Consider the following 278,417-nt stretch of genomic DNA (forward strand, 5'->3'; position numbering starts at 1 on the left):
AAATATACCTTCCTGAAGAAACCAGAGGCCTTTCTCCTGGGCATGGTCAGCCAATTGGTGCCAAAGAAGGATAGAACCTTTTTTATGTATGCAACAACAGCAGCAAGAATACTCATCGCGAAGTATTGGAAGACACAAGATTTACCCACCTGGGAAGAATGGCAGATGAAGTTGATGGACTATATGGAACTGGCGGAAATGACTGGCAGAATCCGAGACCAGGGAGAAGAGTCGGTGGAAGAAGACTGGAAAAAGTTTAAAGACTATTTACAGAAATACTGTAAAATTAATGAATGTTAGAAAAATGTTGGAATGAAGTTAGATGGCTTTAGTAGAAATGTTATAAGGAATTAAGTATAAATAGATTATTGGAGTATTAAAGGAAAAAATAAGGTTAGAATATGTTAAGATAATTATAGGATAGAAAACAGAGGAAGATGGAAAGGAATTGCTGAAACAATTAACAGAAGTGGAATACAAAAAGGGAGGTGCGAGGAGGTGGTTGAACTAAGTGAATGAAAGATAAGATATTGAAATTGGTAGATGTGTTTTAAACTGTTTTTGTTTTGTTTTGTTAGTTTAATGTGTTAGTGTTATGTAGTGTTTTTGTATTGTATTGTATTGTTCATTTTTTTTTGTAGTGTTTAATTTGTTGGAAAAGTAATAAATATTATTTTCAAAAAAAATAAAATATTTATCTACTTGCACTTTGACGTGCTTTCAAACTGCTAGGTTGGCAGGAGCAGGGACCAAGCAACGAGAGCTCACCCCGTCGTGGGGATTTGAACCGCCGACCTTCTGATCAGCAAGCCCTAGGCTTTGTGGTTTAACCCACAGCGCCACCTGCATCCCATAGTAGTAGTAGTAGTAGTAATAATAATAATAATAATAATAATAATAATTTATTATTTGTACCCCGCCCATCTGGCTGGGTTTCCCCAGCCACTCTGGGCGGCTTCCATAGAAAACCAAAAATACACTAAAATATCACAGATTAAAAACTTCCCTGAACAGGGCTGCCTTAAGATGTCTTCTGAATGTCAGGTAGTTATTTATCGCTTTGACATCCGATGGGAGGGCGTTCCACAGGGCAGGCGCCACTACCGAGAAGGCCCTCTGCCTGGTTCCCTGTAGCTTTGCTTCTCGCAATGAGGGAACCGCCAGAAGGCCCTCGGCGCTGGACCTCAGCATCCGGGCAGAACGATGGGGGTGGAGACGCTCCTTCAGGTATACTGGGCCGAGGCCGTTTAGGGCTTTAAAGGTCAACACCAGCACTTTGAATTGTGCTCGGAAACGTACTGGGAGCCAATGTAGGTCTTTCAAGACCGGTGTTATGTGGTCTCGGCGGCCGCCCCCAGTCACCAGTCTAGCTGCCGCATTCTGGATTAGTTGTAGTTTCCGAGTCACCTTCAAAGGTAGCCCCACGTAGAGCGCATTGCAGTAGTCCAAGCGGGAGATAACCAGAGCATGCACCACTCTGGCGAGACAGTCCGCGGGCAGGTAGGGTCTCAGCCTGCGTACCAGGTGGAGTTGGTAGACAGCTGCCCTGGACACAGAATTGACCTGCGCCTCCATGGACAGCTGTGAGTCCAAAATGACTCCCAGGCTGCGCACCTGGTCCTTCAGGGGCACAGTTACCCTATTCAGGACCAGGGAGTCCTCCACACCAGCCCGCCCCCTGTCCCCCAAAAACAGTACTTCTGTCTTGTCAGGATTCAACCTCAATCCATTAGCCGCCATCCATCCACCAACTGCCTCCAGGCACTCACACAGGACCTTCACCGCCTTCACTGGTTCTGATTTGAAAGAGAGGTAGAGCTGGGTATCATCTGCATATTGATGGACACCCAGTCCAAACCCCCTGATGATCTCTCCCAGTGGCTTCATATAGATGTTAAAAAGCATGGGGGAGAGGACAGAACCCTGAGGCACCCCACAAGTGAGGGCCCAGGGGTCTGAGCACTCATCCCCCACCACCACTTTCTGAACACGGCCGAGGAGGAAGGAGCGAAACCACTGCATAACAGTGCCCCCAGCTCCCAGCCCCTCTAGACGGTCCAGAAGGATGTTATGGTCGATTGTATCAAAGGCCGCTGAGAGATCCAGCAGAATTAGGAAACAACTCTCACCTTTGTCCCTAGCTCGCCGGAGATCATCAACCAGCGCGACCAAGGCAGTTTCAGTCCCATGATGAGGCCTGAATCCTGATTGGAAGGGATCCAAATGGTCCGCATCCTCCAGGCGTGCCTGGAGTTGTTCAGCAACCACGCGCTCAATCACCTTGCCCAAGAATGGAAGATTTGAGACTGGGCGATAGTTGGCCATACTGGCCGGGTCTAAAGATGGTTTTTTAAGAAGCGGTTTAATGACCGCCTCTTTCAGCGGATCTGGGAATGTTCCCTCACAGAGGGAAGCATTCACCACCCCGCAGAGCCCATCGCCCAGCCCTTCCCGGCTTGCTTTTATTAGCCAGGATGGGCAAGGATCAAGGAGACAGGTGGTTGGTTTCACGCGTCCAAGCAGCCTGTCCACATCCTCAGGGGTAACGGATTGAAATTGATTCCATGCAACTTGACCAGACAGAGCTCTAGCACTCTCCCGCCCCTGCTCCCTGCTCCCACGGTGGTGTCTAGCTCCCTCCAAATATGAGTGATTTTATCTGCAAAAAACTTTGCAAAATCGTTGCAGGAGATCTTGGGGTCTTTACAAGGCCCCGGTGGTAAAGGTGGTTCCGTTAAATTGCGAACCACCTGAAAGAGTCTCCTGCTACTATTTTCTGCAGATGCAATAGAGGCGGTGAAGAAAGTCTTCTTCGCCGTCGCTATCGCCACTTGGTAGGCTCGAAGTTGAGCTCTAACCTGTGTCCGGTCAGATTCGGAGTGAGTTTTCCGCCACCGACGCTCTAGCCGTCTCAGCGATTGTTTCATCGCCCTCAGCTCCGAAGAAAACCACGGGGCTGTCCGGGCTCCATGCAATCGTAATTTGCCTGGTGACCAAGCCACCAAAAGCATGTTTTATATTTTCACTCAGATCTTGATTAAATGACCCTCAAGTTCTCTTCCAATTCCACAATTTTTGGGTCCCTCTTCCCCACCAGGTGGAGACCATCGGGGACGCCTACATGGTCGTGAGCGGCTTGCCAGAGAGGAATGGCATGAAACATGCCGATGAGATCGCCAAGATGGCTCTGGACTTGGTGGCCGCCGTCCGGCAAGTCGTGATACCCCACATGCCCAGCGGCAAACTGCAGCTACGGGCCGGGATTCACACAGGTGAGACAGGTTGGCAGAGATGGAGAAGAGGCAGCCACATGGGGGCAGCGGTGTCCAACTCTTTGACTTGGTATTCACCTTTCTGTCAATTTTAATCATTTTTTAAAGGCATTTAACTGATTTTTAAAAACCCAATAGTTTCATTTTTATTCTTTTTGTAAACTGATTTGTGTCGGGTTGTTGTTGTCGTTCTACAATCAAGCAGTGCACGTTATTTAACTAAATCAGTGACTGCAATGATAAAGGAAATGGAGCGACTCCGCCTATAGGGAAAGTTTGCATCATTTGGGACTTTCCCGTTGAGAGAAAAAGCAAGTAAGAGGTGACGTGTAGAAGTTTAGCACGGCAGGGAACAATTTTTTTCTCCCTCTGGAATCCGAGGACATCCAATGAAGCTGAATGCTGGGAGATTCGCGACAGAAATCTCCTGAATTTCAGTCCTCGCAGCACAAAGTTAAACTATGGAACTCCCTGCCACAAGAGGCAGGCATGGCCATCAATGTGGGTGGCTTTAAGAGAGGATTAGACAAATTCGTGGAGGAGGAGAGTGCTATTGATGGCTACTTGCCACAATGGCTATGCTCTGCCTCCACAGAAGAGGAGGAGGAGGAGGAGTTTGGATTTGATATCCCTCTTTATCACTACCCAAAGGAGTCTCAAAGCAGCTAACATTCTCCTTTCCCTTCCTCCCCTACAACAAACACTCTGTGAGGTGAGTGGGGCTGAGAGACTTCAGAGAAGTGCGACTAGCCCAAGGTTACCCAGCAGCTGCATGTGGAGGAGCGGAGACGCAAACCCGGTTCCCCAGATTATGAGTCCACCACTCTTAACCACTACACTACACTGGCAAGGGGAGAGCTCTTGTGCTCTGGTTTCCCATATACAGTGGTACCTTGGTCCTCAAACGCCTTGGTACTCAAACAACTTGGAACCCAAACACTGCAAACCCGGAAGTAAGTGTTCCGGTTTGCGAACTTTTTTCAGAAGCCGAACGGGCTCCGTTTTGAGTGTTACGCTTCCAATTTGAGTGTTACACTGAGGTCTGTTTTTGCCATTTATTTTTCGTTTTTGTTTTTGCGTTTTTTTCACCTGTTTTTTGTGACTGTGTGGAACCCAGTTCCACTACTGTATTGGTTGATTCTGTGACTGCAGTACATTGTTCATTGCTTTCATTTTATGGAGCAATGGTCTCGTTAGATAGTAAATTTCATGGTACAGTGATACCTCGGGTTACAGACGCTTCAGGTTACAGACTCCACTAACCCAGAGTAAGTACCTCGGGTTAAGAACTTTACCTCAGGATGAGAACAGAAATCGTGCAGCAGCAGCGGGAGGCCCCATTAGCTAAAGTGGTACCTCAGGTTAAGAACAATTTCAGGTTAAGAACGGACCTCCAGAACGAATTAAGTTCTTAACCCGAGGTACCGCTGTAAATGCCTGTTTTAGGGGTTGTTTTTAAAAGTCTGGAATGGATGAATCCATTTTGTGTTGCTTTCTATGGGAAAGCGCGCCTTGGTTTTGGAATGGACTTCCGGAACGGATTAAGTTTGAGAACCAAGGTACCACTGTCATTGGCTACTATAAGAAAAGGATGCTGGAGTGGATCTGGCCTAATCCAGTGGGTTCTTCTTATGTTATTGAACGACAAATCATCTCTGTATGCCCTGACATTTACCCTTCTCTCCCTCTCCCTGTTTCTCCCACCTAGGTCCGTGTGTGGCTGGCGTCGTCGGACACAAAATGCCTCGATATTGCCTCTTTGGTGACACGGTGAACACGGCCTCTCGTATGGAGTCCACCAGTCTGCGTGAGTGGCTGTGCCCCGCCAAACCTCCCTCCACGTCCCTCTGCCCCACGAGATCCCAGAGAGCTTGCCATTGCAGCCAGTTTGCATTATTCTGTTCAGGGTTTTTGGTTTTTTTATTTCGTTTTTCAGATTAAAATCTTACAGTCACATATCAAACATACAACACAGAAACAAGATGCCAAAGAACTTCCTGTACTTCCCTCCCCCCCTTTGTGGGTCCTATTTTTAATCATTTCCTCCTGAATCTTTTATAATAATCCAAGTCTTTTACCTCTCCATTGTATCCAAATTCACCATTAAACTACAAGCGATATTTCAATCCTACTAACGATTTTAACTGTTTACAATGGTTTTTAAGATAAATTATCAATTTCCCCCGTTCCTTTTTGAGACTTTATCTTCTTTCCAACTGTGATTCCAAATTGTTTTACAGTGGTACCTCGGGTTAAGAACTTAATTTGTTCTGGAGGTCTGTTCTTAACCTGAAACTGTTCTTAATCTGAAGCACGACTTTAGCTAATGGGGCCGCTGTGCCGCTGCTGCATGATTTCTGCTCTCATCCTGAAGCAAAGTTCTTAACCCAAACAAAAAATTTTTTTTCCTTCCAGTAGCACCTTAAAGACCAACTAAGTTAGTTCTTAACCCAAGGTACTATTTCTGGATTAGTGGAGTCTGTAACCTGAAGCGTTTGTAACCCGAGGTACCACTGTACTTGGGTTGTAGCCCTTGCTACTCCTCCTACTCAGAGTAGACCCACTGATGTTAACATGCATGACTAACCAAGCCTTATTAATTTTACTGGGCCCATAGAGTAGAACGCTCAGACTGTTTACACACCATGCATTTAAAGCACACGACTTCTCTCATAGAAATTCTAGGAATTGTAGTTTGTTAAGGATGCTGGGAGGTTATAAATTTCCCCCATTCCTTATTAAAAATTTGGTCTTCCTGATTTCTGATTCATCCAGTCATTTTAGCAATTTCGGCATAATCCATCAACTTAATCTGCCATTCTTCTCTGGTCAGGACTTTATCTTCTTTCCATCTCTGGGCCAATAACATCCCCGCAGCCGTGGTCGCATACATAAATAGTCCAGCATATACAAAAACGTAATTAAACATTAAAAACTTCCCTATACAGGGCTGCCTTCAGATGTCTTTTAAAGGTTGTATAGTTATTTCTTGACATCATAAATATGTGGGTGTGGGTGTATAATTTTTTATTAAGTTTTCTTTTTTACAATTTTGAATTTCATGTTAAATGGCTGTTTTAAAGGTTGTTTTTAAAAGTCTGGAATGGATGAATCCATTTTGCATTACTTTCTATGGGAAAGCGCACCTTGGTTTTGGAGCGCTTTGGTTTTGGAACGGACTTCGGGAACGGATTAAGTTTGAGAACCAAGGTACCACTGTAGTAAATCAATCAATCAATCAATCAATAAACAAACAAACAAACAAACCAGGAGGATTATGGGTTGTGGGGGTTTGACCTACAGTTTCCTCTTTTGACCAGGAGGTGGCGCAAGGACAGCTCCTCATTTAACTATGTGTCTTCTGATAACTCATTTCCCAGCTCAGAAGATCCACATCAGTTCAGCCACATACCTTGCGCTGCTGAAGGACGATGCCTACGACATTGAGCTGAGAGGGGAGATTGAAGTGAAGGTGACTGCTACTATTATCTCCACTCATTTAGCACAGCCTGGGGCATTTGCAGGAGAAAGGAGAAAGGAAGGCGAGTTCTCTGCCCCAAGGAGCTTACAGTGGGGTTGTGCCCAACTCAGTTTTAATCAGAGGAGATCCCTTGAGATTAATGGGTCTGCTCTGAGCAGGACTAACTATAGGTTGTATCCAACTAAATTGTATTAATTTGAAATTAGTGGGACCTAAGTTAGTCTTGAGGACTAGTAACTTTATTTTGTATTTTTAAAAAATGAAGTGAGATTTCTAGGGCGCACCAGTTTGAGCCAGATATCACACTCTGGGTTGTTTCTGACTAAGTTCAACACAGAGCAAACCTGTTGAAATTAATAGAGTCACTCACATCCACTAACTTCAGTGGGTCTACAACCAGCACTGGCTGCAATCCATTCTGGATTTATATATGAAGAAAAAGAGGATGGAAATAACTTCCTGTTATTATTATTTTTAAAAATTTGATTACATTTACCAAATACACCAAATACCTAATAATTGACTTTATGTTTTGGAAAGTTGTTTTTCCATTCGCTGTGCGTTTGCACACCTCTTGAGATATCCTGGCCAAATGTTGCACAAAACCAAGAAGCATGCTTGCATCTATGTTTGGAAACAGTTGGGTGCCATTTTGAATCAAGATGGCAGACGGACCCTCTCAAAACTGCACAGGTTTTGACCAAATTTAGGTTTATGGTTCCTCAGATCAAGGAGCTGGTTTTTGCCTGTGTCTGGATGCAACCGGGTGCCATTTTGAATCAAGATGGCGGACCAAACCATTTGAAGCTGCACTGATATTGAACCCCTGATTTCACGGCTGTGCCAATTTCTTTGGCTTCTGAGAATTCCCAAATACCCCCACCCAGACACACACATGGTTACATCACCTTGGCTAGGCTGAGGGTTTAAAAATCTCCCCTTTTCTTTCTCATCCTGGGCAGGGAAAAGGGAAAATGAAGACTTACTGGCTGCTTGGGAATAAGAATTACAGCATCCAGAACGATAGCCTTGTGTGTCACTGGAATCCAGCGTTATCGCAGAAGAAGAAGATGGAACTCAGCCTCGCCTCCATCCAGAAAGTATGGCGTTGATCGCTCTGAAATAGTGGGCTGACATAATTTCATCCATTGATTGAGACCTGATTTAATCCCCATAAAGGATGCGGGTGGCGCTGTGGGTTAAACCACAGAGCCTAGGGCTTGCTGATCAGAAGGTCGGCGGTTCAAATCCCCGCGACGGGGTGAGCTCCCGTTGCTTGGTCCCTGCTCCTGCCAACCTAGCAGTTTGAAAGCACATCAAAGTACAAGTAGATAAATAGGTACCGCTCCAGCAGTAAGATAAACGGCATTTCCGTGCCCAGCTCTGGTTCGCCAGAAGCGGCTTAGTCATGCTGGCCACATGACCCGGAAGCTGTACGCCGGCTCCCTCAGCCAGTAAAGCGAGATGAGCGCTGCAACCCCAGAGTCGGCCACAACTGGACCTAATGGTCAGGGGTCCCTTTACCTTAATCACCATAATAATGGCTGTGGCAACAGTAGACATGCTTGCCAGCTTGCCACAGTGGACCGGCAGAAGCTCTCCAGGATTTTGAGGGAGCCTCTTCCAGGTCTACCTGGAGATGTCGGGAATCGAACCCAGAACCACCTGCATGCAAAGCAATTGCACCCCCACTGAGCTACAGCGTTTGGGATTTTGTTATAAGAGAAAAGGCATGCAAGAGGCGACATGATAGAAGTTTGCAAAATTAAGCATGGGGTGGAGAAAATAAGTAGAGGAAGGTTTTTCCCCACCTTCTCTCTCATAACGCTAGAACTCACAGACATCCAATGAAGTTGAGCGTTGGAAGATTCAAGGCCGATAAAAGAAAGCCCTTCAGTGTTAGCCTGCGGAACTCTCTCCCACAGGCAGCCACCAACTCGGATGGCTTTAAAAGAGGACTGGGCAAATTTATGGAGGAGCCACCTAGCCATGATGTCTGTGTTCTGCCAGTCGCAGGCAGAAACGCTTCTGAATCTCAGTTGCTGGAAGCCACAGGAGGGGAGGGTACTCTAGTGCACGGATCCTGCTTGTAGGATTCCCCCATCAGGGGAAGAAGATGTTGGCCTAGATGGGCCATTGCCCTGATCCATTTATACGGCATTGTAAAAATGAAGGGGGGCAGGGAAGGAACTGAATTCCTCTAGTACAGATTTTCCAATGTCACTGCTTACATGCAGAGAGGGAGAGAAGCTATTTGAAAATAATAATAATAATAATAATAATAATAATAATAATAATAATAATAATTTATTATTTATGTCCCACCAATCTGTCTGGGTTTCCTCAGCCACTCTGGGCGGCTTCCAGCAAAATATTAAAATACAATAATTCATCAAATATTAAAAGCTTCCCTAAACAGGGCTGCCTTCAGATGTCTTCTAAAAGTCAGATACAGTGGTACCTCGGGTTAAGAACTTAATTCGTTCCGGAGGTCCGTTCTTAACCTGAAACTGTTCTTAACCTGAGGTATCACTTTAGCTAATGGGGCCTCCCACTGCCGCTGCACCGCCGCTGCGCAATTTCTGTTCTCATCCTGAAGCAAAGTTCTTAACCCGAGGTACTATTTCTGGGTTGGCGGAGTCTGTAACCTGAAGCATATGTAACCTGAGGTACCAGTGTAGTTGTTTATTTCCTTGACATCTGGTGGGAGGGCGTTCCACAGGGCGGGTGCCACCACCGAGAAGACCCTCTGCCTGTTTCCCTGTAACCTCACTTCTTGCAGGGAGGGAACCGCTAGAAGGTCCTCGGAGCTGGACCTCAGTGTCTGGGCTGAGCGATGGGGGTGGAGACGCTCCTTCAGGGATACTGGACCGAGGCCGTTTAGGGTTTTAAAGGTCAGCACCAACACTTTGAATTGTGCTCAGAAACGTACTGGGAGCCAAAGTACAGTGGTACCTCGGGTTACAAACGCTTCAGGTTACAGACTCCGCTAACCCAGAAATGGTGCTTCAGGTTAAGAACTTTGCTTCAGGATGAGAACAGAAATCGTGCTCCAGCGGCGCAGCAGCAGGAGGAGGCCCCATTAGCTAAAGTGGTGCTTCAGGTTAAGTACAGTTCCAGCTTAAGTACGGACCTCAAGAACGAATTAAGTACTTAACCCGAGGTACCACTGTATGTCTTTCAGGACCTGTGTTATGTGGTCTTGGCAGCCGCTCCCTGTCACCATTCTAGCTGTTTTCCTCTCTCAACAGTCAAGCACATGTACAGCCGAGACCCTGGCAGACGAGAGAATCACGGCAGCACCCCATGATCAGAGGGGCTCCCTTGGCCCCCACGGGACGAAGCCGCTTGACGTGACCATCGGCAACGGAAGCCAAGGGCACACCTGTCCTGCTTTGCAAGGGAGCCCAGGGGCAAGTCGCCTCCACCTTTCTGGACCCCCGAATTCAAGAGAGGAGGAGAGAGGCCCAGACTTGCTGAACCATCCGCGGTACCGCCCAGACTGCGAGAGGATGCCGCTGCAAAAGACAGAGCTGCTGCCAGGGTTTGTGGGTGCTGTGTGAAGGGGTGAGTGCCCTGGGAAAATCAGCTTTCCCATTGCACCCAATATGGAGCTCTTGCCTGGGTTTTTTTATATATATAAATTTTTATTTATTTTGGGGGTTTGGGGATGGAGTTTGAGTGGAAGGGTGCACTGGGAAAATAGTCTATCCCATGGTGCCCGAGAATGCCCTCTTCCCAGGATTTTGTGAAAGGGAGGGTGCACTGTGAAATATACTCGGAGTCAAGAGTGGATTTTATGCTCTTTATTCAGCTCATAGTGGTGAGGAGGAATGGAGTTCCCCCAGAATGTCTGCTTTATATACATTATTTACACAATGGGCCCCACGTGATTGGCTAATTCCGGGATTCTCCTGTAGGCCAATCAGGTTGCGGATTCCCTTCCACCTGGAGCTAGATTGGGTGGCTCCTGTGGACCAATCAGACTGCTGCATTCTGGATCCTATTCTAGGACCAATCAGACTGCTACATTCTGGATCCTATTGTTCTAGGACCAATCAGACTGCTGCATTCTGAATCCTACTGTTCTAGGACCAATCAGACTGCTGCATTTTGGATCCTATTCAACTCAGTACATAACACACTGGGAAACCAGATTTTCCTGTGGCACCCAAAATCTGTTGGCGCTTTTCTCAAACTGCTATGTCCAGCATTCATTTTCGCTTGCGGTTAGCACTAGGCAGATTCCTAAGTCACTGTCAATGTGGATATTTATGGACAGTATATAAGAATGTTAGATCGGGTCCATTTAGTCCAGTGCCTTGTAATGCAGGAATCTTTCACCCGACATGGGACTCAAACCCAGAACCCCAAGATAAAGTCTTGTGCTCTACCGACCAAGCTACCCCAGGCTATGGTTAGACCCAAACAGTTAGGATCAAGCAGTGCCATGCATCTAATTAATCTGTGTCCCGATTCAGCCATTTCTGTCTAAAAAACAGTCTTCATTGTGCCACAAGACTCTGCGTTGTCTTTTTTTCCTGCAAGAGAGTTAAATCAGTTACAATGAGCAAAGGCTGAGCTTACATACAATGACCACTAGGTGGCAAGCAAGGCCTATCCACAAGGGATATTTTAGCAAATACAGTACAGATTTGATTTCCCCCAGAAGAGTGTCTTGCACCTTCGTTGTACGGCTTTCATCATGTTTTGAAGATATATTATGACATTAAAAGTGTGTTCCTTTACCCTGACCTTTGACACCTGATAGCCCATCCTAGCCTTCTGATTCCAAATTGAGGTGTGTGTGTTTATTTATTTGGTTTTTCAAATTACAGTTTTACACATATCCAACATATAACATAAAAACAAGATTCTAAGGAATCTCCTGGAATTCTCCCCTCCCTTTTGTGGGTCCTATTGTTAGTCATTTCCTCCTGAATCTTTTATAATAATTCAAGTCTTTGACATCTCTATTATATCCAAAATTCACCATTAAACTACAAGTGTTATTCTAATCCTATTAACAATTTTAACTGTTTACAATGGTTTTTAAGATAAATTTTAAAATTTCCCCCTTCCTTATTGACATTTTAGACTTCCTGATTTCTGATTCTTCCGGTCATTTTTGCCGTTTCCATCAACCTAATCTGCCATTCTTCTCTGGTCGAGACTTTTATCTTCTTTCCATCTCTGATTCAAAATCGTCTTCCTTGGGATGCAGCCCTTGCTACTCCTCCTACTCAGAGTAGACCCATTGATGTTAACAGGCATGACTAACCAAGCCTTGTTCATTTCAGGGGGTCCATAGAGTAGAACGTAGAACTCAACACTAACTACATACCATGCATTTAAAGCACAGGACTTCTCCCAAAGGAATTCTGGGAATTGTAGTTTGTTAAGCATGCTAAGGTAAAGGTAAAGGGACTCCTGACCATTAGGTCTAGTCGTGGCCGACTCTGGGGTTGCGGCGCTCATCTCGCTTTATTGGCCAAGGGAGCCGGCGTACACCTTCCGGGTCATGTGACTAGCATGACTAAGCCGCTTCTGGCGAACCAGAGCAGCACACGGAAACGCTGTTTACCTTCCCGCCAGAGCGGTACCTATTTATCTACTTGCACTGGCGTGCTTTCGAACTGCTAGGTTGGCAGGAGTAGGGACTGAGCAACTGGAGCTCACCCCATCGTGGGGATTTGAACCACCGTCCCTCTGATCGGCAAGTCCTAGGCTCTGTGGTTTAACCCACAGCACCACCTGCGTCCCTTTCATATACTGTAAAGGTAAAGGGTAAAGGGACCCCTGACCATTAGGTCCAGTCGTGGCTGACTCTGGGGTTGCAGCGCTCATCTTGCGTTATTGGCCGAGGGAGCCGGCGTACAGCTTCCAGGTCATGTGGCCAGCATGACTAAGCCTCTTCTGGCGAACCAGAGCAGCGCACAGAAACGCCGTTTACCTTCCCGCTGGAGCGGTACCTATTTATCTATTTGCACTTTGACGTGCTTTCAAACTGCTAGGTGGGCAGGAGCAGGGAGCGAGCAACGGGAACTCACCCCGTCGCGGGGATTCAAACCGCCAACCTTCTGATCGGCAAGCCCTAGGCTCTGTGGTTTAATCCACAGTGCCACCCGCGTCCCTTTCATCTACTGTAGTATTTTTTAAATTGCCAAAACCCATCCTAGGATAAGACGATAAGAAGAACCTTTTGGCCCTTTTAACCCAGCCTTCTGTTCTCACAGCAGCCACCCAGGTGCCCCAAAGGGGAAACCCGCAAGCAGGATTCAAACACAAGAGCCCTCTCCCCTTCTTTGGTTTCCAGAAACTGGCATTCAGAACATTGCTGCCTCCATCTGTGATGGGCACGGCATAGTCATCCTGGCTAGTAGCCATCAAGAGTTTTATCCTCTATGCATTTGCCTGATCCTCTTTCAAAGCCACCCAGATCGGTGGCCATTACCGTCTCCTGTGGCAGGGAGTTCCACAGTTTAACTTTGTGCCGCATGAAGGAGCAGTTTCATTTGTCCTGAATCTTCCAACGTTCAGCTTTATGGGACGCCCAGACTTTTCTCTCTCTGCCTTCTCCACGGCACGCTATAAACTACTATCATGTCAATCTTGCCTTTTTTCTAAACCGAAAATTCCCTCTAAACCGAAGAGCTGACTCCGTTCCTCACAGGGGAGTCGGGGGGGGGGGAGATGTGGAGTGTCATTTTGCCCCCTCAAATCTGAACCAAACTCGACCGGATGCCCAATTTCATTTCAGAAGTTTGCTTTCCAATGTGTATATCTTTATTGTTTTAAAATTGCTAGGAAAGCAAACAAACCAACAGACTGTTAACGGAAAAATCCGAGGGCTCCCTTGGACAAAAACAAAGACAGCAACCAGGATAACTTGGAGCAAAACAGCAGCCTGTAGGCTTGGCCTTTATTGAATACTGTCGCGACAGGACTCCCAACCGCAACAAGATGAAGCAAAATGGAAGCCCAGAACAAAAGAAGACCCCAACTCTTATTAGTTACTAATCCCCCAAACTACACCCCTGAGACTACATCACAACTACATCACAAAAAGGAGGGGTTGAGGGAGGAGTTGTGGCAGTAACCTGAATATCTTGTCACCTGGCTGGTTCCTCCTTTCCCCCTCCCCATGAGTCATTTCCAGGTGACAAAGGGGAGCTTGCAGTTTCCTGCCCCCAGAGGGAAGAGCTGATCATTGTCCTTTGTTCCAGTCCGTGCTGAATCCACTCCCATATGCAAGTCCTTTGTGACCTGGATGGTCTTGTCTGGGACCATCAAGGTTGTCATGCCAACTGGGCAGGGCTCCTGTGTGTGTGCTGGTAGTGTTAAGGGATTATGGCCGTCCTGTATCAAACTGTCTCCCTTTGATAGTCCTTCCTTCATGGAGTAAAGTAAAAGTGGACCAGTGTAAATCCGATGTATGGTTGATTTACTATGAATTTATAACAGAAACGTCGCGTATGTTGTGTGTGTGTGTGTGTGTGTGTGTGTGTGTGGTGTTTGTACAAACTGAATGATTGGGGGGGGGGTTTCCTGCAACAAGACATACATACAATCAAATAAACAAACAAACTGTAAATGTTCAAACAGAAAGTAGCAATATATGAAACACACAGTTCTTATAACTAACATCCTTTGTCCTCCCAATGATGCGAACGATTGTAAAACAAGAAATTAAAAATAACTTCCAATTGCTCTCACTGTACTTTATCTGTTGATTATCTTATACTGCACAATTACATATTTCTTATATAGTTTCTGTTAACTTCCCTACAAACTTATATTTATACAATGCAAGGTTCATCGGAAGTTTGCTTTCCATAGTTGTTTCCCTGCTTTGCCCGCAGCAGAGAGATTCTGGTCTGTGGTCTATGGCCTCCTTTCCCTCCTTCTCATTAGCTAAACTCCCAGGCATCCTTTTTTCTGCACAAACACCTCCCTTTATCAGGCCCAATAAAGGGCCGAAAGCAGCAAAGGCGGGCGGGGGGGGGAGTTGAGCACAGAGGGGGGACATGTCACCACTTCTTCATGTCAGATGATGCCAAGGGAAAACTTGCTCCACACCCATGTGGGTTTGGCAACGCCCGGCGTGCCATTCCCATCAGACAGAGCGGAGGAGCGGGAGGTTAAAAAGACAGTCGAGGAATGGAATGTGCCCTTAGAGGCTCCTGCCCGAATGGAGAACCACGCTAGTTGGACCTGTAAAAGAGTTTCAGGAAATAATCCATAATGAATTGAAAAAAATGTTTGAAAGTATTCTTCAAAAAAACCAACAACAGAAAACCAGAGTCCCTTTCGTCCGGGATAATTCAGACGGAAATTCCCAGGTGTCAAAAAAGGTTATTTATGTATTCCACTACTGTGGCCCATATTTCGTTAGCCTCAAAATGGAAAACAAGTGAGGTCCCAACTAAAGAAGAGTGGCAACTTAAGCTGACGGAATATGCACAGCTTGCAGATCTAACATATACAGTCATACCTCGGGTTAAATATGCTTCGAGTTGAGCGCGTTCGAGTTGTGCTCCTCGGCAACCCGGAAGTAACGGAGTGCGTTACTTCTGGGTTTCGCCGCTTGCGCATGCGCATGTGTAGACACTCAAAATGACATCATGTGCATGCGCAGAAGTGGTGAAAAGCGACGCGCGCATGCGCGCGCAGACGCACCATCACTAATTACGTTTACCTCTAGATGTGAACGGGGCTCCGGAATGGATCTCATTCGTATCTAGAGGTACCACTGTAATTAATAATAATAATAATAATAATAATAATAATAATAATAATAATAATTTATTTATACCCCGCCCATCTGGCTGAGTTTCCCAACCACTCTGGGGGGGGGTCCCAATCAAGTGTTAAAAACAGTACAGCATTAAATATTAAAAACTTCCCTTTAGATGTCTTTTAAAGATAGGATAGCTGCTTATTTCCTTCACATCTGAAGGGAGGGCATTCCACAGGGCGGGCACCACTACCGAGAAGGCCCTCTGTCTGGTTCCCTGTAACCTCACTTCTCGCAATGAGGAAACCGCCAGAAGGCCCTCAGCACTGGATCTCAGTGTCCAGGCTGGACGATGGGGGTGGAGAATAATATAGATTATAATAATAATAATACAGAATAAGAGAACAAGAAGAACATACATTTAGAGAAGACTGGAAAACGTTTATTGAATATATGGGGGGAGATTGTGTACCCTTGAAAACGTGGGCAGCATTAAGATAAATTCAACAATGTAAATAAGTTTTGACGGATGTAATAATGGAATACTGAATGGATTAGTTTGTGTGAAATATGCAGGGATTTATGTTATGCAAAATGAACCATGGAAAGAGAAGAAGGGAAGTATTGATATTTTAAGGGTGTTTAAATGAGTATTTTAAATTGTAAAACACAAAATTTAAACACACACGCACACACGCACATGCACACAAAGAGAACCACGCTAAAATCCTGCTCTCGCAGCGCCCCCTTGATGTTGCTAGACTCTATCTGCCTTCACCCCTGACCCTGCTGGCTGGCGACAATGCCAGTTGGAGTCCGGCAACACCAAGAGGACCAGAGGTTTTCCCTCTCTGAACGAGACCATCACTTGCCTTCACCGCCCTTAGTTATCTCAATCATGACTCTGTCTTCTTCTAAAGCAGGGCGGTCCAATTTTTCATACCAAGTGGGCTGCAAGAGTACTTCGACACAGAACACTGTGTTGGGAAGTGAGCCCAAATTTTGATTTACGCCCCACCCCCCGCCGCCCTTGCACTGTCTTCCCAAAGCTGCCCAATGGAGGCACTAGGCCAGGGGTAGGCAAATCAAGGCCCGGGGGCCGGATGCGGCCCAGTTGCCTTCTCAATCCGGCCGCGGATGGTCCAGGAATCAGCATGTTTTTACATGAGTAGTGAAATATACTCCGAGTCGAGAGCGGATTTCATGCTCTTTATTCAGCTCATAGCGGTGAGGGGGAATGGAAGTTCCCCCAGAATGTCTGCTTTATATACATTATTTACACAATGGGCCCCACGTGATTGGCTAATTCCGGGATTCTCCTGTAGGCCAATCAGGTTGCGGATTCACTTCCACCTGGAGCTGGATTGGGTGGCTCCTGTGGACCAATCAGGCTGCTGCATTCTGAGTCCTATTGTTCTAGGACCAATCAGGCTGCTGCATTCTGGATCCTATTGTTCTAGGACCAATCAGACTGCTGCATTCTGAATCCTATTGTTCTAGGACCAATCAGACTGCTGCATTTTGGATCCTATTCAACTCAGTACATAACAAGTAGAATCTATCCTTTTATTTAAATGCAGCTCTGGGTTATTTGTGGGGCCTGCCTGGTGTTTTTACATGAGTAGAATGTGTGCTTTTATTTAAAACGCATCTCTGGGTTATTTGTGGGGCATAGAAATTTGTTCTCCCCCCCAAAAAAATATAGTCTGGCCCCCCACAAGGTCTGAGGGACAGTGGACCGGCCCCCTGCTGAAAAAGTTTGCTGACCCCTGCACTCGGCTTTTAGGAAGGACCCTGTCCTCACACCTGCTCCCCAAAGCCCAGTGTCTCACTTATGGAGCTCTGCGAAGGCAGAGCAAGGGCTGTGGTGGAGCAGAGGGGTGGGGAGTGTCCAATGTTGCCCAGGGCCAAAAAAAGGCCTCAAGGGCCACATGAAGCCCTCAGGCCACACATTGAACCACGCTGTTCTAAAGCAAGGGTAAAAAACACATGGTCCTCCAAAGGTTGCTGAACTATAACTCCCATCACCATCACTGTTGACCATTGGCCCCGCAGGCTGCTGAGGCTTATGGGAGTTGGAGTCCAACTATGCCTAGAATGGGACGCGGGTGGCGCTGTGGGTTAAACCACAGAGCCTAGGACTTACCGATCAGAAGGTCGGCGGTTCGAATCCCCGCGACAGGGTGAGCTCCCGTTGCTCGGTCCCTGCTCCTGCCAACCTAGGAGTTCGAAAGCACACCAGTGCAAGTAGATAAATAGGTACCGCTCCAGCAGGAAGGTAAACGGCGTTTCCGTGCGCTGCTCTGGTTCGCCAGAAGCGGCTTAGTCATGCTGGCCACATGACCCGGAAGCTGTACGCTGGCTCCCTCGGCCAATAAAGCGAGATGAGCGCCGCAACCCCAGAGTCGGCCTAATGGTCAGGGGTCCCTTTACCTTATGCCTAGAATATCACAGGCAGGCTATGAAGGACTTGCTCGCAAATTTATTGACAGCTGCAAGAATTATGATAGCCAGGAATTGGAAGGGGCAAGCGGAATATAAAATGGAAGGGTGGTATAAAGAGGTGTGTGGAATATAGCTATGAATAATAAATTAACACGTGCCATTAAGGTAAGGCGGGGAACAGGCAGGAGAAATGATTTTGAGGAGATGTGGAAGGTGTTTGTTGAATTTGTGCTGTTAAAACGGAAAGGGGTCAAACCATCGCAAGAGGCATTGAAATTTTGGGAGGTTGGATAGTTACAGTGGAATGGTCTCGTGGGTGGGGCACACATTTTTATTCTTATTTATGTATGATTATTACTTTGTAATAATTTATGTACGGTTAATTTATGTATCTTATTTATGTATGATTATTAAGTGTTGGTGTTGACCTTTAAAGCCCTAAACAGCCTCGGCCCAGTATACCTGAAGGAGCGTCTCCACCCCCATCGTTCTGCCCGGACACTGAAGTCCAGCACCGAGGGCCTTCTGTCGGTTCCCTTATTGCGAGAAGCAAAGCTACAGGGAACCAGGCAGAGGGCCTTCAGGGAAGTTTTTAATGTGTGACATTTTAGTGTATTTTTGGTCTTTGTTGGAAGCTGCCCAGAGTGGCTGGGGAAACCCAGCCAGATGGGCAGGGTACAAATAAATAAATAAATAAATAAATAAATAAATAAATAGTCAAATAAAGAAGAATATCACGGGTTTCCCATTGCTGCCATCACTTGCCATTACTGTCCCAGCCTACCTTCAGTGTCAGAACAGGGACCACTGACTGTGCCATCTGGGGCTGCTAGAAATTGGAATCTAACTTCTTGAGGGCACCGATTTTCCCCTCCCCAAACCAGACCGTCACTTGCCTTTACTGACCCTTACTACCTCCTTCACAACTTTTCCAATGCAGACGTTTACTGGACCACAACTCTCAAGCACTGGCCATCTTGGCTGCTTTGAGTCTGGCGGTACCACGTCGGCCATCTCTGTTCCGCAGACGCCATTAAGCCCATCTTTGCAAAGGAGCCTCAAACAACATCTGACGTCTGTGGCCCAGCTGGGTCTTGGAGGTCCTATTTGCCTGCTTCTATTTGTGCTCCAAACTCCGGTGTGCTGGAGCAGCAGGCAGCCCATTAGTTGATTCAGCCGAACTCCAGAAACTAAAGGCTGGGCTAATTACCCCAGTATTTGGGGAAAGGGGCTCGAAGCTGGGGGAAGCGAAGGCAGCGGGGCGGTGGTGCTTTCTGGATCGAAAGGGTCTCCAGACAACACCGTGTCCCAAGGGGATATTTGTGCTGTGTTTTAATGAGGTGAGCAAAACGGAAGGGGGGGTCAAGCTTTTCAAAACCAAGTGCCCACAAAAGCTGACTAATTAAAAGCACCTTTTGAGAGTTTCAGCAGGATGTGGAGTGGGTGGAAAAGGAAGGAAGGAAGGAAGGAAGGAAGGAAGGAAGGAAGGAAGGAAGGAAGGAAGGAGGGGGCACAAATTCTAATCTTGGAGAAATTCAAGCCAGACCCACCGGGATCTTCTCCTGGGTTCTGTTAGCTGGGGTGGGTAAACAGGGGTCCCCTCCAGTTGCTGCCAGACTCCATCTCCCATCAACCCCAGCCAGCACAGCCCAATGGTCAGGGATGGTGGGAGCTGTAGTCTAGCAACATCCGGCAGGTCACAGGTTCCCCCCATTCCTACATCAAAAGTTGTGATGGAAGTTGCAAGGTGCAGTAAAGGCAAGCGATGGCCAGAATGGTGATGGAGGGAGCTGATGGCAGTAAAGGCAAGCGATGGCCAGAATGGTGATGGAGGGAGCTGGTGGCAGTAAAGGCAAGTAATGCCTAGAGTGGCAATGGAGATCACTAGGGGCAGTAAAGGCAAGTGATGGCCAGAGTGGTGATGGAGGGAGCTGGTGGCAGTAAAGGCAAGTGATGCCTAGAGTGGCAATGGAGATCACTAGGGGCAGTAAAGGCAAGTGATGGCCAGAGTGGTGATGGAGGGAGCTGGTGGCAGTAAAGGCAAGTAATGCCTAGAGTGGCAATGGAGATCACTAGGGGCAGTAAAGGCAAGTGATGGCCAGAGTGGTGATGGAGGGAGCTGGTGGCAGTAAAGGCAAGTGATGCCTAGAGTGGCAATGGAGATCACTAGGGGCAGTAAAGGCAAGCGATGGCCAGAGTGGCGATGGAGGGAGCTGGTGGCAGTAAGGGCAAGTGATAGCCAGAGTGGCGATGGAGATCACTAGGGGCAGTAAAGGCAAGCGATGGCCAGAGTGGCGATGGAGGGAGCTGGTGGCAGTAAAGGCAAGTGATGCCTAGAGTGGCAATGGAGATCACTAGGGGCAGTAAAGGCAAGCGATGGCCAGAGTGGCGATGGAGATCACTAGGGGCAGTAAAGGCAAGCGATGGCCAGAGTGGTGATGGAGGGAGCTGGTGGCAGTAAAGGCAAGTGATGGGCCAGTTCCGGGATGGGGAGACTGTTGGACTCCAATTCCCATCAACTGCAGCTTACATGGCCAGTGGTGAGTGGGATGATGGGAGCTGGAGTCCATCGATATCCAGAGGGTCCCCCATCTGAGCATTAAAAGAATTGTGATGGAGGTAGTGAGGGGCAGTAAAGGCAAGTGATGGTCCAGTTTAGAGTCACAGGCTGCAGCAGGTACAGGGAACCTCAAACCTGGGAGTTAGATGTGGCCCTCGGGCCTTTCTATCTGGCCCTTGGAATTCTCCCCAGTACACACCCCCCGGACTGCTTTCGCTGAGCTGGAATATAAATAAACCACGAGCGCACCAATAAGTCACCTCCGTTTTTAGCAACTTGCTCCCCGTGACCCCGGCAGCAGCAGCGAGGATGGGGAGCAGGTCCATCTCTGGCTCCTATTGGTTGGGGAGATATGGGCAGATCACATGCTATTTCGAGAGGGTGTCGGTTTGTTTTCTGCAGAAGGGAGTCTAAAATTAGAGGCTGGCTTTGGAGACAACCCCCCTACCCCAATGTTTTGGAAAGAGACCCTCGACTTGGGAATGTGTCCCTGGAAGGGCTTGCATGGCCAGCGCCGGTGATGTCACCTACCCTATCTAGCCAATGAGGGCTGTTTGATGAGAAGAGGAGAGGTCGTTGGGGGGGGGGGAGGTGGAAGCCAGGAGTGCTGGATTCTGATCAAGCCACTGTGTTGGTGCAGGCGGCGCACGAGGCGTTGGGTGTGAGGTTGATATGTCAGCAGCCTGACCTCTTAGTTCAGTCCGATAACGGAACAGCGCCGAGATAATGAAGGACGCCTTTCGACCAGGGCAGTTGGCCAGCAGGAAAGGGCTGTGGCTCAGCGGCAGAACACCTGCTTGGCGTGCAGAAGGCCTCCGGTTCAATCCCCACCAATACCTGCGGGCTGTGAAGTGGCACCCTCCTGTTCACTTTATTTAGACCATGAGGACTGCAAACTTGACTTCTTCTTAGGGAATGCGACATGAATCACTGGGACAAGATTTAGCTCAGTGCTGGAGCGTCTGTTTGGCATGCAGAAGGGTCCCTGGTTCGATCCCCAGGTAGGGCTGGGAGATAGCCTGCCTGAACCCAGGGAGCGATGCTGCCAGCAGTGTAGGCAGTATTGAGCGAGGTGGACCAATCAGTCCGACTCAGTAAAAGTCAGGTTTGAGCCCAACCAGACCCCATGGGGATTGCAAACTTGTTTTCTTTTAAGGGAATGACCACTGTATTTTAATACAGTGGTACCTCGGGTTAAGAACTTAATTCGTTCTGGAGGTCTGTTCTTAACCTGAAACTGTTCATAACCTGAGGCACCACTTTAGCTAATGGGGCCTCCTGCTGCCACTGTGCTGCCGCCACACGATTTCTGTTCTCATCCTGAAGCAAAGTTCTTAACCCGAGGTACTATTTCCGGGTTAGCGGAGTCTGTAACCTGAAGCGTCTGTAACCTGAAGCGTCTGTAACCTGAAGCGTCTGTAACCTGAGGTACCACTGTACTTTGTTGGAAGCCGCCCAGAGTAGCTGGGGAAACTCAGCCAGATGGGCGGGGTATAAATAAATTATTATTATTATTATTATTATTATTATTATTATTATTATTATTATTACGATTGGTTCATGGTAGAGCACTGGACTTCGATGCAGAAGGTCCTGGGTTCAATTTTAAAAGAAGTTTTCCGAAAGCAGAGGGAAGGAGTTCTGAAGCCCATTACAAAAGACCGGAGAGATGAGCTCTCTGTCCCCCATCCCAACCCTAGCAAAAAACCCCAAACAGCAACAGAACAGGACACAACAGTATCCCCAAGATAAACACCAGTTGTCAGATTGTTTTAGGGCCCAATTCAAGGTGTTTACATTTAGGGCGAGGACGCGGCTGGCGCTGTGGGTTAAACCACAGAGCCTAGGACTTGCCGATCAGGTCGGCGGTTCGAATCCCCGCGACGGGGTGAGCTCAAACGGGGTGAGTTCGGTCCCAGCTCCTGCCAACCTAGCAGCTCGAAAGCACGTCAAAGTGCAAGTAGATAAATAGGTACTGCTCCAGCGGGAAGGTAAACGGCGTTTCCGTGCGCTGCTCTGGTTCGCCAGAAGCGGCTCAGTCATGCTGGCCACATGACCCGGAAGCTGTACGATGGCTACCTCAGCCAATAAAGCGAGATGAGCGCCGCAACCCCAGAGTCAGTCACAACTGGACCTAATGGTCAGGCAGTGGCGTAGCGTGGGGGTGCAGGGGGGGCCGGCCGCACCGGGCGCAACATCTGGGGGTTAGGGTTAGGGGGTGCAAATCCACAGGTTAGGGGGCGCAAATCCACGGGTTAGGGGGCACAAATTACTTGCCTTGCCCCGGGTGCTGACAACCCACGCTACGCCACTGTGGTCAGGGGTCCCTTTACCTTTACATTTAGGGCTTTAAAAAGCATCAATGACTTAGAATTTTAGAGTTGGAAGGGGACATCGGGGGGGTCATCTAGTCCAGCCCCCTGCAATGCAGGCATCTTTCACCCAACGTGGGGCTCAAACCTACGACCCTGGGATTAAGAGTCTCATGCTCTACTAACTGAGCTACCTCCCACCCCCACTGCAAATTGTGGTCACTTTCCCTGGGAGTCTATGGCGAAAGGTCAGGCGAGAAACATTAGAAGTAAAATATTGCCACCCTTTCCGGAGGGAGGGAGGAGGTGGCCAAACCACACTCCTTATCCAAACTCAGCTCTGCTCTCGAGATGGCTGATAGCGCTTGTTTCAGAAGGGGTGGGGTGATGTCATGGGGCTTGCATTGCCCCACACACGTCAACACGCCAGCAGAAAAAAGCCGTTATCCCCTGGCAGATGCCATCGCAAAGAAAGCCCTCTTGCGCCATAGGACAGCTTCTATGCCAGGAATTCGTGAAGGGCGATCAGAGAATTTGGAGGATGCCTTACTCTTTGGGGCTGCACCGACTTCTGTTCCCTTTACGCAAAAGAGAAAAGGGTAAGCTTCTGTGAGCGTGTTCATTATCACAAGAAGAGCCTGCTGGATCAGGCCAATAGCCCATCCAGCCCAGCAATTTTGTAGCTAACCAGATGCCAGTAGGAAACCCACAAACAGGATTTGAACTCAGGGCCTCTTCCTCCCCTCCTGCGGTTTCCAGCAACAGCGAAGGCACAGCGAAGCTGCCCTGGCTTATAGCTGCCGATAGCCTTCTCCTCCTCCATGGAATTTGTCCAGTCCTCTTTTAAAGTCACCCAAATCGGTGGCCATCCCTGGCTCCTGCGGCAGTGAGTTCCATAGTTTAACTTTGCTCTGTGTAAACTTGCTTTTATCTTGTCCCAAATCTTCCAACTTTCAGGTTCACTAAGGTAAAGGTAAAGGGACCCCTGACCATTAGGTCCAGTCGTGGCCAACTCTGGGGTTGCGGTGCTCATCTTGCTTTATTGGTGGCGGGAGCCAGCATACAGCTTCTGGGTCATGAGGCCAGCATGACTAAGCCGCTTCTGGCGAACCAGAGCAGCGCACGGAAACGCCGTTTACCTTCCCGCCGGAGCGGTACCTATTTATCTACTTGGACTTTGACGTGCTTTCAAACTGCTAGGTTGGCAGGAGCTGGGATGGAGCAACGGGAGCTCACTCCGTCGCAGGGATTCGAACCGCCGACCTTCTGATTGCCAAATCCTAGACTCTGTGGTTTAACCCACAGTGCCACCCGTGTCCCTCAGCTTCACTAGATGCCTGCAAAATTCTGGTGTTTTCAGAGAGGGAGGGAAAACTTTTCTCTATCCACTGTGCCATGATTTTGCCCACGTTGGGCAAAAGATTCCTGCGTTTCAGGGGGTTGGACTAGATGACCCTCAGATCCCTTCCAACTCTACAATTCTATGGTTCTGCGATTAGGTACACCTCTGTCACGCTTTTCTCACTCAACTTTTTCTTACCTAAAAAGCTCCAAATGTTGCAACCTTTCCTCATAGGCAATTTGCTGAAGCCCTTGATCATTTTAGTTTAACTTGTCTCCTAGTTTTCCTCTAACTTTTTTTTTATTTTTTGGATGGGGGGGGGGAGCGGTGACCAGGACTGCCCACAGTATTCCAAGCATGGTTGCTCCATGTTGTTGTTTAGTCATTTAGTCATGTCCGATTCTTCGTGACCCCATGGACCAGAGCACGCCAGGCACTCCTGTCTTCCACGGCCTCCCGCAGCTTGGTCAGACTCATGTTTGTAGCTTCGAGAACACTGTCCAACCATCTCAGCGTCCTCTGTCATCCCCTTCTCCTTGTGCCCTCCATCTTTCCCAACATCAGGGTCTTTTCCAGGGAGTCTTCTCTTCTCATGAGGTGGCCAAAGTATTTGAGCCTCAGCTTCAGGATCTGTCATTCCAGTGAGCACTCAGGGCTGATTTCCTTAAGAATGGAGAGGTTTGATATTCTTGCAGTCCATGGGACTCTCAAGAGTCTCCTCCAGCACCAGAATTCAAAAGCATCAATTCTTCGGCAATCAGCCTTCTCTATGGTCCAGCTGGATGAAATTCCACATTAGAGATTCAGATCCCTTCCTAATAATCCCTAGCATGGAATTTGAATTGACTTTTGTAATCAGGCCGATTTCCTTCCTCCCTCTGACCGCCCCCCCCCCCACAGCTGCCATGAGGAAATATTGCAGTGTTTGGGACTTTTCAGTTTAGAATATAAATGCAAGTAAGAGGTGTCATGATTGAAGTTCATTTGCCACCTAACCCAGGGTGACCAGGCTCGATCCTATTGCTAAGAAACATCTTTTATTTAAAGTGTTCCAATTGTCCTTATTTTAAAAGATAAAACTGGCCAGAGAAGCTAAAACGTTGGGTCATGTCGACCTCTTGATATGAGAGTGTTATGTTTAAACTGGGTAGTTTGCCTTGCTGGCTCCAAACCATAGGACTGGCCAAAAGTTTCTGGAACATAGTATACGACGAGCTTAAAAAATGTTTAAGTATAACTTTATGAAAAATACAGAAGCTTTTCTATTAGGGATAACGGACACAGGTATAGCAAGAGAAGATCAGAAAATATTCGTCTATGGCACAGGAGCGGCAAGGATCCTAATTGCTAAAAACTGGAAAAAAGAAACTGTGCCAACAAAAAAGGAATGGCAAGACGAACTGTTACAGTATATTGAACTGGCTAGATTAACAGAGGCAATTAGAGATCACACTAGAAAAGAGTTTCAAAAAGCATGGGGAAAATGCAGAGGATACTTCACAAAACAGTGCCCTAAAATACATACCTGGACTTGTTTCGATTAATGTTTGCAGGAGACTTTGTGGATATTTAAGTTATAATTAGAAAAATCTTAATAATTATTCATAAAGGAAACAGCTTATAAGAAGTAAATAAGGAGGCCAGATACAGGATAAAGGAAGTCTTTTATTTGGTTGTTTGTACTGTTGTATGTTATGCTCATTGTATGTTATGTTCTCGTTTAATGAGGGTGGATTTCTGTACTGGGGGCGTTATGTTATGTTGTAAATAAAAATTCCAATAAAAATTTATTAAAAACAAACCATAGGATTGGCGTGGCTTCGAAATTCATAAGAACGAATGAGTTGCCGTCTCACTGATGATGGTGTTGTTGGTTGGGAATTGTGGTCTAAAATCATGGCCACTGGTCCCATCACCTCCTGGCAAACAGTAAGGGAATAAATGAAAGCAGTGACAGATTTTACTTTCTTGGGCTCCATGATCACGGCAGATGGTGAAATGAAATTAAAAGATGTCTGCTTCTTGGCAGAAAAGCGATGACAAACCTAGACAGCATCTCAAAAAGCAGAGAAATTACCTTGCCGACAAGGATCCGTATAGTTAAAGCTATGGTTTTCCCACTAGTGATGTATGGAAGTGAGAGCTGGACCATAAAGAAGGCTGATTGCCGAAGAATTGATGCTTTTGAATTGTGGTGCTGGGGGAGACTCTTGAGAGTCCCATGGACTGCAAGAAGATCAAACCTCTCCGTTCTGAAGGAAATCAGTCCTGGGTGCTCACTGGAAGGACAGATCGTGAAGCTGAGGCTCCAGTATAAGAGAGGACGAGATGGTTGGACAGTGTTCTCGAAGCTGCCAGCATGAGTTTGACCAAACTGCGGGAGGCAGTGGAAGACAGGAGTGCCTGGCGTGCTCTGGTCCATGGAGTCACAAAGAGTCGGACACGACTAAACAACTACCGGTAAACAACAACAACATCTTCACAGCTTCTTCTCCCCATTCTTGCCTTAGAGCAGCGGTTCTCAACCTGTGGGTCCCCAGATGTTGTTGGACTACAACTCCCATCATCCCTGAGCTCTGGCCTTGCTAGCTAGGGGTAATGGGAGTTGTAGTTCAACAACATCTAGGGACCCACAGGTTGAGAAAGGCTGCCTTAGAGGGACATACTGTGGACATGAACATCTGACTTAAGACTTACTTAATCCTAAATAGTCTGCAAGAGGAGCCCTACTGGTACCGCTCCAGCGGGAAGGTAAACAGCGTTTCCGTGCGCTGCTCTGGTTTACCTTTATGCCATTCAGTGCTCCATTATTACGTCCATCAAAACATTTACACCGTTGAATTTATCTTAATGCTGCCAGCATTTTCAGCTGTACACAGTTATTTCCCATATATTCAATAAGCGTTTTCCAATATTCTCTGAACGTATGTTCTTCTCGTTCTCTTAACCAATGCCCACTCTCTCAGTGCCATGTGCGATTTTATTTGCCTCTGCTTCGGCTCGCCTTTCCTCTAAATTAAAAAGCCCCACCGAGGCTGAAATCGCCCCATACGTTTTGCAGTCGACACCCATCTTCCCCCCTACAAATCAGTCAAGATGGTTGACTCTCTCGGCCAATGTTCAGGCGCTGAAGGCCTTTGGCACATAAAGATGCGGGGCCCAAGGTGTGAACACAGAGCTGACAGCTTGAGATATCTCCTGCCCTCGCCCAGACTCCAGACCCTCCAGCCTGCGGAGACCCTTATCAGGGCTTCCAAAGTGTGAGGTTTCGAAGCTTTGCCTCCTAATCGGCTGGTGTTGACAAGCAACAGTTAAAATATCCTGCCCACCCACTCTCCCAGGCCCCCTAGGAACGCAGTGTGGCACCCCACCCCAGTCTCCAAGCCGTGTGAGACCCCAGTGGCGGATTTACGTATAAGCTAAATAAGCTATAGCTTAGGGCCCCACTCTCTTGTTGTTGTTATTTAGTCGTGTCCGACTCTTCGTGACCCCATGGACCAGAGCACGCCAGGCACTCCTGTCTTCCACTGCCTCCCGCAGTTTGGTCAAACTCATGCTGGTACCTTTGAGAACACTGTCCAACCATCTCGTCCTCTGTCCTCCCCTTCTCCTTGTGCCCTCCATCTTTCCCAACATCAGGGTCTTTTCCAGGGAGTCTTCTCTTCTCATGAGGTGGCCAAAGTATTGGAGCCTCAGCTTCAGGATCTGTCCTTCCAGTGAGCACTCAGGGCTGATTTCCTTAAGAATGGATAGGTTTGATCTTGCAGTCCATGGGACTCTCAAGAGTCTCCTCCAGCACCATAATTCAAAAGCATCAATTCTTCGGTGATCAGCCAAAACTCTCTTGGGGGCCCCCAAAAAAATTAAAGGAAAAAAAACCTGGAAGTACATTTCCAAAAATAAGATAAAAAAATAAATAAAATAAAAGCTACATACAGCAACAGCGTTTTGTGATGTGTAGGCTCCTATGATGTAAGTAATGGGCCCCGCCGGCTAGCCTGCTCCCTAAAATATCACTGGTTTGCTCATTTCTATATATAGGGTGCCTACATTCTGCATCTCCTGCCAACCTAGCAGTTCGAAAGCATGTCAAAGTGCAAGTAGATAAATAGGTACTGCTCTGGTGGGAAGGTAAACGGCGTTTCCATGCGCTGCTCTGGTTTGCCAGAAGCAGCTTAGTCATGCTGGCCACATGACCCGGAAGCTGTATGCCGGCTCCCTCGGCCAGTAAACGAGATGAGCACTGCAACCCCAGAGTCAGTCATGACTGGACCTAATTGTTGGGGTAATGGGCGGTCCCGATCCCCCGACGACTCACCTCCCTGTCTCGCCCGAAGGCGATCACTCCTCCTGCGAGTATGCAGGTCTCTCCTTCTCTCAGACCTTAGTCTCTGCAGTTTGGGAGATGTCGGTGGGTTATTAGACCCAGGGGCCACCTCAGCCTCCTCTGACCCAACTGGTAGTGGAGCAGCTGTAAGTGATGGCCCAGCTGAAGGCAACGAGGTAATCCCCACATCTGGAGCCAGGGCAGGCTCAGGCCCCTGACTCGGCCCAGCTGGTGTTTGTTGCAGGGGAACCTGTGCAGACTGGGACTCTTCAGGAACAAGCCCCAGACTTGGTTCAGATGATGCCTGAGGCAAAGGATCCGGTGCAGACTGAGACTCCTCTGGTTCCGAGTCCGAGCCCGAGTCGCAGGCCCTCACACTTGCATTCCCATGAGTTCTAGCACTACGAGAAAGGAAGAATAAACTTTTCTCTAGTTGCAACTGCTGACCAGCCCCTTAAGCTCCCTGCCTGTAACATTTACAGAGGACCCATTTGAGGGCACGAACTCCATTCGCCAGCAGCGATCTCTGTACATGCCCCATTACACACCGGACTGTCTGGAGCTATAGATGCTTTGAGGTGGAATTCAAAAGATCAACAGGACAGAAGGTGCCGGCTGACTCACTTGCAAGAACCCCAGGGGACCCTGCTTTGAACACGAAAGGACAGTTTTCACTGCTCGTCGGGCTAATGAAACCTTCGCCAGACATTTCTCCTCCAACAGGGTCAAAACAGAAGCCCGTCCACGAAGCACAGACAGTTAACCCCCCAGATAATAGATGCCAGAAACTCAAAAGCAGGCACAGCCACTGTTTAGAGAGGAAAGGGGCAATTCCTTGTAAACAGAGCAGATGTCAATGGGAAGACATCTTGGAATGCCCTTGTTTGCTACACATTGACCAATGGAATGATTGAACAATCCTATTTATATCTCACCTTTCCTTCTGGGAGCGCAAGGTGACATGTGTTGTGCTCTTCAGCTGATGGAGAGGGCAGGACCCAAACCACAGGGGTTCATTTGACAAGGAATTGTGGGAATGTTCAGGGTGGCAGGAGAGGATTTATTGTTTATTAATATCCTTCCTAACTTGTACTAGCAAGTTCCTTTACTTAGCAAAGTTTACATTCCCCTTTTTACGCACATCAGATAACTGGTTGCAGGCTCGTGCGAGCTTCTCACTATCATACAACTCAGTCTGTCTCAGATTGAATTGTACGTTCCTGGTAACTTCCCTTGAATCCCTCTTAAAAAGAATCTTATTCAAAGTCAATAAAAGAAGTTTACTCACATCAGTTCACAGTTGGATTCCTGAAGGCAGACTTAGTTAACAAATACGTACATGTGGATCTACCCCATATGGGGAATAGTCCCAGTGCTTCTGCTAGCTGAGAGCTAGCAGAGCAGTCCTAGCTAAAAGCTGGTCAAACGATGAAGGAAGTCAAAAAGAGGGAAGGTGTGCTGCGTGACTCGTCCTTTTATTACCTGGACAGGTAAGGTCATGCCTACATTCTATCACATGCAAAAGGAAGGATGCTCCAGCCAGGAGGAACAGGAAGTTTTGACTGGCTGGACCAAACATTCCCTTGCATGTCTTCTCTAGCATTGCAAGCAATGTTGTACTTGACTGCTTCTCATGGATCACATCCCACAGGAAAGAGATTCCGACTGAACTCCAGGAATAACTTTCTGGTGGTAAGAACTGTGCAACAGTGAAATGGACTCCCACAGAAGGTGGTGGGTTCTCTTTCCTCAGAGGTTTATAAGCAGAGGTTGGTTGGCCATCAGTCAGGGATGCTGCAGCTGAGATTCTTGTACTGCAGGGGGTTGGACTAGATTACTCTTGAGGTCCCTTCCAGCTCTACGATCCTATGATTAGATGGCTCACTGGCTCTTCTACTGCCCTTACAAAACAAGTCCCAACTTTGTTACAACCCAGGTTCCCCATTGGATGCAAATACAGTGGTACAGTGGTACCTCGGGTTAAGTACTTAATTCGTTCCGGAGGTCCGTTCTTAACCTGAAACTGTTCTTAACCTGAAGCACCACTTTAGCTAATGGGGCCTCCTGCTGCCACTGTGCTGCCGCCACACGATTTCTGTTCTCATCCTGAAGCAAAGTTCTTAACCTGAAGAACTATTTCTGGGTTAGCGGAGTCTGTAACCTGAAGCATATGTAACCTGAAGCGTATGTAACCTGAGGTAACACTGTACCTCAGGTTACAGACACTTCAGGTTGCAGACTCCACTAACCCAGAAATAGTACCTCGGGTTAAGAACTTTGCTTCAGGATGAGAACAGAAATCGCGCAGCAGCGGTGTGGCGGCAGTGGGAGGCCCCATTAGCTAAAGTGGTACCTCAGGTTAAGAACAGTTTCAGGTTAAGAACGGACCTCCAGAACGAATTAAGTTCTTAACCTGAGGTACCACTGTATTTCTGCTGGCTTCATCGCTGACCGGGCCACACCTTTCCAAATCAATTTTATCGGCAATTCTGTCGCCCCCTAAAAAAAAACAAGGGTCGTCTCTGCCTAGATGAGACTTGTGCTGGCAGAGCCTTGGAGCGGTTCCGCCGCCGTAACAGCAGCTCTCTCACATCTTCCTGACCCAAACTCAATCCGCCACCCTGCTGGGCTTCATTAGCATCAGCAAAATGGTGACAAATGGGCCTGACAGAACTAATCCGGAGCTCTCGGCCATCCAAACCCAGCACTCCAGAACAACCTCCGACCTGCTTTTAAGCTCCAAAGGGCCGCCATCCTCGCCGCTCCGAGCCAAGGCAGACTCCAGCGCCAAGAAAGAGACGGAGGGAGGCACAGGCGCCGGAACGGCAGGTGGAGACGACTGGTCCATGCAGCCTCCACAGACAGTGGCAGTCTAGCTGGAAAGAGCAGGCGAGGGAGGTTAGCAGTGAGCTTTAAGGTGGCTTTAAAAAAAAAATTATTCAAAATTATAACAAGACATAATATCCAAAAACATATCATCCTTGTTCCCCCCCCCCCATTTTTCGTCCCTAACACAAAACCCCCCCACCCCCCAGCTTCCCTCAGTTCCAGTCTTTGGTTTCTCTAAGAATGCTGTTTTCTGCATGTTACAAAGTTGTATAGATCCTCAAACTATTTAGCTGATTATTATCAACAAAAAGTTTGTGAATGTTTATTCAAAACCTGCCAAGGAATCCAGTTCGCTTTGTTGCATCTTCAGATACTTTATAAAGGGTTCCCATTCATCTTTAAAGCCACAGTTATCCTTGTTCCGTAGCTTATATGTCAATTTTGCCAGTTCTGCATAGTCCGTCAATTTTTCTTGCCATGATTCTTTAGTTGGGTTTCTTCAGTCTTCCATCCTTGTGCTACCAGAACTCTCGCAGCTGTTGTCGCATACATGAAGATGTTTTTCAGCTTTTTTGGCGGGTCTTTCCCTACAATCCCCAACAAAAATGCCTCGGGTTTTTTAACAAACGTTAAATGGAACATTTTCTTCAATTCGTTGTAAATCATTTCCCAAAATTTTGTAATTACCTTACAATCCCACCTAAGGTGGCTTTTTAACTTGGGGCCTGAATAATTTTGCTGGAAACTGCAGTTGGGTAAGAGCGCTGTTGTGCTAAGATCCTGTTTGCTGGCTTCCCACAGGCAATTGTTTCACCACTGTGAGAACAGGAGGCTGGACTAGATGGGCCATTGGCCTGATTCTGCCAGCTCTTCTTATGTTCTTAAACCTGGAGAGAATAAAAAAATATGGAAAGAAAGGCGGAACCTTCGACTCAAACGTTTTCGCAGACATTTTGCTTCCCCTGAGAATCACAGAACTGGAAGGCTCTCCAAGGGCTATCCAGTCCATCTGACAGGAATCCAGCTAATTCCATTTTTTCCTGCCTCTTCCTCTCCAAGAGTTTCCTCAGGTGCAAGGTTTTTCCCCCCAGGCTTATTTTGTACTTTTCAGGTTTATACATTTCACTAATTTTACAATCATTTTAACATTTCAAAACTTGACTTCCTTCCCCCTCCTTCTGCAGTTCCTTAATTTTTGTTTTTAATATATTCTGCATATCCAAATTAACTCAACTTACGCATTTATTTATCTTCTTTAAATACATACCCTTATGAAACTGCAGGTTATTACAACGATCCTGCCAATGTTTTTATCTGTTTATAATTTATCTGTAAATATTCAATAAGCCATTTCCATTCTTTTATTTAAAAAAAACAAGTTTGTTATCTTGATTTCTTATTCTTCCGGTAAATATCACCATTTCTGCATATTCCATAAGTTTCTGTATCCATTCTTTCTTTGCTGGGACTTCTGCTTCTTTCCATTTTGGCGCAATCCTCTGGTGGTTTAGCTTGCTTTATTGCTGCCAGGTGGTGGTCCTTGCTAGTGTGTGTTTTCCTTTTCATTAAATCAGGGGTCGGGAGCCTCTGATTGGCTGGCCCATCTCAGCCTACCAGGAAGTTGGGGGTCCAATGTAGCTCTTGATGCCATTTCCTCCCCGCCAATCACACCCACCTGCCAACCCGCAGCTTGCTGGAAAAACAGTTTTCCAAATGAAGCAGAAGACACAAAAGCACACACCTTTGCTGACTGAAACTGAAGCATGTGTTGTGTGCCAGTGTCACATAGTGGTTAGAGTGTTGGATAGGACAAGGGTGGCGCTATGATCTAAACCACCAAGCCTCTTGGGCAGGGGTCAGCAAACATTTCAGCAGGGGGGCGGTCCACTGTCCCTCAGACCTTGTGGGGGGCCGGACAATAGTTTGGGGGGGGGGAATGAACGAATTCCTATGCCCCACAAAGAACCCAGAGATGCATTGTAAATAAAAGGACACATTCTACTCATGTAAAAACACGCTGATTCCCGGACCATCCGCGGGCCAGATTTAGAAGGCGATTGGGCTGCATCCAGCCCCCGGGCCTTAATTTGCCTACCCATGCTCTTGGGCTTGCCGATCAGATGGTCAGCGGTTCAAATCCCTGCAATAGAGTGAGCTCCCGCTGCTCTGTCCCAGCTCCTGCCAACCTAGCAGTTCAAAAGTACACCAGCACAAGTACATAAATAGGTACCACTGCAGCAGGAAGGTAAACAGCGTTTCCGTGCACTCTGGTTTCTGTCACAGTGTCCCGTTGCGTCAGAAGCGGTATAGTTCTGCTGGCCACCCAGAAAGCTGTCTGTGGACAAACGCCGGCTCCCTCGGCCTGAAAGCGAGATGAACGCCTCAACTCAATGTCGCCTTTGACTGGACTTAACCATCCAGGGGTCCTTTACCATTACCTTTTACCTAGAGTGTTGGATTAGTCAGTGCTAAAGAGATGCGCTCTGGCGCCACCTGCTGTTGGGCTCCTTGGCTTCTGCCCTACGAGGGCACCAGCCATCTCCTTAACAACTGATTAGGAGAAGCCTGTGGGCCTCACCTGCCTGCAACCATATGAGTCAGATTGTTCCTGTCTCACCTCCTTTCTCTACCCAGGTGCCTCGTCCGAGCACCCTGGGGCAATCGTTCCCCGCTTCCCTGCCTCGACTTCTGCAGAAGCCCCCTCCGTCTTCCTCCCACCTCCGTTAATTCCACAAGAACCCTCCAAGCCTCCCCATTTTCTGACACTGCTCTGGTCTTGCATGACCTGTTCCACTTCAAAGGCGAGGGTGACGTCACTCCAGGGTCTTCGTCAGCGCAAAACTCTCCAATTCCTTATTATGGCACATTAACGTTTCTCGCTGAGGGGCCCCGGCCTTCACCCAGTGCCAAGGTTCAATGCTCAGCGTCACGCAGGCTGGTAATTACCCGGCTAAAATCACCCGCGGGGTCCTCCATCACTTAGATGCCTACGTGTTTCATTACGCGATGGCGAGGCCTTGCCAGACGAGGGGGTCTGTGGATGGTGTGCCAGCTCTGATCAGAAAAGGGCCAAACTCCAGCACCTATCTTAACGCCAGTCTGGAGCAGGAGAAAATGCCATCATGGCCAGGCCCAGACAGAGGGTAAAGGTAAAGGACCCCTGGACGGTTAAGTCCAGTTAAAGGCAACTATGGGGTTGCGGCGCCCATCTTGCTTTCAGGCCGAGGGAGCCGGCGTTTGTCCACAGACAACTTTCCGGGTCATGTGGCCAGCAGGATTAAACCACTTCTGGTGCAACGGGACACTGTGACGGAAACCAGAGCGCATGGAAACACCATTTACCTTCCCGCCAGAGCGGTACCTATTTATCTACTTGCACTGGTGTGCTTTCAAACTGCTAGGTTGGCAGGAGCTGGGACACAGCAACAGGAGCTCACCCCATCGCGGAGAATTGAACCACCGACCATCTTATCTGCAAGCCCAAGAGGCTCATTGGTTTTGACTACAGCGCCACCGGCATCCGTGCATGTATGTGCGCAGAACACAGGAACAAAGGAGTAGCCTGGGGGAAACCAGTGAGCAGAACTGAAGACAACTGCTCTCTTCCCTCTCGCTGCTTCCAGCAAGTGAAATTCGGAAACAACTGTAGAGGCAAAGCATAGCCTTTGTGGCTAGTTCTACAGTTTGACTAGGCTCTGCATGAAGAAGAACAGGGATTTTCCAGGTTTCAGGATTTGCATGCAAAGCTGGCTCCTGGCAGGTTGGAAGGCAATGTTGGAGCTCTAAATCAGGGATCTGTTTCCCCTCCCAGTAAGCAGTTGTGAAAAATTAATCTAAGGCTTCTGATGCTAATTTGAGGCTCAATTAAGCAGCGCACTGTCTGTTTCCTGCTAGGCCCACCGGTGTCCTGGAGTGCGCCGAATGATGATCGGGGCCGTGTGGAATAATGTCACCGTTCTTCTGCAGAAGCTGAGTGGGGGGAGCAGACTTTCATACGGGATGGCAGAAAGCCCCAAGGACCTCGGCTTTCCTTTAAACACGCAAAGGCAAGCTGCTAGTCCTTCGGCTGCAAAGACATGGCTGGAAAATACAAATGGTAAAAAATAATAATAAGACATGTAAGATAGCCACATACGGTCACAGCTAATAATTTCAAGGTTGCCAAGGACAGGATCTTCCAGCCTTCAAATGCTGACCTGGATAGGAATGTCTTTAAATTCCTCCAGGGAGTCAGCAATGAGGGAGGGCAGGTGCACTTCTGCCAGGGAGCGCAATCTACAAAGAGGGAGCCATCACCAAGAAGGCCCCGTCGTGGGCCAGCGCCAAACAGGTATCACTCAGTGACCTTCTCACTGCTGATCATAGGTCTCAAGATGGTTGTTAATGGGGGAGAAGAAATTGAACCCAGGACCTTCTGCATGCCAAGCAGATGCTCTGGCGCTGAACGAAGGTCCATCCCTTAAGACACAGTTTCCTCGTACCAAGTAAGAACGTTGTTCTCTCCAGCTCAGTATACCTACACTGATTGACAGCTGCTCTTGGCAGTTTCTGGCAAGGGACTTGCCCAGCCCTGCCTGGGGAGATATCGCAGGGTTCCTTTTGCTGGAGATTGAATTGTAAGCTTCTTGGGGGCAGAGACCTCCCGTTTGAAGATGCCGTTACTCTGTAAAGAACCCAAACTGGCTGATAGGAACAATAAATAAAGCAGCAGTCGTTATTTCTCTTTCTGAACAGACAGGAATCGTTCAGCTGAGAATCCTGTTGACTTCCTTCCCTCCTTTCTTTAGAAGTTATAATAACTGGCTCTGAGCTTCCCTTATCGAAAGATGTTTCAGATCTCCCTTCGGAAGCCGGGAAGCCTGACACAGAGTCAGGCCCTTCCAGCTCAGCATTCTACACAAGGACAGGCAGAGCACCTGCTGCTCAGTGGAAGTATACCTGCTTGGCGTGCAGAAAGCCCCAAATTCAGTCCCCAATCTCCAGGTACAGCTGAATGCATCTCTTCCAAGTGTCCCGATATTCCAGGGACAGTCCCGGAATTACAGAAGCCGTCCCAGTTTCTGATTTGATCCCGGAATGTCCCGTTTTCCCTTCTCCCTTTCCTCCATGTCTTGGAGAACAATTAAAAGTTGCGTGTGCAAGTGAAAAAACGGAGTCCTGTTTATCCTGAAAATGAAATCTCCGCACCGAATGAAAGAAACAGTGAAGCTGGCATACAAAGCCCTTCCTATAATTCAAAGGAAAAGGTCAGCAATCGACTTTGGATTCTTTCCTTGCAATGCTTTAGCAGCCAGCTATTTCTTAGGGAATGTGGGGGGTGTTTGTTCCTTTATTATTGTACATGGAGCCTTACACTGCCTACTCAGAAGTAAGCCCCACTGTATTCAATGGAGCTTACTCCCAGGTGACTGTGTAAACACTGGACTGCAATCCTAAGCATTTTTACTCAGAAAGTTCAATAGGATTTACTTTCTGGTCAGTTCCTGATCCTTCTCACAGTTCCATTATTATTATTGTTGTTATTACAGTGGTACCTCAGGTTACATACGCTTCAGGTTACATACGCTTCAGGTTACAGACTCTGCTAACCCAGAAATAGTACCTCAGGTTAAGAACTTTGCTTCAGGATGACAACAGAAATCGTGCTCTGGCGGCACGGTGGCAGCGGGAGGCCCCATAAGCTAAAGTGGTGCTTCAGGTTAAGAACAGTTTCAGGTTAAGAACGGACCTCCAGAACGAATTAAGTACTTAACCCAAGGTACCACTGTATATCCCACCTAGAGTCCCCTAACAGGGACTCCAAGCAGTTTACAGCCAAAAAATTATTTCACTCCATTTATCTGTAGAAGGTGTTGCACACAATCCTTTCCCTTACACATTTTTTTCTTTACAACAACCCTGTGAGGTAGGCTAGGTGGAGAGGATGTAATTGCTCACGGTAACCGAAGTGGATGTGTATATGAGGTTCATGTGTGCGGCGAGATCAAGTGCAAGAGACACTTCGTGATCAGACAAATCAGAGAAATGTTGGAGGGTAGGGGAATGTCCTTTGCCTGAAACCCTGGAGGGCCACTGCTGCCGGTCAGTGTAGACAATACTGAGCTAAGATGGACCAGTGTATAAGTCAGCATAAGTCTACTTCCTGTTTTCCTTTGGGGATATTTCTCCGCAGGCTTTCTATATATTACATGTTCTACCGGAGTATCCTAACAGTGGTAGTAATTTTGCTGCTGCCAGCCGGCAGAGAATTGAACCAAACTGACAGGTGGAGGTGTCTGGAGGCGAAAAAGCAGAGAAGATTTCCAGCTCAAGATTGCAAGCAAAATTCCTCTTTTTGTTACCGGCTGATACCTGCCGAGGGAGAGAGAGAAAGAGAGTGCATTAGCAAAGATGCTTTGCAAACTCCCCTCCTCCCTGACAAGGGATGAGATGCACTCAACCCAATTGTTGGGCATCTTCCAGGAGCTCAGCGGTGGACCTGGGGAGGGGTCAAGGGAGATATAAAAGCCAGGCAGAGAACCAGCTGGCTCACCTTGCCGCAGGGGAAAGGCTCAGGGGATCCAGCTAGGAGTGGAGGCGAGGCAGCCACGCAGAAGATGAACCCCAAAGTTATGTACTCCCGCTGGGTCTTGCTGCTGCTGCTTTTTGCTCACCAACAAGGAAGAGCCAAGCCAGTGACCAATGTCCAGGTAAGTGGAGGGGGTAATGGATGGGGTCAGAAGGACCTGGCTGCATTTCAAAGCGATCCAAACCAGAGCCACACTTCCCAAAGCAATTCGTGAACCAAAAAGCAGCCTTTGAAACTTGCACTGACTGCTCTGAATTTTGCAATGCAAGTTCTCCAGCTGGGTAATGGGCATCAATAAATGTTCGTGCTAGGGTAAAGCACGCACACAGAAATGCATAGATTTCTTTTTAGAGAGAGAGAGAGAGAGAGAGAGAATATAGAAATGCACTACAAAAAGAGATATTGCAAAAATGTGCACATGAGGCAAAATTGCAAAGGTTTTATTTTATTGCAAATATTTCATTGCAAAGGAGATTATGGTTAGGGGCTGGTTTGGGAGCAGTGGTTAGAGTGTCGGACTTTGATCCTGGGAGACCAGGGTTCAAATCCCCCCACTCAGCCACGAAGTTCACTGGGTGTGATCTAAGGCCGGTTACTGCCCTACCTCACAGGGTTGCTGTGAGGATAAAATGGGGAGGAGGCGGCCCGCCATAGCTGTCAACTTTTCCCTTTTTTAAAGGGAAATTCCCTTATTCCGAATAGGATTCCTCGCAAGAAAAGGGAAAAGTTGACAGCTATGGGACCCACGAATGCCATGCCGTGCTCCTCAGAAGAATGGTGGGATAAAAATGCAGCAAATAAATACAGATTATTAGGAGACCTTTGTGCTAAGTTTTCAAGTGTAATTCGTTTTTAGTTGAGGTTGTTGTTTTATTCATTGCAAACTAATGTTGAGAGCCGAACTTTAGATGGGAGGAATGAGAAATTGAAAGTGACAGATCTGTCCCATCTTTAGGTAAGAGGAAGGAACAGCCCCCAGAAAAAAGCCAAGTGGGGTTTTCCAGTGGAATGAAGGGAAGAGGCTCTTTGGGGGTATAAAGACTCACCTGGACTGAAGTTGGAGGTGATGCGAAAAGGGGGGGAGCCACCCCAATAGTTATAAGCAAGTCAAATTTTATAGGCGTCAGCTTGCAGGGAAGGGGGGAAGCAGAGAGGGCGAGAGGAGGGGGGTCTTGGCTTTGCTGGTGCTTATTTTGTTTCTTTTGTTTGCTGGTGCTTATTTGGTTTCACCCCATGATGGGGTGAGCTCCCGTTGCTCAGTCCCAGCTCCTGCCAACCTAGCAGTTCGAAGGCACGTCAAAGTGCAAGTAGATAAATAGGTACCACTCTGGCGGGAAGGTAAACGGCGTTCCGTGCGCTGCTCTGGTTCGCCAGAAGTGGCTTAGTCATGCTGGCCACATGACCCGGAAGCTGTACACCAGCTCCCTCGGCCAGTAAAGTGAGATGAGCGCCGCAACCCCAGAGTCGGTCACGACTGGACCTAATGGTCAGGGGTCCTTTACCTATTTTGTTTCTCTTCCTTCTCCCTGCACCCTCCTGTATTTTTCAGACCCTGTCTAAGTGGTTAGAGGAGGACCTCAAACAGCCAGCAGGGTCCGAGGAAACAGAGCAGGACCAAGATGAGACCCTCCTAACCGGAGCCTTGGAACAACAGGATGCTGTGCTGCCATGGGCCAGGAGATCCCAGGAAGGGGTGCCCCTCTCAGAAAGCAATTTCCAGAGGCTCTTCAATGACCTCCTGGGCTCTTCCCGGAGGTATCGGGGAAGGAGCAAAAAGGGCCTTTCGAGAGGATGCTTCGGGGTCAAGCTGGACCGGATCGGGGCTCTGAGTGGGCTGGGGTGCTGAAAGGCAGACCGGCAGGTAAGTGTCCACAACTGGAAGATTCTGGCCTGGTTGCATCAAGACCGGATGGTTGCAATGCGCTCCACGTGGGGCTTCCTTTGCACGTGAACCGGAAGCTGCAGTCCGTGCAGAATTCTGCAGCACAATTGCATACAATAGCTGTGCTCAGGGATCTGCTACCGGGCCAAGTTCAAGGTGTTACTATTAGTACATAAAGCCCTTAACAGCTTGACCAGTTTACCTATGAGAACACCTCACTCCCAAATATGCCCAAACAATTGCTTTGTTCGGCGGAACTGGCACTACCAAAGGTGCCACAGAATCCCTGTTCTGCATTTATAAGAAGTCCATCCTTCACTGTGGCAGCAGCACCTTTGGAACTCCCTGCCTATTGACAGGTGCCTTCACTGAACTCCTTTTGGTGTCTGCCGAAAACAGATAAGCCTAGCCAGATGTTTAAAAAGTCGGTGTGAGTTTTGATCTGTTTCTAATCTTCTTTTTTAGCTTTTCGAAAGTGATTGATCTTTCTTACTGATAATCTTATTACCTTTTTTTGTAAACCTCTTTGAGGTTTTTGTTTTACAATCAAGTGGTATATATGTTTTAATATATATATTAATATTATATATATATATATATATATATATATATATATATATATATATTCAGGCAGGAGTTTCATGGGATTCATAGAGGCTTGGCAGCCATCTCTCAGGGATGGTAGACCATCAGAGCCGCAGACATTCTCCCTGACACAGGGTTTGCCAACCTTACTTGTAGCCTGGTTCCAATATCGAGAAATGGTTCTGGGCACTAGAATGCAAGCAACTCTTTGGGCTACAACATAATGTCCCTCCCCTCAATCCGGTACTCAGGGAGGGGGATTCTGTGAGCACCAAGGAAGGCTCCTAACAGAACAGAGGATGCTATAACAGATGCTAGTCCTCATGGTTCTGTGTGATTTACCATATTTTTCGCTCTATAAGACGCACCAGACCACAAGACACACCTAGTTTTTGGAGGAGAAAAACAAGAAAAAAATATTCTGAATCTCAGAAGCCAGAACAGCAAGAGGGATTGCTGCGCGGTGAAAGCAGCAATCTCTCTTGCTGTTCTGGCTTCTGTGATAGCTGCGCAGCCTGCATTCGCTCCATAAGACGCACACACATTTCCCCTTACTTTTTAGGAGGGAAAAAGTGACTCTTATAGAGCAAAAAATACGGTAAATGGAAACGTAGGAAGCTGCCTTCTACTGAGCTTTGGTCCATCTAGCTCAGTACTGCCAACCCTGACTGGCAGCGGCACTCCCGGGTTTCAGGCAAGGGATATCTCCAGCGTTACCTGGAGATGCTGTTGAGGATCGAACCTGAGACCTTCTGCATGCAAAGCAGGTGTTTTGCCACTGAGCTTTGACGCTTCCCCGCAGGGACCTCGTGGGCAACCTCTGCCCTAATACACACCCAGCTCTTTAGGCAGAGTTTGCGATCTGCATTTCTTACATTAAAAATAATATTCCTTGGGGGAGGGAATCGACCAGTCCAATTAAATTGGGGCGCCTTCTCTTCCACTTGCAAGAAAAGATTTTCAGCCAATTAACCTTGCCAAGGAAGGCAGCTAAGCGTGACAGATGCATTGAGCTTCCTCGCTCACAGGGCTCTTTCAGAGAGGCTGTTTCAGAACATGATGTGTTTTCGTTTCCCTTTCTTCTCCCTCCGCAGGACCCATCGCCGGCAGGACCCATCGCCTCCCAGAGAGACAACCAACACCCTCATTCATCGCCAAGGCATCCCCACCGTCAAGCAAAAACCTTCACACCTCCTGCCTCTGCCCACAATTTGATCTGTCCGGACTCATTCCCCCACGCACTCAAAGCTGCTTTCTTCCCCCGCATACAAGTCATGCTTAAACTGCTGCCTTCGTGACCAGAAGCGGTTAACTTTCTTCTTTAAGAGTTAGCCAGATTCAGGGAAGATGGGGGCAGCGCCCGTTAACTACGATAGCAAAACAGAGACTCCATGGACAAGAGCAGTGTACCCTGAATACCAAACCCTAGAGGGGAAACAACAGCTGAAGGGAGGCTACATGAGAAGCATCCTGCTAGCAGCCCAATCTAGTTCAGCATCCTGTTTTCTCAGTGGCCAATCAGATGCTTACGGGAGCAGGACATGGACGCAGTTTGGGATTCCCACTTGTGATTCTGACAGGGGAGGTAGAACATCTAACCATCATGGCTATTAGCCATTGATACCCTTCTCCTGGGACGCTGGTGGCACTGTGGGTTAAACCACAGAGCCTAGGGTTTGCCAATCAGAAGGTCGGCGGTTCAAATTCCCACGACGGGGTGAGCCCCCGTTGCTCAGTCCCTGCTCCTGCCAACTTAGCAGTTCGAAAGCACGTCAAAGTGCAAGTAGATAAATAGGTACCGCTTCGGTGGGAAGGTAAATGGCGTTTCCGTGCGCTGCTCTGGTTCACCAGAAGCGGCTTAGTCCTGCTGGCCACATGACCCGGAAGCTGTACGCCGGCTCCCTCGGCCAGTAAAGCGAGATGAGTGCCGCAACCCCAGAGTCATCCATGACTGGACCTAGCAGTCAGGGGCATAGCTGTGAACGTTTCCCGTTTTTTAAGTGAAATTCCCTTATTCCAAATAGGAGTTCTTGCAAGAAAAGGGAAAAGTTGACAGCTATGGTCACAGGTCCCTTTACCCTTCTCCTCCATGAATTTCATAGAATCTTAGAGTTGGAGGGGGGCCTAAAGGACATCTAGTCCAACCCCCTGCAATGCAGGAATCACAGCCCAAGAATCCCTGACAGATGGCCATTCAGTCTCTGCTTAAAAGCCTCCAAGGAAGGAGAGTCCATCACCTCCTGAGGCAGTCCGCTCCGCTGACAAAACAGCTCTTACTGCCAAAAAGTTATTCCTGATGTTTGGTCAGATTCTCCTTTCTTGTAAGTCGAAGACATGGGTTCGAGTCCTCACCCTCCAGAGCAGCAGAAAACAAGCTTGCTCCATCTTCCAATTTGCCTAATCCTCTTTGAAAGCCACCTAAGTGGGTTGACCATCATCTTTCCTTGAGTGTGGCCTTCCCTAAAAAAAGGAGTTTAGTGATCCCACACGTGGAAAACAGGAGGCCTGGCTAGTTGGTACTTTGGGCCAGTTCTTCTCAGAGGTGGGCAGGTGTGAGTGAGTCAACCCAGAAAAAACTCGCAGAACATCTGAGGCTCAGCTTTCTCCCATTAAACATTAGTTCACCCATCCAGAGCCTTCGGGCACTGAGGGAACCAGAGAAATCAGATCGCAGTCCTCACACCCACACCTCCAGTCAGTGCTCTTTCATTCGTGGCAAAGGTGTGTATCTACAATAAATCCTATCTGACTTTCATTCCGTGTCTCGTTCATGTGCAAAATGCTGCATGCGGACAGTTGTCGAAATAAACTGGTTTTCATAATTGGTCCGATTCATTTCCAATATGCTGTGTGTGTGTGTGTGTGTGTGCGTGTGTGTGTGTAAAAAAGAACACAATTTATTTCTTCCAATTCTCGTTTAGAATATGGCTCTCAGACTTGGAAGAGACTCTGAAAATAGACTGCAGAGTGACCCTGTTTGGGGGGAAATTAGGGGGAGGGTTGGATCCTGTGCTAGTTCTCCTCGTCTTGAGAAAACCAGGGTCTTGGAGTGGTTAAGATTGTCCGACTAGGGCCTGGGAGGCCAGAGTTCAAATCCCCACTCAGGCATGAAGCTTACAGGGACACCTTGGGGCAGACACTGCCTTTCAGCTTAACCTACCTCCCATGGTTGTTGTGGGGGGGGGGCACATATACCAGTCTGAGCTCTTTGGATAAAAAGGTGGGATATCAACCAATCATACAAACTTGGCTGGATACAACCCAGAAGGAGAGCCCTAAATCTGGATCAGGCCAGCATCCTCCTCTCACCGGATACTTCAATGGGAAGCCCCACAAGCAGGTAAACTGGTGAATCCAATTGTTGGGCAATTAAACTTGACCTTAACCACACAGGCTCCAGAGTTATGAGAAGGCAGGAGAATGTCAATGTTTGCAAGGGGGCCTTTGGTTTTGCAAAAAGAAATATGACAGGGGCAGATCTCCTGCGTAGGTGTGGATGTTGTCTCCTGGTGCTCAAATCAACGCACGGGGGTGTTTGCACAGCGAAGGAACTGTCGTGTAGAGGCCCTCAGCTCAGCTAAAATGAAAACTGCCGGTATGGGCTTTCAACCACACACAGAGGCACAAGAAGATTTTGACACTCGCATTAATGCAGAATGCTTAATGATTTGGGCAGGCAAGGGAAAAGAGCAGAGTGTTCCTGCTGCCAAAGAAATGACGAGGAAGGGAATATGGCCAGGGGCGAGTCCTGGAGCATTGGGTCTCTGTGTCAGCGCAAGCATAAAATGAGATATTTTTTCATGGGCAGCCAGGATTTGTCTCCAAGCTCACAAGAATCCCAAAGTTCTCTCAAGCCGGCCTTGGGCTCTTTGCAAGAGAAAGGGCAGGATGCAAACCAGGAGAAAGAGTGAACAGACAGAGAAAATTATGCCCATTTTACAGGTGGCAAGTAGAGGCTGAGGTCTAGCAGTTTGCCTAAGGGTTCTAGAAACCCCAGCGAAAGAAAGGGACGGATACAAAAGAAGGGGTAGAAATAATGAACAGACAGATACAATTATGTTAGGGTTGCCATATGTCTGGATTTCCCCAGACGTTACTGGGATTTCAAAGGCAGAAATGATAGGGGGGGGGTGATTTCTGAAATGTGGCACTTTGTCTTGGATCTTAGGCAAGTCAATAGAAAAATTGCAGGGTTGTTTTTTGGGGCGTTTTTTGGTGTTTTTGTAAAACTCAACAACTTTTGGGGTGTCCTGGTTTTTACTTTTTGAAATATGGCAACCCTAAATTAGGAGCATGGGTGGCGCTGTGGGTTAAACCACAGAGCCTAGGACTTGCCAACCAGAAGGTCGGCGGTTCAAATCCCCGCGATGGGGTGAGCCCCCGTTGCTTGGTCCCTGCTCCTGCCGACCTAGCAGTTCGAAAGCACGTCAAAGTGCAAGTAGATAAATAGGTACTGCTCCGGCGGGAAGGTAAACGGTGTTTCTGTGTACTTCTCTGGTTCGCCAGAAGCAGCTTAGTCATGCTGGCCACATGATCAGGAAGCTGTACACCAGCTCCAATAAAGCGAGATGAGCGCCGCAACCCCAGAGTCGGCCATGACTGGACCTAATGGTCAGGGGTCCCTTTACCTTTAACCCTAAATTATGCCCATTTTACAGGTGGTAAGTAGAGGCTGAGGACTAGCAACATGCCATACGGTTTTTAGAAATGGTGGTTTCTAAGGGGGTGGAGAAATTGTGGTCCTTCGGATTTTGCTGCACTCCTAGTCCCATCATCCCTGACCGTCGGCTGGGAGAGGAACCCAACATCTTGTGGAGAGCTGCAGGTTCCTTGACCTTGCCCACATCATAGATACTAGATCACAGAATTATAGAGTTGGGAAATGATATACCGGTCATATTCTAAAATGTAAAACAGTAAAATTTAATAAAAATTATGGGAGGGGGATTCTAAATGGGGGGTGGGGTGGACAGCTTACATCACAAAGCCATCCTTTCGTGCACATAGGAGGTAATGTATTTTCTCTCGCATAAAAGGCCACAGCTAATTAAACGCGCCTGCCCATTCCCTTCCAGGGCAAACGTGTTTGTTCCGATTAGCATATAAATGGTAACAGCCGCCCTTTGAAGTGAGCCCTGTGTGGGAGATGAAGGGTCTTCCATCACCAAGAGGGGTGGGGGGCTGTTTCCCCCCAGATGGGAGCAGCTGGAGGAAAGCAGAGGTGCACTGGTCTATGAGCTGAGCTGTAAAGCCTCGTTTCCCAACCAGCGACAAGCAGATTTGCAAAAGGCATATTCACAGCATGGGCCAGGCTTTTTCAAAATATGCAAAATTAAAAGTGCACAGAGATAACGTTGCAGGAGAGGGTTCTGATCCCAGCAGATACCCAGGCCTTAATCAAAGCATTCTAAAATAGCTAAACCACTCTATTTATGTATTTATCTCATGTCTACAATTGAGGTGATGTGCATCGGGTCCATCTAGTTCAGCACTGCCAACACTGGTTGGCAGCCAGGGCCAGATTTAGGTTTGGTGAGGCCCTAAGCTACTGAAGGTAATGGGGCCCTTGATATGTCCAGCTGTCCTTTGTCAACAACAAATTGTCACTGTTTTTTTGTGTTGAATATATGCTATATGGTAATTTATGGACCTAATGGGTATTTAAAGCCATTTGTACATGTTGCCATGCAACCAGAATGCAGACACCCTATATATAGAAATGAGCAAACCAGTGATATTTTAGGGAGCAGGCTAGCAGGAGGGGCCCATTATTTACATCACAGGAGCCTACACAACACAAAACACTGTTGCTGTATGTAGGTTTTATTTTATTTGTTTTTTATCTTGTATTTTGGAAGCGTACATCCAGTTTTTTCTTCCTTTAATTTTTTTTTGGGGGGGGGGCCAAGAGAGTGGGGCCCTAAGCTATAACTTGTTTAGCTTATACGTAAATCCGACACTGCTGGGGCAGTTCTCTCCAAGGTCAGGTGATATTCCCAGCCCTCTTAATAAATAATTTTATTTATTGCAACGATACAAGATCTCTCTCTCCAAGCCCCCCCCCCCAGTTGTTTATTTCCTTCACATCTGATGGGAGGGATTGCCACAGGGCGGGTGCCACTACCGAGAAGGCCCTCTGTCTGGTTCCCTGTAACCTCACTTCTCACAATGAGGGAACCGCCAGAAGGCCCTCAGAGCTGGACCTCAGTGTCCAGGCTGAATGATGGGGGTGGAGACGCTCCTTCAGGTATACAGGACTGAGGCAATTTAGGGCTTTAAAGGTCAGCACCAACACTTTGAATTGTGCTTGGAAACGTACTGGTTTACATTACCCTCCAACTTATTGCTCCATTTCTCAATAAAGGCATTATCTTGTTGTATGCCTTCCCTGGTTCTCACCATGTTGTTGTTTAGTCGTTTAGTCGTGTCCGACTCTTCGTGACCCCCTGGACCAGAGCACGCCAGGCACTCCTGTCTTCCACTGTCTCCTGCAGTTTGGTCAAACTCATGTTGGAAGCTTCGAGAACACTGTCCAACCATCTCGTCCTCTGTCGTCCCCTTCTCCTTGTGCCCTCCATCTTTCCCAACATCAGGGTCTTTTCCAGGGAGTCTTCGCTTCTCATAAGGTGGCCAAAGTATTGGAGCCTCAGCTTCAGGATCTGTCCTTCCAGTGAGCACTCAGGGCTGATTTCCTTCGGAATGGAGAGGTTTGATCTTCTTGCAGTCCATGGGACTCTCAAGAGTCTCCTCCAGCACCAGAATTCAAAAGCATCAATTCTTTGGCAATCAGCCTTCTTTATGGTCCAGCTCTCGCTTCCATGCATCACTACTGGAAAAACCATGGCTTTAACTATACGGACCTTTGTTGAAAAGGTGATGTCTCTGTTTTTTATGATGCTGTCTAGGTTTGTAATTGCTTTTCTCCCAAGAAGCAGGCGTCTTTTAATTTCATGACTGCTGTCACCATCTGCAGTGATCATGGAGCCCAAGAAAGTAAAACCTCTTACTGCCTCCATTTCTTCCCCTTCTATTTGCCAGGAGGTGATGGGACCAGGGGCCATGATCTTCGTTTTTTGGATATTGAGCTTCAAACCATATTTATATATAAGCTTAGCCATGCATACCATGTCCTAGACTTTAGTCATCTCATGGAGGGTGTTATCTCATTGCACCCTCCAATTTGGACAAATAATAATTCTGGTAGCCGTTATAGAGCTGTTACGTTAATCCCCTGCCCCAGTTCCTTTAAGATATCCAAGTTGTAAAATCGGATGATTTGTGGGCAAAGTACAGCCAGCTATTAACCCCAGTTTCCCTATCGTCGCGGAATTGCCTAATTTGGGGACTCACCCGTAGCGTAAGTCGTAGCCCTGCATTTGCCTCTAATAAAGAAGAAAAGACATTTCTGCAGGTTCGCGGCCGTGAACGGTTTGGCGGCTCAAGAAAGCGTCTATAATTGCTCTGTTAAAAGCAGGGTGGGGGCAGAATGTGTCATTTCCGAAAGACTCAGCACCGCTGGCTGGAACCAGTTCCCTTATCAGAGCCAAGTGGCTCAGCTCGCTGGGGTCCAGGCCGGCTGGAAGCAGCAAGGAGCCATCCTCCGAAGGGGCTTATAAAGAAAGGCTCCCTGGGTCTGCAAAGAAGTGTTTCGCATCCCCAGCCAAAGCTACCAGACCTCAGAGGACCGAAGAGAAGCAGGGATGATGGATGCTGTGGCCTGGTGTCGCTGGTCCTCTGTGCTCTTGGTGTTCGCCCAAGCAGGCCTGGGTTCGAGTCATCCTGTGGCCTGGAGTCCTTCCAGCGAAGAACTGCGGTCCTTTCAGGTGAGGAAGGAGGGAGCAGGTCAGAGGTGGTGTGTGTGTGTGTGTGTGTGTGTGTGTGTGTGTGTGTGTGTGTGTGTTTTGGGAAGTCAGTTTGGTTGTTGTTTTTTAATTTTTAATTTTTTTTACCAACAACCAAAACACAGTGAAAACAAACAGTGAAAACCCCCAGGCGGCTGATACATTGGGTATACATAATCAATAATAACATATTCAAATCAACCATATGTACAATTCTATATACCTTAACACTCCTCCCTCCACAAGGTTTATTTAACTTTTAACATTTTAATTGCCCCAAATTGTTCAGACCTACCCAAATAATTCAATATCTTCTCAATCCTCTGCCTTCTCACTGACCGTAAACCCTTTCATTTTATGTATCTTCACAGTTAGATATTCTAAGATTATAATATTTTTCCATTTTTCCCTCCATTGGTTCATCCCTAGCTCTTCTGCATTTTTCCAATTACTCGCTATAACCTGTCTGGCTGCAATTACCATCAATTTTACCCATTTACATTCCTCTATTGTTTGTTTGTTTACATTCCTCGGTGCAGTTTGGTGGTTGTTGTTGTTTAGCTGTTTAGTCGTGTCCGACTCTTTGTGACCCCATAGACCAGAGCACGCCAGGCACTCCTGTCTTCCACTGCCTCCCGCAGTTTGGTCAAACTCATGTTGGTTCAGTTTGATTAGGAGGTACCTAATTCACACTTGCAGAAATTTATCCAATTGATCAAACTTAGGACTCACCCAAAGACAAATTGAAATGCAACTATCCTTCAAAATTTAATCATTATTCAGTTATATTTGTAGATCTCAGAGCAGCATTCAAATGCAAGGTTAAAAACGCAGAATGCATAATGAAAACAAGACAAACCATTAACCTTCCAGCCCCTCCCACAAGTTTTTTTTTGTACTCTTCCGAATTTTGCAACAAGCTTCTCAAACGAGCTCCAAAATGCTCATCATGGTGAAAATAATGTAAGCGCCGAGTTCGAATCCCCACTGCTCCATGACCTTGGGCCAGTCATCATCTCTTAGTCTGACCTACTTCACAGGGTTGTTGTGAGGGTAAAATGGGGGCAGGGAGGAGAACCACGTACACCACCTTGAGATCATTGGAGAATAATGGTGGCTTGTAAATGTAATAAATAAATAAATGAAATGTTTTACATGGGGGGGGGGAGTGCTAGCAAAGAATGATGATTAATGGATTCTATCCAACTCAGTCCCTCTAGCTGCGATTCCTGCATTGTAAGGGGCTGAGCTAAATGACCCTTATGGTCCCTTAGTAAAGTTAAAGGGTAAAGGGACCCCTGACCATTAGGTCCAGTCGTGGCCAACTCTGGGGTCGTGGCTCTCATCTGGCTTTATTGGCCGAGGGAGCCGGCGTACAGCTTCTGGGTCATGTAGCAGCATGACTAAGCCACTTCTGGCAAACCAGAGCAGCACACGGAAACACCGTTTACCTTCCCGCCGAAGCAGTACCTATTTATCTACTTGCAATGGTGTGCTTTCGAACTGCTAGGTTGGCAGGAGCAGGGACTGAGTTATGGGAGCTCACCCCGTCGCGGGGATTCGAACCCCCGACCTTCTGATCGGCAAGTCCTAGGATCTGTGGTTTAACCCACAGTGCCACCCGCATCCCTATGGTCCCTTGCAACAGCACAATTCTAAGATTCCTACTCAGAGGAAACCCACTGGAATTAATGGACCTATGTCAGTCTTCTCCATTGCCTTCAATGGGTCTGTTCTGAGTAGGACTAGCATTGGATGCAACCAAAGAGAATGATAATTTGAACTTGTTAGCTGCTTGTGAGCAGAAAAAGGTCTTCGCAGCTCGACCAACGTGCATTGCAGGAATCAAAAGCATTACATATAGTGGGGGTGTTGAATTTTGGAGAGAAGAGAGAAGGGAACTAGCATCCCCAATTTTTATTTTTAAATTTTTTTTACATTGGTACCTTGGTTCTCAAACTTAATCCGTTCCGGAAGTCCGTTCCAAAACCAAAGCGTTCCAAAACCAAGGCACGCTTTCCCATAGAAAGTAATGCAAAACGGATTAATCCATTCCAGACTTTTAAAAACAACCTCTAAAACAGCAATTTAACATGAATTTTACTATCTAACGAGACCATTGATCCATAAAATGAAAGCAATAATCCAAGTACTATACTATAAAATAAATAAGATAGTATTGTAGATTATTTAAATATATATATATATATTCTTACCTGCACTGATGATGGTCATTGTTTGGATGGGGGGCTTTTATCCATTTTTGCAGTCACACAATCAATCAGTAGCTGAACTGGGTTCCACACAGTCAGAGAAACAAATTAACTGAAAAAGCCTCAAAAAGAAAAACACAAAATAAATAGCAAAAATAAAAGCGCCAAACTTAATCCACTCTGGAAGTCCGTTTGATTTCCAAAATGATCAAAAACCAAGGCACAGCTTCTGATTGGTGCAGGAAACAATAGCTGACAGTCGCATTGGACATTCGGCTTCTGAAAAATGTTCAAAAACCGGAACACTTACTTCCAGGTTTTCGGCGTTTGAGAACCAAGGCGTTTGAGAACCAAGCTACCACTGTATATCCTAAAGGAGTCAAGAGGAAACTTCTGTTTGAAGGCTGGGGTGGGGTGAGGACTCTCAAGCCAAGATTCCCAGCTCCAGATATTCTTCCGCAAATTCAAAATCTAGATCCTTCTGGTTCAAAATCTCTTTCTTCCCACCAGTTTCCCCAGCAGAAGACACTGTTCAGTTGAGGTTTTGGAGAGAGGAAAATGCAGGTGTAAAAAGACGGCATTTAGCACACTAATATTTAACACCGTGCCCTGAAAATCCATTAAAAATAATTAAGATCTTTTTAAAAAAACCTCACAGTCAAATTTTAAAAGATGGCAGTGCAAAGAAAAGTCAGACCCATGTGCTAAAACTGGACCAGATTGTAAAATTTCTGTGTGTGTGTGTGTAAGAAAGAAAGCATCAGCTGCTTTGATATAATATTGATTGCTATGGTGATCGCAGAAAGGACCATTTAGCTCAGTGACAGAGCAACTGCTTGGCATGCAGAAGGTCCCAGGTTCAAACCCCAATGGGATCTCCAGGGAGGACTGGGGATGTCCCCTGCCTGAAACCGTGCTGCTGCCAGCCAGTGCTGGTAATACACAGCTAGCTGGAGTCAATTGTCTGACTCAGTAGGAGGAAGATTTCTAGGTCCTCACATTCTGAACTGAGTTTGTTTCTTGATATTCTTTTTTTAAAAAGTTTTTATTGTTAAAATAATTCAGCATTAATACACACATATTGCAAATATACAAGCATACAAACATACATTTCATACAATCCTTAAAAATGTTCAAACATACCTACACTCAATCCCACAGATACTTCCTTTTCCCACCACCACCCCTCACCCCACCTTTGTGTTAGACTTTCAATCTACTCAATTGCAATTTCTTTCCACTTCTGTAATTTTCTTTCACACACCTTTAACCTAATTTCATGCTTCTTTTTCTATTACACATTGTTATCCATCTTATTAAGTATTTTAGTATTTAAAATGGAACTTGTTTATTCTAATAGGAGTTCTGATTTTTCGATATGGTTTTGCAAGTATCCTTTAAACACCTTCCAGTCCCTGTCTATTTTCTCTTTTGAGATCCTTCCAATTTCTCCCATTGTCTTGGATATATTGTAGTACTCCAATAATTTGGCAAGCCACTCTATTTTTGTCGGTATAATACCACTTTTCCAATTTTTCGCAATCAATATTCTAAACAGATATTCTGTTTCCATCCCCTCTGATTTTAGGACCTCCTCGAGCGCCTGAAGGAAAAATTTCCGGAAGGGGAATTGGAGGCTCCCATCTCGAGGTCTGACGAGGCAGAGGACGGCTCTGACATGATGGACCTTGTTGACGCAGAAACCCTCTCTTCCAGTCAGCTCAGACTTCAGACTTCCCTTCACCCTGCAGAAGTGGAGGACCACTGGATGAAATTCCTGGCTTCCCCAAAGCGGAGGAGATATTTCTCGGGATGCTTCGGCACCAGGCTTGAGCGGATCGGGACCCAGACAGGCCTTGGGTGCAATGTCTACAGAGCCCGTAGGTCTCTTTCGAAGGAATCTCGTTGCTGGGTTGGGTGGGCATGCGGGATTCATTTATTTCACAAAACTTGCTCGCGAGAAATATTAGAATTAGAAATATTGGAAATATTGGAAATATTAGAAAGCAGTGCAAGCAACCTTCTGGGTCAAACCAAAACAATCTACTCTATTCTCTGTCCAGGCAAGCAATAGGCAATTTTCAGAGTTTAAGGATGCCTTTCCAGGCAGGCGAAACCACTCAAGGAGGGTGCAAGGCAGGGTTGGTTAGGGGGTGTGGCCTGTGATTAAGGGGTGTGGCCTGTGTAACCTCCCAAGGGCCAGACCACAAATCCTGGAGGGCCACAAGGTTCCCCATCCCTGAGAATTTTGTATGATCCAGGAGGGCTGTCCTTATATCATACTCCTTTGTCAGAATAAATCCCGATAGAGAGGAATGAGATTGGAAAGCAGCTAGTCCTCATGAGTAACACTGCTCCTTTTAAGCAGAAAGGGAACCCTTAACTCAAAAGATCTTTAACTGTTTGTTCTTAGGTTCTTGGAGGAAACCCAGAAGTTGAAATCAGAAGAGGACCTCTTTGTCGGCCGCCCCAAAAGTTTGGACAACAAAGGCTGTAAAGTGTATACAGACTGTTAAATCTGTTTGAGAACTCTCTGCGCACAGTCCCTGGCAAGAATCATACCCCTTCCTAGACAATATAAAAACCTGTATATTCATATTGTATGGGCTCCCATTACATTTGAAGCTTAGTGGTGTGCCACTGAGACCGTCTTTCGGCCTACTGGGGGCTTTGGTGCTGCAAAATCTGAATAAACATTTTATAGAAATGGAGTGTTTTCACTGTGGTGTAGCGATAGCGGAGAAATTTCACAATTTGAGTTCACGAGCCTACTTAATTTGCACACCCTGAACCCATACGCACGTGACCACAAGCTTTGAAATACACATGCCTCTGAGACTTGCAAAACATTTCCCGACCAAAAAAATAAAAATAAATAAAGTATGAGGAAAAACTTGTGTTAAAGTAAGGGTCACGACACTTCTTTTGGGCTAAGGAGCCCATTCAGAATTTTGAGGATGTGTCGCGGATGCCAGTCACAAAATGGCTGCCAAGGGAGTGGTGTGGCCTAACACAAAATGGCTGCCATGAAGTGGAAAATGAAATGACCACAAAATGACAGGGGGGATCCTTTCTCCTAGTGAGGAAAATGTCCCTTCGTCAGTCACTGCTACATTTGTTCACAGAGAGAAGCTCATTCCCCCTCTCCTCTGTTCAGAACAAAAAGGAGGGTGGGTGTCGGATCCTTTCTCCTTTTCAGAAATTTACTTTTTTTAATTGGCAAAGCATCGTCAGCTGACATTAAACAATAAAACCATTCCCTCGGCCCTAACGCACATATGCATTCATTAACACAGGCAGCCTATACGTCTAAACAGAAGTCCACTTATTGGGGTTGGTGATTATGAGATAGCAGTTCTGCCATAGAAAGGGAGATCTTCGCTTTCCTGTGGTTTACAGGAAAAACTATATAACGGTATAATTAGATTGATGTCATCAAAAGCATTCAATATATTCTTTATATATAAGAATTCAATGATAACATGGTCCAATCTTAGGGGTCAGGGAAAGCCTGGGCAAAAAGACAAGCCTTTGCAAGATATCAGATGTCGCAGATCAATAGCACTTCGTGTCTGGAATATGGGAGGGTGTTCCATTAGAGGAACAGCAACAGAAAATCCCAGTGTCTGGGATAATAGGGTGAGGGAACATTGATAAATTTTTCCCAAGATGATCTAAGTGAGACGTGGGGAACCTTCAGCCCTGTGGATATTGCAGAGCTACAATTCACATCATTCATTGGTCATGTTTGCGGGGTTGGTTGGGAATTGCAGTACCACATCACCCAGAAGACCAAAGGTTCCCAAACCCTGATCTAAATTATTGTCTTCTCAGACAGGATACCCTGATCTCTTTTACACACAGTCTGAGGACACTGGCAGCTACCAAAGTTCACCAGAGTCCACCTCCTCTCTCACCTTTCTGTTTGTAAACGCTCATGAAGCTTTCCCTCTGCCTGCGTTTTACTGTCTCCAGCTTTCCCTTGCCCTATCTAGCCCAAGCAGGCAGGCACAGCTAGCAGCCACCAGTCACCAAAAGCCATCATAGAATCAGCAGTGGCTGTGAATCGTACAAAATCCTTGCCTTGTTTTGTTTTGTTTTAATCAAATATCCTTTATTAGGCATAGCAAACCACACATTATCAAACAGACACCATATACAAATTGTGCAAAATACAAGCTCAGCATAACAAGGTTTGTCCCAATCAGATCTTTAACTCCAGAGAAAATCAATTTGCATAAATAATACAATACAACACTACCACATCACTGATCAATTGAGAACCACTAAATCTCTTTATAATGGCCCAGTCTTTCTACATGGACAACACTCAAAAATTCAGCCACTATTAAAGTAATTTGATAATTTCTGTCCGAAAGCAGGTCCTGAACCGTTGGTAGCATAGAAATCAGCCTACTGAGTTGTAAGGCCTCTAATAATTGTCTTCTGGCATAAATGCCAAAATCACAAGAAAAGAAAATATGCTCCAAAGTATCAGGTTCCTGTTTACTACATTTGTTGAGACGCTCTGATTCTGGGAGAGCTAAATATCTTCCTCTCACTATCAACATATTAAATCTGGCTAACATAAACAGCCTGCACAATTCATGATTCTTCAGATTTGTCATGTATCCCTTTTGAAAATCTCTACACAAAGGGAGATTTAAATAGAGAGGAGAGCAAGTGCCTTGCTTCAAACTGCCAGTCAGGGCCAACAACACTGAGCTGGGTGGAGTGCTGACTCAGTAAAAGGCCATCTGAAAACCTTCCTGCTTTGCCTAACCTGATATCCCACTGATCCCTGATTTCCTTGCTCCTGTAAACACTGCCTCCCCAACCAATTTTTAAAGCCCTTGATTTCTGGCTGCAAGACTAGACTAGGTTCATGACATACAGATATCTGAGGATTCAGAACCGCAGCAGGAACAATTCTCCTGTTTGTTTTCCCCCAAAAGGAGCGGAAAAGAAAAATTAAATCCATGCTGGGATAAGAGAGACAGGTTCTGTTGACCCGGGAAAGGGTTCTGCGGTTCAACATCCCCACCCACCTTAAGGAAGTAGCGGGAAGGAGGTCTGATTCAGCACCTTGGAGAGAAGCCAAGGGTCTGGATCACATCGGAAGCTTATTATTTTCTGGTTCCCAGCAAAGCGAGCTTGCAGGGAGGCTGTCGCACAAAAATGCAAACCGTTCCGCCAAGGTCAAACCACTTTCAAAGAAAAGGACACTCTGGGCGCAAATTGATGCATCGGAACAGTGCTTTTCACAAACTTTCCTGCCATAGGGGAACTTTTTTAAAAAAATGTATTCAGTACTACTCCTGCTCAGAATTTGACCCCAGCCACATTCACACCATATAATAATAATGATCATTTTTATTTTATACCCCACCCATGTGGCTGGGTTTCCCCAGCCCCTCTGGGCGGCTTACAACATATAAAACAGAACAAAACATCAAACATTAAAAAACAAGATACCCTATACAAGCAACAAACAAACCAACAAATCAATAAAAAACCAATAACAACAATAATAATCATAATCGGTTTACAGTTATACCCAACCCAAATTAAAGTAAACGCCAACCCCAACTAAACATTTAACCAACACCAACCTGACAAAAACGAAACAGAGGAACCGAAATTAGAACCGTTTAAAACATCCTATACCCTTTTAAAACGTGGGTATTTTCTGGGTGGTCAGGCAGCAGCAACCATATTTTGAAAGCACCAGGACATCACTTTAAACAGCCATGGCTTCTGTCCAAAGAATCTTGGGAACTGTAGTTTGCTAAGAGCACTGAGAGTTAGGAAACCCCCTTTGCAGAGGTACAAGTCTCAGAGTGGGCTTTTAAGGATCCGTCTGCCCTGCCAGGGAACTCTGGGAATAGTAGCTCTGGGAGAGGTTGCCTGACAACTCTCGACACCCTTAATAAACTACGGTTCCCAGAGTTCTCTGTGGGCAGCTGCTGTTTAAAGCGGCTTCATAGCACTTGAAACATATGGAGTGGGTGGCCTTGCTTAACCTAGATCCATTCATTTCAGTGGATCTACTCTGAGTAGGACTGAGTTGGAGTGAGCTCTACATATTTTAGAAAAAGTATTTGAAGACACAACAAAGCGAACTGGACTCCTTGGCTGGCTTTGAAGATTCACAAACTTTTTATGGATGATAATCAGCTAAATAGTTTGAGGATCAACTGTGTAACATGCAGAAAACAGCATTCTTAGAGAAATCAAAGACTGGAACTGAGGGAAGCTGGGGGGGTGGGGGTGGGGGGGTTTGTGTGGGAGGGTGGGGGGAGGGAGAAAAAATGGGGGAAAAACAAGGATGATATGTTTCTGGATAATATGTTTTGTTTTAATTTTGAATAAAAAAAGTGTATGTATGTATACACACACACACACACACACACACACACACACACATATATATATATATATATATATATATATGAAAAACTGGGAGAGGGAAGAAACATTGCCAGCCCACATTAAGAATAAAAATAAAAATCCATCCATCCTAACTTAAGCATATAGAGTTGTATTCATCCAAGCCAACAAGAGGCCTTATAAGAATTCAAGGGCACAGTCCAAGCAGATGGGGGGGGCTCTCAAGGGTGATGGAGAGCAGAGTCAGTGTGGGGGTGGCTGGGAGAAGTTCTGAGGGCCAGATCCGTGATAGCTGGAGGGCCACATAAGCCCTGCCTTATACCCTTCTTGCGTTTGTGGCTCTGGGATGACTCTGGCTTGCTTCCCCTTGGGATTTTCTCCCCATAGCAAAATGATAGTTCATCTCTCTGTTCTTTCGCTTGGAAGACAGGGTGGAGCAGTGGTTAGAGGGCTGGGCCAGGACCTGGGAGAGTGGGGTTCAAATCCCTGCCCTGGGGTGAATTCAGGCCAGCTACTGCCTCCCAGGCTACTCTACCTTGCAGGGCTGTTGTTGTGAGGATAAAACGGGGAGGGGGAGAAGTGTGTATGCCGACTGGAACTCTTGGGAAGAAAACGGTGGGACGTGATGAATAAGAACAATGATAAAAAAGAACTTCTCTTGTTTGACTGAGTCTGTACTCAGGACTGTGAATGCAATCTGAAATGAAAAGACTATGGGGAGGTCTGCTTTTTTTGCTACATTACAATGCATCAGGAAAAGTGAAAAAGAAGGAACTAAGGTTCAGTTTAGATATCTGACCAGCAGGCTAGCTGCCCTATCTGGGCCAAAGGTCACGATGCGCAGGTAAGCTTAATTTTATTGATTGACTTATTTCATAAAATTTATATACTGCTTGATTGTTGTTGGGTTTTTTTAAACACAAAGTGGTTGACAAAAGAAGAATAAAGACTAAAGAACAGATTAAAAACTCACATTAACTTCCTAAATACCTGGGCAGGCTTGTCTAAAATGAAAGAAATGTTGTTGTTTTTTTCATTTAGCAGGTACAGCCAAAAGTACAGCAAAGGCAACTGCCTGACGTCAAGTGGCGGGTAGTTCCAAAGTGCCGCCGCGCTCAAAGATGGAGTTCTTGCAAATGTCTGACTCTTCTCGATGCCGATATTAAGCCCCGAATGGAACAAAGCCACTTGGAAAGGAAGCAAAGCCAGGACTGAGCTGATACCTCCATTATTCCATATATAGGAATGGCCCTTGAGGGAAAGTCCAGGGCCGGGGTGTCATCAGATTCCCTCTCACCCCACACACAAAAAAAAGCTGTCCTCTCAAGCTTCTTGCTTTTGCTATACAAGGCGATTTCCCCAAGGTGCATTTCTGGGGATATTTTGAGGGTCCTCTCTGCTCAGATCTGGGAAATGTTTGAAAGTTGAGGGGGGGGAGGTAAAAGAAATTCCAACGAGGGATGGGGTTTGTAATCTCCGAGGCCAGTATCAGCCGAGAGGGCAGGCGGCATGAAATCACCGGCTTGTGACTCCTGCATGCTAGGAGATCAGCTGCCCAGTGACACCTAATAAAGGGAATCTTCTCTGAAAGGAGCTGCATTCCGGCGAGGGGGCTGGAATGCGCCCCAGATAGTCCCACCGATAACCCAAGGAAGCAGAGCTTGGCTCAAAGGGTATATAAGGCCGGCTGGGGAGAAGCAGGCAGCACAGGACACAACAGAGCAGGGACGAAGCGAAGCCAGAGATCTCTCGAAAAGGACATTGTCTCCAGGGCGAGGAAGCCAAACGCAGCTTCTCCAAGCATGGACACCCAGGGCTCAACCACAGTCACCTTCGTCTTGCTGTTCCTCATCTGCTTCCAGCACCCCATGGCCCACCCCATCGACAGCCTCAGCCCCGCCAAGGAGCTAGCCAGCATGGAGGTAAGGAACCCAGAGGGGCAGGTTTGGGGAGACTCAGTCCTGTGTTGTTTAGTCGTTTAGTCGTGTCCGACTCTTCGTGAGCCCATGGACCAGAGCACGCCAGGCACTCCTATCTTCCACTGCCTCCCGCAGCTTGGTCAAACTCACATTCGTAGCTTCGAGAACACTGTCCAACCATCTCGTCCTCTGTCGTCCCCTTTTCCTTGTGCCCTCCATCTTTCCCAACATCAGGGTCTTTTCCAGGGAGTCTTCTCTTCTCATGAGGTGGCCAAAGTATTGGAGCCTCAGCTTCAGGATCTGTCCTTCCAGTGAGCACTCAGGGCTGATTTCCTTCAGAATGGAGAGGTTTGATCTTCTTGCAGTCCATGGGACTCTCAAGAGTCCCCTCTAGCATCATAATTCAAAAGCATCAATTCTTTGGCGATCAGCCTTCTTTATGGTCCAGCTCTCACTTCCATACATCACTACTGGGAAAACCATAGCTTTAACTATACGGACCTTTGTTGGCAAGGTGATGTCTCTGCTTTTTAAGATGCTGTCTAGGTTTGTCTAAGGAACCCAGAGGGGCAGGTTTTGGGAGACTCAGTCCTAGGATTCTATTATTCTAGGATGGGCTCTCCCCTCCTGGGAGAGAAATTCACGGAAGGCCAACCTTCCATGTTCAGAGGCAGTCTACCTCAGAGTCGGAGGAGACTGGGGGTGATTGACAGGGAAGCGATGCCAGCCTCTGGCCGGTCACTGTTGGGAACAAAATACTGGGTTGCTGTGCACATGAGAATGCATTATTTTAGGGAGAACTGCTTTGCAAAAACAACAACCACTTGCATCTATTAGGCAAAATTCACACCAACGGATTTTTCACAAGGACTTTTAAAAAAAATCAAATAGATTTTTTATTAAAACACAAAAATTAAAACAGGCTTGTCCCAGAAAAACAGGTGTGAAATACCAAAGGAAAGGAGGAAAGGGACCTGAGATGTGTTAGAATATGTTAGAAATTACAAGTCTATTTAAAAAAAAAAAACCAAAATCATTAATATGCATTTTAATAAAATTAAATAAAACTTCAAAAAATAAATAAATGGCAAATTGTTATAGAGATGTGGAGGACTGAATCTAAGATTATTGTTGTGATTAGAACTTACCGTATTTTTCGCTCCATAAGACGCACTAGACCATAAGACGCACCTAGTTTTTGGAGGAGGAAAACAAGAAAAAATATATTCTGAATCTCAGAAGCCAGAACAACAAGAGGGATCGCTGCACAGTGAAAGCAGCGATCCCTCTTGCTGTTCTGGCTTTTGGGATAGCTGTGCAGCCTGCATTCGCTCCATAAGACGCACACACATTTCCCCTTACTTTTTAGGAGGGAAAAAGTGAGTCTTATAGAGCACGGTATATTCTACCTTTTCCTCTAAGGAGCACATGGTCGCATACATTCATTCCCCCACAACAACCTACCCTGTGAGGCAGGTTGGGCTGAGAGGCAGGGACTGGCCCAAGGTCACCACAGTGAGTTTCATGGCCAGTGAGTGGAGGATTTGAACGCAGGTCCAGTGCTCTAGCCACTGTACCGGTCACTGTTGGGAACGAAATCCTGGGTTGTGTCTTTTGCCCTTCTTCCATTCTTAGCTATGGCTGGGCGGATAAGTCCTTCCTCGGTTGCAGAATGTTAGGATGGCAGTGAGCGTAGGAAACTTGTAAAAGAGAGGCAGCGTCACAGAGTGGTTACAGAGCTAGGACCTGTGAGACCAGGGTTCAAATCCCCACTTATCCATGCAGTTTGCTGGGTGACCTTGGGATCCGTCCCTGCCTTCCAGCTGAACCTAAAATTCTAGGATATAAATGCAACAAATAAATGATAAAATTAATAAAGGATTCCAGGCTTGTGCCAGGGAGACAAGGCTTTTCCATGTTATGGAGGGTCTAACTGGGATTTATTTATTTATCACCTGTTATTACATTCATAAGGGACGCAGGTGGCGCTGTGGGTTAAACCACAGAGCCTAGGACTTGCCGATCAGAAGGTCGGCAGTTCAAATCCCTGCCACGGGGTGAGCTCCCGTTGCTCGCTCCCTGCTCCTGCCAACCTAGCACTTCAAAAGCATGTCAGAGTGCAAGTAGGTAAATAGGTACCGCTCCAGCGGGAGGCAAACGGCATTTCCGTGCGCTGCTGTGGTTCGCCAGAAGCGGCTTAGTCATGCTGGCCACATGACCCGGTAGCTGTATGCTGGCTCCCTCGGCCAATAAAGCGAGATGAGCGCTGCAACCCCAGAATTGGCCACGACTGGACCTAACGGTCAGGGGTCCCTTTACCTTTTATTACATTCATATTCCACCTCAAGGTGGCCTATGCTTTCGTCCCCTCCATCTCCCGTATTTTACCTTCACAACAACCCTGACATGTAGGAAGGGTCGGGGGGGAAACTTGATCCCCTTTGCATTTTAGTGAGAAAACGACTCGGTTCACAGTTCTCGACTGGATACACAAAAGGAAACAGAAGAGACCTTTGAAACTCACACATCTCCCAATTTTGTCAACAAGTGTGTGCAAAAGTGCAGAGGCCAACGAAAAGGAACGTGCTAAAATATGTCACTTTGGGGGACTCTGCTTGTGCAAATGTGTATATGCTGGTCAAAATTGCTTATAGATATTTGCACATATGAATTTTCTGCTGCAGAGATGTGGAGTGACAAATTTTAAGACTGGGAAGACGATGAGCTGAAATGGACAGATTTATTTACCGTATTTTTTGCTCTATACGGCTCACTTTTTCCCTCCTAAAAAGTAAGGGGAAATGTGTGTGTGTGTGTTATGGAGCGAATGCAGGCTGCGCAGCTATCCCAGAAGCCAGGACAGCAAGAGGGATTGCTGCTTTCACTGCGCAGCGATCCCTCTTGCTGTTCTGGCTTCTGAGATTCAGAATATTTTTTTTCTTGTTTTCCTCCTCCAAAAACTAGGTGCATCTTGTGGTCTGGTGCGTCTTATAGAGCGAAAAGTATGATATTTGTTCTGTTACGGTCCCACCTTTTTCTCAGAGGAGCTCAAGGTGTCAAACTTGCTTCTCCCCCCTCCTCATTTAATCCCAGCAATGACCCTGTGAGGTAGGCTAGGCTGAGAGGCAGGGAGTGGGCCCAAGGTCACCCAGTGAGCTTCCTGGCTGAGGGAGAATTTGAACCCTGGTCTCCCTAGCCAGATAGTCACTCTAACCACTCCAGCACCCTGGTTCTTGAATGATCAGGTGTCTTCTTTGTTAACTTCTTGAAGGCATCTGACTCACTGGCCTTGGTGCTGGGGAGTCTTATGCAGTTTAGGAGACCTGGAGCTCAGCAGCAAAATGCATGTTTCATATCTGTAAAATCACAAGCCCAAAAGAAAGAATTGTATTTGCAGAACGACAATCCCGGTTTCCAGGAACAGGCAGACGCCAGGAACAAACTAGGGGGCGGGTGAGCCTGGGACCTTCTGCATGCAAAGCATGTGCTCTACCACCGAAGTACGACCCTTCTCCCATTAAAAAGGCAGCATGGCCTAATGGTTAGGGTCTCAGACTAGGACCTCAGAGACCAGGGTTCAAATCCCCGCTGGGCCATGAAGGTCATCTGAGGTGACCTTAGGCCAGTCCCTGTCTCTTAGCTTAGTCTACCTCGCAGGGTTGTTGAGGGGATTAAATGAGGACCATGTATGCCACCTCAAGCTCCTTGGAGGAAGAAGAAAGTGGGATGGAAACCTAACAAATAACGAAATAATAAAGGTAAAGGGACCCCTGACCATTAGGTCCAGTCATGGCCGACTCTGGGTTTGCGGCGCTCATCTCGCTTTACTGGCCGAGGGAACCGGCGTACAGCTTCCGGGTCATGTGGCCAGCAGGACTAAGTTCTGGCAAACCAGAGCAATGCACGGAAACACCATTTACCTTCCCGCCAGAGCAGTACCTATTCATCTACTTGCACTTTGATGTGCTTTCGAACTGCTAGGTTGGCAGGAGCAGGGACCGAGCAACAGGACCTCACCCTGTCACGGGGATTCGAACTGCCAACCTTCTGATCAGCAAGTCCTAAGCTCTGTGGTTTAACCCACAGCACCACCCGCGTCCCATAACGAAATAATAAAAGTAACTAAATAAGACTGTGGTGTTCAGGGTCTAAAATTACCTGTCTCAGCTGTTCCCAAAGTAGACAGTAGTGCCCGCTGGGGGGGCAGTGGTGGGATTACCTAGGGGGCGCTAATAGGCAAGGCAGTGCCAGGGGGTTGGTCGCCATGTGTCTCAAGAAACAATGGCGTACAACCATGAGCGTGAAGCCAGACCGCTGGAGAATCACAGCACCTGTCAGACTTTGAAAAGCTGGATCAAATTCATCAGTTGTGTCAAATTCATCGAACTAAAATGTCTAAACTGGATTCTGAACAGGTGTGCCACTAATTGTTCATGCTTTGAATTTTATTGGGTTATTATATATGCCAACTGCCATTCTGAATAATGCTTTTTATAGAGTAGGGCAGCGGGCACGAAGAATGAGTTTATGGAACCAAGGGGATGGGGGGAGGCTGGAAAAGTTTGGGAGCCGCTGAGCTAGCTGAACCCCTGAGAAAGGAAGGAAGGAAGGAAGGAAGGAAGGAGAGAGAGAGAGAGAGAGAGAGAGAGAGCGAGAGAGAGAGAAAGAAAGAAAGGGAGGGAGGGAGGGAGGGAGGGAGGGAGGGAGGAAGGAAGGAAGGAAGGAAGGAAGGGGGGAGAGAGAGAGAGAGAGAGAGAGAGAGAGAGAGAGAGAGAGAGAGAGAGAAAGAAAGAAAGAAAGAAAGAAAGAAAGAAAGAGGGAGGGAGGGAGGGAGGGAGGGAGGAAGGAAGGAAGGAAGGAAGGAAGGAAGGAAGGAAGGAAGGAAGGAAGGAAGGAAGGAAGGAAGGAAGGAAGGAAGGAAGGAAGATGAGGTTCAGGCAGCAGAAAGGTTTGGAGGCAATGCAGAGGAACGAAAGAGGAACCTTATATTCATTTTCCATTCAGGCCCTTCTGCAGAGGCTGGAGGAGAAAGTCTCCCTGATGGAAGATCTGCAGAACAGCCCCAACCTAGAAGATCCTGAAAGCCAGAGGGAGGGACTGGCCGAGTTCCTGGATGATGGCAACAGCCAGCAAGTCGAGACCCCGGCCTATTCAGCCCCGTTCCTCTCCGACCGCAGCTCCCTGCTTAAGCGCATGCGGGGAATCCAGACAGCGAAGAGCTGTTTCGGGAGGAGACTGGACCGGATCGGGGAAGTGACTGCGATGGGATGCAGAGGTGAGGCCTCCCCACCCCACCCCCTTGTTATTGCCTGACCTAGAACAGCGCTTTCTGGGAGAATTACAGGAAAGCACACATCCCTCCAAGCTTATGATAACAGGTGCATGCTTCGTTTTGGTCCACCGGCTAAACCCGCAAATCCTTCCCATCGATGCCCAGAACAGGGACTAGTACAGAGTTGCAACAGGCAACTCCCTCTTTAGTGAGAGCTGCCTGTTGCAACTCTCCACGAGTCCCCGTTCTTAGCATCAAACGCTTCAAGGGTGAATATCTGGCATCTTGGAAGTCTGGTATTTAGCCAGAATCCGCTTCCCAGCTGCTTCCTCCCACTGATCAATCTAGGAACAGTACTGTAATGGATCTCCCAAGTTCTGTTGCTTGGCTCACATATCTCTAACGAAAAAGGCAAGGAATAAATCTCACTGGGCTCTACAAAGCTGGTAAAATAACAGCTATATATTCCTGCATTCCAGGGGGTTGGACTAAATGACTCTCAGGACCCCTTCTAATCCTAAGATTCTAAATCCTTTTCTTTTTTAACCTTTTGCTTCCAGGGTCGAGGAGGAATTAAGATCCGCTTTCCTGCCGTCCTCACGACATCCGACCTTTTGACGACATGTGAATTTCTGAAGACGTGTGCTTTCCCCAAAAATTCCTCTGGAATCATGCTTCCCGCTTATTTATTTCTTAATTTATTGATTTATTTATTTCTTTGACCTCTTGTATGTTTGTGTTTTCTTTTTTTCTTCCCTTTTTTCTAAAACAAACAAACTTTCTTACTTTCGGCACAGAGATTGAAACAATAAAAATCAAACACATTTGCTCTTTTCCCCCCTGCTGTTGGATCTACTTATTCCTCATCCTCTCACGTGTTCTTTCCTCTCAAACATGTATTTGCATAGCCACACCGACTCCCAGAACCGGCTCCTAGTTGTGTAATTTCAAAGCTCCTCCAGGATACAGAAGGCTGAAATGGAGGAAAATTCAGTGCTGGGGATGGAGAGATACAAGAGACGCTAGATTTCATTTGCATTTAAAGGCAGACCTACCTAATTCACACTTTCTGAAACAATACATAAAGTAAAGGTAAGATCAAGGACCCTTGGACAGTTAAGCCCAGTCACAGGCGACTATGGGGTTGTGGTGCTGATCTTGCTTTCAGGCCGAGGGAGCTGGCGTTTGTCCACAGACAGATTTCCGGGTCATGTGGCTAGCAGGACTAAACCGCTTCTGGACACTGTGACGGAAGCCAGAGTGCATGGAAACACTGTTTACCTTCCCACCGGAGCAGTACCTATTTATCTACTTGCACTGGTGTGCTTTCAAACTGCTAGGTTGGCAGAAGCTGGGACAGAGCAACAGGTGCTCACCCTGTCATGGGGATTTGAACCACTGACCTTCTGATCAGCAAGCCCAAGAGGCTCAGTGGTTTAGACCAGGGGTCAGCAAACATTTTCAGCAGGGTGCCGGTCCACTGTCCCTCAGACCTTGGTGGGGGGCAGGACTATATTTTGGAAAAATAAATAAATGAACAAATTCCTGTGCCCCACAAATAACCCAGAGATGCATTTTAAATAAAAGGACACATTCTACTCATGTAAAAACACGCTGATTCCCAGACTGTCCGTGGGCCAGATTTAGAAGGCAATTGGGCCATATCCGGCCCCCGGGCCTTAGTTTGCCTACCCATGGTTTAGACCACAGCGCCAACTGAATCCCTACTTGAAACAATACATAAACAATAGCTGCCCAGGGTGGCTGGGGAAACCCAGCCAGATGGATGGGGTATAGATAAAGTATTATTATTATTATTATTATTACATGAAGCAAAACACAGCCCTCCTGCAATATTTGAAATGTGCACTTTACCCAAATTTGCAATGCAAGTCTCCAGCCAAGCAATGCGTACAGAATTAAATTATATCCTGGTAAACTGTGCATAAAAATGTATACATTTTGGTGAAAGTGAGAATGCATTATTTTAGAGGAAACTGCTTTGCCAAAACAACAACTTGTGTCTATTCACATCAATTGATTTTCACAAGGATTATATTAAAAAAAAAAAAATTGAATAGATTTTTACTAAAACACAAAAATCAAGCTTAGAACAGACTCGTCCCAGAAAACAGGTTTGAGATTCCAATGGAAAGGAGGAAAGGGACCTGAGATGTGTTAAAGGTAAAGGTAAAGGTACCCCTGCCCGTACGGGCCAGTCGTGTCCGACTCTGGAGTTGCGCGCCCATCTCGCTTAAGAGGCCGGGGGCCAGCGCTGTCCGGAGACACTTCCGGGTCACGTGGCCAGCGTGACGAAGCTGCTCTGGCGAGCCAGCACCAGCGCAGCACACCGAAACGCCGTTTAGCTTCCCGCTATAAAGCGGTACCTATTTATCTACTTGCACTTAAGGGTGCTTTCGAACTGCTAGGTGGGCAGAAGCTAGGACCAAACGACAGGAGCTCGCCCCGCCGCGGGGATTCGAACCGCCGACCATACGATCGGCAAGTCCTAGGCGCTGAGGTTTTACCCACAGCGCCACCCGTGTCCTTTTGAGATGTGTTAGAATATGTTAGAAACTACAAGTCTATTGAAAAACACACCACACCATTAATATGCATTTTAATAAAATTAAATAAAACTTCAAAAAATAAATAAATGGCAAATCAATATAGAGATGTGGAGGACCGGATCTAAGATTGTTATTATTAGAATTTATATTCTACCTTTTCCTCTAAGGAGCACATGGTCGCATACATTCATTCCCCCACAACAACCCTGTGAGGCAGGTTGGGCTGAGAGGCAGGGACTGGCCCAAGGTCACCACAGTGAGTTTCATGGCCAGTGAGTGGAGGATTTGAACGCAGGTCCAGTGCTCTAGCCACTGTACCAGACTGGATTGATATAACGGAGTAACGGAGAACCTGGAATTGACAGATTATCCCAATGTGCAGAATTTCTGAAGGGTGCTCTTTTTACACATAGAATCATACAACTGAAGAGGTGGAAGGTGTCCTGTGGGTCATCTGGTCCATGACGGATGGCCATCCAAAATCTATGCTTAAATACCTCCAAGGAAGGAGAATCCATAACCTCCTGAGGGAGGTCCATAGACTCAGCAGACTGAAGGAGCAAATAGATGAAAAAAAAACCCATATTTTAAACCAGAAAACATATGGAGAATGGAAAATATCTAAGGAATATATAAGACTATATTGCAAAAATGATACCATCTTAGCAGAATTGGAATGGTACTTGTGAATAATAGATAACTGAAATAAACATTATAATGGAATGTAAGAAAAAGGATATAAAACAAAACTGCACGATAATACCATGACAACAGAAAAAGTATAACGAGAAAGATTGGAAGTTTTTTGCAAAAAAAAAAAATTGTATTTGATAGATATAATGTCATATAAATCTTCGGTCTTTTTTTTCTTTTTTTATCATTTCTTGACTGCTTCAAATTTTTCTTTCTTTTCTTTTCTTTCTTTCTGTATTTAACTCGGTAATATTTACCTACGTTGTATGCTTGTATGTTTGTATTTTAAACCAATAAAGATTTATTCAAAAGGAAAAAAGGGGGGGAAGAAAAGAAAAACCCCATATTTCTTAATTCTACGACAGTGTCCGCCATGTCTCAATTCTCGAAAGGAACACAGACCCTGGTGAATGCCGGAAAACCCATGGGCCCTTGCCACAACTCAGCCGAGAGAGGAGCAGGCACCCGACTTTTGTTACAATGCAATAAAATGCAATTCAATAAAAACGAGAGAAGTAGAAAAAAAGCATTATTATTATTTTATTGATAGACGATAGATAGATAGATAGATATAGATATAGATAGATAGATGATAGATAGATAGATAGATAGATAGATAGATAGATAGATGATAGATAGATAGATAGATAGATAGATAGATGATAGATAGATAGATGATAGATAGATAGATAGATAGATAGATAGATAGATAGATAGATAGATAGAGATAGATAGATAGATAGATAGATAGATAGATAGATAGATAGATAGATAGATGATAGATAGATAGATAGATAGATAGATAGATAGATGATATAGATAGATGATAGATAGATAGATGATATAGATGATAGATAGATAGATAGATAGATAGATAGATAGATAGATAGAGATAGATAGATAGATAGATAGATAGATAGATAGATAGATAGACAGACAGACCCCCCGCCCCCAATCTGGCTGGGCTTCCCCAGCCACTCTGGGCAGCTTCCAACAAAAGATTAAAATACAGTAATGAATCAAACATTAAAAGCTTCCCTAAACAGGGCTGCCTTCAGATGTCTTCTAAAAGTCTGGTAGTTGTTCTTCTCTTTGACATCTGGTGTGAGGGCATTCCACAGGACGGGCGCCATTACCAAGAAGGCCCTCTGCCTGGTTCCCTGTAACTTGGCTTCTCGTAGTGAGGGAACCGCCAGAAGGCCCTCAGTGCTGGACCTCAGTGTCCGGGTAGAACGATGGGGGTGGAGACGCTCCTTCAGATATACATGGTATATCCGAGAGAGACTTCGTGTGAGGTTGGTTGTCTTGCCAAACACAAGGTGGTTCTTTTCAAATGAGATTCAGAAGTAATACAAAACACAAATGAGTGAGAAGATTAAAGATTTTATTCTAAACAGCAAGCAATATATATATGTACCCAACAAGCCCCTCAATCTGCCACTTGGAAGCCCCCGAGATGCAGCAAAATGAACCCCACAGGTAGCCTCAGTTTGCACAGCCGTGCAGCCGACAAGTCCGTGCATGAGCTTCTCAAAAACTATGCCCCAAACCATTTGATTTATAGCTAGCTAGCCTGTTAAAGGTAAAGGTAAAGGGACCCCTGACCATTAGGTCCAGTCGTGGCCAACTCTGGGGCTGTGGCGCTCATCTCGCTTTATTGGCCGAGGGAGCCGGCGTACAGCTTCCGGGTCATGTGGCCAGCATGACTAAGCCGCTTCTGGCGAAACCAGAGCAGTGCACGGAAACGCCGTTTACCTTCCCGCCAGAGCGGTACCTATTTATCTACTTGCACTTTGAGGTGCTTTCGAACTGCTAGGTTGGCAGGAGCAGGACTGAGCAACGGGAGCTCACCCCGTCGCGGGGATTCGAACCGCCGACCTTCTGATCAGCAAGTCCTAGGCTCTGTGGTTTAACCCACAGCGCCATCCGCATCCCCTAGCTAGCCTGTTAGCCTGTGTTATAAGAAAAAACTGTTCCTTTATCCCTTGTGGGGTATCCAAGAGCCCCTATAGAGTCCTTAAGTGGGTTCCCTATCGATAGGAGAAAATAACAGAGGCCAACAAGAGAATATTGAGAAGCAAAGCAGCTAGCATGATAAATCGTTCCAACAGGGTCCCCCGCTCACCCCACGCAGGGAAGGAGGAGAGGAACCCCAAACATTGGTGTGCAAGCTCTTATATAGACTTTTGAAATTGCCCACCCTGTAGCTCCCCCAGGCAACTGTTCAGCCACTGTAAGAAGACGATGCTGGACTAGGTGGGCCATTGGCTGGATTGAGTAGATTAAATCTCAAAGCAGCACAATCCCAGGGGTATTAGACCAGGCGCATTTTGAAATATACTTCCAACATAAAACCATTTTAACCAAGGAAAAGGGTTAAAAACATAGAATCATAAAATTGTAGAGTTCGAAGGAACCCAAAGGATCATCTAGTCATCTAAGTCCAACTCCTGGAATGCAAGAACATGGGCTTTTTGGTCGCGGTGATGCATGCGATTTGCAGTGGTGGGCAGGCTGTAGAGCAATTTGCATTGGTAACTGCCCCCCCCAAAAAAAGCTCAATAATTCTGGACAAACTCCCCCCCCACACACAAAAAAGCTCAACAATTTTGGGCCAAAAATAGGGGTCGTCTTATACGTGGGGGCATCTTATACATAGGAAAACATGGTATTTGATTTAGTTTTATACATTTTTGCCAGTTTACTCCATGTTAGAAACCATCGATACATCATTTTCAGGGGGAGAGGGTTCTTGGGTTCGAATCCTGCTTGCGAGTCTCCCCCAGGATGATGGACTAGAACATGGGTAGGCAAACTAAGGCCTGGGGGCCGGATCCAGCCCAATCGCCTTCTCAATCCGGCCCGCGGATGGTTCAGGAATCAGCATGTTTTTACATGAGTAGAATGTGTCCTTTTATTTAAAATGCATCTCTGGGTTATTTGTGGGGCATAGCAATTCGTTCATTATTTTTTTAAAAAATATAGTCCGGCCCCCCACAAGGTCTGAGGGACAGTGGACCGGCCCCCTGCTGAAAAAGTTTGCTGACCCCTGGACTAGATGGTCCACTGGCCTAGTCCTTCAGGGCTCCTGTTATGTTCTTATGTGTTTACCAGCCAGCTAGTTCTTTGTCCCACTTCCTTCCACTGCTGGAATCTACCAGTCGGCTTGCAGAAGCCGCTTCCCTGAGAGATAAACTAAGAGGGGAAACTTTGGAGCTTCTTTCACACCTTGGAAGTGTGAAGCCTCTTCAGTTGAGTCAACAGGAATGTGGTGTCACAAGGGAGAGAACTGGCCGCCCACAGTTGCTCTTCATGGGGGCTGAGAACTTCTTCCCGTCAGGCCAACACAGATCACTTTAAAAGGGAATCTTCTCCTGGCTCCACGTATCTCAGATCCCTTATCAAGTGCGGGTGACGGAATGTGGTGGGGTTCATTCTTTGGCCATTAACATTTCCTGGTCCTGTGGGGCTATAAAGATGGGGAGAGCGTCAGGGTTTGCACTGAGAAAGGAAGAAGAGAGGGAGATCGGTGGCCATCGTAGAGTTGGAAGGGGCCTCAAGAATCATCTAGTCCAACCCCAACACCATGGGATTAGCAATTCCTTTCCTCCTTGTCCTGTTCTTCATTGGCGGTCAACTCGAAGGCAGAGCTGCCCACGGTTCAGAGCTAGCAGACCTCAAGGTAAGAGAAAGAAGACTGTTGTTGTTTAGTCGTTTAGTTGTGTCCGACTCTTCGTGACCCCCTGGACCAGAGCACGCCAGGCACTCCTGTCTTCCACTGCCTCCCGCAGTTTGGTCAAACTCATGCTGGTAGCTTCGAGAACACTGTCCAACCATCTCGTCCTCTGTCGTCCCCTTCTCCTTGTGCCCTCCATCTTTCCCAACATCAGGCTCTTTTCCAGGGAGTCCTCATGAGGTGGCCAAAGTATTGGAGCCTCAGCTTCAGGATCTGTCCTTCCAGTGAGCACTCAGGGCTGATTTCCTTAAGAATGGATAGGTTTGAAGAAGACTAGGTAAAGGTAAAGGGACCCCTGAATATTAGGTCCAGTCGTGGCCGACTCTGGGGTTGCGGCGCTCATCTCGCTTTATTGGCTGAGGGAGTCGGCGTACAGCTTCCGGGTCATATGGCCAGCATAACTAAGCTGCTTCTGGCGAACCAGAGCAGCGCACGGAAATGCCGTTTACCTTCCCGCTGGAGCAGTACCTATTTATCTACTTGCACTTTGACGTGCTTTCGAACTGCTAGGTTGGCAGCAGCAGGGACCGAGCAATGGGCGCTCACCCTGTTGCGGGGATTTGAACTGCCGACCTTCTGATTGACAAGTCCTAGGCTCTGTGGTTTTACCCACAGCGGACTAGCAGGGCTCTAATTTCAGGTTGGTTCGGACAACAGAGCTGAAGGATTGCATCCTATGCTAGTCCTACTCAGAGTAGAACCCCTCGAAGTTAATGGGCAAGGCTGACTTCTCCTGCAAGCTCCATGGATCTCAGCAGCCAGCTCCGCAGTAACTCAGAGCAGGGATTTTAATGTGGCCGCCCCTGTTCTATGGAATAGAATCCCGTTCAGAATACAACAGGCACCCACAATTTTCTACACTTCCCCAAAACACCTGAAGCCATCTTTGTTCCTGTGGGCTTCCACAGCTGAATGATTTGGTATCCGTTTAGTGTTGTTTTTAAATTTATCTGCTCTTACTTTCCGTGCTGTTTCTAAACTGCTTTTATTGCATTCGGAACATCACCTTGAGACCTGTGTGTGTGGAATATAATTATAATTATTATTATTCTTAATAACAGCTACTTCTTCTTCTTCTTCTTCCGGGTCATGTGGCCAGCATGACTAAGCCGCTTCTGGCAAACCAGAGCAGCGCACGGAAACACCATTTACCTTCCCCGCCGGAGTGGTACCTATTTATCTACTTGCACTTTGACATGCTTTCGAACTGCTAGGTTGGCAGGAGCTGGGATCGAACAACGGGAGCTCAATCCCGTCGTGGGGATTCGAACCGCCGACCTTCTGATCGGCAAGTCCTAGGCTCTGTGGTTTAACCTGCAGCGGCACCCGCATACCATAAATGACCCTCATGATCCCCTTCCAATTCTATGGCTCTTGTTCTCTTCCCCTCCCCGCTCCTGTTTCCCAGGCCCTTCTGGAGCTCCTGGAAGACAGACTTGAATTCGGAGGAAAGGAGTCGGCGCTTGGTCAAGGGTTGAACGAACCGAACGACGAAACAGCCAGAGATGTTTCCCAGGCTTCTGCCACCTGGGACAATGAATACACAAGGCCTCAGGGCGAAGGCGCCTTCGGCCCCAGCAGCTGGGAGCAGCCAGTGGCAAGAGAGCCGGCAGCTGCAAGGAACAAACTGAGAGCACTTTTCAACTCTCCCCGCAGCCTGCAAAGGTCCTCAAACTGCTTCGGCCAGAGGCTGGACAGGATAGGGACCTCAACCGGACTTGTCTGTAACAGGAACCGGGTAAGGGAACACAGGAAGGTGCCTGACATTGAGTCAGCCCATTGGTCGCTCTAGCGCAATGTTGCCTACACAGGCTGGCAGCAGCATTCTGAGATTTCAGGCAGAGTGTCTTTCTGGCTGGAGATGTCATTGGGGACTGAACCTGTGACATTCTGTGTGCAGTGCAGGTGATCTAGCTCTGAGCTAAAGCCCTTTGGGTGTTGGGGGGGCACTTTGCAACAGCTATTCACTTATTAGTTATCCAACAAGATTTACATACACACCCTCTAGGCATATGGTAAAGGTAAAGGGACCCCTGACCATTAGGTCCAGTCGTGACCGCCTCTGGGGTTGCAGCGCTCATCTCGCTTTATTGGCCGAGGGAGCCAGTGTACAGCTTCCAGGTCATGTGGCCAGCATGACTAAGCTGCTTCTGGCGAACCAGAGCAGTGCACGGAAACGCCGTTTACCTTTCCGCCAGAGCGGTACCTATTTATCTACTTACACTTTGACGTGCTTTTGCACTGCTAGGTTGGCAGGAGCAGGGACCGAGCAACAGGAGCTCAGCCCGTCGTGGGGATTCGAACCGCCGACCTTCTGATCGGCAAGTCCTAGGCTCTGTGGTTTAACCCACAGCGCCACCCACGTCCCTTTCTAGGCAGTTAGCAGAGCTAAAAACAAAACATCAAAATCCTTGATAAGAACTCAGGTTTCTAAAGCACTGACAAATTTAAATGAACTGCAGCTGAAAAGGTATAAAATGCATGTGAGTGTTCCAACTGTCTGGATAGGCTTGTCTAAGGCAGAGGAAGGGGACAGTGAAGGTACCTACCTGATGTCAAGAGGCAGGAAGTTCCAAAGCTTTCAAGCGCTGCCATCCTAGAAGATTGATTTCTTACAAATGTGGAGTGGACGTTAGGTGGCAGCCAGCTCCCCATCTGGTGCCCCTACAGCCTCTGCGTCCAGATCCCTTTGGATACGAAGGGTATTGGTGGGGTCATATTTGTAAAATACAAATATTGTGTTTTAATATTTTGCTGGAAGCTGCCCAGAGTGGCTGGGTAATAATAATAATAATAATAATAATAATAATAATAATGTGGTAGGGTCAATAATGGTATAGACAATAATGAGGAAAAGCCAGACAGCTTTAAAATAGTAAAAAGGAGTCGGAACCTGGAGTGCTTTGCAAGATAACTGTCAAAAGGCAGTTTTGAGGGAGGGTAGAAAAGATTTTTCCAGTCTATCATTTCATGATGCTTTCCTGCCCATCAATTTATTTCTTTTCCTGCCTTAACTTATAAACTCTCCCAACTCTTACCCCCACCCCTGCCACACCCCACCCCTGCCACACCCCATGGTAACAGACAACTCTGCTTCAACATGGTGCTGTCGCTCCTAGTTGGCTTTGTAATAAATGTTGCTCTTTTATTCTCTCTCTCTTCTTGCAGAACTGAAGCTGATGCAAACCACCGTCTCCATCTTCCGTCTCCGACGACAACCAACTCCCCAGCCTTCCCCTGCCTCCATGGCACTTGAACCCTATTAAAGCACTCCCGACTACTCCTATCAAAGAATGCACAACCTCCTTGGCATGTGGACAATTCACAGGATTTTCTCACTTTCACCATGACTTAGTTCCCAGAGATCATCATGAGGACAGAAGGAGATGGGGTTCTACTTGTAAGCTCACTGCAAGCTCTCAGGACTGGGAGGGAGGGAAATCGGATGTTCCCCCCGCTTTGTAACACGAATTGGCTTCATTTCCTCAAACAGATGTGATCAAAAGCGGCACCCTTGCTCTGTTCAGGGATATAAAATGGATTCAGCACCATGGAAAGAGACCACACTTTTTGCCTGGTCTCTCAAGCCCCGGAACTGCCTTATTCCCACACAGGATTCCCCACAACTTGGCAGTGGCTCTCCAGAAGATGTTGCGATGCCAATTCCCACTGGCTAGCATGGTTAATGGTCAGGGCTAATGGACACTGTATATTGTCTCCCTGCTTATTTAACTTACCGTATTTTTCGCTCTATAAGACGCACTAGACCACAAGACGCATCTATTTTTTGGAGGAGGAAAATATGAAAGAAAATATTCTGAATCTCAGAAGCCAGAACAGCAAGAGGGATCGCTGCGCAGTGAAAGCAGCAATCCCTCTTGCTGTTCTGGCTTCTGGGATAGCTGTGCAGCCTGCATTCGCTCCATAAGACGCACACACATTTCCCCTTACTTTTTAGGAGGGAAAAAGTGAGTCTTATAGAGCAAAAAATACGGTATATGCAGAATTCATCATGCGAAAGGCTGGGCTGGATGAATCCCAAGCCGGAATTCAGATTGCCGGAAGAAATATCAACAACCTCAGATATGCAGATGACACAACCTTGATGGCAGAAAGTGAGGAGGAATTAAAGAACCTTTTAATGAGGGGGAAAGAGGAGAGCGCAAAATATGGTCTGAAGCTCAACATCAAAAAACGAAGATCACGGCCACTGGGCCCATCACCTCCTGGCAAATAGAAGGGGAAGAAATGGAGGCAGTGAGAGATTTTACTTTCTTGGGCTCCATGATCACTGCAGAATTGATGCTTTTGAATTCTGGTGCTGGAGGAGACTCTTGAGAGTCCCATGGACTGCAAGAAGATCAAACCTATCCATTCTGAAGGAAATCAGCCCTGAGTGCTCACTGGAAGGACAGATTGTGAAGTTGAGGCTCCAATACTTTGGCCACCTCAGGAGAAGAGAAGACTCCCTGGAAAAGACCCTGATGTTGGGAAAGATGGAGGGCACAAGGAGAAGGGGACGACAGAGGATGAGATGGTTGGACAGTGTTCTTGAAGCTACCAGCATGAGTTTGACCAAACTGCAGGAGGCAGTGGAAGACAGGAGTGCCTGGCGTGCTCTGGTCCATGGGGTCACGAAGAGTCGGACACGACTAAACGACTAAACAACAACAATAGACACTTTGGTCCAACAACATCTGAGATCCTAAGGTTGAGAAAAGCTTGTAGGTGTGGAAACATCTGAGCCTTCCTTCTCCTTGTGTCACCTGCCAAACTGCTTCCCCCCCCCAGCGCAGAATATAGGAGTTGTGCCAATGGTCCATCTAGCTCAGTATTGCATGCACTGACTGGCAGCAGCTGTCTAGGGTTTCAGGCAGGGAGCCTATGCCTGTTATTTTCTCGAGAGCCTCTTGCAACAGCTGCCATGCCTGATTTTTCATAAAGGACGACCCCTGCCCAATATTCCAGGCACATTTCCTGCTGTTTGCTGTTTTAACCGCTGCATTAAATGGTGCATTTGCAGTGACAAAATCTTGTTTTATTACCTGCCTGTATATACTTGCATTCTCTGGCGACTGCAGGTAAAAAGACCTCAAGGCTGGGAGTGATAAGAGACTCCTCTTCCTGAGATTTCACCTGGTCCTTGGGATGCTCCTCCCCAAGCCACACCCCCTCCCCAAATAGGCCACACCCCATTCTACTAGGGCCACGCCCTTTACAGACCCTGCTTTGTTTCTGCTGGGCTGCAATGTGTCCTTAAATGGTGATCATGCCTCTTGCTTGTCTGAATGGAGGATGAAGAGTGTAGAAAGCAGCCTACTGTACACATGATAAAATTTACATTTGTTGCTCTGTCTACTTTCACCCCAAGCCCACCTGTCCCTGGCATGTGGCCCTCAGCAGGCTGCCCAGAAAGAAATCTGGCCCTCAACTTGAAAAGGGGACCTCAGCCCTGCTTTATAATTAGAGACCCAATATTAGAGGCAGTGTACCACTGAATATCAAGTGCTGGGGGTCAACAGCTTGAGATAGAGAGTTGCCTTTGTTCTTGGCCTGCAAACTTCCCAGAGGCAGCTGGCTGCCCACTGACTTTTTTAGGCCAAAGAGAGGGGATGCTATGTGAGATCAACACATTAGGAACACTGGAAGTCAGACAATTTGGTCCATCCAGTTCGGAAAACCTTTCCCAGACCTGCCTGAAGATGCCTGGGATTATAGCTGGGACCTCCTATAATAATAACTTAATAATTTTTTTTTATTTATACCCTTGCCCATCTGGCTGGGTTTCCCCAGCCACTCTGGGCGGCTCCCAACAGAACATTAAAAACACAAAAGATGTTAGATGTCTTCTAAAAGTCAGATAGTTGTTTATTTCCTTGACATCTGATGGGAGGGCACAGGGAGGGCGCCACTACTGAGAAAGCCCTCTGCCTGGTTCCCTGTAACCTCACATCTCGCAGGGAGGGAACTGCCAGAAGGCCCTCGGCGCTGGACCTCGGTGTCCGGGTTGAACGATGGGGGTGGAGATGCTCCTTCAGGTATACAGGACTGAGGCCGTTTAGGGCTTTCAAGGTCAGCACCAACACTTTGAATTGTGCTCGGAAACGTACTGGGAGCCAATGTAGGTCTTTCAGGATCAGTGTTATATTGTCTCGGCAGCCACTCCCAGTCACCAATCTAGCTGCTGCGTTCTGGATTCATTGTAGTTTCTGGGTCAGCTTCAAAGGTAGCCCCACGTAGAGCGCATTGCAGTAGTCCAAGCAGGAGATAACTAGAGCATGCACCACTATGTTCAAAGCAGGTGCTCTACAACTGAACTATGGTCCTTCGGCTAACATGTAACACAAGATTCTAGTCCTCATGGCTCCGGGTAACAGGATGATTTAAACAGAAGCATGGGAAGTTGTGTCATACCATGAGTCAATCTGGCTCAATATTGTCTACGCTGACTGGCAGAGGCTCTCCAGGTTTTCCATCTGGAGATGCCAGGGATCAAGCCCAGGACCTTCTGCATGCAAAGCAGGTGCTCTAAGCCACTGAGCTACTGCTTTCTTCTATGTCCAGGTGGCCGAAGGAAGCCAAGCAACTAGAAAGGTGATGCGCAACAGAAGGAAATAGTCATCACAAAAGATCCTTGAAGACAGATGCACGGGAGGAATTTAATTTATTTTCTTTCTTCCCCCCCACAAAGAGGATGGCCATGGTTAAACACTACAGGCGGTCAAACACAAATAATAATAATAATAATTATCTCACTCATTTTTTAAAAAAATAAAAAATAATTATATACACAACAGAATTAATTCCCATCATTTGGTCACAAACACTCCCCTCAGGGAAAAAAATAAACACAAATTAGATTGAAGAAAACATTGAGAGGGTTTACCAGGGGAATGCACTGCGACATGGAGGAATGAGATAGGGGTTATGCCTTGATATGGCAATTTAATACTGTTTTAGAGACCAGAGTGGGCAGTGAAAAGGAGAACGCATGAATATTTGCTCCAGATTTCTCTGCCCTGGGCTCAAGCTGAACACTGATCTGAGGGTTTAAGGGCCTTCTGGCTGTTTGGGAGTCTAGGCTTGACCGGGGGTGGGGGAAGAGAGAGAAGGGGTGGGTACCAAGTTTTGGCCAAGCCATCAGCAGACCTCAAGCAGTCTGGGGCAACCATTTCGGAAATGAGGGTTTGAGTGGCACATTTGAGACAGGGAGGCTAGCAAGTCTGCACCACTGACTTTCAATCCGCCAGATGGAAAAAAACCTCTTGCAACGTGGGACAAAAGTGTTGCTTTCTGGGCAAACCAGGTGTGAAGAACCTCTGGCCTTCCAGGCAGTTGCTGAACAGCAACTCCCCATCATACCTGGCCATTTGCTTGGGCTGATGCGAGTTATAGTTCATCAACATCTGGGGGGGCGGAAGGTTCCCCACATCTGTGGTAAACCCTTTTCTCCCCTATAGTTTAACTTCACAAAATGAAAAGCACTGAGTAAAGATTCTGCCTGCTTCCTCCTCCTTTAAAAACGAAAGAGTTGGCGGGGATGAGATGCTCCCAGAATTATTTGGGACGGACCCAGAAAAGCAAAACCTTTCCTGTTGCTTTGTTTTGGATAAGAGGCATTTGGCGGTGGTGGGTCAGGGCCAAATGTGTACGGATGTTGGGCCACGCGCATTTTAAAAATGTGCATCTAACTAAAGGCAAGACATGCACACACCTCAGCGAACTGCAGAGGGCACAGAATTCGGCGGTGGCAGGCATTAATCGGCATAGATTCCATCCGTTCAGGCCTCCCCCTGGTAACATAGGAACACAAAGCCATTGTTGCATGGGTTACACCCCCCTTTTTTAAAAGCACGGTTGAATAAACTCAGAAGGCACGACCTGAAAGTAAGAGACAGAGAAAAGGGCGTCTATCAGAGGGAAGTGAATAGGCTGGAACCAAGCCCAATTTAGGAACTTAAGCGATGGTTCTTTGGACAACAGCGTGGGAGCAAAAACTCACATGCCACTCCCCTATCACGCACGCCAACAAATGCACACCATCATGATATACCCCTTTCCCCCAGACCCAAACACACACACACCCTACAACCCCCCGCCTACAAAATTCCCCCTGCACAAAAATCTCAGCAATCTCAAGCCCACGAGAAGCCCAGCAATGAGAAGGAGGGCATCACCTAGCAAGAAACCGAGACGCATTGCAGCTCTGTATCTTAGCTCCGTTAACAAGCCCCTCGTCGGCATGTGCGGGAAGAGTGGAACTTTTCATCATGATAGGGAAGAAGAAAGATCCCTTAGAGAGAGAGAGAGAGAGAGAGAGAGAGAGAGAGAGAGCGCACAGCTGCCCTGTCAGGATAGCTGACACTCCTCAGGATAGGAGTCCTAAAGCCACTGGTTTCAAAATGAAGCAGCACCGCGTGATCTGGGCATCGCCAGGATGCCAAAAACAAATAAATCAGCTCGAAACACAGAAATGTATTGTCAAGCTCCTTCGAGCCAACAGCTCTGGGGATTTGGGGAAGACAGTCCTTAATTGGTTCGACATCTTACGAGATCGCAGTGAAGGAAGAAACCCGACACGTTCTGGGCAAGCTTTGCAGAGAAGTGGCAAAGCAGCTCATTTAACCGGCTGTTAAGTCAAGATGTCAACGATGCCGCGGCTGTTCAGTGCCAGGCTGCTGGACTTCTGGTGGGGGGGGGGAGGCAGCCCCTCCCCTTTCACAAGGGGGCAGCACAAAAAATCACACATCCCCCCCCCCCAACAAACCACAGACTTGTTATTTGGTGCCAATGAAATCTTCAACTCTCCCACTTTTTAACACGGCTTGCAGATCAATAAGTATCAGAGAGGTTCAAACTTGTGGGAACTTTTTTTTTTTTTAAAGAGCTTGGCAATTTATTATGCCCCAGCTAAGAGAGAGAGAGATAATAATTTTTAAAAGTGGTTTGCAGGGCTGAGCTGATACCTGCTGCAACCAGAAAATGCCAGGACCAAATTAAGGTTTAAAGATGTGGACTGCCCTCCTTCCTTCCTCCTCAAGGGGTCAAAGGAATAAAGCAGTGGGTCTGAGAAGCAGAAAAGAGCTGAAGTCTTTCAATGGATTTAGAGGGACAGAGAGGAGGACCTGGTTCTGATTTTCTTTCCCTTTAAAAAAAAAAACCCACATGCACCACCACACAATCACAAAGAGCTATGCAGAGACAGACTTTACACATTTTAAACACACATTGCACATTTACACACACACACCCTGCATTCCTGGTTCAAGGAAATGAAATCAGAACTCGAAACCAGGCAATTTTTGCGTCCTACACCCCGGGAGCCCAAATGCACACATATAATTTCAGAAGACAGGAAACTGAAATGCCTGAATTAGTGTCACTGGCGGCACAGAATGGTTTAAAAGAGGGAGGGGTCCACAAACACAGGGTTGCATCCAGCTGAGAGTAGACCCACTGAAATTCACAGGCCCAAACCTATTAATTTCAGCAGGACTACTTGTAAGTAAAACAAACATTGGAGACAGCCCACGTTTTGGTTTTAAAGACACCGACACGGTTGTGATGGGGTGAGACACTCAAAGCAATTCCTTCCCTGCCTGCCTTGTGGCACAGAACAGGTTTTAACAGGTGGGGTTACATGGAAGGAGGATTTTATTTTATTTTTGTGCGGAGGCAGAGCTGTAGGGGTCCTTTTCTTGGAATGCATTTTCTCTCCGGCTGTTCAGCCTGGGAAGAAAAAACCTGCAAAATCCACACTCGACAACTGTGCTTTATCAAGGCCATCAGCATCGGGGCTGTCACCTTTCCAAACCGGAGAGATTTAGCAGAAGCAAGAACAGGGGGGAAAAACCTTCAGAGGCAGGAATAACTGCGAAGGGGGCAGCCGAGATGGGGCTTGCGAGAAGCCCCAGACCGGCCTGGGCTGGCTTGAGGTGACTCTGCAATTACATGAACTCTCTCAAGTGCTCCTGGAACTGCTGCAGACAGTCCCCCCCACCCCCTTGCAAAAGAAAATCCTATTTCGGTCCTGGACTGGGTGTCACAATTGCAACTTTTCAAGACTTGCTAGTTAAAAGGAAGTCTTTCTATGAAAACTGGATTCTCAGAGACACCCCTGCTCGGAGGACTTAATTCCCCAGCAGTCCTTACGATCACTTGCAGGAGGAAGGGAAAGATTGGAGATCTGCCGTGGGGTGTGGGGGTGTCAAACAAACCCAACCAGATGTGTCACAGGTAGATTTGAGGGGACATGGCAGGGCCACGCTGCAAATTGGCGCCTCTGTAGCGACAGAGCTGTTGTCCCAATGCACGTGACCCTCTCAGGTTTGCTTAGGGAATTGCTACTAGATGCCTAGCACATGCAGGAGAAAACCTTTAAACACTCCAGAAATATATTTAAGTTTGGTTTTCTCTACAGTGGCAGCAGCCTGGTATGGAGCGACCAGCTGGTTTAAGGGGCTGAGACAGGTAGGAATTACGGGCACCAATCACCAGTGGGTTTGATTAGGGGAAACTTTCACCAATGAGCTTGACTTTCCCTGCAAAATGTCTGCGGCAGGGTGCCAGCCAGCCACCCGCAAGGCAAGCAGGATTCTTCTCAGTGATGCTGAACCGCCACCAGCCATCAAGCCTATTCTGTACTGGAAACCCTTCAAGCAAACTGGTTCAGCTCCACTCCCAATGTCTCTCTCCCTCGAGAGCGGGGTTTTGCCCTCCAGAGGACACTGGACTCCCAACTCCCATCAGCCCCGGGGCCAGGGATGATGGGAGTTGTAGTCCCAACATCTGGAAGGCCACAAGTTCCAACCCTCTGCTCTAACGCTTCCATACTACAATGCCAAGCTAAGATAGCCCGAGAAGAGATAATTTGAGGTCCCAATTTCCAATTCAGGGTGCTGACTTATTCTTTTAAAAAATTAAGCCTGCTCCATCTTGGGTCTTCAAGGCAGGGTTGGTGACTCTGTGACTCCTTTCAGGTGCTGGACTACAACTTCCAGCAGCCAGTAGTGGTCAGAGGTGATGGGAGTTGTAGTCCAGCAATGCCTGGAGGGTTGTAGGTGCAAGCAAACCCACGGCACTCCAGCTGCCAAACCCTTGCAAAACTGACCCATGCGGCTTTCCTCACAGAGGCAAACGCTGCCTTTCACTAACACACACAAACACACTCCAACATACACTTACTTTTAGTGGCACAATTGTTCGTTCCCTTCCATATGCACCTATAACCTCCCCCCCCAAAAAAAGATAATTAAGGATCAAGGGTTTGATTCACTCAAGTGGAGACTTTCCCCCACCCCCAGACATCAAGGATCCCAGCCTCTAGCCGAGAAAAAAACAACTCAAAAGTGCAGTTAAGTGGAATGAAAATGAAAATTCTACGCAGGGAATTCCAGAGTCTCCAGTAAAAAAAAAGAGAGAAAAGTGTCTCTTCTTCTTAGCCTTACTGAAACTACGAATGCGAAATAGGAGAAAATTGCTGGCCCAAGCTTGAGATATAGCGGGTAAGTGCTGCATTGGTCTTCTGAGTCTTTCGAGATGGTGAACACCTGGTTTTAGGATAAGGCAAGGAGAGGAGAAAAGGACAGGTGTTCCTTCCATCTGGAATATGGCATAGATATGAATCATGCCGGCGGGGCGGTGAAATGTTGGGACGATGCCGATCGGAAGCCAATCGGGGCAGCAGGTGAGCGAGCCCCTAAGATTAGACGGCAAGCGTTCAGACCACAACTCCCAGAGTCTTCCGGCCCCCCGAGAGGTCACTGGGGGGCGTTCCCCCAGTGAGAAAGAAACCGGTCCGCTTTTGTTGCCTTTAAAGTGCACGAAGGTGACCCGGGGGCCACACAGGATCCAAAGCGGCGGCTTGGGAGGCAGGAGCGGAGGGGTCAGATGGTCCGGTAGTGCTGTCGTAGCCTGGCCTGCAGGAATTCGTGGGTCAGGTTGTGGCGCGTGATGATGCCAACGATCTGTGAAGAGGCGGCGGGAGAAAAAGAGGGCAGGGTAAACCAGTGTTACCCATCTCGTCCGTCTTTTAGTGTGGCAGCATCTACACAATGGAACTCCCTGCCTATTGATAACAGGCATGCGCCTTTGCTCTTTTCAGCCCTTGCTAAAAATGTTTTTGTTTAGACAAGCCTTCTGGTAACTTTGTTTTACAGTGGTACCTTGGGTTAAGTACTTAATTCGTTCTGGAGGTCCGTTCTTAACCTGAAACTGTTCTTAACCTGAAGCACCACTTTAGCTAATGGGGCCTCCTGCTGCCACCACACTACCGGAGCACGATTTCTGTTCTCATCCTGAAGCAAAGTTCTTAACCCGAGGTACTATTTCAGGGTTAGTGGAGTCTGTAACCTGAAGCGTATGCAACCCGAGGTACCACTGTATTCTCTTTGTAAACTGCTTTGAGTTTTTGTTCTTTATTATTTTTTTACAATCAAGCAATGCATATATTTTATTAAATAAACAGTCTAGCAGCCCATAACCTGATGACTGCAATGTGCTCTCTGTAGAGCTGCCCTGGAGCCTGGTCTGAACTCTCCAGACATGGAAGTTCTGAACACGGAAGTTCTAATTTGCCAGTGCAAGCGCATTTTGCCTAGAAAGATAGAGACAGTTGTACCCTGGAAGTCGAACGGAATCCGTTCCGGAAGTCCGTTCGACTTCCAAAACGTTCGAAAACCAAAGTGCAGCTTCTGATCAGAAGCCCCATTGGACATTCGGCTTCCAAAAGCAGTTTGCAAACCAGAACAGTCACTTCCGGGTTCGCGACATTCGAGAGCCAAATCGTTCGGGAACTAAGCTGATTGACTTCCAAGGTACAACTGTAAATGCATCTGGCCCTCCCTCCATGAATCTGAACTATGTTGTCTGAGGCTTGTGGAACTGCAGCCCAAAAGACCCAGAAGACAGGCAGTCTTATGCCTCCAAACACCTGCTAGCTCATTGCAGGATAACCTAGTGCATTGTGGTATAAAAAAGCATTATTCAGAATAGTGGTTTGCATGACCCACTAAGGAAGATAAAGGTAAAGGTAAAGGGACCCCTGACCATTAAGTCCAGTCGTGGCCAACTGGGGTTGCGGCGCTCATCTCGCTTTATTGGCCGAGGGAGCCGGCGTACAGCTTCCGGGTCATGTGGCCAGCATGACTAAGCCGCTTCTGGCGAACCAGAGCAGCGCACGGAAACACCGTTTACCTTCCTGCCAGAGCAGTACCTATTTATCTACTTGCACTGGTGTGCTTTCAAACTGCTAGGTTGGCAGGAGCAGGGACTGAGCAACGGGAGCTCACCCCGTCATGGGGATTCGAACCGCCGACCTTCTGATCGGCAAGCCCTAGGCTCTGTGGTTTAACCCACAGCGCCACCCACGTCCCTACTAAGAAAGATAGCAACACGATAAAACAGTTACCGTATTTTTCGTACCATAGGACGCACTTTTTCCCTCCTAAAAAGCAAGGGGAAATGTGTGTGCGTCCTATGGAGCGAATGCAGGGGGGAGGCAGGCGGGAAAAGCCCCCAAGACCGCACACAAGCTCCGTGCACTCCTGCGGGCTTTTCCACAGGAGGGAGAAGGGACTGACTGGCCGCATAAGTCCCTTCTCCCACCTCCCAGAAAAGCCAGGAGAAGCCGCGATCTCTTTAAAGGGGTTGTGCGGCTTCTGCGGGCTTTTGGGAGAGGTGAGGGAATCCCCCCACCTCCCAGGAAAGCCAGGAGAAGCCATGCAGCCCTTTTAAAGTGCACGCGGCTTCTGCCGGTTTTGCGGGAGGTGGGGGAATTCCCCCACTTCCCAGAAAAGCCAGGAGAAGCCGTGATCTCTTTAAAGGGGTTGTGCGGCTTCTGTGGGCTTTTGGGAGAGGTGAGGGAATCCCCCCACCTCCCAGGAAAGCCAGGAAAGCCCTGCGCAGCGTCTCCCAGCAAGGAGAGGCTGCACGGGGCTAAAGGGGGAGCCAAAACAGCGAGCGGGATCCATCCTGCTCGCTGCCTTGGCTTGTGCCATAGCCGCGCGCAACCCCTCCGGCAGGGAGAGGTTGTGCGCAGCCTGTACGCTGCTCTTTGGGGCTGGGGGGGGGGGGAAAAAGATTTTTTTCCCTTGATTTCCCTCCCTAAAAACTGGGTGCACCCTATGGTCCAGTGCGCCCTATGGTGCGAAAAATACGGTAATTGCACATTTACTCAAAATCCAATAAAATACATTTTGTTTAATTAATTCAACAACACTGATAAGCTTGATCTAGAAATACCAGCTTTTCAGAGTCTGATAGTCATTTATACCTGTGGCAACCCCCAGGTAATCCCACCAACCCCCATGGGACAGTACTGCCCATGTGCGGGACCCATTCCTTGGGAGAGCCACCCAGTCTTTTACCTCCATACATCTGCTAGCAGTTTATGCCAGGATCATCTAGGCCAGGGTTTCCCAAACTTGGGTCTCCAGTTGTTCTTGGACTACAACTCCCATTATCCCTACCTGGCAGGACGAAGGGTCAGGGGTGATGGGAACTGTAGTGAAAAAACTGCCGGAGACCCAAGTTTGGGAAACACTGATAGCCTGGCATACTACAAACTGGCCCTCCTATGCTCTGCACTATATGTTGGGATTGTTTGTTCTGGAGCACAGCAGCATCTAGTGGTGGTTATTAGGCAGACACATTTGCCTTAAAGCTCTGGATCAGGCATCCCCAAACTCGGCCCTCCAGGGACTACAATTCCCATCATCCCTGACCACTGGGTCCTGTTAGCTAGGGATGATGGGAGTTGTAGTCCCAAAACAGCTGGAGGGCTGAGTTTGGGGATGCCTGCCCTGGATTCCCCAGCAAGACGGCCTCTGGATTTTAAACTCTTGGCACAAACCTAACTAGGTGGGAGAGGAAGTCGTGGGAGAAAAGTTACACCCAGACCCAGTTGCAAAATTCTTCCCAAAGACAGTATGTACAGGTTAAACTCACCTCCCCAACAGCATTCACCACGGGCAAATGCCTGAGCCCCATCGTCCGGAAGAGGTTGAAGACTTGTGAGACGTGAGTATTCGGCGAAACCGTGAAAGGGGAGGGATTCATGTAAGGCGTGATGTCCTGCCAGAGGAGTTAAGCAGACATGGGGGAAGATCGTTAAAAGCAACCAAGCAATAATGCAGCAAGAAGCACTTTTGTAATAAGCTAAGGAGAGCCGGCTGGATCAGACCAATAGCCCATCTATTATTATTTTTGCCTGTTTATGTATTTTTTTTAATTTTGTACTTTTCAAGTTTATACGTTTCACTGATTTTACAATCATTCTGACATTTCAAAACATGACTTCCTTCCCCCACTTTCTGCGGTTCCTTAAATTTGTTTTTAATATCTTCTGCATATCCAAATTAACTTAATTTGCTCATTTAGTCATCTTCTCTTAATATATACTCTTATGAAACTGCAGGTTATTACAATAATCCTGCCAATGTTCTTATCTGTTTATAATATATCTGCAACTACTATATTCAATAAACCATTTCCATTCTTTTATTTAAAAAACTATTATCTTGAATTCTTATTTTTCCAGTAAGTTTTGCCATTTCTGCATATTCCATAAGTTTTTGTATCCATTCTTCCTTTGCTGGGACTTCTGCTTCTTTCCATTTTGGGGCAAGTAACATTCTTGCCGCTCTAGTAGCATACATGAATAAGTTTCTATAAATTTTAGGTAGTTCTGTCCCTAGAATTCCCAAAAGAAAAGCTTCTGGGTGTTTTTTCCACAAAGGTTATTTTAAACACCCTTTTCATTTTGTTATATATCATTTCCCAGTAAGCTTTAATCTTACCACAAGACCACCACATATGATAAAAAGAACCTTCTTTCTCTTTACATTTCCAACACATCTTTGATTTAGATTTATACATTCTTGCCAGTTTACTCTGTGTTAGATACCATCGATATATCATTTTCAGGGAGAGAGGCCTCTTGGGTTCGAGTCCTGATTGTGAGTCTCCCCCAGGATGATGGACTAGATGGTCCACTGGCCTGGTCCTTCAGGGCTCCTGTTATGTTCTTATGTGTTTACCAGCCAGCTAGTTCTTTGTCCCATTTCCTTCCACTGCTGGAATCTATCAGTCAGCTTGTAGAAGCCGCTTCCCCAGAGAGATAAACAAAAAGGGGAACATTTATTTGATTTCGATTTATACATTTTTGCCAATTTGCTCAGTGTTTGGTACCATCTAACGCAATACGGTCTTCAAACAAAAACATCTTGAAGGTCCCGGGCCACAGAGAGGTTAGGCTGGCCTCAACCAGAGCCAGGGCTTTTTCGGCTGTGGCTCCGATCTGGTGGAACGCTCTGTCACAAGAGACCAGGGCCCTGTGGGACTTGACATCTTTCCGCAGGGCCTGCAAGACAGAGCTGTTCCACCAGGCCTTTGGCCAGGGCACAGCCTGACTCCCTCCTTTGGCAATCCTCACAGAACTCTAGCCCAATGGTTGCCATTAATCTGATTGGAATTAATTTTATAATGATTTTATAATGTTTTATTATTTTACTGTTGTTAGCTGCTCTGACCCCGGCTTCGGCTGGGGAGGGCGGGATATAAATAAAAATTATTATTATTATTATTATTATTATTATTATTATTATTATTATTATTATTAATAGCCCATCTAGTCCAGCATTCTGTTCTCAATGTGGCCCAATGGAAAACTCGCAAGCAAGAGCCCTCTCCGCTCCTCTGGTTTCCAGCTGCAAGTATTCAGATGCATTGCTGCCTCTGACCATGAAGAAAGAGCACAGTCATCATGGCTGGTAGCTACTGACAGCTTGACGCTCCACAAATTTGTGCAAGCACACCCTCTTGCCCTTACCACAATCATCCTGGGGTTCAGAAGCGTGAGGTCCAGATCGTGGATGTCGGGATAGCGAGGGTAATCTTCCGCCATCTCGCCGTACGAAAGGCGAGGCTGGCTGGTGCTCTGGAAGGCAAATCTCAGTCAGGCGGACACAGATCAAATCCTACGGCGTATCAAAAGTGGAGGGGAACAGGAAATCCTGGACTGTGAATTTCTACTGCAAGGGAAGCTGGGGGGAAGCTGGGGCAGGACCACTGTCCTCTAGGGTCCTGGGAGGGAATTTCTGATCTTTGAAGGAGAAGAGTCGACCCCACTTATGTGTAAAAATATGTACGTACCGCTGTTGATTAAATAAATACCGTATTTTTTGCTCTATAAGACTCACTTTTTCCCTCCTAAAAAGTAAGGGGAAATGGGTGTGCGTCTTATGGAGCGAATGCAGGATGCGCAGCTATCCCAAAAGCCAGAACAGCAAGAGGGATCGCTGCTTTCACTGCGCAACGATCCCTCTTGCTGTTCTAGCTTCTGAGATTCAGAATATTTTTTTTTCTTGTTTTCCTCCTCCAAAAACTAGGTGTGTCTTGTGGTCTGGTGCGTCTTATAGAGCGAAAAACACGGTAACTAAATCAGAACAGTGTTCCATGGCGACCCGGAAGTAACGGAATGTGTTACTTCCGGGTTTCGCCGCTAGCACATGCGCAGACGCTCAAAATGATGTAACGCACATGCGCGGAAGCAGCGAATCGCAGATGCGGGTTGCGTTCGCTTCAGAATGTGAACGGGGCTCCAGAACGGATCCCGTTTGCATCCAGAGGTACCACTGTACATAAAAAAGTTAAAATCAGATTATGCAGTGCAGAGGCACACACATCATTCATGAGCTACTCCCAATGAGCTGAAAGAAAGAACAGCTCTTTTAAGATAAAATTTGGGTTCTAGTTTGTCCTCTATGGATGTTTCAAACATATCAAGACAGGACAGGAGAGGAATTTTCTTGGGAAAACTCAATAAAAAATGTTAATCATTTAAATAAAAAAAGGACAAATATCCACGGGGGGGGGGGGGGCAGGAACATGGGGATCTTTTCCCTTCAGGTGCAGGTGAGAAGAGAACACCTCTGTCAGGGACGCTGTCAATGCAAGGTCTTTTCCACACTACAACTAACGTCGCCCCAAGCCGTTTGCAGGCCCAAGTAATCCAATAAGCGAAACCAACTCACCGACTGATTCTCCGCATAACAGACTCCTCGCACCAGCAAGGTGACCAGCTGCGAGCGCAGGATGAGGCCGTGGAAGGTCAGGGGCCGGAATCGCTCCTCCATGGTCCACTCTTCGCTGGGCGATTGGTCCGGGTAAAGGTTAGGATATGGGGTGTACCTGAGATGGGGGGGGGAGGAGTTGATCAGGTAACATACAGGTAATTATTGAGCAAGCCATTCTGCAGATGGATTGCAGGGGTGCCTGCAGGAAAAAGGGGCCGGTTCAGGCCAGCCAACCAGTCAGCCCCTGAAACATTTGCACGCTCTCACTAGCTCCCTAAGTGTCTGGCGTTGAGATGAAGAACTCACTGACCTGGCACCTGCTAGATGCTTTAGACTACAGTAGTACCTTGGTTCTCAAACTTAATCTGTTCCAGAAGTCCATTCCAACACCAAAGCGTTCCAAAACCAAGGCGTACTTTCCAAGAGAAAGTAATGCAAAATGGATTTATCTGTTCCAGACTTTTATACAGTGGTACCTCGGGTTACATACGCTTCAGGTTACATACGCTTCAGGTTACAGACTCCGCTAACCCAGAAATAGTACCTCAGGTTAAGAACTTTGCTTCAGGATGAGAACAGAAATCGTGCAGCGGCAGTGGGAGGCCCCATTAGCTAAAGTGGTGCTTCAGGTTAAGAACAGTTTCAGGTTAAGAACGGACCTCTGAAATGAATTAAGTACTTAACCTGAGGTACCACTGTATAACGAGTTGAAAAAAATGTTTAAAATAACTTTTTCTTAAAAAACCCTGAAGCTTTCCTTTTAGGAATTCTAGGTGCCGAAATCCCAAAGGAGCAGAAAAGACTATGTATGTGACCACGGCTGCACGGATGTTATTGGCCCAAAGATGGAAAGAAGATGAAATCCATACCAGAGAAGAATGGCAGATCAAGTGGATGGATTATGCCTAAATGGCTAAAATGACGGGAAGAGTCAGAAATCAGGAAGACCAAAATTCTAATAAGAAATGGGGAGAATTTATAACTTACCTTAAAAACCATTGTGAAGAGTTAAAGTCGTTAGTAGGATTGGAATATCCCTTGTAGTTTAAGGGTGAATTTTGGACACAATGGAGAGATAAAAGACTTTGATTGTCATAAAAGATGCAGGTAAAAGGTAAAGGGATCCCTGACCATTAAGTCCAGTCGTGCCCGACTCTGGGGTTGCGGCGCTCATCTCGCTTTACTGGCCGAGCGGGCCGGCGTACAGCTTCCGGGTCATGTGGCCAGCATGACTAGGCCGCTTCTGGCGAACCAGAGCAAAGCACACAAACGCCATTTACCTTCCCGCCAGAGCAGTACCTATTTATCTACTTGCACTCTGACATGCTTCTGAACTGCTAGGTTGGCAGGAGCAGGGACCGAGCAACGGGAGCTCACCCCGTCACGGGGATTCGAACCGCCGACCTTCTGATCGGCAAGTCCTAGGCTCTGTGGTTTAACCCACAGCGCCACCAGGAGGAAATGATTAATAACATAACCCACAAAGGGGAGGAGGGAAGTCCAGGAGATTCCTTAGAATCTGATTTTTATGTTGTGTATCTCTGACTGTAAAACTTTAATTTGGAAAACCAAATAATTTTTTTAAGGAATGTTGCACTCAGCCTGAAAGAGATGCCCACCCTCCGTCCCGTTCTGTGTTTGCTCACCTCCGCTCCAGCATCTGCTGCAACATGTCCTCTGTCTCTGGAGGCTCCTCCGTCGCGATGTGGTCGTCGCAGACGTTGCGAAGCTCACTGGATGGGTAGGACTTCATGGACTGGCTGCGTTTACGCTGCTCGCCGGCCCGTGTGAGGATGCTGGATTTCTGGCAAAAATAAACCGCCACTGTTTCATCACGTCCATCGTTACTGACTTCCAAGAGGAATTTGAAAAACATTCCTCTTGGCCCAGGCACTGGGTGGCCGAGGAATTAATACAGTGGTACCTCGGGATGCGAACGGGATCCGTTCCGGAGCCCCGTTCTCATCCAGAAGCAAACGTAACTAGAGACGGCACGTCTGCGCACATGCACGTCACTTTTCGTTCTTCTGCGCATGCATGTGATGTCATTTTGAGCGTCTGCACATGCGCGAGCGGCGAAACCCGGAAGTAACAGGCTCTGTTACTTCCAGGTTGTTGCGGAGCGCAACTCGAATGCGCTCAACATGAAGCATATTCAACACGAGGTATGACTGTACCACGAGATAGAATCATGCGAGTTGTAGAGTTGAAAGGGAACACATCTAGCCCAACCTGCCTCATACCAATGGGCAGGGAGTTCCAAAGATCTAGGAGCTGCCATACTCAAGGAAAGCACTCCATTTGTTCCCCACAAGGGACTCCGCGCCGGAACCCACCTTGAACTTGATGTTGTTGCTGATCAGCTGGTCCCACTTCATGAACTCCCTCTCGTACGCCCGGTTTTCGGTCACCACCGGGAAGGCGTGGTGAACCGTCGTGCGCAAGATGCTGACGAGGGACTGGATCCGGGTGTGGGGGTAAACGTACATCAGGTTGGGCTCCATGATGTCGCTGGCTCTCAGCCTGGGGAACATCAGAAAGCAGGCTTGAAAGTTGCGTGCGCACACACACACACACATGCACAGAAAGCAAGCGATTTTAACACAGGACAACTTAAAGATTGTTGAAATCGGGGACTGACTTGTCCATTTCTGCCTTGGTTTCCCACTCGAGAAGCGGCACCCCTCGCAAGTTGACGTAGATGTCGTAGATACCCTTGTTGAAGAGGTCTCCAGTCCATTTGGCTACCTGGAAATAGAAGGATGAGGAGGAGCTGGTACGACAAGCTCCTACACACAGGAGAAAAACCTCCAGATTAGATCACTGCAATGCGTTCTACATGGGGAAGACCTTGGAGAAGACTCGGAAACCTCCATTGGTTTCCACAATGGCCAGACTGCTGGCTGGGGCTCCCTTTAGATCTCATATACGGTAAAGGTAGAGGAGCCCTGAATGGTTAAGTCCAGTCAAAGGCAACTATGGGGTGAGGTGCTCATCTCACTTTCAGGCCGAGGGAGCTGGCGTTTGTCCACAGACAGCTTTCCGGGTCATGTGGCGAGCATGACTAAACCGCTTCTGGCACAATGGAACACCGTGATGGAAACCAGAGCTCTGGGAAACGCCGTTTACCTTCCTGCCGCAGTGGAACCTACTTATCTACTTGCACAGGCGTGCTTTCGAACTGCTAGGTTGGCAGGAGCTGGGACCGAGCAACAGGAGCTCACCCCATCGCAGGGATTCGAACCGCCAACCTTCTGATCAGCAAGCCCCAGAGGCTCAGTGGTTTAGAGCACAGCACTACCCATGTCCCTTCTAGATCTCATAGAAGCCATTTTAAAGCACCTACATTGGTTGCCAGTTCATTTCTGAATTAGGGAGTTCTGCTTTGGGAAGTCCTCAGGTTAGCTGAGGAGGCTTTCTGTCCAGCAATCCTCATTTTGTCAATTTGTGGTCTGATGCAAACCGCACCTACAAAGGGGCTTGGCACAACTGCCGATGTAGCTCCACGGGGTGGTGGTGGTGGTGGAGGATCATAGAACTGGAAGGGATCCAAAGGGTCCCAACCCCCTCCAATGCAGGTATCCCAACACACAGTCCCCCACCCAATTTGAAACCGTACCAAACCCTGCTTAGCTTTGCAATTGCACTAGCCATTGGAAGATTCGGTGCCGCTGCTAACAGGCTCACCATAAGCGTGATCATGATGGGGAGCCCGTAAGTGATCTCGTTCGTGGACTCGATCAGGATGACGGTGAGGCTGATTGTCATGCGCACCACGCCTCCCAGGAAGGCAGCTGCCCCGATCAGGGCAAAGGTCCCCGAGTAGATGTGGTCCAGGCCGATGTAACTAGGGGAGTGGAGAGAAGACAAGTCGGAGGGTGTCAGGATGCAGCGGAGACAAGCAGGGAGGGCCTGGGGAGAGAGGGAGGGGGGTCCTGCCCCGTAGCGCCATGCGCGAAGCAGAGGAGGCACCTTTTGAGGAGGTTGGCCACCAGGCGTCCGAAGGCAGCCCCGCAAAGCAGCGACGGGACAAAGAGGCCGCTGGGCACAGAAATCCCGTAAGTCCAGCAGGAAAGGAGGAAATAGAGGAGGAAGAACAGGGAGAGGGTGACTGGGCTGAAGGTACCTGCAAAGACAACAGGGAAAGAGGCTTGGGTGGCAGCCCACAGGAGCCACGCCCACTGACACGAGAGGCCACGCCCCAGTCAGGAAGAGCTCTTCCACCTGCCCCAAAAGAAGCACCCAGCCCACAGACGCCGTCTTACAGCACTCCGGTTATTCTGAGTGGCTGGGGAAAGAGGCGGTTTAATTGGCAGCCAGCAGGAGCCCCGCCCACTGAAGTAAAAGGCCACGCCCCTTTCAGCAAGAGCTTTGCCGCCCCAAGAAGACTCCCACCCACAGAAGCCATCCTAAGGCACTCAGGTTATTTCGATACTGTGCGTTTATCGCTCTATAAGAGGGCTGGAGAACATTCAGTGCGTCATATGGTATCAGGAGTCCAGCTCCTATCGTACCCTTCCCACTAGAGCCCAGCAACATCCGGGGGACCCTCAGGTGTCCCCCAGACCCTTCTCTATAAGGACGAGCATTTGGTTTTGTTTTCTAAATCCCCGGAGTCAGGTGGGGGGGGCTCTATGTAAGGCTCCATGAGAAATTGCCCCGGAAACATTCTCTGCTCTGGGCAAAAGACAGACACCCAAATCTTGCCCTGAAGATTGCAATGTTTTAATGGTAACTATGCCTACCTATCTCCACATCAGCCTTCTCAATGACCCCGTCTCAATTGTGAGCTTCTAAATAGCAGTTTTTGCTCATGAGAAGAAGAAAAGCTTCTTAAGTTCTTCTCGATCCCTCTCTCCTATATTCAAGTGTGCACCAGAACAGTTACCTTACATTCCCTTGTAATAAATTGCAGAAAGCGTGTCATTCACACTACCTGCATTATCTTCAGCCTTGATCAGCTATTACCCAAGGCCATAGTAATGTCTTTGTGCTTATGTGAATATGTATGTGGACTGAGAGCACCCTGAAGTGGACACAGGTGGTACTGCCGTGGCGACAAAATCCTAACTTTCAGAAGAGCTGTTCTAGGGTGGTCCATGGTAGTTCTGCTTTAGTAGCTTACAGACTCACTGGACATTATATGTACCGGCAAGTTACTAGCAACTCCAATAGTCTAGTAAATCCACAGTAGCAATGGTAGCTCTTCTTGACACAGTAAGTCTGTATGCCAGTAAATTAGTAGTACAGTGGTACCTCGGGTTACAAACACCTCGGGTTACAGACTCCGCTAACCCGGAAGTAGTACCTCGGGTTAAGAACTTTACCTTAGGATGAGAACAGAAATAGCATGCTGGCAGTGCGGTGGCAGTGGGAGGCCCCATTAGCTAAAGTGGTACCTCAGGTTAAGAACAGTTTCAGGTTAAGAACGGACCTCCGGAATGAATTAAGTTCGTAACCAGAGGCACCACTGTAAGGCTACTCGTCTAGCTGAGTAATAGCAGCTCTGCTTTATGTATAACACCCAGTAAGTTGTTAAGATAAGGTACTAGTCTAGTAAACAGCAAGTAACAGCAGCGGCTGTCCAATAGGAAGTTTAATAGATAAAACAAGAGCTGAAAAACAAAACTAATGGGAGATGTTGCAGTGTAGAGTCAGCCATGACAACCCCACTACTTCTCAGGTAGCCAGCATCCTGTTGGTCCTTCCTATGCTATTTTGGGGTATTCTGCCTGAGAATTACCATATTTTTCGCTCTATAAGACGCACCAGACCACAAGACGCACCTAGTTTTTGGAGGAGGTAAACAAGAAAAAAAATATTCTGAATCTCACAAGCCAGAACAGCAAGAGGGATCGCTGCGCAGTGAAAGCAGCAATCCCTCTTGCTGTTCTGGCTTCTGGGATAGCTGCGCAGCCTGCATTCGCTCCATAAGATGCACACACATTTCCCCTTACTTTTTAGGAGGGGAAAAGTGAGTCTTATAGAGCAAAAAATACGGTATTTCACTGAATATTTTATGCTTTTACAGTCCTTGGGGTTCTCCCCACAAAACCAACCCCCACCTGTGAAACCTTCCTCTTGGGCATGGGCGGCGCTGTGCATTGCTCCCCCCCCCCTTTTGGCTACAATGACACTCACAGCTTGAGCACCCAAAAACATCCAGGGTGTGGTTTTCAAGAAGCCAGCAGCAGCCTTTTTCGCTGCTCTGCCAGCATGCCCTCTGGGTTCCTCACAGCGACCACTCACCCTCCTGGTGGAAAAGCTGCAGGATGGCAGACTCCTGAGGGTTAAAGAAAAGGGTTGCCATGTCGTTGTAAGTGTCGTTTGGGCAGAAGAATGTCTTAATGCTGGAATTCACTTCATCAGATGAAGAATCCTAACCCGTAACAAGACAGCAACAGTTAAAAATAAAATAAAAAAGGATGAATTAATATGTTTAATGCGGAATTGGAAAGAAATAAAGATGTTAAGTGATTAAGTTAATTTTATAAGAATATTTTTGGAAAACCATTAAAATGATATGCACTGAAATTCAACCAGAGGGATGCAAGGAAGTCACTTAACAATGTTACTAAGTTTGGTTTTAATACGGTTGAGATTTATGTTTGTTTGTTTGTTTAAAAAATTTTCTTTGGAAAATCAATAAAAAAATTGGGGGGAAAATAAAAATAAAAATAAAATAAAATAAATAAGGAACGGCACTCACACACTGAGCATTGGTAGTAGAGGGACCGAGGGATGTGCACTTAAAACTAAGGGCAGAGGAATGTGTTCATCACCATCATTTTACCCCTCTCTTCAAGGAAGGGCCTGCGGCTCTCGCTCTTACCTGCAGGCCGAGAGAGCTGTTGCCCCCGTGGTTGGTGGAAGACAGCGGCCGGCATTCCCCTAGAACCATGGAAGCGACAAACACCACAAGGGTGGTCGTTAGACACACCAGCAGGCTCTCCAAGACTCTGCAAGCGAGAAGAGGCAAGAGAAGCGTGCAAGGGAGTTCGGTGGCTCAGAACCGCTCGCTGCTGCCGCCCAACCTTCCACACTGCTGCCGCCCACCACCTGTCTCTCCATAGGGAAGCCACAGAAATGGAGAGATCCCCGCTACAGGCTGTCCCAAGATAGTCCAGGGCTGGGGAAATGGGAGATGTAGTCCCAAACAACTGGAGGACACCAGATGTGACTCCCTAGGCCTTCCTATCTGGCCCTTGGGAGACCCTCCCCAGGCTATGCTGGGAAACTGTGTACGTGCAGCTACTCACACAGAGTCAATTAAGGTTTGGCAGACAACCAGAAGGCAATCTGAAGGAGTAAGTCTGTCTGGTGATAACAGAGACATGGAGTCCGCTCCCTGACTGGTCAAGCTCTCTCAAAGGAGTGATAATTAATGGCCTACTAACTGGAATGTGTTAGTTCGGAGTTCACATTCAGTAGTTCTGTGTGTCAGTGTGGGAGTTGTGAGTCGTGTCAGAGAGAGCTAGCAAAAGATCCGTGTTCTGTTCTGTAAATAGTCCACTGTATATAATAAACACCTGACTACAAGTTCCTGGTTCCTGCTTCGTCTATCCTGTCTGCAGCCAAGTCACCAATTGCTTCCGTGGATTCTGCGTGTACTCTGCTAGGTCTGGCTAAGGTCCTGCAACTAGACAGAAAGTTGCGAAACACCAAATAGGTTCTGCCAATAGGCTACGCCCCCCAACCGCTGACCCTGCATCACATCTTTTCCAAAAACTTTTGTCTTGCTGGTAAGTGCCCTTGGCCTGTAATAATGCACTCGTTTTCCTGGATGGAGAGCATCTAATATGTGTCAAGGCTCCCAACCCTGACCCCCTTCTTCACTAACAGTCTGGCAAACACACGCACACAGCAGCAGCAGCAGCAGCAGCAGAACAAGAAGACGACAATGACAGGCAGGGTAAAGGGGGCAGGTACCTGACCAGCTTGGGCTTGGGGTGGACGTTCCGCATGCGGTACTTTGCAAGCCTCTTGTTGATGCAGTTGAAGGTAGCTCCCAAGAGGCCGCCCAAGATCCCCATCAGGATGAAGAAGCCCAAGTCCACGGCCGTCCACAGGTGGCATTTTTTGTCAGATTCCGGACACTAGAGGGAGTGGAGTCAAAAGGAAGGGAAACAGGTGAGTCAACAGGGAGAAAATGAGGCAGGTGTGGCCGTTTCATTTTATGCTTCAAGGAGGGGGGAAAATCAAGAAGCAGGCACACGGTGAAAAAAGAGGATGCAACCTCTTTTTTGGGCTAAAGTGATGGGTTTTCCACTCCATGTCACTTTCACAAGCGCTTGCTTGTTAACCGTGTCATGTTATGTTAAAACCTCACTCTGGGTTGCTAGTAAGTTACGCTCGTTTCTTTCCTGCAGAGGCTAGAGACAGCCTGTGCTTTATGTACTGACATGCTGTTAATTTTCATGGCCACTTTTAATAACTGCACTGTTTCTAAATAAGAACCTAACTTTAAAGCCCTAAAAGGCCTCGGCCCTGTATACCTGGAGGAGCGTCTCCACCCCCATCGTTCTGCCCAGACACTGAGGTCCAGCTCTGAGGTCCTTCTGGTGGTTCCCTCCCTGCGAGAAGCGAGGTTACAGGGAGCCAGGCAGAGGGCGTTCTCGGCAGCGGCGCCCGCCCTGTGGAACACCCTCCCATCAGATGTCAAGGAAATACACAACTATCTGATTTTTAGAAGACATCTGAAGGCAGCCCTGTTTAGGGAAGTTCTTAATGTTTGACGTTTTATTGTGTTTTTAATATTCTGTTGGGAGCCGCCCAGAGTGGCTAGGGAAGCCTAGCCAGATGGGTGTGTTGAATGGTCTCTTTAAATTTGAAGGTTCATTATTGTTCCCCAAGATGTGTGTTTCTTTAAAGGCCAGAGCAAATAACGTGACCTAGTTTTACAGCTGTGAAGCAGTATAGCAGGTGCTGCTAAGTTATGTTTATTAATCTGTTGGGTACGGTATATAAAGAGCAGCATGTAGCTCTCTCAGTAGCCTGGTGGATGGGTCATGCTTATTGATATATTGTTATTTAGTGTAAAAGGAGTTTTTGTTTTTGTTATGAAAACCTAGCAAAAGTTACTTTTGCGTTTCTTGAAATTTGCGACTTGACTTTTGCATCTCCCCAGCACGCCTTCTGCAGCGCAACTAATCTGCAAATAGCCAACAGGGTGGGGTATAAATAATAAAGTTGTTGTTGTTGTTGTTGTTGTTGTTGTTGTCGTTAAGGACCTTCTGGAGCCAGCCAGTGGCCCATTTGGTCTAGCATCCTGCTCTCACATTGGCCAATCAGATGTCCACAAACAGGACCCGAGAGCAAGCGTACTCTCCCCTCCTGTGGTTTCCAGCAACTGGTCTTCAGGACCATGACTGCCTCCAATCATGGTGGCAGAGCACAGAGATCATGACTAGTAGCGATTGATAGCCTTCTCCTCCATGAATTTCTCAAATCCTCTTTCAAAGCTGCCCAAGTCGGTGACCATCACTGCCTCCTGCAGGAGTGAGTTCCATAGTTTAACTATGTGCTGTGTGAAGGGCTTTTGTTTATCTGTCACAGATCTTCCACTGGATACCCACGAGGTCTAATGTTACAAGGGAGAAAAACCTTCCTTGCTCCAATTTCTCTGTGCCATGCATCGTTTTGTCAAGCGATACCTACCTTGAACTCCCCAAAATTCAGCAATCCCGGGAGCTGGAAGGAACCCCAACTTCCAAACTGGATCCCGGAGCGGAAGAAGTTCAGAGTGAAGGTGGCAGACATAGAACAAAAGAGCTGGGAAAGGAAGAAGAAGAAGAGAAGAAGAGTTTGGATTTGATATCCCGCTTTATCACTACCCGAAGGAGTCTCAAAGCGGCTAACAATCTCCTTTCCCTTCCTCCCCCACAACAAACACTCTGTGAGGTGAGTGGGGCTGAGAGACTTCAAAGAAGTGTGACTAGCCCAAAGTCACCCAGCAGCTGCACGTGGAGGAGCGGGGAATCAAACCAATTCACCAGATTACGAGACTACCGCTCTTAACCACTACACCACACTGGAGAGAAGGTGGCATTTGAAAGGGGTGGTGCCTATACCCGGAGGGTCTCAGGGCGGATCACAGAAAAGATCACAGCATGTATAATCAGAATAAAAGCAACAATCTAACAACAACCCCACTCCAAAAAAGTCACCTGTCAGGGGACTGCCATCGGAACAGGGGAGAGAGGCAGGGGGGCCGCAGGGATACAGAGAACCTCCGAAACTCCTGAGGAGCAGTTCCTCCTCCAGTGGTGGGAAAAGCCACACCTCCAGTGGAGAAGAAAGGGAAGGGGCCAGCCAAGCGAGGAAAGGGCTCAAGGATGCTGCTGAGAGCCCCAGTGCCTCACCTAGCCAGGCTGGGCAGGAGAGACGCACGCCCCTTCCGTCGCCCAGCATGCACAGAGGGGTGAAACACAAAGAGGGGAGGCGGAGGCGTGGGATACCGAAGTTCTTATGCTGGGGGAGAAGCCAGAAGGGGCCACTCCCGGATTCTGCAAGTGACTAAGACGGACATGGAACTTTGTGGTTCTGCACTGTAAATAGTTTGCACAATAAAACCTGTAAAAGACAGGTCGGAGTCCTGCCTGGTTACTCACAAGCAACCACCACCCGCACCTGACAGTCACCACATTTTTAAAGGGCATAGGATGTCAAGCAAGTCAACCAAAGGCCTGGTTAAAAAGGAATGTTTTTCCCTGGCGCTTAAAGGGGTATATTGAAGGCACCAGGTGAACTTCCCTGGGGAGAGCATTCCACAGATGGGGAACCACTGCAGAGAAGGCCCCGTTCTCGTGTTGCCACCCTCCGGACCTCTCAAGGAGGAGGCGCACGAAGGAGGGCCTCAGAAGATGATCTCAGGGTCCGGGTAGGTTCATATGGAAAGATGCGGTTCTTGAGATATTGCGGTCCTGAGCCGTTTAAGGCTTTATAGATCAAAACCAGCACTTTGAAATGGGCCTGGAAACTAATTTGTAGCCAGTGCAGTCGGACCAGGATTGGTGTATTATGCTCAAACCGTCTTGGTCCGGTGAGCAACCTGGCTGCTGAATTCTGCACCAGCTGAAGTTTCCGAACCGTCTTCAGAGCCAGCCCTACCTAAAAGATTTGGTATAGTCTTCCTCCCAGAGACTCGTTTTCAGCACAAACTCATTTTTCAACCAGTAACTTGTGATAAATCATCCCTTTAGGGCCTCACCACTTTCCACGTCAGGCCCTGGTTCCAGAAGGATGAGCCCTCTTCGAGGCTGAAGAGCGTGCCACCAATTGGGGCCCCAAAAGCTGCGGCCACACCAGCAGCAGCTCCAGCAGACACAAAATCCCTCTTGTCCCTAGGAAAAGAGAAAAATTGAGGGAGAAATCGGGAGAGTGTCTTCTTTTTAAAGAATGTTTTGATCGGTTTCCAATCGAGCTTCAGATGCTGCGAGAACGCACGCCAGAAGTAGGATATAAACATTGTCATTAGTGAAATGCATTATCCCACAACTCTTTATGTGTTAGTGGAGAATGCTCTGTCAAGGAATTGTAGTCAAAAAGGTAATAGAAAGGTAAGCACTTGTATAAAGTTGCCAGAGTCTCGCGTTCCATTTAAAGCTTTCACATGCTTAGTGAGCTTTTCCCAGGAGATGTTTCTTAACAAAAGAGGCTGGGGCAGGGACAGGGAACCTTTTTGGCTCGGGGGGGGGGGGGCAGGATCCATCACCTCACATCATAGTGAAATCAGGCAACAGTGTGCTTTGAAGCCCCAATTGTTGGGACTTCAAAGTGCAGCATGGGGCTCTGGAAATCTGGAAGTTCAAAGAGCAGAGCAAGGCTGCTTGCAAAAGGGCTTTCAAGCAACCCCGTGCTGTGCTTTGGGCTGCAGGTGCCTGTTTGCAGCTGGGGAACAGGCATGCACAGCCAAGCTGTGCAGGATTTAACCCCCATTTGTCAGCTGATGAATGTGCGTTAGACCCAACTTCTTTGACTGTGAGCGCCAGTTCCCATGAGCATGTAAGAATTGCTCTCTCCTTTAAATGTGAATCAGGTTTTCTCCAGAAACTAGCCAGTGATTCGCCATCAGTCCACCCACTTATGCCCAAGTGTGGCATAAACCACAGGTATGGAGATGCATCTCTTAAGATAGCACATTTGAAATCACCGCCACCACTACCACATGCCCACCCTGATTTGGTAATGTACCTATCGCTGCGGAAATAGGGAAAGTTGAACTGGATCTTCCTCAAAGAGATGCTCTGGAACTGGGCAGAGAAAGAGAGAAATAACAATTCAGAAGCTGAACAATACGGATACAAACACACACAATTACTGTAGACCGTGCTCTGCATATAAACCGTGATCCCCTTTGAGGACACACACACAAAGCACAGTAAATGAACTAGGAAGAGAGCTCAGGTCCTTAGAGGCAAGCACAAATTCATGAGACAGAATTCTAAGAACAGAGTTCCACTTCTTGAAAAGGGTCAAGTCTCTAAGCTCTCACGAGAGACTTGAAAGCCTGCAGGGAATCCCTGTTGCAAGCTCAGAAATGGGCATGGACTGACCACCTGTATGGACAATCTATCCGGAAGATATTTGTAATTTCGATGAGTTTAGTGATCTGACATGGTCATCTCTTCCTGCCCGTTTACTTCCTGCCTTTGTTTACTTCCCCTCTCTATCTCGTTAAAGTTCTTTGATGGCTGATAGCAGCCTTTAATGTATAATCTGGTGGAAGGAAGAAGTGATAATGCAGGGTACCTTCTGACCTTCTTTAATGTTAGGCATGCTCTGGTTATCTCCCGCTTGGACTACTGCAATGCGCTCTATGTGGGGCTACCTTTGAAGGTGACCCGGAAACTACAATTAATCCAGAATGCGGCAGCCAGACTGGTGACTGGGAGCGGCCGCCGTGACCATGTAACACCGGTCTTAAAAGACCTACACTGGTTCCCAGTACGTTTCCGAGCACAATTCAAAGTGTTGGTGCTGACCTTTAAAGCCCTAAATGCCCTCGGTCCAGTATACCTGAAGGAGAGTCTCCACCCCCATCGTTCTGCCCGGACACTGAGGTCCAGTGCCGAGGGCCTTCTGCCGGTTCCCTCGCTACGAGAAGCCAAGTTACAGGGAACCAGGCAGAGGGCCTTCTCGGTAGTGGCACCCGCCCTGTGGAACGCCCTCCCACCAGATGTCAAAGAGGAAAAAAACCACCAAACTTTTAGAAGACATCTAAAGGTAGCCCTGTTTAGGGAAGCTTTTAATGTTTAATAAGTTATTGTATTTTAGTGTTTTGTTGGAAGCCGCCCAGAGAGGCTGGAGGGACCCAGCCAGATGGGTGGGGTATAAATAATAAATTAATATTATTATATATTATTGTTGTTGTTGTTGTTGTTTGGAGGACTGTGCAGTATTGGAAGAGGGGGCTGGCTAATAAATAATCTGCACTAGCTAGTCAGGCAAGGCACGTAGGCTAACAAGTTAGTATCTATAAATCGGATGGTTTTGGGGGCATAGTTCTTTGTGAAGCTTGTGTACGAACTCATAGCCAGAGGGTTACCTGGGAGTCACTTCACCACTTCTTGAGGGCTTCCCAGTGGCAGATCAAAGTGCTTGCTTGGTAATGTATATAATGCTTGCTGTTCAGAATAAAATCTTTAATCTTAATAATAATAATAATAATAATTTATTTATATCCCACCCTCCCCAGCCAAAGCCAGGCTCAGAGCGGCTAACAACAGTAAAATGATACAACATTCTAAAATCATTTCATTATAAAATCAGTTCAAATCAGATTAATGGCAACCATTGGGCTCTGTGAGGATTGCCAAAGACGGGGTCAGACTGTGCCCTGGCCAAAGGCCTGGTGGAACAGCTCTGTCTTGCAGGCCCTGCGGAAAGATGTCAAGTCCCGCAGGGCCCTGGTCTCTTGTGACAGAGCGTTCCACCAGATTGGAGCCACAACCAAAAAGGTCCTGGCTCTGGTTGAGGCCAGCCTAACCTCTCTGTGGCCCGGGACCTCCTAGATGTTTTTGTTTGAAGACCGTAAGGTTCTTCTCACTCACTTGTGTTTGTATTGCTTCTAAATCTCATTAAAAGAGCCACCTGGCTTTTGGCAAGACACCACCTCTGCTGGCACTCACCTGAGGCAGTCCGGCTCCTACCACAGCACCGCTGTGGATCATGGGACCTTCCTTCCCTACAAAGAGACCTGGAAAAAAGAGACAGGTAGGTGAGTTCTCTATAAAAGCCAAGATCTGGGAGCTGGAAGGATAAGAGACAGCATAAAAAGTGTCATGCAGGTGGGAGCAGAATCCCACAGGGGACAGGTCCCCTCTTACCTCCAGCGACGCTGAAGAGCACCCCGAGAGCTTTGCACACCAGAGTCCGGAGGCGAACAATCCCAGGGACCTTCACTCCGTTCAAGTAGCATTTGATCTCCGGAATCCCAGAACCGGCAGCCACAGGCTGAAAGGAGAAGGACCACAGCTCAGGAACAGAGCACTTGCTTTGCATGTAGAAGGTCCCAGGCTCAACCCCTGGGAGCAACCTCCAGGTAAGGCTGGGGGTAACCCTTGCTGAAATCCCTAGAGTGCCAGTCAGTGTAGAGAACAAAGAGCTAGGTAGACCAGTGGTCTGACTCAGTATGATGAGCTTCCTAGGTTTCTATTTAAATCAGCCCTCTGTTCAGAATCGTGAGGACTAGGGTCTTAGTTTTTCTTTAGGGGAAGGACCAAAGCTCAGCCGCACACCACCTGCTTTGCACAAAGAAGGGCCCAGATTTAATCCCAGGCTTTTTAAGGTAGGGCTGGGACAGAGAGCCCAGTCTGAAACCCTGGAGAATCGCTGCCAGTCAGGGAGCCAAGGCTGAACTGGATTGGACCACAGGAACCTCAGTATAAGATGGCTGCCTATATCCCTATGTATCTACATGTGGGTTTTTTCAAGTGTTATTGATTTTGGTTTGGTTTGTCTTTTTAATGATGGTGGTTTTAGGCCTTGTTTGTTTTTAATTGGTTTGTGGATTTTAGCCAGGTTTCATTTTACCATTTTGTTGGCAAGCTCTTTGCTCAAATGGTGTATTAATCTTCTAAATGAATAAGGCGGCGTAATGCTCGAGACCCAGGCAAAATATGAATTAAAGGAGGTTCATATGTCTGACCCACAAATGTACTTATAATGGCACAAGTGGTGTTCTTGAATCCTTTAGGAGTACAATTCAAAGTGTTGGTGCTGACCTTTAAAGTCCTAAACAGCCTCGGCCCAGCATACCTGAAGGAGCATCTGCACCCCCATCATTCAGCCCAGACACTGAGGTCCAGCTCCGAGGGCCTTCTGGCGGTTCCCTCCCTGCAAGAAGTGAAGCTACAGGAACCAGGCAGAGGGCCTTCTCGGTAGTGGCACCCTCACTGTGGAACGCCCTCCCATCAGATGCCAAGGAGATAAAGAACTACACAACTTTTAGAAGCCATCTGAAGGCAGTCCTGTTTAGGGAAGTTTTTAAGGTTTGATGCTTTATTATGCTTTTATATGTGTTGGAAGCCACCCAGAGTGGCTGGAGCAAACTAACCAGACAGGCGGAATACAAATAAAATAATAGTAATTCTGAAGACTGGGTTTGGCCCAAGGGATGCCTCAACAGCTTTCCAGAGAAATGGGTTGGTAAAAAAAGGTTGCTCAAATCCCTTAGTTTTAGTCCATGCTTGTAATTCAGGTGTAGGTAACCTTTGACCCTCCAGATGTTGCTGAACTACAACTCCCATCAGCCTCAGCAAATGTACCCAATGGCCAGGGATGATGGGAGTTGCCATTCAGCAATATCTAGAGGGCCAAAGGTTCCCCATGCCTGCTCTGTAACTATCTGCCTGGTTGCCTAGGGTGAGCAAGAACCGATGGCAGGCAACCAGGCAAGAAACCTTTTTTTTGCAAAGTAGAGAATGGAAAGTTCTTTCCCCTTTCCCACAAACGACTTCTCAGGTTCATGTGGGAAGAAAGTTCATGCCTATAAAAATTCTGCACACTGGAGAACTTTCAAGCCCGGCTGGCTGCTCCGTATTACCTGGATCAAGACGAGGAGGCTGGCCAGGAAGATGAAAGTCAGGTTAAAGCCAAGGAGCTCCAGCAGGGACACCGCAAGGCAGCCTTTCTCGCTGCACTCCTCCACCGCTGCAGGGTGAGAGTCAAGGAAATGGACGCAGCCAGCCTGGGAAGACCTCTCTGCTTTATCCCAGCTGACCTATGCAACAAGAGTTCCTATTTATCGGCAAAGAACAACTGCTTCAACCCATGCTGCTTCAGGGGCAGAGCCACAGAAATGGGCACAGCCAGCCTGCCCACATTACAGGGGCAAGGAACTTGTAAATCAGACTGAGGGCCGCATTCGCTTCTGGGCAAGCTCCTAGGGGCCATGTGCCGGGTGGGGCCAGAGGCAGAAGTCGGCTGAGCAACCAATGTGCATTTTACCTTTTTATGGTAGGCTAGTTTTTACACGGGATGCGGGTGGCGCTGTAGGTTAAACCACAGAGCCTAGGGCTTGCTGATCAGAAGGTCAGCGGTTCGAATCTAGCTAGCAAGGCTTCTCAGACCAACTCTCAAAAATTCTTCCTTGGGTTCTCCTGTTCAACCCAGCCACTGCCTCAGTTAGAGAGGCCACTGAAATGACAAAACCAAGGTGGATACAATTCTGCACGATGTGGAACTTGAGTCTGGAGAAGAGTCGTACAAAGAAGTCCACAAAGAGACCAACCTGCGAGAGGAGAAGGGGAGGTTATGGAAAAGAAGACCAGCGCAGAAGAAGACATTGCAACAGAAAAGGGAAGGTTCTTCATCCTACTGGGGGCCGCATGGAAGTGTGGCCTAGCGGTAAGAATGGCAGCCTAGGACCTTGGCGACCAGGGTTCAACCCTCAGCCATGAAGCTTGCTAAGTAATATAAGGCCTGTCACTGTCTCTCTGCCTAACCTACCTCAAAGGGTTGTTCTGAGAATAAAACAAGGAAAGAGGGGTGAAACCGTGTACATCACATTGAGATCCTTGGAGGAAATGAAAGATATAAATGCAATAATATATTTTAAAAAATATACAAAGATGAGTGGTGAGCAGGTCCAGAGGCAAAAAAATGGGCAAATCAATACGTGTATACTAGGATATGTTCAAGCCACACAAAAACCAGACAATTCTACTTCCCCCAAAGCATCCTGGGAGGTGTAGTTTGTGAAGGGTGCTGAGAATTATTCAGAGACCCCCTATTCCCCCTCACGGAGCTACAATTCCCAGAGCGATTTAACATATAACTCTTCTTCCCCATGCCATGACATCATTATTAATGAAACAAATGCAAAGCAATAATACCCTTTGAAAATGTGTGTGATGGAGAAGAATCAGTCCCTCTCCCCATGGAACTCTGGGAATTGTGGTTCTGCAAGGGGGAAAGGGGTCCCTTAGCCCCCTTAACAAATTTCAGTTCCCAGGATCCTTTAGGCGAAGCTGCAGCTGTTTAAAGTGGCATCCTAGTGCTTTAAATGTATAGTGTAGACAGGGTCTACTCTGTGGAGGACAAGCATGGGATATAATGGGGCTACTCTGAGTAGGACTAGCACTGCATCTGCCCTTCACTGGAGGAAGCAAGCTAGCGAGGACCCTCACCATCCCAGTGCAGACTCCAATGGCAAAAACCACCATCCACTTCACCGCTTCATATCGCCAGCCTTTCTGTGAGAGAGGGAAAAAAAGACAGAGTTGGGAATCATGTGTCGTCACCAGTTCTCTGGGCTGAGCTATACATATACACGCACACACACACACACACACACACACACCCCTCTTCCAAAGGATTGGGGTAAAAGCAGGGTGGATAAAAATCCATTATTTTTTTCATTTAAATCAGATTTTTAAAATAAAACGCTTTTGGAGGCAAAATCTTTCTAAAGACAGTTTTCTATTTAAGTTACATTATAGTCCAAAGGCTATTCATCAGGAAATAAGGATTTGTTTTAAGTTTTTCATGTGTGCTAAAACTCACTCTGAGTTTTCTTTTTAAAAAAAATGTTCAACCACATCAGTTAACAAACATAGATACATATACTATAATGTGATTGTTTTAGTTAAATGGTTTAAATTGTTATTAAGGAAATAATTATTTTTCTCCTTCCAATAAAGTACTGCAGAACAGTTGTCCAAATATAAACAGTTAACTTATTAAACCTCACAATAATTCCATAATTATCTGTCTATGTATTTCTAATAGTATAACCAAATCAGTTATTTTTGATGTAGCTGTAAAAGCTACTCTGAAAATTTATTATTCCAAAAATGAAACCTCTACCTGGTTGTAAATATTACGATTATACCAGCAAGAATGAGTCTGTAAAAAAAAAAATGATTTCAATCAAGTCTTACTGACTAGTGATTTAAATCGGTTTGATTTAAATCAAACCCACCCTGAGCAAAAGTCAGATCCAGCAGAATTAATCTGAGCATTGAAAAGTCCACAGAGCTGAAAGAGGAAGTGGGAAAGAGTGTCATTCTTCCAAATTCCTCCTGCAACTCTATTGTACTCTTCAAGGAAGGAAAAGGTAATAGCCCTCAACTCCTCATGAGCAAGAAGGAAATGAATGGAGGATCTCTGTGGCTTTATGTGTAACTAAGGGTAAACCTCAACTACAGCAACAAGTACCATGCTGGCAAGCCCTAAAGCTAGCTGACCAAGACTGAAACAGCAGAAACCGATTACTCCCATGACCGTAACTTCCCTACACCATCTTACCTTGCTATCAAGGCTTTCCAGAACTTCCAAGTAGGGTTCGTTGATGCTACGATCATAGTCCAAACTCTGCAGGTGGGTGGGAAAGAAAGGCAAGAGCATTTGAACGCAACCCATAATACAGGAGGAAGAAAGCAAGAACCACTACATTCCCACTCACATTTTCGAAAAGAAATTTCTTACTCCAGACAGAAGTTGCCGGGAGGGAGAAGCTGTGGCCCTCCAGAGATCATTAGACTCTGTTGACATGGCCAATAGCCCCCATCCTGCATTAAAGATAGGTAGGGGCAGTAAAGTCAAGCAATAGTCTAAGCTCAGAGAAGGGTTTAGAAATTAGCCGGGCCCCCTCTTTCCTTTTTCCTTCTGTGATGGAACTCCTATTTGGGGACTTCCCTGGCTTTTTTCTGGCCCACGTAAGACCAGTCTGAATAGTTGGCCTTGGTGAAGATTTGACGTTTTCATCCCCAAAAAGTCTTTGATTTGAGTTTCTAGTGAAATGAGGCTGCATTTTAATGTTGTATTTTAATATTGTTTTTAAGTTGTATCTTAATCAATTGTTTTATATCTGGTGTTATCTGCCCTGAGCCCGGTCTTTGCTGGGGAGGGCGGGGCATAAATAATTTTTTTTATTATTATTATATTACCGGCACGGGGTACAACTGCAATTACGTGGAGATTTCCGGGCACCAGTTTGGCAACCACAGTCTAAGAAGCTCTGCCTTAAAAGGTAAAGGGACCCCTGACCATTAGGTCCAGTCGTGGCCGACTCTGGGGTTGCGGCGCTCATCTCGCTTTATTGGCCGAGGGAGCCGGCGTACAGGTCATGTGGCCAGCAGGACTAAGCTGCTTCTGGCGAACCAGAGCAGCACACGGAAAAGCTGTTTACCTTCCCGCTGGAGCGGTACCTATTTATCTACTTGCACTTTGACGTGCTTTCAAACTGCTAGGTTGGCAGGAGCAGGGAGCGAGCAACGGGGTGATTCGAACCGCCGACCTTCTGATCAGCAAGTCCTAGGCTCTCTGGTTTAACCCACAGCACCACCCGCGTCCCTAGCCTTAGTTCATGGTTAATCTCATTTCCATTTCCACTGTGTGCATTTCTCCTTCTTGCATCCTGGGACAAGTGAATTGTCGCAAGAGCAAGCTACAGTCAAGCAACAGAGTTGAGGTCATAGAACCATAGAATTGTAGTGTTGGAAGGGACCCTGAGGGTCATCCAGTCCAACCCCCTGGCAAACAGACATCCCGTTGTGGCAACTGTAACCTAGATTTAAGGTGCTGTTTGGTACCTGGCTTATATATCCAACATTTGTGGATGCACACATACCCTTCACAGGAGCCTATGCTTAACCCCCACTCATCTGCTTCTTTTAATTGCCCATTGACAAAACTGTCACTGCTCACCTCATAGTCCTTACGTGGGAGAATCTCGTCATCTTCTTCCTCAGTTTCTCCAAGGATAGTCTGGGAAACAAATCAAAACTCTCAGAAGTGAATGAATGAAATTTATTATGGTCCCAGGCCAGATTCACATACTGTACTAAGCAAACATAAAACACAACAGAATCAAGTTTGAATTAATAATCGAGTATGACAATAAACAATACAAATATGACAAGTCATTAGAAATGTGGTTTAGGTCTTAGTCTCTAAAATATTATCTAGAGTTTGCATCTGAGGCCTTAGTCTTTGTACCAACACAGCTTGTTCCCTGCGTTTTATGGCGGCAGCAGCACAAAATTTGGCCACCCTTAGCATGATCTCTGGATCCTTATCCTCTATCAGGGATTTTAAGCATTGAGGTTCAGACCCACTTGGAATTTTCTGTATAACAGGGGTGATAAAGACCAAGTATATATCCTCATAAAAACAACATCGTAGCAAGACATGAGAGACGGTTTCCATATCAGGCCACAGGGGCAGATTCGTTCCACATATGGTTTACCCACATATCTGCCCTGTAATAAGGCAGGTGGCAGCACGTTGAATCTAGCGAGGGTGAACGACCGTCTATATTTAGATATTTGTAATTTTGTCAGATATATTGCTGGGGTAAAACCTCTCCCATTGTCTTTGACTGCTGGGTGCTTATTCATCTCACTCACATGACACTGAAATTCTATGTCCCAGATTCGTTGGCAAATGGTTGCTCTGGCATTCTCATATCCTGTGGCTATCAGTGCCTGTGGCGAAAACCCCAGCTTTTCATATAATGTAGTTTTCCATTTTGATTGATAGGGATCCAGTAGGGTTAAGGGTACTAAGTCTCAGAAGTAAATGGAAGTCAAGTTAATCCACAACAATTCTTTTTCAAAGCATTGTTGTTTGATACTGGGGTAAGCTAGTGGTCCCCAACTCTTGGGAACCTGGAAGGTACATTGGAAAAATTTGTTGTGGGCACCCATTTCACAGAAGGAAAACTGAGTAATATTCAGAACTTGCTGCCCCAAACAGGCAAACCATCTGCAATCTCGAACTCCCCCAAACAGACAAAAAAAAAACAGGAAACACTTTCCACAACCCCTGTGGTGTAATGGTTAAGAGCAGGGGTCAGCAACCTTTTTCAGCCGTGGGCCAAACCACCGTCCCTCAGACCATATGGTGGGCCGGACTGTATTTTTTTTTGGGGGGGGGGGGGAATGAACGAATTCCTATGCCCCACAAATAACCCAGAGATGCATTTTAAATAAAAGCACACATTCTACTCATGTAAAAACATGCTGATTCCTGGACCGTCCGCGGGCCAAACTGAGAAGGCGATTGGGCCGCATCCAGCCCTTGGGCCTTAGGTTGCCTACCCCTGGTTAAGAGTGTCAAGAACTAGGTCCTAAGAGACCAGGGTTCAAATTCCCATTCAGGCATGACGCTTGTGCCAGTCACTGCCTCTCATCCTAACTATAAGAACCATAAATAAACCATACCCTGCAAAACGCCTCAGTTTAAGAACATAATAAAATAGGGAGATCAATATGCAACCAGGAGACAATAAAATGCAACCTCTTAGCCACACACCTCTTAGCCTCTACACACACATATACCAGTACATAGAAAATTATTAATTAAATTTATTAGTTGCTTTTTGCCATGACAATTCAAAGCGACTTACAATATTTTAAGCAAACATATAAATTAAAACCAGCATTTTTTGTTTGTTTGTTTTTTTAAAGGAGCTAATATATGGAACAGCTAGTATATTTTGACAAACAGGTGGTATCCAGAAACTCTGGACTACAACTCCCATCAGTCCTGGGCAGCATTTGTAGACCCGAACATCTGGAAGGCACATGGGTGGTACACTAAACTAGCTTATATGGTCTGTGCTAGTGTAGAAATGGCCACCTCATGAGAAGAGAAGACTCCCTGGAAAAGACCCTGATGTTGGGGAAAATGGAGGGCACAAGGAGAAGGGGACGACAGAGGACGAGATGGTTGGACAGTGTTCTCAAAGCTACCAACATGAGTTTGACTAAACTGCGGGAGGCAGTGGAAGACAGGAGTGCCTGGCGTGCTCTGGTCCATGGGGTCACGAAGAGTCGGACACGACTGAACGACTAAACAACAACAACAAAGTGTAGAAAGACCTAAATTGCTTGGGACTCAAGTACTTAGAGGAGCAGATCTCTCCCAGTATCAACTGTGTGTCCAAGACACATTGCCTTGCCAACAGACATCACCATTAACTCACACAGCTTACAAACCAACGCTCGCCACTCATTTCTGCCTGCCCTGAAAATTCTGAGAATGAATTGGCAACCCGGGATCTAAGGCAATCAGCCTTTAATTTCATGTATTTTGGGTTTACTTTAAAAAAGAAAAGAAAAAAGAATGAACTGTGATAGTAAGGCCCCACTTGCTCTACACATTTAAAGCACTATTATGCTACTTTAAAACAACGATGGCTTTCTCCCTGAAGAACCCTGGGAATGTAGTTTGTTATGGGTGCTGAGAATAGTGCGGAAAGAGAGTACTCTCCTCACACAGCTACAGTTTCCAGAGTGGTTTAACAGTCATTCCCATCTTCCCAGGGAACTCTGAAAATTGTAGCTCTGAGGGGTAAATAGAGGGTCTCCTAAGAACTGTAAGAGATCCAATAGGCTTCATCAGAAATGTTTGTCATGAACCTGCATTTTGATGAAAAAAAGATAACATCTGAACATTTAGCAAAGGTGCTCAGTGGATTCTCAACTGGTAAATATCAGAATTCTCCAATATCATCCTCTGGGCTAAGTATTTCCATTACTGCATACCCACATTTAAAAGTTTGCATCTTTCAAGAAAGAGCTAGTTCTTTATCAGGGTGCAAAGAGTAGCTGAAATGTTTAAGTACATGCTATTCCATACATTTGAAAACAAAAAAAGGCTTTCAAGTTATTACATTAGATGCTGCAGACACCTCACTCCAGTACCCAAGACGAGTTGCTTCCGACAACAGCCTATTGAGAGTAAACCCATTGAAACTAATAGGCTTCTAGGAAAATATGTCCAACAATTTGAATGGTTCTGCTTTGACTAGAACTAACGTGGAATATAATCCTGTCCATACACGTGAGATAAACAAGGATCACTGCAATGACCCATTGCAAAGAAACTCTGTACATGCACAAAAGCATCCCCCTTAAGATATGCCCCAAGACAGAATATTTATATAGAGATGATAAGCAGGTGCCGTCTCTGATCATGTAGGGTGCAGTTTTCCCTTTCCAACGAGTCCCTGCAATGCCCCCTCCCAGTGCCAATACATATTGAGGGGGGGAACCCTCAGATATATGGGGAGGGGCTTCAGAGCGACCCACTGGAGAAGCTCTCTGTACATGCACAGAAGCACCCCCTCCCTCAGACATGCATGTCCCAAGGGGTAAGATTTTACAGCTGCAGCAAAGCAGGTGGGCTGCCTCTGAGCATGCACAGAGCGGTTTTTCCCTTTCCAATGAATCGCTGCAAACACACCCACGCGCATATCTCTGCAGGAGTTGACGGTTTTGCAGAGACTCGCTGGAAGAGGGAATTCCACTCTGCTCATGCTCAGAGGCACCTCCGCTTTGCTACGGCCACCTCCCAAGACCAAGCACGGTGCAAACAATGGGGACAGGCAAGGGTGTTGGCTCCAGCCAGGCTCTCACTGAGGCCCCCTCCCCCGGCGCCCCTCCCTCACCAGCTCCTCCGGGGTGCGGCTCTCCCTCTCCCCGCAGCAGCAGCAACAGCAGCAAGCGCCAGCCCCGCAGCCGGCCGCCATCTTCCTCGTAGCCCCAGGCAGACGCCAGCCGGAGAACCCCGCGCATGCGCCCTGCCGCTCGACGAGCAAGGAGGGGCGCGGTCGAAAAACGGAAGCGCTGGTAGCGAAGCCCGCAGAGATACGAAACTCAGAAAAAGCAAGAGAGGTCCAACTCTTTTTTTTTCCCTGCATGGGAGATTTCCGGGTACGCTGCAGCCTTGTTCAGGGAAGCTTTTAATATTTAACGCTGTACTGTTTTTAACATTTGATTGGGAGCCGTCCAGAGTGGCTGGGGAAACTCAGCCAGATGGGCGGGGTATAAATAATAAATTATTATTATTATTATTACCCCCGACCACCTGCAGCATGGTAAGCGCGGCTCTGCTTAAGCGAGTCCCTGAGGACTAGGATCTTGCTTGTATTCATTCCTAAGGATGGGCTGCAACTCAGCGGCGAAGCATTCGTTCCGATCTGCTTTGCGCAGTGGTTTAGACTGAGGCTGCAAGCTGCCCTCGACATTTAAAGCACTCCGCCTCCCAATTGTCATGGGAATCCTGAGGTCTCCATTGCAGTTTAATGGTGAATTTTGGACACAATGGAGCGGTAAAAGACTTGGATTTTCATAAAAGAGGCAGGATGAAATGATTAACAATAGAACCCACAAAGGGGAGGAGGGAAGTCCCAAGAGATTCCTTGGAATCTTGTTTTTATGTTGTATATGTGACTGTGAAATTTTAATCTGAAAAACCAAATGAATAAAATTTTTAAAAAGGAATTCTAAGGTCTCAAATATAGAATATGTTGTGTATTGAGTCAAAGGATTTTATATCTGTATTATTATTGTCTGTATTTGCATTAGGGTAAAGTAACTGCCTTTTGGTTCCAGAGGGTTCAGCTACTATTGGTTCATTTAAGCTGCTGTATTTGGATCCTCTGTCTTATTGGTTTCCTCCAAAAGGCAGGACTGTGATTGCCTGATATTGTTCCCTCCAAAATGTATCCGTTCTAGCTAGTTCCCTGTCCCTATAAATGTAGCTCTCCCCTCCTCAGTTCTCAGTCTTGTTTGATTTAATAAAGAAGTGTTACTACAGAACTGTCTCCAGCATATTATGTCAAGAGAGCTGAAATCACAAACCCCACGTCACAACAGAATAAATGTTGATAATTGCACAAGGTAAACACACATACGTAAGTATATAAACCACATGTCTAAAATAGTACAGGAGAGCAACCCAAAAGCCATCTTGGCTCCCCTAAAGAGACTCAATATTTCCTCTGCCTCCTTAAACTTGAGAACAGGTAGGGAGATAGCAATTCGGGGAGGTTCCTGAAGGGATTCCTCTCCTATATCTATGAACCTCCTTGGTATTAATTGTCATCGTTCGTCCAGATGTTGTGCATTGAGGGATGTCTGACGGGCATCCTGATTGTCTTATCAAATGCGAAAGTTTTGTGTAAAATGTGTCTAGAACTATGTAAAGCTTGCTCAGTCCTCAGGGCTATCACCCCTTGGCCTGCCTGAGCCACAGCAACCCCACCTTATGTGTGATTTCTGACTGTTTGTAGAGGGGGTGTGCTTCTTCTCCCCGCCAAAATGCAAACCCCTAAAAGAGATGTTTCTTCTTGGTTCTGGGTCTCTCTTGCCTTCTTGCTAGGAGGGGAGGGAACTCTGCTGCAACAGAAAAAATAAAGATCTGCCTTGCTTTCACTGCATCCTGCCTCCATCCATTCATCTCTGACCAATCATGGACTTAGGGGACTCAGTGGCGTCGCAACGGGGGCCGTGGGAGCCATACGGTGCTGGAGCATCACCGGCTGCAAACCGCTATATAGCACATGTGCGGCATCGCTACATACGCACATGCGCCCTACGTAGCGACGCCTGCCCTGGGTGTCACAAAGCCTTCCTTCGCCCCTGAGGACTCAGTCTCCTGGGGAGTTGGGCAGCAAAAACCAACCACCCCTATTTTTTCTATATCACAATTAATCCTGGCAGCTGTAAGGTTTTCCCCCTCCTGAACCACCTTTGCTTTTGACACCTAGCGCCTAACACTTTACAGTAATTACATTAAAAAATAAGAATAGTCTGTGGTTGTACATCTGCTTTGCCACAAGGGGGCAGGCTCCAATAACAGAGAAAGGAAATTTGCAAAAGAGGTAAGAGATGAACTGTAGCCTGTGGGAGTTTTTGTTGTTGTTGTTTAGTCGTTTAGTTGTGTCCGACTCTTCGTGACCCCATGGACCAGAGCACGCCAGGCACTTCTGTCCTCCACTGCCTCCCGCAGTTTGATTAAACTCATGCTGGTAGCTTCAAGAACGCCATCCAACCATCTCATCCTCTGTCGTCCCCTTCTCCTTGTGCCCTCAATCTTTCCCAACATCAGGGTCTTTTCCAGGGAGTCTTCTCTTCTCATGAGGTGGCCAAAGTATTGGAGCCTCAGCTTCAGGATCTGTCCTTCCAGTGAGCACTCAGGGCTGATTTCCTTAAGGATTGATAGGTTTGATCTTCTTGCAGTCCAAGGGACTCTCAAGAGTCTCCTCCAGCACCAGAATTCAAAAGCATCAATTCTTTTGATCAGTCTTCTTTATGGTCCAGCTCTCACTTCCATACATCACTACTGGGAAAACCATAGCTTTAACTATATGGACCTTTGTTGGCAAGGTAATGTCTCTACTTTTTAAGATGCTGTCAAGGTTTGCCATTGCCTTTCTCCCAAGGAGCAGGCGTCTTTTAATTTCGTGGCTGCTGTCACCATCTGCAGTGATCATGGAGCCCAAGAAAGTAAAATCTCTTACTGCCTCCATTTCTTCCCCTTCTATTTGCCAGGAGGTGATGGGCCCAGTGGCCATGATCTTTGTTTTTTCTTTGATTTCTCAGGAGACAGATGAGGTGATCAGGCACTCCCATTTCTTTAAGAACTTGCCATAGTTTGCTGTGGTCGACACAGTCAAAGGCTTTTGCATAGTCAATGAAGTAGAAGTAGATGTCTTTCTGGAACTCTCTAGCTTTCTCCATAATCCAGCGCATGTTTGCAATTTGGTCTCTGGTTCCTCTGCCTCTTCTAAATCCAGCTTGCACTTCTGGGAGTTCTCAGTCCACATACTGCTTGAGCCTTCCTTGTAGAATTTTAAGCATAACCTTGCTAGCGTGTGAAATGAGTGAAATTTCGGTAGTTGGAGCATTCTTTGGCACTGCCCTTCTTTGGGATTGGGATGTAGACTGATCTTCTCCAATCCTCTGGCCACTGCTGAGTTTTCCAAACTTGCTGGCATATTGAATGTAGCACCTTAACAGCGTCATCTTTTAAAATTTTAAATAGTTCAGCTGGAATACCATCATTTCCACTGGCCTTGTTATTTGCAGTGCTTTCTAAGGCCCATTTGACTTCACTCTCCAGGATGTCTGGCTCAAGGTCAGCAACCACACTACCTGGGGTGTACGACACATCCATATCTTCCTGGTATAATTCCTCTGTGTATTCTTGCCACCTCTTCTTGATGTCTTCTGCTTCTGTTAGGTCCTTACCACTTTTGTCCTTTATTATGGTAATCCTTGTACGAAATGTTCCTTTCATATTTCCGATTTTCTTGAACAGATCTCTGGTTCTTCCCATTCTGTTGTTTCCCTCTATTTCTTTGCATTGCTCATTTAAGAAGGCCTTCTTGTCTCTCCTTGCTATTCTTTGGAAATCTGCATTCAATTTCCTGTATCTTTCACTATCTCCCTCGCATTTTGCTTGTCTTCTCTCCCCCGTTATTTGTAAGGCCTCGTTGGACAGCCACTTTGCTTTCTTGCATTTCTTTTTCATTGGGATGGTTTTAGTTGCTGCCTCCTGTATAATGTTGCGAGCCTCCACCCATAGTTCTTCAGGTACTCTGTCCAGCAAATCTAAATCCTTAAACCTGTTCCTCACTTCCACTGTGTATTCATAAGGGATTTGGTTTAGATTGTATCTTACCGGCCCAGTAGTTTTTCCTACTTTCTTCAGTTTAAGCTTGAATTTTGCTATAAGAAGCTGATGATCTGAGCCACAGTCAGCTCCAGGTCTTGTTTTTGCTGACTGTATAGAGCTTCTCCATCTTTGGCTGCAGAGAATATAATCAATCTGATTTCGATGTTGCCCATCTGGTGATGTCCATGTGTAGAGTCATCTCTTGTGTTGTTGGAAAAGCGTGTTTGTGATGACCAGCTTGTTCTCTTGACAGAACTCTATTAGCCTTTGCCCTGCTTCGTTTTGATCTCCAAGGCCAAACTTGCCAGTTGTTCCTTTTATCTCTTGACTCCCTACTTTAGCATTCCAATCCCCTATAATGAGAAGAACATCCTTCTTTGGTGTCATTTCTATAAGGTCTTGTAAGTCTTCATAGAATTGGTCAATTTCAGATTCTTCAGCACTAGTAGTTGGTGCATAAACTTGGATTACTGTGATGTTAAAAGGTCTGCCTTGGATTCGTATCGAGATCATTCTATCATTTTTGAGATTGCATCCCAGTACAGCTTTCGCCACTCTTTTGTTGACTATGAGGGCCACTCCATTTCTTTTACGGGTTTCTTGCCCACAGTAGTAGATATGATAGTCATCCGAACTGAATTCGCCCATTCCTGTCCATTTTAGTTCACTGATGCCCTGGATGTCAATATTTATTCTTGCCATCTCATTTTTGACCACATCCAACTTACCCAGGTTCATGGTTCTTACATTCCAGGTTCCTATGCAATATTTTTCTTTACAGCATTGGACTTTCCTTTCGCTTCCAGGCATATCCGCAACTGAGCGTCCTTTCGGCTTTGGCCCAGCCGCTTCATCAGCTCTGGATCTACTTGTACTTGTCCTCCGCTCTTCCCCAGTAGCATGTTGGACACCTTCCGACCTGAGGGGCTCATCTTCCAGCGTCATAACTTTTATAAGCCTGTTGTCTTTGTCCATGGAGTTTTCTTGGCAGGGATACTGGAGTGGCTTGCCGGTTCCTCCTCCAGGTGGATCACGTTTGGTCAAAACTCTCCACTATGACCTGTTCATCTTGGGTGCCCTGCTCAGCATAGTTCATAGCTTCTCTGAGTTATTCAAGCCCCTTCGCCACGGCAAGGCAGTGATCCATGAAGGGGATCCATGAAGTGGGAGTTTTTAGAGAAACAATATGATCAGCTTTCGGAGGGATTTTGAAAGCTGAAAAAGGGCAGATCCTGCCCACCTGCCCAAGCTGGTTTGCAGAGTGTCAGGAAATAAAGATCTAGCCCTCTGAGCCATAAAATTCCCAGTCCCCATTTTTGTAGGGTGGAGTAGCTTTTGTTTTTTGTGTGTTTTGGTTGGGATTTTATGGATTTGTTAGATGCTTTGAGACATCTTTTTGTAAAAAGTGATGAATAAATGGAATAAATAATAGTGAGGTGGGGGGAGAAGCCACCTATGGGAGGCCTGAAAATACATATTGAAAATTGCTGTGACCCCCCCCAAAAAAAAAACCCAGTACCAACTTAAATTAGCTACAGGCAAAGCTAAAAAGATTTTATGTTTATTTGTTAGCATAACAATTTTATCTTGCATTCAAATCAGGGACATATGCAAGAACATTAACCCAAACCTTCTCACAGATTAAGAAATATTTAATTACCAAGTGTAACATGATGATAACGTATACAACAAAACCCCCAAATTGACAGTGGATATTGCATAAATCCTTACACACATGTTTAAAAGCATCACCTTCTCTTAGCAATTTTGTGTGATTGTTTCTTTTTGTATAGAAAAACAAAACACTGGAGGAGGTGCACCTAATATTTTTAAGCCACTTCCAACCGTGGGAAAAATTTTATAGGAGCTGTAGTAGGGCAGGGGGCATATGTGAGATTACCTGTTGCGGATCCAAATGACTGATATCCTTGCATTCTCTTAGGCATTCCTAATTATTTTCAGTTCTATTAAGGGCCTCCAAAGTCTCTACTGGGCGAAAACTGCCCTGGAAAACCTGATGGACAAGAGTTAACCTTCACTCAGGTGACACTGGTGACTGTATGACATACAGAATGAACAAGACTCAATTCTTATAGAAATTGTTGTGTTATTGGTTATTACATTTATATCCCACCTTTCATTGGAGCAGAGCTTTCCAAACTGTGTCTCAACGCTCCTTCCAGGGCTGGAAAGGGGTTAGTTTAACCTCGAGTTTGCTAGGAAAACTGATTTACTGTGTCGCGAAATGTTAACAGAGAAATCTGAGGGCTCCCTTGGGCCAAAAACAAGGACACCAGCCAGGAATACCAGAGCAAAACAGCAGCCAGTAGGCTTGGTCTTTATTGAAGACTCCCACCTGCCACAAGGTAGAACAAGATGGAAGCCCCGAACAAAAGAGCCCCCCAAACTTTTATTAGCTGCTAATCCCTATGTTACACCCCCCCAAACTACATCACTAATACATAATGAAAGGGGAGGTCTGGTGGCAGTAATCTGAGCATCCTGGACCCTGCCCCATGGTTCTCCTTGCCCTCCACCAAACACCCATTAAGTGTAACAAAAGAGATATTTACATTTCCCTGTTTCCCAGCCAAGTTAATCACAAACTTTTGACTTCATCTGGGTTTGTTATTTCTGGAATGGCTACCTGTCTGGCACTCAGGTATCAGGATGCCAGGGATTATCAGGCAGGCAGAGGGGTTGCTGAGTAGCTGAACTCACATGTCTATATGAATTTCTGAAGTTTTCCAGTGAGCCAGTACATAGATACATTTATCAGTGAATTCTTACATTTGGTATTGTGCAGCAAAAGCCCTTTGAATAGATAGGAAGAAACTGTGACCAAGTGTTTTGTGGGGACAAATCACAAAAGTCATAAAAGTGATTGTGCTGGTTTTGGTAGTGGGCTGCATGTGCACGATATCTGCTGGAGGGGCAACCCCCCCAACCTTTACATAAATTCCTGCAACAGAAATGATGCTTGTCTCAAAAGTGTATCGCCAAAATGAAAAGTTTGGAGAGCTCTGCAACAACTCTGTAAGGTAGGTTAGGCTAGTGGCGGAGTGTTTATTGACGGCGCCCGAGGCAGGCATGTGTGGCATGTCACGGGGTGGAGAGCGCTGCCAGAGCGACCCCCACCCATTGTAGCTAAAGGGGGCTGTGCTGCACCCACTTTGCGAGACACACAAAAGCAGTACAAGGCTGGCAGGGTGCATGCCTGTTGCATCCTTCTCAAGTCGCCCTCCAGCTAGAGGAGTGGTTCCCAACCTTTATTGGCCATGCCCCACCTAAAGGTAAAGGTAAAGGGACCCCTGACCATTAGGTCCAGTAGTAACCGATTCTGGGATTGTGGTGCTCATCTCGCTTTATTGGCCGAGGGAGCCGGTGTACAGCTTCCGGGTCATGTGGCCAGCATGACTAAGCCGCTTCTGGCGAGCCAGAGCAGTGAACGGAAACACCGTTTACCTTCCCATCGGAGCGGTACCTATTTATCTCCTTGCACTTAGACGTGATTTGGAACTGCTAGGTTGGCAGGAGCAGGGACTGAGCAACGGGAGCTCACCCCATCGCGAGGATTCAAACCACTGACATTCTGATCAGCAAGCTCTAGGCTCTGTGGTTTAACCCACAGCCCCACCTAAGCATCTCTAAAATCCTGATCCCCACCCCCACCCCGCTTGACATATAATTCTTCTTATTCAAAAAGTGAACTCCTATTCACACAACAGCTCTCAACGTCCTGCCCTAAGTCCTACTCAGAGAAAATCCGCTGAAATTATTGGACCTATGCTAGTCAACTTCAATGGGTCTACTCTGAGCAGGCAGAGGTTTGGTTGCAAACCTTTGTCGTTGTCCCAAAACAGGGACAATGTTATGTACTGAGTTGGATAGGATCCAAACTGAAGCAGTCTGATTGGTCCTAGAACAATAGGATCCAAAATGCAGCAGTCTAATTGGTCCTAGAACAGTAGGGTTCAGAATGCAGCAGTCTGATTGGTCCTAGAATAATGCAGCAGTATGATTGGTTGGCAGGAGCCACCCAATCCAGCTCCAGATAGAAGTGAATCCACAACCTGATTGGCCTACAGGAGAATTCTGGAATTAGCCAATCACGTGTAGCCCATTGTGTAAATAATGTATATAAAGCAGATACTTTGAGGGGACTTTCATTCCCTCCTCCCCACTATGAGCTGAATAAAGAGCATGAAATCCACTCTCGACTGAGTATATTTCAGACAATTTGCAGGACAGGATGACTGCAAGTTCAAATGCTCGATACCACCCACCGAAGAGGTTGCCTCCAGTTAGAGAGAGATCAGAGGCTCCAATTCCTATGTCCATATTCTAAGAAATTATCAGTGTGCAGCTTCTAAGGCAGAGCTTGAATGCAAGAAGCTGGATAAAATCAGAGAAATCTCAATTTCTTCCCCATTTGCACAAAATATGAAAGAAAACTAAGTGGGTTCATTGAATACCTCTTCCTCTCTCTCAAAATCCAACCCAAACACAGAGCCATGGCAGCGGCGGGGGCTACCTAATTTTTTGCCCCTGGCAAAACCTCCAGAGGGGTGCCATTGAGGCTCCCAGCCTCTGTGTGTGGTAAAGGTAAAGGGTAAAGGGACCCCTGACCATTATGTCCAGTCGTGACCGACTCTGGGGTTGCGGCACTCATCTCGCTTTATTGGCCAAGGGAGCCAGCGTACAGCTTCTGGATCATGTGGCCAGCATGACTAAGCCGCTTCTGGAGAACCAGAGCAGCGCATGGAAACGCCGTTTACCTTCCCGCCAGAGCAGTACCTATTTATCTACTTGCACTTTGACGTGCTTTCGAACTGCTAGGTTGGCAGGACCAGGGACCAAGCAACAGGAACTCACCCTGTCGCAGGGATTTGAACCGCTGACCTTCTGATCAGCAAGTCCTAGGCTCTGTGGTTTAACCCACAGCGCCACCCGTGTCCCCTCTGTGTGTGGTATGTGTACGCAAATGTATGTGGGGTGTGTGCCACACTGGGTCTTTGACTCAGGTGAAATACAGCCTAGTTTTGCACCTGCAGAACCAAGCCAGAGATTCCCAGTTCTAAAAATAAAGCACAGCTGTTCGTAACACCAGCCCTTGAAAGCCAGCCAAACAAGATCTTGCAGCATTCTTGGAAATCCCTAGAAATTGCCGTTAGGGGTTTTGATACTGCCTCACACTTTCCACAGTGACCTGGTTTCCTCCCCGTCGGCCCCTCCACCCGCCTGCCAGATAACCACCACTGCTCATGCAATTGTCACAGTAACCCTGTAGGGGAGGTCACTGTAATTTCAGCCTCCCTCCCTTTTATTAAAGGGATGGAGGCTTTCAACTGGCAGAAGGGGCCCCAGGGAAATCTATACATGTTCAGAGTGGAAGAAATGCCTTTCAGCACCAGAGTGGCAATCTCTAGGTTCTGTGCCCACTAGTGCATTAAATTCATGCATGTGTATGTGCACACACACACACACAGAGAGAGAGAGAGAGAGAGAGAGAGAGTGTCCAGAGGGTGAGATGTCTTACAAATACATCTACAAATGCTACTAGGACACGTTTTTAACTGGTAAGTTAATAGCAAGAGCTCCCTGCTAGAACCCACTGAAGATCCATCTCTCCCAGTAGCCCACAAACAAGGTTTGAAAAGACAGCATCCCTCTCTTGCCTATTTATCTCCAACAGCAGAGAGGTAGACTGCTTCTGAACATGAAGGTTCCATTTACACCACCCTAGCTACGTGATTAGGCTATCCTCCATGGATTTGTTTGACCCCTTTTAAATACTGCCTAAGCTAGTTTGTATCTGGGACGCGGGTGGTGCTGTGGGTTAAACCACGGAGCCCAGGACTTGCCGATCAGAAGGTTGGCGGTTCGAATCCCCATGACTGGGTGAGCTCCTGTTGCTCGGTCCCTGCTCCTGCCAACCTAGTAGTTCGAAAGCACGCCAAAGGGCAATTAGATAAATAGATACCGCTCCGGCAGGAAGGTAAACGGTGTTTCCGTGCACTGCTCTGGTTCGCCATGATACGGAAGGGGGGGGCATGTCTTCTTCACCTTCTTCTTCGCTACAATATATCCATTTATTTCCAATTGTCAATGTCAAAAGGGACTAGAATCTATAAAATTCATAGAAAATCAACGTGCCAATTTGCTCAATTTCTCTAGGACTCCATGACACCTTCCCTGTCCTCCATAATCCCTCAAGCAAGGTGTCAAGACCCTAATCCTGTCAAATCACTCTGCCAAGCCTTTCCTCCGGGCAATGCCAGGTGGCAGACTTTACATACTTGGACTATTGTCTTCTCATCACCGGTACTCAGGAAGTGCTTATCTGCGCATATCTCCAGCTCTGCATATTCCCCCTCCCTCCTCTGTATGTTAATCCGGTGTAACCCAACCTCTCTTTAATGTATTCATGATGTAATCTGTGTAACCCAACCTCTCTTTAATGTATTCATGATGTAACTGGGATGTATTTTGCACTGTATTCTGGGACATGGAGGGAAGTTTCAAAAGTTCATGTCACCCCTTTCCCGCTGTTCAATCTCGCCTTGAACCTGTTGCGCAATAAACTTGGATCTTCTGCAGCTTGCTCCTGTCTCCGGCTGAGCTCATTTTCCTCCGCAGGGACCCGCGGACTTAGTCCGACGAGCTGGGTGGCAGAGCAGCCTCGCACCCAGATTTTACCGTAACAGCCAGAAGCGGCTTAGTCATGTTGGCCACATGACCCGGAAGCTGTACGCCGGCTCCCTTGGCCAATAAAGTGAGATGAGCGCCGCAACCCCAGAGTCGGCCACGACTGGACCTAATGGTCAGGGGTCCCTTTACCTTTAAGCTAGTTTGTATCTGGGACGCGAGTGGTGCTGTGGGTTAAACCACAGAGCCTAGGACTTGCCGATCAGACGGTTGGTGGTTCGAATCCCCGCGACAGGGTGAGCTCCCATTGCTCGGTCCCTGCTCCTGCCAACCTAGTAGTTCGAAAGCACGTCAAAGTGCAAGTAGATAAATAGGTACCACTCCGGTGGGAAGGTAAATGGCGTTTCTGTGCGCTGCTCTGGTTCGCCAGAAGCGGCTTAGTCATGCTGGCCACATGACCCAGAAGCTGTATGCCGGTTCCTTTGGCCAATAAAGTGAGATGAGCGCCGCAACCCCAGAGTCGGCCACGACTGGACCTAATGGTCAGGGGTCCCTTTACCTTTACCTTAAGCTAGTTTGTGTGGTCACACAAACCCACCCACTCTGTATCACTTCTCATGCAAAATCTTTCTTGTTGTGGTCATTTAGAAGGCGATTCCTACTCACCAAATGTCCAAAGCCAACCAGGAAAGTAGTTGTTTGGAAACTGCAACCACAGACTTTCCAAGAGGATAGTCAGTCCCACTGATGAAATCCAGAACCCCTTTGGAGCACAAGATAGGGGCATCCACGTGTTACTTTCGATGAGTGAAAAATCTGTGTACCTGTGTACAGAAATAGTTGAGCTGTACACTCATGCAGTTATTTAAATGTAAAGACTTAATATGAATGTATAGTCTGTGTACCCAACAGTAAGGGGGTACACAGCCGAGTGTGCAAATCAAGGGCACACAGTTTCACACAAACCCTTGAACGAGTGCAGAGACACTTCATACCAGTGCAACATGTGAACGAGCCCAACGTCATGATATGAATTAATAACATGCAAGCCAACTTTACCTGTGAGATTGCCTTAGACCACATACGCCTACACAACTGCTCCAATCTGAGCAACTGGCAGCATTAAAGGTCCTACATAAAATATACTCATTCTGCATTTGCAATAAATCAGTATTTTAATGTGGCATCACATACACTTTGCAGCTCCCTGCCTATTGACATTAGACCAAACCTTCACTCTTCCCAGCACCTGCTAAAAACATTTTTGTTTGGGCAAACCTATCCAGGATGTTGACACGTGTATTAAGCTGTTTTTTTAGCTTATGGTTGATATCTTTTGAAGATTTTATATGGCTTTTGAAGATTTTTCATTGTGTTTTACTGATAATTTCATTGTTTCATTCTTTTTGTAAACTGCTTGAGATTTTTTGTTTGTTTTTATGATCAAGCAGCATATTTTTTTTAAATTATGGTTTATTTAATGCGGTCTCGGCACGGGAAAATAATCAGAAAATAGACAGAAAGTTCCAAGTGGTTTGTTTTGCTTCCTTGCAGACACAATAACAGAATACGAATGTTGCAACGATTAGGGTTTGGCGTCTGAGTTCAACAAGTCTTGTTAATAAGTAACCACCATGTATTTAACAGGCTTGTGATGACCTAGGGTTCAGGCAGATAAACGGGCTTATGTTTCACCGCAGGCAGAAGCAACTATTTTAGCGCCACTTTTAGACAAAGGGAGCTATTTTAAATCCACTATTTTTAGCTCGCCCTGGCAGTGTCCGTCAGGCACGCTCAAGACACTGGACACCACCGTTTAAAAGAGCTTTCATCTCTGTGATCACCACAAGACAGAGTGCAATATTATGCTAGAGCTTTTCTTATTTTTATGCAATGAACTCATGTGCATAAAAAAATTGAAAAGTAATTCTCACGGTGGCTAAGCAAAGAAAAAAAATGATTTAAAGTGCAATGCAGAGTAAACTGGCCTAACACATTTTGTTGGTTGAGGTGGAGCCATCTCTTCCTGAAGCAAAAAGTGTTTATTCTCGTGGCTGTAATTTTTGAACCTATATTTTTTTATTGTTGTAACTCACTCTGTGAGCTTATGGTGAAGGGCAGGGAATAAACGGAAAATAATAAAAATAAGAATACCATAGCCTAGGCTGGCCAAGGTATTTGGCAAGTCAAGACAGAAAATCCCGGAAAATGCTCTTCTGGAACGTAGGAAAGATACAACCCATCAATATCTATTCATTTGTGGCCCTTTTCTGATGCTCAAAAAACAGCTGCCTGAGGCGCCCTTCGGCCAGATTATAGTGAGCTTGCTGCTTTAATTAAAAGCATGACTTTTAAAAGCAACTATTTAAAAGCATATATACCGTTTTAAAGTTTTGCGCACTTAAAAGATATTTGAAATATTAAGCACTGATGTTTTAAAAGTCTGTAAGTGGTATGCAACTTAAAAACAAGAAGCAGTATCATTAAAGAAGACTGTTGGTGTTCACGTGTCTTAAGTCTGCAAGGAAGACAAAAACTTTGCAGAAACATTATAAGTATATGTGTGTGTGTGTGTGTGTGTGAGAGAGAGAGAGAGAGAGAGAGAGATTGTAAAGAAACAAGCAGGCAAAGAACTTCCTTTTTTCTCCTGTCAGGCCTTTGGCTTTTACTTTTTCTGTGGCCTCTTTCAGTGAGTAGGATGTTAGTCCTGCCTTTTAAAAATATGAACGTTAGATTTTTTTTCTCCTGGTTTTGTTGCTTTTAATCTACGTGTGGCTTGGAGTTACTTTTGTATTTAATAATAATAATAATAATAATAATAATAATAATAATAATAAATTTAGTAAAATAATAATAAGGACAGGAGAGAAATTAGACCCTGCTGACCAAGTTAAAAGGAAATGTTCCTGTCATTGATTATTATTGTTTGTTTATGTGATTGTGAGGAAACGGGGCAGCTGAGAGAAAAGCGAGGCGTTTGGGGCGGTATCCAGGCAACGAGATAACGGCTTCCATCTTTGTTGAGGCGTGAAGCCGGGCGGGGCGGGGCAGCCCTTTATTGGCCGCCATCTTGGAATCGGGCACGAAGTAGTATTTAAAGGAGGGCGTGGCTTCATAAATTTTCAAGGAGGAGGGAGGAGCGAGGGACCGAAATCGTGCCTGTGTGCGTGCACGCGTGGGCGCGAGAGCAACTTTTTCCTCCTCGCCCGCCGCCTCGGATCGAGACCCAGACAACCCTCCCCTCCCCCACCCCACAGGGGGAGACGCCGGAGAAAAGGTGAGTGAGGGAAAGGGAGCGAGCTAGATAGCGAGCGCGGGGGATGCGCGAGCGCGTGGAAAGGTCCAACTTTCAGGAAGACCGGGGGGGGGCGGCTCTCCACCAGGAGTCCCCTTTTCTCATAGCGGTTTTTAATTAATGGAAGAGACCATTTGGGGAAGTAAAAAAAGGGGGAGCGAGGAGCCTAAACCCTCGTTTCCTCTCCCCCCACTCTTATAATATTTAATATATTTAAAAATATTAAAATATTAAATATTAAAATAGTTAAATAGCACCACATAAGCATCACAATATGATATAATAATTATAATGCAATAATTATATTATTTTATTACATTGTATGTACTAATTAAAATATTGCAAAGTAAGGAGGGAAGACAGACTTTTTTCCTCTTGTAAATCCGTCCTAGCTTTTTCTGCAAGCCAAAAATAAGCGGACCTCATGGCCAAACTTGGCCCGCCAGCTGTTTTGGGACTACAACTCCCATCATCCCTAGCTAACAGGACCAGTGGTCAGGGATGATGGGAATTGTAGTCCAAAAACAGCTGGAGGGCCAAGTTTGGCCATGCCTGTTATATCTCCGCACAACTTTTTATAAACCCAGGTACAACTAAACTAAATGGTGAGCGTTTATAAAAAGATGCTGTGATGATTGAGAACCAGCGTGGGCTTATCAAAACAAGTCATGCCAGACAAATCTCATTTCAAAACAGCTGGAGGGCCAAGTTTGGCCATGGCAGACAAATTCTCATTTCAAAAACTCATTTTTGAGAGAGTTACAAGCTTGGTGGATCAGGGGGATGCTGTGTGCGTAGTGTATCTTGATTTCAGTAAGGCTTTTGACAGAGTCCACCCACCCACCCTCCCTCCCTCGATATTATTGTAGAGAAGTTAGTAAATTGTGGACTGGATGAGGTTGCTGTTAGGTGGCTTTGTAGCTGGTTGGCAGACCAAACCCAAAGAGTACTCATGAATGGCTCCTTTTCATCCCGGGAAAAAAGTGACAAAGTGGGATGCCACAGGATTCTGTCCTGGGCCCGTTTTCATTCGACGTATTCATAAACCAGTTGGATGAAGGAATTGAGGAGATGCTCTTCCAGTTTGGAGATAGCCCCAAACTGGGAGCAGTAGCTAATGCCGCAGAAGACAGAATCAGGATTCGGTATTAACAGATTGGAGAACTGGCCCAAAACCAACAAAACGAATTTCAATAGGGACAACTCTAAGGTTTTGCACTTAGGCAGGAAGAACTGGCTGCCCTAAGATAAGGGACGCCTGGCTTGCCACAATTTAAGGAAAGATACTGATAAGCTGGAACATGTGTAGAGGACGATGACCAAGATGATTAAAGGTCTGGAAACCAAGACTTTTGAGAAACAGTTGAGGGGGTTGGGTATATTTAGCCTGCAAAAAAAAGAAAAGAAAGGTGACTGAGAGGGAGATATGATAGGTAAAGGTAAAGGGACCCCTGAACATGAGGTCCAGTTGTGGCCGACTCTGGGGTTGCGGCGCTCATCTCGCTTTACTGGCCAAGGGAGCCAGTGTACAGCTTCCGGGTCATGTGGCCAGCATGACTAAGCCACTTCTGGCGAACCAGAGCAGCGCACGGAAACACCATTTACCTTCCCGCCGGAGTGGTACCTATTTATCTACTTGCACTTTGACGTGCTTTCGAACTGCTAGGTTGGCAGGAGCAGGAACCGAGCAACGGGGCTCACCCCGTCGCGGGGATTTGAACCGCCAGCCTTCTGATCGGCAAGTCCTAGGCTCTGTGGTTTAACCCACAGCAATAGCCACCTTCAAAAGGGCTTTTTCACAGCTGTCACAGGGAAGATGGAGCTTGTTTTCTCCTGCTCCGGAGGGTAGGACTTGAACCAATGGCTTCAAGTGACAGGAAAGGAGATTCTGACTAAACATCAGGAAGAACTTTCTGACTGTAAGAGCTGTTTGACATTGGAACGGTCTCTCTCAGGGGGTTGTGGACTCTACTTTGTTGGAGGTTTTTAAGCAGAGGTTGGATAGACATGGATGCTTTAGTTGAGATTCTTGCATTGCAAGGGGTTGGACTCGATAACCCTCAGGGTGCCTATGATTCTTTGGAAAAGCTTTTTAAAAACCCCACAAATTATTAGGAAATGTTACATGGCTGGCCAGCAAAAAAAAACAAAAACAAAAAAAAAACCCAACCCTGTTTATACAGTATTTGTTTCTCTTCAGGAAATACCTCCATATTCCCCTCTTAATTCTCCTCTGCCATATTTCTTCACACACACCCTTTATAATTTGCCAACTTTAAAGAAATATTTTGCCCCATCAGCCCTATCCCACAAGTTTTAAGTATCTTCCCTCATAATTGTTGCCCCTTTGGTTTATTATTTTATACATATACTTTGATCCAACATATGCAGCTCAGTTTCAGTTTTCCTTGTGGGCTGTGCAGGAGCAACTCTCATACGTATAAATGCAGGGCTGTATACCTACTCAGAGTAAGCCCACTGAAACTGACGGACACGACTAACTTCTGGGTGTAAATTTCAAGGGTTCTGTTCTGAGTAAAACTTGATTGGTTACAACCTCTTATCTTGAAAATGCTTGAGACTTTTAAATAGATAGTCTCCAACAACCCTTGTTCTGCCTCATTATTTTCTTCATAATTTTTTATATATTCCCGTATATGGCTGGGCTGAGGTGGAAAGGCAGGCAGGCAGCATCTTTGGGGTTGAGGGGAAGGAGCTGAACACAAATATGACTCTTGGATCCTCCTAGTTTGAGGGTAGGGGGCCATATTCTGTCAGAATGATGCAAAGCACCATTATGAAAACTCTGCAGGGAAGGAGGTGATTTTACACTCCAGTTTTTCAGTCTGGCAGATGACTCCTGCTGTGATGCATGAAAGAGAAACTATCTTATTTATTCAAGAGATGTATGCCCTGCCTTTGTTTGCATTGCTCATAGTGGCTTGCAACAATTAAATGCAATATCTCATTATTATTATTATTATTATTATTATTATTATTATTATTATTATTATTAATTTCTTATATTTTGCACCTCATGTTGAGCCCAGACTGCCTAACAACTTACTGCTGTTATTGAGAGCATCCGTACCCCGCTCTTCAGCCAAAAAGGCTCCCAAGGTGCCTTGCAGACAGTCAGTTAAAATAAGACAGTTCCTGTTCTGAGGCTTTACAGTCTTAAAAAAACAACAACACAACATGCAAGGGAAAAGGGACAGGGAGGGGAGAGGAAAAAATAAAACCCAGGCACTAAGCTCTTAAAAATATGGAATGGAAACAGAATGGCTAACTTCATATAAAAACACAACAATTAACAACTCTTAAAACTGCAGCATTAAGGCATTAAACACTGACAGCAGTCCTGATAAAGACAGGATATAATTATAAAAGTTAACCAGGTGACAATAAACAGATGGAAGCAGGCTTTTTACTATGACATTTCCTAATGCAATTAAAGGGAGAGCTGCCACCCTCTCCAAAACTCTTCTTTTTATTTGGGAGTGGGATGAGACCTTTTCAGCAATGGTGCATAAGATAAATGTTGGTCACTTGGCTGCAGAATCTATGGCTCTCCAGATTTCCAGATGTTGGTTTTTTTTACTGCAGCTGCCATCATGCCTGACCATTAGCCATGCTGGCTTGGGGTTGATGGGCAACTTCCTACAGTGGAAAAGCTCCCCCAACATTTCAGTGTGAAAGAGGAGCCCCTTCATTCTCTAATTGGAGGAGCACATCATCTTATGGTAGCTTAAATGGGATGGACATCTCATACCCTGATTTTGTACCTGTGGGATGCAGGGAGAAAGTTTGTGTATCCTGACCACCAGGCAATGGATGTAGGCTTTACCCTTCATGAGATTACAGCGGGAAATTCCCCTGAAATAAATACTGGAGCTATATGAGAATTATAATTATACTCCTTGGTGTTTCCTATTTTGAGGAAACTTGGCACGAAATCAGCACCTAAGAAAGACCACACAGTACTTTTATTTATATATATTTATAGTCCCATCCTCCTGGCTGTAGTGGAAAACCTCAAAACAGCTTGCAGACGTAAAGAGAGCTTAAGATACAATGTATAATTCCCCCTCCCCTAATTTTAAAAAATTTAAAGCTCGAAGCAGAAGAATAGGTTAACAAATGCAACTTTGATAACCATCGCTACATACCTGACTTGTTCCTGAAGAAGCTTGTTCTGCAACTCAGCCAACAAATCTGAAAGTTACTTGGCCATTGGTCTTGCAAGCTGGGGCTTGATGAAGTAGCTGGACTCTACCTGGAGAATTGCATGTTAGCCATCCCCAAACTTCAACACCAGTAAAAACATTAGTAAATGCAGAAACTTGGTCCACCATGCATTTAAAACAATATGACAGTAGTTTAAACAGGCATGACTTCCCCCAAAGAATTCTGGGAGCTGTAGTTTAAGGGTCCGGAGAGTTGTTATGACCTAGCACTGAGATGGCTCAAACTCTTAAAGCACCATTAAGAAACCCTAAGAAGAGAGTGTTTTTAAGGCCCATTTCAAAGACTAGTCGTACCTTGGATCCTGACCGCCTTGCGAGTCGAACGTTTTGGCTCCTGAATGCCGCAAACTCAGAAGTGAGTGTTCCGGTTTGCAAACGTTCTTTGGAACCTGAATGTCTTCCGTGGCTTCCGATTGGCTGCAGGAGCTTCCTGCAGCCAATCAAAAGCCGTGCCTTGGTTTCCAAACCTTTTGGGAGTCGAATGGACTTTGGGAGTTGAATGGAATGGATTCCATCCGACTTTTGAGGTACCACTGTAGTAACTTTGGTGTTCAATTTGCAGCTTTGCTTGGGAGGGAAGTGTGGTAAGTCTTGCATACCCTCCAAGTCTGAGTGTTGGGAACAAGGGCAGCGGCAATTGGCTTCTCTTTCCACATCCTTGTCTCTCTTTTATACATTTTTATTGGGGGTTTTTTAACATATCATTTCCAACAATCATTTAACATAACTTCTTATCTTATACAATATTTTAGACTTCCGTCAACGACTTCTGAAGATTTCCCGTTCTTTATTATTTGTTCTGCATTTCTTAATTTCTCTATTACTTATAATTATCCTTAACTAATAATTCTCATCATAGTCTTTCTTGCAATATTTCAAATAGTCCTCCTTACAGAGCTTCTTGCAGTCCTACTAGCGTAATCCGTTTATTACAATTGCTTTTCAAATAGTTCAAATATTTACTCCAGTCTTCTAAGAATCTCTGATCCCACAGATTTCGAATCCTTCCTGTTAATTTATCTAATTCTGCATAGTCCACTTTCCACATCCTTCTCGCCAGCTTTCCAGCAGCATTTTTTGAAGCCCTGCTAAATGGAAGTTTGGTCTATCCAGCTCAGCAATGCTAATGAATTAAAGCTGACCCCTCGCCCTGTTCGCTGCTTCTGTTACAATTGCAGTCCATGCATTTAGAAGCAGTTTGGGTCATGATGCCACCACCTGAAATTAGATCCGCATTTTGGGAATGAGAAACAGGATCTGGGTGTCTCCTCAGCAGAGCTGCTGCTCACATAACCCTTTCAGAGCTGGTTTCTGCTCCAGTTGTAATTTCTCTTGGCACCAGTACTATTTTCTTCTCCAGAGTGGCTGCCAGCTGGAGAGAGTCCCAGTCAAGGAGCCAGGATCAGGCTCCCTCCTTAGCAAACTTTGATCCGTATCAAAAAAACCAACAACCCTAACTTTGATCCATACCCGCAGTGATAACTCCAGCAGGAATGCAGTCAGGCTGCTAGAGGTTAGTTGAGGTGACGGGAGCAAGTGAGTTTCTCTGTCTCTCTCTCTCCCACGTCCACACAGCAGAGGTGAAGCTCAGGTGATAAAGATGACTAAAGCAGTGAATGTGTGTCTGTGACAAAGACGTTTGTGCAGTTTGGACTCAGAACCTGCTTGCTATCCTTCCCGCTGCTAAGCAAATCAGTCTCTTAAGCTTAAGCCAAGAAATAGTATTCTCTATGAAATTGAATATCAATATACATATCAAGGCTTTGAGATTAGACCACTGAAGAAGCCCGGAAAACAACCTTTGGAGTGTGATACCTGCAAGCCCCAGTAAAAGGGCCTCATCGGGGGCGAACAGCAGCCTCTTGATTACTGGGACTGCCAGGGCGAAACAGGTGCAAAACGCCGGCACCCTGTCTACAACTTCATTAACATCCATCTACAACTTGTCGGCGGTTCAAATCCCCGCGACGGGGTCAGCTCCTGTTGCTCAGTCCCTGCTCCTGCCAAACTAGCAGTTCGAAAACATGTCAAAGTGCAAGTAGATAAATAGGTACCGCTCCGGCGGGAAGGTAAACGGTGTTTCCGTGCGCTGCTCTGGTTTGCCAGAAGCGGCTTAGTCATGCTGGCCACATGACCCGGAAGCTGTACGCCGGCTCCCTCGGCCAATAAAGCGAGATGAGCGCCGCAACACCAGAGTCGGTCACGACTGGACCTAATGATCAGGAGTCCCTTTACCTTTACCTTTACAACTTCACTAGCATCTCTCGGTATTGTGAACAACACTGGACTTGCCTTTTGTTGGTATCTTTTGTTGGTTTCACTTTGAGAAGCCAGGTTACAGGGAACCAGGCAGAGGGCCTTCTCAGTAGTGGCACCCGCCCTGTGGAATGCCCTCCCACCGGATGTCAAAGAGACATCTGACTTTTAGAAGACATCTGAAGGCAGCCCTGTTTAGGGAAGCTTTTAATGTTTAACAGACCACTGTATTTTAAAACTTCGTTGGAAGTCACCCAGGGTGCCTGGGGAGACCCAGCCAGATGGGCGGGGAATAAATATTATTATTATTATTATTATTATTATTATTATTATTACTACTACTACTACTACTACTACTACTACTATTATATCATCTTCATGAACTTACCTAAAAAGATAAAGAAAACAAAAGACTGAGTTAAACATTTGCAAAAACTATTGAAATCAAACATTGTAAGTTCATCTTAGACTGGGCAGATTTCAAGTTTCTGTGGCTTTGCACAAGGTTTTGTATTTTTCTCAGAAGATTGATAAAGAATGTGTAATTATTTTGGTAATTATTGTGTGTATATTAGTCGCCAACACGTTGCATGGGTCGTACTACATCCTTCCCGCTGCAGCATGTTGGTTAGCCGCTGTGAGAACAGGATACTGCCCTTAGAGGGCAATCGTTCTCCTGATCCATGAGGCTCTTCTTAGGACTCCAGCCCTGGCACTGACTACATCCCTGGGTAGGACAAGTGAAAACCCAGTATAAAATGTGCCGTGGGTCACCTCGGCTGCTTTTACTGTTTGGTATTGATTTGGAAGGGGACGCTGGTGGCGCTGTGGGTTAAACCACAGAGCCTAGGGCTTGCCGATCAGAAGGTCGGCGGTTTGAATCCCCGCAACGGGGTGAGCTCCCGTTGCTCGGTCCCTGCTCCTGCCAACCTAGCAGTTCGAGAGCACGTCAAAGTGCAAGTAGATAAATAGGTACCGCTCCGGCGGGAAGGTAAGCGGCGTTTCCGTGCGCTGCTCTGGTTCGCCAGAAGCGGCTTAGTCATGCTGGCCACATGACCCAGAAGCTGTACGCTGGCTCCCTCGGCCAATAAAGCGAGATGAGCCCCACAACCCCAGAGTTGGCCACGACTGGACCTAATGGTCAGGGGTCCCTTTACCTTTATTGATTTGGAAATGTTCCAGGCCTTCCAAGACCTACCTGCTTCTAAAATGAATGCCAGCATTCTGACTTGGAGGTTGCTGGGGGCAGCAGCTGGCTGTGTTCCTAAGATATGGGGCTGTGTGGGCGAATGGGAAAAAGAAACCCTAGCAACCAGCAACGCGGAAATTTTCATCCTGTGCTAAATCCTCTGCAGAACCGACTTGTTAGAATTTGCAAACATTCCCCCCCCCCCCCGCTCACCTTAGATGGCTTTCGTTGCTTGGAAGAAGGTGTGAGGGTTGAGGAGGTACTTGGCAGTAAGAACCAGTTAGCTCAGCCAGCCCAGGGCATTGCTGGAAAGACCTTGAATCTTTACTGCTCTTGTTTTTTTCGAGATTGGAGAAGGCTAATCTGCTGCCTTGGGCTACACCTGCCATCAACCACAGCCGGGCCAGAGGCACCCTGTGTAAACTCCTTTGGAAGGCTTATGCCCAGGCCCAGAGGGGGGGGGCATATGGGCCATTTGGCCCGGGCCTCCGATTCCAAAGGGGGCCTCGGTCAGCATATTCACAATCGCAGGGGATGCACTGGGGCAGAGGCGCAAAGGTGGCGGCGGCGGTGGTCAGAGGAGCGCGGAATGGGCGCCGGGTGCGATGAGTTTCAATATATTAAAACGAATTAAGTCTTTCTTTCAATCAACAATGGCTCAAGAATGCCTAAATGGTTTAGCAATGATAAACATAAACCACGATAAGGCAAAGTTGCTTGATTTTTCCTGCGTAATTCAAGTATTCGCAGAAAAGAAAGCTAGGAAAGCATTTTTAAATGTAAATACTTAAAATAATCCTTTCCCCTATGTATTTTTAAAAAGCACTATTGTATATCTATATTTTCCATTTTGTCTTTATGTGCAGATACGGTTCAAGCCTTGAAAAAAAATTATTTGTCAGCATAACATTTGTGAAAATTATTTATGTGCTTACTTAATACGGTATTTATAAGACTTCAGTTATCCCCAGGGTAAAAAAGGGGGGGCACATTATTTACCTGGCCCAGGCCTCTGCCTGGCTCTGCAAGGCCCTGCTTATGTCATAGCAAATAAGCCAGCCCAGGGATGTGTTAGCCCAAGGGGGCCGTTATTCCCATCAGGGCAACCTTCTGAGGGCCACATGCCCGTGGTGGGTGGGGCCAGAGGTAAAAGTGGGTAGGGGAGCCAATATAAATGTTATCTTTGCTGCTAGCAACAGGATGCTGGAGTAGGCCAATTTTTGCATGCTCACATGCCAACCCCCCTTTCATCCAGACAAGCAAAATGCATTACAGTGGTACCTCAAGTTACAAACGCCTCAGGTTACAAATGCTTCAGGTTACAAACTCCGCCAACCTGGAAGAGTTACCTCAAGTTGAGAACTTTGCCCCAGGATGAGAACGGAAATCATGTGCCGGTGGCGCAGCGGCGGCCAGAGGCCCCATTAGCGAAAGCACGCCTCTAGATAAGAACAGACCTCCAGAACAAATTAAGTTCGTAACTAGAGGTACAACTGTTTTGGGGTTCAAAGAAAATATTTTAGCCAGGTCAAGAAAAAAAAAAGGTGTGTGAAGAACCAAGGAAGGCCATTGATGGGTGTGGTCTGCAGAGAGTTTGAGGGCCAAGCAGAGAGATGCAGGGGCCACATTTGTTCTCTGGGAGCCTGAGGTTCCCCACCCCAAGTTAGCCTTTTGGGTGCCGCAAAGTTCCTTGCCGGTTTTGTGGCTGTGTGATTGATTGATTGATTGATTGCTTCCTTCCTTCCTTCCTTCCTTCCTTCCTTCCCTCCCTCCCTCCCTCCCTCCCTCCCTTCCTTTTTTACTAAAAATGCTGTAAAATGGCTATATACAAATTCAGTAAAACCAAGAATACAGCACAAAGTGATACATAGCTTAGCAATTTCAGTTCCAGAGCCACAATGTGTTGATTAAAACCTGAGAAAATAAAATAGTTTTCTGACCACCTGCCTATATTATATGAAGCAGGTGCCAGGCAAATGTCGTTTTACATGGTCTTAAAACGGTCCGTATAGGTTCTCCACGGTCAGGTTTGTCAGGCTGGCAGGATAACTTTCCTTTCCCCTTCTCTTAAGTATGAAAAGAAGGGAGACACTGCACGGTTCTTACGCATAACAAAAGTACCTTTTTGGTGGCGTTGTCTTTACTGTAAAAAGGAGGGTGGCTCCTAATTTTGATTCCTTTTGAGGGGGTCAGCAGGGAATATATGGCTCTGCTCTCGGAACTGAAAACGTTTTGCAAAAGAGAGCCCAGTCCACAACGGCCCTTGTACAAACAACAGAGCATTCAGACCAGACAATCAAAGGGAGCGTTTATGCTTGACAAACAGAAGGGTGTCTCTAGAGGGCTGGATCTCCACTGCCCATTGGAGCGGCGGGCAGAGAACCCTGCCCCTCTGATTGGAGGGAGGCCTGCGATTGGCAAGCCAGGTCTGGCATCCGCAGGTCTGGGCTGGGCTCTGGTTGGAGCAGGAGGGCGCCTTTGAATGCACACCTTAGTTGGCTTTGTATGTGCAGTTACTGAGAGCCCAAGCGGTGTCTCTGTTTGCATAGCTGTAGAGCGGAGGCTCAGAGGCTGCTGTTGTTGTTGGCGGGAGTCCATTTTGGAGAGTGGCTGTGCACTTGATCCAAGCAAGGTCAGCGAGCCTGAGAATCTCACTGTGTGTGCACGTGGACAGCCGCAGGAAATAACCTGGAGCGCAGCAAAAAGCCTGTCCAGCTGGAGAAACACTCCAAGCTGCAGTGGACAATTGCATGGAAGGATCACTCCACCAGGCAAGTGTTGCGATGGGTCTTGCAGGTTTGGGCTGTTGTCCCTTCTCCCCGCCTCGCTGCTTGCCCAGCCCCTATCTCCCCCTCGGAAATATCCTTTATTTTAAATGACCTCCTGTTCCAACTCCCTTTGCTCAGAGTGGGAGCCTGAGAAAGTCTCGCCTGGAAAAGGCAAGCGATTTCTTAACCCTTCTTCCCTTGCAGAACCCCTGAATGTTTAGTGTGTGATTTGTGGCGGCCATGGAAAGGGAAGAGTCTTAGTTCGGTGGTGGAGGAAATCTTGCTTTGTGTCCCGGGTTCAGATTCCCAGTGGCATCTCCTGGTAGGCCTGGAAATGTTCCGTGCCTGAAGCCCTGGAGAGCTGCTGCCAGCCAGTGTTGACAGTCCTGGGACTGATGGGCTGAGTCAGCCAAGGGCACCTAGCTATGGGGGTCCTGGTCTCGGGGACTCCTTGGCTGATGCGTGTGAGGAAAACGAGGCAAAGTGGCTCTGCAATGTATGTTTTTATTAGAAGTAAGGTTGTCTGCAACTATGTCTGACTCAGAGTAGACCCACTGAACTTGGCCATGTCCGTTAATGTCAACGGATCTGCGCAGCTCATAACGTTTGTCTAGCTAACAGCTGAACAACTTTCCCTGAGGAAAGGATCGCATATGGAATTACTCATTTAATAACAATTGCACCTTATCAACCTTGCATCTTATCTGCTGTAAATATGTGCCCTATTTTTCTTTCTTTCATGGATGTGTGCGAGATAGTTAATTGCAATTAAACCTGTTAATTAGGCATGTGTTTGTGTAGCTCTTGGATGTGGGTTCTCCTCTCAGCTGAGCAATTACTAGGCATTTTTATGCCACTCGTCCGTCAAAAAAGGCTTACAAATGTCGCTGAGAACACAATCCCCACCCTCGCAATCTAAGGTCACATCCAAACCAGACATGATTTAAATCCCATTTCCCTCCCCCAAAGGCTCCTGGGAACTTTGTTTAAGGGTGCTGAGAACTGTGAGGGATGAACTACAGTTCCCAGCATCCTTTGAAGGAAGCAACATGCTTTTAAATATATGGGTGTGGGTGTGGCCTATGAGACATGACACAAAAGGAAAGGGGAGTGGGAGGGAAGAGGAGGTGAAAAGCAGGTCCAGGCTCTAATTCTTAGTTACAGTCAGTGCTTTTTCGGGGGGGGGGGGTATTCAAGGGTACGCAGTACGACACCTTTTTTCCTAGCCTAGAAGAAAAGCACTGGTTACTTGCCGCAGCCAGAATGTCAATGGTTGCAGTGAATAAAAAATCTGAGGGAGAGGAGCATAAAATTGCTGGTCTTTTTAGCCATATTAACAGAGCAACCCTCTAGTTTCAACTCTCTTCCTTTGCCTGATGGAACGGCTGCTGAGCTGACTGCTCCTGTTGTCCCTGACCATTGGCCGTGCTGGCTGGAGCTGATGGGAGTTGTTGATAAAAACGGGTAAAAAGGTAAAGGACCCCTGGACAGTTAAGTCCAGTCAAAGGTGACTATGGGGTTGCGGCACTCATCTTGCTTTTCAGGCCGAGGGTGCCAGCATTTGCGTGACGCGTTCCCGCCTCCCACCAGTAGAAATAAAGACACATGACACCATTATTTTAGGTTAATGGGCTAAAATTGGCCACAACTTTATTGGTTACAGGTGATGAGCGGTATTGGCTTAGGCATTGGTCCTATCCGACTATCCGGCTTCGGCCTGCTTGCTTGAAGACCCAGAAGGGTTAACACCAGCAGGGGGAGCTCTGCTGATGCACATCAATTAGGCACTCCCCCGGGGTCACCGCTCGGGGGCGTGCCTTGGTCCCTGGCCTCCATAGGCTTCGGACGGGGCCACGCCCCCCGGAATATTTTACCGGACTACCCTTCAATATTTGGGGGAGGTGATGGCGCTCCCCCCCCCAACACATCTACATAACAATACCCCCACCAATGCCTAACCTCCAAAACCAAAGGAGTTGTGACGATTTGCTACGAGGTAGGCGAATAACCAAATGGCCAGTGCCAATTTGCCAAGTGGAAAAAAATCCTACCGGGCCCCTTAACGGCGACCAACCGAGGTCCATAGCAAGGTCAGAAGGGGAACCTTAAAGGGCGGGTGGCTGGGAAAACCTCAGCAGCTGAGCGGAACCAAAGAGGGAGATCCCGGGGCTGCGCTTGCCTTAAATGAGGCAAGGCACACACCCTGAGCCAGCCGATGACGCGGCCCGAGGATTCCCCTGATCGCGCGGGGGCTGGAAGCCAGCCTCCGTGCATGTGTTGGGGGGCATGAAGCCCGCAACACCACCACCTCCCGAGGTTGGAAGTGGCTTTTTCCACAGACAGCTTTCCAGATCATGTGGCCAGCATGACTAAACTGCTTCTGGCGCAACAGGACACCGTGACTGAAACCAGAGCAAACAGAAATGCCGTTTACCTTCCTGCCGCAGTGGTAACTATTTATCTACTTGCATTGGTGTGCTTTCGAACTGCTAGGTTGGCAGGAGCAGGGACAGAGCAGCTGGAGCTCACCCTGTTGCGGGGATTCGAACCACCAACCTTCCAATCAGAAAGCCGAAGTTGTTGATAAGCAGCTTCCAGTGGGGGCACCTTAGGCTAGCACAAGTGGCCCTCTGTTTGCTTAACCTTTCTCCCCACTTCCTGTTTCCCCCAGGTCTCTCGCCATGGTGAACGAGTCCTTCGGCGCCGGCAACGGGGTGGCTGTCCTTGGCAACGGGGCGGCCGTCGTGAGGTCCGACGGCAGCAGCGGCAGCGACAGCTCCAAGGAAAGCTCACGATGCTCCACCCCTGTCCTCGACACCGAGCGGCACGACCGCCTGTGGGAGAAGATGCGGAGGCGGCAGGAGTCTGGGGACAAGTGGTTCTCCCTGGAGTTCTTTCCTCCGAGGACGTCCAATGGGGCCGTCAACCTGATTTCCAGGTGAGGGGGGTGCTCCGGGGCAGGCTGTTGAAATCTGGGCATTGTGTAGAAGCCGCCAGTGGGAGAGGGATGGTGGGTTGTTTAGTCGTTTAGTTGTGTCCGACTCTTCGTGACCCCCTGGACCAGAGCACGCCAAGCCCTCCTGTCTTCCACTGCCTCCTGCAGTTTGGTCAAACTCATGCTGGTAGCTTCGAGAACACTGTCCAACCATCTTGTCCTCTGTCGTCCCCTTCTCCTTGCACCCTCCATCTTTCCCAACATCAGGGTCTTTTCCTGGGAGTCTTCTCTTCTCATGAGGTGGCCAAAGTATTGGAGCCTCAGCTTCAGGATCTGTCCTTCCAGTGAGCACTCAGGGCTGATTTCCTTCAGAATGGAGAGGTTTGATCTTCTTGCAGTCCATGGGGCTCTCAAGAGTCTCCTCCAGCACCATAACTCAAAAGCATCCATTCTTCGGCGATCAGCCTTCTTGATGGTCCAGCTCTCACTTCCATACATCACTACTGGGAAAATCATAGCTTTAACTATACGGACCTTTTGTTGGCAAGGTGATGTCTCTACTTTTTAAGATGCAGTCTAGGTTTGCTTTTCTCCCAAGAAGCAGGCGTCTTTTAATTTCGTGGCTGCTGTCACCATCTGCAGTGATCATGCAGCCCAAGAAAGTAAAATCTCTCACTGCCTCCATTTCTTCCCCTTCTATTTGCCAGGAGGTGATGGGACCAGTGGCCATGATCTTCGTTTTTTTGATGTTGAGCTTCAGACCATATTTTGCGCTCTCCTCTTTCACCCTCAATAAAAGGTTCTTTAATTCCTCCTCACTTTCTGCCATCAAGGTTGTGTCATCTGCATATCTGAGGTTGTTGATATTTCTTCCGGCAATCTTAATTCCAGCTAGGGATTCATCCAGCCCAGCCTTTCGCATGATGAATTCTGCATATGGTGGGCGATGAATTCTGCATATGGTGGGATGGTGGGAGTGCGGGGTTAAACTATGGAACTCGCTAGAAACACCATAACCAGACACTGGAGAGACCTGTCAGGAGTAAGCATGGACCAATGGTACCAAATAGTATGGGAAACAGCCCTACTAGAAAAATTAACCAATAAACTGAAACTGACACGGGGACAAACAGAAGAAGGCTCCCCTTTATCACATCCACAGCCCAACAAGACAATGACAATAATCCACCAACAGCATACAAATCAATAGGGCTAACCAGATCCAAAACACCCACCCACCCCACTCACATATGAAAACAAAGATCACCACAGCCAATCACAAACAAACAACCACACCCTAGGCCAACCCCAACCTCTCTCACCACCAAAGGAAAACAAGTGAACAGCACAAGCAACGCTGACACCAAACCCTACATACATTAAGCAAAATGGTAACATCGCCCAAATGTTACTTTAAACATTTTTCCGACTCATTGTAAATCATTCCCCGGAATGCTTTTGTTATCTTGCACGTCCACCACAAACTTTTTATTTGTCTCTGTTGGGTGGCAACCTGCAGGCTTGACCGCATGGGTGCAGGCGGCCCGCTCTTCATCGACGTGACCTGGCACCCGGCTGGTGACCCAGGCTCCGACAAGGAAACCTCCTCCATGATGATGGCAAGCACAGCGCTCAACTACTGTGGCCTGGACACCGTCCTCCACATGACCTGCTGCAACCAGACCAAGGAGATGATCACGGCGCACTTGCAGAAGGCCAAGCGGCTAGGTCTCAAGAACATTATGGCGCTGCGTGGAGGTGAGTTAAATCGAGGAAAGATGGTAGCTAGATAATCGAGCAGCTGCTGTTCCCTTGGGCCTGAGAGGGATGGGGTTGTAGGATCTCTCCGTTGGCTCTCTTCAACCTCTTTTCTGCTGGTCATTCCTCAAGTGAGGAGGAATGCCCGCATTTTCTATTTTTCCTCTTCCCTCCTCATCCATCTTCCTTTTGTGTCAAGTCTGTTTTAGACGTAACAAAGAACAAGTGCTTAATTTGACTTTCCGCCCTCCCCCATCTTTCATCTTTGGTTCAGATTGTAATAATTATTTTAACGGAGAACGAATTTGTCCCCCTCCTCCCAGTTCCTCTTTGTGTTGCGTCTCTCTTTAGATTGTAAATCTGGGAGCAGCCTTCTTGTTGGATCTGCGTATACTGCCCTGGGAGCCTAAATTGCTTTATTTGTTTTGGCTGAAGGAAGAGGTAGTGATAACAGGACTAAAGTCAGGCCCGTCAGGAGCAGACATGGATTTCCATCTGGGATGGAAGTTTTCTGTCCACTGAGCTTCTGCTGTCTGTCAGAGGGATCAGAAAAGCAGTAGGCAGAAGTTCCTGCTTTGTTGATCCATATCAGGGGTAGGCAAACTAAGGACCGGGGGCCGGATCTGGCCCAATCGCCTTCTCAATCTGGCCCATCGATGGTCCGGGAATCAGTGTGTTTTTACATGAGTAGAATGTGTGCTTTTATTTAAAATGCATATCTGGGTTATTTGTGGGGCATAGGAATTTGTTCATATTTTTTTTCAAAATATAGTCCAGCCCCCCACATGGTCTGAGGGACGGTGGACTGGCCCATGGCTGAAAAAGTTTGCTGACCCCTGATCCACATGGAAGGAGGGAGGCCTAATTTTTAATACACATCCATGTTCACTGGATGTCTTGTCCAGGGCTTGTTTAACCATTAAGGAAAATAAGTACAGCGGTACCTCGGGTTACGTACTTAATTCGTTCTGGAGGTCCGTTCTTAACCTGAAACTATTCATAACTTCAGGTACCACTTTAGCTAATGGGGCCTCCTGCTGCTGCCGCACCTCCGGAGCACGATTTCTGTTCTCATCCTGAAGCAAAGTTCTTAACCCGAGGTACTATTTCTGGGTTAGCAGAGTCTGTAACCTGAGGCGTCTGTAACCTGAAACGTATGTAACCTGAGGTACCACTGTACATGCTTAGAGCATCAAGGGACAGGGGGCATCACAGAAAATTTCCGTTGTCAGATTTACCATGGACCATATGGTGCAACTGAACCAGGTTCCACAAAAAAAAGACTCTCCACATACACACAAAATGAGCTGAGCGTTCATTTTCTCAGTTGAAGTATATTAAAAATCCCAGCTGAGCAACTATGTAAAGAGGCAGGCTGGACGCCTTATCTCTACTAAGTACAGAAGCAGGTGTGTTACATATGATTAATTTTGAGGATCTGATCAAAGACTTTGCAAAAGCAGGAGAAAATTATTTTCATCCATAAATAAAGTGGAAGTAAACAAAAATGAACATATTTTTCCATCTTATGGTAGGTTTCCTTTCATTTCGAAAAATAAGATGTTGTTTTATGGTTTATGGTTTGCATTTTGAATTGGATATACCGTATTGGCCTGAATATAAGCCTCACTTCTCCTTTTTTTGTAAATTCCGACCGTGAAACATTAAAGTGTGGTTTAAATTCGCGACCTTACAAAAATTGGCTTTTACGATATCGCTGCTGAAGCAGACATATGGTAAAACGGAACTGGTGTGAGTGCCTGCGGAATTTTAAAGGAGCTTATATTTGGGTATTGTCTCCCCCCCCCTCCTTGAATTTAAAGGTGCAGCTTATATTTAGTTGCAGCTTATATCCGGGCCAATATAGGGGGGTGTCTGTATAAGTATGTACAGTGGTACCTCAGGTTAAGTACTTAATTCGTTCTGGAGGTCCGTTCTTAACCTGAAACTGTTCTTAACCTGAAGCACCACTTTAGCTAATGGGGCCTCCTGCTGCTGCTGCTGCTGCGCTGCCGGAGTACGATTTCTGTTCTCATCCTGAAGCAAAGTTCTTAACCCGAGGTAGTATTTCTGGGTTAGCGGAGTCTGTAACCTGAAGTGTATGTAACCCAAGGTACCACTGTGTGTGTGTGTGTGTGTGTGTGTGTGTGTGTGTATAGGACACCCCCCCAAACCTTAGAAGTGCTTAGGGCTTCTAAAGGGTTTAATCTGGCTGTGGGTCTTGTCCAGGAGAAAGAGAGGGGGGGGGAGGAAGGAAGGAAGGAAGGAAGGAAGGAAGGGAGGGAAAAAAAGAGAGAAAGGTAGCATGAATGAAGTAAAAGCTAGTACTGTGGGGAGTGTGTGTATTTACAAAAGTGTTGACCTGGCACTTCCTGTCTCTCCCCACAGACCCCATTGGGGAAGAGTGGCAAGAGGAGGTCGAGGGTTTCAACTACGCTGTTGACTTGGTGAAGCACATCCGGTCTGAGTTTGAGGATTACTTTGACATCTGTGTGGCAGGTAAGAGAGAGAGAGACTGGCGGTGTCTGTGCACTAATTATTATTATTATTATTATTATTATTATTATTATTATTATTGTCAGAGGCTCAGGAGCAGAAGAGCAGGGGAGAGAGCAAATAGAGAGCGGAGGAGAGGAATCAGAGGGGAGCGTAGGGGAATATGACAGTGGACCGAGAGATTCCATGAGCTTCTCCAGCGAATCTGAAGATTCCCAGGAGGGGGCGCCTATGGTAAGGGCGAGGCGAATCCCAGAGGGGACGATCCATAAACAAGGAACCAGAGGGGAGTCCCAAGGGAGTAGCGGAGCAGTAGGGCCAGTTCCCCCACCAGAGCACAGTGGGGGGGAAGAGTCACGTGAGTCAGGACCAGCTTCTCCTCCATCGGGGAGTGGGGAGACGGAGGGAAGGCCAGGTCCAGCTAGCCTCCCCGAAAGGGGGAGCAGTGACACAAGTGTAACGGTCAGAAGGAAAGTGGGAGGCTGCGCGCGCGCGCCAAGTTCAAATGTGGAGGAGCGCGGGACAGCAGAAAACCCGGATTGGGAGCCAGGTCCTAAAGCCCGAAAGAGGGGGGGGAGGAGTCGGGAGAATCAGCGTCAGAAGAATCTCGGAGGGCTGAGACTCCGACTAGCAGAAGGACCCAGAGAAAGAAGGAACAGAGGAAAAGGTGGAGTAAGGCTAGAATCGTAAGCTGGTGTCAGGGGGGAGGAGATTCAGATGGGAGTTCTACGGTCTGACGGACAGATGTAGCGTTGCACGCTGCGCGTCTAGAAATGAGACTGAACTTCAATAAAGACTTTTAAACTTGGGCAAGGAGCAGCGTTGGTCTTGTGTGAGCTGGGACCTTGGGCAGCGCTGACAGTAACTCCCATCTCACTAAACTCTGCAAGCTCACGGAGATAGGCAAAGATGACGACTGAGGAAAAAGTCAAGCAATTGCAGGAAGCGGTGTCAACGCTCTACGCAGAATTGGCTGCGTCTAAGAAAAAAGAAGAAGACACAGCTGCGCTCTGCCAGGATCTGCAAGCCAGGTGGGACAAATGGGGAAAGGAGGGGCAGCTGGGAGCCAAGCCGGAGGGAGTTAGCCTCGGGAAAAGGGGGGCGAGCCTTGTGACCCATTTTGACGGGAACCTGCAGCAGTACCCTAACTTCAGAGCAGAAGTAGTCTTCGCGCTCAATTTGCTTCGGAAAGATTTTAGAGATGAGGAGGAGAAAGTGGGTTTCATAATCACTCATCTGCATGGGGAAGCTAAGTCGTGGCTGCGAACCTTGCTACGCGAAAATGACCCCGCCCTCAAAGATTCAAGCGCTTTTATTGGAGCCATGGACGCTTGCTTTAAATCAACGGTGGATGTGGATGTCGCTAGAAGGGAAATGCATGGATTGCGACAAGGAAGAGCGACGGTGCGCCAGTATCATTCCCGCTTTTTTGGGTTAGTAAATGTGCTGGGCTGGCAGAAGGACTCAGCTGCCGTCAGGGATCTGTTCTGGGAGGGGCTGAATGGAGCCGTGAAAGATGAGCTGGCCAGGGGAGAGAGACCCCAAAATACAGCAGAAGTAGTCCAAAGGGCGCTCGCAATTGGGGTGCGCCTGGAAGAACGCCCGTGGAGCAGGGAGGAGGGGCGAAGAGCAAACACGTCAGTTAGAACGACTCCCTTCCTACCCAGAGAGACAGAGCGCGCTCAGTCCATGCCTCCTCTGATGAGTGGAGAGGAGCCAATGGAAATCGGAGGTGCAAGGGCTCAGACAGCAAGCAGAGCCCAAACACCAGGAGCAGTCAAGGTGAAGGCTCCTAGAGGGAGCAGGAAGTGTTACATCTGCGACAGTGCACAGCACATGGCGAAAGAGTGTCCCCAGAGGCTCCAGAAGCACACTGCAGCCTCAGCAACTGTTAAAGGAGGAATTCAGCAGGGAGTAGAGCAGCAGGGAAAAGGCGACGCCTGGTTGGAGATGGAGGCTCTGGGGCTCAACCAGGCGAGTCAGTGAAGCAGTCCCCAGAGATTTTGCAGCCCACAGACCCCCTCCCACCCAAACCAGTGGTGCAACTCACTGCATCGCTCCAGCTGCCCGATGGGCTCACCCTGGAGGTCCCTATTACCATTGACTCTGGTAGCAACGCAGACTTTGTAGGGTTGGACTTCGTCAAGCAGCATCGCATAGCACTCCTGCCAGCCACGACGCCCCTAAATGTTGTCAAGGTAGATGGCAGGAAGATACTGGGAGGAGAGGTGGTACAGCAGACACCGCCTCTGGTGATGCAAATTGGGAACCACCGCGAAGTCATCAGTTTCAACGTCACCCACCTGTCGGACACGCCCATAGTGTTGGGCATGAGTTGGCTGGATAGGCACAGCCCGGCATTAGCGTGGTACCAGCGGCAATTGACCTTCTGCTCTTCCTACTGCGCAGCGCACTGCATCCAAACCTGCCAGGAAGAAGAGGGGCAAGAGGATGCACCGCAGCTACACCTAGGCATGGTGCAAGCGGTGCCCAACAAGTACAAGGCCTTTTTGGAAGTCTTCTGCGAGAAGGAAGCAGACAAGCTGCCTCCCCACAGACCCTACGACTGCAAGATTGACCTCCTGCCAGGGGCGACGCTGCCGACTGGGAGACTGTACTCCATGTCTGAAGACGAAATGCAAGAACTCAGGGAGTTCATAGATCGCAATTTGAAGCGGGGATTCATCCGGGAATCCAAAGCAGTGGGGGGCAGTCCCGTGTTTTTCGTGAAGAAGAGAGACACGCCCGAACGGAGGCTCATAGTGGATTACAGAATCATCAATTCCAGGACAAAGCCCACAGCATTCCCCATGCCCAAAATTGACGACCTGCTCGCGACGGTGAGGAAGGGACGGATCTTCACCAAGTTGGATCTACGAGGGGCCTACAACCTTATACGCATGCGGGAGGGCGACGAGTGGAAGACAGCCATGTTTACGCCTTTAGGAACCTATGAATACAGAGTCATGCCGTTTGGTCTCCAGAATGGCTCCCATTGTTTCCAAGCTTTCATGCACCACGTGCTAGCGGGACTCCTCTACAAGAAGTGCGTCTGCTTTTTAGATGATATCCTGATCTTTTCGGACTCGCAGGAGGCGCACGAGGAGGACGTCAAGGAGGTCCTGCAGAGACTACGGGAGCACAGACTTTATGCCAAACTGGAGAAGTGCCAGTTCGACACGACAGAGGTGGATTTCCTGGGCTACAAGCTGTCCGACAAGGGACTTGCCATGGACAGCGCCAAGGTCCGCTCAGTGTTGGACTGGAAGAGCCCGCGCAACCGGAAGGAGGTCCAGAAGTTCGTCGGTTTCGCCAACTTTTATCGCAAGTTCATCAAGGGGTTCGCGAAAGAGACGGCGGCCATCACGGACACCCTCAGCTCCAAGAAGAAGAAGTTCACCTGGACGGACCAGGCGGAGCAGTCCTTTCGGAGGCTCAAGCGTCTCTTCGCGTCCGAAGAACAGCTGCTACACGTAAACCCCAGCAAACCGATGAGGGTTGAAACGGACGCCTCGGACAGAGCGGTGGGGGCGGTCCTGTTGCAGCAAGATCCGCAAGGGGACTGGAGACCGTGCGCATTCTACTCCAGGAAGCTCAGCACGTCGGAGCAGAACTACACCATCTGGGACAGGGAGTTGCTGGCCATTCATGCAGCCTTCAAGGCGTGGCGGCACTTCCTCGTCGGAGCCAGACACACAGTGCAGGTCCGCACGGACCACAAGAACCTGGAGTACTGGCGCACGGCGAAGTTCCTGAACCAGAGACACATCCGCTGGGCGGAGTTCTTTGCAGATTTCGATTTCCGGATAGAATACATCCCGGGAGACAACAACGTCATGGCGGATGCGCTATCCAGGAAGCCGCAGTATCTCGAGGAAGCGGCACCGGCAGCGGCCAAACACATTTTCGCACCAGAGGTGTGGGCGTGCGCTTCAGCCGCAGTGGACCTGGACGCAGTCCGTCGCGCGCTACAGGCGGATTCGTTTGCGCAATCCAAGATGGAGGAGGTGCGAAACGGCACAGCGAGGGACGACGAGTTCCAGATACGCGACGGACTACTCCTCCACAAAGGGGCTCTCTACGTACCGGGAGACGACCTTCGCGCGAGAGTTTTGCAGCAGCTGCACAACGCGCCCAGCGCTGGGAACTTCGGCAAGGACAAGACGGCGGAATTAGTAACCAGGGACTTTTGGTGGCCCAAGGTGCGGGGAGAAGTTGCGGATTACGTTTCCAGGTGTGACACCTGCCAAAGGGCCAAGCCAGTACACAGGAAGCCGGCAGGTCTGCTGGAACCGCTGCAGACGCCGCTCGAACCATGGGAGAAAGTGGCCCTGGACTTTGTTACAGATCTGCCCAGTTCGCGCGGCAAAACAGCGGTACTCGTGGTCGTAGACCTCTTCACCAAGATGGCGCATTTCATTCCGTGCGCGAAGGTGGCCACAGCGGAACAGACCGCCAAGTTGTTCATAGACCACGTGTTCAAAGCTCACGGCCTGCCGCGGTCCATCCTGTCCGACCGGGGCCGCCAATTCATCTCGAATTTCTGGCAGAAGCTGCTGGGCATCCTGAACGTCAAGATCAACTTAGCGTCGGCACGACACCCGCAGACCAACGGACAAGCGGAGAGGGTCAACGCCATCATGCAGCAGTACCTGCGATGCTACGCCAATCAACAGCCCTCGACCTGGGTGGACTACCTACCGCTAGCCGAGTTTGCCTACAACAACACGAAGCACGGGTCTACAGGGGTGACACCGTTCTTCGCCAACAATGGGCGCCACCCCAGAACCTTCCCGGGGTTGGAGACCGAGGCAGAGGGGGAGCCACGGGGGGCAGAGCACTTAGCCGCAGAGTTACAGGAGGTCCATGAGCAACTCCGAAGGCACTTGGAACTCGCGAAACACGCCTACAAGATGCAGGCAGACAGGCACAGGAGGGTTGGGGAAGACATACAGGTAGGGGACTGGGTCTGGTTAGCAGCTCAGGCAGTGCCGGCCAGAACGCTAGCTAAGAGGAAGCTAGGACACAAGCAGCTGGGACCTTACCAGGTCGCGGCACAAATCAATCCAGTGGCCTACCGGTTGACACTCCCGGAGGGCTCCAGAATGCACCCAGTCTTTCACAGGTCAGTGCTCACGCCTTACAAGGCGCCCCACAGGTTTCAGGCGCCAGGGACCGCACCAGCTCCACGTAGCCCATCGCCAACAGGGGAGGGACCACAGAGGGCGACCCCACTCAACGAGGTCACACAGATTTTGGACTCCAGATGGGGGGAAGAGGGAGTTGAATATCTCCTCGCCAGGGAGGGTACTCCGGCCAGCGCCAACGAGTGGGTGCCGTGTTACGCCGTGGAGGAGCACTACCTCAAAGACGAGTTCCATTCGATCTTCCCACACAGACCCATGCCGGAGGAGTATTTCGACGACTGGCTTTTCACACCCACACTGTCAGCCAGCACGTTCCAGGGTTTCTCCTCAGATGAGGAGCCGACGCCGGGGAAGAGCTCCCCGGAGGGGTCGCTCTCGGGGTTTGCCACGGACCGCTCCTATTGGTGGGACACTCAACCAGAGGTGGGGTGGAGCAGGGAACTGCTGAGGGAGCCCTTGCACACAGCCTCACCCGAGGGACCGGGTGGAGAGGAGGACATGGACGTGTGGGGGGAGGATCTTGGTTTTGAGCACGACAGCAGAGAAATGGAAGCAGAGGAAGTCGACGTCGACGAACCCATCGTGGGGGGGCCTGATCCCGCTGGCCGGTTGCACACCAGGGGGAGAGAACGGAAGCCAGCACTCACACCCCCAGCGCTGGAGCACCTGGAACCCACACCCGAAGAGGGGGAGGGGGAAGGGGGGGCTTCGAGGGGGGGATGGATGTCAGAGGCTCAGGAGCAGAAGAGCAGGGGAGAGAGCAAATAGAGAGCGGAGGAGAGGAATCAGAGGGGAGCGTAGGGGAATATGACAGTGGACCGAGAGATTCCATGAGCTTCTCCAGCGAATCTGAAGATTCCCAGGAGGGGGCGCCTATGGTAAGGGCGAGGCGAATCCCAGAGGGGACGATCCATAAACAAGGAACCAGAGGGGAGTCCCAAGGGAGTAGCGGAGCAGTAGGGCCAGTTCCCCCACCAGAGCACAGTGGGGGGGAAGAGTCACGTGAGTCAGGACCAGCTTCTCCATCGGGGAGTGGGGAGACGGAGGGAAGGCCAGGTCCAGCTAGCCTCCCCGAAAGGGGGAGCAGTGACACAAGTGTAACGGTCAGAAGGAAAGTGGGAGGCTGCGCGCGCGCGCCAAGTTCAAATGTGGAGGAGCGCGGGACAGCAGAAAACCCGGATTGGGAGCCAGGTCCTAAAGCCCGAAAGAGGGGGGGGAGGAGTCGGGAGAATCAGCGTCAGAAGAATCTCGGAGGGCTGAGACTCCGACTAGCAGAAGGACCCAGAGAAAGAAGGAACAGAGGAAAAGGTGGAGTAAGGCTAGAATCGTAAGCTGGTGTCAGGGGGGAGGAGATTCAGATGGGAGTTCTACGGTCTGACGGACAGATGTAGCGTTGCACGCTGCGCGTCTAGAAATGAGACTGAACTTCAATAAAGACTTTTAAACTTGGGCAAGGAGCAGCGTTGGTCTTGTGTGAGCTGGGACCTTGGGCAGCGCTGACAATTATTATTATTATTATTATTATTATTATTATTATTATTATTATTATTATTATAAGGCCGGGCTCAGGGCGGCTAACAAGCAATAATAAAAACAAGTTGAATGAATACTACTTAAAAACAAGATTAAAACAAGATTAAAATACAACAATTAAAATATTGAAACATTAAAATATAAAAATGCAGCCTCATCACAGGAGGAGAAAGGAAAAAGAAAAAAGAAAGAGGGGCAGGGAATCAAATTGGCTCCAAGCCAAAGGCCAGGCGGAACAACTCTGTCTTACGGGCCCTGCGGAAAGAAATCTTTCCCAACATCAGTCAACCTCATGCTGGTAGCTTCGAGAACACTGTCCAACCATCTCGTCCTCTGTCGTCCCCTTCTCCTTGTGCCCTCCATCTTCCCCAACATCAGGGTCTTTTCCAGGGAGTCTTCTCTTCTCATGAGGTGGCCAAAGTATTGGAGCCTCAGCTTCAGGATCTGTCCTTCCAGTGAACACTCAGGGCTGATTTCCTTAAGAATGGATCGGTTTGATCTTCTTGCAGTCCATGGGACTCTCAAGAGTCTCCTCCAGCACCATAATTCCAAAGCATCCATTCTTCGGCGATCAGCCTTCTTGATGGTCCAGCTCTCACTTCCATACATCACTACTGGGAAAACCATAGTTTTAACTAACCGGACCTTTGTTGGCAAGGTGATGTCTCTGCTTTTTAAGATGCTGTCTAGGTTTGTCATTGCTTTTCTCCCAAGAAGCAGGTGTCTTTTAATTTCGTGGCTGCTGTCACCATCTGCAGTGATCATGGAGCCCAAGAAAGTAAAATCTCTCAGTGCCTGCACAGCTGGGTAGCATTCGAATAATATGTAACCTTTGGAAAACAAAAAAACCCCAACCTCTACCCCTGAATTCCCCTGTCTTTCTCGTTGGCCCTGAAGGTTACCCCAAGGGACACCCGGAAGCAGAGAGTTATGAGGAAGACTTGAGGCACCTGAAGGAGAAAGTGTCCGCAGGAGCCGACTTCGTCATAACGCAGCTGTTCTTTAGGTCAGAGACCTTCCTCAAGTTCTTGAAGGACTGCCAGGCTATTGGTATCACCTGCCCTGTCGTGCCCGGGATATTCCCCATACAGGTGAGTTGTGTTTGGGTTCTGCTTATGGGATTCTCCCATCAGGGCATCTGGTTGGCCCCTCTGACAACAGGATTCTGGACTAGATGGGCCATTGGCCTGATTCAGCAGGGCTCTTATATTTGGTTTTTAAAATATATACTGTATTTTTCGCTCCATAAGACGCACTTTGTTCCTCTTAAAATCTAAGGGGAAATGTCTGTGCGTCTTATGGAGCGAATGTGTGGTCCCTGGGGCTGGGGGGGGGGCCGGGCTTCCCCCCACCGCCAGCCCCACAAGCTCGGGGAGCAGCGGGAAGGCTGCTCCTTTCGCTGAAGCCTTTCCTTTCGCCTCTCCTGGTTTCAGCGAACTCTCCTGGCTTCAGCGAAAGGAACCCGAAGCCTCCGGAGCACAGTGGGAACTCCTGCTGCGCTCTGGAGGCTTCGGGTTGCCTTCATTGAAGGCGAAGGCAATGTGGGAGAGGGAGAGCTGCGCAGCGCCCCTTCAGCGAAGCGGGAGGAGGAATGGAAGGGGCTCCGTTTCTCCTCCCGCTTCGCTGAAGGGGTACTGCGCAGAGGGGAGTTTTTTTTTCTTGTTCCCCCCCCTAAAACAAGGTGCATCCTATAGAGCGAAAAATACGGTATATATACATTGGAACCTTGGTTCTCAAACTTAATCCGTTCCAAAAGTCCGTTCGACTCCCGAAACCATTCGAAAACCAAGGCACGGCTTCAAGCAGAAGCCGCGGCGGACATTTGGCTTCCTAAAAACGTTCGAAAACCAGAACACTTCCGTGTTTTTGGCGTTCGGGAGCCAAAACGTACGAGTATCAAGGCACGATTCTGTGTGTGTGTTTGTGTGTTGCAGTTTTTTGTGCTTTTAACTTTTTGCTTTTTTTCCCACTGCCTTGAGACTTGAAACAATTGTATAGAGGGTGATTAATAAATTGATGATCATGATGATCTGAGTAGGGCTGGGCGATATACAGTGGTACCTCAGGTTACAGACGCTTTGAGTTACAAACTCCGCTAACCAGGAAGTGGTTGCTCCAGGTTAAGAACTTTGCCCCAGGATAAGAACGGAAATTGCGCACCAGCGGCTGCAGGAAGCCCCATTAGCAAAAGCACGCCTCAGGTTAAGAACCATTTCTGGTTAAGAACGGACCTCTGGAACGAATTAAGTTCTTAACCTGAGGTACCACTGTATCAACATATCATCCAGCATATTGTGATATCGATTTCATAGCTTTTGACCTGGCAATATATCGCGAATCATGATGCATGTTAGCTCTAGCCAATACGTTGTCCAAAACCGGTTTCAAAGCATGATACCAGTTTCAGCATTTTTGACCAGGCATATATTGCAAATCATGGGGTGTGGGGGGATGCTATGCAAAAAATGGCAACGCAAGAATAACCGTGAAGCTCTACATAGTTCCATCCTTATTTCAGACATTGTGATATATCAGTATATTGCGATATTCAGATGGGGATATATTGCAATGTTGAAAACCACATGTCAGAAGCAGAAGTCCCAGCAAAGGAAGAATGGATACAAAACCTTATGGAATATGCAGAAATGGCGAAACTTACCAGAAGAATAGGAAATCAAGATAACATTTTTTAAAATAAAAGAATGGAAATGGTTTATTGAATATTTACAGATAAATTATAAACAGACTGGCAGGGTTATTGTAATAACCTGCAGTTTTATAGGAGTATATATTTAAAGAAGATGAACAAATGAGCAAATTTAGTTGATTTGGATATGCAGAAGATGTTAAAAATAAATTTAAGGAGCCACAGAAAGAGGGAGGGGAAGGAAGTCAAGTTCTGAAATGTCAAAATGATTGTAAAATCAGTGAAATGTATAAAATTTGTGAAATATATAAATTTGAAAGGTATAAATGAATGAATGAATGAATGAATACAGTACCAGACATCATCCAGCCCCAACTCGGAACATGGCTAGCATTCGATCCAACCCATAATTTCTCTTCCCGCCCCTCCTGCTGTAGGGTTATCATTCCTTGCGCCAGCTTGTGAAGCTCTCGAAGCTGGAGGTGCCACAGGAGATCAAGGACGTCATAGAGCCCATCAAGGACAACGACGCGGCAATCCGGAACTACGGCATTGAGCTGGCCGTCACCATGTGCCGGGAGCTGCTGGACAGCGGCCTGGTCCACGGCCTGCATTTCTACACCCTGAACCGGGAAGTGGCCACCGTGGAGGTCCTCAAGCACCTGGGTCTCTGGAAGGAGGACCCTAGGTGAGCACCTCCATTTTTTCCTCCTATTACTAAAAAAGCCAGTCTTCGTAAAGCAGGTTACAAAAGTTAACTACCGTATTTTTCACTCCATAAGACGCACCTGACCGTAAGACACACCTAGTTTTTAGAGGGAGAATGCAAGAAAAAAAATATTCTTTAAAGGGAGCGCTGAGCAGAGCCTGCATGCATCCCAGGCTCTGCTCAGCGCTCGCTTTCACGAGCTGCGTGGAGCGTGTGTGCGACACTTGCAGGCTTTTCCCTGAGGAGGGAGAAGGGCAGCCCATCACTGACTGGTTGCCCTTCTCCCTCCTCGGGGAAAAGCCCCCAAGAGCCGCACGCACGCTCCACACGGCTCTTTAAAGGAAACGCGGCTCTTGGGGGATTTTCTGGGAGGTGGTGGAAGGGACAGAGTGTGACTAAGCCAGAAGCTAGAACAGCAAGAGGGAGCACAGCAATCTCTCTTGCTGTTCTGGCTTCTGGGATAGCTGCGCAGCCTGTTCAGGGCAGTGCAATGAAGGCTGCATGCTGCCCTGAAGAAGCTGTGCATAGCTAAGCCAGAAGCCAGAACAGCGGGAGGGAGTGCTGCGCAGCTGTGCAGCCTGCATTCGCTCCATAAAATGCACACACATTTCCCCTTAATTTTTAGGAGGGAAAAGGTACGTCTTATAGAGCAAAAAATACGGTAGCTTGCAACATCTTTTTTTAAAAAAAAGGAAAACCAACTTATTTATTTGTGTTGGCGCTGTGGGTTAAACCACAGAGCCCAAGAGTTGCCGATCAGAAGGTCGGCGGTTCGAATCCCCATGACGGGGTGAGTTCCCGTTGCTCGGTCCCTGCTCCTGCCAACCTAGAAGTTCGAAAGCACGTCAAAGTGCAAGTAGATAAATAGGTACCGCTCCAGCGGGAAGGTAAACGGCGTTTCCGTGCGCTGCTCTGGTTCACCAGAAGCGGCTTAGTCCTGCTGGCCACATGACCCGGAAGCTGTACGCTGGCTCCCTCGGCCAGTAAAGTGAGATGAGCGCCGCAACCCCAGAGTTGGCCACGACTGGACCTAATGGTCAGGGGTTCCTTTACCTGTAAACAATGCAAGTGCAGGAATGGAAACAAACAAGCTTCCGGTCAATAATTGCACAGTTTTGCAAAGATGCATCAAGTTATGACAGAGGTTTAACGAACAATTGCTGTCACAATCCGAAATAGAGTATGTGCAAACGGGAAATAAAAAAGTGAAGGAGAGGGAGGGAGAAAAGGGAGGCGAGGAAAGAAGCCAGCAAAGTAATAAGGAAAGGTATTGAGTGGAATCAGAGAATTGTACAGTTCGAAGGGACCCTGAGCTTCATCTAGTCCAGAGGTCAGCAACCTTTTTCAGCCGTGGGCCAGTCCGCCGTCCCACAGACCATGTGGTGGGCCGGACTATATTTTTTTGGGGGGGACGGGAATGAACAAATTCCTGTGCCCCACCAATAACCCAGAGATGCATTTTAAATAAAAGCACACATTCTACTCATGTAAAAACACCAGGCAGGCCCCACAAATAATCCAGAGATGCATTTTAAATAAAAGAAGACAGTCTACTCATGTAAAAACACGCTGATTCCTGGACCGTCTGTGGGCTGGATTTAGAAGGCGATTGGGCCACATCCAGGCCCCTGCAATGCAGGAATATTCAGCTGTCCCATATGGGTATCAAACTTGCAACCTTGGCATTATCAGCACCACAATCTACCCAACTGAGCTATTTAGTGGGTGGACCCTTTTTATTTATATATTTATGATCTTTAAGAACAATATTCATATGCTCTCAACAGAATTGCAAAAGGATTATATCTAACCCCCCCCCCCCGTCTGACCTTCCAGAATTCTTTAAACATTGCCCATCCTTTCTAGAATCTGTTTATCTTCTTTTCCCTCATTGAACCCAAAGGAATCCATCTTGCCACATTCTTTGCTAGCTTGTGGGTATTGTTTCCATGCTGGCTGCGGGGTAAGGGAAACTCCATCCTCTGCAGCCTTCATGGACGTGAAGGCTAGAAATATATTTTTTAAAAATTGGCCTTCTAGCCAGCAGACTGGCAGAAGAGGAGCAGAGGGCGATTCTCTCCCACCAGTTGCTTGGTGGCCCAAGCAAGGGTATGCTAGAAATTCCTGATTGAACAGGCAACAGCACCTTGGAGAGCAGTCTAAGGTTTGGGTTAAGGACCACGGACAGCTCTCCTGCAAGTGGGGCCAGGCATACAAGTTGTCTCAGCGAGAGATTGCTTTGACCAGCAGACTCCACTGGCTTCCTCCAGTCAGCCTGCGCTAGGAATGTGTAATTCTCTGGAGTGTTCAGTCTCTCCCAACACAAAGACAGAACAGGCAATCTCCATGGATGGGAGGTTAATTCTTCTGTCTCTGTGCCTGCCACTGTTCTCTCCTGAGCTTAGCTTCTCCCAGTTATAAGGCGTGCTCAAAACAGTCATACATCACCAGAGACGGAGAACTTTAAAGTGTTAAGATCAGAAGGCGGAAAACATGAAAAGAATGAGAAGGAATGAAGATTTGAAGATATGCTTCAGAGGTCCAGACTATGGGGAGCCCGGAAAAATTAATAATTACAATTTGGTCGTTTTTTTATTGTAGTTTATTGTTTTTAATCAGATTATGATGCGTATATGTTGATTGGCTGTTTTTATTGGAAAATCAATAAAAATGATTTTAAAAAAGCAACAGTCATACATCAGGGTGCAATTAATTCTTCCTTACTTACATGTTGTAAAAGTAAACCTCATTTATTCACTTGTGTATATATCCCACTTTTTGCACACAGTCCCCCCCCCCATTTAATCCCTACAACAATCTTGTGAGGTAGGCTAGGCTGAGAGACAGTGAGCAGCCCAAGGTCCCCGTATGAACTTCAGGGTTCAAGTGGGGATTTGAAACTTGGCCTACCACATCCCAGTCCAACCACTACAACCACACTGACTCACTTGCTGGATATAAAAATGAGCCATCCCTTCAGTTTTTAATTCAGGGGGAACAAAACACGTGTAAGCTACCGGGAAGTGTTGAAAAAGATGCAGCACGCAAGTATAGGTGCAAATATATGTTTTAATTTTCTCTCCCTCCTTCTCCCTCCCCTGCAAGGCGTTCCCTGCCCTGGGCGGTCAGTGCTCACCCCAAACGGCGAGTTGAAGATGTCCGACCCATTTTCTGGGCCTCCAGGCCGAAGAGTTACATCTACCGAACTCAGGAATGGGATGAGTTTCCTAATGGCCGCTGGTGAGTGTGGCGGGGGGGGCAGGTGGATGTATCCCTCTGGAAAGAACTGGTTGAACTGGGAAGCGATGGGAGGCGTATCTGAATTAAAACAGAAGATGCCAGAAAGATGCAATGGTTATAGACCCGTTGAGGTTGTTATATATAATTTTTATTAAATTTTACATTTCAAAATATTCTTTTAAACAACCTTAAATCCGTGACATCCCTTCTCTTTCCGTGGTTCATTTTGCATACCATAAAGTTAAAGGTAAAGGGACCCCTGACCATTAGGTCCAGTCGTGGCCGACTCTGGGGTTGCAGTGCTCATCTTGCTTTATTGGCCAAGGAGCCGGTGTACAGCTTCCAGGTCATGTGGCCAGCATGACTAAGCCGCTTCTGGCAAACCAGAGCAGCGCACGGAAACGCCGTTTACCTTCCCGCTGGAGCGGTACCTATTTATCTTCTTGCCCTTTGACGTGCTTTCGAACCGCCGACCTTCTGATTGGCAAGTCCTAGGCTCTCTGGTTTAACCCACAGCACCACATACATCCCTGCATATTTTGCATTAATTAAACCATTCAGTACTCCATTGTTACATCCATCAAAACTTATTTACACTGCTGAATTTATCTTAATGCTGTCAGCGCTTTTAAATGAACACAATTTTCACCCATATACTCAGTAAACCTTTTCTAGTCTTCTCTAAACGTATGTTCTTCTTGTTCTCTTATTCTATATGTTAAATCTGCAAGTTGTGCACATTTCATCAGTTTAAGTTGCCATTCTTCTTTGGTTGGGACCTCGCTTGTTTTCCATTTTTGGGCTAACAAGACATGGGCTGCAGTAGTAGCCTACATAAATAGTCTTTTTTGACACCTGGGAATTTCCCTCTAATAGACTAACTGATAGGTTAATGGAATGACTTATCTCTTGGGCCTGTTAATTTCAGCGGGGCTACCCTGTGTAAAACCTAGTTGACTGAAACCCATAGGGTTGTCTCCTCCCAAGTCCAGAAAAGACCCTATACTTTCTGGGCAGATTTCCTTGTTTCGTTCCCTTGTTCGATTCATTATTTCATGAAATGGATACACCACTTGACTGTAAAAAATAAAAAAGCAAACGAGCCTCAAAGCGGTTTGTGAAAAAGGCAAAACGATAAAATTTATCAGTAAGAGAAATGCAACAGCGATAATGTAAGACTTTCAAGAGCTCAAGTTAACCTTTGAACCTACCTTTGAAGATGACCCGGAAACTGCAATTAATCCAGAATGCGGCAGCTAGATTGGTGACTGGGAGTGGCTGCCGGGACCACATAACACCAGTTATGAGAGATCTGCATGGCTCCCAGTACGTTTCCGAGCACAATTCAAAGTGTTGGTGCTGACCTTTAAAGCCCTAAACGGCCTCGGTCCTGTATACCTGAAGGAGCGTCTCCACCCCCATCGTTCAGCCTGGACACTGAGGTCCAGTGCTGAGGGCCTTCTGGCGGTTCCCTCATTGCGAGAAGTGAGGTTACAGGGAACCAGACAGAGGGCCTTCTCAGTAGTGGCACCCGCCCTGTGGAACACCCTCCCTTCAGATGTGAAGGAAATAAGCAGCTATCCTATCTTTAAAAGACATCTGAAGGCAGCCCTGTTCAGGGAAGTTTTCAATATTTAACACTGTTTTTAATACTTGATTGGGAGCCGCCCAGAGTGGCTGGGGAGACTCAGCCAGATGGGCGGGGTATAAATAATAAATTATTATAAATTATTATTATTATTATTAACAACTGGCTAAAAACAGATGGAAATATGCATCAGTTTTCTAAACCTCTGGGTGGACTTCAGGAATGTTTCTAGCACAGAGTACAGCGAAGGCAGCTGCCTGATGTCAATAGGCAGGGAGTTCCAGAGTTTGGGTATTGCCACACTAAAAGATGGACTTCTTATAAATTTAGAACAGGGATTATGTGGTCCCTGCAACAGTTCTGCTGATGGAAGCAGTCAAGTGGGCGAATGTGGGGGGAGGCCATCTTGCCCGTAAGGGGGCTTGTTCCTGCCCTGCCCTAACACACCTTTTCTCCCGCAACCCTCAGGGGTAACTCATCCTCCCCCGCCTTTGGGGAGCTGAAGGATTATTACCTCTTCTACCTGAAGAGCAAATCTCCCAGGGACGAGCTGCTGAAGATGTGGGGCGAGGAGCTGACCAGCGAGGAAAGCGTCTTCGAGGTGTTCAGGTGCTACATCGCCGGAGAACCCAACAAGGATGGGCACAAGGTGAGAGATTCAGGGAGGACCCTGGCCCACGAACCTCCACGTAGGGGGTGAACAAGTGTTGGCGTCCGGTCTCTGGAGTCCTGACACAAGTCTCACATGCCCTTCAATATTTCTCCAGTGAAAATGGGGGTGTCCTATTCCGCTGTTGTCATACCCCACCCATCTGGGTGTCTTCCAACATAAAAAAAACACAGAATAAAACACACACACACACACACACACACACACACAGAGTGGTACCTCGGGTTAAGAACTTAATTTGTTCTGGAGGTCTGTTCTCAACCTGAAACTGTTCTTAACCTGAGGTACCACCTTAGCTAATGGGGCCTCCCACTGCCACCACACCGCCGTTGTGCGATTTCTGTTCTCATCCTGAAACAAAGTTTTAACCCGAGGTACTATTTCTGGGTTAGCGGAGTCTGTAACCTGAAGCGTCTGTTACCTGAGGTACCACTGTGTGTGTGTGTGTGTGTGTGTGTGTGTGTGTGTGTATAAATATAAATACACACACACACACACACACACACACACACATATAATTATAGAATATTCAAACCACCTTAAAATATCAATGGCTTTCCTTCTTCTCTTTCCGTGGTTCATTTTGCATAACATAAATCCCTGCATATTTTACATAAACTAAACTATTCAGTGTACCATCATTGCATCCGTCAAAACTTATTTACACTGTTGAATTTATCTTAATGCTGTCAACATTTTCAAGTGTACACAATTCTGCCCTCCCCACCATATATTCAATAAACATTTGCCAATCTTCTTCAAATGCGTGTTTTTCTTGTTCTCTTATTCTATACATTGGGTCTGCAAGCTGCGCATATTCCATCAGTTTTAAACTTAAACTGATAAAATATTTTAAAAACTTCCCTCTACAGGGCTGCCTTCAGATGTCTTCCAAAGGTCGCGTAGTTACTTATCTCCTTGGCTTGGGGGAGAGGGTCGCATAACTCCTTACCCTCCAACATTTCCCTGATGAAAATTTTGTTGTTTAGTTGTGTCCCACTCTTCGTGACCCCCTGGACCAGAGCACACCAGGCACTCCTGTCTTCCACTGCCTCCCGCAGTTTGGTCAAACTCATGCTGGTAGCTTCGAGAACACCATCCAACCATCTCGTCCTCTGACGTCCCCTTCTCCTTGTGCCCTCCATCTTTCCCCACATCAGGGTCTTTTCCAGGGAGTCTTCTCTTCTCATGAGGTGGCCAAAGTATTGGAGCCTCAGCTTCAGGATCTGTCCTTCCAGTGAGCACTCTGGGCTGATTTCCTTCAGAATGGATAGGTTTGATCTTCTTGCAGTCCATTGGACCCTCAAGAGTCTCCTCCAGCACCATAATTCAAAAGCATCAGTTCTTTGGTGATCAGCCTTCTTCTGATGAAAATAGGGACACATCCTGGAATCAAATCAGAAACCAGGGCTGCTTGTGTAGATCCAAAACTGCCCCTGGAAAATAGGGACACTTGGAGGGTCTTGTTTCAGGCATTGCTTTCTGCCCCTCAGCTGTGAATTGTAGGAACAGAACAAGCTGCTTTATACAAAGTCTGAACTTTGGTTCCATCTACCCCAGTATTGCCTACACTGACTGGCAGCAATGGCTCTCCTATTCCCAGCCCTACCCAGCCAGGGATTGAACCCAGGGCCCTTCTGCATGCTGAGCAGGCCTTTCTCTACTGCTGAGCTACAGCCCCACAGTAAAAGGTGCTTGAAGTGACTTGGAAAATCAGGTGTCAAGGAGATGAGTAACTGTACAACCTTTAGAAGACACCTGAAGGCAGCCCCACATAGAGAAGCTTTGTAATGTTTTATTTTGCCCTCCTTCATGTGCCACCTCCTCGAGAGATCCGGAGGGTGGCAACACGAGAACGGGGCCTTCTCTGCAGTGGCTCCCCGTCTGTGGAATGCTCTCCCCAGAAAAGCTCACTTGGTGCCTTCATTAGACACCTTTAGGTGCCAGGCAAAAAGTTCCTTTTTAACCAGGCCTTTGGTTGATCCGATTTACATCCTATGCCCTTTTAAAAGGTGTGGGGGTTTTTTTGTTTTTTTTTGGAGGGGAGGACTATTGGGTGGTGGTTTTTATTTTTAATTTTGTGGTTTTATATCTTGATTTTATTCTGTGAATCGCCCTGAGACCCCTGGGTATAGGGCGGTATATAAATTCAATAAATAATAATAATGTTTTTATATATGTTGGAAGCTGCTCAGAGTGGCAGAGGGGCAACACAGTCAGATGGGCAGAGTACAGTGGTACCTCGGTTTACATATGCTTCAGGTTACAGGCTCCGCTAACCCAGAAATAGTGCTTCAGGTTAAGAACTTTGCTTCAGGATGTGAACAGAAATTGGGCTCCGGCGGCGAGGCAGCAGCAGGAGGCCCCATTAGCTAAAGTGGTGCTTCAGGTTAAGAACAGTTTCAGGTTAAGTACAGACCTCCGGAACGAATTAAGTACTTAACCTGAGGTACCACTGTACAAATAAACTATTGTTGTGGTTAACACGTGTGCGTCTGCTTGAGGTATAACAGGGAAGGAATTTTAAAATTTAAGGGGATTTGGAAGCATGGGAGAAAGCTGCCCTCTCCCCTTTCCAAAATATTGATAGTGTTTCTCCCCCCCCCCCCATAGGTGACCTGCCTGCCTTGGAACGATGATCCTCTGGCGCCCGAGACCAACCTTATGAAAGAAGAGCTGGCCAAGGTGAACAGGAGAGGGATCCTGACCATCAATTCCCAGCCGAACATCAACGGCAAGCCCTCCACCGACCCGATTGTGGGCTGGGGTCCCGACGGAGGCTACGTCTTCCAGAAGGTAACATGCCTGGGGACATTGTGCTCTTCTCCCCTTCCCTCCCGTCTCCCAGTCCAAGCAGTTCTGTCCTCTTGCATAGATCAATGTTTGTGTGAAAGGAAGAACCACACTGCCTTTTGTAACAAAGCTTTAGAAAATACGGCATTTCAGGGGGTCAGGCTGGATGACCCCTGGGGTCCCTTCCACTCCACAGTTCTGTGATTCCAAGTCGTGTGCTATGGCAAATTAGGAAGGTAGATTTGTTTGACATGTGTATAGGCTGCTGTTCAGGGTCCGGTTTCAGGAAATGGTATACATCGCTCAGTAGGGATAGGAACACAGGAAGTTAGTTGTCTTTTAACATGAAGTCATATACAGTGGTACCTTGGTTCTCAAACGCCTTAGTTCTCAAACGCCGAAAACCTGGAAGTAAGTGTTCAGGCGGCTAGTCCTAGTCTTTATAACCCTGTACCTTCTTCCAGAAGGTGGAAGCTGAGATCATTTCCGGGGTGCGCACTATCCTGCACTATCTCTGCTGCTTTCTTGTGGCACCTGGCAGCATAGATTTGATCCAAGGTGGGAAGAGTGCAGCCAATTATTCTCTCCGCAGTCTTTGCAACCCTGGACAGCATTCCCCACCCCCCTGTTTTTCCCAAACCACACACACAGACCATAATGCACTCTCCAATGTGCAATGGTAAAATGCCATCAACAGGTCCTTTCAACCCTTCTCTTTAGACACTGGAACATAGGAAACTGTGTTCTGTATAAAACACAGTTCTGAATAACTGTGTTATTCAGGCCGTTGCTCTGTCCAGCTCAGTCTCATCTATGCAGACTGGTAGCAGCTCTCTGATGTTTCAGACCAGACTCTCTCCCAGGCAGACCTGGAAATGCTGAGGGTTCAACCTGGTTCCTGAGGCCTTCTGCATGCCAGGCAGGTGTTCTGCCACTGGGCTATGGCTCCTTTCCTCGTCCTTTAGCTTGAAAGGTTGATCTGTAGCTGTAACTTGGCCCAAGCAGTTCTCAAGCGGCAGGGCGTAGCCAAGGCCGGCTAAATCATAGAAGTCTGGCCACTCGGTGCCGGCAGGTGTCAGAAGCAGTGGAGGAAAATAAAGATTCCCCGCCTCAGAAATATTGAAGTGTGGGGACAGGGCGGTGTGTGTGTGTGTGACAAGCCCCTTACAATGAGCGAGTAAATAGTGGAGGGAGCTGTGATCCTCAGCGCCAGCTGGCTACAAAGCAAGCGGTGGGGTGATTAAGCAATGCTAGCAGGGGGCTAGCAGATCCGCCGTTTGCGAGACAAAAGGCTGCAGGGCTGCGGATTTCAAAAGCTCTCATTTTGAGCCCATGGGGCGCTGTGTCGGCAGCCCCCATTAAACGGGGACACCCGCTGCGAAATTGCTCCCCTCCCAGTGAGCCACCAGAGCGCTTGTATTATTTGTCTTGCTTTCGAAAGCAGCCTCTTGATCTTCGCCACACACCCCTTCCCCCTTTTTTAAAACTCTGACCACAATGAGAAACCCAGTCTATCTAGTTTACCTTTCCGTTGAAACAAAAAAAAGCATTCCTTAATAATATCCAGGTTTTGGATCAACTTCTTTCAATTATTATTTTTTTGGTACCGTCTCCCTTCTCTCTTAATCCAAATTAGATTAAGGTCAAGTGAGACTTTTGCTCAGTGCCCCAAAACTAATCCCAGTGTGAACTGGGGGGCGGGGAGGAGGGTCTTTTTCTTCAGAGAGGCAATCGTTGCTGCTGTTTCTAAACTGCTCTGCTCCACATGGTAGCAGAAACACTGAAGTAGAGCAAACTTGATTTAACACAATCACAGTCCAATAAAGGGACAGCCAAGCAGTACTATTGTAATAGTAAAATTTAAGGTCTTATATATATAAGAAATTTTCATAAATGTACCAACCAAGCAGATACATAAATCAGCACAGGAAGACTGACCTGAAACCATTTTGACTCCCAAACTGACCAAATGTTTTCTCTGCAAGGAGGGAGGGGGTGAGGGAACCTTCCCATTGTCTCAGGAATTGGGTAATCACCATCCCAAAGAAATGGGCAGACTACCAGGAAAGGCAATCAGATAAGGCATTATCAGATAACCTGGCAGACAGGAAAAACAACAGCATTCAAATTTCTGTTGTAGACCGCCTTTTCTGTGATGTAGGTAGGATGTTTGTGGGGGGTGGTCTTGGGTTACACCCCTTCTGTGATGTATGTATGATGTATGGAGGGGTGGTCTTGAGTGACAGGGCAGGGAATTTAAAATGTCTATATAAGGCCTTGCGCGCCATTGTTCTGGGTTCCCTATTAGGGACTTTGTCTTCTTTCCATCTTTGGGTCAGTAACAACCGGGTGGCTGTTGTCGCATACATAAAAAGTATTTTCTGCTCCCTTGGAATACCGGCACCTACAATTCCTAATAGAAAAACCTCTGCTCCCCCCTCCCCAAGATAATTTAAACATTTAAAGTGTCCCATTGCCGGGATTCTCTGGTGTCAACATCTCCTCTCTTGACTCCTTCCAGGCTTACCTGGAGTTCTTCACCTCCAGCGAGAACGTCAGAGCCCTCCAAACAGTGCTGAAGAACTATGGCCAGCGAGTGAATTACCACATTGTCAACGTCAAGGTGCGTTCTTCCTCAGTGCCAGATTACCAAATAGACAGACTGGGCACTGGCCTATGAGCCTAGGGGCCCCTCAACAGCGGATCAAAATAATGTTGATTTGATCTTGAAAGAAAATTGGGAGATAATTTGTGAGGGGGCCTCCGAGATTCTGACTGCCTAGGAGACTCCACTGGGTTTAATCCGACACTGGTCCTTCCTCTGGTAGGCTGGCAGGGAAAACGTTTCCGTGGAAACCTGGGATGCTTGAACTGAGAGCGGATGTGGGGAGCAAACCCTCTGCTTGTGATCTCTGGAGAATATTTTGAGAATTGTTCAGCCTCTGCTAGGACAATTGGCTTTGGGTTCAAGGCTCCTCCTTCTGGCCCAGTTTCAGTGCCTCCTGTTTAGCCAGAGAATCTGATCAGCCGAGCATATCATTCCCTGGAGGAGTTTTCTGGGTTTACTTCACCCGGCTGGATGCAGGAAGGAATAACAACAACAACAATTTATTAATTATACCCCGCCCATCTGGCTGGGTTTCCCCAGCCACTCCTGGCGCCTTCCAACAGAACACTAAAATACAATAACCTATTAAACATTAAAAGCTTCCCTAAACAGGGCTGCCTTCAGATGTCTTCTAAAAGTTTAGTAGTTATTTTTTTCTTTGACATCTGGTGGGAAGGCGTTCCACAGGGCGGGTGCCACTACCGAGAAGGCCCTCTGCCTGGTTCCCTGTAACTTGGCTTCTCATTGCGAGGGAACCGCCAGAAGGCCCTCGGCGCTGGACCTCAGTGTCCGGCCAGAACAATGGAGGTGGAGATGCTCCTTCAGGTATACTGGGCTGAGGCCTGTTCAGTTGGGCCTGAGATCTGTAAAAAAGAAAAGGAAAAAAAGTAAAGGACCTCTGGACGGTTAAGTCCAGTCAAAGGCGACTATGGGGTTGCGGAGCTCATCTCACTTTCAGGCCGAGGGAGCCAGTATTTGTCCGCAGACAGCTTTCCGGGTCATGTGGCCAGCAGGACTAAACCTCTTCTGGCACAACGGGACACTGTGACGGAAACCAGAGCTCACGGAAACGCCATTTACCTTCCTGCCATAGTGGTACCTATTTATCTACTTGCACTGGCATGCTTTCGAACTGCTAGGTTGGCAGGAGCTGGGACAGAGCAATGGGAGCTCACCCTGTCATGGGGATTCGAACCGCTGACCTTCCGATCGGCAAGCCCAAGAGGCTCAGTGGTTTAGACCACAGCGCCACCCGCATCTTGAGATCTGTACAGGCCTGGCAGCAAGTTAACAGGTGTATGCAAAACCGTGATGCAGCTGTTTCCAGGCTGCATGCGCCCCATTTCTTTCTCTTCCTTCTAAACACCTTCCTGTTTCCCGTCGGTAGGGCGAGAACATCACCAACGCGCATGAAATGCAACCCAACGCCGTAACGTGGGGCATCTTCCCCGGCAGAGAGATCATTCAGCCGACGGTTGTAGACCCGGTTAGCTTCATGTACTGGAAGGTAAGAGGGTTATTGTTCCCTGCCCTGCCCCAAACACCCAGGAAACTCTTAGCCTATTGGTACAGATCTGGGGCTTTGGTAAATTTCCGTGGAAAATGTATGTGAACAGAAGTACAAGGTGCCAATTACTATTCCCTAGAACTTGTGGTACCGGGGTACCTCTGCTCCTCTAATAACAAGTTGGGGGTACAGCCCCCACTTTTGCCTGCACAGGTTCAGTGAACTCATAGGTCTGTATCAAGTCATAAGAACATAAGAACCCGCTGGATCAGAGCAGTGGCCCATTGATTATGATGGGTAGGCAAACTAAGGCCCGGGGGCCGGATCCAGCCCAATTGCCTTCTAAATCCGGCCAGTGGACGGTCCGGGAATCAGCGTGTTTTTAAATGAGTAGAATGTGTCCTTTTATTTAAAATGCAACTCTGGGTTATTTGTGGGGCATAGGAATTTGTTCATCCCCCCCCCAAAAAAATATATAGTCCAGCCCCCCACAAAGTCTCAGGGACAGTAGACTGGCCCCCTGCTGAAAAAGTTTGCTGACCCCTGATGATGATGATGATGATTGATTGAGTTTATATACCGTCCTATACCCGGAGGTCTCAGGGCAGTTCACAGAAAAGATCACAACATATATAATCAGAATAAAAACAACCACCCAATAACACCCTACTCAGAAAAGAGCCACATTTTAAAAGGGTATAGGATAAGGTTACCAGACGTCCCCGTTTTCCCATGGACAGTCCCCAGATTTACAAATCAGTCCCCTGACAAAATCCTATCATTCCTATTGAAATTGAAAAGTGTCCCTGGATTCATTGAAAAAAAATCTGGTAACCTTAGTATAGGATGTCAAACAGATCAGCCAAAGGCCTGGTTAAAAAGGAACATTTTTGCCTGACGTTTAAAGGTGTATAGTGAAGGCACCGGGCCGTCCTTCGTGTGCCTCTTCCTCAAGAGGTCCGGAGGGTCGCAAGACGAGAACGGGGCCTTCTCTGCAGTGGCTCCCCATCTGTGGAATGCTCTCCCCGGGGAAGTTCGTCTGGCGCCTTCATTACACACCTTTAGGCACCAGGCAAAAACGTTCCCTTTTAGTGCAGGCCTTTGGTTGATCTGATTTGCATCCTATACCCTTTTAAAATGTTTTTTTTAATGTATTTTGTGGTTTTATATCTTGATTTTATTCTGTGAACCGCCCTGAGACCCCCGGGTATAGGGCGGTTTATAAATTCAATAAATAATAATAATAATAATAATAAAATAAAATTAAAAAAATTGTTTCCCATAGTTCCTCCTGCACCCCCACCCCAAGTTGTTTTTAAGTGTGACCCTTTTCTCTCTCTCTGTCCCCCTCGGACAGGATGAGGCCTTTGCCCTGTGGATCGAGCAGTGGGCCAAGCTGTACGAAGAGGAGTCCCCCTCTCGCATGATCCTCCAGTACATGCACGACAACTATTACCTGGTCAACTTGGTGGACAACGACTTCCCCCTGGACAGCTGCCTCTGGCAGGTCTTGGAAGACATGCACACGCTCTTGAACTGTCCGGCGGAACCGTGAACGGGAGAAAAGGCACGCAGCCTCCCAGATTTGGCTGGCAGCACGGTCAAAAACCTTAGGGATGCGAGGTTGGAACCACAGTGGCCCAGACACTCCTCTAGGGGGCGCCGTTGGCTGAATTTCCCCCCATTGCCTTCAAAGCAGGAGGCCAGTTAAGACAGGCGCATCTCCCTTCTGATCCAAAAGACTCTGAGGATGTTTTTGAGCCCTTCTTGGCTTGTTACAATCCCTTTTCCCCTTATACTAATGGCAGCTAGAAATCCTTATCCCCCCCCCAAAACCCCAAATCTCTATCTGGCCCACCCCTCCTTGTTTCTGGGTTGCACTCTAAAAAAGAAAGCTTTCAGCTGCTGCTTCAGTGCACACCCTCTGATCGATGGGACTGACGGCTTCACAAGCCTCTAGTTCAGAACGGGTTAGGGTTAGGGAAATGAAATAAAATGTAGTTGATGCCTACGTTGACTTGCCTTTTACAAAATGTGTTGAACGAGAGAGAGAAGGGACTCACGTTGTAGCAGTGTGGTTGGGCACATCGCGGTGAATGCAGGGAGTTATGGTAACGTGGTCCCTTTCCCCCCTCAAACACCCATGGCTGGTGTCCATTGGGACTTGTGGGGCAGAAACATATGGGTACCGGACGCCATTTTGAATCAAGATGGCGGAACAAAGCATAACGCTGGCATGACTCTGCTCATTTGTGGGCATAGTTTCTTGTGATATTGTTGCCAAACTCTGCATTAGGGGTTCCTGGTGGGGGTGGGGGCACACTTTTTTAAGCTGTTGGAATGCCAGGCACCATTTTGCAACAAGATGGTGGACAGAAAAATCACTTTTGCATGGCTTAGGCCTGTTCGGGGGCCACAGGTTCAGCTGCATCTTGAGATAATACAAGAGTTCCTGAGGATCGACATCAATATTTGGGTGCCTTTTTGAACCAACATGCCAGATGGAAACGTGACTTTGGCACAACTTTGCCTGATTTTTGGTGCGGCTGGTCCAATTCACAAATGACGCTATCCGTTTATAAACACATCTCTGTTCGTTTTTTTAAAAAAATTCCAAGCACGTTGTGCTAGTCTGTAATAATCCGTTTTGAGGCTTAGGGTATATAAACTTCATGAAATATAAATAAAATAAGAAGGGATATAAACTTTTTCTTTCTTTTAATGTTTTATTTTCAGTTTTTAAACATTATTATACATTCACATCATTTTCAATTTCTACACTTCTGGGAACACTTAGATCCCTTGGACTCTGCCCCCCCCCCTCCATCTAATTACATTTTTCTAATCCATTTTATCTCCTTTTTTTACCTTTTTTATTAAAAAAGGTAAAGAATCCCTGACTGGACTTAACGAAGTCCAGTCGCAGACGACTCTGGGGTTGCGGCGCTCATCTCGCTTTACTGGCTGAGGGAGCCGACGTTTGTCCACAGACAGTTTTTCCGGGTCATGTGGCCAGCATGACTAAGCCGCTTCTGGGGAACCAGAGCAGCGCACAGAAACGCCGTTTCCCTTACCACCTATTTATCTACTTGCACTTTTTGGTGTGCTTTCAAACTGCTAGGTTGGCAGGAGCTAGGACCGAGCAACGGGAGCTCACCCCGTCGTGGGGATTTGAACCACAACCTTCTAATTGGCAAGCCCAAGAGGCTCAGTGCTTTAGACCACAGCACCACCCGCCTTAGCTTGGCTATAAACTTTTTCTTTCAACCTGAACGGAAGCCGAAAGTCTCAGCGCCTTCAAAATACATGATGTCTGCTACATTGCATTCTTGAGCATTAACCCAAATTTTGCACAATCCTTTGTCTTCCAGGTGCGATCTCCCTCAGGCCCCTATTTTAAGGTCCTTTTGGGATGTGTAGGTGCTTGTCCACCTTTCTGGTCCCGTACAGAGCGAGCATGAATTTATCTGGTACTTTTTATTTCTCCTTCTGCTCAGTATCTCCCCCCACACGAACCCTAGAGTCCAGGAGCAAACGGCTGATGGCACAAGTTAATCCCAACCCGATCGATTACAGGCGGGAGCTAATGAGACGAGAAGCATGTCCCTGAAGACATACAAGGATGCTTCACTTTTGGGGGTGTGCTGGGGGTAGTGAAGGCTCAGCTGTTCCCAGCAGGCTCCTTCATCATCAGCCTAATCAGCGGAAAAAGGAACCCAGGGGTGTGAGGAAGAGGAGGCGGAGAGGTCGCCTGCCTATCCAAGCATTTAATGAAGAGGTGATGGATGTCACAAAGAGAAGGGAGTTGGGGGTGAGGATTTCCAGCTGGGAGGCAGGCCCTGCAAAAAATACACACATACACCCACCATCTCCCTTTGTGCTTGCTGCAGGCCGGGACAGCTTTCTGCTAAATACAGAAAAGCAGCAAGCAGGCCTTAAGCGGGAGGTTGGTGCATGTGTGAGAGAGATAAAGTCTCGTTTTGTTCTTTTCCAAGGCTGTGTGGGGACACGGCTGGTGCTGTGGTCTAAACCACTGAGCCCCTTGGGCTTGCTGATCGGAAGGTCGCGGTTTGAATCCCCGTGACAGGGTGAGCTCCCATTGTTCAGTCCCTGCTCCTGCCAACCTAGCAGTTCGAAAGCATGTCAAAGTGCAAGTAGATAAATAGGTACCACTCTGGCGGGAAGGTAAATGGTGTTTCCGTGCGCTGCTCTGGTTCAGCAGAAGTGGCTTAGTCATGCTGGCCACATGACCCGGAAGCTGGACGCCAGCTCCCTCGGCCAATAAAGCGAGATGAGCGCCGCAACCCCAGAGTCAGCCACGACTGGACCTAATGGTCAGGGGTCCCTTTACCTTTAAACAATGCAAGTGCAGGAATGGAAACAAACAAGATTCCGGTCAATAATTGCACAGTTTTGCAAAAATGCATCGAGTTATGGCGGAGCTTTAACGAACAATTGCTGTCACAATCCGAAATAGAGTATGTGCAAACGGGAAATAAAAAAGTGAATCCCTGTGATGGGGTGAGCTCCCATTGCTCTGTCCCAGCTCCTGCCAACCTAGCAGTTCGAAAGCACACCAGTGCAAGTAGATAAATAGGTAGCTCTGCAGTGGGAAGGTAAACAGCGTTTCCACGCGCTCTGGTTTCTGTCACGGTGTCCTGTTGCGCCAAAAGCGGTTTAGTCCTGCTGGCCACATGACCCGGAAAGCTGTCTGTGGACAAACACCAGCTCCCTCGGCCTGAAAGCGAGATGAGAGCCGCAACCCCAGAGTCGCCTTTGACCAGACTTAACCATCCAGGGGTCCTTTACCTTTTATACCTACCAAGGCTGCATAAGAACCTAAGAGCAGCCCTGATGGGTCAGGTCATTGGGGCATCTTACCCATCATCCTCTTCTCACCCACTCAGCTCTCTTAGTCTTAATTCCCCACCAAACCCGAAAGTCAGTTGCCCTGTTGTTATCTTTTCATTCAGCAGCCTAACAGCCCACGGATAGAAGCTGTTCTTTACCCTGTTGGTGCGACTAATCCTGCTACTATATCTTCTGCCTGAGGGCAGGAGATCACGAAAGTGCCGGCCAGGGTGTGAATCATCCCTGAGAATTTTCCTCACTCTCCTGAGGCAATGTTCTTCTGCCGTTTCATCCAGCGGATTCACGGGACAGCCCATAAAATCTTGTGCTGTATTCACCACCCTCTGTAGGCACTTCCTATCAGTTGATGGCAAACCAGCGTACCACACCATGTTGCAGTATGAAAGGACAATCAAATGTCGATTGACATCGTCCTTTCGCAATACTCTGAGGAGATGGAGTCTCTGTTGGGCCTTCTTAACCACCTGGGTTGTATTGATTTTCCAAGTAAGGTCTTCACTGAGAGAAACTCCTAGGAATTTAAAGGAAGAGACTCTCTCCACACAGCCCTCCCCAATGTACAGCGGGGCTAGTTCTCTCTTCCTCCGAAAGTCCGACACCATCTCCTTTGTCTTCCTTAAGCCCACAAATAAGACCAGGGCACATGAGCACATCCTTCTGTAGCCTTATTAGACTTTACCGATTGGTGGGCTCTGCGTTGCTCCCGGACAGGAGTAAGGAAGTCAAATGTCACCGAGGGTTGGTTCAGAGAAAGAGTTCTTTATTTCTGCTCTCCGGAGCAGCAGAAAGGCACCTGCGTGGTCAGTCCACAGCAAGTCCAAAGAAATGAGAGATTTCACGCAGTATATATATCCTCCAGGCACCCTCTCCCCCCCCCCCCCAGGAATCCAGCCACGTCAGCTTGTACACGCAGGTTGACATCACAGATGTTCCTGCTCCGGTACTCTTAACCACAAAAGGGTTTTCCTTCCTGTACGTCTGACCATAAAAGGGTATTCCTGTTCCTATAATCTTATCTTGGAGCAAGAGGTCACCAACTCCAAGAACACACTCTGGCGCTGTTCCCGGACTAGGTCTGTGCATCAGAGTGTGGTAAGATAAGACCCAGACATGTGATCCCTACTTCACTGGAACAGCCAAGGTCATCCATTGCCGTGACTGATAAAGGAGAGAGCTTTGTTTATACAGCTGTGTTCTTGTTATGCATTTGCTCAACAGCTCAAGTTAATGCATTTTAGAAATGCTCTCTTGGAGAAAGAAGAAAAGGGGGGTTTTGGGTCCCGTTCCTTCACTTCCTGTAGTTCCCAGCGACCGGCATCGAGAAGCATGGCTGCCTTTGACCGTGGAGGCAAAGCATTGCCAGAATGGTGGTTAAGTCATCGATAGCTTTCTCCTCCAGGTATCTGTCCGGTCCTCTCTTAAAGCCATCCAAGTTGGTGGCCGTCACTGCCTCCTGTGGCAGTGAGTTCCATAGTTTAACGGTTCCACAGCTGTGTGAAAAAGCATTTCTTTATCTCTGCCCTGACTCCTCCCACATTCAGCTTCGCTGGATGACCATGATGTTGTGAGAGGAGGAGAAAAACTTCTCTCTTTCCACTTCCTCCGAACTGTGCATCGTTTTATAAGCTTCTATCAATATGGTGCCTCTTCCTCACTTTTTCTCTGAACAAAAAAGTCCCAAAAGCTACCCCAAACATCAGAAACTGATGTTTACCCCTCAAGCAACTATAATTTCTAGCACCCTTAAACTACTGTTCCCAGAATTCTTTGCGGTAAGCCACCTGCTTTCAATGTAGGCTGCATGCACAGCCATGGGTTACGTATTTAGGTGTATGGGCAACAGCAAACAATATAAATTTGTTTAAAGATTATTTAAAAACCTGGGAATATGTTGTTGTTGTTTAGTCGTGTCTGACTCTTCGTGGCCCCATAGACCAGAGCGCGCCAGGCACTCCTGTCTTCCACAGTTTGGTCAAACTCATGCTGGTAGCTTCGAGAACACTGTCCAACCATCTCGTCCTCTGTCGTCCCCTTCTCCTTGTGCCCTCCATCTTTCCCAACATTAGGGTCTTTTCGGGAAGATATTAAAGTTGCAAATTTAGAGCAGAATGGATCTTTCACTACTACATAGAGTGTTGATTATAAAGATAAATGTATTGCCAAGAATGTTATTCTGTTTCAATTGATTCCGGTGCTTGGCTAGACAGATTTTTTCAACGCATGGCAAAAAGGTATTTCTAAATATAATTGGCAAGGGAAAAAACCGAGAATAAAATATAAAATATTGATAGATGCAAAAGAAAGAGGTTTTCCCCCTGCCGGATATGAGACTATACTATGAGGCATCCTGTCTTTGTTGGCTGAAGGAATGGATGACATTAGAGAATTCACATTCTAGACTTAGAAAGACATGACAATATTTTTGATTGGCATGCTTATTTATGGTATGAAAAGGTGAAAGTTCATAAAGGATTTACAAAGGCCTGTCAAAGAAGGGGCGCACCGGGTGGCTCTGGGCATCATGTCCTCGGTTTGCTACCTATAAAATGGGCACAGGAGTGCAGGGGACACAAACAGCATTGAATTTCAGCCATTGAGAGAGGGGAATGCGCTTTAGTGTATAACAGCCTATGCCTCAGTTGCCCAGCTGTGATTTGAAGGCAAGCCGATTGGCACCGCTCCCTTGCAAGGAAGGAAGAAAAAAAAGACTTTGAGGCTGCTAGTGTTTTATTGAGCAATAAAAAAATGACGAGTGCTTGTTCCACCAGAGAAGAGAAGAGATTTGTGATGGCAAGCTCATGCTTCCTATAAAGGTTCTGGGCTTTTCCAAGTGGTAATCTGATAGGCTGGAGAATGTTCAGTTGCCAAGGCTTTTGCAGGCAAAATGGGGTGGAAAGCTGCCATTTCCTTTTGCCTGCAGACTCACTCGCTGCCCTGGAAATCTTAAAAAACATGTTTCGGCCTGTTAGAAGTCACCTCTGCCCTCTGAACGGGAGGCTGTCAGCTGCCGCCACCTTCCAAAAGCCTGAGGGAGGGAAAGGATGGAAAGGGTCAGAGATAGCAGGTACAGTGGTACCTCGGGTTACATACGCTTCAGGTTACATACGCTTCAGGTTACAGACTCCGCTAACCCAGAAATATTACCTCGGGTTAAGAACTTTGCTTCAGGATGAGAACAGAAATCGTGCGGTGATGGCGTGACGGCAGCAGGAGGCCCCATTAGCTAAAGTGGTGCTTCAGGTTATGAACAGTTTCAGGTTAAGAACAGACCTCCAGAACGAATTAAGCTCTTAACCCGAGGTATCACTGTACTCTCACGGCAGAGTTTGGGGGAAGCAGCTGACTGTTACCCCAGGAGGTCCACCACTCCAAGCCCTATTGTTAAATATGTTCCCCTGAGACACAAACAGATGATCCCTTTCTTTCCTCTTGGCCAGCTAGATGGGACAAAATAGCCTGACCTCGTGGAATAAGTTTTTCTTAACATTTCTGTTAACACCTCCCTGCTTTGGTATCTAGAAATTGAAACACTAAAATTGCCCCAGCTTGGATAATGGGGTCTTTCTCTGCATCCGATTTACTTATTTCATAACATTTATATTCTGCCTGATTGTTTAGCTGTGATTAATAACAATATTTATACCCTGCCCATGTTGGCTGGGTCCCTTCCAACTCTAGGGTGCTAGGATTTTAAGACTCAAAGCAGTTTACAAAAAGAATAAAACAAGGGAATTTTCAAACAATTCTTTGCAACGTCAGAAAATAAACAAAATCGGCGATAAGCTAAACCAGATTTCCCAAACTGTAGTCTTCAGCTGTTTTTGGACTACAACTCCCATCATCCCTAGCTAGCAGGACCAGTGGCCATGGATGATGGGAATGGTAGTCTAACAACAGCTGAAAACGTAAGTTTGGGAAACCCTGAGCTAAATGGATTAAAGCACACATCAACAGTCTGCATATCTGGGTAGGCCTGCCTAAGCAAAAATGTTGTGTGAAGGTGCTTGCCTGATGTCAATATGTAGGGAGTTCCAAAGTACCGTATTTTTTGCTCTATAAGATGCACCCGACCATAAGACCCACCTAGTTTTTGGAGGAGGAAAACAAGGGAAAAAAATATTCTGAATCCCAGAACCCAGAACAGCAAGAGGGATCGCTGCGCAGTGAAAGCAGCAATTCCTCTTACTGTTCTGGCTTCTGGGATAGCTGCGCACCCTGCATTCGCTCCATAAGACGCACATACATTTCCCCTTTTAGGAGGGGGAAAGTGCGTCTTATAGAGCAAAAAATACAGTATATTTATACAAGGCTGAAAAAGAACTGTGCTTCTGTCCAAGTCACTGAATGGCAAGAGTCTGGGCCCAGAACAGTGACTCACTACAGAGCTGCAATAGCCAACCTCCAGGGGGAATTGCTTTGGGAGCTAACGGAAGACTCCTTGGCAGAGACAGGAAGAGAATCAGCCAAAACCACAGCGGGACGCAATGTTGGAGGAGCGTCGTGAAGCATGCAGAGGCACAGCGGGCAACCTCTTCTAGGGAAGTTGTGTTTTAGGTGCCTGGGAGGGAAGCTTTTGCTTGCTGGACTCCTGTCCCGCGGCACACCACCGGCGGTTTTGGGGTGAAACCCTAGCACTCCCCCAGCGCCCAGTTTGGGAAATCGCTCACCCTTACCTGCTCGAGAAGCTGCCTCTCTTCGCCCGCCAGGAAACGCTCAGCCACCCAGCTCTGCAGGCAGCGCCGCCTCCAGACTGCCCAGCTCCACTGCACCAGCTTCTGCCTCACCTGTGGGGAGATTTCAGAAGGGGCTTGGACTCCACAGCAATGGGGCCTTGGAGTCCAAGGCATCTTGCAGCCAGCCTCCCCAAGATGGATCCCAATTTTTCTTCTTCCCAGCTCCTCTTGCTCAAAAAACCTTTTCTCCTCCGACCTCAAACATCACCTTGGCAGCATCTGTCAAAAGGATTCCTCTTGGATGGCCCCATCGTCGTATTTGTCGTATTAACAAGATTCGCTCTTTGTTAGGCCAGCCAGGGGTTTTTGCCTAAGCTAGCCTAGGGATTCCCTGTCCAGCACAGCTCTGCAGTTTGTTCTTTCACCATCCACATCCCAGTTAAATCAAAACCCTAAAGGTAAAGGTAAAGGGGACCCCTGACCATTAGGCCGACTCTGGGGTTGTGGCACTCATCTCGCTTTACTGGCCGAGGGAGCCGGCGTACAGCTTCCGGGTCATGTGGCCAGCATGACTAAGCCGCTTCTGGCGAACCAGAGCAGCGCACGGAAACACCGTTTACCTTCCCGCCGGAGTGGTACCTATTTATCTACTTGCACTTTGACATGCTTTCGAACTGCTTGGTTGGCAGGAGCAGGGACCGAGCAACGGGAGCTCATCCCGTCACAGGGATTCGAACCACCAACCTTCTGATTGGCAAGTCCTAGGCTCTGTGGTTTAACCCACAGCGCCACCCGCGTCCCTCAACAAAACCCTACCATTTATCAATTTCTAGAGTTTGGTGGTGGTGGTGGGAATCCTCCCCAAATCTATAACAATGCTTAAGACTTGGGGACCTTGTCCCTGCAGGCCAGATGTGGGAAGATGGACTCGCCTTCTAGTCCATCCCTCCCCAAAGCCACCCCCTTTGCACCCTCCTCAGGTGGTGTTGCCTGACTGCAAATGTGTCCTCAAACTCGGATCGAGTTGCCTGGATGGAGCTTAACAGGGTGTGTAAGGCAGAAAACAGCCTACTGTTCAGAGGTAAAATTATATATTCATTGCTCTGGCACCCAGCCCCGCCCCCGAAGGTAATGTGGTCCCAGGGCTGGGAAAGGTTAATCTGTAAACAGTGTTCAAAACTCGAATATCCTTTATTAGGCATAGCAAACCACACATCATCAAACAGACACCGTATACAAATTGTGCAAAATACGAGCTCAGCATAACAAGGTTTGTCCCAGTCAGATCTTTAACTCCAGAGAAGATCAATTTGCATAAATAATACAAGACAACACTACCACATCACCGATCAATTAAGAACCACTAAATCTCTTTATAACGGCCCAGTCTTTCTACATGGACAGCACTCAAAAATTCAGCCACTATTAAAGTAATTTGATCATTCCTGTCCGAGAGCAGGTCCTGAACCGTTGGTAGCATAGAATTGAGCCTGTTGAGTTGTAAGGCCTCTAATAATTGTCTTCTGGCATAAATACCAAAATCACAAGAAAAGAAAAGTTGCTCCAAAGTATCAGGTTCCTGTTTACTACATTTGCAGAGGCGCTCTGATTCTGGGAGAGCTAAATATCTTCCTCTTACTATCATCGAGGGAAGCATATTAAATCTGGCTGTAAACAGCGATCGAGATTTGCCAGGGGCATTTTGCAATCGAGTGAAGATGCCCGAGTGCCAGGATAGCGCCTGATGTTGCCACCATCTGGAGGTGCGTGCCTAGGGGTCCCCGAATCTTGCCTGTTTTCACACACCAGCAACACATCCTGTAGAATTCTATCTGCGATACTTTATCCGAATGAATTTCAGGAACCAAAAAAAAAAGTATTGAAAAACACAACTTTCGAGCTGCCTGCTCAAAAAAGGCAACTGGGCATTCCGTTTCGGCGACTAACTCTGGTTTAAGGAGCCATTTGCCACCTAGCTTATACAGTGGTACCTCGGGTTAAGTACTTAATTCGTTCCGGAGGTCCATTCTTAACCTGAAACTGTTCTTAACCTGAAGCACCACTTTAGCTAATGGGGCCTCCTGCTGCCATCGCGCCGCCAGAGCACGATTTCTGTTCTCCTCCTGAAGCAACCTTAACCTGAAGCACTATTTCCGGATTAGCGGAGTCTGTAACCTGAAGCGTATGTAACCTGTGGTACCACTGTATATCTGAGTTTCTAACACTGTTGTAAACTCCCGGCACATAAGCTGCAATGACTGCTCAGCGGACAGCAGACGTTGTATAACCTTCCCACGAAAAGAGTAATCAGCCCATCTGAACGCAACCCTGGTCCTAAAAAAATAATAGTCCTAATTACTTTTCCACCGTAAGAAAGAGGCTGCAGGTGCTTATAAACACCTCACCTGCATCGTCCCAGCAAGTATTGACGGCAACAAAGGCAAACCAGCATTACCTGCGCCCATTCTACAGATGGAAACCTTGAGAAAGGCGGTGGGGGGAATGATTTCCTGTGCGGGGGGGCGGGGAGGAGGCAGAGATTTGGACTAGGAGACAGCACCCCAGCTCATTATCCTGACCGCTGCACCACCCATGAGTTATCAAGCTTCTTATATCCCTTATGGACTAGAAACTTAAAAACAGTGGGTTTTTTTAAAAAACAACAACAACAACACACCACTGAGGTTCCTTTTGCTGCAGATCGCTTCCCAGGAACAGAGTGGAGGTTGAACAAAAGCGACAGGGTTATTCACTTCATCCCGCCTTGAGTTTCTCATACACACTCACCAAAGCTTGCACTGCCAGCTGTGTCTGGCAGCTATCCTTCCAAACCACCCATGCCCTCGCCAGGCGCCTCTTCTCCTTTCTGTGCTGGAATTGGCGCAGGAGGACGTGGTGTCTCCACCGTGTCAAATACTTCCTCCTGCAGCAGAGAGGGAAACAGCTTATTCTCAACATTTACAACTGCATATTATTCCATAACCTATATTTTCTATCAATCTGTATTATCCATGGTTACATTACAAGTGAGATTAAAATCCTGCTAATGTTTCCATCTGCTTGCAGGGGGTCTTCTAAATAACTTATAATTTTTCCCCATTTAAAAAAAAAAGTTTTTATCCTCTTGGTTTCTGAGTTTTCCAGTCAGTTTTGCCATCTCGGCATAGTCCGTCAGCTTAGCTTGCCATTCCTCTCTGGTAAGGACTTTGTCTTCTTTCCATCTCTGGGCTAGTAGCATTCAAGCGGCTATTGTCCCGTACATAAAAAGTATTTTCTGATCTTTTGGGATGTCGGGACCTATAATTCCTAATAAAAAGGCTTCTGGTTTTTTAACAAAGGTAATTTTAAACGCCCCCCCCCCCCATTTCATTATACATCATCTCCCAGAAAGCTTTCATTTCATTATATATCATCTCCCAGAAAACTTTTATTACCTTACACGTCCACCACATATGCTAAAAGGTACCTTCTTTTCCTTTACATTTCCAGCAGGTATTTGTACCTTTTCTAAACATTTTTGCTAACTTACTAGGAGTCAAACACCACCGGTACATCATTTTCATATAATTTTCTTTCAGCGTACAACATGCTATGAATTTCAGGATGCCAGAATTCATATATCAACCCAGCCTTGCAGATTTAAGTGTCCATTTCCTTCAGCCTCTCACCAGCGGGAGGCTAGCAGCCTGCGTTTCCATGATCCTAGTCCTCATGGTTCTGAACCAAGGGCCGGTCCATCTGGCCCAGTATTGTGTTACACCAACTGGCAGCAGCTCTTAAGAATTTCAGATTGGGAGATGCCAGCGATCAAACCTGTGACCTTTGGTATGCAAGGCAGGTGATTTTCCGCTTTGCTAGAGTTCTTTCTCCACTGAGGCCAGCACAGAAACGAAAGCTATTACCCTCGTAGAAGGCATGTTTCCCCACTAGACTTCTACCAAGTAGCGACAGAGGCGTGGTGAGACATTCTGTTCCCCACCAGCATTTCTGTGGAGGAAATGACACACTTTCTAGTGCTCTACGTGGGGCTACCCTTGAAGGTAACTACAACTAATTCAGAATGCGGCAGCTAGACTGGCGACTGGGAGTGGCCGCTGAGACCACATAACACCAGTCCTGAAAGACCTACAGTGGCTCCCAGTACGTTTCTGAGCACAATTCAAAGTATCGGTGCTGATCTTTAAAGCCCAAAAATGGCCTTGGCCCAGTATACCTGAAGGTACGTTTCCACCCCTATCCTTCACTGAGATTCAGCTCTGAGGGCCTTCTGGTGGTTCCCTCCCTGCGAGAAGTGAGGTTACAGGGAACCAGGCAGAGGGACTTCTCGGTGGTGGCACCCACCTTGTGGAACGCCCTCCTGTCAGATGTCAAGGAAATAAACACCTACCTGACTTTTAGAAGACATCTGAAGGCAGCCCTATTTAGGGAAGTTTTTAATGTTTGATGTTTTATTGTATTTTTAATATTTTGTTGGAAGCCGCCCAGAGTGGCTGGGGAAACCCAGCCAGACGGGCAGGGTATAAATATTATTATTATTATTACTATTATTATTACTATTACTATTATTATTATTATGCAGATCAGATGGAAACGAAAGGAGCTGGTGGGGGAGGAGCGGCAAAATCCCTTCCTCCCCCCCTGCCTCCTTACTCGCCTGCACAGAAATTCCTGATCGCCTCTGGCGACCAGACAAGATTTCAAATGCGAGGCTACATTGACCCAGCTGAGGGGCTCCCTCTACTGCCTGTTTGCACACTACAGACTTGACGGCTCACAGCCTTACCCAAGCCACCTCCTGCCCACCGCGGATGGGGTCGTTTCGGGCCTCGTCTCCTGGTTCCACCCATGTCTGCTGCCTTGTCCTACTGCCTCCTGATGCATGGCGGCCTGCTGTGGCCCCAGGTTTTTGCTTTGGCATCTGTAGAGCATCAGCCAGATGCGGAAAGAGCTGGAGGTCAGCCTGGAACGGATGGCTAAGCCTGGCCGAGGAGCCTCGTCGCTCGTCCGCCTGCGCCCTTAAAAGAGGAGAAACCAGGTTAACGCACAATGGATGAGCCGGGTTCAGCCGGTGAAAGGGTGGTGGAAACAGAGGGGCGGGGAGCGAGGATGCCCTGCCTACTTTCTGCCCTGCCCACTGCTGACATAAATTCAAAGTGCTGGTTTTGAGCTATAAAGCCTTAAACGGCTCAGGACCACAAGGTACCTCAAGGTACCACCTCTTTCCATATGAATTTACCTGAGCCCTGAGATCATCCTCTTAGGCCCTCCTTCGTGTGCCTCCTTGAGAGGTTCGGAGAGTGACAACACGAGAACGGGGCCTTCTCTGCAGTGGCTCCCCGTCTGTGGAAGTTCGCCTGGTGAACTGTTTCCTGTTCTGGCTCCTTAATAAAACTACTAACTGAAAGCTAGCTGGTGTAGCCCTGTCTCTCTCCCTCTGATCTGCGCCAAACTGTGCTACATGTCAGTACTCCCAGGGGGGGGTTCACATTTCCTTTTGCACTTTTTTTTTTCTTTTGCAAATAAGTTTCTAATATTTTTCCAAAATTCCCCCAATAATAGCTAACTTATAGCAATATCAATTAAAGGTAAAGGTAAAGGTACCCCTGCCCGTACGGGCCAATCGTGTCCGACTCTAGGATTGCGCGCTCATCTCGCTCAAGAGGCCGGGAGCCAGTGCTGTCCGCAGACACTTCCGGGTCACGTGGCCAGCGTGACGAAGCTGCATCTGGTGAGCCAGCACCAGCGCCACACACGGAAACGTCGTTTACCTTCCCGCTATAAAGCGGTACCTATTTATCTATTTGCACTTGGAGTGCTTTCGAACTGCTAGGTGGGCAGGAGCTGGGACCAAACGACGAGAGCTCACCCCGCCGCGGGGATTCGAACCGCCGACCTTACAATCAGCAAGTCCTAGGCACTGAGGTTTTACCCACAGCAGCACCCGCATCCCTCAGCAATATCAATTATTATATTGCAAATAAGTTATAATTATTTTTCCAAAATTCCCCCAATAATGGTCAACTTATAGCAATATCAATTATTAATTTGCAAATAAGTTTTTATTATTTTTCCAAAATTCCCCCAATAGTCAAATTCTGACAATATCAATTATCATCATGATGATTTTACAAATAAGCTTTTATTTTCCCCAAATCCCCCCAATAACAGCCAAATTATGACAATATCTATTATTATTAATAATATGCAAACAGGTTCCCCCCCAAAAAATTCCCCTAATAATAGCCAAATTATAACAATATCAAATAATTTTGGGGAGGGGGTCCCATTTCCTGCCCACGGTTGCTTGGACGAGCGGCAAAAGCAGGCAGAGCAGAAAATGCCAATTTTTAATTTTCCACGGCATGCTAGTTTCCACAGAGACTCGCACGCTCTCCTCTCCCTGTCCTCCATCCGGGCAGGTAGGAGGCAGGCCCAAAATTTAAGGACCCGTTTCCAGCCGAACAAAAAAACCTCAAGGAAGGGTGCAAAGGGAAAGTCCGAGAGAGGCCCAAAGGGCTGCATTTGGCATTGCCCCAGCGACAAAAAAACTTTCTGTGCACCTGCAAATTCCCCAAGAAAACAACAGACAGGGGGAGTTCCTTACTGCTTGGCCAAAGAAGGGGTGCTTTCAGGAATTTCCGGGATCCGATGAAGCCGCTCTGCCGCCGGACGCACTGGTGGAAGGTGGCCGCTCTTGTCCAGTAGCCGCTGGCCTGGAAAGAAGGAAGGGATAAAGCCAAACTTGTTCTCTTTCCAAGAAAACAGGGTTAGAATCAGGGTGGATTTGATTCACCGTATTTTTCGCTCTATAAGACGCACCAGACCACAAGACGCACCTAGTTTTTGGAGGAGGAAAGCAAGAAGAAAAATATTCTGAATCTCAGAAGCCAGGACAGCAAGAGGGATCGCTGCGCAGTGAAAGCAGCGATCCCTCTTGCTGTTCTGGCTTCTGGGATAGCTGCGCAGCCTGCATTCGCTCCATAAGATGCACAAACATTTCCCCTTACTTTTTAGGAGGGAAAAAGTGAGTCTTATAGAGCAAAAAATACGGTAAATCATATCGATTTAAATCACGATTTAAATCACTAGTCAGTAAGACTTGATTTAAGTCGCTAAGATTTGATCTAAATCATTTTTTTACAGAAAGACTCTTTCTTGCTGGTATAATCTTAATATTTACAACCAGATGAAGGTTTCATTTTTGGAAGAATAAATATCCAGAGTAGCTTTTACAGTTATATCAAAAATTACTGATTTCGTTATACTATTAGCAATACATGACAGATAATTATGAAATTCTTGTGAGGTTTAATAAGTTAACTGTTTATATTTGGACAACATTTCTGATGTGCTGTGTTGGAAGGAGAAAAATAATCATTTCCTTAATAACAACTTAAACAATTTATTTAACTAAAACAATAACATTATAGCATATGTATCCATGTTTGTTAACTGATGTGGTTAAACGGTTTCTTTAAATAAAAAAACTTCAACTGAGTTTTAGCAGACATGAAAAACTTTAATGTAACTTAAATAGAAAACTATCTTTAGAAAGATTTTTCCTCCAAAAGCATTTTATTTTAAAAATCCGATTTAAATAAAAAAAACTCCGATTATTTTATTTTATTTTTTAAAAATCATTGATTTTTATCCACCCTGGTTAGGATACACCCAGGGGTCAAGAGGTCATGGCAGGATTTGCACAGGAAGCAGCCTTAGAGGGAGCCAAATCGGCAGAGGCTCTCTGGGATTTTAGGCACGGGGTCTTCCCCATCCCTGTCGCAAGATGCTGCAGGAGATCGAACCCAGGACCTTCTGCATGCCAAGCAGGGGCCCTGCCCCTGAGCTTCCTAGTGGATTAACTCTCTATTGGAAGCATCGTTGCCTCCAGCTGTGTTTCCACAGCTGGAAACCGACAGCTGGAAACCGAGAGGGCTTTTGTGCTCAGATCCCGCTTGACTACTGCAACGCGCTCTACGTGGGGCTACCTTTGAAAGTGACCCGGAAACTACAACTAATCCAGAATGCGGCAGCTAGACTGGTGACTGGGAGCGGCCGCCGAGACCATATGACACCGGTCTTGAAAGACCTACTGTCAGAGCTACCCTAGGTCCCAGCTCACAAAGGACCAACGCTGCTTCGTTGTTAAGTATAAAAGTCTTTATTGAAGTTCAGTTTCACTTCCAGAGCCGCAGCGCGCAGCTCTACGTCTCAACTGTCAGACCGCTGATGCTCCGTCTGAGTCTCCTCCCCCTTGACACCAATTTAAGATTCTAGCCTTGCTCCACCTTCTCCGCTGCTCCTTCCTCCTCTGGGTCCGCCTGCCCGCCGGGGTTCCGCCCTTTCTAGCCTCTTCTCCCGCTGATTCCCCTGAGCCTTCTCCCTCCCTCCGGCGGGCTTTAGGAGCTGGTTCCCCATCCGGGTCTCCTGCTGTTCCGCGCGCCTGCACATTTGAACTTGGCGCGCGCGCCCAGCCAGCAGCTTTCCTCCTGACCGTTTCACTGCTGCTGTCACTGCTTCCCCCTTCGGGGGGGCTAGCTGCAACTGACCTCCCTTCCGTTCCCCCACTCTCCGATGGAGGCGTGGTCAGCCCTGACTCACTCTCTCTCCCCGCTGGAGGAGACGCTGGCCCTGACACATGTGACTCTTCCCCCCCACTACGCTCTGGTGGGGAAACTGGTCCCGATCCTCCACTGCTGCTTTGGGGTTCCCCTCTGGCTCCTTGTTTCTGGTGCGTCCCCCCTGGGACCCCCCTTGCCCTGACCATCGGCGCCCCCTTCTGGGAATCTTCTGATTCGCTGGAGAAGCTCATGGAATCTCTCGGGCCACTGTCATACTCCCCTACGCTGCCCTCGGATTCTTCCCCTTCGCTCTCCAATTCCTCTCTCCCCAGTGCTCCTGCTCCTGATTCCCTGACACCTACATTGGCTCCCAGTACGTTTCCGAGCACAATTCAAAGTGTTGGTGCTGACCTTTAAAGCCCTAAATGGCCTCAGCCCAGTATACCTGAGGGAGCGTCTCCACCCCCATCATTCAGCCTGGACACTGAGGTCCAGTGCCGAGGGCCTTCTGGCGGTTCCCTCATTGCGAGAAGCAAAGCTACAGGAAACCAGGCAGAGGGACTTCTCGGTAGTGCCACCCTCCCTGTGGAACGCCCTCCCACCAGATGTCAAGGAAATAAATAACTTCCTGACTTTTAGAAGACATCTGAAGGCAGCCCTATTTAGGGAAGTTTTTAATGTCTGATGTTTTATTGTGTTTTTAGTATTCTGTTGGAAGCCGCCCAGAGTGGCTGGGGAAACTCAGTCAGATGGGCGGGGTATAAATAATACATTACAGTGGTACCTCAGGTTAAGAACTTAATTCGTTCTGGAGGTCCGTTCTTAACCTGAAACTGTTCTTAACCTGAAGCACCACTTTAGCTAATGGGGCCTCCCGCTGCCGCCGCACAGCAAAGTTCTTAACCAGAGGTACTATTTCTGGGTTAGCGGAGTCTGTATCCTGAAGCGTCTTCACCCTGAGGTACCACTGTATTATTATTATTATTATTATTATTATTATTATTATTCCCATAAGGGGCATCTGGTCATCCACTGTGGGAACAGGATGCTGGGCGAGATGGGCGTCATCCAGCAGGCTCCTCTTACGTTCTTGTTCAAGCCCTGGAACCCCAGATACCAGCCACCTGCGAAACCCTCCACCACCCCCAGCTCACCTGGCTGACGGAGCTAAAACGCAGAGCCCAGGACCCCCTGATAGCTTTCCTCCATCGCCACGTCGCCCCGTACCCCGCCAGTCTCCGCCGTGGGCGTTCGTCTTTCCGTCGCCGCTCAGCTCTCAGGAACTCCGCCTTCCACCTCCCGAAGGAGGACGCCAGAAAACGCTGCCCCCTGGCCCTCTCCAAGCATGCTAGAGTCGTGCGCCACGTAGAAAAGCGGGCGGCTGCCGCGGACCAGGAAGTGAAAGCCCTGGTGAATTTCATATAGAAAAAGGGATGAAAGAACCTATCCATTTCCATTAGTCATCTTCCCAATCTTAACTATCCTCATCTGTAATTTAAACAGGCCATCAACAACCAAGTGTAAATTTCTCCTTACAGACGCATTTTTTGCAATTTTGCCCTAATGTGTGCATTTTTTAAATACAAAGCAAGGGACGCGGGTGGTGCTGTGGGTTAAACCACAGAGCCTAGGACTTGCCGATCAGAAGGTCGGCGGTTTGAATCCCCGCGACGGGGTGAGCTCCCATTGCTCGGTCCCTGCTCCTGCCAACCTAGCAGTTCGAAAGGACATCAAAGTGCAAGTAGATAAATAGGTACCGCTCCGGCGGGAAGGTAAACGGCGTTTCCGTGCGCTGCTCTGGTTCGCCAGAAGCGGCTTAGTCATGCTGGCCACATGACCCGGAAGCTGTACACTGGCTGCCTCGGCCAATAAAGCGAGATGAGCGCCGCAACCCCAGAGTCGGCCACGACTGGACCTAATGGTCAGGGGTCCCTTTACCTTTAATGTTCCCTAATGTTGTTGGAAGTTTAGGTGCAACTCAGGGGTTTGCATGGGGCTTAAGCAGATAGAGTGAGAGACCTCCAGATTCTCAGACTATCCCTTTACTTTCAACCTCTATGCTGATTCTCTCTACCCTTTGAAGTTTTTACTGATACATTTTACGTCGCTCCGTTTAAATTTCTTCCTCCCCTGTCACCCTTCCTCTGGACCTCAATGTACTTCTAGGTAGTTTCTTGGTTTCTCCAGCTGGAGAGCTAGGACTATAAACAATGTACAGTGGTATCTCGGAAGTCGAACGGAATCCATTCCGGAAGTCCGTTCAACTTCCAAAACATTCAGAAACCAAGGCGAGGCTTCCAATTGGCTGCAGGAAGCTCCTGCAGCCAATCAGAAGCCCCGGCGGACATTTGGATTCCAAAGAACGTTCGCAAACCGGAACACTCACTTTTGGGTTTGCGGCATTCGGGAGCCAAAATGTTCGACTCGCAAGGCATTTGGGATCCAAGGTACGACTGTACTTCCCTAAACAAACACAAATTTATACCGAGTCTCAGCCTGAATGCCTTCCAATAAACGGAATCCCTGCTTGCTCAAAGCAAGGATTCAGCTCACTAAAGGTGATTTCTGCGGTTGCATGCAAAATCTGTACATTAACAAATATAATACATCTTTGGATGCCTTTTTTTTTACTAATAAATGCATTTTAATGCGTTTCTCTAACCCGGCATTTGCATTTCTTTTACTTGCCTGGAGAACTGCATTGCAAAATTCGGAGAAAGGCAAATGTCAAAGGAAGGCTGAATTTTGGTCCCCGTATCATTGAAAAAAATTGTGAATTAGGTAGATTCGCCTTCGAAGGCAAACTGCATCAGATTTTGCCCCCATCCTTCATTGTCCAAGACCAGGGGTCAGCAAGGTTTACCTTGCCTGGGCCAGTCCACTCCAGCGGAGATTCCTCCCTGGGCCAGATCGTGCACACACATGTGATTTCCGGTGCCGTGGAAGCGAGTCCCTGCGTCACGCTGCTTTAGTGCAGCGCGTGGGGACTCGCCGAGCGGGCGGCTCGGTTCGGGGACCAGTTAAACAACCCCCGTGGGCCGCTTGTGGCCCATGGGCCTTAGGTTGCTGACCCCTGGCCAAGACTCTTACCTGGAGAGGAGAGCCCGCTTGCGGTGTTGCTCTGCCTTCAGGTTCTGCACAGTCCTGGCCGACCAAAACGCAAAGCATTTTGCCAGCAGCTGCCTCCGATTCTGGGTGTGGCCATAACCCACAGGGAACGGCGCTTGCATGAGGAGATCTGCAGCAGCGAGATCTTGCGACTCACTGGAGAAATGGCTGGGAGATGGGGAGCCATGATGAGGAAGGTGCCCCGAGTCTTCAATCGTCAACGACGAGGAGATGCTAGCCTGGCTACCGTCCTCCGAGCTGCGTTCCTATTCCCAGTCATGAAATGACAGAAGTATTAATTTTGTGCTTCTAAATGCTTGTTTATTTAAGATTATATACAGAGAGAGTGAGTCTCTACTGCTAGTCCTACTTGGAAGAGACCCACTGAATAATAATAATAATAATAATAATAATAATAATAATAATAATAATTTATTATTTATACCCCACCCATCTGGCTGAGTTTCCCCAGCCACTCTGGGCAGCTCCCAATCAAGTGTTAAAAACAGTACAGCGTTAAATATTAAAAACTTCCCTGAACAGGGCTGCCTTCAGATGTCTTTTAAAGATAGGATAGCTGCTTATTTCCTTCACATCTGAAGGGAGGGCGTTCCACAGGGTGGGCGCCACTACCGAGAAGGCCCTCTCTCTGGTTCCCTGTAGCCTAACTTCTCGCAATGAAGGAACCGCCAGAAGGCCCTCGGCGCTGGACCTCAGTGTCCGGGCTGAACGATGGGGGTGGAGACGCTCCTTCAGGTATACAGGACCGAGGTCGTTTAGGGCTTTAAAGGTCAACACCAGCACTTTGAATGAACTGAAGTTAATGGACATGACTAACATAGGTTCAGTCGTGTCAGTCGGTCTACACTATAGTAGATATGGAGGAGGGGGGAACTGATCCTAGGTCCCACCCAAAGATGTAATAATGGAATACTGAATGGTATAGTTTAATTAAAATATGCAGGGATTTATTATATGAAAAGGGACGCGGGTGGCGCTGTGGTCTAAACCGCAGAGCCTAGGACTTGCCGATCGTAAGGTTGGTGGTTCGAATCCCCGCGACGGGGTGAGCTCCCGTTGCTCGGTCCCTGCTCCTGCCCACCTAGCAGTTCAAAAGCACGTCAAAGTGCAAGTAGATAAATAGGTACCGCTGCAGCGGGAAGGTAAACGGCGTTTCCGTGCGCTGCTCTGGTTTGCCAGAAGTGGCTTAGTCATGCTGGCCACATGACCCGGAAGCTGTACGCCGGCTCCCTCGGCCAGTAAAGCGAGATGAGAGCCACAACCCCAGAGTTGTCCACGACTGGACCTAATGGTCAGGGGTCCCTTTACCTTTATTATATGTAAATTGAACCATGGAAAGAGAAGTCATTGATATTTTAAGGTTGTTTGAATGAACATTCTAAAATGTAAGACAGAAAAACTTAATAAAAATTATTTAAAAAAAAAGGGGGGGGGGCTGATCCTAAACTTCTGCTGCCTCAAGGCTAATATTCATTTGTGAGAAAGGCTGCAGGAGTACATCCCGGGGGTAGGGGTGGGGATCCAAACCTTCTGCCTTGCAAGACATCTTTGGGAGAAGAAAAGGCTCAGGAGTAAACCCTGCAGAAATCCGGAGTGCAGTCCCTAAAATGTTTGGATGGTGCCTTGTACGTCTCCTTCCGGCAACTCCAGCAGCCAAGCTGGTGCCAAAAGTATGGATCTGCTTTCCTTTGGAGCAGATCAGCGATGCTGGGGTGGGGGGTTCTTTTCATCTAGGCAGCCCAGGACCCCCAGACAAGCTACCAAGGGTGGCACCACAGAGAGGTCATTTCCATGCTGCAAACGCAGGAAAACAGCACAGGAGGCAGCAGTTACGAGTTGCCAGCCTCTGCAACCACAGCAGGCGCTGCGATTCTCCAGTGGTTTGACACACACCATTGCCTCTCAAGAAAGATGGATGCCAAGAACTATATGTATGTAGATACTGCAATACCTCAAGGACCACCTCTTCCCGTATGAACCTACCCGGACCCTGAGATCATATTCCAAGGCCCTCCTTCATGTGCCTCCTCCTTGAGAGCTCCGGAGGGTGGCAACGGGGTCTTCTCTGCAGTGGCTCCCCGTCTGTGGAATGCTCTCCCCAGGGAAGTTCACCTGGCGCCTTCGTTACACAACTTCAGACGCCAGGCAAAAACGTTCCTTTTTAACCAGGTCGTTGGTCGACCTGATTGACATCCTATACCCTTTTTAAATGCGGCTCTTTTTTTTTGGGGGGGGGGGGTGTTATTGTTAGAATTCCTGCTTCATGATTGAAGTCATGGGATTGTTGCCTATATGTTTTGACTCCACAAAGTGGGAAGTGATGTTTGTGTTACTGTGTTCCGTGAAGTGGGACTATTGTCCTTTCTCTTTGCTGTCTGATCCTAGAGAGAGAGGCAGCCATGTTGCAGTGCTCCGTGTGTGTTTATATGTAAATAAAGTAGATTAGCCAAAATGCTGAGTTGCTGAGGCCTGTCACGCATGATGCGCAAACTCTGCGGATCCCTAAGCGTGCCGACGTCTGTTGGCATCGGTCGCTGTGATGTTCGGGCAGAAGAAAGCTTTTGAAGCTCCCGAGCAAACGACCAGGAGGGAGGGAACATGCCAGTCGAGTATGTGTCTTTACCAGAGTCCTACTCGAGTGTAGGCAAAGCTCCGGACAGTTATTGGGTTATTGTTATTGTTTTTATTTTATATGTTGTCATCTTTTCTGTGAACTGCTCTGAGACCTCCGGGTTTAGTGCGGTATATAAATTCAATCAATCAATCAATCAATCAATCAATCGTGTGTGGGTAGATGTGGGTATATCTATCTATCTGCCGCCCCTGCTTGTTCCTCTCCCACCTATGCACCAAAGCATTGGCCCCAGGGTCAGAGGGAAGCCTGTCAGCGAGTTGTCCTCACCTTGTCCAGCGAACCGCTAGAGAGAGGCGGGGCAGGCACGTTGCTATGGAAACCAGAGGATAGGGAAGACTCCTCGGAATCCGGCGCCGCAAGGAGAAGGTCCTCAGCGAGGTCCCCGGGGCCGAGTCCAAGAGGATGCGGGCAGAGGGTCTTCAGGCGCCAGAGCCCAAGAGCTTCTCTCAGCTGCCGCCTTTCCGAGACTCGGCGGAAAGCGCTGTAAGGGAAAGACCTTTGTGAGCTTTCGGAGAAAAGTACAGTGGTACCTCGGGTTAAGTACTTAATTCGTTCTGGAGGTCCTTTCTTAACCTGAAACTGTTCTTAACCTGAAGCACCACTTTAGCTAATGGGGCCTCCTGCTGCCGCCGCGCCTCCGGAGCACAATATGTCCCCAAAATAACTGGTATGGGAAGGAGGAAGATCCTGCCAGGGCCTTTTGCCTACTCCAGAAAGAAAAAGTAAACAAAAACTTTCTGCAGCCAGAATCCTGCAACTTCCCATACGGCTAGACGTGGGAGGGGGAAACCAGTCCCTCGGAAACCGGATTCAGCCACCTCTCTCTGGCTTCCAAAATTTCGCCCTCTATCAATGAGGACTAGAAGCTTGCTTTTTCAAAACAACAACGAAACATGAAAGCTGTGGTTTGGATACAGAAAGACCTCCCTGTGCCTGTTACCCCTGATTTCTTTGCTCTTAGGTCAGGGTCTGAGCGCTTACGTCGCCCGCTGGGATTCCCGCCACCTCAATTCCCAAGTCCGGAACGCCTGCTGCAATGTCAATGCACGGTAGAAGTCGTCCAGAGCGTCGGCGCCACTCTTTTGGGACCACCTCGCTTGGGCTGCAGGAACCTTTTCAGCTGTATCCATGTTCCCTGCTTATTTAAGTGCGGGAGGGAGAGAGAAAAAAAAAAGCATTTAGAAGGAATTTCAAGCATAGCTGTCAACCGCCCCTTATTTGGCGGGAAAGTCCCTTATCCCAGCGCCGTGTCCCGCTGCTGTCTTATTGATGATGTCCCTTAAATTTCCCAGGTTTCAAAGGAAGCAGCTCCTCTCCCTCCCTCCCTACCGGCCAGTGTGGTGTAGTGGTTAAGAGCGGTAGACTCCTAATCTGGGGAACCGGGTTCGCGTCTCCGCTCCTCCACATGCATCTGCTGGGTGACCTTGGGCCAGTCACACTTCTTTGAAGTCTCTCAGCCCCACTCACCTCACAGAGTGTTTGTTGTGGGGGAGGAAGGGAAAGGAGAATGTTAGCCGCTTTGAGACTCCTTAAAGGGAGTGAAAGGCGGGATATCAAATCCAAACTCTTCTTCTTCTTCTTCTTATTTTCAAATCTGTAAGTTGACAGCTATGATTTCAAGTACAGGGGACGCTCGGTTTGCAAACATGATCTGTGCGGGAGGCACGTTCGCAACCCGCAGCGCCGCGTCTGCGCACGCGCGGGTTGCACTTCTGCGCACGCACAAAGTGTGATTTAGTGCTTCTGCGCATGCGCCGAAACCCGGAAGTAACCCGTTCCAGTATTTCCGGGTTTGGCGCGGTGCGTAACCCGAAGACGCGCAACCTGAAGTGTCTGTAACCCGAGGTATGACTGTACACAAATGATGAGGTTTTTCTAAACTTCCAGAAAGGCGCACTGGGAGCAGCTCAGTGGTAGAGCAGCTGCTTTGCATGCAGAAGGTTGCAGGTTTAAATCCCGGCGTCTCCAGGGAAATCTGGAAACCCTGCAGAGCTGCTGCCAGCCAGTGTGGGCAACACTCAGCTAGATCATAGCTGTCAACCGTCCCTTATTTGGCGGGAAAGTCCCTTATCCCAGCGCCGTGTCCTGCTGCTGTCCCTTATTGATGATGTCCCTTAAATTTCCCGGGTTTCAAAGGAAGCAGCTCCTCTCCCTCCCTCCCTGCCAGCCAGGGAGGAGGGAGGCTCCAACTGTGTTGCTTGGCTGCGTTGCTCACCCAATAAGGAGTCTAAGAACGACTGGGGGGTGGAGCTTGCATGCCTTGTGCCGATCAAATCGGCCGCATTGCCTGGGGACTGGTCTTTGCTCAGCGCTTCCCAGCAGAGAGCTGACGGTGGTTTTCCTTGCTGCATCCCCTTTGCCGGGTTGCTGCGCTGTGGGGACCACCGCTTGAGGCTTCGTTTGGCTGCTGGCTGGGCTTTCTGCCTTTGGCTTGGAGGGGCTCAGAAGGTGAACATACCTGTACTCTGAAAATCCCTTATTTTGGCTGCAGATCCCTTATTTTCGAGGCCTTATTTTCAAATCTGTAAGTTGACAGCTATGAGCTAGATGGAACAAGGACCTTTCCTTGTAGCTTTCCTAATGACAGCCAGCCCTTTATTCAAAACCATGAGGACTAGAATCTCAGTTCATTTTTTTAGGGGGAGGCTGTGGCTCAGGAAGAGGGACCTCTCTCTGAAACCCCAAAGAGATGCTGCCAGTCAGTGCAGGCAATCTTGAGGAAGTTGGACCCGATGGCCTGACTTTGCTACGGTTCTCACCGTGGGCTCTCTTCCGCTTCAAGTCCCACAGCTCCAGCAGAGTCTTTCTGGCCTTTTCCCGGACTTGCAACATCAGGGCCCATTGATGGAAATGCACCCTCAGCGATTCGAGCCGCAGGCCTTCCCTGCTGTGCCTGCACAGCGCCTCCCGGTCGGTGACAGACTTCCAGGCCTGGAAACAGCTTGAGGGGGGTGGGAAAAGCAACAGAACGTCTTAGGAAGAGTCTGGCAGCAGGATCAGGCCGTCATGGCCCAGCCTCCAGCTGCCCACGGTGGCAACACTGCCCACTTGCGATTCTTCCCGGTGACCTGCTTCTGACAGGGGAGGTGGGCGAAGGGGAATTCAAAGGCAAATGGCCTTCTGGGACAGCCACCGCTCTGCAGGCTTGTTGTGAAGGTCGCAGAGCAGCATCGTGGGATGCCAATACTGACCCACCTTGGCTCCCAGTACGTTTCCAAGCACAATTCAAAGTGTTGGTGCTGATCTTTAAAGCCCTAAACGGCCTCGGTCCAGTGTATCTGAAGGAGCATCTCCATCCCCATCGTTCAGCCCGGACGCTGAGGTCCAGCGCCAAGGGCCTTCTGGCGGTTCCCTCACTGCGAGAAGCCAAGTTACAGGGAACCAGGCAGAGGGCCTTCTCGGTAGTGGCGCCCTCCCTGTGGAACACCCTCCCACCAGATGTCAAAGAGAACAACAACTACCAGACTTTTAGAAGACATCTGAAGGCAGCCCTGTTTAGGGAAGCTTTTAAGATTTGGTGTATTGCGGTATTTTAATATTTTGTTAGGGACGCGGGTGGCGCAGTAGGTTAAACCACAGAGCCTAGGGCTTGCCGATCAGAAGGTCGGTGGTTCGAATCCCTGTGACGGGGTGAGCTCCCGTTGCTCAGTCCCTGCTCCTTCCAACCTAGTAGTTCAAAAGCACGTCAAAGTGGAAGTAGATAAATAGGTACCACTCCGGCGGGAAGGTAAACGGCGTTTCTGTGCACTGCTCTGGTTCGCCAGAAGCGGCTGAGTCATGCTGGCCACATGACCCGGAAGCTGTACGCCGGCTCCCTCAGCCGATAAAGTGAGATGAGCGCCGCAACCCCAGAGTCAGCCACGACTGGACCTAAATCGTCAGGGGTCCCTTTACCTTTAATATTTTGTTGGAAGCTGCCCAGAGTGGCTGGGGAGGCCCAGCCAGATGGGCGGGGTATAAACTATTATTATTATTATTATTATTATTATTATGGTTGCTGTGAAAACTGCAGGGCACCAAACACTGGCCTCCCTTGCAAGGCTCTTGTGAAGAATGCAGAGCACCCTCTTGCAAACTAATCATGCAAAGACGTAGAGCAGCATTGCGTGATGCTAATGCGGTGTTTCGGAAACTTGGGTCTCCAGGCTGTTTTGGAACTACAATTCCTGCTAGCTAGGGATGATGGGAGTTGTAGTCCAAAAACAGCCAGAGACTTGAGGTTGGGAAACACTGTGCTAATGCAAACCTACCCCAGAAAGTTGTCGCAAAGAGGTAAGGAACGTAAGGCGCGACCAAGAAGCCCACATATAAAAATTATCATCATCGTGCTCAGCTCACCGGCTCAGCAGCCCTCTCTGCACCTGAGCCAATAGCGGCAGGATCCGCCGGGCTGCCCTGTAGCGGGAACGCCAAGCCTCAAACGCGCTCACCAGCCTCTTTTTCTCCAGAAGGGCGAGAGCCTCCTGGGCGCGAATCTCCTCTTTCTCCAGACGCTCCTTCTGAAGGCGCCACAATCTGAAAGCTGCTGCGTTGCAGGGGAAAAGAGGGGGGGGGAGACATCAGAGGTGAGGAGAGCGCCAGGTGGGTAGATTTTCGTTTCCAAGCACAATTCAAAGTGTTGGTGCTGACCTTTAAAGCCCTAAACGGCCTCGGCCCAGTATACCTGAAGGAGCATCTCCACCCCCATCGTTCTGCCCGGATGCTGAGGTCCAGCGCTGAGAGCCTTCTGGTGGTTCCCTCGCTGTGAGAAGCGAGGTTACAGGGAACCAAGCAGAGGGCCTTCTCGGTGGTGGCGCCTGCCCTATGGAACGTACTCCCACCAGATGTCAAAGAGAAGAACAACTACCAGACTTTTAGAAGACATCTGAAGGCAGCCCTGTTTAGGGAAGCTTTTAATGTTTAACAGACCACTGTATTTTAATATTTTGTTGGAAGCCGCCCAGAGTGGCTGGGGAAACCCAGCTAGATGAGCGGGGTATAAATAATAAAGTATTATTATTATTATTACAGTGGTACCTCTGGTTAAGTATTTAATTCGTTCCGGAGGTCCGTTCTTAACCTGAAACTGTACTTAACCTGAAGCACCACTTTAGCTAATGGGGTCTCCTGCTGCCACCACGCCACCACCGGAGCACGATCTCTGTTCTCATCCTGAAGCAAAGTTCTTAACCCGAGGTACTATTTCTGGGTTAGCGGAGTCTGTAACCTGAAGCATCTGTAACCTGAAGCGTATGTAACCCGAGGTACCACTGAATTTTCTAAGCTTGGGGCAAATACTCTGCGTGCTGTAAGAATGCCTAAGAAAACCTCTTGCGGCCCCATGAGTGGGGAATGCTTTTTCAGCCCGGGGGCCGTATTCCTTTCTGAGGGCCATTGGTTGGTGGAGCCCGAGGCACAAACGGGCGGAGCAATGGAGGTAGCAATTCTTGAACTGCAGCGGGTTGGACTGGATGACCTTTGGGGGTCCCTTCCAAATCCACAAATCTATAAAATTTTATCTGAGGGATCAGAGTACAAGGGCACATCCCCATCGTACACAAACACTCCAGGAGGGTGTGAAACAGGGCTAGTAAAAGGTGTGGTTATGGGGAGTTTTGGGGGGGGGACTGGAGGGTCACTTTTGGCCTCCAAACCTGAGTTTCACCCACCCCGATCTACGCAAACAAGTAGTCCAGGGGGAGAACTTCTGAAACGACAATGGGATATTAGCTTCGCCCGAGGCATGATAGATGGCAAGTGACGGCTGGGGATAGACGTAACATTTTAGAAGGACAGGAAGGAACACCACAGACAGAATAATTGTCACAAACAGAAGGAATAAGGATATAGTTTGAATGCTTCACCTATGGGTTTATAAATCATTTAATGTGTCAAGACGAATGAATGTCGTTAATACTGCAGTTGTCGTACAAGGGATTATTTTGACTGGAATGTAATGGAGATGAACAAGATTTTGGAACGTGGAAACAAAGCAAATCACCAAACCATCCATTCTAGCACGCGGGAGGTCACCCAAATTATATAATTTGGCATCCGAATGGCTGGGATTAGTAATTGCATTATAATTCGGCACTGTTATAATGAGGTTACCATTGGATTATTCTAATAAACTAATAAAAATTATTGAATTTTTAAAAAAAGTAGTCCTGGGGGATCTCAAAGCTTGCAGAAGTATAAAATATCTGAGGTTGAGGTGTGGGTGGGGGGAATTAAGGGAGGGAGAAGCCCCCCCCCCAGCAGCCCATGGAGGATGGAGCATGCTCAGTGGTCCACTGTCGCCATCAGTGGGGCGAATGGAACGGAACACCTTGGGAAAGGGTGTGGCTGGCAGAGCAGGCATTCTGCACAGAGTGCGTCCCCGCTTCAAGCTTCCCAACTGAAGTGAAGGACATGAGGCGGGAGTTGGTAATGCAGGTGAGCTGTGCACAAGCAAGCTGCCAGCTAGCTCTGCCGAGGCTCTTTTTATTAGCACAATATGCAAAACCAGTCAGATACATTTTGGACTGTGCCCTTTGCACATCTTCCAATCACCCGATCGTGGGGTGGTACAAACTTATTTTGGCACCTGTTTCCACCGCATCACTTTCCCCTTGCACAATGTATAACGAAGGGGACAAAGGTCATAGAAAGGGCAAGGCAGACCACTGAGAAAGCCAAAGGTTAGATAGAGGGCATGATGTTCAGACAGCTGTGGCTTGTCTGCGGGTTGAAGTGTGCTCTCTTCCTTCTCTCTCTCTCTCTCTCTCTCTCTCTCTCTCTCTCTCCTTCCTTCTCTCTATCTCTCTCTTTCTTTCTTCTCTCTCTCTCTCTCCCTCTCTCTCCCCCCCTTCCTTATATATATGGGGAGAGAGATATATAAGGAAGAGGGAGAGAGAGAAGAGAGAGAGAGAGAGAGAGAGAGAGAGAGAGAGAGAAGGAAGGGATAGAGTCATATGGAAGGGGGAGAGAGAGAGAGAAATGAGATAAAGAGAGAGAGAGAGAGAGAGAGAGAGAGAGAGAGAGAGAGAGAAAGTAGGGAGAGAGACAGAAGAAAGGGGGAGAAAGAGAGAGAGAAGAGATAAATAGAGAGAAATAGAAAGTAGGGAGAGAGACAGAAGAAAGGGAAAGAAAAAGAGAGAGAGATAGAGAGAGAGAGAGAAGAGAGAGAGAAGAGAGAGAGAGAGTGTAGGGAGAGAGACAGAAGAAAGGGAGAGAGAGAGGAAAAAAAAAGGAAGGGAGAGAGAGAGAGAGGCTTGTCTGCAGGTGGAAGTGTGCTCCACACCCGGCGGCCATTCCTTCCCAACTTATCTCGAGCCACTATATAAGCAGCTGCTCAGGGGCAACCGCCTTACCAGCCAAGCGCCTCACATCCCGTAGAGCCGCGGCCTTTCTGCAGGTCTCGCCCCCTCCCTGCTGGCGACGAAGCTGCGTCCAGAGATTTCCCTCCGCCCTGAAAAAAGGTCGAGATGGAAAGAGGATAAAAGTCTCGACCAGAGAAAAATGGCAGATCAAGTTGATGGATTATGCCGAAATGGCCAAAATGACCGGAAGAATCAGAAATCAGGAAGACCGAAATTTTAATAGGGAATGGGGAAAATTTATAACTTATCTTGAAAACCATTGTAAACAGTTAAAGTCATTAGCAGGATTGGAATATCCCTTGTAGTTTAAGGGTGAATTTTGGATACAATGCAGAGGTAAAAGATTTTGGATTATCATAAAAGATGCAGGAGGAAATGATTGACAATAGGACCCACAAAGGGGAGGAGTCCAGGAGATTCTATGGAATCTTGTTTTTACGTTGTATGTTGGATAAAAGGTAAAGGGACCCCTGACCATCAGGTCCAGTCGTGGCCGACTCTGGGGTTGTGGCGCTCATCTCGCTTTATTGGCCGAGGGAGCCGGCGTACAGCTTCCGGGTCATGTGGCCAGCATGACTAAGCCGCTTCTGGCGAAGCAGAGCAGCGTACGGAAACGCCGTTTACCTTCCCGCCAGAGCGGTACCTATTTATCTACTTGCACTTTGACGGGCTTTCGAACTGCTAGGTTGGCAGGAGCAGGGACTGAGCAACGGGAGCTCACCCCGTCACGGGGATTCGAACCGCCAACCTTCTGATCGGCAAGTCCTAGGCTCTGTGGTTTAACCCACAGCGCCACCTGCGTCCCTCTGTATGTTGGATATGTGACTGTAAATCTGAAAAACCAAATAAATAAATTCAAAAAAGAAAAAAGGCACAGTGGTTCGGTTTATCCTCCCAAAGTGTGTGTCTGTGTGCAGTGGCCAGTTTCAGACTGAGGAGTCTGGGATGTAGATTCCCGCTCACCTACAGATATTAGATTGGCGCCATCTCTCAGAGCCAGCCTACCTCGCAGGGGTGTTGCAATCTATTTAATGCTACAATCCCGAGCAAACTATCTGAATCGGGATTTCCTGTCTTTCTCCTCTTTTACGCACCTGCTGTACCGGGCAGCGTCTTCCAGGTGTTCCACAGGTAGGTGGCATAGGTTGGGGGACATCCTTACGCCCCCTGCTTCTGGGGTTGTCGGTGCTCCTCTGATGGGGCTCGCTGCCTCCAGTTGCGGGGAAGGTTGTGCCTTCCGCTGCTTCGCCAAAGCATCTTGCCACTAACAAAGAACCAGGCTTGGAATAATTAATAAACAACAACAACAACAAATTATTATTTATACCCCACCCATCTGGCTGGGTTTCCCCAGTCACTCTGGGCGGTTCCCAACAGAATATTAAAACCACATTAAAACATCACTCATTAAAAACGTCCCTAAACAGGGCTGCCTTCAGATGCCTTCTGAAAGTCAGATAGTTGTTTATTTCCTTCACATCTGAAGGGAGGGTGTTCCACAGGGCGGGCGCCACCACCAAGAAGGCCCTCTGTCTGGTTCCCTGTAACCTCACTTCTCGCAATGAGGGAACCGCCAGAAGGCCCTCAGCGCTGGACCTCAGTGTCCTGGGAGAACAATGGAGGTGGAGATGCTCCTTCAGGTATTCTGGGCCGAGGCCGTTTAGGGCTTTCAAGGTCAGCACCAACACTTTGAATTGTGCTTGGAAACATACTGGGAGCCAGTGTAGATCTTTCAAGACCAGTGTTATATGGTCTCGGTGGCCGCTCCCAGTCACCAGTCTAGCTGCCGCATTCTGGATTAGTTGTAGTTTCCGGGTCACCTTCAAAGGTAGCCCCACATAGAGCGCATTGCAGTAGTCCCAGCGGGATATAACCAGAGCATACATCACTCTGGCGAGACAGTCTGGGGGCAGGTAGGGTCTCAGCCTGCATACCAGATGGAGCTGATAAACAGCTGCCCTGGACACAGAATTGACCTGCGCCTCCATGAACAGCTGTGAGTCCAGAATGACTCCCAGGCTGCGCACCTGGTCCTTCAGGGACACAGTTACCCCATTCAGGACCAGGGAGTTCTCCACACCCACCCGTCTCCTGTCCCCCAAGAACAGTACTGCTGTCTTGTCAGGATTCAACCTTAATCTGTTAGCCGCCATCCGCCCTCCAACCGCCTCCAGACATAGAATCATTGAACTGCAGAGTCGAAAGGGACCCCTGGGGGTCATCTAGTCCAACCCCACCCCCACCCCGCAATGCAGGAATCACAGCTTCAATTTCATGCTCCATAAATTTTTCACAAGTGCTACCCTTCAATAAAAAAGATATCTGAAAAAATAACCCTACATCACCCATGAAGGACTGAGGTATGGTTCGTTCTAAAACAGGAGCAGGGAAGCAAATGAGTAACTGTCAACTAAGGATTGGTTCTTATGGATACAACCCACAAGTGACCTGCAACTAATTAGGAACACCCAATTTTCCCCTTGGTATCCTCTCTTGAAACACAGATTTTGGAACATAAAGAAGGCTGATCGCCGAAGAATTGATGCTTTTGAATTATGGTGCTGGAGGAGACTCTTGAGAGTCCCATGGACTGCAAGAAGATCAAACCTCTCCATTCTGAAGGAAATCAGCCCTGAGTGCTCACTGGAAGGACAGATCGTGAAGCTGAAGCCCCAAGACTTTGCCCACCTCATGAGAAGAGAAGACTCCCTGGAAAAGACCCTGATGTTGGGAAAGATGGAGGGCACAAGGAGAAGGGGACGACAGAGGACGAGATGGTTGGACAGTGTTCTTGAAGCTACCAGCATGAGTTTGACCAAACTGTAGGAGGCAGCGGAAGACAGGAGTGCCTGGCGTGCTCTGGTCCAGGGGGTCACGAAGAGTCGGACACGACTAAACGACTACACAACAACAACAAATCTGACCCTGCAGTCTTGGGTGGCTCCTACAAGAATATTTGGGTACGTAGACAGACTTTTGTATTTGTGGTCAACCTCAGGTGGAAGACATCACTCATTACCTCCTAGCCTGCCTCTTATACAGAGACCCAAGGGATCGCTTTCTGAAGCCTTTGTTCGCACAAGCAAGCAGGCACACCCCAGCAGAAACGGTTCAGTTTCTTTAAGCAACAACAATAGCTTTGTGAAACACGGAGCGTCCCTCTATGGACTGGCGGGGGGCGGGGGAATCCTGAAAAATGAGTTAATTAAAATCGCTATAAAATTGTTGTGGTGATTCGGTGGTTTCATCTGAAAGCAAGTTGGGTTTGAGTTTGTAGGTGTCTCTGGTTATCTTCTCTCTCTTTCAGAATGGATGCTGGCAAACTGGATTTTGAAAATGATGTTATAATTGGAGCTGTCAGTGATGCATAATAATAATAATAATAATAATAATAATAATAATAATAATAATAATAATAATTGTTCAAATGCTCAGGAACTTGGCAAACTCTGTATTTATAGTATGCATTTTTATATTAAGGATGTACCGTATGTTCTGTATTATTTTATTAATGCTATTGCCTTCTTCTTTTTCTTTGGCAATCACTCATAATTGAGTAAGATTGTCTTCCATAAACACGGTTTTAGCAGTGAGTCCGTAAGTGATCGCGGAGGCCAATTTTGGATCCACATGTCCTTCCACAGTGGGGACATTGGTTTCCGGGCAGGAGTTGATCACGGTGAGGGTTTGCCAAGCGTGCCTTCCTCTTAGCACGTTTCTCCCTTGCATCCTGAGTTTGAGTGTCTTCAAAGCCCATGACACCTTTGGAAAAGGCTGTTCTCCAACTGGACCACTCGCAGGCCAATGTTTCTCAGTCGTCAGTTTTTATACTAGATTTTAAAATATTTGTCTTAAGAGAGTGTTTAAACCTCTTTTGTTGACCACCAGCATTACGCTTCCCATTTTTAGGTTCAGAATAGAGTATTTTTGGAGACACCATTGATGGAATCTTTCGAGGAGTTGGAGCTGCTGTTTATAAGTGGTCCATATTTCACAAGCTATTGCAGAGACATCACCTTGCCAACAAAGGTCCATATAGTTAGAGCTATGGTTTTCCCAGTAGTGATGTATGGAAATGAGAGCTGGACCATAAAGAAGTCTGATTGCCGAAGAATTGATGCTTTTGAATTATGGTGCTGGAGGAGACTCTTGAGAGTCCCATGCACTGCAAGAAGATCAAACCGATCCATTCTTAAGGAAATCAGCCCTGAGTGCTCACTGGAAGGACAGATCCTGAAGCTGAGGCTCCAATACTTTGGCCACCTCATGAGAAGAGAAGACTCCCTGGAAAAGACCCTGGTGTTGGGAAAGAGAGAAGGGGACGACAGAGGACGAGATGGTTGGATAGTGTTCTCAAAGCTACGAACATCTGTTTGACCAAACTGCAGGAGGCAGTGGAAGACGGGAGTGCCTGGCGTGCTCTGGTCCATGGGCTCACAAAGAGTCGGACACGACTAAACGACTAAACAACAACAATTGCCTTAATACAAGTTTGACATGGCCTTTGGCTAGCACAAAAAACTGGCGAACTTGAGGAACTTCCCATCTGCAGATTGGCATATTCGTGCATCTAACTCATGATCGGCTGCTCTGACTGGAAGCAGCTCTGCAAATGTAATTATTTTTCAAAAAACCAGAGAGGGCGTGTGTTCTACCAGTGAGGCGTAGCTGGACCCAGAAACTGGGCCCGTCTTGGCTGCACCCTGCTCTCTTAATGCACCCCAAGCCCTCTTACCTTGCGGAAGCTGGCAGCCAGCACCACCAGAATGTGGTTCCTCTGGGCAATGCCTGCTTGAACCTTCCTTAACTGCACGGCCCACCGCAGGGCAGCAAGCCCCTTGCGCAACAGCTGGCGCTCATACAGAGCCTGGGCAGTGGCCGTTTTCCCAGAGACGTGGTTGCGCCAGGCCACAAAGCATTTCTCCAGCTGGGGGTCCACCCTCTGGGGCAAAGGCCTGGGAGAGAGGGGAAGAAAGGAAACAAGAGCTAGCGTTCTGTTTAACCAATTAACCCCCACAAATTTAAGTTGATTAAGTGATCAGCTCAAGTTGATTAATCTAATCGGATCTCTTAGGGAACAGGCGATACTTTGAAAGAGAAAGCAGGTTTCGGAGACAATGCGCACATCGCTTGGGATGGACAGGCGTTCTCCCCACCTACAGCTTTTTAAAATACATGCTGCTATTAAAAAATATTTATTTACTACAGCAGTACCTTGGTTCTCAAACGCCTTGGTTCTCAAGCACCTTGGTTCCCAAACGCTGAAAACCTGGAATTAAGTGTTCCAGTTTTGGAACATTTTTCAGAAGCCAAACATCCAATATGTCTGCTATTGTTTCTGGGGTGCCGGCACCAATCAGAAGCTGCGCCTTGGTTTTCAAACATTTCAGAAGTCAAACAGACTTCCGGAACGGATTAAGTTTGGGGCTTTTGCTATTTGTTTTGTGTTTTTGAGGCTTTTTCAGTTCATTTGTTTTTGTGACTGTGTGGAACCCAGTTCAGCTACTAATTGATTGATTGATTTAATGATTGAGTGACTGCGGAAATGGATAAAAGCCCCCCATCTAAACAATGACTATCATCAGTGCAGGCAAGAAAAAAATTAATTTTAATTTTTAATCATCTACAAAACTGTCTTATTTATTTTAAACTACAGTACACTGATTATTAGGGATGCGGGTGGTGCTGTGGGTTAAACCACAAAGCCCAGGACTTGCCGATCAGAAGGTCGGCGATTCGAATCCCCCGACGGGGTGAGCTCCCGTTGCTCTGTCCCTGCTCCTGCCAACTAGCAGTTCGAAAGCACGTCAAAGTGCAAGTAGATAAATAGGTACCGCTCCGGCGGGAAGGTAAACGGCGTTTCTGTGCGCTGCTCTGGTTCGCCAGAAGCGGCTTAGTCATGCTGGCCACACGACCCGGAAGTTGTACGCCTGCTCCCTGGCCAATAAAGCGAGATGAGCCAATAAAGCGGAGTCGGTCACGACTGGCCCTAATGGTCAGGGGTCCCTTTACCTTTACATTGATTATTGCGTTATGGCTCAATGGTCTCATTAGATAGTAAAATTCATGTTAAAAGGGGTTGTTTTTAAAAGTCTGGAACAGAAGAATCCGTTTTGCATTACTTTCCATGGAAAAGTGCGCCTTGGTTTTGGAACGGACTTCCGGAACGGATTAAGTTTGAGAACCAAGGTACCACTGTATTTGATTTAAATGGGGGAGGGGTGTCTTTTAAAAAATGTAAACACATTTCATAACATTTACACCACCAAAAGCATTTAAAGACGGGCAAAAGCATTACCTGTTTCTCTTCTTCTCCATCGATTCCAGGTCCTGTAAGCAAAGAAAGAAAAATCAAGACAATATGTTGGAACAAGCTCATCCCTCCTCTTATGGAATCTCTGGGCACCAAGGCTTGGGACATTCCACACCCACCAGATTCTAAATTCTGCGCCATGGTAACCTGAATTGGGCTGAAAAAGCTCAAGGAGAGCAGAGATCTACCACCTGAATCCACAACGCAGATCGAAATAAAATAATATACACACCCTGGTATACATCAGCTTATCGCACACAATTTAGTTTTGCTTCCAAGTAACTTGTGGAACTCACCGCCACAAGCTGGGAGTGAAGGCCACGAGACACAAAACTCAATGTACATCCAACATGCCGCTCCGTTAGCTGGTAAGAGGAATGGCTGTATCAATTTGGACTTCAGGTGGTTGGCAGGAGCGGGAGAAGGGGGGGATCTCTACGTTTAGGGCATTGCTCCTGAATACAATAATAATGATGATGATGATGATAATAATAATAATAATTTATTATTTATACCCCGCACATCTGGCTGGGTTTCCCCAGCCACTCTGGGCGGCTTCCAACAAAACACTAAAATACAATAACCTATTAATCCAAACTTTATTTTTTAAAAAACTAAGATTTTATTAAGACTTTTCGTAATACTTGACAATAAAAAATGAAGTAATCTAAACAAAAAGGAAAAAAAAACAGAAAAGAAAGAAAAAGAAGAATACAAAGTCTTCTCTCACTGGTAAATCTTAACTCTTACACCACTCAGAAAGAGGTGGATTCTTCCAGTTCTCTCCTGGGAGCTTCTCCTTACCCCAGAGGACAAAACAAAGACAAAAGAAGTCAAACAGGAAAAGAAAAACAGAGGGAAACAAAGCAAGGAATGAAACGAAAAAATCCAAACTTTAGTTTCAGGCATGGGAAAACTCTGGCCCTCCAGAGGTTTTGGAACTACAATTCCCATCATCCCTAGCTAACAGGACCAGTGGTCAGGGATGATGGGAATTGTAGTCTCAAAAAACATCTGGGGGGCTGGAGTTTGCCTACGCCTGCTTTTGTTAGTAACAGACAGTCTGAGCTCACCTCCTTTTGCTTATCATCCATCCGGTTGTTGCTCTCCTCGTCGTACAAGGCTGTGGTCCTTTTCCCGGTCTGTTCCGCTGAAGGCCCTCCTCCCTGACTATTTTCCGCATCAGGCCAACAGTCGCCGGGCATGGAATTTGGGGAGCCTTTGCCACTTCTCCCAAAAACGGCCGCACCTATACTATCGGCAGCCTGCCAATGTTCGCCAAAGCGGTTGAGCTTCCAGTGGGGCAGATCCGCAGCGCGCTCCCCTGCAGAGAGCGTGGGGCCCCCGCTGTCCTCTCCTAGTTCGCCCCCAGCTTCACGGACGTCAGAATCCTGGGTGCTGTTCCTAAACCGGCATGCAGGAGAATGCACCGCCAGGCTGACGCACACAGGAGACCCCAGGTTCGCCGGAGAATCGGCGCACAACGTCTTCAGGGAGACCTCCAAGCTGTCGAAGGAAAGGAGACTCAAGGCATGGTCTGAGAGACTCAACTCCGAGCGACGCAACGCTCCGGAGGCGAGCTCTTCCGGATCAGCTGCCTTTCGGTGGCAGTGGGTTTTGGAACAGCCGCAGGCACCCGTTCTTTCCGGAGTCCGCCACCCGCCGCCCGAGCAACATTCGAGGTAGCGAATGGAGGTTTTGGAACAGAGGTCTTCTCCCCGAAGTGCCAGCGAGGTCAGATCAAAGCCGCCACGGAAACCTGACTGGTCCAAGGCCTCCGTTGGGCATGTCTGCAATCCAGCGTTGTCGCACCTGTAGACAACGGAGATGGGTTTGCCCACGGTGGAAGTGCCGCCCCAGTCCCTGGGAAAAGGGGCTCGCCATTTGACGCTGGCCTGCCTGGCGTAGCTCTCTCCCACCGCGAGATGCTCCACAGCACTCAGCACGGTCGAGGCGGAGACCTGAGGATTGCGGAGCGGCTGGCAAGGGAAAAGAGGACGTTTGGATTCCCAGGGGGAGGAGCCCAACGCCCCCATTGAGGAGGCGGCTTCTCGCTTGAGCTGCCGGATGGAGCGGTGCAGGTCAGCAGACGTCCGGGAAGACTTCAAGAGGGTCTGGAGCGCTGCAGAAGACCCAGTGCTCTCCACCAAAGTCGAAGAGTTCAAATGGTCCAAGGTAAGGCCTGGCCCACGATGGAAAGAGTCGTCGCTTCTGCTGGGGCTCGTGGGAGCACACCGGCAGGAAACGGAGCCAGGAGCCGATGTCACAGGCAATTCGGCCGGAGAGAAGCACCCTCTGCAATCCCCGAGATGCCCGCAGATTCTTCTCGACGCACAAACATGGCTTGGTTTCGACCCATACTTGTCCTCGCTTCCCATCCTGTTTTTGGAGAGGGAGCCGCAGGCATGAGAGACATCGCGGCTTCTACTCGAGAGGTGGCTGGGAGGGTTGCCCTTTAAACCGAGCTGCTCTGAGCATGAGCAGAGAGAGGGGCAGGAAATTGGTGCATCTCTGGTAAACTCGGAGTCTCCAGACGCACCCCTCTGCAGTTTCAACACAAGGTTGCTTTGCTGTTTGGGTGAAGAGCTGCCAGTGGCGTCCTGGAAAGGCCAATAAGGGCAAGAGAGGTTGGTCTGAACCGGACAGTGTTGCTGCAGGTCATTGCTTCCCTTTCCCGTGAACGCAGCCCGTTTTCCCCCCTGGGCACTTGCTTCTCTGCAGTCTGACCTGCGGACAACGGAGTCGGCTGCTACATTCCTTTCCGTGGACAGGTACAAATTGATGTTAATGTTTCTCTGGACGTTTGTTTGCTCTGCAGAGGGGAAGAATAAAGCTGTTTATGTTAGGACTCAGCATGCATGCCAAATACCTTTCCATTTCTTCCCGCGGCTGACATTTAACAGTGACCCCACGTCAGATCCTTCAACTTTGCAAGTTGGGATGTGCATGAACATTCCGTGACTTCACAAAAGCAAACAAGGATTACCGACATGCCGTGATGTCTAAAAACAGGGAATCTGAGAAGGAGGAAGAACGTGTGGAAAACTGACATACATTTACTGAATGCCACATCTGTACTGTACATTTAAATCGCATGGCTTCTTCCAAAGAATCCTGGGCTCTGTCACTTCTCCCTCACAGAGCCACAGTTCCCAGCACCTTTAACAAACTACAGTTCCCAAGATTCCTGCGGGCAGCCACGTGCTTTAAATGTGTGGTGCAAGTATATTGTGGGAAAGCAAAGCACACTGTTACAGTCGTACCTTGGAAGCTGAATGTAATCCATTCTGGAAGTCAGTTCGACTTCCAAAACGTTTGGAAACCAAAGCACGGCTTCTGGTTGGCTGCAGGAAGTTCCTGCAGCCAATCGGAAGCCCCGTCGGACATTTGGCTTCCAAAAATCGTTCGAAAACCGGAACACTCGTTCAGGAGCCAAGGTGTTCGAGATCCAAGGTACGACTGTATTCTGATAATCATCATCATCATCATCATCATCATCATCATCATCTTACAATGAACACTGTAAATTGATGCAACAATCGAGGAACATTTAAAACGGTGAGAAAGTGAAACATTACAGAGCTTTGTAAAATTACGCTGTGTTTGCAGAAAGCGAATAAGGTTTCCTCCTTCTCCCATAGTAAAGGTAAGGTAAAAGGACCCCTGACCATTAGGTCCAGTTGTGGCCGACTCTGGGGTTGCGGCGCTCATCTCGCTTTATTGGCTGAGGGAGCTGGCGTACAGCTTCCGGGCCATGTGGCCAGCATGACTAAGCCGCTTCTGGCGAACCAGTGCAGCGCACGGAAATGCCATTTACCTTCCCGCTGGAGCGGTACCTATTTATCTACTTGCACTTTGACGTGCTTTCAAACTGCTAGGTTGGCAGAAGCAGGGACCGAGCAACGGGAACTCACCCCTTCGCAAGGATTCAAACCACCAACCTTCTGATCGGCAAGTCCTAGGCTCTGTGGTTTAACCCACAGTGCCACCCGCGCCCCTTCTCCCATAGTACTGGAATCTAACAGGGCCATTTAAGCAAGCTGAAACCTGCAAGATTCAGGGCAGACATTAGGAAGGACTTATTCACGCCGTCAACCCCTGGGTTTCAAATGCACGCCGTGATTCTCTAGGTGTTGCACGGGGTTGACTCTGTCCTAGAACAGTCCGTCCCTGGATTTCAGATTAGCGAGCGATACACAGCCAATCACCAGTGATGCTGTGATCAACCCACTCCTTCTCACATAAGAGTTTTCGACTATGGTTTGCCCCTCCCTTTAATAGCAAACTCAGGTGCTCGGTGCCAACCGAAATGGAGCAAAAGTATAAGTATAAACCTGAGCAGGAAACTCCCCCAAATATAGGTCGATAGAGAGATGGGGAAGATATATACAGTGGTACCTTGGGTTACATACGCTTCAGGTTACAGACTCAGCTAACCCAGAAATAGAATCTCGGGTTAAGAACTTTGCTTCGGGATGAGAACAGAAATTGTGCTCCGGCGGTGCGGCAGCAGCAGCAGGAGGCCCCATTAGCTAAAGTGGTATCTCAGGTTAAGAACCATTTCAGGTTAAGAATGGACCTCCGGAACGAATTAAGTACTTAACCCGAGGCACCACTGTACGCGGGTGGCGCTGTGGATTAAACCACAGAGCCTAGGACTTGCCGATCAGAAGGTCGGTGGTTCGAATCCCCACGACGGGGTGAGCTCCCATTGCTCGGTCCCTGCTCTTGCCAAACTAGCAGTTTGAAAGTACGTCAAAGTGCAAGTAGATAAATAGGTACCACTCCGGCGGGAAGGTAAACGGTGTTTCTGTGCGCTGCTCTGGTTCGCCAGAAGCGGCTTAGTCATGCTGGCCACATGACCCGGAAGCTGTACGCCGGCTCCCTTGGCCAATAAAGCGAGATGAGCGCCGCAACCCCAGAGTCGGCCACGACTGGACCTAATGGTCAGGGGTCCCTTTACCTTTACCACTGTACAATGGTACCTCAAATTAAGTACTTAATTCGTTCTGGAGGTCCGTTCTTAACCTGAAGCACCACTTTAGCTAATGGGGCCTCCTGCTGCCGCTGGAGCACAATTTCTGTTCTCATCCTGAAGCAAAGTTCTTAACCTGAAGCATTATTTCTGGGTTAGCGGAGTCTGTAACCTGAAGCGTATGTAACCTGAAATACCACTGTATATTCATTGAGAACAAGGCAACCTCAGTAGCTGTAGGATTTTGATCGCTGGCTAGGACACCAAGATACTCTGCCACATTTTGCTGCAGTTGCCACCTGTCTCGTCCCTCTGCAAGGATGTTAAACTGAGCAGAGGGTGCCCAACTGCCCAGCCAAACGCTATTTGCCTGTGCCTGCGCTAAGCTGCCGAATGCCTCTCTCAGCACATCGTAAGCGTGCGGCTTTACGACGCACCTCCTGCAGCCAAACCGCCTCTCTTCCCGCCTTACTCACTCCGATCGGCACCGTGGGACATGCTCCCGGCTCCGTCCACATCTGTGGGGTAGGGTGTGGGGCAGAAGCAGGTGCCCCTTTGTGTTTGCTTCTCTGACCTTGATGGTTGGGGCCGGGGAACAACGACAACACCCCACCGTGCTGGGTTCTCCCCGGCAGCTGACGGCACGCTTAATGCTCAAAAGCCGAAGTGTGCTAGCCAGCTGAGTCGCTCTAAGCAGCTTAGAGCCCACAATTTAAGATCCCAGTTAGTCATTGTGGAACCAGATGTCCAACATGCAGGGCGGTGGAAAAGAGGAGCAAGGAGGCTTTGATCCACTTCTAATTAGAGCTCCGTCCTCAAGACGAGCCGGGCAAATTAGCTCCAGAACAACCCAGTCTGTCTGGCCGGCGGCAGCAGCAGAACCGCATGCTGATGACTTGCCCGTAGAAAAATATCTTCTATGAATTATTTCAAGCAATTCTCAAATGCCCGCAATAATCATTGCTCAAGAGCAAAGACATACGACTTCAGGGATCCGCACCCTGCCTCTTTAGCCAAACATGGCTCTTACCAGAGCGACTTGCGAAAAGCAACGCTAAGAGGGTCCCTGCCCTCAAGTTTTACAGTCTAAAAGGACATACACGTACAGTGGTACCTCAGGTTAAGTATTTAATTCGTTCCGGAGATCCGTACTTAACCTGAAACTGTTCTTAACTTGAAGCAATACTTTAGCTAATGGGGCCTCCCATTAGGTCCAGTCATGGCCAACTCTAGGGTTGCGGCGCTCATCTCGCTTTATTGGCCGAGGGAGCCGGCGTACAGCTTCCGGGTCATGTGGCCAGCATGACTAAGCCGCTTCTGGCGAACCAGAGCAGTGCACGGAAACACCGTTTACCTTCCCACCGGAGTGGTACCTATTTATCTACTTGCACTTTGACGTGCTTTCGAACTGCTAGCTTGGCAGGAGCAGGGACTGAGCAACGAGAGCTCACCCCGTTGCGGGGATTCAAACCGCCGACCTTCTGATCGGCAAGTCCTAGGCTCTGTGGTTTAATCCACAGTGCCACCCGCGTACAGTGGTGCCTCAGCTTAAGTACTTAATTCATTCCGGAGGTCCGTTCTTAACCTGAAATTGTTCTTAATCTGAGGTACCACTTTAGCTAATGGGGCCTCCCGCTGCCGCCAGAGCACGATTTCTGTTCTCATCCTGACGCAAAGTTCTTAACCCGAGGTACTATTTCTGGGTTAGCGGAGTCTGTAACCTGAAGCATATGTAACCCGAGGTACCACTGTACAAGGAAAAAGGGAGGAGGGAGGGAGGAGGGGAAGCGAGCTCAGGTGACACTTTTACACAAATATTTTTTCTGATTCTAAGATAATGCACTCCTCAGGACACACCATAACCGTGCATCTTACCCCATGTCAAGACGCAAAAAGACAAATAACGTATTTAATTTCTAATTCTCATTACTTCCTCAATATATTTTTTAAAAAACCTCCATCATCAACAGCTGCTTGCCTACTATACTATGCCAATCCTGAAAATACACACCCACCTGCCTTCCACAGACCCCTCCTTTCTTAAACTTGATAAACGATGTGACTAGAAACCTTTCCTACCAATTCCTAAGAATTTAATTTCCCCTTTCGCAAACGCAAGCACATCTATTTCCTACCTGAGTTGCCAATGACTTTGCTCCCAATACAATTTCGTTTATTTACTTATTCAAACAATCTTTGTCTGAAGATCCCAGCATAAAAACGCAAGATATATATTTACATATGCAAATACACACACACACACACACATATAAAACAGGAACAAAAACAAAACAATGGGCCCCCTCTCCTGTATCTCTTACTCTATCTTTTTCCTTTTTTATAATTTTTATTACATTTTCTGTTATACAATTTAAAGTACTCATTTTTACATCCTTAAAATATCAATGACTATCCTTCTCTTTCCATGGTTCATTTTACATATCATAAATCCCTGCATATTTTACAAGAACTATACCAATCGGTTTTCCATTACTGCACCCATCAAAACTTATTTACACTGTTGAATTTATCTTAATGCTGCCAGCGTTTTCCGCTGTACACAGTTATTTCCCATATAGTCAATAAACATTCTCCAATCTTCTCTAAATGTATGCTCTTCTTGTTCTCTTTTTCTATATGTTAAGTCTGCGAGTTGTGCATATTCTGTCAACTTAAGCTGCCATTCTTCTTTGTTTGGGACCTCACTCGTTTTCCATTTTGGGGCTAACAAAACAAGGGCATACATAAATAACCTTTTTTGACACCTGGGAATTTCAGTCTGAATTATCCCCAACAGAAAAGTCTTTGTTTTTTTGGGAAAGTACTTTAAAACATTTGTTTCAATTCATTATGGATCATTTCTCACTATTTCTTTCCTAACCCTTTCTGAAAACATAATAAACGTAATTAAAAAAATTAATAGGATCACTTGAGATTGATTGACACACCAGCTACAGTCCAGAGGGGCAGTGGTTGGCTGGTACCCATTGGCACCGGTGGAGGCCAACAGCAGGGGGCGCCAGAGCCAATGGCAGGTGGAGACAACTTATTCCAGATTTGCCTCCAACTCCTGGGCTCTACAAGGGGCAAGGAGGGAGCCGACAGTCAAGGCCACCCCACCCTAGTGGACTCCAGGGAAGCCTCAGCTTACCAGATGCCACATAGCCGCTCAGAAAAGGAGGAATGTTCTCTTTCTTCCTGCCTCTTGGCATCCTGTCCAGCTCCTCCACACCTGCGTCGTCCCTTTAAACCCAAGACCAATCTTGCAACAGGAAGCCCCGGGCGACGCCACAGCACCAACTGTCTGGAAGAGCAAAGCAACAGGAGGTAAACAAAGCGATCTTCTTCGCTGCTATTCCTGCATCGCAGTGGGGTTGGACTAGATGACCGCACTGGGTCCCTTCCAACTCTACGCTGCTATGATTCTAAGGCAAGTAACGGCTCTGAAAGTCAGTATGGGCTGCTGAGTGGCCATACATTTAAAGCACACCCTCCCCCCAAAGAATCTTGGGAGCTGTAGTGCTTACTGTTAAGTTGTGGGTGAACATATCAGACGACACAGCGATTCTTCAAACAGCTCTTGCTTATTCACAGGCCAGAACAGAACTGAACTGAAGGGTTCAGCCAGCCTGCTTATATAGAGCTCCAGTACAACGCAACTGTAACAACTTTCTGTAACTATCCAATCACTGAACGTCACTTTCAATCCCTTATTTGCATATGTGGACCTGAGTGAAAACTATCCCCCTGCTGGCCCAGGGTGAGAACTTCAGTACATAACACTTACAATCTGCAATCCCCAGCACCCCTTAGCAAACTACAGTTCCCAGGAGGCCATGGGAGAAGCAATTACCTGTTGCTGGAAACCACAGGAGTCAAGCTGCTTGGGGGCTCCCCACTGTGAAAACAGGATGTTGGACTAGATGGGCCTCATCCAGGCCACTTTATGTCCTTAAACTGTCTTCTTAAGCTGCTGCTGGGGATGAATTTATGACAAAGTTTGGACTAGAATCTTGGGTTATTGACTAGAATCGGTACTCTGGAATCTTGGGATATCAAATAAGGACTAGAACATGGGTAGGCAAACTAAGGCTCGGGGGCCGGATCCAGCCCAATCGCCTTCTCAATCTGGCCCGCAGACGGTCCGGGAATCAGTGTGTTTTTACATGAGTAGAATGTGTCCTTTTATTTAAAATGCATCTCTGGGTTGTTTATGGGGCCTGCCTGGTGTTTTTACATGAGTAGAATCTGTGCTTTTATTTAAAATGAATCTCTGGGTTATTTGTGGGGCATAGGAATTCGTTCATATTTTTTTCCAAAATATAGTCCGCCCACCCACAAGGTCTGAGGGACAGTGGACCGGCCCACGGCTGAAAAAGTTTGCTGACGCCTGGTCTAGAATCTTGCATACTCCTAATCACGTTCCTTTTTAACCAAGGCTTTGGTTGATCTGATTTGCATCCTATGCCCTTTTAAAGTTTTTTTTTGGGGGGGGCTATTGGGTTTTTGTTTTTATTATGTATTTTGTGGTTTTATACAGTGGTACCTCGGGTTAAGTACTTAATTCGTTCCAGAGGTCCGTTCTTAACCTGAAACTGTTCTTAACCTGAGGTACCACTTTAGCTAATGGGGCCTCCTGCTGCCGCTGCCGGCGCACAATTTCTGTTCTCATCCTGAAGCAAAGTTCTTAACCCGAGGTACTATTTCTGGGTTAATGGAGTCCGTAACCTAAAGCGTCTGTAACCTGAGGTACCACTGTATCTTGATTTTATTCTGTGAACCACCTTGAGACCCCGGGGTATAGGGCGGTATATAACTTCAATTAATAATACTGTAATAATAATAATCAGCACCGATCTGTTTGGGGCTTGGTGGCCCCAATACAGTGGTACCTCGGGTTACATACGCTTCAGGTTACAGACTCCGCTAACCCAGAAATAGTACCTTGGGCAGGACTCGAGCCAATGGCTTCAAGTTACAGGAAAGGAGATTCTGACTAAACATCCGGAAAAAATTCTGATGGCAAAAATTGTTCTAGAGTGGAATGGACTCCTTCAGAAGGTGGTGGACACCCCTTCCTCGGAGGGTTTTTTTTTTAGCAGACGTTGGATGGGCATCTGTCAGGGATGCTTTAGTTGCAATTCATGCCTTGCAGGGGGTTGGACTAGATGACCCTTGGGGTCCCTTCCAACTCTGCGATTTTGTGACTGAACACCCAGCCCACATTTCTGTCTTCCATGACGGCATGCCAAGCACAAGAGGAGAGAGGGCACAGAACCACCCTCCGCCAGGCATGCAGTTACAGTGGTACCTCGGGTTACAGACGCTTCAGGTTACAGACTCGGCTAACCCAGAAATAGTACCTCGGGTTAAGAACTTTGCTTCAGGATGAGAACAGAAATCGTGCTCCGGTGGCGCGGCAGCAGCGGGAGGCCCCATTAGCTAAAGTGGTGCTTCAGGTTATGAACAGTTTCAGGTTAAGAACAGACCTCCAGAACGAATTAAGTACTTAACCCGAGGTACCACTGTACTCCTAATCACGTTCCTTTTTAACCAAGCCTTTGATTGATCTGATTTGCATCCTATGCCCTTTTTAAGTGGGTTTTTTTGGGGGGGGGCTATTGGGTTTTTGTTTTTATTATGTATTTTGTGGTTTTATATCTTGATTTTATTCTGTGAACTGCCCTGAGACCCCGGGGTATAGGGTGGTATATAAATTCAATTACAGTGGTATCTCGGGTTCGTTCTGGAGGTCCGTTCTTAACCTGAAACTGTTCTTAACCTGAAGCACCACATTAGCTAATGGGGCCTCCTGCCGCCTCCACGCCGCTGGAGCACGATTTCTGTTCTCATCCTGAAGCAAAGTTCTTAACCTGAAGCACTATTTCTGGGTTAGCGGAGTCTGTAACCTGAAGCGGATGTAACCTGAAGCGTATGTAACCCGAGGTACGACTGTAATAATAATAATAATAATAATAATCAGCACCAATCTGTTTGGGGCTTGGTGGCCCCAATCCTGCATCCTGCACTGGATAACCTCCCTGCTCCCAGATCCGCATTTGTCTTAAGGGGGTTTATTATTCCTGATTCACCCCTTCCGATTTGCATGATGCGAGTGGTTTTCTGGTGGTCCTAGGCCATTGCATCCAGGCCTGCTCTGCACCCCTTCTGCCCAAGAACAGAAGAAGAGCCCCGCTGGAGCCAATCGGGAAAGCCTCTCCTCCTAACCCAGCATCCTGTTCCCGACGGCGGACAGCCTTGACACCGCTTCCCTTGCCCCATGGAGGGATTGGGGTGTGGAGGGGGAGAATTGCTAGGGGAGAGGCACGGGGTGCGGGTGGGGAGATCTCACCTGTGTCCCTGCCAAAGAAATAACTCGGGAGAGAAAACCGAGCCAAGCGACTGTCCCTCAGTGAGGAGGGAGGACAGGGGAGAAGCCCCCGAGACGAGGCGGAGGAAGAGACTCCCTTTCCGTTGCAAACCAAGCTCCCGCGCCTTCCTTTAAACCGACGGAAATGCAACGGGGGGAAGCCAAGGGGGGCTCGGACAGCCCACAGCCGCCGCGCCGGCTCCGCAGCTTCACCGATGGGGCCGCGGCAGGGATCTCGAGAGGGGCGCGCAAGGGACGGAAAGGCGCCGCTTTGCTGCACGTTTCGCGGGGCTGACTTGCCCCATATTTATTCACTTACTACTTCAGGACATCCCCTAATGCAAACACGCTCGTTTGTTGGTATGCCTCTGTGTCTCCCACCGCTAGGAAAATTAGAGCAAATTATATAGCCAAGATAGCCACCAACTGTAAAGGAGATGAATTTATTTGACCCTATCTAAATCTCTATGTGGGACAAGAAGCTACAGTTAGAACTGGATATGGAACAACTGATTGGTTCAAAATCGGGAAAGGAGTACAGCAAGGCTGTATATTGTCTCCCTGCTTGTTTAACTTATATGCAGAATTCATCATGCGAAAGGCTGGGCTGGATGAATCCCAAGCCGGAATTAAGATTGCCGGAAGAAATATCAACAACCTCAGATATGCAGATGCAGTGGCGGCGTAGTGTGGGGGGGTGCAGGGGGGGCCGGCCGCACCAGGCGCAACATCTGGGGGTTAGGGTTAGGGTGCGCAAATCCACGGGTTGGGGGCGCAAATCCACGGGTTAGGGGGCGCAAATTACTTGCCTTGCCCCGGGTGCTGACAACCCACGCTACGCCACTGTGCAGATGACACAACCTTGATGGCAGAAAGTGAGGAGGAATTAAAGAACCTTTTATTGAGGGTGAAAGAGGAGAGCGCAAAATATGGTCTGAAGCTCAACCTCAAAAAAACGAAGATCATGGCCACTGGGCCCATCACCTCCTGGCAAATAGAAGGGGAAGAAATGGAGGCAGTGAGAGATTTTAATTTCTTGGGCTCCATGATCACTGCAGATGGTGACAGCAGCCACGAAATTAAAAGACGCCTGCTTCTTGGGAGAAAAGCAATGACAAACCTAGACAGCATCTTAAAAGGCAGAGACATCACCTTGCCAACAAAGGTCCGTATAGTAAAAGCTATGGTTTTCCCAGTAGTGACGTATGGAAGTGAAAGCTGGACCGTAAAGAAGGCTGATCGCCGAAGAATTGATGCTTTTGAATTAGGGTGCTGGAAGAGACTCTTGAGAGTCCCATGGACTGCAAGAAGATCAAACCTCTCCATTCTGAAGGAAATCAGCCCTGAGTGCTCACTGGAAGGACAGATCCTGAAGCTGAGGCTCCAAAACTTTGGCCAACTCATGAGAAGAGAAGACTCCCTGGAAAAGACCCTGATGTTGGGAAAGATGGAGGGCACAAGGAGAAGGGGACGACAGAGGACGAGATGCTTGGACAGGGTTCTCGAAGCTACCAGTATGAGTTTGACCAAACTGCGGGAGGCAGTGGAAGACAGGAGTGCCTGGCGTGCTCTGGTCCAGGGGGTCACGAAGAGTCGGACACGACCAAACAACAACACTTACTACATCCCCTCATGCAAACACGTTCGTTTGTTGGTATGCCTCTGTGTCTCCCACTGCTAGGAAAATTAGAGCAAATTATATAGCCAAGATAGCCCCCCACTGTAAAGGAGATGACTTTTTTTGACCCTATCTATGTCAAGCTATATTCTATCTTTATCACCAAACTCCGAATATAATTGCACATTGTATTAACATTATTTTTTAATATATTAGTGGCCATGTGGTGATTTTAGCCTATAAATTTTATTGTTTAATGTCTTAACCTGTATATAAAGGTACTTTTAGAGCTCTGTTTAGAGTAGGTAATGTCTTGATAATATAAATGTTTTAAGTTTTTTGTATTAATCCAGCATATTTTCTTTTAATTGTTGAATGATCCTGTGTACATTGCAGCAGCCTTTGGCTATGTGCAATAAAACTGACTATTCACTTACTGAATTTATATAGCTGCCCCATACATCAGGATTTTTTTTGGGGGGGGGGAGAACTGAGTTATCTGTGAAGCGATTGGTCAGTTAGTTGTTTTTATTTACTTACTTGATGGGGGGGGCAGCTGCGCACACCCACACCCCGGCTGTGCCCATGGCCCCATAGCACAAATACTCTAGGAAACCAGAGTGGTGTAGTTGTTAAGAGTGTCGGACCTGGACCTGGGAGATCAGGGTTCAAATCCCCCCACTGAGTCATGAAGCTCACCTGGGTGACCTTGAGCCAGCCACCTAACCTACTTTGCAGGGTCGTTGTAGGGATTAGCTGAAAACGGGTGAACCACATGGAAAGAATGATGGGATATAATTGCAGCAAATGAGCTCTTCGGCTTACCTGCCGGCCGGATGGAGATGTCATTCGGCAACCTGGCACCCACATGGTCGCAACTGGAACTGTGCCAGTCACAAAAAGGTGCCTGGCAAATTTCTGACACTGGAGAGAGCAGAAGGAGATACCCACCCCCACCCCCCGTGATCTCATAGTGCTTAAGCTCGGGGGCATCCAATGAAACTGAATGCGATTCAACACAGATGAAAGGAAGTCATTCATTGATTTATCGGCTACTTTAAAATGAGGCTGCATTTTAAACTGCATTTTAACCTGGATTTTAAATTGGTCCCCCCCCTTTCTCTTTTCCCCCTATTATGTTTTTACTGTGGTTTTATTGGTGTTAGCCGCCCTGAGCCCGGCTCTGGCCGGGGAGGGCAGGGTATAAATATTATTATTATTATTATTATTATTATTATTATTATTATTGCAGTGCCCAAACTATGGAGCTTACTCCTGCAGGAGGCAGGGATGGTCAACTTGGATGGCTTTAAAAGAGGATTGGACAAATTCATGCGGGGCAACTAGTTATTATGGTTTATTATTACGGGGTGAGTGCTTTGGAGCTTGAGTCCTGCTTGTGGGTTTTTCCTTGGGGCATCTGGTTTGCAACCATGGGATGCTGGACTAGATGGGCCTTTGAGCAGCTCAGTTGGTTAAAGCATGGTGCTGATAATGCCAAGGTTGCAGGTTCAATCCCCGTATGGGACAACTGCGTATTCCTGCGCTGCAGGGGGTTGGACTAGATGATCCCCAGGGTCCCTTCCACCTCTATGATTCTTCAATGACTTCTGTTTTCCCCCCCATCCCTCCCCATTTAGCAACCACCCAGCTTCGTTCAGCTGTTACAGCTCAAACCAACAAGCGAGCCTAGCAGAAAGAAGCCAGCGCCATGATCAAACTCAAGACTGAAACGTTTTATTAAAAAGGTTCTTTAATTTTCTTCAGGAAAACAATCATACAAACAAATATCATGGGAAGAAAGGAAGGCTGTGTGTTTTCTTTAAGGCACAAAAGTGTTTTTGAGAGAGAAACACGATCAGCACACCTACAGCAGTCATCAGAAGGTGCGTGCCTGCAGCAAATCATTGGCAAAAAAATGGCACAGTTGCAGCAACGGGCAAGGACATGGATTGCTCTTTGGAAATAATCAGTTAGCTGGCTCCTGTAAGCAGACGGACCCTCCAGCTAACAACTCTCTTGCTGAGTCTCTTAGTGAGGGGGGGACTATTTTATTGGGGGTGGGCTACTCCTCCCAGGGTAGCCTTGAGAGGCTGAATCGATCAGCATCAATGTGGCTGGAAAAAAATACAGAGAACTTTGCTATTGCAGAAGGACATATGACATTTCTGGGATTGGGGGAAAGACTTTAAAACATCGTTGTCCAAGGTGCGCTCTCGATTTGCGGCAGAAACTGAGAAAACCCTCAAGTCGTTTGGGAGGAACAAGAAGCCACAGGTTGGTTTGTTGCCAAAGTTTTTTTCCTCCCCTCCTAGACTGGTTTTTAGAAACCACACTTCCTCTGGTGGGGAGGAAGAAGTGGGGTTGGGGCTAAGTGGCGAAGACGGTTTTGTTCCCCAGCGCAGCAAGGAAAGGGCCCAGTGTTCTTTGGACGGTTCAGGGGACGCCTCAATAAGGGGGAGGTGGGGAGGCCTTGGTAGCCACGTCTGGGTAGGGGCGCGGCGGCTCCGGGTGGTCGATGGGCTGGTACGAGCTGCGGTCCTGCCCGACGTTGAGGACACCTGTGCGGAAGGAAAGGGGAAAGCAACAGCTTTTAGCCTTCGGATGCAGCACCCAGGGTTCAAGGTGTTCCCAGCAAGAATCTAAGTGCTGGGATGAGCTGCAACTGGAGAGCTGTAAGTTTCCGATCCGTGAATTAAGACTATCACTTGCCTTTACAGCCCCCTATTCCTTGCATCAATGGGACGCGGGTGGTGCTGCGGGTTAAACCACAGGGCCTAGGACTTGCCGATCAGAAGGTTGGCGGTTCGAATCCCCGCGACGGGGTGAGCTCTCGTTGCTCGGTCCCTGCTCCTGCCCACCTAGCAGTTCGAAAGCACATCAAAGTGCAAGTAGATAAATAGGTACTGCTCTGGCGGGAAGGTAAACGGCGTTTCCATGCGCTGCTCTGGTTCGCCAGAAGCGGCTTAGTCATGCTGGCCACATGACGCGGAAGCTTGAACGCCGGCTCCCTCGGCCAGTAAAGCGAGATAAGTGCCGCAACCCCAGAGTCGGTCACGACTGGACCTAATGGTCAGGGGTCCCTTTACCTTTTATACCTTGCATCACAGCTCTGGCCGTTGGCCATGTTGGCTGGAGGGCTACTGTTTTTCCATCTCTGAACTAGACCATCACTTGTCCCTAGGGACCACTGACCATGGCAGCTGTGGCTGATGGGAAGTGGAATCTCATCTCAGATGCCATCAATGAGCCAGACCATCACTTGCCTTTACTGCCCCTGCTTCCTTCTCAGTTCTGCCATCTTTTTTTTTATGCATGGCCAGGCAGCCTGGTTGATGGACAACAAATTCCAACCTTGTACCTATTGGCCATGCTGGCTGATGGGAGTTGGCAGTCCAACCATGTTTGGAGAGTCAAAAGTTCCCTTAGCCATTGCACTTCGTTGTCCATCGCCAGTGACCAATTTCAAAAACGAGGGATAAGTGCTCTGTGTCCAGGAAAACTTGTCTCTCAGGTGGCACTTTTGGTTGCTGTGAGCCAAAAGTGGGGAAGCACTCTTCACATGCTCTACGGTACCTTCTTTATGCAAACACTCTAGACTCCATTGGCCCAGTCTTCAAAATGTAAAGGTAAAGGACCCCTGACCGTGAGGTCCAGTCGTGACCGACTCTGGGGTTGCCGGCGCTCATCTCGCTTTATTGGCCAAGGGAGCCGGCGTCAGTTTCCAGGTCATGTGGGCAGCATAACTAAGCCGCTTCTGGCGAACTAGAGCAGCGCACGGAAACGCTGTTTACCTTCCCACCAGAGCGGTACCTATTTATCTACTTGCACTTTGACATGCTTTCGAACTGCTAGGTTGGCAGGAGCAGGGACTGAACAATGGGAGCTCACCCCGTCGTGGGGATTCGAACCGCTGACCTTCTCTTCAGCAAGCCCTAGGCTCTGTGGTTTAACCCACAGTGCCACCCGCGTCCCTTTGGCCCAGTCTTAGATGACTTTAAAAATAGTTTGGTAAACTCTGGGAGCTTGGGTCTACCTATGGTAAAGTAGAAGTCCAGTCAAAGGCAACTATGGGGTGCGGCGCTCATCTCGCTTTCAGGTTGAAGGAGCCAGCATTTGTCCGCAGACAGCTTTCCGGGTCATGTGGCCAGCATGACTGCTTCTGGCGCAACAGGACACCATGACGGAAGCCAGAGCGCACGGAAACGCTGTTTACCTTCCTGCCACAGCGGTACCTATTTATCTACTTGCACTGGCGTGCTTTCGAACTGGTAGGTTGGCAGGAGCTGGGACAGAGCAACGGGAGCTCACCCCGTCGCAGGGATTCAAACCACCAACCTTCTGATCAGCAAGCCCAAGAGACTCAGTGGTTTAGACCACAGTGCCACCCATGTCCCTAGGGTCTATCTATGATGGAGCTGTTGACCAGCCTCCCAAACCAGAGACAGTCTACCTCTAAAGGCCATCTTTTAGAACAGGGGCAGGCACCTGTGACCTTCTGAATGTTGCTGAACTTCCAACACTCATCAGCCAGAATGGTGCTGGAATCTAGCAAAATCAGTAGGGCTACAGGTTCCTCATCCATTAAAAGAGCAGAATTGTGATGGAGGTGGCCTGGGCCAATGAAGGCACATGGCAGTAATAGAGTTACAACAGAGGCAGCTAGGGGGAAGTAAAGGCAAGTGATGGTCTTTGGGCATGAGGAAGAATCTGTAGACCTCCAGCCTCCATTAACCCCCAGGCAGGGATTATGGGAGTTCATGTAGTTCATGTGTAGTTCAGCAACCATGAGGGGCAAGTGTTCACTGCCCCTGAAATGGCAGGGGAGACACCATTACAGACATATGCCCCACTTGTGTGATTTCTAGTCACTGATAGCAACAGGACACTGGATTAGGTAGGCCTTTAATAAGATTTCTGTTTTCATTAGGTTTCAATTCAAGTGTTGCTTTGTTTAAATGTGTAAAATATCACAGTGTTTCTTGGGGCTTAAATCATTCTAAAGAAAATTAAGTTATTCTGGTCAATGAAAGTTGAGCCTCCGTGTTCAGAGGCAATCTATCCCCGGATATCAGGTGCTGTTGACAAACAAAATGGCATTGAATGCAGCCCCCCCCCAATAAAAACCCCATCTGGTTCAGTGTTGGGGAAAGGATTCAGCCCATTATAGTGACTTGGTCCAAAGTCGTCAGAGCTCATTTCATATTAAATTAAAATCTCTCAGAAGCACACTTTGGAAATTCATTATTATTATTTTTTACTAAAGAGTTGCATGGCAAGAGATGGAGGAGTCTGAACTCAGCAATTCAGTGGGAGTAAGGCCCACTGAACACAGTGGAACTGGTTTGTGAGTAGACAAATTGCCAGCCCGTGCATTTTGCTCAGAAGTAAGCACCACTGAGTTCAGCTTACATTCAGGTAAATGTACATAGGATCACCGAGCCTTCCTCAGGAGATATATATAGAAAGCATGCTGTCCAAATACAATAACTCATTTTTACATGAGATGGGTTGTAGCCAACATTAGTTGAATTCAGAGTAGACCCACTGAAATTAATGACTACAACTTAGGCCCATTAATATGAATGTGTGTCCTCTTAGTAAAACTAAGTAGAGATCCGCACCATATATTCAAAGCATACCCAAAGCACATGACTTTCACCCAAAGAAGCCTGGGAACTGTAGTTCTGTGAGGGGGAAACTACAGTTCCCAGGATTCTCTGGGGAGATTTGTGTACTTTTTTCATTGCATTTATATCCCACATTTACCTAAGAGGAACTCAAGGTGCCACACATGGTTCACCTCCCCACCCTCATTTAATCGTTAAACTCATTTTTTAAAACAAACAATAAGTAGTTGTTTTTAAATGCTTTTTCATAATACAATAACCACTGCACTACAATGGCTCTCACCAGTGTGCGATGGATGTGTTTAGAATTTGTGGTGTACCTCTGACTTCAGTTTGATATTATATATGTGTGTGTGATTATTTCAGGCGGTCTTTGTTGTTAAGACTTGTGTTTCCTCCTAATACACCCACTGACCTCATTCCCTGCAGTTTGCAAAACAGGCCCAGAAGCAGAAGGGTTCAAATATGTCTCAGAAAGGACACGGCTATCACCAAAATGATGGTTGAAAAGGATGAACTGGCACTAATAAGCTGCCATCAACACTCCTTGCTTCTTTGAAGAGACAATGTGCTCTGGTCTGTAGGACCGACACCTTTATTTGAGTCCCAAAAGGTCCCCCCCATCAAATAAAAACAAAAACCCAAAAAACACAACAGAGAAATTCCACCATAAAAGGTGAACCAGTCCTTACAGATCCCCAAAATGTTCTTACAAATCAGGAGCAGGAAACCAAAGAGCTAAAGGTACCCCACATCTGTTTTAAATAAATTCCTCTTTTTTGCAGAATACAGATATGGAGGACACCTTTCTGAAAAGGAGGGTGTCACGGATTTGCACCAGGGGACAAGGACATAAATAAAAAGGCTGCACAGAGCAAGTTGGCAGGATTTTATTCCCTTCTCCGCTGAATACTGTGATCATTGAAGCTTAATTCTCTCATCGCAGCTGGGGGATACCTGAACCCAACCAGTGCAAGTAAAAACAGTCATTGTTGCAAGAACCTCGGCCCTAAGCTGATTCCGGAGAGATATATGGCTTCCCTCTTGGAATCGTAGCTTGCTAATGGGAATCAAAGAAGTCTAAAAAAAAAATTTAAGAACCTCAAAAGCCATGACAGTTTCTACACTAGGAGTAGCTGGCAGGTGATGTTGGGAACTCCCAGATCCCATCAGCCCCAGCCAGCATGGCTAGCGGTCAAGGGATGATGGGAGTTGTAGTCCAACATCTAGAAAACACCACATAGGCTACTGCTGTGCTTACACTTCTGTCGCCAAGGCTACACACCCTCATATCAAAGGGCCTATTTTACAGAGCAATTCTTCATATCAACAGACCTCTACTGCCTCATGGGTGGCTATTTTGCTCTCCAAGATATTCTTCATGTCAAAAGGCCTCTACTGCCTTAAGGGCGGCCATCTTGCTCTCAGAGCTATTCTTCCTATCAAAGGGCCTCTACTGCCTTATGGGCAGCCATTTTGCTCTCCAAGATATTCTTCATGTCAAAAGGCCTCTACTGCCTTAAGGGCGGCCATCTTGCTCTCAGAGCTATTCTTCCTATCAAAGGGCCTCTACTGCCTTATGGGCAGCCATTTTGCTCTCCAAGATATTCTTCATGTCAAAAGGCCTCTACTGCCTTAAGGGCAGCCATCTTGCTCTCAGACACATTCCTCATGTCAAAGGCCTCTAGTGCCTCAAGGTCGGCCATCTTGCTCTCAGAGACCTTTTCTCCTCACATTTGTTGACCTTCATTAAAAAGTGTTTTTAAAAGCTTCCCGGAGGAAGATGGAGGCTAATGCTTGTCTCCAAATGAGCAGAGAAGCATACAAAGGCAAGAAAACTTGAAGGAAGGCATTTCAGTAATGGCAAATGAGGGATAAAGCAGTGGAGTCAAGACCATCCTGGGCAGAATATCGCTCCGACGAAGCCTCCCAGTCTGCAAGGGAAAAGAAATCAAACAGAGGGAGAAAAGGATGCACGACTTAAGAAGGAAGATGAATGAGAAGCTGACAAGAGAGAAAAAATGAAGGGGGCGGAAGTTTGGCTAAGATCGGCAGGGCCAAAGAACATGGTGGGCCACATGGGAGAGGACATGAGGGCCAGGACCGTCCACAGAGGACCAAAACCCAGGCCGCCGATTGAGCGATGGCCGCCTACCTAGGTTGAAGGCATACTCTCCTCCACGTTCCCGGTACATCTGGTAGGCGAAGAAGCAAGACAAGGGCTTGAGGAGGAGGCTGAAGATGGCCATGCCGGCGCTGAAGCGGGTGGTGTCACCCAGCGAAGACGACTGAGGGTAATACAGGCTGAAGTGGATTATGTCCGTCAGGATCGTCAGCAGAAGTCCAGTGAGGAACTGGAAGGAGAGAAAGGGATACAAGACACCGCTCATCCCTCCCTTCATTCAACTATAGCCTATAAAGCCAAGGATGGTGATCATCTGTGGCCTCTCCAGTTGCGATGGAGGCAGACGGGGGCAGTGAAGGCAAGCGTTTCTGAACTACAACTCCCATTAGTCCCAGCCAGCATGGCCGACCATCAGGGATGATGGGAAGCATGAGTTCAACCGCGGACAGAGGACCACAGGTTGCCCAACTCTCCATGAACAAAGATGGAGGTCACCGGGGGCAGTGAAGGCAAGTGATGGTTGCCTTTCTGAACTACCACTCCCATCAGTCCCAGCCAGCATGGCCAACTGTCCGGAATGATGGGAAGCGGAGTTCAACCACAGACGGAGGGTTCACAGGTTGCCCAGCTCTCCATGAACAAAAGGCATTGTTGTGATGGAGGTCGCCGGGGGCAGTAAAGGCACGTAAGGGTCTATTTCAGGGACAGAGGACCAACTGATATAGCCTATAAACCAGGGAACCTGCAGTTCTCCAGATGTCGTTCGACTCATCAGCCCCAGCTGATGTGGTTCAACAGCCAGGGATAGTGGCAGTTTGTGGTTCAACAACAACTAGAGGACAACCAGCTTCCCATCTCCGGTATACAGTGGACGTTCGGGTTGTGAACGTGATCCGTGCGGGATGCACGTTCACAACCCGCAGCAGCACATCTGCGCACGTGCAGATTGTGATTTGGCGCTTCTGTGCATGCGCAAAGCGCGATTTAGCACTTCTGCGCATGCGCGACCAACGAAACCCGGAAGTAACCTGTTGCAGTACTTCTGGGTTTTGGCGGGTGCGTAACCCGAAAAAACGCAACCTGAAGCGGCTATAACCTGAGGTATGACTGTACAGTGGTACCTTGGGTTACATACACTTCTGGTTACATACGCTTCAGGTTACAGACTCCGCTAACCCAGAAATAGTACCTCGGGTTAAGAACTTTGCTTCAGGTTGAGAACAGAAATCATGTTCCGGCGGCACGGCGGCAGCAGGAGGCCACATTAGCTAAAGTGACCTCCGGAACAAATTAAGTACTTAACCCGAGGTACCACTGTATACCGATAGCGGGCTCATTCTCTGAGTGCCAAAAAAACAATCGCGCATGCACAAGAAGGCCATCAGCAGGCGTGGAGGCGTTCAACAGTTTGCAGAAGCACAACCCGCATCTCAAAATCCCCCCGTGCAACATTTCCAAGCACTGCAAAGCCAGGTCACTTGGGAACAGCACCTCTAGATCCCTTTTGCTGTAAAGGGGGGGGGGAGAGATGTGAAACTGGAAGGAGTGGAATGGAGTCTCCTGAAACGAGGGTACAGCTGGCTGGCTGGCAGGCAGCCTGAATAAAAAGATTCCAGGCAGCAAGGCTTTGTTACAGGTCCTAATTGTACCATGGTGACCAGCCCATCTCTCATAGGCATGTTAAAACTAGGGACATCCACCTTGAAATCAACAAATCCACCAAAATCCTTTTTCATCAGGCAAATGTATTCGTAACATGGTGATTTGGGTGGGTTTTTTTAAACAACAACAACTTACCATGAGGATTGCATCAATAGAATCCCTTTGGGCCACTGCCCAGACGCCCAGGGCGAGAATGGTGAAGTTACCCCACGGGTAGGAAATTGGCAGCCAATATGCCATGCAGCCCCTGTCCAGGGCAGAAGAGGATGATGAGCAAAAGAAAGAAGATAAAAGAATGTGAGAAGAGCCTGCTGGATCTGGCCAATGGCCCATCTAGTCCAGCATCCTGTTCACACAATGGCCAACCGGATGTCTCAACAGGAAACCCAGAATCAGGATTCGAACACAAGAGCAGCTCCTGCCTCCTGCCCTTTCCAGCAACTGGTACTCAGAAGCATTGCTACCTCCAACTGTGGAGGCAGAGCAAAGCCACCCTGGCTAGTAGCCAGTGACAGCATGATTAAATCATTCCAAAAGCACTTAAAAACAACAACAGTATTCTTTAGCCAGCAAATGCACCTGGGTTACAAGGAGCATTTTCAAATTCTTCCTGAAAATTAATAGGGACGGAGACAGGCACCCCTCACTAGCGAGGGTGTGCCACAAATGAATTAATCAACAGATTATCGTAATTAAACGCAGTATTACTAACTTACCATGTCGTCAGCAGCCAGTGTACCAGGATGATAGCCTGCAAGTGGAAAGGAAAAAATAATGTAGCCTGATTATTAATCTCCCGAAATATCTAGATAGCGCTGTGCCATAGGAATTTATCCCAACAGTTTACAGCAGTATAAAATAAAACCATAAAAAGTTAAAAACAAGTTAAGAGCAAGAGAGTTAAAAGCTAGTAGCAGTAGAACATTGTGGGGGAAGTACTCTTAATTGCCTACATAAGCCTGGAATAACAGAAAGGTTTTCAGCAGGCGTGGAAAGCTGGCACAGAAAGCGCACCTGGCTGAATCTCTAGTGGCAGAGAGTTCCACAGGGCTGGGCCAATGGTACTAAAGGCTCGGTTACTCATTGTTGACAAATGAGCCTCACCAACTTGCGGAATGACAGCGACGCTCCCGCAGACGATCTTAGTGATCAAGCCAGCATATGAAGGTTCAGGCGATCCTTGAGTTATCATGGACCTAAGTTGTTCAGAGCTTTGCAAATTACTGGAAGAATCTTGAACCTGGCTTGGTAGTAGATGGGCAGCCAGTGCTTTAACAAAGGGTCCCAAATTCTCGACGAGAAGCTCCTGTCAGCAATCTGGATGCAGCATTCTGAACCAGACCCAAGGGCAGCCCCACACAGAGCACATTGCAATAATCTAGCCCCCAAATCACCAGTGCAGAGACTACAGTGGTCAGGCTATGTTCGCCAACCGAGTTTGCACAGCGACTAGGGCGATGGAATAAAAACTTGCCTGTGATATCTTTGCTTATCTTTTATTTTTAAACAATAATCAAACAGCTGCAACTCACCACTCTACACCAGCCAGCACCATACAAAGCATTTGGTCAACTTAAATACAGTTTTCAAAATAATCAATTACCCTATCACATCGCTGCATTCGGTGCAGCAGGTAAACTCCCTCTGCTAATTAGTTAAATTGTTAAGATACTTCAGGTGTGCTGTATTGTCAAGAGCTCACAGGTGTGCTGCCATGCAGGTTATAAAACACCATCGCTTACAACAAAATCTCAACCATGCTGACAATCTCAGGAACAACCCAGACATTATAATTAAAGAGTCAGACAAGGGTGGAGCTGTTGTCATCATGAACAAAACTGATTACATCCAGGAGGCTCACAGGCAACTCTCCAGTACTGCCTTTTACAAAAAACTGGACTCAGACTCCACACGGGAATACAAAAAAGAACTGAATAAGATTGTTAAAGGGCTACCCCCCCCATCCAAGAACAGATCCACTCAAACACACCAACAGAACCTTGACCAGGTACCTTCTATCTTCTACCCAAAATACACAAAGCAGGAAATCCAGGATGCCCCATCATCTCAGGTATTGGCACTATCACAGTATGTTTTTCTGGATATATGGACTCTGTTAGAATTACAAACACACACCTCTAAGTAGCACCATTGACCACCTCAATATTAAGAAACCCCAACAGGCTATCCCATCCAAGAACGGCTGTAGTTGGCGAACCAGACAAAGTGGTAAAAGGCACTCTTAGCCACACACTTGGGCCTCTAGTGACAGTGATGTACAGTGGTACCTCGGTTTACATACGCTTCTGGTTACATACGCTTCAGGTTACAGACTCCGCTAACCCAGAAATAGTGCTTCAGGTTAAGAACTTTGCTTCAGGATGAGAACAGAAATCGTGTTCCGGCGGCGCAGCAGCAGCAGCAGGAGGCCCCATTAGCTAAAGTGGTGCTTCAGGTTAAGAACAGTCTCAGGTTAAGTACGGACCTCCGGAACAAATTAAGTACTTAACCCGAAGTACCACTGTATTCAGGAGTACCCTCAGGCTATGCACCTGCTCTTTCAGAGGGAATACAACCCCATCCAGAACAGGTAACTTGACAATTTCCTAAACATGGGAAGCCACCACCCCTACCCCAAACAGTGGCGTAGCGTGGGTTGTCAGCACCCGGGGCAAGGCAAGTAATTTGCGCCCCCTAACCCGTGGATTTGCGCCCCCTAACCCGTGGATTTGCGCCCCCTAACCCGTGGATTTGCGCCCCCTAACCCGTGGATTTGCCCTAACCCCCAGATGTTGCGCCCGGTGCGGCCGGCCCCCCCTGCACCCCCCACGCTACGCCACTGACCCCAAAGGAGCCTCCGCCTTCCCAGGGTTCAAAGGCAGATAAGGGATCACAATGGGAATTTCAGCAGTGGCTGGGAAGTGGGGGTGAAGAGAGAAAAAAGAGCTACCGGAAGGTAATAAAGGGAAGGATTTGACGAAATGCAGGCAGGTGACCTCCTTCGGTTGGGTTTCATCTGAGGCAACACCTGCAGAGCCACAGGTGCCCCACCACAGCTTTAAGGAACTACAGTCGTACCTTGGAAGTCAAACGGAATCCGTTCCGCAAGTTCGTTCGACTTCCAAAACTTTCAGAAACCAAAGTGCGGCTTCTGATTGGCTGCAGGGAGGTCCTGCAGCCAATCGGAAGCTGCAGAAGTCCAGACGGACGTTCAGCTTCCAAAAAGAGTTTGCAAACCGGAACAGTCACTTCCAGGTTTGCAGCGTTCAGGAGCCAAAACGTTGGAGAAATAAGCTGTTCGAAAACCAGCCACTCTGAGAGCCACAGCTGAAGAGCAGCTACCATACATTTTAATAAACTAATTTTATTTACATTTGGGGCTCTACACAAGTTCTAAACAAGACCTGTTTTCTCAGTGATTTTGCAATGTTTGAAAGCAGCGCTGAACACATTCATAACCCATTTCCTTCTTCCTGGTATGAGGCGGCATGAAATAAAATTGCTGAGAAACTGGAAGCAGAAAATGTACAAGGGTGTTTGTGTTTTAGGAGCAACGTGTCGTTTCTGAACTGCGATGACAAGAGAATGTAGATTTGTTGTTATTGACGCAATTGGGCAAACATCCCAGTCCAGAAATTTGTGCCAAGCATCCATTTTCCACAGCTTCCTTCCTATAGGATTCAGCCTAGGGTTTAAGACAACCATGGGGGACAGCCCCTGTGGTGCAAAAGCAACACAAAAGTACCCCCAAGCTGATTAAACCAGCTTGAATGGCTTTCTAAAATTTGTTTTATGGGGGACAGATGGAGAGACCCAGGGTTGGTGTAGTGGTTAAGAGTTCTGGACTAGGACCTGGGAGACTGGGGTTCAAATCCCCCACTCAGCCATATGACGTTCACTGAGTGATCCTGGGCGGCTTGCTGCCTCTCATAGCATAACCAACCTCACAGGGTTGTTGTGAACTTTATAAAATCAGGAGGGGAGCAGGTGGAGAAAATCACACATGCCTTTCCTGAGCTTCTTGGAGGAACAGTGGGATAGAAATTCATTAAATTTGTTTCTTTCATTGAACAAAATTTATATCCGGCACTTGATGGCGCAAAACCTCTAAGCAAAACCTCTAAGCAGGTTACAAAGACATATTAAAATCATCAATAAAGAAGTGGGTAAAGACAATGAAAAGCAGCTAAGAATAACTGAAAGGGATTGAAACATGTCAGCATCTATGTGTCTGGATGCAATAACATGTAACATGTTTTAATAGACACATAAATGAAATGTAATAATAGATAAACAAATCTTTCACCAGCTATGAGCCAAACAAAACCTCCATTGACAGGTGCAGTATACCTCTGATGCCAGATGTTATGGGCATAGGCCCTCTCCCCCCCTCCCCCCATTTGTGAGCTCTTCAGAGGCATTTGGTTAGCTGCAGTCACAAAACAGGATGCTGGATTTTTGGTGCAGTGCAGCAAAATAATTCTCAATTTTCTTAGAAGTGCCTCTGAGTGAGAAGGACCCTTCCCCAGTGGCGTAGCGTGGGTTGTCAGCACCCGGGGCAAGGCAAGTAATTTGCGCCCCCTAACCCGGGGCAAGGCAAGTAATTTGCGCCCCCTAACCCCTAACCTGCCGCCGCTGCCAGCTTCTTCTTGCTGCTGCCTGGGCTGGTCTGGTGTGGTTCTCTCCCGCGCTCAGCGCTGCGCTGGGCGGCCGCTGCACTGTCCCTCCCCCAGATAGTCCCTCGCTCTCTCTCCGCACCGCACGCCTGGCACCCACCCCCTCCACAGTGGGCAGCGACCCAGCGGCTCGGATCGGATTCACACAGCCAGCACTGCAGTGAGAGAGAGTGAGTGAGCCAGGTAGGGGCAGAGAGCTCCGAGTGCGAGCGCGCCACCCCAGATGTTGCGCCCGGTGCGGCCGGCCCCCCCCTGCACCCCCCACGCTACGCCACTGCCCTTCCCTCCCTACCAAGCCTCTACCACCACATGCTTAAGATATTCGGTTGTCTCCCATGTTAGTCTTAGGTTGATTAACTTCAATGGGTCTACTTTTGAGTAGAGCTTAGTTATATCCAACTAAATTGGATACAGCCCAATGTCTTGGCATATTAAAATAATGAACATGCAAATAATAAAATCCTTGAAAGTTTCTGGTCCAGTATTCAACGAGAGCCAATCCTGAATGAAAAGTGGAGTAAAACATCATCTGCCAAAGGAATGGAAAAACAACAACAGACCACATATATAAGAGATATACAAAGGTCAGTGAAATGCCACTGGAGATTTGTCAATTTCCTGAACCAGTAACATGTCGCAATGCCGTTATCACTACGCTAATTCTCTTTAAAAAGCCCTAAGCAAACAGGGAAAATATAATTTTGTATATTAATCATTGAAACCGACAGCGTTTAATATATTCAACGTCTAAGCTGACAGCTTTTTAAAAAATGTCCAATTATATTAAGCAGCAACGCTTCTGGGGACGGCGGTGTTTAGCCAATATGCAACAATCATTAAAAAAGACCTTGGCTAATTAAAAATCTGCCCCCCCCCCAGCCATCCACTCAATATGCAACATTCATTAAAAAGAACCTCAGCTAATTAAAAAAATTTGCTCCTCCCCAAGCTCTGTAAATGCCCTCGAGACCACCGCACGCACGATTAACACCAAGACCCTCTGCAAACACAGCTGGACTTTTGACAAAATTAATTGCCCCCTTATGGCTTACAGAATGAAAAACTGGAAGGGGGTGGTGGTCTCTGCCCACAGGAAGCTGGTAAACATTTTATAACCTTTGATGCATAATTGCTTGCGGGTTTGGGGGGTGTTTTTTGGTGCAAGGGGAGGGAAAGAAACTCTCACAAAAGCCAAGGATTCATTACAAGGTATTAAGACTGGTTCGCAAGGAGTCAGGAATAGCTGGGAGTTTTAGAATTCCTCAAGGCCTTCTTGATTTTTTCCCCTCCCCAAAACTCACTGAGTAGGATTTTGACAGCCTATTTGCAAACTGATCCACAAGCACACAGTGCCCCACACAACCTCTCCTTCAAGGCTGCGAGGGGGGGCCCACTGATGAGATGCCAAAAAATGGAGATCAACTTTCAAGGCCACCACAAAGGCCTCTGTTTTATTCATTATTGGCCGCAGACCAAAGAAAAGAAGACCCATAAAAACCTCCATAAGACTCTTATGATCTCCCAGGAGCTGCCTTGTCTCTCTCTGACATCACAGCAGCTAAGCCAATAGCAGCTAGCTATGGCACATCCTCACTTTTGACTTTCAGGTGTCTCTTGAAACTTTTTTTTTAAATGAAAACAGCCCTGTGAAATTTTATTTTTTAAAAATAGTGAGTAGCTAGTCATTTTAATGGTTGTTTTGTGCTGTTCTTAATGCTTTAAAAACACACACTGATATTGCTGCAAGCTGTTCTAATATTTTGTTAGAGGGTGGTACAGAAATACTTTTGTAAAGAAATAAACACCTGCTTGCCACTTCTCACCCTAGTGAGACCAGCAAATGAAGCTGACCAGGAGAACTTCAGGACCTTGATGCAGTACCATGAATATAAAAGAACAGGTATTTCACACTGCACCCAAGGAACAAAAAAATAAAATAAAAACCAGCGTTTGAGGAAAGTTACTACTTCCATGAGTTATGCATCAGCAGATATGTTTTGCATTCTTTAAGGGAGCTCTTAAAAAGGCAGGTTTGCAAAGCAATCTGGATTACACATTTAGTTTCATTTTTAAGAAAACCCCAGAATGACAAGACCAGTGATTGGTCATGATTGGGCAAATCTGTGGAGCCCAAAGACATCAGAGAGGACACACAGAGAGAAGTGAATGAATGATGTTTCCTTCCCAGCTGAGGAAATAGTGAAGTAATCACTGGTCATCATGTGAAAGGAATCCAACCTGAAACATCTGTTCTCTACCCTCTTTTTTGTTCTCTGTTTGCTCAGTCGTTGCCATTTCCTTGTTCTCTTTTGCCTAGGTGATTGCTGTGAAATTCAAGAAAGGACACCACCACTAAGTGGTCCGGACAAGGATAGCCTAACTTCTGTTGTCTATGCTCTGGTAACCTCTAAATTAGATTACTGTAACATGTTATATGTGAGGCGACCTCTGAAGATGGTTTGGAAGTATCAGCTGGTGCAGAATTCGGCAGCCAAGTTGCTCACATAATGCCAATCGTGGCCTGACTGCACTGGCTGCCAATTAGTTTCTGGGTCCAGTTCCAAGTGTTTTGACTTATAAAGCCTTAAACAGCTCAGGACCACAATACCTCAAGGGTATATAAACTGACCTGGACCCTGTGATCATCATCTGAGGCCCTTCTTCCTCTGCGAGAGGTCCAGAGGGTGGCAACACGAGAACAGGGCCTTTTCTGCAGTGGCTCCCCATTTGTGGAATGCTCTCCCCAGGGAGACTCACCTGGTGCCTTCATTACATCTCTTTAGGTGCCAGGCGAAAATGTTTTTCTGGCCTTTTCTGGCCTGTGTCTATGGGAGGGGAGATTTTGATTTTGTTTATTATGTATTCTGTGCTTTCATTTTGTATTTTTATATTGGGAACTGTCCTGGGATCTTTGGATGAAGGGCAGTATGCAAATGTAATAAATAAGAACAAAATAAGAACAACTATTTAATAAGTGCCCAAGTTTGATTTTCTCCTCTTCCCTCCCTATCCCTGTTTCCTTTTATGCTGTTTATTTCTTTATTTCTATATTAGATTGCAAGCCTGCCTTGTCTTGACTGATTGTATGCAAGTCACGCTGGAAGCCTTTCTGGATAGATGGAAATGCTATAAATAAACAAATGTGAGGATACAGTAGTACCTCGGGTTACAGATGCTTCAGGTTACAGACGTTTCAGGTTACAGACTCCGCCAACCCAGAAATAGTACCTCGGGTTAAGAACTTTGCTTCAGGATGAGAACAGAAATCGCGCAGCGGCAGTGGGAGGCCCCATTAGCTAAAGTGGTGCTTCAGGTTAAAAACAGTTTCAGGTTAAGAACGGACCTCCGAAATGCATTAAGTTCTTAACCTGAGGTACCACTGTAATGACACGTTAAAGAAAAACTTGGTTCCCTTTCATAATACTAGAACTTGGGACCGTCTGCTGAAGCTGAATGTTCAGATAAAAGAAAGGCCTTATCTGCACGGCACAGAGTTAAACTATGGAACTCACTCCCACAGGAGGCAGTGACAGCTTTAAAAGGACTGCTTTAAAAGAGGATGGGACAAATTCATGGTAAAGGTAAAAAAGGTAAAGGACCCCTGCATGATTAAGTCCATTCAAAGGCAACCATGGGGTTGCGGCGCTCATCTCGCTTTCAGGCTGAGGGAGCCGGCGTTTGTCCACAGACAGCTTTCCGGGTCATGTGGCCAGAGGACTAAACCGCTTCTGGCGCTACGGGACACCGTGACGGAAGCCAAAGCGCACAGAAACGCCGTTTACCTTCCTGACACAGTGGTACCTATTTATCTACTTGCACCGGTGTGCTTTTGAACTGCTTGGTTGGCAGAAGCTGAGACAGAGCACCCCGTCGCGGGGATTCGAACCACTGACCTTCCATTCGGCAAGCCCAGGAGACGGCTATTGATGGCTACTGGTCCTGATGTCTCTGCCTCCTAGGGCTGCCATATTTGGTCAGGCAAAATACAGGATGGGTCAGAGGGTGGGGATTGGGGGGCACACACACACTCATAATACCAAATGCTCCATTTTCCTGCATCCCTCACCACCCTGGCCCCACTTTTCCCCTTGACTCACAAGGATGGGCAGGGGCCAGAGGTAGACGGCCAGTTCCCACGGGCGGCTTGAGCTGCAGCTCCAGCCTCTTGCCCATGCTGGCATCGGAAGAGACCCGAGCGCAGAGAGAGGAGGAGAGGTCAGGTCAGGTCAGGGCAGTGGAGAGGGCCAAGCAGTGGAGGAATTTTGTCCCAAAACAGGGCAACCCCGTCTTTCTAGGGACATGTGGCAACCTTAGCCTCCAACGTCGGTACTGTAGATCTTCTGAAATTTCTGAATACTGTACCAATTGCTGGAAATCACAGGAGAGGAGAGTGGCCTCGCTCTGGAGTCCTGCTTCCAATTGGGGCATCTGGTTGGTCACTGGGTGAACGGGATGCTGGACTCGGTGGGCCACTGGTCTGATCCAGCAGGACTCTCAGTCTTCTGTTATCAGTAAGTCCTTGCTTTAGGGGTCAGCAAGGTTTATCTTGCCTGGGCCGGATCGGTCCTGCAGAGATCCCTCCGTGGGCCAGATCGAGAGAGAGCGAGCACGCCCGCGATTTTCAGCATCTGCACAGATGCGATTTTCCGCACCGCGAAAACGAGTCCCCATGCCGCGCTGCAGCACTTTAGCGCAGCGCCAGACTGGGCAACTTAGTTCGGGGGTGGCTCCTGAGCTGGTCAAATGACCTCTGTGGGCTGCTTCCGGCCCATGGGCCTTAGGTTGCTGACCCCTGTCCTTGCTTATTTAACATTGGACACACACACACACAGAGACTTCCCCAAAGAAAATATACAGTAACCCATTTTATCTAGCCTTGAGACAGAAAAAAATCAGCTGCTTGGGAGTTTGCTGGCAGCCCTAGAAGAATGTAGCGGGCAGGCATGGATTTACATAAAAGATAAGTTAAGAATTCCCTTGTTGGACCGAGCCAAAAAGCCCTGTAGACCAGCTTCCGTTGTCAGCCAGAAATCATAAACGGGTCACAGAGATAAAAGTTCCTGTTGCTTTTTTTTCTGAAGCAACTGCTAATTCTGTATACTATATACTGTCCCTGAAGAAGGAGGCTCAATCAGTTCAGCTTTGTTTCCTGGAGACAGGGGCACAACCGCTAGCAAGCACCTCTGCAAACGCCTGTCCACTTTGCTCATTGTCAGTCCCCACGACTCATCAGGGGAAAATACTTTAATCTGCAGTTTAAAGCTGCAGTTGTACACAGCACTCACTTATCTGGGAGCAAGCCCCGCTGAATTTACTTCTGAGTACATATTACAGGGCTACTGCACCTTTAATGGCAGCAGAAAAAAACTATGAAGGGTGCACGAACTCCATCTCTGGCGTACCTCAACATCCTAGTTTCAATCCCCTGATTCATGCAAAAAGGGTTGCCTCTTCAGGAGCAGACTTTGGATCTCGGGAAGCTTCTGGCACAGCTTTCTTGCTTCTCTCAAAATCTCCTAAAAAGAATGCTGCGGGGATTTTAGGATTCTCCATGTAAGAAAATCACACCAACCCCACTCTCTTGGGGATTCCCCCCCCCATAAAAGGGGGAGATATATAAGCAAACTCTGCTTAGACATGGGGGGGGGGTTGGGAGAGAGGGAAAGAAAACCTGTTTTTAGTAGCACTTACATTTTAATAATTAACCAAACCGATCACAGCACAGAACCTTTGATTTGCAAGGCTGCCAAAAAACAAAGCAGTTTTAAATTCCGTCTCACAGTGCCCTCCCCAAGTTAAGAGCCATGCTCTCGCTCTCTAAATTTCAACAGGCACTATCCACTTAGAAACTTTATCTGCACATTTGTGAGTTGACACAGAGAAAGAAAGCCCACTCTCCCTGCAGCTGGAAAGCTAACACATCAAGGAAGAGGACCCGTGCTCAGAAATCATCCTGATGAGCTAGGTTTCTACATACAGAGTACTCTACGGAGGGCGGGGGGGACATTAATAAAGGACATTCCCATTATATGCATTTAGCTAACCAGATAAATCAGCTCAGCAGGCAGGCACGCTGAGAGGCTTAGGGACGCATCTGATATTGGTGCTGTGTAATAAGATCACCTTCAGCATGACCCTGTAAGGTAGGCCACCGTCACCTCCATTTGACAGAAAGAAAAAACCAGGCTCAGAAGCTACTCAAAGCCAAATAACAAGTCTGCAGCAAATTAAGATGGCATTCAAACTCATGCCTGACAACTTCAGCTTCTTATATCACACCAAACTACGGTTTGGAAATTTAAATGATGGCACAGCACACATGTCAGAAACACAGTCCTGGCATGTGGCCCTCGGGGGGGGGGTTCAGAGCAGCCCCCTGGGCGCCCAAGTGGTACTTTCCATGTGTCTCTTGCAATCACCAGCCGCAGCCTCCAGCCACTGCCCTTGGCATGCGGCCCCCAACTGCCCATCCATCATTGCAAGTGGCCCTCGAGGGAGGTTGCTCACCCCCAATATAGCATAATGTACAAACTGCTCAACCCAAGCCTACAATCAGCTGTTAAAGCAGAACAACCACCTGTGGTCTGAAGTTGGTTTTGCAAACCACAGTTCATGCTAACTGTGGTTTGCTGCAACCCAATTGTGTGCAGGGGGGGTAATTTTTGCAGCCGCTGCTCTGCCTCGTTAAGGCCACCGCACCTTAGAACTGGCAGAGCCAAGCAGACAGAAGAGGAGAGCTAACTAGTGCCTGTAAACGATGGTTTCTTTATAATACTAAAATAATAATTTTTTATTTATACTCTGCCCATCTGGCTGGGTTTCCCCAACCACTCTGGGTGGCTTCCAACAAAATATTAAAAATACAATAAAACATCGGACATTAAAAACTTCCTTAAACAGGGCTGCCTTCAGATGTCTTCTAAAAGTCAGGTAGTTGTTTATTTCCTTGACATCTGAAGGGAGGGCGTTCCACAGGGCGGGTGCCACCACCAAGAAGGCCCTCTGCCTGGTTCCCTATAACCTCACTTCTCACAGGGAGGGAACTGGCAGAAGGCCGTCGGAGCTGGACCTCAGTGTCCGGGCTGAACGATGGGGGTGGAGACGCTCCTTCAGGTATACTGGGCCGAGGCCATTTAGGGCTTTCAAGGTCAGCACCAACACTTTGAATTGTGCTCAGAAATGTACTGGGAGTCTTTTAGCACCAGTGTTATATGGTCTCGGCAGCCACTCCCAGTCACCAGTCTAGCTGTTGCATTCTGGATTAGGTGTAGTTTCCGGGTCCCCTTCAAAGGTAGCCCCACGTAGAGCGCATTGCAGTATTCCAAGTGGGAGATAACCAGAACATGCACCACTCTGGTGAGACACTCTTGTTTGTATCTCTGGAAGTGCAAACCATGATGGGGGGGGGGGTTAGTTCCAGTCTACCGTTAGATAAATACCATTTGAGATACCAGATGTCATTTGAGATACCAGGCAAAAGGACAGAAGCAGGATAATTTTTGATATTGTTGCAAAAACGTATTGAATGTGAATGAAAATAGGAATGCGAATGGAATTGGAGGATGTGCTGCTTTTACTAGAAAGATTTTTACCTCGTTATTTCGAGGATGTACCGTATTTTTCGCCCTATAGGACGCACTTTTTCCCCTCCAAAAATGAAGGGGAAATGTGTGTGCGTCCTATGGGGCGAATGCAGGCTTTCGCTGAAGCCTGGAGAGCAAGGGGGGTCGTTGCGCACCGACCCCTCTCGCTCTCCAGGCTTCAGGAAGCTATCCGCTAGCCGTGGGAGACCCAGCTGTCCCAAGGCTAGCGGAGACCTTGCCGGCAGCCAGAAGCTTGGGGCGTGCTGAGCTCCGCACGCCCCAAGCTTCAGGATTAGCGCAGAGCACCTGGGGGGGAAATAATTCCCCCCCTTTATTTCCCCCCAAAAAAACTAGGTGCGTCCTATGGGCCGGTGCGTCCTATGGGGCGAAAAATACGGCACTCAGTATCTACAAAAACCCCGGGACATAAAGCGAAAACAAGGCAGCATTAGAACCTTGTAGGCCTTTTTCCACCTGCCCTGCGAGACCGGGGCCCTGACTGACTCCAACTACAAAAACTGAGGCTACTGAACAGACTCTTGGGCTGGAGCAAGGCTTAGGGGGAGTTTGTTGCTGTTATTTATATTATTTTTTGTCTCTTTATTTTAGATCTTACGATGATTTATGCGGAAATTGTTCAACTTCGTTGTGTATTTTTTACGTTTATTGTTTATGACTACTTCTGTTATGTCTGTAATGATGTATTTTTTCATGCTGTGAGCCGCCATGAGCACGGTTTGAACTACGGAAAGGCGACATACAAATAAAATGATGTATGTATGTATGCTAACCCAAACTAAGAACAGAACCTTTAACGTGATCAGATCGTCATGTGATGACCTCCAAACTTAACCACAAGCATCGCAGGTTTTGGTTTCCCCTAGAGCTGACATTCTAGGCCAGAGACAGCAATAAAAACTGCCACTAACAGGAATTTTGTGGGTCATGGCCGAGTGTGGATTTCGACATATTGGAGGACAGTGTTTTGCATCACATGGGGTGTCGGGGTGGGGAGGAGTTCCTTGAGGAAGGCTGAAATATCTGTACGGTTGTCACATGGACGATGGAGGAAGCTCGTTTTCTGCTGCTCCAGAGGCTAGGACGTGAACCGATGGATTCACATGGCAAGAAAGTCGATCCCAACTAAATATTTGGAAGAACTTTCTGGTGGTGAGAGCTGTTTGACAGTGGAAGGGACTCCCTCGGAAGGTGGTAGCAGACTCTCCTTCTTTGGAGGTTTTTAAGCAGAGGTTGGATGGCCTTCTGTCAGGGATTCTTCAGCTATGCAGGGGGTTGGACTAGATGGCCCTTGGGGTTCCCTTCGCACTCTACCATTCTTTGATGCTATAAAGCCGTCTGAGTACATCAGGCCGGGTGTAGGGGCAGGAAAAAATTCAAAGGGGAACAAGAGTCATGGAGCTGCCCAGAGCGGCTGAGGCAACCCAGTCAGATGGGCAGGGTAAAGGTAAAGGGATCCCTGACCGTTAGGTCCATTCGCTACCGACTCTGGGGTTGTGGCGCTCATCTCGCTTTATTGGCCGAGGGAGCCGGCGTACAGCTTCCGGGTCATGTGGCCAGCATGACTAAGCCGCTTCTGGCGAAGCAGAGCAGTACACGGAAACGCCGTTTACCTTCCCGCCAGAGCGGTACCTATTTATCTACTTGCACTTTGATGTGCTTTCAAACTGCTAGGTTGGCAGGAGCAGGGACCGAGCAAGGGGAGCTCACCCCGTCACGGGGATTCGAACCGCCGACCTTCTGCTCAGCAAGTCCTAGGCTCTGTCGTTTAACCCACAGCACCACCATGGGCAGGGTACAAATAGATTATTATTATTATTATGGAGTGCATGTTTAGAGAGCCAGTGCACAAACGCTGCACATGCATGGACATTCAGTACCCAAAACCCGGATGCAATGGAAAAGCAGGGAACGATCCCTGCTCTCGATCCCAGTCACACCCTCCCCTTCCAGAAATGCACCATCCATTCCTCGCTTACTTATCTTTCACAAGGAATAGAATAGAAGAGGGTCAATGCGTGTTTTACAAACCATTGCCCGTAACAAAGAATATGCGTCCTAAGCATCAACTCCTCTAGGAAACTTCCCAGGCTGCCAAATATACAAGTTGCCCCGGGTGCTTCTCCTTACTAGCGTTGCCAACTTACTAAAACCGTGTTCTCGGGCACACACGCCCAGTCCGCGGGGCAAAGTGGTGAAGGAGTTAGAATGTCAGTCTCGGTCCAGGGTTCGAATGACAACTTGGCCATGAAGCTCACTGGGTGACGTTGGGCCAGTCACTTTCTCTCAACCTAGGCCTACCTCGCAGGCTTGTTGTGGGCATGAACTGAGCAGAGCCATGCCACCACCTTGCGCTCCATGGCTCAAAAGGTGGGATAGAAATGCAAGCAAGCAGTGCATCCCCCAGCCTCATACCTGGGCACCAGCCCATCTTTGACACACCCACTGCCTTCCACCCAGCCCCCCAGTCCTTTCTCTTGCACCCCCGGACACACCTGCCTCCTACTCAGTTGCCAACTGCACCCACGTACCAGGCCTTGCCCTCTCCCAAGGGAAAGCCCCTTGCGCCATCGCGCCTCGCGCCTCCTCCTACCCCGCTCGCTTTCCTCTCCTGCGCCTACCTTCAGGTTCACCGCGGGCACTTCCATGACGCCCCGCCAGCCGCCCCAGCGCAGCGTTCGCGCCGCGCCGCTTCTGGCTCCCAAATTCGACTTGGCATCACTTCCTCGCCTTCCGTTTTTCCCTTCCCGGCCGGGCTCCGCCCCGTCCAGCCCTGCCGAGGACCCGTGACTCCCTCCAGGCGGAGAAGGAGGGAGGGAGAGGCTCCGCCTTCGGCAACAGGGCAGCGCCAAAGCCCGGCCAGCTCCAGGAACCGGAGCCGCTCCGGAGTGGCGCCCCTTTTGGCCACCGCCGCTTTCTGGCTCAGAGCAAAGCCACCTCGTGGTATAGGACAGTGCCGGATTTAGTACAGTGGTACCTTGCCAGCAAGGAGTACAACAAGGCTGTATATTGTCTCCCTGCTTATTTAACTTATATGCAGAATTCATCATGCGAAAGGCTGGGCAGGATGAATCCCTAGCCGGAATTAAGATTGCCGGAAGAAATATCAACAAGCTCAGATATGCAGATGACACAACCTTGATGGCAGAAAGTGAGGAGGAATTAAAGAACCTTTTAATGAGGGTGAAAGAGGAGAGCGCAAAATATGGTCTGAAGCTCAACATCAAAAAAATGAAGATCATGGCCACTGGTCCCATCACCTCCTGGCAAATAGAAGGGGAAGAAATGGAGGTAGTGAGAGATTTTACTTTCTTGGGCTCCATGATCACTGCAGATGGTGAGAGCAGCCACAAAATTAAAAGACGCCTGCTTCTTGGGAGAAAAGCAATGACAAACCTAGACAGCATCTTAAAAAGCAGAGACATCACCTTCCCAACAAAGGTTCGTATAGTTAAAGCTATGGTTTTCCCAGTAGTGATGTATGGAAGTGAGAGCTGGACCATAAAGAAGGCTGATCGCCAAAGAATTGATGCTTTTGAATTATGGTGCTGGAGGAGACTCTTGAGAGTCCCATGGACTGCAAGAAGATCAAACCTATCCATCCTTAAGGAAATCAGCCCTGAGTGCTCACTGGAAGGACAGATCCTGAAGCTGAGCCTCCAATATTTTGGCCACCTCATGAGAAGAGAAGACTCCCTGGAAAAGACCCTGATGTTGGGAAAGATTGAGGGCACAAGGAGAAGGGGACGACAGAGGACGAAATGGTTGGACAGTGAGTCTGACCAAACTGCGGGAGGCAGTGGAAGATAGGAGTGCCTGGCGTGCTTCGGTCCATGGGGTCACGAAGAGTCGGACACCACTAAACGACTAAACAACAACAACAACCTCGGGTTAAGAACTTAATTCGTTTTGGAGGTCCGTTCTTAACCTGAAACTGTTCTTAACCTGAAGCACCACTTTAGCTAATGGGGCCTCCCACTGCCGCCAAGCGATTTCTGTTCTCATCCTGAAGCAAAGTTCTTAACCCGAGGTACTACAGTGGTACCTTGGGTTACAGACCCTTCAGGTTACAGACCCTTCAGGTTACAGATTCTGCTAACCCAGAAATAGTACCTTGGGTTAAGAACCTTGCTTCAGGATGAGAACAGAAATTGTGCAGCGGCGGTTCTTAACCCGAGGTACCACTGTATTTCAGGGTTAGCGGAGTCTGTAACCTGAAGCATCTGTAACCGGAGGTACCACTGTATAAGCTAAACAAGCTATAGCTAGTCTTGGGCCCCCCCCAAAAAAAACAAAGGAAGAAAAAACTGGATGTACATTTCCAAAATATAAGATAAAAAACCAATAAAATAAAACCTACATACAGCAACAGTGTTTTGTTTTGTGTTGTGTAGGCTTCTATGATGTACGTAATGGGCCCTGTCTGCTAGCCTGCTCCCTAAAATATCACTGGTTTGCTCATTTCTACATAAAGGGTGCCTACATTCTGCATGGCAACATGTAGCATGCCTATATTATTATTTACTAGTACAGTTCCCTGTTACCCCCACTTGCTACTATAATACTATATATAAATACTATAATTATATTAATTTTTTTACTTACTTATAAAGGGCCCCATTACCTTCAGTAGCTTAGGGCCTCATCAAACCCAAATCCGGTCCTGGATGCGAAGGGGCCTCTCTGAGCACGTATGGAGAGTGTTTCCCGCTTCCTCCAAGTTAGGATTTCAGGGCTGGCACCCCGAGAACACACACACAGACCGCAGTTTATAAAACCAAATTGTCGAACCTGAATTATTTCCTGCCTTTGTGAAGGTGGAGTGATGTACCCACGGAATTAATTGATGTTGTTGCCTTCTGCTGCCCAAATGAATGCAACAATTATTGGTGCCTCCAGTTGTGAGGTGTCTCTGACCATGGGCAGAGCGCCATCCCACCTTGAACAAAAGGCTTTTTTTGCCTATTAGAAGACTTTTAAGGTCTGTGTTCCACTGAGCACATGCAGAGTAACTCTCCTCCCCCAGGGACTAAAACCCAAAGAGGTTTAAGGTAAAGGTAAAGGGACCCTTAACCATTAGGTCCAGTCGTGACCAACTCTGGGGTTGCGGCACTCATCTTGCTTTATTGGCTGAGGGAGCTGGCGTACAGCTTCCGGGTCATGTGGCCAGCATGACTAAGCCGCTTCTGGCGAACCAGAGCAGCACACGGAAACACCGTTTACCTTCCCGCTGGAGCAGTATATATTTATCTACTTGCACTCTGACGTGCTTCGAACTGCTAGGTTGGCAGGAGCAGGGACCGAGCAACGGGAGCTCACCCCGTCGCGGGGATTCAAACCTCCGACCTTCTGATCGGCAAGCCCTAGGCTCTGTGGTTTAACCCACAGTGCCACCCGCGTCCCTCCAAAGGGGTTTATGGGGGGAAATAGAGCATGTGCAGAGAACCTCGGCTGTGGCCCATCCTAACACCCACTCAAAACCCCACTTTCCTAGGCTAGCAAAATTCCCCCCTCCTTCTCCAATGCTAACCGAAGCAATGTAGCGATTTTAATCTGTTTGTGCCCTGGGTATCATTTCTTTGTGGCCTTGCAGAGATTTCTCACCCAGTTTTCTTCTGCAGGAGTGATAAAGCAGGACAGCGAGAACCCTTGCAGGAAAGATAAGGGGCAGAGAGATACAAAAAGGGGGTGTGCACCAGGAGTCCTTTGCGAAAGGAGAGGTCGCCGGTCCAGGGCAGAACATCTCTGTTGCCCGCCCAGGCTCCCAGCTTCATTCCCCGGTATCTCCAGCAAGGACTTGCCGTGTCCCCTGCCTGGAACCCTGGAGAGCTGCTGCCAGTCAGTGCAGGCTCTACTGAGCTAAGGGGGGTCCAGTGGTCTTTCCTGTTACAAAGCAGCTTCCTACGTTTCTAGGTATTGATCTGAGCGGTAGAGTGTCTGTTTTTCATGAAGATGGTCCTGAGTTCAATCTCCAGGAAGGGCTGGGAGAGACTCTTGCCTGAAATCCCAGAGTGCCCTTGCTGCCTGCCTGCCAGTCATCATCATCATCATCATCATCATCATCATCATCATCATTTATTACTTTTACCCCACTCATTTGGCTGGGTTTCCCCAGCCACTCTGGGTGGCATCCAACAAAATATTAAAAATACAATAAAACGTCAGACATTAAAAACTTCCCTAAACAGGGCTGCCTTCAGATGTCTTCTAAAAGTCAGATAGTTGTTTATTTCCTTGACATCTGATGGGAGGGCGTTCCACAGGGCAGGCACCACTACCAAGAAGGCCCTCTGCCTGGTTCCCTGTAACCTCACGTCTCGCAGGGAGGGAACCGCCAGAAGGCCCTCTGCACTTGAACTTAGTGTCCGGGCAGAACAATGGGAGTGGAGACGCTCTTTCAGGTATACTGGGCCAAGGCCCATTTAGGACTTTAAAGGTCAGCACCAAGACTTTGAATTGTGCCCGAAAATGTACTGGGAGTCAATGTATGTCTTTCAGGACCAGTGTTATATGGTCTCGGCAGCCACTCCCAGTCACCAGTCTAGCTACTGCATTCTGGATTAATTGTAGTTTCTGGGTCACCTTCAAAGGTAGCCCCATGTAGAGCGCATTGCAGTAGTCCAAGCAGGAGATAACTAGAGCAATCTGTGTATGCAATACTAAACCAGCTACAGCAATGGCCTGACTCCGCATAAGACATCGTCTTATGTTCCTATTTAAATCAACCCATGCTTTCAAAGCTACGAGGACTAGAATCTTGCTTTATTTATTGGGGAAGGGGCAAAGTTCAGTTGGGGTGGGGAAACCCTCTGAAACCCCAGAGACTGCCAGACAGTGCAGACAGGTCTGAGCTAGATGGACTGATGATTTAACACAAAACAAAACCCTGGCCATCTGTTGGCTCAGCATGCAATGATCTTGGATGTTGTTATGTACTGAGTTGAATAGGATCCAAAATGCAGCAGTCTGATTGGTCCTAGAACAATAGGATTCAGAATGCAGCAGTCTGATTGGTCCACAGGAGCCGCCCAATCCAGCTCCAGATGGAAGTGAATCCACAACCTGATTAGCCTACAGGAGAATCCCGGAATTAGCCAATCACGTGCAGCCCATTGTGTAAATAATGTATACAAAGCAGATACTGTGGGGGAACTTCCATTCCTCCTCACCACTATGAGCTGAATAAAGAGCATGAAATCCACTCTCGACTCCGAGTATATTTCAGATGCTCTGCTGGCAGAGGGAGGGAGAAAGGACTGGTCACAGAATGTTGAAGGGCAGCACAGGTTCTGAAAGCAAAGTGCGAGGCCACTTTGGCTGGGTGGGAGAGGGTGGCAGGAGGGCACTTGTGAAACAGCCCAGATCTTAGGGGGGGTGAGTGTGCTTGAAGCAAGCTCATCTGATTGTTCAAAGAAAAAGGAGCCCGGATGCGGTTGTGTGAAGGATAACTATCTCTTTATTTACATCTCATCAAAATAGGAACATGCAAGCACATCACGGCATTGACTAAAGGGGTAACAGGAGGCGATCCTCTCCCTGCAACCAGAAACGTTCTTATGCTCTTCACGAGGCAAATATCCCCCCCTTCCCCCACCAAAGGACCCCCCCCAAACTCCTCCTAAAATAATGATAAATAACTGAGATTTGAGGGTGCTAACCAAATGAATTAGACGCTGAAAGCCGGCAGGGAATGCTGCATTGATTTAAAAAAAGAGACGTCCTGGAAGAGAAGGAGGGAGGAAGTTAGGAACCAGGTGATCGTAAGCCATGCCGTGGCTGCTGGGATTCAAGTTTCTAGACCTGATGGAGGTAAGCTTGGCAATGAACAGGAAGCTCTGGGTGAAGAGATGGGGCAGGACTTTGCAGACCTTCTCCCGACTGATAGGAAGCAGAAGCAAATTGATGTTTGCAAACGAATGGATAATAAGCAAAAGTACTAGGAATTGGCTTGATCAAACGCACGGGGTGTGAAATTCGGATTCTCGTGGTGCATCGTTTGAGTGATGTCTGTGCCCTTCTGGATTTGGGGTCCTTTGCACAGATTGGTGCAGTTGTAACAGTGCCTGGCTTGGATTGGGTCCCTGCACATGTATATGAGGTGTCTCTTTGTTCTGGTACATACACCCCAATCGGTACGCCCAACTGTATACAAGCCAAAGTCTCAGTGCAGCAGACCTGCAGCAGACAGCTCAGGCTGCAGGATTTATTCCTTGTTCCAGACTTCCCAGTTGACACGAGAGGGGTGCAACTCTTGCTGATTCCTTGCTCTAGCTTCCAACAAAAGTTTAGCGTTCTGCCCCATGGCTCACTGAGTGTGTAGGTCTGTGTGCTTATAGTATTCAATCGCTCCCGATACAGACACTCCCAGAGGAGTCTGCCTCCAATAAAGAGGGGACTCTCCTCCAGGAACAGCGGCTCAGAAAGAGCAGCAACAGGCATACTCCAGCAAGCTCCTCTTGGGCATAGCTGTCAACTGTCCCTTATTTGGCGGGAAAGTCCCTTATCCCAGCGCCGTGTCCCACTGCTGTCCCTTATTGATGATGTCCCTTAAATTTCCCGGGTTTCAAAGGAAGCAGCTCCTCTCCCTCCCTGCCGGCCTCCCTGCTCCCGCTAGGCTGTGCTGCGGCTGTGCCACTGAAGGACCCGGATGAGATGGGCAGCCTGGTACGGCCTATGAATTGCTGAGGAGCCTTGAGAGGAGAGCGAGGGCAACCATAGAGAAAGCAGTTGAGAGAGAGGAGGAGGAGGCGGAGGCGCGGGCTGGTGTTCCAAGGGTTCAGCATAGAGGGGGAAAGCGGAGGAAGGACTGCAAGCGTTTCTCCCATAGATTTGTAGTGGTAGACTAGCATGGATAGTCTGATCTGCGGGTTTACTTCGGGCGCTATTCCCCCCCCCTTCCTCCCACCCCGCCTGATGGAACTGAGAGCTGCAGATGGAGCACGAGAGAAAAGATACAGAACTGCAGCAGCATCTTCGTAGCTTGGACTTCATTTTGCGTGAAAAGTGGTTGCTGCTTGTAGTTATTTAATTGCAGTGTTTCATCAGCTGGTGTCTTGAGCAGCAACCTCTGGAAACGAAGGGCTAAAAACCAGCGCTGCTCTCCAAAATTATCTGGTCCCTTTTAACTTCGTATTTCAGTTGGTTGACTAAAATCCCTTATTTTGGCCGCTGATCCCTTATTTTCGAGGCTGCTGGTCCCTTATTTTCAAATCTGTAAGTTGACAGCTATGCTCTTGAGAGTGTTTAATTCTTAATTTTAGCAGACCAAATCTGCTAAATCCTTTGGGGAGATGTAAAATTGTGCCTCCAGATTTCATAGCAGCATAAAATCGAAGAGTTGGAAGGGCCGTGTGCCCCGGCCCCCTGCAATTGAATTTTGAAAATCTTCCCCTGTTATGCACTTGTCTCAATCCCAGCTTAGCCTACAGCGTCTGAGTCATTTGGTCTGTGTCCCTCCCGGGTGACACTAGTTATAAATTAATTCCTCCTTCTTCCAGGCCCAGAGAAAGCACCCTGGTACCCTTCTAGACATTAATAAAGGATCCTTGATCTCCATCAGCGGACTCCGGTTCCACGCAGCGGCCTTTTCGCCGGGTCACCCTGCGGTTGCGATGAAATTTGGCGTAGCAGCGTAGGCCTAAATTGGGAGAGAGGGGGAGGCCTTGAGTGAGGAGAACAGCAAATTTGTGATGAGAAAAAATTCAACGTTCCCTCACCCCAAGGAGAAATCAACTTTCTCCCGAGGAAAACAAAAAACAGATTTTTACCCCTGATATTCAATATTTAAAAGGTCTAACTGGATATCTAATTTCCAGTCAATAAATCAAAAGCATCGTTCCCTCCCCTCCACACATATTTTATGCTCACAACCACCCTGCAAGGTAGGCCAGTCTGAAAGTGAGGCTGACACACCTAAGCAGGTGCCTCTGTGGCTGCGCTGGCCCTGCCTTGTTCTCAGCGTCTGATGGCAACTCCTCACTCATTTGAGCCCCCCATAGGAGACGCTTGCTCCCCAGTGCTTCCCCCCTTCTTGTTATTATTTCATTTTGACAAATAATAATAATAATAATAATAATAATAATTTATTATTTATACCCCACCCATCTGGCCAGGCCTCCCCAGCCACTCTGGGCGGCTTCCAACAAAACACTAAACTACAATAACCTATTAAACATTAAAAGCTTCCCTAAACAGGGCTGCCTTCAGATGTCTTCTAAAAGTTTGGTAGTTATTTTTCTCTTTGACATCTGATGGGAGGGCGTTCCGCAGGGTGGGTGCCACTACCGAGAAGGCCCTCTGCCTGGTTCACTGTAACTTGGCTTCTCGCAGCGAGGGAACCACGTGAAGGCCCTCGGCGCTGGACCTCAGTGTCCGGGCAGAACGATAGTATTAATCATAAATAAATAGGAATAAAAATGTGCGCCCCACCACTGAGACCATTCCATTGTAATTACCCAACCTCCCGAAATTTCAACACCTCTTGCAATGGTTTGACGCCTTTCCGTTTTAACAGTACGAATTCGACAAACACCTTCCACATCTCCTCGAAATCATTTCTCCTGCATATTCCCCATCTTACCTTAATGGCACATGTTAATTTATCATTCATAGCTATATCCCCCACACCTCTTTATACCATCATTCCATTTTTATATTTGGCTTGTCCCTTCCACTTCCTAGCTATCATAATGCGTGCAGCTTTTAATAAATTTGTGAGCAAGTCCTTCATAGCCTGCAAACCTTCCACGCCATCGTAAATTGATAATAATGCTACCTCTAGACCAGGCATAGGCAAACTCGGCCCTCTAGATCTTTTGGGACTACAATTCCCATCATCCCAAACCCAAGTTTGCCTATGCCCGCTCTAGAACCCAATGATTTATGTTATCTCCTTAAACACGCTATGCCAGAAAAATTGTACATATTTACACCCCCATCACACATGAACATAATTCCCGGTTTCCTGGTGCTCCCCAGTTCTGTGTCACTGGGGAGGGGGACAGCTTCAACCCTCTCCCACCAGGCAAGCGTCAGCCCTCACCTTCTGTGCACATACAGTCATCGTAGCATTTGTTGTTAAGGCCACGGTTGTGGGGTTTGCAAAGGTGCTCCCGTAGATCACAGCAACATCCTGCCAATGCAAGGAGGGAAGAAGTTAAGAAGCATTCAAATTCTATTCTCTAGCTGCAAATGGACCACAGTGTTATGGGTTTTTTTTGGGGGGTCAGTCTGGATGACCTCTGAGGGTCCCTGGTAAAGGGATCTCTGGCCTCAACCAGAGCCAGGGCTTTTTCGGCTGTGGCCCTGATCTGGTGGAACGCTCTGTCACAAGAGACTAGGGCCCTGCGGGATTTGACACCTTTCCGCACGGCCTGCAAGACAGAGCTGTTCCACCAGGCCTTTGGCCAAGGCACAGGCTGACCCCTCCTTTGGTGATCCTCGTAGAACTCTGGCCCAGTGGTTGCCATTTGATTTTGAATTGATTTTAGAATATCGATTTTAGAATGCTGTGTTACTTTTATTGCTGTTAGCTGCTCTGAGCCCAGCTTCGGTTGAGGAGGGCAGGATATAAATATTATTATTATTATTATTAAAGTTGTGATCCTGCGTATGGGAGACTACAATCTACAGGAGAATTGGTCTGGATCCGGTCAAGATAATGATTAGCTTTAGCAGCTCAGCTAAGTACCCACCACTTGCATCTCAAAAGAGTGGCCTCTGTTGCCATGGAGACAAATAGGTGGGCCTTTTCCTACCTCACCTGGATGGAAGCCACTGTATTCTAAGATGGAGAACAACAGGCCAAGGGGGACTGTGATTTGCGTGAGAGTTTTTTTGGCCGGTGCTGGAAGCTGGAGACACAGAGATACGTCTTGCTCCATGCCGGACCTGGGGTGCTCCCCTGGAAACCTAATGGGGAAGCAAGAATCTTTTGGGCTTGTTAATGCCATTAGCTCTTCCATCCCACGCTCAGGTTGCAGGTGTAAATAAAACCATATATCTAAAGACACCACAGTCTCCGTTAACCAGGAACCCCCTCAATGCCTGAAGATTGGGATCATCCACAAGATACAGTCACAGACTCCTGGGTACTATAGTTTGTTAAGAGTGCTGGGAGCCTCTATGAGGGGTAAACTATGAGGGGTGCTTTGGGGGGAGTCATGTGCTTCAAATAAGCCGTGGTGTGGATGTCTTCGCTCCTCTGGATTGGTTGAGGAGGGGCGGGGGGGCTTGCTCTCCTCACATACAATTCTGCTTGCCTCCACCGGCGCTAGTCCTCATGAAAGCTGCTGCTCACCTGGGAGGCAGTCGAGGTGATGGTCGCAGGACTCTCCCTCGGCGGGGGTGGTTTCGTTGCCCCCGTTCTTACCACGCTGTTTGTCTAGCGGGGGAGAAAGCGAGAAAGGATGAGAAAGGGGGGGGTAAAGGGACCCCTGACCATTAGGTCCAGTCGTGGCCGACTCTCGGGTTGCGGCGCTCATCTCGCTTTATTGGCTGAGGGAGGCGGCGTACAGCTTCCAGATCATGTGGCCAGCATGACTAAGCCGCTTCTGGCGAACCAGAGCAGCGCACGAAAATGCCGTTTACCTTCCCGCCAGAGCGGTACCTATTTATCTATTTGCCATTTGACGTGCTTTTGAACTGCTAGGTTGGCAGGAGCAGGGACTGAGCAACGGGAGCTTACCCCGTCACGGGGATTTGAACCGCCGACCTTCTGATCGGCAAGTCCTAGGCTCTGTGGTTTAACCCACAGCGCCACCAGCGTCCCAAGGGGGGGGGTAGTGGAGTATAAAGACCTGCGTTTTACATGGGTAGGATTCCCATCCATTGCCCCACCCACTTTTGCCTCTTGCCACACCCACTTTTCATTCTGGCCCCACCCACTGCCGGGAAATGAGCCCAGGAAGGTTGTTCACAAACGTATGAGACCCTCAGCCCTCTTTTAGCATTGATAGTATACTTTGGAACTCCCTGCCTATTGATGTTAGGCAGGTGCCTCCACTGTATTTCTTCGGTCCAGCTGGTGTGTGTTTTAATCTGGTTTTTAGCTTATTGTCGAGTTTAATTATTTTTGGGAAGATTTCCCATAGTTGTTTTTAAGTACAGTTGTACCTTGGTTCTCAAACGCCTTGGTACTCAAACGCCTTGGTTCTCAAAGGCCAAAAACCTGGTAGTAAGTGTTCCAGTTTTCGAATGTTTTTCGGAAGCCGAATGTCCGATGCGGTTGTCAGGTATTGTTTCTAGGGCGCCTGCACCAATCAGAAGCCATGCGTTGGTTTTTGAACATTTTGGAAGTCAAACGGACTTCCGGAACGGATTAAGTTTGAGAACCAAGTACCATTGTATTTGGCACTTTTGGTTTTGCTATTTATTTTGCTGCTTTTTTTTAAAAGGCTTTTTCGGTTCATTTGTTTTTGTGACTGTGTAGAACCCAGTTCAGGGACGCGGGTGGCGCTGTGGGTTAAACCACAGAGCCTAGGACTTGCCAATCAGAGTCAGCCACAACTGGACCTAATGGTCAGGTCAGGTCAGGGGTCCCTTTACTTTTACCTAGAACCCAGTTCAGCTACTGACTGACTGACTGACTGACTGACTGACTGACTGACTGACTGACTGCAGAAATGGACTATCATCAGTGCAGGTAAGAAAAAAATTAATTTTAATTTTTATCATCTACAATACTGTCTTATTTATTTTATAGTGCAGTACATTGTTTATGGCTTTCATTTTATGGATTAATGGTCTCATTAGATAGTAAAATTCATGTTAAAACTGCTGTTTGTTTGGAAAAGTCTGGAAAAGATGAATCCGTTTTGCATTACTTTCTATGGGAAGGCACACCTTGGTTTTGGAATGGACTTCCGGAACGGATTAAGTTTGAGAACCAAGGTACCACCGTATGGGTGTTTATTGTTTTATTCTTTCCGTAAACTGCTTCGAGGGTGTTTTTGGTTGTTGTTTTTTAAAGCAATCAAGCGGCATAAAATTTTTGTGAAATAAATAACCTGGAGTCCCCTAGGGATCGGGACCTTCTGAACTACACCCCCACCCACCCCGCAAAAAGGAGATGATAAAACAGAACACACCTTTCTTCCGGATCGAAGGCCACATATCCGGCCGGAGATCTTCGTAGTCAGTCCAGTCAAAGAGCGTCATGTCCAGGGTGGGCATGACGTCGCCTTCCTGCCTGACTCGCACCCGAGGCCGGGCGGACGTTGCGTGGAGGGCAGGGGGCTCCTCGGTGGATGTCTTTACCGTGGGGCCCAGGAAGGAGGTGGGAGGCAAGCCGGCCGAAGACCCTTCCCCGCCGTGAAGGGTCTGAAGCTGCTCCTCAAAGCTTTCGGGTTTCTTGTACAGGGCGCTTGGACCTGGGTCAGAGGCTTTTCCTGCAGGAGGTTGAGAGTGCGAAATCAGAGCAAAAAGAAAAATCGGACAGAGAAAAGGTTCTTCTCCCTCTCTCGTAGCGCAAGAACCCGCAGACGTCCCGTTATCCTTTTTATTACTTGATAAATTTCTATTCCACCCTTCATCCGAGCATCATGGGGGAGTTTACAATATAAAAGCACAAAAATACATAACGTCGTAATGAGAGAAAATAATAACGCCCTTCCTGCGTTGAAGTTGAATGCTGAAACGTTCAGGATGGGGGGGATACGTTTCCTGTTAAACTGTGGAACCCCCTCCTGCAGGAGGCAGCAATGGCCATCAGCTTGGATGGCTTTAAAATAATAATAATAATAATAATAATAATAATAATAATAATAATAATTTATTTGTATCTCGCCCTACCCGGCCATAGCCAGGCTCAGAGCAGCTAACATCATATAAATCAGACAATATGCATAATACAATATACGCTATGCAAATAAAATAATATTCAACATTCGTTAAAATAATATAGAATATTAAATATGGCAAATCAAAAGGGAGGATTTTGCAACACTGAACAAGATATCTTTGATTTTATGGGTAAAGCAAGAAGAAAAAGGTTTTAAAGGTTTTGAACAAGAATGAGCTTCTTTTTTAAAAAAGGAATGAAAAATAATGGGAGATAATTTATCATGCTAACCATTTTCGGGGTCTCTAAGAATTGTAATTAAGAAAATTAGCAAAAAATAAATAAAATCATTCTGTCCAATGACAGTTCTCATCTTGTGAGTTCTTTCCTTTCTTTTTTTGGTATGTTTTTAATCTTGATGATTTCATTCTTGTTTATCTAGTCTACCTTATTCCTTAATATTACAAGGATGTTCCTTGCTGTTTCCCCCACCTCTTTATATTGTAAACTCTTTTGTAAACTAATTTTGAAAGCAATAATAATAATTTTAAAAAATGAAGGAAAGGGCACTCTTTAAAACCTGTGCCCTACAGGCTGCCTGTTGCAAATCAGAAAGAGCTTTGCCAGCAAACCATAAAAGAGAATTAGACAAATGCACAAAGGAGGAGTGTTATGTACTGAGTTGAATAGGATCCAAAAGGCAGCAGTCTGATTGGTCCTAGAACAATAGGATCCAGAATACAGCAGTCTGATTGGTCCTAGAACAATAGGACCCAGAATGCAGCAGTCTGATTGGTCCGCAGGAGCCACCCACCCCAGCTCCAGGTGGAAGTGAATCCGCAACCTGATTGGCCTACAGGAGAACCCCGGAATTAGCCAATCACGTGGGTCCATTGTGTAAATAATGTACAGTGGTACCTCGGGTTACATACGCTTCAGGTTACATATGTTTCAGGTTACAGACTCCGCTAACCCAGAAATAGTACCTCGGGTTAAGAACTTTGCTTCAGGATGAGAACAGAAATCGTGCTCTGGTGGCACGGCGGCAGCAGGAGGCCCCATTAGCTAAAGTGGTGCTTCAGGTTAAGAACAGTTTCAGGTTAAGAACGGACCTCCAGAACGAATTAAGTTCTTAACCCGAGGTACCACTGTATATAAAACAGACATTCTGGGGGAACTTCCATTCCTCCTCACCACTATGAGCTGAATAAAGAGCATGAAATCCACTCTCAACTCCGAGTATATTCCGAGGAGGAAGTTTTCGATGGCTGCTAGGCACAACGGCTGTCTTCTGCCTCCACAGTCAGAAGCAGTAATGCTTCTGAACACCAGCTGCCGGAAAACACAGGAGAGGACCGGGGAGAGCCCTGCTTTCAGGCCTCCTCTGTATGGCCACGGTGAGAAGACGATGCTGGACTAAATGGGCCTTAGGGCTGATCCAGGAGACAGGCTCTTCTAACAGTCCTATAGAACCTCCAAGTCCAGGGGCAGTCTATCTGGATTCCTAGGTCTCTTGGGGAAATTTGGCCCCTGTGAGAACTGGATACTGGACTGGACGGGCCATTGGCATGCGTGATCCAGCAGGGCTCCTCCGATCTGCTCTTATGGGCAGTTCTCGTCTGAGGGGAAGAAAAACAACCCGGGCAATGCAATTTTAGCCTCGCATCAACCCTGAGAGGTAGGTCAGGCTGAGAGGCAGGGAGTGGCATGCCCTCCGATGAAAACAGGGACATCCTAAAGAAAAGCAGGAAGCTGGGACCGCTGCCGGAAATCTGGGACTGTCCTTGGAAAAGAGGGATACAGTGGTACCTCGGGTTAAGAACTTAATTCGTTCCGGAGGTCCATTCTTAACCTGAAACTGTTCTTAACCTGAAGCACCACTTTAGCTAATGGGGCCTCCTGCTGCCGCCGCGCCGCCGGAGCACGATTTCTGTTCTCATCCTGAAGCAAAGTTCTTAACCCAAGGTACTATTTCTGGGTTAGCGGAGTCTGTAACCTGAAGCGTATGTAACCCGAGGTACCACTGTACAGCATTAAATATTAAAAACTTCCCTATTGCAAATGCAATTCTGGTTCTAAACGCAGCATAAGGGGTCTCTATAGTATAGTGTATTTTTTAGTATAGTGTATTTTATAGTATAAGGGATGCAGGTGGCGCTGTGGGTTAAACCACAGAGCCTAGGGCTTGCCGATCAGAAGGTCGGCGGTTCGAATCCCCGCGACGGGGTGAGCTCCCGTTGTTTGGTCCCTGCTCCTGCCCACCTAGCAGTTCGAAAGCACGTCAAAGTGCAAGTAGATAAATAGGTACCGCTCCAGCGGGAAGGTAAACGGCGTTTCTGTGTGCTGCTCTGGTTCACCAGAAGCGGCTTAGTCATGCTGGCCACATGACCGGAAGCTGTCTGCGGACAAACGCCAGCTCCCTCGGCCAGTAAAGCGAGATGAGCGCCCCAATCCCAGAGTCGGTCACGACTGGACCTAATGGTCAGGGGTCCCTTTACCTTTACCTTTATTTTATAGTATAGTATAGTATAGTATAGTATAGTATAGTATAGTATAGTATAGTGTATTTTAAAATGGGGTTTCAGAGTTTTTAGGGGTTTTTATAGTGTAGTGTAGTGTAGTGTAGTGTAGTGTAGTGTAGTGTAGTGTAGTGTAGTATAGTGTATTTTAAAATGGGGTTTCAGAGTTTTTAGGGTTTTTTGAATGTTTTATGTAGATTTTCAGTTTCATTGTTCTGTATGGGACAATGACAATAAAGATATCGTATATATCGTATCGTATATAAACAGGCAACCCTCCATCACCCCTCAAAGGATACCTCTGTGCTGCCTCAACCTGTCTCTCCGGCTGTGGCGTCTGTGGTCCCGGTTCTGCTTCTTCACCCGTTCGGACCCAGGTGCATGGTTTTCCTGATCGGGATATGGAAACTCAAATCCCAGGAAAACATCCTTTTGCCGGAGGCCCGCGGGCCGGTCCGTCCGCCCCGGGTCGTCAACCGATGCCGGCCAGCTCAGCACCCGCAGGCCGGGCCCCTCTCTGCCCCCTCTGGGCGCCGGCATGCCATAATGAGCCCGGTCGTGTTTGCCCAGGCCGCCGTGCCCGCGGTGGTGCACCGTGGTCCGTATCATCGGGTGCGGCCAGGCATCCCGGCTTGGGAAGCTGTTGCCCACCTCAGGGAGGCTGGGGGGAGCGGCGGGCCCAGGGTCGAGGGAGTCCGTGGGGCAGACGGTCAGGAGGCAGAAGGCAAAGATGGTGGAGGCATAGGGGGAGCCGGTGTAGGCCATGCTTCCAGGTGCCTCACCTGTAACGGAAGAAGCAGGGTGTCAATTTGCCGTTTACCAATTGCATTAGTTTCCCACCTGTACACCTGTTCAACATCAACTTCGTTGGACTGGTCATGTGCAGATGCCTGATTATCGCCTTCAAAGCAACTGCTCTATTCCGAACTTAAAATGGAAAGCATAATGCCAGTAGGTGTCAACAAAAGAGGTTTAAAGACCCTCTCAAGGCAATTCTTTAAAAATGTAGTATAAACACCAACAATTGGGAAACACTGGCCTGCGAGCGCTCCAGTTGGAGAACAGCCTTTACCAAAAGTGTCATAGGCTTTGAAGACACTTGAACTCAGGATGCAAGGGAAAACGTGCGAGGAGGAAGGCACACTTGGCAAATCCACACCATGATCAACTCCCACACGGAAACCAATGCCCCCACTGTGGAAGGATGTGTCGATCCATAACTGGCCTCAACAGTCACTTACGGACTCACTGTTAAAACCGTGTTTATGGAAGACAATCTGACTTGGCTATGAGTGATCGCCAAAGAAGAAGACAACACCCGTCAGCTCAGGACACACAAGCCTTCTTCTCCCCTTCCCTGATTTTATTCTCACAACAACCCTGTGAGGTCGGTTAGGCTGAAGGACAGTGGTCAGCCCAAGCTGTGTTCACACAAGACACTTTTGTAAAGTTCTGTTTGTGAAATCAAGTGGTGTGTACTGCAATGCGCTCTCTGTGGGGCCTACCTTTGAAGGGGATTCAGAAACTACAACTACAGTGGTACCACGGGTTAAGTACTTAATTCCTTCCGGAGGTCCGTTCTTAACCTGAAACTGTTCTTAACCTGAAGCACCACTTTAGCTAATGGGGCCTCCTGCTGCTGCGCCGCCAGAGCACGATTTGTGTTCTCATCCCAAAGCAAAGTTCTTAACCTGAAGCACTATTTCTGGGTTAGCGGAGTCTGTAACCTGAAGCGTATGTAACCTGAAGCGTATGTAACCCGAGGTACGTCTGTAATCCAGAATGCAGCAGCTGGACTTGCACTGGGAGCAGCTGCCGGGACCTTATAACACCAGTCCTGAAAGACCTACGTTGGCTCGCAGTACATTTCCAAGCACAATTCAAAGTGTTGGTGCTGACCTTTGAAAGCCCTAAACAGCCTTGGCCCTGTGTACCTGAAGGTGCGTCTCCACCCCCATCGCTCAGCCCGGACACTGAGGTCCAGCTCCAAGGGCCTTCTGGCAGTTCCCTCCCTGTGAGAAGTGAGGTTACAGGGAACCAGGCAGAGGGCCTTCTCGGTGGTGGCACCCACCCTGTAGAATGACCTCCCACCAGATGTCAAAGATAAACAACTACACAAGTTTTAGAAGACATCTGAAGGCAGCCCTGTTTAGACTTCCGGGTTGGCGCCATCGCCGAATGGCGGACTCCCTCCGAGCTCCGGAGGGAGTCTGCTCGGCAGGGGCTGGGTTCTACCGCACCGGCGATGCGGGGACCCTTAGAAACCACGGCCACGGAGGCCGTGGACATGGAGACTCGGCTTGCACCGTTAGCGCCCTCCCGACTCGTGAAGGAGCCTTTTTAAAGGCTACGGATCGGGTGCCGGGGAGAAGCGTGGTGCCTTGAGTTCTCTGCTTCCCCTGCTGAGCGAAGCCGCATGCCATTCGGCGGAGAGCGCTGACTTCTTCCATTGAAAATTCGGACTTTTCAACAACAACCCGTGAGTAAATTTGGAAATCGGGTTCAAAAGGAGGAAAAAAAAATTTTTTTTTTTTCGAATTGGATACGAGCGGGGGGGATCCAAAAAGGAAGTCAGTCCCCTCCCTATTGTAAACTTTCCAAAACAAGGACGGGGAAACCAAGACCCAAAAAGGCTTGCATTGCTGATAAAAATCCAAAATTTCACGATGGGGAACTACAAGAACTGTGCTGGAGGAGGAACTGGAGAAGGGAAACGCAACCCCCCCCCCTGGGAACCGGGGTGACTGAAGAGAGAGCCTGGTGAAAGGAGTCGGAGATCTTGACAGCTGTCAAAATAGCTGTCAAAGTCGAAAAGCGGAGTGGATTTTATTATGAGAACTTGGCTGGTTAAATTTGATACAATTTGCTACAACTTGTTAAAATTTGGATACAAAATGGCGAATATGGATAACAAATTGACTTTTGGATTAGAGGAAACAAAGATACAACAATCCCCCTTGAGGAGTTTCGGGACATTACAAGGATTGGGAAAGTGGAAAAACACCAATGGAACTTTACAGGACTGGTTATCTTCTGGGAAAGCTGCAAAACGGAAATAACATCTCGTCTTCAGGGTGTTTTCTTTTTTGTTTTTTTAAAGGAGACAATAGATTTTTCTATTGAAGAAAGGAAGGGACTGAACGTAAGGTTTTGCCCCTGAATAACAACCATCCCTGCAGACTTACCAAACTTTCGAACTACAACGTTTTAGCAGCGGAACAAAGGGAAATCAGACTACAACCTGGAAAGAACAATGGAGGGAGTTCTATTACAGTTTTATTAAAGACTGAAGTTAAAGTTTTGAAAAATAATGATAATAATAATAATTTTGATTTTCAAAAAAATTTATTTTTAATTTTAAAAAAGAAAAAGCCAGCAAGGAGTTGGGGAAAAGTTGTGATTTATGGTCTTAAGAATTCCAGGCAGACACCAGGGGTTGATGGTCAGGGGGAAATTAAACCGGGGACAGGGGGGGGAGAACTAAAACTCCAAAGGCTTGCCAACTTGGTTATTTTTTGCTGAATTGGTCTATTATTCATTATATTTTTTCTATTCTCTACCTTTTCTGTTTCTATTATCTGGGGTGCTTCTTTTATTAAAAAATGGAAATTGTGGAATGACATGGGGTGGGTCTTGGGGAAAGAACACTGGGTTTTTTTTTTTTTTTTTTTTTCTTTTTTTTTTTTACTGTAAAACAAATTAAGTTTCAATTTGAATGGGGAACTTGTTTGGCCAACAATATGAAAGGGGAATATGGTAGGGGTGGGGGAAGGGGGGAGTCCCGTAAAGTGATATTTTTTGTATTTTTGAAAAATTTTAATAAATATTATTTAAAAAAAAAAAAAAATGAAGGCAGCCCTGTTTAGGGAAGTTTTTAATGTTTGATGTTTTATTATGTTTTTTATATGTGTTGGAAGCTGCCCAGTGTGTGTGTGTGTGTGTGTGTGTGTGTGTGTGTGTGTGTAAGCACATGAATCCCCACAGGGAATCTTGGGATCTGTAGTTTGCAAAGGGAGCTGTAGCTCTGGGAGGGGTAAATTACAGCCATGATGGGTCTACTCTGCCTCCACTGTTGGAGGCAGTGAATGTTTCTGAATACCAGTTGTTGGAAACCACAGGAGGAGAGAGAGCGCTGTCATGGCTGGGGAAACCCAGTCAGATGGGCAGGGTATAAATAATAACTTCTTATTATTATTATTATTATTATTATTATTATTATCAGGTCTTGCTTGTGGCTTTCTCATTAGGCCACGCTGAGAACAGGATGCTGGACTAGATGGGCCAGTGGCCTGATCCTGTAACCTCTTCTTAACTTCTGAAAGGAATTCCTTTCCCCACCTGGGAACTGTAGTTTGTTCAGGGTTCTGTGCATTTAAGCTCTGTTTTGGGAAAACTACAGTTCCCATCTTAAAAAGCAGAGACATCACCTTGCTGACAAAGGTCCGTATCGTTAAAGCTATGGTTTTCCCAGTAGTGATGTATGGAAGTGAGAGCTGGACCATAAAGAAGGCTGATGGCCGAAGAATGGATGCTTTTGAATTATGGTGCTGGAGGAGACTCTTGAGAGTCCCATGGACTGCAAGAAGATCAAACCTCTCCATTCTGAAGGAAATCAGCCCTGAGTGCTCACTGGAAGGACAGATCCTGAAGCTGAGGCTCCAATACTTTGGCCACCTCATGAGAAGAGAAGACTGCCTGGAAAAGACCCTGATGTTGGGAAAGATGGAGGGCACAAGGAGAAGGGGACGACAGAGGACGAGATGGTTGGACAGTGTTTTCGAAGCTACCAGCATGAGTCTGACCAAACTGTGGGAGGCAGTGGAAGACAGGAGTGCCTGGCGTGCTCTGGTCCATGGGGTCACGAAGAGTCAGACATGACTAAACGGCTAAACAACAACAACAACAACAGTTCCCATAATTATTTTCCTGGTGGAAAAAATTGGACACACACACACACACACTTTGAATGCTGAGTCTGCTTTCCTGCACCCAAGAATCAGGTGCAAAGGCAGCCCCAGAATGCTTTCATGTGCAAATGAAGGCCATTAATCAACCCAGCGTCTCCCTGTCATAGAAGAGTGACCCTGTGTGCGCAGGGGTGCCTTCCAATAATGCATTGCCGCACGCCAGCTGTTGCGCCCTGCCAGATCTGGTTGGCACTCCCGGCCTGCCTGTGCTGCACAGCTGGCTTGCCTTCAGTGGAAAAAAGTCAGGAAGTTGAAGATGCTGAAGCAGATGGCAAGCAGGTGGCCACCCGACTTGTCAATCACGCATCCGACCTTGGAGCGAAAAATAAAACTCCAGGGGGAAAATTCCTGGCCTTCCCAAAATCGAAAGCCTAGCGATAATCAACCTGCGCCTGGACTGTGACCGCCTTCACGCTGATGGAATGAGCCTCCAGATGACGACAAATGCCTTGCATTTAGAAATCTAGTATTTCAGGGAGAAGGGTTCAAACTTAACAGAATCCCTCCACTGCTATTTAGTTACTTATGGCGTTGATATACTACTTCATCATTGGCATTTGCAAGCAGTGTGCATTGGACAAACCATACAGAGTAGGTTGGCAGGAGCAGGGACCAAGCAACGGGAGCTCACCCCGTTGCAGGGATTCGAACCGCCGACCTTCTGATCAGCAAGTCCTAGGCTCTGTGGTTTAACCCACAGTGCCACCTGCGCCTCTGTAAGTTGTTAAGGGCCTCATAAATTAATGCCAGCATTAGCTTTGGAGCACTGGAGTTCTATGCTCTCAATAGCTTATCCCCATCTATAGTCTAGCTGCAGAATTTTGCACAAGCTGGGGCTTCCAGTCTAAGTCCAAGGGCAGCCCCACACAGAACACATTGCAGTAGTCAAGCCTATGTACCTACCTGAATCTTAAAGAGGCCTTTCTCTGTGTTCTCCATCACTCTGAAGTCCAGAGCGAGTTTTTGGTGGCAGTGTCCCTAGCTATGGAATGCCCCACCTAGCAGAACCCACAGAGACACGAGCACTGCCAGTTTTAGGACTTTTCTGTCCTCCCAGACCTATTTTTTAAAACCTTAGCCTCTGTGCTACTTCTGGTGGTCTTTCGTTCCTGTATTTGATGGTGATTTTTCTCCCCCCTGGTTGCCTAGAGAGGCGTTCTAGTGCACCATAGGCGACCAGCCAAGTTGCAATTTCCCTCGGTTCGAGTTTTTCTGTGAAAATTGACAGATCACAGCGGAAGCAATGCCTGCCCTGAAAGGAAATCTGGGTGGGGAGGCATCAAGCATCCCGTTGACAGCCAACATGTTAACGGCAGCCAAGTAAATGTTCCAGGATTTCTCCTCCACCAGAAGCAACATGTAAAAAAAAGAAAAGAATGACGGAAACCAGATTGGCATCTGTTACTTCACCAAGGCCAAAGAAACAGAGGAACATTATCAACAGCAAGAAACAAGTTGTATCAGCACACACACACACCCCGGCACGTTCTTCCACAAAGCCCCTTTTCTACAAAGATATATCCGAAGGAAGAATTAGATTCTGCGATGGGCGATCACAGTGGCTGGCTCCATGCCATTGTCTTCCCTGATCATCTCACATGCCTGCAGCAGAAAACTTTGGTGGAATAGCAGCAGGGGCTGGTGCAGGCGCAGATTTGGCCCTCCAGGCCCAACTACTTGGCCCTTCTCACTCCAGGCCACGCCCCTTGCCAGTCCGGTTTTGAAACCTCCTAGAGTGGAGGTTTTCAAGCTTTTTGGGTCCACGGCTCCCTTAACCAACTACATTATTTCTGCGGCAACCTTGTGGTGCTTCAGAAGCCCAGTTATGTCACACCTTGCCTGTTTCTAATTCTGAAAGTTAAATTGTTGTAAGCTGGCCCAGGACCTTTTGGTGAAGTGCAGGTAAAAAAGGTAAAAAGGTCAAGGCCCCCTTGACGGTTAAAAAGGTAGAGGTAAAGGGACCCCTGACCATTAGGTCCAGTCGTGGCCGACTCTGGGGTTGTGGCGCTCATCTCGCTTTACAGGCCGAGGGAGCTGGCATACAGCTTCCGGGTCATGTGGCCAGCATGACTAAGCCGCTTCTGGCGAAGCAGAGCAGTGCACGGAAACGCCGTTTACCTTCCCGCCAGAGCGGTACCTATTGATCTACTTGCACTTTGAGGTGCTTTCGAACTGCTAGGTTGGCAGGAGCAGGGACCGAGCAACGGGAGCTCACCCTGTCGCGGGGGATTCGAACCGCCGACCTTCTGATCGGCAAGTCCTAGGCTCTGTGATTTAACCCACAGCGCCACCCGCATCCCTCCCTCGACGGTTAAGTCCAGTCAAAGGCAACTATGGGGTTGCGGCACTCATCTCGCTTTCTGGCAGAGGAAGCCGGTGTTTGGCCACAGACAGCTTTCCGGGTCGTGTGGCCATCAGGACTAAACCGCTTCTGGCACAATGGAACACTGTGACAGAAACCAGCCATTTTCCACTGAGCCTCTTGGGCTTGCGGATCAGATGGTCGGTGGTTCGAATCTCCGCGATGGGGTAAGCTCCCGTTGCTTTGTCCCAGCTCCTCCCAACCTAGCAGTTCAAAAGCACACCAGTGCAAGTAGATAAATAGGTACCGCTGCGGCGGAAAGGTAAATGGCAGAATTTTTTTTATTAATAATAATTTTATTATTTATACCCTGCCCATCTTGTTGGGTTGCCCTAGCCACTCTGGGCAGTTTCCAACACATATAAAAATATAATAAAACACCAAACATTAAAAGCTTCCCTAGTTACTTCTCTCCTTGATGAATCTGATCAGAGGACTTTCCTCAGGGAGGGTGCCACTGCTGAGAAGGCCCTGTGCCTGGTTCCCTATAACCTCACAGCGAGGGAACCGCCAGAAGGCCCTTGGAGCTGGACCTCAGTGTCCAGGATGAACGACGGGGGTGGAGATGCTCCTTTAGTACTAATACTAATTATAATTAATTCCAATCATAATACAATCTCTAAATTCACCTGCTCTTTTCCGAAGCCAGATCAGAAAACAAGAAAATGTTTTAGAATTCATCTATAATCGGGGAAATTATGCCTAATTCGAGATTTTGACAAGCTCTAGAACTTCCAGGCACTTTAAATATGATTTGGCTCCTTTTCTTACATATACAACAGAACCATCATTATGAAGCGTCCCATGCCTGTGGCAAAACTGGAGCTATACTTGATAATCCAATAACACCGATAGTCTTTCCTTGGACTTTTGTTACTTTAGCCCACGTGAAACTGCTTAATCATAGAATTATCATAGAATTATTGAATCACAGAATTGTAAAGTTGGAAGGGGACCCTAAGGATCATCTAGTCCAACCCCCTGCAATGCAGGAATATGCAGCTGCCCCATACAGGGATCGAACCTGCAACCTTGGAGTTCTCAGCACCACACTCTGACCAACTGAGCTCAAAATCCAGCCTCTATTTTATACTTTGGGTTTTTCGTCTTTTACTTTTCAGCTGTTCTCTCGGTTCTATATACATTCCATAATGAAAAATTAAAAAACTTTGAGCACCACCCACAAATAAAACATAATAATGAATAGTACAACCTCTGGGTCCACCCGCCCTTTCCCTAAGCCGGATCATCAAAAAACCAAGCATGGTTAAAAACGGGGCCAGTTACAGCAGCCAAGACTTATTATCCTCCCCTCCCCCCCCCAAAAAAAATTCCCACTGTGGCGTATATATATTTGCACAAAGCCGCTTGGCAATCCATCAAGCGAGTTGGCATTTTCGCCGGGCCGGAGGAACAGGTGCGGCGTCGTGCTGGCTGCGCTTTCTCCACGGCGCCCGGGCGAGGGAAGATTGCGCGCGTCCTTGGGGAAGCGCATTTGAAAGGCGAGAGAGAGAAAGAGCCAGAGATTGTGCTGAAAAGACGCCCCCCCCCCCCCGATTTTTATATTTTCCAAAGCGATGAGAGGAAGGAGTCCACCTCCCTCCCTCCCTCCCAGTCCCCCGGGTCCCCCCATTGCGCGTCGGAGGCGAGCCCCAATGCGCCACCAGCGGCCGCGCCATCCGTGCCAAAAACTACAGGCGCGTCAATGGGACTTGGCAGGGGCGCGCCGGATGATGGACGAGCGTCTCGGAAGCGCCCGTCGGGCCCCGCGCGCACCAGCAGCCGGGCGGCGAGGAGGTTCCCGCAGGAAGGCGGCAAGAGCAGGCGAGACGGGGTCCCATTGTGCCGGGCTCAATGCGGCGAGCCTGCCCCGCTGCGCCGGCCTCCATCTGCTCGCTGCGCGCTCGGGCCTGGGAGAGACGGGACATGTTTGGAGAGCTCCCGGGACCCCGCCGAGCGCGCGAGGCCTCGGCGCCCCCAGTCCGCTGGCTTTGCAAACTTCCCAAGAGCAGAGAAGAAAAGCGCCCCCTAAGGATTCATTGGAAGCCCCTCTTCTTCTTCTTTTCTGGGGACTGGTCTATTATATCCCACCCCCGACCGTTTCCTGCGCATTCAGCCCGCTCTGAAAGCAGAGGTCGCCCCCTTTGCTTCAACCAGCCTCTCTGTCTTTTAAATTCCTTGCCAACTCCGGCAATTCGTTCTTCACAAACGGCCCACCAATGACTCCGGACAAGCGCGTATCCTTTCCAACTTGGGGGGGTCCCCCCTCCCCAACTTCCCTTTCAAGAACAGAAGAAAAACGCGGCTGCATCAGGCCCACCGCCCATCTAGTCCAGCGTCCTGTTCTCACAGTGGCCAACCTATTTATAATAATAATATAATAATTTATTATTTATACCCCGCCCATCTGGCTGGGTTTCCCCAGCTACTCTGGGTGGCTATTTCTCCCAATCTGGTCATGAATGTACTGCTGATTCTCCTTTTGTCTTATGTTTTTTATTTCGTTTTATTTCATTCCAACTTTTCGCATACCACTTAACACTGCAGTTCTCTTTTGCTTGTATACAGTAATTTTTTCTCTTTTGCTTGTATAATTTTTTATTATTTTTTAAAAGCATTTTCACGATAATCTTCATACACAATGGTTCCATAAATTGACTTTCCACCCCCACTTCTGCAAAGTTTTTACCGAAACCTTTTCTACTGCATTATATCTCGATCTATTACACAAAGTTTCTCTAGTACAGTTATTTTATCATTCTTCTGCTGCTGCTTTTATCTTGAATCCTGCCAGCGATTTCATTAGACTGTAGTTTTTTAAAAATAGTCCACGAAAGGAATGCTGCTGTTTCTGAGCAGGGTGGAAAAAGGTACCCTAAGATGTGCACAGATATGTTCAAGCTGGGAAAAACAAGAGCTGAATCATTTCCAGTGTTAGACAAGTAGAACATGATAGCCTTTGGTCCATTAATCTCAGCAGGTCTAGCATGGAGGACTTAGTTGGGTACAACATTTTTGTTTTTAGTTTAAGGTTTATTTTCATGGGCATAGCCAAGGGAGGGGGAGGGGGGAAGCTTCCCCCACCCCCCAGATAAAGTAAAACCATAGAAATACTTAACTGACCAATCACATCGGTTCTGCCCCCCAACAAAAGCGCTGCCCCCCCCCAACAAAAACCCTGGCTACGCCCATGTTTATTTTTATATTTTACTTTTTATTTCATGCGATTGATATAACCTCCAAGCGGTTTTCAAGGAATACAAAAATTTTCTGGTAAAAATACCAGTTTAACACTAAAAAAAAAATTAAAACCAACAGTAAAGAAGAAGAGACAAACACATTGGCAGCTATGTGTCTGGATAGGTGTTCCTAAAAGAAAATACTTTAAGCATATCGCAAAGGTGTCAACAGGCAGGGAGTTCCACAGTTGCCACACTGAAATATCTATTTCTTATAACAGCCGAATGAGTATTATGTGGCACCTGTAAGAGTTCCAGTACTGCAAATCAAAGTGGTCGAGTGGGCAGCACATCTAGGGCAACACATGCAAGTAAACCAGCCCCAATATGTTAAGGGCTTTGTCTACTAATAGGAAAACCTTGAACCAGTGGCGTAGCGTGGGTTGTCAGCACCCGGGGCAAGGCAAGTAATTTGTGCCCCCTAACCCGTGGATTTGCGCCCCCTAACCCGTGGATTTGCGCCCCCTAACCCTAACCCCCAGATGTTGCACCCGGTGCGGCCGGCCCCCCCTGCACCCCCCACGCTACGCCACTGCCTTGAACTTGGCCGAGTGCACATCTCTGAGCTGAAAGAGCCTCACTCCTGTCAGCAACTGGGCTGGTGTATCCTGCACCAACTGCAGTTTCCCAGTCAAACGCAAAAGGAAGCCCCACAAAGATTACATTGTAGTAGTCCAATCTTGAAGTCACCAATTCCTGAACTGCTGAACAAAGTCTATATACAGAGATGAAAAGAAAAGTCAAGCCGGCATTGGAATTTAATATCAACCTACTGGAGAGACGAAGGGACGTGGGTGGCGCTGTGGGTTAAACCACTGAGCCTCTTGGGCTTGCCGATCAGAAGGTTGGTGGTTTGAATCCCCGCGATGGGGTGAGCTCCCGTTGCTCGGTCCCCGCTCCTGCCAACCTAGCAGTTCAACAGCACGTCAAAGTGCAAGTAGATAAATAGGTACCACTCCGGCGGGAAGGTAAACGGCATTTCCATGCGCTGCTCTGGTTCGCCAGAAGCGGCTTAGTCATGCTGGCCACATGACCTGAAAGCTGTACGCCGGCTCCCTTGGCCAATAAAGCGAGATGAGTGCCAGAACCCCAGTGTCGGCCACGAATGGACCTAACGGTCAGGGGTCCCTTTACCTTTACCTTTTACTGGAGAGACAAAGCGACTTTGATACGATGACTTCTTCTGGAGAACAAGATTGTGGGTAGATTCAGCTCAAAATGCAATGAAATTGACAAGCTGAACTCAGGTGGATCATGTAAGTCAATTCAGACTTCCGGGTTGGCGCCATCGCCGAATGGCGGACTCCCTCCGAGCTCCGGAGGGAGTCTGCTCGGCAGGGGTTGGGTTCTACCGCACCGGCGATGCGGGGACCCTTAGAAACCACGGCCACGGAGGCCGTGGACATGGAGACTCGGCTTGCACCGTTAGCGCCCTCCCGACTCGTGAAGGAGCCTTTTTAAAGGCTACGGATCGGGTGCCGGGGAGAAGCGTGGTGCCTTGAGTTCTCTGCTTCCCCTGCTGAGCGAAGCCGCATGCCATTCGGCGGAGAGCGCTGACTTCTTCCATTGAAAATTCGGACTTTTCAACAACAACCCGTGAGTAAATTTGGAAATCGGGTTCAAAAGGAGGAAAAAAAAATTTTTTTTCGAATTGGATACGAGCGGGGGGGATCCAAAAAGGAAGTCAGTCCCCTCCCTATTGTAAACTTTCCAAAACAAGGACGGGGAAACCAAGACCCAAAAAGGCTTGCATTGCTGATAAAAATCCAAAATTTCACGATGGGGAACTACAAGAACTGTGCTGGAGGAGGAACTGGAGAAGGGAAACGCAACCCCCCCCCCTGGGAACCGGGGTGACTGAAGAGAGAGCCTGGTGAAAGGAGTCGGAGATCTTGACAGCTGTCAAAATAGCTGTCAAAGTCGAAAAGCGGAGTGGATTTTATTATGAGAACTTGGCTGGTTAAATTTGATACAATTTGCTACAACTTGTTAAAATTTGGATACAAAATGGCGAATATGGATAACAAATTGACTTTTGGATTAGAGGAAACAAAGATACAACAATCCCCCTTGAGGAGTTTCGGGACATTACAAGGATTGGGAAAGTGGAAAAACACCAATGGAACTTTACAGGACTGGTTATCTTCTGGGAAAGCTGCAAAACGGAAATAACATCTCGTCTTCAGGGTGTTTTCTTTTTTGTTTTTTTAAAGGAGACAATAGATTTTTCTATTGAAGAAAGGAAGGGACTGAACGTAAGGTTTTGCCCCTGAATAACAACCATCCCTGCAGACTTACCAAACTTTCGAACTACAACGTTTTAGCAGCGGAACAAAGGGAAATCAGACTACAACCTGGAAAGAACAATGGAGGGAGTTCTATTACAGTTTTATTAAAGACTGAAGTTAAAGTTTTGAAAAATAATGATAATAATAATAATTTTGATTTTCAAAAAAATTTATTTTTAATTTTAAAAAAGAAAAAGCCAGCAAGGAGTTGGGGAAAAGTTGTGATTTATGGTCTTAAGAATTCCAGGCAGACACCAGGGGTTGATGGTCAGGGGGAAATTAAACCGGGGACAGGGGGGGGAGAACTAAAACTCCAAAGGCTTGCCAACTTGGTTATTTTTTGCTGAATTGGTCTATTATTCATTATATTTTTTTTTATTCTCTACCTTTTCTGTTTCTATTATCTGGGGTGCTTCTTTTATTAAAAAATGGAAATTGTGGAATGACATGGGGTGGGTCTTGGGGAAAGAACACTGGGTTTTTTTTTTTTCTTTTTTTTATTGTAAAACAAATTAAGTTTCAATTTGAATGGGGAACTTGTTTGGCCAACAATATGAAAGGGGAATATGGTAGGGGTGGGGGAAGGGGGGAGTCCCGTAAAGTGATATTTTTTGTATTTTTGAAAAATTTTAATAAATATTATTTAAAAAAAAAAAGATCATGTAAGTCAATTCAAATGAGATAATGTGCAAATGAGAAGAGATGTGCAAATGCGGGAAACCAAGAGGCTGTGTTGCCTGCAATCATGCCTGTTTCCCCATTTTATTAGATCTGTACTATCCACATGCATTTGATGTGCCAATGTCAGGGTGCGGTCATTCATTGTTTGCTCTTCTACAACTTTTGGGACTGCATTACACACCACACATTTAAAGAGCATACAAACACCCAAAAGTGAATCCTGGGAGCTGTAGATTATCCCTTACAGAACTACCATATTTTTTGCTCCATAAGACACACTTTTTTCTTCCTAAAAAGTAAGGGGAAATTTCTGTGCGTCTTATGGAGTGAATGTGTGGTCCCTGGAGCTGAATTGCTCAGGGGCAAAAAGCAGATCATGCTTTTCTTTTTTTTTAAAGAGGGAAGTGGGTGTTGAAACAAAGCCGCTGATCGTTTGCCGGGGAGAGAGATAAGGGACGCTAGAGATAAAGGAGGCTGCCTGGGAGAGGGGAGGTAAAGACAGCAAACTTGCAAAGCCGGAAAACAGGAAGACTAAAGCAATAAGGAGAGAAATTAGAAGAAAAGGAGGAGCACAAAACTGTTCCAGCTAAGGAAAAGACACTAAGGCAAACAAGAGGGAAGGGAGTGTTGAAAGGAAACAGCTGATCGGTGGAGATGCTCCTTCAGGTATACTGGGCTGAGGCCGTTTAGGGCTTTAAGGTCAGCACCAACACTTTGAATTGTGCTCAGAAACGTACTTTACCCACCCCCCTCCACAGAGCTACAATGCACAGAACCCTGAACCAACTATAGTTCGCAGGTGGGGGAAGGAATGTGATTTTAGAAGCTAAGTAGAGGCTGCTGAATCAGGCCAATGGACCATCTAGTCCAGCATCCTGTTCTCAGTGTGGCTGAATGGGAAAGCCACAAGCAAGACCCGAGCACAAGAGTCCCCTTCCTGTGGGTCCAGCAACTGGTATTCAGAAGCATTACTGCCTCTGACCATGGAAAGGTAAAGATAAAGGTAAAGCACCCCTGGATGGTTAAGTCCAGTCAAAGGCGACTATGGGGTTGCGGCGCTCATCTCGCTTTCAGGCTGAGGGAGCTGGTGTTTGTCCACAGACAGCTTTCCGGGTCATGTGGCCAGCAGGACTAAACCGTTTCTGGCGCAACAGGACATCATGACAGAAAACAGCACGCACAGAAACGCTGTTTACTTTCCCGCCACAGCTGTACTTATTTATCTACTTGCACTGATGTGCTTTAGAACTGCTAGATAGGCAGGAGCTGGGACAGAGCAACGGGAGCTCACCCCGTCACAGGGATTCGAACCGCCGACCTTCCGATGGGCAAGCCCAAGAGGCTCAATGGTTTATACCATAGTGCCACCCATGGAGACCCAGCATAGCCATTGTGGCTAGTAGACATATTGTCTTCCAATAATTTGCCCAATCCTCTTTTGTAGCCATCCACATTGGTGGCCATCACGGCCTCTTGGAAGAGTAAGTTGCAATGGGTGAACAAGTCCCTCCACATATGGGACATGATCAGCCTGGCACCTGAATCTTATCTCAACCCTGGCAATGGAACGAAACCCTTCATCATGTCCAAAGGCAAGCAGGCTAGCTTAGGGGCCACAGGCCAGGATGTATCACACAACACACAGAGAGCTCTGTCCTCCTACAAAGGGGAACAGTTGGCTGGGGGGCCCTTAGGAGTAGGGCTGGGCGATATCCAGTTTTCAGCATTGTGATATATCACCCAGTTAAACATCACAATATACCAAAATACAGTGGTACCTTGATTATTGCCTGTTGTCTTTGTCCAGCTGGACCATAAAGAAGGCTGATCACCGAAGAATTGATGCTTTTGAATTATGGTGCTGGAGGAGACTCTTGAGAGTCCCATGGACTGCAAGAAGATCAAACCTATCCATCCTTAAGGAAATCAGCCCTGAGTGCTCACTGGAAGGACAGATCCTGAAGCTGAGCCTCCAATATTTTGGCCACCTCATGAGAAGAGAAGACTCCCTGGAAAAGACCCTGATGTTGGGAAAGATGGAGGGCACAAGGAGATGGGGACGACAGAGGACGAGATGGTTGGACAGTGTTCTCAAAGCTACCAGCATGAGTTTGACCAAACTGTGGGAGGCAGTGGAAGACAGGAGTGCCTGGTGTGCTCGGGTCCATGGGGTCACGAAGAGTCGGACACGACTAAACAACAACAACAACCTTGGTTATTGAATTTAATCTGTTCCAGAAATCCGTTCGACTCCCAAAACCTTTCGAAAACCAAGGAGTGGCTTCTGATTGACTGCAGGAACTTCCTGCACTCAAGTGGAAGCTGTGTCAGATGTTTGGCTTCCGAAAAACATTCAAAAACCGGAACACTTATTTCTGGGTTTTCAGTGTTTGGAAGCCGATTTGTTCGACAACTAAGCCGTTTGAGGACCAAAGTACCACTGTATGTCTAAAATAAGGATGGAGCTCTGAAGAGGCAAATGCATGGCTTAATGGTTTTCCCCGCATCGTGATTTTTTGCCTGTGTCTGCTCTTATGATTTGCAGGAGGCAAGGGAGAGCTGAGCCAGCAGAGTTAACAAGGGCTGCAGGAATCAAGAGAAGCATTGGTTTCCCCCTACCAAGTCCTGGAGGGCACCAGGTTGGGGAAGCCTGAGTTAAAGAATGGAAAATTGGTTTCGTATGGCTGGCTGGGCTCTGAAATGTTTGATGCTCGCCCACCGTAGACCACACAGTACACTTCCAGTACAGTGTACTAATGCCAGTGTCCTGGAAGAAGCAAAGATCATCAGTGTCAAAGCAATAGTTCTTCAACATCAACTTCACTGGGCTGGTCATGTTGTGTCCTGATTATCGTCTTCCAAAGCAACTACTCTATTCCAAACTTGAAAATAAAAAGCGTAATACTGGTGGTCAACAAAAGAGGTTTAAAGACTGTCTCAAGCCAAATCTAAAAAAGTGTAGTATAAACGCTGACAACTGGGAAACACTGGCCTGCGAGCGCTCCAGTTGGAGAACAGCCTTTACCAAAGGTGTCATGGGCTTTGAAGGCACTCAAACTCAGGACACAAGGGAGAAATGCGCTAGGAGGAAGGCACACTTGGCAAGTCCTCACTGTGATCAACTTCCGCCCAGAAATCTATGTCCCCGCTGTGGAAGGATGTGTGGATCCAGAACTGGCGTCCACAGTGACTTACGGACTCACTGTTAAAACCGTGTTTATGGAAGACAATCTTACTCGGCCAGTGGCGTAGCGTGGGGGGTGCAGGGGGGGCCGGCCGCACCGGGCGCAACATCTGGGGGGGGCGCTCGCACTCGCAGCTCTCTGCCCCTACTAAAATCCATGGGTTAGGGGACGCAAATTACTTGCCCTGCCCCAGGTGCTGACAACCCACGCTACGCCACTGTACTCGGCTATGAGGGATCGCCAAAGAAGAAGACCACACAGCAGAACACAGTTCAGCCACTGGGCCAGGGGTGGGGAAATTTTGGTCACTTGAGTGTTGCTGAACTACAACCAGGGTTGTCCCAAGTCATTTTGGCAGCTGAGGCTAACCACAGAATAGTGCCCACCCACCCCTGCCAGGGAAGAAGTGGTGAACGAAGATCTACATCAGGACCAAGGAGAGAATTAAGATCTAAATCAGTACCACGGAAAGAGTAAATAACTACATTGTGAGCTAGAGTGGGAGGAGACCAGTAGCCAAGAGACTGCTGTAGAGGCTGCATTGCGGGGGCAGATATCACCTCCAAGGATCATGTCTCAGCTGTCAGTGCCACCACAGCAGCAGTGGGCATTCCTCAGTGGCCAAATTTTCTGCTTCTGTGGATCCTGCCGCCCGAGGCAGTCGCCTCACCTTGTCTCATGAGTGGGCCGGCCCTGACTCTCATAATCCCCGGGCATTGGCCATGCTAACTGAGGCTGATGGGAGTTGTCGTTCAGCCACATCTGGGCGACCCTAGATTCCCCACACCTGCTCCGAACCATGAATTAATAAACCATGGCTAAGCATTCTGTGTGAACCAAGTCCTTAGCAGAAATCCATTAAGCCTTAACTATTAAGAATTCCAGAATCTCTGCCGTCTTGCTTTGCAAATTTAATCCGCACCAGTGGATCACCATGATTCTTTTCTCTCTCTCTTTTTAGTATATCATGCAAGACTGATGTATGCCCAACACAAGATCTCCTGATAGATCTCTGGCGGATTTTGCTATCGGTTTCTGACTCCCACTAGTTTTAACAGCTACAGGAAAATGACTTTTCCCACCTCAATTAGGCTGCTGAGATGAAGACAGCCCACCAGGAGAGGGGCCGTGTCTGAAAGGATTGCAAGTTCAGTCCTGAAAATAAATCCTTAGGCTCTGAGTGTGCTCAGAAGCACTCTGATTTGTTTATTTTTAAAAAATTAATAGTACAGTGGTACCTCGGGTTACATACACTTCAGGTTACAGACTCCACTAACCCAGAAATAGTACCTCGGGTTAAGAACTTTGCTTCAGGATGAGAACAGAAATCGTGCAGCAGCGGCACGGCAGCAGCAGGAGGCCCCATTAGCTAAAGTGGTGTTTCAGGTTAAGAACAGTTTCAGGTTAAGAACGGACCTCCGGAACGAATTAAGTACTTAACTCAAGGTACCACTGTATGTCTTTTGCACCCAGCTCCGGTTGTTAGGTTTTGGGGGTCCCAATATAAACTAGAGTAGATCTGACAAGTCTGAAATTGTACCGTTCCTGACCCAAGGAATCCCCATGGACATTACTTCTTGAATTTCAAATGTCCCTTGTGGCAAAACATTGGGAACATTAATTTTGAATGGTGCATCTTAGTTTTTTTAAAATATATTTTTAAATCCTAATGAGATTCATGCCTAGATCCAAAGTGTGGGATTCCATGATGCCTTTCATTTTATAATTTTGACAATTTTGTACTGCTTAATGACAGCTGTCTCTATGCACAGGACACTCAGTGAAACAAACAAACGAGTTAAAACTCTCACAACAACAGTCAACTAAAAAGCCGTATTAGAAGGAGAATCTTGCATTTTTAAGAACTCACCCCTAATATCTTATTTTGTGCAGAGCAAAGTCAACATTTAAAGAAGTGTACTGCGCTGAGTTCAAGGACAATATTTATAATTGATGTGTGTGTGCATGTAATCTTCTGGATTTTGAACTGTATGTGAGTCAATGGGCAAAATTTTACTCCTTATAGCCCCCTTTTCCTCCAGCCCCCACCCAAAAATAATCCAACAAGCCCCCCAAAAAAGTCTCACCACAAAGATGCAATCATATTTCTAATCAAACCGTCTCAACTGGAGATTCTGTGACTCTTCTGTGACTGGAGATTAAGGACTCTTAAACAGAAGAGGCAAAACTCTGTCCGTATCATAAAAAGAAAAGGGGGGGGGGGACATCTGCCCAAGATGGGGTCGCTAATACTTCCCTCCTCTGAAACTGACCTATTGCCACTTTTACAAGTTCCCGTCTGCAGCATGAAACATTTTATAAACACACACATTTTTCTCTCTTTCAAACTGCAGCCACGCTCAATCTAGGAAACCTTTTTTTGCACAAACTCCAGAGATCCAGAATTATCCTTTGGAGACAAATTGGCTCAGGTGAGCAGAAAATGGGGGGTGGGGGGGGGAGAGAGAAAGAGAAATAGACCCCCCCTCCCCATGCAAAAGCTCTGAAATGTGTCTTTGTCTCAGTTCTCCAAGGAAATGGGGTGTCCCTGTTCAAGGGGGGGGTGGAGCTTTTCCAAAAGAAAGAGACTGGATCTTTGCTAAATCATTTTATTTGACTTGAAAAGTGTTCAGGGTTGAGGATTTGTGGGTGAAGGCGTTTGGCCACGATCCAGGGAGGAAGGAAGGCAACTTCCACCTCGTGCCTTAATTGCTTTATGAAATTATGGGTTGGTAATAGATCCAAGATAAGCAGCCTGTAACCCTGAATTTAAGACTACTATTGGTAACGAAGGTCTTAATCCCCACCAACTCCCGAGGCTCCCCATCTAAAGCAAACCTCAGCAAGTTACTTCATATGTCAAGATTTGTTCACCGTCTGTCGTTTTTAAAAATACACACACGTCCCAGGGAACCGCACAACAAGAAGAAGTGTGTGTTAAAACCTCGTTCACATCCCACACAGGATCTACGTATGCGCAGTTTGAAGCCAACATAGAAAAAGTCGAATTTAAATTAAATGAAAACTGGAGCGACTCAAGAGCAAACTGATATGTACAAGGATCTAGGCTGCTAGAATTATAGCGTGCAAATGGGAAGCTGGAGACTTGCTCTGCCTCCGGGGGCTGTTAGTTCCTACTCAGAGTAGGCCCACTGAACTCCATCAAGATGACTAACTTGGGTCTGAATGGGTCTGCTCCAAGTGCAACTTGGTGGGCTTAGGATCTGTTGGACCTAAGGCAGCGATGCCCATTAATTTCTGTCTACTCTGAGTAGGGCTAGCATCTGCACCATTCACCTGCCCTTGATACACATCCTAGCGTGGATTGGGAGCGGGGAGGGGGGAAATTGATAAGGATAAATAGGTTATATATATATATATATCTAACCTCACTTTCGTGGTACCTTCTGGATTTCTCATTCTCAAAAAGCCCCAATCTCCTATCTATCTATCTATCTATCTATCTATCTATCTATCTATCTATCTCTATCTATCAAAGCGACTTACGAAAACATTTATTTCATAAAATTTATATACCGCTTGCTCGCTTTAAAAATCCCCAACGACTCCTCACATGTCTAAAATGACCACCTTATGGGGAGATAATCCGAAAATTCTTTAATATTCTATGCCAGAACCCTCACCTTTTTAAGAATAAAGAACCCAAGGACAGCTTAGCAAATGCATCCACCCACCAAATAGTTCCTCTGTTCAAAAATAAAAAAAATCTTTTGCTCGGAGGGAAGAAGTCTGGGGAGATAAAGAGTTCCCAGCACGCGCCAGGCTGCCGCGCAGATGCCGCGGTAGATGCGCGCGTGCGGAGCTTACCTGCTTACTGCTAAGCCAGCGCTGGGAGGCAGCTCGGCTGGTCCAAGGCGGCGCTGCTTTCTCCTGAATCCCGAAGGGCTGAACAGGAGGGAGAGGGGAAATAGAGGGGAGGGGAGAGAGGGGTTGGTTTTAGGAGTATATTTCCCCCCCTTCTAAAAAAAAAGTGAGGTGCGGGGGGTTTTCAAGAGCAGGGGGGAAACTGGGAGGACTTTTTCTAAAGCTCCCAGACTTAGAAAGAAACAGTGTTTGAAAATGAGCATGCTTTGCTGGGGAGAGGGGTGTGGTTTTGTGTGTGTGTGTGTGTGTGTGTACGATTAGGAGGGGGAGTGATGGATTTCTATGAATTGCAAAGAGGGGAAGGCGCGCTCCCGTCGCCAGGCGCGCGCCCCCCCGGAGCAGTGCCGGGGAGTTGCTGCTCGGTCTAGAGACAAATGCACACTCACACAAAGGAGACAAAGGGAACTGGTACCCAGTAGCCTAGATGTTTTTAAAAGGCGACAGTCCAGCAATTATATGTAATATTCTCTCTCCCAGGGAGGTTAAGGGGTGGGGGAGATTGGCTTGCTGTGGGGTGGGAGAGAGGGGGGTGGGTCTAGCCTGGCGCTCCTTTCCCTTTGGGTGGTGGTAGGGGGTCGTTTTCTCTCCCCCTCTTCACCTCCATCATCTTCATCCCGCCTTCCTCCTAGAGGATTGTGGGAAACTCCCAAAGGGTAAATTGATGCCTTTGAGGAGGGGAGAGGGGTAATGACAGCGAGACCCAGAGGGTCCTGCTGAGCTGGTTAAAACGATTCTCTCTCCTCTTTCCACGCACACTCCCCTACCTCTGCCCAGGAGAATAGAGGGGAGGGGTCTCCACCTGGGTCTCCCGCCTCTAGATCGATTTTATTCATTGTGAAAACTCATGACACCCTTGCTACCAGTTATGTGCTTCGGGGGTTTTTTCCTTCGCTGTTCCGTGGTTTTCCAGCTTTGCTAAATCCATTCTAAAACCGCTTAGCCTTAAAAAAAATAAAGTAAAAACTAAGTGAGGTGCAATATGTAGCAAAAAGAAAATACAAATGGTGTTCGCTTTTCCCTATTCAACTTTACGACCCCCCACTTTTGTTATAACTAACAATCCCCCCCGCAAAAACATAATACTTCTAAACTGCTCCACATTAAAAGTATATAGATTAATCAATATACTGTGTACGATATTCAGCCAGGAGGAACCCCAACACCTGCTATGACAACGCTGATACCAGCTGTGCGTTTTAAATTCGTTGTTTATATTCGCTGTTTTGTGCAACTGAAATCTGCGGGTGACGAGCAGCTGTTAAAAGCAGAGGTGCGGGCGAAGGGAAGAAACGTTGGCAACCTTTCTCCGTTCAAAACCATTGCAAGCTAGATTACTTA

At 47.6% G+C, this 278,417-nt stretch overlaps 10 protein-coding genes and 3 long non-coding RNA genes across 25 annotated transcripts in view; 6 read left to right on the forward strand and 7 right to left on the reverse strand.

Annotated features, from left to right (window-relative positions):
* Positions 1-10,543, forward strand: part of LOC310769732 (uncharacterized protein) — a 21,392-nt gene extending 10,849 nt beyond the window's left edge. For both annotated transcript variants that reach the window (XM_083629403.1, XM_083629404.1), the window contains 5 exons: positions 3,098-3,272; positions 4,981-5,079; positions 6,653-6,744; positions 7,716-7,853; positions 10,005-10,543. In XM_083629403.1, the coding sequence (XP_083485529.1) occupies positions 3,098-3,272; positions 4,981-5,079; positions 6,653-6,744; positions 7,716-7,853; positions 10,005-10,316 (816 nt within the window). In that variant the 3' untranslated portion in view covers positions 10,317-10,543. The remainder of the gene's footprint in view (positions 1-3,097; positions 3,273-4,980; positions 5,080-6,652; positions 6,745-7,715; positions 7,854-10,004) is intronic.
* A 27,110-nt stretch (positions 10,544-37,653) lies between these two features.
* LOC310769898 (C-type natriuretic peptide 1-like) lies at positions 37,654-42,038 on the forward strand. 2 transcript variants are annotated; one of them, XM_083629770.1, is made up of 3 exons: positions 37,654-37,994; positions 39,423-39,738; positions 41,435-42,038. In XM_083629770.1, the coding sequence occupies exons 1-2, from the start codon at positions 37,902-37,904 to the stop codon at positions 39,717-39,719; spliced, it is 390 nt and encodes a 129-aa protein (XP_083485896.1). In that variant the 5' UTR covers positions 37,654-37,901; the 3' UTR covers positions 39,720-39,738; positions 41,435-42,038. The 2 variants fall into 2 exon arrangements, with proteins under 2 accessions (XP_083485896.1, XP_083485895.1); XM_083629769.1 differs by having other exon boundaries at positions 37,657-37,994; positions 39,423-39,734.
* A 5,785-nt stretch (positions 42,039-47,823) lies between these two features.
* LOC310769891 (natriuretic peptides B-like) lies at positions 47,824-53,101 on the forward strand. The gene is made up of 3 exons (XM_083629760.1): positions 47,824-48,163; positions 51,983-52,274; positions 52,808-53,101. Exons 1-3 carry the CDS (start codon positions 48,041-48,043, stop codon positions 52,831-52,833), a joined length of 441 nt encoding a protein of 146 aa, XP_083485886.1. The 5' UTR covers positions 47,824-48,040; the 3' UTR covers positions 52,834-53,101.
* A 5,255-nt stretch (positions 53,102-58,356) lies between these two features.
* Positions 58,357-64,811, forward strand: LOC310769895 (natriuretic peptides A-like). The gene is made up of 3 exons (XM_083629765.1): positions 58,357-58,706; positions 63,708-63,978; positions 64,536-64,811. Exons 1-3 carry the CDS (start codon positions 58,587-58,589, stop codon positions 64,550-64,552), a joined length of 408 nt encoding a protein of 135 aa, XP_083485891.1. The 5' UTR covers positions 58,357-58,586; the 3' UTR covers positions 64,553-64,811.
* Positions 59,065-62,584, reverse strand: LOC310769926. Its single transcript, XR_014551855.1, has 4 exons — positions 62,553-62,584; positions 61,023-62,521; positions 60,101-60,658; positions 59,065-59,846 (listed from the first exon to the last, which is right to left on the reverse strand). It is a non-coding gene; the product is annotated as an uncharacterized lncRNA (long non-coding RNA).
* A 5,896-nt stretch (positions 64,812-70,707) lies between the features above and the next one.
* Positions 70,708-74,481, forward strand: NPPA (natriuretic peptide A). Its single transcript, XM_083629761.1, has 3 exons — positions 70,708-70,920; positions 72,383-72,712; positions 74,143-74,481. The coding sequence occupies exons 1-3, from the start codon at positions 70,825-70,827 to the stop codon at positions 74,146-74,148; spliced, it is 432 nt and encodes a 143-aa protein (XP_083485887.1). The 5' UTR covers positions 70,708-70,824; the 3' UTR covers positions 74,149-74,481.
* Positions 74,482-77,621: 3,140 nt separating this feature from the next.
* On the reverse strand, positions 77,622-113,099 carry CLCN6 (chloride voltage-gated channel 6). Its single transcript, XM_083629347.1, has 23 exons — positions 112,948-113,099; positions 109,200-109,259; positions 107,799-107,864; positions 106,679-106,744; positions 105,714-105,780; positions 105,094-105,200; positions 103,376-103,502; positions 103,178-103,245; positions 101,241-101,299; positions 100,258-100,390; positions 98,706-98,819; positions 96,978-97,144; positions 95,881-96,007; positions 95,298-95,427; positions 93,021-93,174; positions 92,736-92,895; positions 91,690-91,796; positions 91,385-91,571; positions 90,695-90,852; positions 89,007-89,163; positions 87,803-87,910; positions 85,921-86,046; positions 77,622-82,940 (listed from the first exon to the last, which is right to left on the reverse strand). The coding sequence occupies exons 1-23, from the start codon at positions 113,026-113,028 to the stop codon at positions 82,860-82,862; spliced, it is 2,610 nt and encodes an 869-aa protein (XP_083485473.1). The 5' UTR covers positions 113,029-113,099; the 3' UTR covers positions 77,622-82,859.
* On the reverse strand, positions 110,844-112,536 carry LOC310769962. The gene is made up of 2 exons (XR_014551895.1): positions 111,362-112,536; positions 110,844-111,115 (listed from the first exon to the last, which is right to left on the reverse strand). It is a non-coding gene; the product is annotated as an uncharacterized lncRNA (long non-coding RNA).
* A 1,059-nt stretch (positions 113,100-114,158) lies between the features above and the next one.
* On the reverse strand, positions 114,159-126,555 carry LOC310769947. Of its 2 annotated transcripts, XR_014551880.1 has the most exons (4): positions 126,495-126,555; positions 124,275-124,432; positions 118,861-119,016; positions 114,159-114,676 (listed from the first exon to the last, which is right to left on the reverse strand). It is a non-coding gene; the product is annotated as an uncharacterized lncRNA (long non-coding RNA). The 2 variants fall into 2 exon arrangements; XR_014551881.1 differs by lacking the exon at positions 126,495-126,555 and having other exon boundaries at positions 124,275-125,515.
* Positions 126,556-126,670: 115 nt separating this feature from the next.
* On the forward strand, positions 126,671-169,005 carry MTHFR (methylenetetrahydrofolate reductase). Of its 2 annotated transcripts, none has more exons than XM_083629435.1 (12): positions 126,671-126,885; positions 140,035-140,301; positions 141,818-142,056; positions 144,445-144,555; positions 152,130-152,323; positions 154,317-154,567; positions 157,694-157,828; positions 159,885-160,065; positions 162,700-162,882; positions 165,401-165,502; positions 166,875-166,994; positions 168,352-169,005. In XM_083629435.1, the coding sequence occupies exons 2-12, from the start codon at positions 140,045-140,047 to the stop codon at positions 168,547-168,549; spliced, it is 1,971 nt and encodes a 656-aa protein (XP_083485561.1). In that variant the 5' UTR covers positions 126,671-126,885; positions 140,035-140,044; the 3' UTR covers positions 168,550-169,005. The 2 variants fall into 2 exon arrangements, with proteins under 2 accessions (XP_083485561.1, XP_083485562.1); XM_083629436.1 differs by lacking the exon at positions 126,671-126,885 and adding an exon at positions 137,034-137,366.
* LOC310769694 (uncharacterized protein) lies at positions 165,976-216,358 on the reverse strand. Of its 7 annotated transcripts, none has more exons than XM_083629259.1 (18): positions 215,845-216,355; positions 212,644-212,796; positions 205,591-207,329; positions 204,503-204,534; positions 202,940-203,159; positions 199,299-199,468; positions 198,196-198,293; positions 195,203-195,386; positions 193,624-193,805; positions 191,846-192,002; positions 191,132-191,345; positions 188,191-188,474; positions 186,255-186,507; positions 183,144-183,252; positions 181,323-181,554; positions 179,327-179,462; positions 176,540-176,650; positions 174,576-174,891 (listed from the first exon to the last, which is right to left on the reverse strand). In XM_083629259.1, the coding sequence occupies exons 2-18, from the start codon at positions 212,702-212,704 to the stop codon at positions 174,832-174,834; spliced, it is 4,242 nt and encodes a 1,413-aa protein (XP_083485385.1). In that variant the 5' UTR covers positions 212,705-212,796; positions 215,845-216,355; the 3' UTR covers positions 174,576-174,831. The 7 variants fall into 7 exon arrangements, with proteins under 7 accessions (XP_083485388.1, XP_083485387.1, XP_083485385.1 ...); XM_083629258.1 differs by having other exon boundaries at positions 191,846-191,999; positions 195,203-195,389; XM_083629256.1 differs by having other exon boundaries at positions 195,203-195,389.
* Positions 216,359-219,215: 2,857 nt separating this feature from the next.
* AGTRAP (angiotensin II receptor associated protein) lies at positions 219,216-241,952 on the reverse strand. Its single transcript, XM_083629748.1, has 5 exons — positions 241,796-241,952; positions 227,614-227,648; positions 227,033-227,144; positions 225,266-225,464; positions 219,216-220,041 (listed from the first exon to the last, which is right to left on the reverse strand). Exons 1-5 carry the CDS (start codon positions 241,820-241,822, stop codon positions 219,929-219,931), a joined length of 486 nt encoding a protein of 161 aa, XP_083485874.1. The 5' UTR covers positions 241,823-241,952; the 3' UTR covers positions 219,216-219,928.
* Positions 241,953-246,607: 4,655 nt separating this feature from the next.
* On the reverse strand, positions 246,608-277,929 carry DRAXIN (dorsal inhibitory axon guidance protein). 3 transcript variants are annotated; one of them, XM_083629592.1, is made up of 6 exons: positions 277,023-277,929; positions 256,772-257,254; positions 253,262-253,561; positions 251,473-251,556; positions 250,216-250,305; positions 246,608-248,811 (listed from the first exon to the last, which is right to left on the reverse strand). In XM_083629592.1, the coding sequence occupies exons 2-6, from the start codon at positions 257,235-257,237 to the stop codon at positions 248,699-248,701; spliced, it is 1,053 nt and encodes a 350-aa protein (XP_083485718.1). In that variant the 5' UTR covers positions 257,238-257,254; positions 277,023-277,929; the 3' UTR covers positions 246,608-248,698. The 3 variants fall into 3 exon arrangements, with proteins under 3 accessions (XP_083485718.1, XP_083485717.1, XP_083485719.1); XM_083629591.1 differs by lacking the exon at positions 277,023-277,929 and adding an exon at positions 264,431-265,122; XM_083629593.1 differs by lacking the exon at positions 277,023-277,929 and adding an exon at positions 262,343-262,697.
* Positions 277,930-278,417: the final 488 nt, after the last annotated feature.

Source organism: Podarcis filfolensis (assembly GCF_964270895.1).
Source record: "Podarcis filfolensis genome assembly, chromosome: 8".
NCBI classification, from domain to species: domain Eukaryota; kingdom Metazoa; phylum Chordata; class Lepidosauria; order Squamata; family Lacertidae; genus Podarcis; species Podarcis filfolensis.

What these genes read in the sequence shown, in the direction of transcription:
- LOC310769891 (XM_083629760.1), top strand. Translation starts at nt 48,041, where the DNA reads ATGATGGATGCTGTGGCCTGGTGTCGCTGGTCCTCTGTGCTCTTGGTG. An exon ending in AAGAACTGCGGTCCTTTCAG is followed by an intron (nt 48,164 to 51,982) that starts GTGAGGAAGGAG and finishes CTCTGATTTTAG; the next exon opens with GACCTCCTCGAGCGCCTGAA. An exon ending in GTGCAATGTCTACAGAGCCC is followed by an intron (nt 52,275 to 52,807) that starts GTAGGTCTCTTT and finishes GTTTGTTCTTAG; the next exon opens with GTTCTTGGAGGAAACCCAGA.
- LOC310769898 (XM_083629770.1), top strand. Translation starts at nt 37,902, where the DNA reads ATGAACCCCAAAGTTATGTACTCCCGCTGGGTCTTGCTGCTGCTGCTT. An exon ending in AGCCAGTGACCAATGTCCAG is followed by an intron (nt 37,995 to 39,422) that starts GTAAGTGGAGGG and finishes TGTATTTTTCAG; the next exon opens with ACCCTGTCTAAGTGGTTAGA.
- MTHFR (XM_083629435.1), top strand. Translation starts at nt 140,045, where the DNA reads ATGGTGAACGAGTCCTTCGGCGCCGGCAACGGGGTGGCTGTCCTTGGC. An exon ending in CTCTGGAAGGAGGACCCTAG is followed by an intron (nt 154,568 to 157,693) that starts GTGAGCACCTCC and finishes CTCCCCTGCAAG; the next exon opens with GCGTTCCCTGCCCTGGGCGG. An exon ending in ACCACATTGTCAACGTCAAG is followed by an intron (nt 165,503 to 166,874) that starts GTGCGTTCTTCC and finishes TCCCGTCGGTAG; the next exon opens with GGCGAGAACATCACCAACGC.
- AGTRAP (XM_083629748.1), bottom strand. Translation starts at nt 241,822, where the DNA reads ATGGAAGTGCCCGCGGTGAACCTGAAG. An exon ending in CTATTGATGCAATCCTCATG is followed by an intron (nt 225,465 to 227,032) that starts GTAAGTTGTTGT and finishes CTCTCCTTCCAG; the next exon opens with TTCCTCACTGGACTTCTGCT. An exon ending in AGAGTATGCCTTCAACCTAG is followed by an intron (nt 220,042 to 225,265) that starts GTAGGCGGCCAT and finishes CCTTCCGCACAG; the next exon opens with GTGTCCTCAACGTCGGGCAG.
- LOC310769694 (XM_083629256.1), bottom strand. Translation starts at nt 212,704, where the DNA reads ATGCCAAGAGGCAGGAAGAAAGAGAACATTCCTCCTTTTCTGAGCGGC. An exon ending in GACGCTGCCCGGTACAGCAG is followed by an intron (nt 198,294 to 199,298) that starts GTGCGTAAAAGA and finishes ACCTTTTTTCAG; the next exon opens with GGCGGAGGGAAATCTCTGGA. An exon ending in GTTTTAGCTCCGTCAGCCAG is followed by an intron (nt 183,253 to 186,254) that starts GTGAGCTGGGGG and finishes CCTTCTTTCCAG; the next exon opens with GCCAGCGGCTACTGGACAAG.
- LOC310769895 (XM_083629765.1), top strand. Translation starts at nt 58,587, where the DNA reads ATGGACACCCAGGGCTCAACCACAGTCACCTTCGTCTTGCTGTTCCTC. An exon ending in AGGAGCTAGCCAGCATGGAG is followed by an intron (nt 58,707 to 63,707) that starts GTAAGGAACCCA and finishes TTTTCCATTCAG; the next exon opens with GCCCTTCTGCAGAGGCTGGA.
- NPPA (XM_083629761.1), top strand. Translation starts at nt 70,825, where the DNA reads ATGGGATTAGCAATTCCTTTCCTCCTTGTCCTGTTCTTCATTGGCGGT. An exon ending in CAGAGCTAGCAGACCTCAAG is followed by an intron (nt 70,921 to 72,382) that starts GTAAGAGAAAGA and finishes CCTGTTTCCCAG; the next exon opens with GCCCTTCTGGAGCTCCTGGA.
- CLCN6 (XM_083629347.1), bottom strand. Translation starts at nt 113,028, where the DNA reads ATGGCGGCCGGCTGCGGGGCTGGCGCTTGCTGCTGTTGCTGCTGCTGC. An exon ending in TGAATTTTGGGGAGTTCAAG is followed by an intron (nt 97,145 to 98,705) that starts GTAGGTATCGCT and finishes CACTCCCTCTAG; the next exon opens with TGTCCGGAATCTGACAAAAA. An exon ending in GTTATGCGGAGAATCAGTCG is followed by an intron (nt 87,911 to 89,006) that starts GTGAGTTGGTTT and finishes TTTGCCTTCCAG; the next exon opens with AGCACCAGCCAGCCTCGCCT.
- DRAXIN (XM_083629591.1), bottom strand. Translation starts at nt 264,482, where the DNA reads ATGAATTCTAAAACATTTTCTTGTTTTCTGATCTGGCTTCGGAAAAGA. An exon ending in CAGGTTGAGGCAGCACAGAG is followed by an intron (nt 253,562 to 256,771) that starts GTATCCTTTGAG and finishes AACCTCCTGCAG; the next exon opens with GAAAAGCCTCTGACCCAGGT. An exon ending in TGACTGTATGTGCACAGAAG is followed by an intron (nt 248,812 to 250,215) that starts GTGAGGGCTGAC and finishes CTCCCAATTTAG; the next exon opens with GCCTACGCTGCTACGCCAAA.